Genomic DNA, 261,337 nt, shown 5'->3' on the forward strand with positions numbered 1-261,337 from the left:
CCCAGCCCGCCCCGCACCGCCCGGCCACGCGCGGGCACCCACGCACCCACCTACATGCACGCGCGCGCCCGCCCCGGGGGGAAGGAAGGAGCCGCGGCCGGACGCCCCGCAGCCCCCGCCGCCAGCACCGCCACCGCCACCAGCAGCAGCAGCAGCAGCAGCAGCAGCACTACCACCACCACTACCAGCAGCAGCAGCAGCCCCCGCCGGGACCACCGCCGCCCCCGCCCCGCTCTCTCCCGGCCGGCAGCGTGGATGTGGCGCCGTGCGAGCCGCCGGGGGACCCGCCGGGGGGCGGACCGCCGACTCTGAGGCCGGGGCTCGGCCGCTGCCCTTCTCCCTTTAACCCTCCCGGTGTGTGCGGATCCCTTCCCCCACGGCGATTTTTTTTCCTCTTTTTTTTTTTTTTTTTTTTCCCCCTCTTTTTTTTCCCTCATTTTTCCCCCTTTTCCCTTTTTTTCCCCTCTTTTCCCCATCCTTTTCTCCCCTTTTCCCACACTCCCCCTATTTTCCCCCAATTTTTTTTTTTTTCAAATTTCCCCTTTTCCTTTTTTCTTTCTTTCATTTTTTCCCCTTTTCTCCCCTCTCCCCCCCATTTTTTCCCTATTTTTTTTTCCTTTTTTATTTAATTCCCTGACCTCGCCGCCTCCTCGGATCTCTCTCCTTCTCCCCCCACCCCCCCGCCTCCGCGGGGCCGGGCGCCGCCACCCCGCGCTGCCCATGGATCGCAGCGGCGGCCCCGGCGGGGGCAGCGGCGACCGCGGGCAGCAGCAGCAGCAGCAAGAGGAGGGCAAGGGGCCGCCTCCCCCCGACGTACCCGGGCCCGAGGGGGGCCCCAAAATGGGCGCCGCTCCCTGCCGCCGGCCCCCGCTGCACTGCAACGGCATGAGGTACAAGCTGCTGCAGGAGGGGGACATCCAGGTGTGCGCCATCCGGCACCCCCGGACGTTTCTCAGCAAGATCCTCACCTCCAAGTTCCTGCGCCGCTGGGAGCCGCACCACTTGACCCTGGCGGACACCGGCGTCGCCTCGGCCACGGTGAGTTAGGGAAGGGAATAAGGCTTTGGGGTGAGAACGGGCGGGTTTGGGTCTGGGTTGCGCAGCTGGGACCGGCTGCGCCCAGGCTCTGCGCCCTGGCAGCGCACGGAGCGCGCCGCACGCTGGTTCCTGTAACCGGGCTGCCATCGGCCCTTCGGGGATTTACGGGTAAATGCCTCGGGTTTCTCAATGGTTTCATTCCGGCCTTGCTACGGGACATCGCACGGTTGTGCCTGTACCCTCCTCGTTTAGCTTGTCGTGCAGTGACATGTAGGGCACGCGTGGCACCGGAGCGTGGGCTGGCTTTTGTGGGGTTTTCTGTTAATGGGGTGGCTGAATGGGTCTCGGCCAGCACACAGAGCTGGGTTTCATCATGCCCAGTGGCTGTGTCCCCCGGCATCGTGTCATGGGGTGCTATGGCAGTGTCCCCCGACACCACACCATGCCATGTCCATGTCCCCCGACACCACGCAGTGCCATGGGGTGCCCATGCAGGCCATCAGCAGCAGCCCCTTCATCCTGCAGGTAGGCCAGCTGCCCATCCTCACGCAGCTCCTTCAGTGCCACAATGACATCCCCACGTCCCGCTTCCCCCCGGGCTGCCGAGGGTGTTTCCGAGGGAATATTTTCCCTTCCCTGCTGGAGCTGCTGTGCGAAGGCAGGAGGGAGCCCTGCAAAGGCACGAGCGCTGGTCGTTCTCACAGCGCTTCATTTTATCGAGGTGCCATCGGCGCGGAGGGGAAGTTGAATATTGGTGGGGATGAGGCGTTTTCCCGGCAGTATCCGTGGCTGATGATTTCTGAGCAGAGAAGGATACCGGCAGAGCGAGGCGTGATTGTGCTTCAGACATTAATCTCTGCAGTGTGGCAATACTTAGGCATGAAGTTGTATTCGTGCAGGAGACGCCAAACTCTGCTCTCTGGTGGAGCTGTCACCCGAGAAATCGCCCCTGAAAACATTTCCCAAGTCCCATAGGGTGGTGCTTTTAATTAACGCGATGTCATTCCTAATTATTTTAGGCACATAAGTAGCAAGTAGATACCAAAACACTGTGTGCACCAGTGCAGGCTCCATTTTGTTGAGCAGGGCTCTTCGTGCTTGGTCTTGCGCCTTATCAATTTTTTTTCCAGCGCTAACTCACCACACAGATAGCGTTGTTCACAGAAATACCCGTGCTTTGTTATGCTTTATTATGTGGCACGCAGTCTTTGGTTTCCAGGCAGTAATTAGGGGACAAGGGTACGATCCGTGTTCACTTGTTGCCTGAACGTATGTGCGGGTGTGCGTAGCAGGTATCTCCTGGCTCTGTGATCCCTAGATCTTCTTCTTTTTTCTGGAGGTGAAAAGGTGCGACTTACGCAAAATATGCGGTCCCCCCTAAGGAAGTGGGGGACAGGCAGAATGCCAAAACCTCTCGAAGCCAAAGGCAGGTATTTAAATGTAACTCATTTGGTTTTCAAGGGCTGTAGGAAAATATCCCTACCTTCCATTGACAGTGAGCACTGGGCGCACTCAGCAACTTTGATAACAAGGTCATTTTTACACGTAGGGCTTTCCACAGTCAGGGTGCTTTATGAGCAGCTGCTAATTAATCTTCACATCATCTCTTCGTAAATCCCCTGGCGTGACGAGTTTTACTGCATTCTATATAACATGAATAAAATTGAACAGGAAAATAACATCACTTTGTTTTGCATTTGAAAGCAAAAGTTGTAATGACAGCTAAATCCAGATCTGGGAAATCATCTCTGTGAGTACAGTGGATAGGTGATTTGGTGATTCTAGGCATTTTCTTTCCTTTTTAACGTCACTTGAAACGTGTCTTTGACATGAAGTCTTCTCCATGCAAGCTCCTACATGTCCATGCCTGGGCTGCGAGGTAGGAGCTAGCATTACTTTGTGTATGGATTATTCCTCTGCAGTGTTTTCCACTGGTAGACACGGTATGTGCCCACATAAAAATGTGAATAATGAGACCCTACCTACAGGTTATTTTTGCAAGATGTAACTACTTTCCATGTTCGATTAGGTAGGTACATGTTTTGTACCTGACAAAACAGCTTTCCGTAGAGGAAGCACCACCACGTAAGAACGCAATGGAACAAGTGCTCAGGCCATCATATTTTAGTAAACTTTAGGGAGGAAAAAAATCTTTACAAAATGCTTTTTTTTTCCATGATCACAAGTGACTTTCAATTAAAACAAGCCCAAGCTCATCAAAAAAGAATAGTAACAGTTGTGTTGCAGATTGGTGTAAGTGCTGAGCTTACAAATGGGAGCATGTTAACTTGTGGAGTCCCATACTGTAGGTGTTGGGTCTTTATCTCATTTACATGTTGTTTCCATCGTTTTCTTCATGTTTCTCATTTCTCAAGGAGCTGGATACTTAAAAATACTACAGTTTCACCACTATAGTTTTACCAGTAGACTCACCCTTAACCAGCACCAAAATAAAAGCCTAGTCAAGATGTATTTTTTAGTGCAAGTAAATACAGATATGTTTTTTTTTTTCTTTTTTTTTTTTTAATTTAAATGCCAAAGTCCCAGTAGGAAATTTTGATACTTACAAACTTTGTTTGCCAGAAAACAGCTTGCTTGGGGATGTATCTGACTTTCTTCCCCATGGGAAGAATAATGTTTATTTTACAAACACTTACCAAACCCAAATGTATTGCCCTTGCTATTTTTTTTTTTTTTTTACTAAGATCTGTCCTTGCACAGCTTGAAGGGCAGTGATAATAAAAACAAAGTAATAAAATCCAATTTCATATTTCTTTTATGATTTTTTTCCCTTTTTCTTTTGTTGTTGTTGTTGTGAAGAATAAGGTATGGCTATCTTCAGAAATTTTCAGTAGTTTAAAGCTGGCAGGCGAAACTGAACCGATATCTTCCTCTCTTGTCCATTTCATGTCTCTGCACTGCTTTTCTCTTCCATTCTTTCTCTTGCCCCAGCTGGGAGCTGATGTTTAGGATAAGGGGTTTTAAAGTACTGGCTTACTAGAAAGACTTATGATACGTACGTATCAGCAGCGGACAAGGAAGGAAAAAATAAGCAATTCATTTTTGCTGGCTAGGGATGACCTCTCTAATTCCCGTCCGGGAAGATAAGACGTAATTGAAACCATGAAGTTACTCATTAATATCCCTCAAGGAGGTGTAACTTTGACTTTTCAGGCCCATTCCACGTTTCTTGGTTTCCCCTTGACAGGTACGTTGAATGTAATGTGGCGTTGTGTTCACGCTAGTGACAATCCTGAAAAGATTTGAGTGCCTTTATACTTTTCTTCTGTGCAAAGATGATGCATGAGGACAGCAGCGTATTGACAAGGTAGCTAATGAGAAACGTACTTGACACAAGAACATAAGTGGGTTAGGGGACTGCAGTTATGTTTTCTTCTAGAGACACAATCAATATTAAATGAGGCAGGGCAGGCTGATGTGTTTCAAATAGGAGAAGTGGAGTAGAAAATTGTCTTCTAATTGTTTTTTAAAATTCAACAATTTTGCTACTTGCATGTGTTTCAGCATGCTATTACATGTCTTTCCTTCCTTCTTGTTGTAAAGATAGAGCAAAAATTCCTATCAAGCCAGACTCATTGTTTACTTTAGCGCAGGTTCCCATTAGTTGGAAAAACACACTTTTAAAAATTAAATTTCCCTTGAAAAACAATTAGCTCAAGTGGGAAGTATTATGCAGAACGCTGAAGTTTCAAAACAATCTTAGAAGGAGATTTTTTTTTTTTAAAGCTTTCCTGGAAAAGGAATATTGTTGTGTTATCCAGATTCAAAATAGAATTATAATGAATTAGCTAGAATAGTAACAAAAAAAGAGTAAACAGCCTGTTCAGTCAGTCAACCAAGTGCTGACTTCAAGCCTTGTGCTATTGATGGGACTTCAGGAATGTGAGTTGAAACTAGCTTGATGGGCCTACCATCATTATCCATGTAAATAAATGTGAATGCATAAAAAACAAAGCAATTTAAGATATTTTTTTTCAATCCATTGTAACAGCAGAATGCTAACGTACTGTTTTAAGATAATATTTCTCCTTGTTTTGTACTACACATGGTTGTTTTCATTTGACAGGAAGTGTTACAGGTTTGGGTGTACGTGCTTTTCCCTGTTCAGGTTTACCTTGTTGCTATCCATCAGGTATTTTCTTCAGGCATACCAGAAAAGGCATCAAATCCTGCCGTTTGCATACAACCCATGGTAATTTAAAATTTGCTGCAAATTGCTGCATGTTATCTGTGCTGCTGAAGTTGAGAACCTGTTTCCGTGGTAAAGCCAGGCATGTGTCTGCACTACCAAAACCCAGATTTTTCTGAGGACTTGGTGATTTAATGGAATAATACTCCACTGTAAGAAACTTGCTTTATTGCTGTCTTAGACTGTAGCTAGGCATAAGAAAACCTAAAATGGTATTTCTTTGAAGTTGTTTAATGCCTATCAAATATACTTTTGAGTATATAGTTCCTACAGTGGTTAAAAAGCATATTTCTAAGTCAGTAGTGTTAAGGTACGTGTTTATATGTCACGGAGCTTACATAAAATATGAAAACAGAAGCTATATTCATTGATAGAGCAAGAGCTCTTAAGGCTATTAGTGTTAACACCCAGCCAGTAAATTTTACATGTTTAGGAGCATAAACAAAGAGGACACTCAGAAATACTTCTGCCACACTTTTCTTTTTGGCTGGGGACTAACGATGTGGTGCTCGCCACTACACGGTGGTAATAGTGCCCTGGGGGAATCGCCTCTGGTACCCGATGGGGACCTCATCCCGCATCAGCAGGGACCGGAGGAGCTCAGCATCCCTCGCAGGGCTGGGTCTTGGTGGAGCTGTGAGATCATCTTTGTTTGTTTTGTAGTGGAGCATCATAGCTAGAGACAGAGAGAGTCTGCTGGGTCGTCGAAGCCCAGGGATTCTTCTAGGAAAGGATGTGTGGACCATGCTAAGGATGTGTAGCTTGCCAGAGGAGACTCCGATCCACATTGACGTTCCAGTTTGCAGGCTCAGGTTTGCATTGTTACCAGTTGGAAAACAGAGGCTGAAGCCTTGGTCCCACCCAGATCATTGGTAGAATTGTGTATGTCGAAGAACATTTTTGGAGGGGAAAAAAAAAAAACAACTGGGAGGCTTATCAGGGAGCTTATAGGGAGGAGTGATTTTTGGAGCTGTTTAATTTATTGCGGGTAATTTGTTTATACATGTGAAGTTCCTAAAGAACAGGCGAGTTTTAACATGATACAGTAAAATGGCTTCTCTCATTTCCTTGTGTCTTCTGCATTAGTAAGCACAACTGGATTAATAGGGTTTGTTCCACTCCCCACATAGGATTTATGAAAGAAGAGATCTACCTCAAGTAGTTCAAGCATTTTGGAGTCTTTAGAAGTAATCAGATTGTGGGTTGCATGGGTAGATTGTGGCTTGTTTATTAGTGTTTTGAGCACAGCTAGTTGATTCAGTTTTGTTCTGTGTCTGCAAGTGTTTGCAGATATGTAGTGCTTAACTCTGTAAACAATTGCATGGCAGAAGATGATCGATACCTTAGCATGTATAATCCCCACAGAGCATCGTGCACGGATCACGGATGTGCCCTCAGTAACATAACCTTTCCTCAGGATCACATTGAGAAACACTGTGTCAACTGGATGGGGGAGCACTTGAATTTTTTGCAGATTTGAGTTTTTTGCAGATTTGTTGTCTTCCTTATACAGGGTTGGAGAACTGATCTGTTTCAGTGCATAGTTCCACCAAACCGTTGAGGAAGAAGAGAGAGGGAAACATGGTAGGCTGGAATTGCTGCCAAAAACAATGTATTATTAAATCATTGCGTAAAATTTTCCTGTTTTGCACAATATTTAAGAATGCAGGGGCAATACCAGGAAAGGGAAAAGACAATTGAAAAGCATACATTATAACCGAGCACGTCAGTGGTGAGTGAAGTTTAGCTCTTGTGGTTGCAGAGAAAAACATGAAGTCAGAACCAGATGCTGAACTAAAGGGCCTTCACTTCCCAGGCTTGAAAATGAGGAGAATTTAAAAATACTCTCCAGGTTTGGGAGGAGGGGGTCCTGTGTCAGGGTCTATGGACTCTCAAAGTTACCAGTACTGGTGTTTCAGTGCTTGCAGTCATTTCTTGACTTCCCCTCTTGGGCTGTCCCATGACTGATGGGACAGGGCCAGCGGAGTGGGGAAAGCAGGAGCAGGTGAGGTGCCAGGTGGCAGGGTCTAGGGCATGAGCTCATGGCAAACACCATTTCCTTCCAATTCAATGTGAGATTTCAGTGTATTTGTACATAATTTTCAGTCTTTTTCCCTTTTTTGGAGTAACTTGGGGAAAAAAAGGCATCTGTTTTTCTGGATTTAAGCGTGCCTGTTACTAATTGAGCCTAAGAAGCCCGTCAAATCGCAGTGACTAAAACACGAACTGGAAGTACGCTCGGTCACGTCCATTCTTGGTCTCGCTCTGTTGACTTCAGCGGGGTAATCTGAGGAGGGGGATTACCACTCCTTGCTGGTACGGGATGTCACGCTTGGGGAGCTGGGGGCTCGCTGCAGCTCCCCGGGTGGCTCAGGCAGGGGGCCGCGGACTACTCAACCCCAGGCTCGCACAGCTCGCTGCAAAATGAGGCCCGGGTTTTTTTTCCTTGGCCGAAGGATCCCTGGATGTCAAGCAGCCTGCATTTGGGTGATTGGTGCTTTTACAGGACAGCCTTGCTGGAAATCCCCCCGTGAGACAGGGCTGCGGTTGTATTTCACCCGTTCGATGCCAACGTGCGGACAGTGGCGTCCTGGTGGGAAGTTATTCTGCCACGACTCTCTTCTACCGTGAAAACTGTGTCTGAGGACAAAGAAATTGCAGCTGAGGGCTGCTCTGCATAGTCTGATAGCCCTGGAGGACAGCAGCGTTTTAGGCTGGGATGGACCACCTGCTGCTTCTGGACCTTCGTGTCCTCCAGAGCTGGGGACAAGCACGCACTTTGCTGCAGCGGGTTAACATTTAATTAGCCAGCAGGGTCATGATGGATCAGCAGATGTAATTACTGGCAGAGTCAGGTTTGTTTCACCATTTAAGCAGCAGGCCCCCAGACAGAAAGTCCATCTCAGTTCCCTTCTTAGGCAGCGGTGGTGCCTGGTCCTGGCTCAAGCTTGCATGTGGGTGACTGCCCGGCTCCTTGCAGGCCTAGGAGGATGCTGCTGGCTTGATGCTCACTTCTCTGGACATTTTCACTTCGGAGGCAACACAAAGTGGGGATGTCAGTTGGATAAGCCTTGTATGGGCCCTTGAAGTGTGTTTTTTTTTTTTCCTCTTCTGTTGCCTGCTCGGAGTTATTGCTTAGTTCTGCGGAAAGGGCTTTTGCACTTCTCAGCATATGCTGCAGTGTCCCTCAAGTTCTTGTTCCTGTAACAGAGAGATTGCGTGGCTTTCTCATTGCATGAAAAATTTAACAGGGAAGAATTGCTTTCACTCTCATTGACGAGAAAAGTAATAACCAGGGCTTAAAAAGGACAAATAAAAAATGTATCCAATGCTTCTCATATGCCTGACTGCTGAGCTAGTTGCACGGTACTAGGAATGGGGATGTTGGATGCTTGAAGCTATCACTAACGGGCTTCTGCTTCTTGGATTTCCAGTGCTTAAGGAAGTGCTGAATAAAACAAAATCTTTTTCTCCTTTTGAAAAATTCTAAACTCAGGTTTTAAATCACACAGGAATGGCTTTAGGTTTTGAAAGATTTTGTTTACAAGTGTATCACATGTGGCGCAGTAAGCCTTGCCTGAAGAAAGCTGAGGTGAAGCAGAATTTGAGATTAATTTTTTTTAGAATACATGGTTGTATGTATTTTTCTTGGGCCTGAAGAGAAACTGTGTCTACAATGGATAATAAGAAATATTTTTTTCTCTTATAAATCAGTTTTACTTATTTTTGAAGAATGCATGTCTACAAACATGTATGCATATTTTCTGGATCAGATTTCTGGTGATATCAACCCAAATATAAGGCAAGTATTCCTGTAAACAAAAAAGTAATCATATTCCTTATTTGTTTATAGATAATTAACATCTAAATGAGCATGTAAATTAGGGAAATGCATATGCAGGTAGACGTTTTTGATGATTTTTAAAATAAAACTCTTTCTAAATTTCTCGAAGATGCCCATGGTGTGTTCCTAACAGTACACTTCAAATGACACAGGGTGGAATTTTCTCAGCCCTGAAGTTGTGATGCTGTTCTTTTAGATGGCAGTGCTCCTTTCCTCCTAATCTGTGTCTGTTTTGGCTTTTCGAATATTACTTTGGAGATTGGCAGGTGTCTCTTACCAGCCTGGTTCCTGTTGCAATGGGGTTCTCTTGTACCATGGAGATTTTATCTGCAATTGTAATACAGTTAGTGAGTATTGTCAGCAGGCTGTGTTTTTGCTTTACCCATGCAAGCAGCTAAAATAAAACTGGAATGACTTCGCTATCCATTTTCAGGCATGGACATTATTAATAGTAAAGTAGAAACTGCTTTGAAAAAAACCCAACACAACAAACCCCAAAACACTTCTGGAACTTGCCCAGTGGAATCTAAATTTTTAATGAAAATACTAAGGGTGTATATGTTTCCTTCCAAAAATATGAATGTCTGTTTGACCTTCTGTGAACAACAGCAACAAAAAAAAAAAAAAAGGAAGGATTATTTTTGGCCTTTAAGACAATCAGAAAATACGATTTGGGGATGTGGTGTAATTGTTTCATTCTGTGAGTCTTTGGATTTTGCCTTAGCTGTGGTTCAGCCGTCTCAGAGGGCTTTCTGGTCCAGGTCTTCATGCGTGGGGAAAGCAGAGACAGAGGAGCACGGATTGCACTGTCCGACATGCCTGCCCTCAAGGTTCACGCTCAACCTGCAGCTCCTCAACCTGCAGCTCCTCGCGAGGAGCGTGCCCGTGGTTCCCCGGGGTGTCTCCAGTCGGACAGCAGGCATCGGGCGCATCTCCTGGTTGTGTTGACTCAAGCACCTTGCTGTAGTGCTCATAAATTGGGCAGGGCTGGAGCTGAGTGACGTGTCTCTGGCCACCAGGACACACTGTCTCCTCTGACGTTGATAGCTGCTCATTTGCTTAATGGTTGTAAATGCCATTAAAAACCAGGGGAGGTGTGGGAGAGTGACAGCAGGATGTGGCCCGGTGTCTCTCCCCGTGCTACCTTGCAGCCTTCCTGCAAAGTGAGTGTCTGCTGGGAGCCCATCACAGCCGGTTCAGGTCTCCTTTCTGCTGTCTGCATGTTTGTGTGTTCTCCCAGTGGTCCCTGCTGGCAGTTCCAGTTTTGCTCTTGCTTTAGGGGCAATTAAGGTTGATTGCAGAAGTAAAGAGTAAGTCTGGAAACGTTGACTGAACTGAAGCTTTCAGTACGAGAATGGTCTTGTGAAGTTAACTGTAGAATCACGGTGATGTGATCTGTTTTGGAAAAAAGATCTGCAGTTCTCCCTCCCTTCCACGCCGTGCATTTGGTAGTCAAACGTTCTGAGGTTGAGCACTTAGATTTGGGAGCCACTGGAGAAGAACGTGATTGCAGGGGCATCACAAAACATCATGTTTCTCTCTGCTACAATGTAAACCATAAGAAGGTAGGAAACTGAAAGTAGAAAGTTACAGGGGCACTTACACAATGCACCAGGCCCCAATGGCATACACTGGTGCAGCGCTGCAGGTTTTTCTGCTGTAGCTATGGGGTTATTCTGGTTGGGGATCTGAGTGTAGTGTTGTTGCTGGCGGCTTGAAGAGACAGCTGGATGAGGAGAGGTTCCTCTGTGCTGCTTCTTCTGATGCTGGACTGGGCAGTACTGGAGAGCTGAGCACAAAGCTCTGGCGCCAGGGTGCCCGGCTGTGGTTACGGGTCTGTCACCTGCACAGCTCCTTCCTGCCTTGGTCAGAGAGGTGGGGGCACTCCAGCTGCGTAAGGCCCGGTGTTGCTTTCAGGAGCAGCAGCATTTCCTTCTGCAGCGTAGGAGGTTTCCATCTGCTCTGACGGACTTTACTGAGCGAGGTCCACCCATGTCCTTGCCCTGCTGCTCGGTAGCCAAGTGGCCACAGCTGGGACACGGGCTGCCTGGGGCTTCCGTGTGGAAGATGCATCAAGCTCAGTGAAACAATTGTGTGCCTTATCTGAGAGTAACACAGAACAGGGAGGGTCGTTTGTACATCTGGGGAGAGAGAAAAAAGCCATCGTGTTACAGACATCATTCTGTCATTGTTTAAACCAGGGGAAAAAGCATGGAACTGGTGTAAACTGCTACCTGTAGTAAGGAGGTTGTGGTGGCATGATTACAGGGTTGGAAAGGGAGCTCCAGCTTACTCCTTCAGTGCAGGAGGATTGATGTTTCTTCACATATCTCTTCCAGAAGAAATAGCAACTCCAGCTGTGTAGTAAGGGCTCAAAGTAGTGTTCCCAGCCCGGTCTGTTTCGAAACACGGTTTTCTTTCCTGGTGTATGGAATTGAGGAGCATTGGTGAAAGATGTTCCAGAAGCGCCAATTATTAGTCATTACTTTGTTTAGTTTTTCTTTCAACTCTCTGCGGTTCTTTTAGATCCATCATTTTTTAGTCACTGCTATTACAATTGCTTTTGAGGAAAATTTTCAAATCCGTAACTAAAGAGTAGCCTGACATCCAGGGGTGCAGAAGAGGCTCTTTCTGCTCTCCTCAGGAGCAAGTGGCTCGAGTGGAGTCCTGGCACCGAAAATCACATCTACTTTGTAACCAAGTAATGTGGATATTGAAGAAAACATAAAAGTTCTCCTGGCACAGAACTTTGTTACCGAAGGTGAAAGTACGGACACAGTCAGCATGTCTCGTCTGCCTGAAAACACATTTTCTAAGGTTAGATAATTCATCTTTTGTGATTGCTGTGAATGAATCAGGAAACAAAGCTGGAAAAGCTTGAAATGAAATGAAGTGAACAGGACCAGACATGCACTTTGGTATTAAATATTGACATACCCCTTCTGGGCAACCGCTCTGCCTTTGGATCCCGGTGTATGCGTGAAGACTGCAGTGCCTCCATGCTCACTGGCATTGAGAAATATTCCTCATGGCTTCTCTTCTAACTCTAGCTCCATGCTTCTTGCAGTGCTACGTCACTGCCTCCCTTGAAATTAATCTTGTCTGATTTATTGCAAGTTATTTCAAATGTCCCCGGTGACTCGGATTGACTAATGTACTTTAAATCTGGTGAAATCAAATCTGCCGTGGGAGTTGACCGTGTATGAAGCTGCTCCCTTGTGGAGATGGAAGACATGGGAAAGTACCGAGCCCTGCCTGGTGCTCGCTCGAGTCCAGGACACATCCTCTGTTGATCTGAACCCAAGGTGTTTCTTTTGGGTTTGTTAAACCTGGGGCAGGACTTACAGCCCTTACACATCACCCATATGTTGTGCAGGCTGTGTGCATTTACCGGTGCTACTGAGTGGCTTGAAAGGAGCAGGGGAAGCAAGGCTGGGTCACTGCAGGACGTTCGTTCATTGGAGCAGCTTCAGGTGGGGATGGGCTCTGTGCCCTGCAGCTGCAGGGGGAAGTCACCGTGTTGGTGCCGGCTGCCACTGGACCTTGTTGACTCATGGTGCCGGGGTGAAGTCCATGGTGTAGCTGCTTCCTACGCTGCAGGGATGGCCTCCCAGGGCAGGCAAGGCCCCTGCCACCCGTCTTCCTTTTTCAGTGCAGTTCAGAAAATAATGGGAGCATTTAAGTGTGGTGGAGCGCGCGTTTCCTAGTGCCTGCTCACTTATCACACCCGCTCGAGCCGAGATAAAGATGCAATGTTGTGTTACATTATCTAGCTTTAACGTCAAGCGTTTGGGAGGTTGTGTCTCTCTACTTGTCAGACTTTCTTAGCAGAAATGGGAAAAATAAAGTACCCTGTGCATCTCCCTGCCTGTACAGTCTGTACCTGTAGATCTTCTGAGAGCTGCTGTCTTGAGACCCTTGCGTCTGATCTGAGGCTCTTGCTGTGCTCAGATTGCACGTTACCAGATTTTTATTTTTATTTTTTGCATTTGTAAGAAAAGCCTGTACAAACAGTGTTCTGCTGTTTCCAAACACTGCAAAGTTTTCCCCTTTGCTTCCTGTTTTTGTAGCACGCTTGTGAAAAGACCTTGTCTTCCTCGCGCCGGAGTTAGCCTTAATGTAAATGCATTCAGCATTAGCTCCTGTGTGTTCCAGCACGTAGGGGCCCGAGCTTCTCTTCGGCAAATGTTATTACTCTTTATTTATGGTAAGGCTAGATTCAGAAAGACTTGTGCATGTAAAAGTGAAAGCACGGGCAGCGTTAAATTATGCAGTCATGAGCTTGTTATTTCCCCTCCCCCCGAGCACGCAAGCCAGCTAGTAACCCAGTGATCTATACGTGAGGCCTTAATTGGATATATGCCCAGAGTGCAGATTAATATGGAAAAGCTATAAAGGCCTGGGTTCACAAACTTTATTTGACCACGGGAGGACCGTCTGCGTGATCCCATGAGGGGTTCTCAGAGCAAAGGAGCCTTAGGGCAGGCCTGGGTGCAGGCCATGGGGCGCAGGCTCAGTGTGGAAGCGGGCAGGCCACTGGTCGAGCAGCCCTTTATCAGTGCCCTATTTCTCAGGAACGCTGTCAGTGGGGCAGAGGAGCCCCAGGGCCTCTCTGTCACTTACCTGCCACCTTCAGTCTCATTTTGTAAATTGATGAAGTTTTTTTTTTTTATGCCTTGGCCTCCTTTGGAGGTGTGGGGGGAGAATCTCCCCGTAGCGAAATGAAAGCAAGCAGATGTCTTGACTGCAGCTGGCCAGAGATGAATCATTTTGTATAAACTTGCCTGGAGAACATGATCTTTTTCCTCTATAAACCTATACTCCAGAGGGAAAGGAGAATCCCCATTAGTCAATGACACCCTCCTGGCCTAAAATTCCGGTGTTCCTGGTGTGCAGATCACGTGAAGCACGCACAGGCTGCAAGCTGTATTCACCAAAGGCTTTCTCAAGTTTAAATGGTGTTGTAACACAGGGGTTGTTCCTCTTCTGGCAAAAATACTTCTAGCTGTAAATTACAGTGACCCTAGGTGTGTGAGATCAGCCTCACTCACACCCCTGTGGCCCCCAGACCAGTTCATTAAGGGTGAAATCTGTCCTAAACTGGCTTAAAATGGCAAGAAAGAGACTGGCGGTGCAGGAGGGCCCCATGGCATAAGCAGCCGACCTTCCTGCCCTCTCATATGACTGAGAGCACTAAGATGCATATCGCATATCTCAAAACTCTTCCTCCCCTTTCCACTTCCCCTTGACTTTCTAGAAAAGGCTTGTGTGGAAATGGCAGCGGTGCCCTGGGGTCTTGCTGCCGAGTGGTGCTGTGCTTGGCCATGCGTCTGGGTCCCGGGATGAACTCCTGAAGTCCTCTTCTTCCTTGCTGGCCTGTTTCCTCCCTCAGCGTAGGATTCATGGCAGTGCTGGGCCAGGATGGCTTTGCTGCTGGTTGCAGACATAGCTCAGTGCTGGGGACATGCTGCTTGCAGGCCTCCTGCAGCTCAGGAGCCACAGGTTATCTTGGCACTGTTTGTTATTCTCTCGGCTGTACTCCCATGTGGAGGACGGCACTCTCTTTAGTTGCTCCCTGACGAAGGTGGGATGGAAATGTTATCTCCTCCAGCATGAGCCCTAATCATCGTGGAGAGCGGAGAGCTGAAGATAACAATGCTCAAACAGTTGCAGGAAGTAAAGTAACCTTACTTTATTCAAGTTTTGCGCAGGTAGCTCCGGCATTTGATTCTAAACCTTGCCTGACTAACGAAGGCTGAGAACAGTCCTTAGCTCTCTGCCTGCAGCAAGAGGATGGGAATGGAAGTGAGTCATGCTCAGGGCCACGGTGGTGGGAATGAGGCACTGCTGTGGTTGCAGATAATTCCCTGGAAGTCTCCATTGTGCATAATGCACTAATTGAAGAGATTCACGAGCTGCTTTATGTCACATCACCTCATTTCCTCGTCAGGGAGCTGGAAGTCTCATCTCTATAGGTAAAAGCAGGAGCTCCCTGCCTTTGTGTAAGTCTTAACCTTTGTAAAAAGAGCTTACATAGATGGCGTGGCGTGTTCTCCATGCCAAACCTGTTACAGTGCAGCCTCAACTTTTTCTTGCTGCCCTGTCAGCTGCAGGGGTGGAGGCAGCAGTGTAAAGATGTGTTTCTGAGTGTACAGAAGTGAGCAGTGGAGACGAGGAGGGGACTGTTTGCTGCTGGTTGCTTCAGTGACGAGCTGCAGAAGGATGGATGCTTCCTGTTTATAACTGATAACCATCTGCGATGATTGCATTGGTCTCAGAAGAAGTGGCATATCTCTGTATTCACGAGAGACTGCGTGGCATAGGATACCCCTGCAGAGAGCTGGAAATGCAACATGATACTGTGTGGTCTTCGCCTGTTCCGGAGCGGGTGGCAGCATATGTGTGGCTGGGAAACACGCTCCTGCAGATAGTAACGTGTTCCTAGCAGGCAGATCCAACGCGTTGTGTAGGCAGCAGAAAACAAACAGTGCAGCCCAGCGCTTGCAGATTCACGCTGGAGAAGGGGATGTGCTGCCCTTAGGGAAACATCCTTACCTTGGGTGGTATCTCAGACCTCAGATCAGAGGTACCCTAACTGTGGTGTTCCCTAAGTGCCCGTGTTTCTGACTGTGTTGCCCGTTCCAGGTAAAGCTAGCACATAATGAGTCCCATGGCATTTGCTGTAGTTTATCACGTGGCTTCCTAAGACGCTGCTTCAGCCTGAGTTTTTAATCCCTGTATTAGTTTTATGACATGGGAAACATTGCACAGGAACACACAGTTTAACACTGTAATAGCTGCTTGTCAAAAAAAACTTGCACTTTTTTTTTTTTTTTGGTTAGAAAATGAGTCAAAGATCGAGTTTCCCACATCTTGATTGAATTTCTGAATGTATCATTCTGAAGCTGATTGCATCTTTGGGCTGCTGATCTGATCCATGACCAAGAAGAGCTGGCTTAGGAGAGATGCCCTTTTCAGCAGCTCCGTGTTTTGAGAGCTCTGGGAGAAGCACTGGGACCTTAGGGCTGGACTCCAGCACCTGGTGGCTTGCTCGCACCCAATCCCACCTGGAGGTCACAGTGACTTCGTGTGCCTGACTCAACATCGCGTTTACCATGAACAGCCATAACTCTCTAGCTATGTTCTTTGTCTGTGGCAGGCTGGTTAAGTAATGAGAAGTACCTTTAAATCCACTAATAACTGAGTTTTCCCTCATCTGTGCCTTTGGGAACATTTCAGTGCTTTGCCTGGCGGTGTATCACTGCTCTGAGTCGTGTGCGGAGAAATGTCTGAAGCAAATTAAACAAAATGACTTGTGAGTAAAAGATCAAGTCAAAACACTGTCAAGATGAAAATCGTTGAGTTGATGGGTACAGTCTCTGTTTGACTGGGAAACCTTTAATGATGCCAAGAGAAAAAACTGACCATAGTAGACAAAGTTGCGCTTGAGGTTTCTGTGAGTTTAAAAAAACCTCTTTATTCCTGTGATTTATTAGTTCTGCGGTCATATGGCACGTGGTGAACACAACGAGGCTTAGCAGCTGACCCAACCAGTTACCAATTTCAGCAAAGCTTAGGTTAAAACTAAATCCAAAAAAAATGTAGGTAGAGAGAATGGGATTTGAAAAAAAAATAAAGATATTTTTCTGGCATGATTTGTGACTTGGCACATCTCGATCCTGGGAGTCCATTCCATTGTTTTTACTCATAGCATCTTTCTCTTTTGTTGGGAATCACTAGGAGTGATTTGGCATCTGTACCCTACTAGTAAAAACAATCTTAACTACTTATAATTAGGGAATTGTGTAAGCTGGCAGGCCCTGATTTGAGAGGATGCAATAACAAACATAAGTACAATGTGAATTCGGCATTGACTGGCAGGGTATGTCAGAGAAAGAGCTGCTTTATTTATCTGGTGCTGAATTGCTTCAGTGTGTGAACTTGCAAATAAGCAGTGCTTTTAGAAAGCGTACCGGTTGTCTGAGCTGAAGCCTGCATCTTGGCTGCACAGAGAGGCACAATTGTCTATATTTGTGTATATCATGGTACGAAACCATTCTGAAGGGAAGATGCTCTTATTTTTTCCCTGCTGATTTTTATCTGGTCTTACTAGATGGGAAGAGAAACAGCTGAGCGCAACTGGCATATGCTGAAGTAACCTCCATGTGCCCCGATAAAGCCAAATTGAGATCCAGCAAATGAAGGAGTGATGGTTTTTGAAAGAAGACGTTTGTTTTGGGGTTTGTCTTGTTCTTGGTGGCGAGAAAACAGAACTTCTGCTATTTCTTATCAAGAGTTAATCCAAAGCTTTTAAAAACAAACAAAAAGCCTCTTTCCCTATGGATAGAGGGCCGTTTCATGGAGAGCTGATGTTCTGGGCACTACATCGGAGATGACTATAGATGCTAGAGGAGGAGAAAGCAGCCTCAAGAACAATGGGGAGGCTTTAAAAAGCTGTTTAATTTGTGCCGAGCTGCTACTTTTTTTTTTTTTGGTTGTCATAGAAATGTGCCAGTCCGTGTCTCTCACAGATGAGCTCACTAAATGAATGGCTGTGCAGGATGAGTCTGGTTTCAATGAAGATGTTTATACTTGAAGAACACAGATGGACTTAAACCACAGCCCAGAATCTAAACACCCCTGAGCTCCTGGGGGAGGGGAACGATAGGAAATGAAATCTGGATTTTATAGCTGAGGCCTGCATCAGTCCTCCTCGATTTGGCTTTTCCACTTTTCACGTGATAACTCAGACAGGAATATTATCTGCAGCGAGGATGGCTTGCTTGCTGTTGGACTGGGGGGCTGGTTTTCTGTTTGGCCCAGCTCCGTTAGGTTAGGAGAACTTCCCTCCCTAGATTTGTTTGCAGGGCAGTCACAGCTGAGGTTAATTGCTTGCAGAGATGTTCCTCTAACAGGCAGTCCTTAGCAGGTAATTTCTGGTCATTTCTGTACTCTTGTTACTCTTTGTCTGTTGAAATAAAATATTTGAATGAGAGTCGACAATTTTATCTCCTGCACAGCACCTGAAATGTTGTGATACAGGTTTGGTAGAAGTCACACTTAAATGTTGCAGTTGCAAATTACTGCAGATGGGAGAAGAGGCATCACACCTACAAAATAAAAAATACTAAGGAATTTTTGAGCAACACAACTAAAGATCTTCAGTGAGGCGTGTCATCAAGCTTTGAACAAGTGGAGTACAGGCAGCAAGCCTTGGTGCAGGCACAAATGGCCTTTGCAGGATTTAGTCACCGGATTGCTTGCTCGTGAGCATAATTCAGTGCATTATTCTTACTTCCAAGAAGCTCCTGAATTCCTTTCTTTTAATCTACTTTGAATATTGCCTGAATGCCTCAGAGGAGGTGAGGTGTAAATGACAATAGCTAGAGTATCTCCAGGGTTTTCAGGTATTCAACCCATTTGTTTATCTGGCTGCCTCGCTTCCCTTGGTTTTCTATTCCTGGAGCTGGGCTGCCGGAAATGATGCATGTTGCTGAAGGCAGAACAGTCCTCGCTGTGCCAAGGCATGTACTTGGAAGAATGGGATACTCTGTCCTATTAATTGGTAAAAATAATCAAGGGTATGGAGCAAGTGAAATACTGGCTGCCTAAAAAAACACATATCCCCAACAAGTGGAAGGTAGCACCTTGTTTAAATGGAACCACCCTTAGCAGCTTTCACTGTGGGAGATGGAGGACTTTACACTCAACCCTGTTTGAATTTTTTTTTTTGAGCCTTGACTTTGGTCATAGCGTAAAATACGGCTGTGCACTCTTCTGATGTTCCGTGCTCACTTGTTATTCGCTCGGAAGCATCCTGATTGAGCTTGAATTGAAGGGCAGGTTGGGGCAGGGCTGCCTTTTAATGAAAGGTACTTACTTTAAGGTAAGATAAATTCTTTCTCACATACAATGAGCTTTGGGAAGCACAATTTCCATGCAGAATTCCTCTCCTGCTAGCCAGATGTGTGCTTCGCACAGGCGTGTGCATTGCCCACGTGGGGCCTGGCGAGCATCTTGGTGCTCTGCACCTCGGCGCTTCGCTGGCCTGCAGGTACACGTGGGAGCAGCAGTGTGGCAAACCAGAACAGCTGAGTGACCCGAGGCAGGTAAAATGACAAAACTCAGCCATTTCCACAGGGACAGCATCTCGGCAGTGGCAGTGGAGCCAGGAGCTCCAGCTCTGCCACTGGCGTGGGACCTCCCGTGGGACAGGCGGTGCCTTCTCCCTGCATGGGTTTGTTCCGGGGGTTAATTAGTTAGGCAACATCCACTGGAGGGGTTTGAGATGAGTTTATTTTTCTGATGGAGCTCTCTGTGGATAGTTTGTCCTGTGTTTCTTATCGTTTTGTGTTAAATACCAAGAATTTGCAACATCTTTTCCCAAATCCTTCTCCTTTGTTGATTTTTGTAAGGGCCTTCCCTAAATACAGCAGCTGCACTGTATGCAAGTAGCTCCAAAGTGATCTGCTGCTGAACACATGGAATTAAGCTGGAAACAATTAAATGACCATTTTAAAAGGTGTTTTTTCACTTCTATCCTAGAACTGAGGCCATGACATCTTAGACAGGAGGAAGCCTTTCAGGTAGTGCTACTATTTTCAGCATATGCTGGATAGGTTGCACCTCTGGGTAATGCTAAATGTACTATTAAACGGTAGGAGGCCACGTTTTGTAGGATATGTTTGCTGACCTCCTTGCTGGAGAAGTTTGCATTGGTGCAATATTATTGGAAATTCCCACTTTCACTGTAGGATTTTATCTGAGATCATTAAAACCTTGTTTTTACTTTTGTAATTGGCTTAGGTCATCCGTCTTGGGGGAGGGAGAATTTGGGGGTGTTGTTGATTTTATTTTTTAACTTTTAATTTGAAACACGGTTTTAACATTTGGATTGCTCGAAACAAAAACAAGAGAAGTCCCAACACGAACAGAATATTTTTAAAGGACTTTATGGCTCTAAGTTCCTAACACAGTCCAGATGTCTCCTATCTCTGCTCTTTCTGTAGCATTTTCTGGCGCAGTGTCGTTGCATTTTGAACGTGCTCCAATCTGTGTGCCAAGTCCTGAAATAAAGTAAATCAGTGAGTTGTTCTTGGACGTTTCTCCTTAATCCAAACCAACCCAAATCAAACTTTAGCTCTGACCTCAGGACTGCACATTCAAATATTTTCCTTTGCCTCCTCAGTTTCAAAGTAGCAAAAGCAGGAGATTACCACTTTGCAATATTTAAACAGACGGCTTGTGCGACATCCGTGCAGCTGAAGCAACTGCGTTACTTGGGACGCGGTGCCTCTTCAAGCAGCCGTGATGTTTGCCAGCACCGCGATCCTCTGCCGCGATTCCTATTGTTGGGCCAGGATGTGCGCTATGGCCACGCTGGGAAGGAGTTTCTTTGGAGGCGTGCATCGTGTCAACACTTAGATAGCAACCAGAGGAAATATTTTGTAGTGCTCTTCTGCAATTGTTTCTGCCCAAATGTCTTAGAAGTTATCAATAGGAAAAGAAACAGCAACCCCCAAATCATCAGAAGTAAGCTCTAGGATAAACTAATCCTCATGTGTCTTCCCTTGTGCAAGCACGTGTCTCCATTGCATTTAAGCACGCCACAGAAGTTGGCCTGTCCTGCAAATAAAGCGTGACTGAGCGGGCCACCTCGTGTTGTTTAAGGTTGTAGTGACAGCAGGGCAGCTTACATGGAAAAAAAGTATCGGGAGAGTGATGTTATCCTAACAGCAGTGCTGTTGCTGGGCACAAGGAGATGAAAAGTATCAGACCCATTTGTGGCAGAACATGGGCAGGTCTGAGACCTGCTGTTTTAATTCTTGGCTTTTGTCTTCTGCTCGGCCAGGTTCAGATAAGTTAAATTAAACCATGTCTGTCGTCCAGCCCTTTGCTAAACTCAACTTCCATTGAAACTGACGTGAAGCTTTCCTTTGAAAGCTTTGCACTGTGTCCTCAGATGTGTGTGATCTTCTTGGTCTCCTGTTGTGGCTGATCCTCCTTAGCACAGGCAGTGCTCACAGGCGGTTGCAGGAGTCTGGAGGCGATGCAGACACTGCTGGCTTGGGGTGGGGAAGGAGAGTTTCCAGCACACCCTGTGCTGGCCTCTTGTTTCCCACTCTGTTTTTTCCTGGAGAGGATGCTTTAGAAAATCTTACCTGGGCTGAGCAATCAGCCTCACAAGAGTTGACCACCAAAACGTGTTTAAATCATCACAAATACTTTAATCACTCTTACCACACCAAGCCCACCCTAAAACATTAGGGGGCAGAGCTGATGGTGTGGGTACAGAATTCACGTTCTTGGCCTTCCCTCTGCCGTTGTGTATGGCTATGTGACTGCTCAGGAAAAAAAGCTCTTTTCAACAAGGGAGTAGCAATGACTGTATCTGATAGAAATACAGTTGGGAATGTGTACTTGCCTGATTGTACTGCTCAGTATCTGGACCAGTGTGATTACTTCCTTTGTTTTTATTAATCACTTTTGTTCCCTCTGGTCTTCGAGCCAGTTTGTGTCTTTCTGGCTGGATTCTGCACGAACATGACACGGGTAAGTAACAGATTCTGCCTTGGGGCCAGAGAGCACACAATTTACCTTTCAGGAGTAGCCAGAACAGCCATGTGCACAGAGCTGATGCATGGTTTTCCTGGTGAACCCTCTAACCCGAGGTAAATGTTCACTGCCGCTTTCGCTGGCTCTGTGGCAGTAATTGTACATGCAATTAAGAACTTATTATGCAACAGTGAATACCAGGGACGACAGTAAATGAGATCTTTTGCAGAGAAATGCCCTAAAAAAGACCGATTTCAGCCCTAGCATGTCTCATCACTCAGCAGAGCTTTTGTATACACACAGCTTTATGTTTCCTGCGCGATGCCATGTTTGGTGCTCATCCCTTGGATGTGCAGGGCTGTTTTGCTTTCTCTCTGGAACATCAGGCCTGGACTGGCCGCTCACCCTGAGTTTCCCTTGTTTGTGCACTGTGCAACGAGTATTTCCCCCGAGTGTGGACCTCATCTGAACTCCATGTCAGAGCCTCTGTACTCTGTTTATTGGCTCCCCGCACAGGGCTGGACCTGGTTGTTTTGAAGAGTGACCTTTCTGGAAGGGCTGACCAGGCGAGCTCGCTGGCTCGGGACCAGGAATCTGGTTCCTGACTCAGTCCGGTCCTGTGCTGCTGTTAACTTCTTGTAGCACCCTCAACCTGAGCTCTGAGAGCTTCGTCACTTACCCTACGTAAGGGATGCGTGAGCCTGGGTCCCTGCCTTTGTTCTGCCAGGAAGAACGTGCAGGTGGGTTTTGTGCTCTGTCCTGGAGGCTGGGGAACTAGGGAGCAGTCTGCCAGAGCCAGAGCTGTGTGCCAGGGTCATGGGGAGTTTTCCTTCCTTGCTTGGAGCTTCTTGCTGGAGCCAGCTTAGCGGAGATGCAAGGAGAGAGGCTGCAGCGGGTGCACCCTTCATACGTGTGTTTGCAGACAGATAAAAACTGCTTGGGAGATCTTAGGGGCTTGGAAAAAGGGGCGGTTGGAGATAAAGCTCTGTCAGGGGACAATGATAAAAGAACTGAGACTGAAAATGAAAGAGCTGCTGGGTGATAAGAGGAAGCTCCTGTGTTTTGAGAGCTGGGCTTCAGCCAGATAAAAATCTTAAAAGCCCCGTGCAGATCAGCAGAATAATAGTCTTGCCTAGGTTTTGCTTAATTTTCCTTCTGCCACCCAGGCTGTAGGAAGCAGTTTTCATGCTTCCCTGGCAGCGAGATTTTTGAATGTGGGAAACCTGATAGTGTGTCTGCTTAACTACCAGACTTTGGCCTGGTGCCCTCGCTGGTTTCCTTATGGAGTAAGCGCAGTGATGGGAAGAATGCGCTTCTTACACATGCAGTCATCTCGGTGATAGTAAACTGTAACACTGATACCCTGCTTAGCCGGCCTCTGCCTGCAGAGCCACCACCACGCAGCGTGGGGGTCACGGACGGGATAACGAGGAGGCTGCTCTAGGCTTTGAATGCAAAAGAGAAACCAAAAGGGAAATGAAAACTTTTTTTTTTTTTTCTCTGATTTTTTTGAGAAGCTGGAGGTGTTTGTCCTAACCTGTCAACCCAAATGCATGCTAATCGAATTCACTCTGCTGAGAGTTTTGCCGTGACTGTAAGCAGTTTGCTTGCTTTGATTCAGCATAAACAAGTGAACGTCTTGCTGGTTGTAGAGGTACCAACAGAAAGCTTCACCATGCTCTAGCAGGAGTACTCCCAAGTCAGTCCATTTTAACGTGCCCAGTTCGTCTGCAGAACATAACGAGAATGTGCTTGGATGTTTAAAAAGCTGTGCTACCACCATATGAATTACTTGTAGTAGACAAAAAAACAAACAAACAAAAAAAAACAACAAACAATGCAGGCATTTTGGAGAGTTTCACTTATAGTTTTACTAAAGCAATATTGTTTTAATATCATTTTGCATGGTGTTCAGGTCAAATAGAAAGTAATTTAAGTAATACAAGTAAGAACAGCAACCCGCTAGGAAGCCCCAGTCTGTGTATGTGACTGATGGCATACCAAATTGCATTTGTAAAGCCTGCCAAACAAAAGCAACATGTTTCAAATTATAGAAATATAAACTGAAAATATGAAGGCGATGAGTTTATAGGGGAGACAAAAGACTCTTCTGAAATGATGAGAAAATGGTTTCATTTTATTGGAGTTTTAATGTTTATATTTTGTTTTTATTTTTATTTGGGATATGTGTTTAGAAAATCAGCTTGCTGTAGATGTGTTCTAATTTCAGACTGTGCTTTCCAGCAGTCCCAAGTGGGAAGGAAACAGCAGGTATCAAGCATTCTAAAAATGCATTTAAGATCCAGAGGAATCAACAGCTAGCGCACATAGGTCTTGGTAATGCAAAATACTGCATACTCTGAAATCCTATTGGAAACTGAGAGCTCTGCAATGTGCAGAATTGGAGCCAAGAAGCTCTCAAGCCAGGTAGATGTGCACTAGGAAGTGATTTGGCAAACACTCTTTTCATCATGACAGAGCTATTTGTGATGGTAAATGCTTACGGGATCCTTCTGCCTTCATCCTGAGCTACAGCCATGCACAATTGCAGTGTAGAAGTCTGATGCAAAGCCTAATTAAATTGGGGGAGGTTTGAATTGGCTATGCTGGCCTTTGGATTAAATCTTGAGACTTCAGTTCTAAAGAAGACTTTTACTTAGTGTCTGAGCAGTGTATACACTGAAGGGCATGATTTCTAACAGTTGTAATTATTGGAGAGTGCTTTGGTTTTCTGTTGGGAAGTATAATTTTCAAGGAGGAATATTGCTGAAATGTTTCCAAAAGTTTTGCATACGGTACATATCAAGTGACAAACTGCTTGCTGGTGTGGTGTCGAACAAAGGAACATTTATTAGTACTCATTAAGATTGTCAGATGTAGTTCTGCCACTTGTTAAGATAGCCACCGCGGGCTGCTACCCCAGTGGATCTGATAAATCACAGCATGGTTAACTTCTCTTAATGACCTGGAGAGCCTTCGCTAGTGTGGTACGTGAGGCTTGGCTCCACCTCTGGAGGTGGTGGAGGTGAGAAGCACTGTGTGGGTCTGATCCTGCCAGGGAACTGTCTCTGAAAGTGCTGGGCTCCTTCCTTACCTGTAGGAGTCTATTTTCCTTCAAAATTCCGTCCTCCAACAAAATGCCTCAAATAAGATGGTGCAAATCAGTGGTGTAGTGCTTCAAAAATATTCTATTTTTCTCAAAACAAAACAAAAACCATCCAACAACACATTCATTATGATCGGGCAGTGTTGCTGGTATATCTTTGATGGGGAAGTTAAACCACGTGTTTGTGTCCAAAACCAAATCCAAAATCAGTGGCAAAGCAGTATATGGAGGAAGAACTTCTGGAGTACAAATTAAACAACCTGAGTGAATACTGGGGGCAAAAAAAAAAAAAAAAAGTTAAACCCGTCTTTTTTAACGTAGCAAGCCAGTTGTCTTTAGTACAGACACCTTTGGCGATCAAGATTTTTCAGGTCAAGGTATGTTTTAGTTGTACAAAGATTTAAAAGAAAAAAAAAAAACGATGGGCTGTTCTTAAAAGGATATTCCCGTCTGGAAATGCTCAAGGAATTTTTCTGAATTGTTCCAAACCTTCCCCACCAGTACTGAAGTTTTTTTGAGAAATGATGTTTCTAATACTTGGTGACAGGTTTATATCTTCAAATCCTTGTACAAACACGAAGTAAAGTGTTTAACTACATGCTACTGCAAAATAAGGGTTAGTGTTTAACTGTAGTGTGTCATTCAGCCTTCTCTCTTTTTAGTTTCATTGACCAAAAAACTATAATAAAAACATATTTCTTAGTTGTGGGTGGCTTTTCTTCTACAGAGTTGAAGGTGTGCTGTGATCCTCTGTTTGTACCTTACGGACATTATTGTTTTCCCACTCAGTATGTAAGAATATGTAATAAAGGCCAGGAAAATAGGTCAGCGTCAGTCAGCATCCCTGTCTCTGATTCTGAAGACTGCTAGAACACCTCCCTTGTCAGTTGCTAAGTCATATAACTTTCTTGTTGCTGCTTGTTCATTGTTCCTTTATCCTTAGAGGTCAGAGATAAATTGCAGAAAGCAGGTTTTCAGCCTGCTCGACGAATATGTTAGTGCTAGTTGCCGTGTGGTACCAGACAAGCGTCGCTTACATTTCATTAGCGTTGTCGTTGACTATTTCCTAAAGAGTTGTACTGGTAAGTCTGCATTTATGTCCCTCAGGGAATGAATTGAACCACCCCTGGTTACAGCTAAGGGGAAATTAATAACATACCTTCCCCATGTTGAAGGGAGAGTAAGAAAAGCCAGTGTGGCGTGTACCTGAAATTACCCAGCTAGGAGGAACCACTACAAGGGATGCAAGCGGTTGGAGCAGTTCTTCGTCTAGTTGGAGAAGTTGCTCGAACTCGCAGGATAAACATCATGTCAGTTGTGACGTTTTCTCCGTTTCAGTGAGTCAGATTTTTGCTCTGTTTGTCTGGGTCTTTCAAACAGCAGCAGAGGAATGATAAACATTGAGACTGGGACCTTCTGAAAATGAAGCCATTTTTTCCTCGGGAAGAATTTTCCTGCACGTGGGAAACTTGCTGTGACCAGAGTTGCAGGCACCCAGTGGCACTGCATTATTTAAAGAATCGAGGGCATTCATTCTCTCTCCCTCTGAACAGGGTTTTGCTGTACTTGTGGTCATCCTGAGCAAATCCGTGTGTCTTTATTTGTGTTGTGTGTGTGTGTGTGTGTTTTTCTTTTTTATTCCATTAGGCCAGTAGCATTCAATAAACAATGTTAACTTTATGTAGCTGTTAAATACACTGACCTTTAGTATTGGTTTGCACAAGCCATACACAATGTGAGTAGCACTGAAATATCAAGACTGATTTAAGCAAGTCGTTGTGCTGCAATCAAAACAGGACATTTTTATTACCGAACATATACTGCATCAGCTAGGGCTTTAATATTTCCCAGAACTAGTTCTGTCTTTCTGTCTTTTGATGCTTCAGTGTGGTACCCTTTTCCTTTCTGTCTCAGTTTCCTCACCTGAAAAAGAGAAATAAAAATTCTGTGTCCTCGGGAATAACCAGGTTAATATTTGCTGAGTGCTTTGAAGCTGTATGGTCCCATGATACGCTGTACGGGGTCAACGTGACTATTGCTAAATCACACTCTAGTCAGAATTACAGTCATTAATAGCCCTGAGTCTGGGGAAAGAGTCACTGCAAATACTGTAACAGCTACTTTAACTGTTTCCTTTTAAGCAAACAAAACCTCTTGACGTTTCTGCTGAGCAAGTTATAATGGCTTAACTTATTAAAATGCTGCAGAGTGTTGCTCTTTACTGGCCACAGCAAGCTTTTTTTCTTTTCATGGAACCAACCGATTAGTGAAATCCCAGCAAAAATGATGGCAGTTCTTCAGCTCAGTGGATTTGGAGAAGGTCTTTCATGCTGTAGCTCAAGTTTTTGCCCTGAAAGCATGCAAGCTGCAGTAATTCAACAACAGGAGAAAAGAGGAACCTAAACTCAGTGACGCACATTCGGTAATTCCACTTCCCGTTCCTAGTGTCTTGGCTTTGGGTTTTCAGCACATTAATCAGCTTTGCGGAGGGGAATGTCCTGTTTTAACTGAATTTAACTCTGTAATTCCCGGTAGGTTGATGCTACTGGACCAGCAGTTCTCTGAGGGAGCAGGACGGTGAGGTGCTGCCAGGCGAGGGCTTCCCTGGGGGACACACTGAGAGCTGTGCTAGGGGCTCACAGTTGCACCGTGATAGATACGGTAAGGAGAGGTATTTTTGGCTTCGGGGCCTCCCTCAGATGTGTGCTGAGCCTCCTGGAGATGAGAAAGGTGAGAAAAATGGGAGACGGAGCAGCCTGGCAGCTGTAAGGTTCAAGTTCTTGGCTATAAAAATGGCTTCACATAAACGTTCAGTATCTTGGTTTCACCATCTGTAAAATGTAGGCAAGTTCTCCACATATAATCACTTAATAGCTAATGTTGGAAAAAGGAAAGCAAATCAAAACCAAAAAACAAACAAACAAGAAAACAACAACAACAATAAAGAGTAACCCACCCCCAAAACAAACATAGGAAAGTGAGGTTGGGGAGCTGTTAAGCTTTTTCTCAGGTACGAGCCAGTTCAAAGTTCTTCACTCAGGCTTCTCCTTTGTTTTTCGCAAAACAGAAAGCGTTTCCATAGGGTCATCAACACAGACGTTACAAACAAAAACACGGCACTGCAAGAGAGAACTGAAATTTTCAAACCCAGTCAAAAACACGGTGTAGAAGTGTGGGATTATGGTCTGAGCGGACAGCTTGAAAAAAAAAAAACAAGAGCGGTGACAGGCCGAGGGTGGGTTTGGCAAGCGCGTTTTGCAAGTGGGAGATGCGGGGCGGGGGGAAGTGGGTTCGTCCTGGCGGCCAGTTCTCGTTTCGTAGGCCTCAGCTGTCTGCTTTGTGAACTCTTGTGGGAGACGTGCAAGGTGAAAGGTTTATTGGTCAAGAGAGCCGGGAAGTGGATTCAAACCAAGAGCCTAACGCCGGTCTTAGTTGCAGCCTTCTCCTCGACACAGCTCTGGGTGCTCCCTGGGCCGAGCCACAGACAGCTCTGTTCTGCTTTGCCTTGCACCTCAGCTGGAGGCTTGGCGGTGCTCAGGACCTTCATTAGGAGGGCTTAATTAGGAGGACTTCTGCAAATTGACGCTGAGGCTACAGTGAGCTTGGAGACAGAGGGCTGCATTTTATCTCATTACTCATTCCGCTGGCTGATCAGAACCAGGCCCAAACACTCCCTCTTTTGCCCTGTTGTGGTGATTCTGAGACAACAGAAGAATAAAAACCTTTCACGTCTTTGGTTCCTGCTGGGTTTTTGCCACAGAGTGTCCGGGCTGGAGACTGGTAGAAGCTCCTGAGAAGCTCCTCTGTCCATGCTGGGAGCAGCAGGGCTGTCAGCCCGGGGCTGCCCTGCGTTCCCCTCTCCCGTGCACCTGCTTGGCTTGTGCAGCCACATAGTTGCCTTAAGGATGTGGCTGATCTGAGGAATTCTTATTATTTCGCTTCCTATAGGGTTAATTCCTAGCCAGACCTGTTCTTGGTTTAAACTGCAAAATTTAAGTCTCTCAAATTCCTCTGTGAGTGGGTGGGAGTTGAGGGTACCCGGCCCTTACGAGAAGCCCTCTGTGTTTTGCAGGAGGAGACCACAAAGCGCTGTGGTGATTTGCACAGTGTTCATTTTTAGATCAGTCTGAGATATTTTGGGTAGAAGATTATTTGGGGAAAAGTGGGGGAGTTCTTGCTTTTCTGGTACAGAAAAAAATTCAAATCATTTCTCATAACTTCAGGCTGTGAAGGTTTTGTTTTAGCAGCGTGCATGTGATGGGCGTACCCTGCAAGGAAAGAAATGGTGTTTATCTAAGATGCACGGCAGTGAATGACAGGACAAAGGTTAGGTGTGCATTGAGAAGGCTGGGCATCGATTTCCTAAAGGTGTTTTTTTGAAAGCTACAGCTATCTGGGAGCATGAGATCTCAGTCTACACAGTTAGGCATGTTTTGATGAAAAATCACTGAAAAAGATGCGTCAGTCTCACTCTTCTCTTGTGCAGAGATGACAGTACTGTCAGCTTCCTGATACTTCTCTGAAACAGCGCTGTGTTCAAATCTGGCTCAGTGATTTTGCATGGACTTCACCCCATGTTTAAGATAATTGCTGCAATACATTTCTTCCCGAGACTAAATTGATTTCTGAATGGCATAATTATTTCTTCACCGCTTATCAGGCCGGTCTCTCCAGGCAGTTTGTTTAAAGATCAGATCCTTTATGCTCATGGGGGCACTGCGGGAAGCTTTGTTGATGGACTGGTAAACAATTAAAAAATCCAAGATCAGAAAACACCAGGCTTCTTGAAGTAGAGCCTGGTAGGTATTTATTTTGACTGTCAGGTTTAATTAAGCTTTGAGTTCCTTCAATTTTTGAGAGTCATGTGTTGTTAAGTGGTAACTTCAGAGCATTTAACATACCTTTAGCAGTCCTGTCTGCAACACCTGGGTGAGCTAGTCACAGCAAAAAAACGCTGCTTAGTTCCTGCAGAAAGGCCCCTGCATCCCTCTGCTTTGTCCGTGCATGTTTCATTCCAGGCTTACTGAGCTGCCTTTGAGAAAAACAAAAGCAAGAGAGAAGCAAGACGTGGATCTGTTGACAGCTATGACAGATCAAATTCCAAGCCAGGCCATGGGATTCCTGCAAAGGGGCTACTTGAACAGGACTCTCCTTTGATTAATTGGAGATAGGGTGACACCTTGGACGTCAGAACTGTATTTGAGCTTGGAATCAGACACAGAGGGTCAATGAGATGAGATGCTTAAGGGCTGAAATGTGATCGCCGCGCTTCCCTCCCTCCCTCTCTCCTTTCTGGCTGTTGTACAGACCTGCAGGTCCTGTGCATGTGGCTTCAGTTTATGTTCAATGCTAGCGCTGCTAATCATGGGTTCAGAAGCCTGCAGCAGAGTTGATTGCTTTTCTCCATTACCCAATGTTTTCTAGCATTACTAGGCTAGAAATCAAACCTCCTTGCAGCCCTCTTGGTTCAGGCTTTGGAAACTTCTGCCTGTTGCCCAACTACCCAATGAAGACTGGCTTATTTTGCCCTAAGCAGGTCTGTCATCAAAAAATGTTTTTTTGTGCAATTAATGACTTCTGCTTATCTGCCCTGATAGAACTCTTCTACATGTTTCTTTTTTCAAGTTGTGATTGCCAGTATAATAAAAAAAAAAAAGAGGTAAGGAAAGTCTATGGAAATCAGGATTTACTGCCTTCAGTGCCTTGTTAGTGGATACTGCAGGGCAGTGCAAGGAAACAGCTTACAGCATAAATGTAAATCTCTGAGTGCATTCTTGATATCTCTGCGAGAAGAATATTTGGTCTTCTCTTCTTCCCATCATTCTTTCCTTGGGCTGTGGACTTCAGCCAAACTGTTGGTACAAGATGAAAGACTTGGGATAGAGTTCAGCTTGCTAGAACAGTTTAAAGCTAGCTGTCTAATTAAACTAGTCTGTGAAAATGCTGTTACTGTCAGCTGACTTTGGTGGCTGCTGAGAGTAATTCCTCCTCCACAGGTTTAATTGGTTAGTGTCCAAAGGGCGGCCATTTAGTAGGGCCTCAAATTAGGCCTTTATAGAGCATTGATACTCTCCGGGGACTCTGGTTACACTGAGACTACCTCTCTACCTACGTATTTAAAGAGTCAGTTCGAAACTGTGTGAACACTTGGAGAAATGAGGAAATTAGTAACTAACAGAACTTTTGAACTGTGTCCCACTTCGAGTCCAACCTACTTTGGTAGCGACCAGAAGCTTTCAGTACTCAGCAGCTTCCCAGCTGTTACTGACAGTGTTGTTTGGGAGTGCTTGTCCCATTTTTATATATGGGTTATAGAGATGCCACCAAAAGGGGTGTCTTTCAGTGATTGCTGCTACAGGCTGGTAACATGCACGGTGATTTTTCTCCTGGGCAGATCTGAGGAATGTTAACAGGGACACTGAGCGGTGACATTAGTGCTCTGCCAGGTGTTTCTCCCCATATCTATTGGTTGGACTCCTTTTTGAGAGTTGCTTTTCTGAGTTGAAATAAAAAATACCTAAGACATGCTATTTCTCTTAACTAAACACTTGAAGGCTAGCTGCTGGGGAGCAGAAAGTATTCCATGTTCCCAGGGCTACTTTGGAGCAGTGTCGTACAAGTCTTGGCCTTATTTTTTTAATGGAAGAATTATAAATCCAGTTCTACACTAAACTTCAGTCAAAAAGCTGAGAAGTGATTTAGTGTAGCGAACAGCACTGTTGGTGTCAGTGAATGATGGACTGCTCTCAATAAATTCGCCTGACCTTGCTTTTAAAGCACGCTTCTTAATTGAGGTGATCCTGGTGGATGACCTGCGTTGAAAACTGTCAAAGACAAAAACCCTCGTTTGGAAAAAACAGGCAAGCAGCATTTATGTTACAGCCAGAAGGGCTCCGTGGGGTAGCGTACTCTTTACAAAAGAATTAATTATGCAAAAACACATGCCAAGAACAACGTGGTTTGGGAATTTGATTCATTACCTGAGTATAATGACCAAAGTTTGAACCCAACGTGCAACCAAGAGGCCATTTAAAACAATTAAGTATTTCAAATGGGGAGACATAAACAGCAGCAGAAGCGTAACTCCTTTTGTAGTTTACCTGTGCCCAAGGCCATTTCACCTCCCTGCATGCCGTAAACGAAGTATCGTGGAAACTGTGCTGGGTTCACCCAGGTGCTGCCTGTCCTGAAAAGCCCATTGCATGACCCCAGACTAAGAGCCTTTGGTACACGAGGATTCAGACCGGAGGGGCGAAAGGATGAAGTCCTGCGCGTTGCATGGTGCCCTGTCCTGCTGCTGCTGTCCTGCTACGTGCGGCAGGTGACCGAGGACCTTAGCAGCAGGCTGTATTCCTCTGTATTGACAAGCAGAAGAGAAGAGATAATTAACTCCATGAGCTGTTTTGCTGTTGTTTTGTTTTGAAGGAGCATTACGGTTTTAACTGATAATGCTGTACAATATAAAGACCAATATTAAGTTGTCTGGTTCTGGGTTTTAGCTTTTAATTTTTTTTTAATCCCCCCATTGCTTTTGAGACTGGCCTTAGACTAAGCTTCGAGTGGCTGCTCTTTTTGTGGCTGGATCATTATATGTAAAAATGAGCAGTGCTGCAGAGTTACCATGGAAGCCATGCAGATGGGATTTCGAGCGCGCAAGTTGCAATGACAGGGAGACAGGACTTTTTAAAATAAAACCCTCTTTTTAGCTGCTTGTGAATGACACGGTTTTGTTTACACAGACGCTCTACATACACAATGCATTTAGATATGTTCTGTACATTGGACAACCTCCTTTTACAGACAGTTAAAAATCTAACTTGTTTGTTAAATGGTTTTGGGGCTGTTGGGAAGATCTCAAAACTGGAATTGTTTCATAATCCCTCGGCCTCCCACAAAATCATTCTGCTAAGACTTTGGCTTTCCGTAGTGTGTGTTTTTCAGATTTGGCAGCTCTGGCGTGCTTTTGTTGTTCAACTAATGCAACAACAGATTAATGCGAGGCAGACCTGCATGCTAGAAATAACTTATTTGGTCGTCTCTGAAGCCCTTGAGATTTTCATATGCTTCTGAGATAGGGCTACTTGATTTCAGTACAGAACTGTCAGTGGGAATGTTTCATAGGGTTGTGTTTGTGTTCCCTAAGCCATGATGTGTTGGTGAGCCCTGTCTTGGAGTAGGTCTCCTATGCACTGTTGGCTGTTGATGCACAAGGGTGGCTTCTGTCAGATGCTTTGAGGTCAAAGCAATCAGTGATCTCTTGGTCAGTGTACGCAATGGGTCACATGGAGCATTTTTTCTTAGCCCTGTGTGATGGATCAGTCTGATACAATGGCCTCGTGTAGTATTTCCCTTTTATTTTCATCTGCGTTCTCCTCCACAGTATGCTTTTTTGATGCCATCAAATACAGCTTTTCTTTCACGTTCACTTCCAGGCTCTAGTCTGAGTGCTTGCTATTGGCTTTTGTGCTATTTTTACGTCATGAAAAAGCCATCAAGATGGTAGCAGTGTTGGCCAAATATGCTTGCCCTTTTCTTTCCTTCATCTTGGAACAGCAATAGACCTCGGGTGGGCGTCTTCCCATTTTTAGGCGAGGTACTGTGGTAATTACACAATTTAGGTGTATCCTAGATGAAAATAGTGTATTACCTAATATAGAACAGTTCAGGAAACAATATGATGTTGACATTGCATTTTTCCAGTCGTGTTTTGAGGTTGGTTGTTTCCTCGTAGAAGAATATGTGTCCTTGGATAAGAATGTTTGTGCCAAATAAATAAGCAAGCGTTTCAACTTCTAGGATGATTCTCTGATGAGAACGGAAGATACTCCCAGTTATCCCTGTTTTTACTGGAAAAGCCAACACCGTCTTGTGCCACTGTAGGATACGGTTATAGTTAGTAAACCAACCTTTGAAATAAAAACAGAGCAACTTTTTTTGTGATGAGGAGTAAACACAAGACTGCTAAATCCTTCTCAGGGGTACCGTATCCCTGTGTGGTATTGATTTCTGAGCAGGTTTTTGTGACATCTCAGAATGTGATTCATAGGTATTGACCTGCACGGTAACTTGGTGGGCGGCTGAAAACCAAACAGCTTTGCCCTGCAGTCCTGGATTTGTCCATCCACCATCCAAATCCTGACTTCTTTCAGCTGGAGCTTCCTGGGCAGCGTGGTCTCCTCCTAACCAAACCTTTTGTCCGGGCAATGCTCAGGCGGAGGGAATCTGGTCCCGACAAGCTCCAGCCTTGCTGATTGTGTTTAACTCCTGCTCGTACTCCTCAGGCGCTGAAGGGTCTATAACAGACACACATGTACATTATTTCCTATTTGATTTAATTTTAGATGAAGCAGAAATTGGGTATGATTCCAATGAAGAACAGTGCCAGAGGGGTAAAGAAGGAATTGTTGAAATGCATGAGGAAAAATAACTTCGTATCAAACCCTCAGTACATGAGAAGAATTAATCACAGTTCCTCAAAAATAGGCAGCGCTCTGTTCACCTTTCTAATTAATCAATTTCAAGTTAATCAGTTATCAGTTCTGCTTGAGCATGAAACCTTTGAGTGTTTACTTTTGGTCATTTGCAGTAGATCTCCGGCGACATGAGTAATGTTCAGATGTCGGATGATAACAAGTTTCTCTTTTGCTGAGTGATAAATGAGAAATTTTTGCTTCGTAGCTGACCCCGTGAGCAGTCTTCAGAAATGCATTTATTTTCTCTTTCTACCTGAGTTTTTCCTTGTAAAACGCCATCAGCTCTTTGCACAAGAGGTTATGAGAGTATTAATCATCCGCTGCCTCTTTGGGCTTGTCGTCGGTGTGGTCGTCACGTCGGTGCTGCTGCCGTAGTGCTGGAGCAGAGCAAGGAGTGACTGCAGCGTGAAACATCGGGCGCCGGGCCGGGAACTGGCCGAGCAGAGAGGCTGGCTCAGCAGGAAGTGGTTGATGAGTTACCAGCCGTACGGGCTTCAGACGAAACTTGAGTTACGTCTTGAGCTCACGAGTATGACAGAGTCGATGCAGGTGGAACTGTAGCTTCATTTCTGTTTGCTTTACAGACCTTGGCGTGTTCCTGCCTTCAGAAACAGTCCGAGCCTAAATGTAATAATGAAGTCAGCTGTTCTCAAGCTAATTTCAGGGAGGAAAAGGCAATTAAAAAAAAAAAAAAAAAAGCAGCAGTTAATAATTTGTATTAAAAACAGCTTCTCTTGGTCAACATTGCCATATTCGCTTGAAACCTGCCACTCCAAACTACAAGCTCCATGCTGGGAATAGAAACATAAAAGCAAAATGATAAATTTTCATTTGCTGTTTAAATTCTTTCATTAAGTTTGGACTGCTCCTTTGCCTCCATGCTGCACAGTTACCAGGTTATGGCAGGGGAATTGTAATGCTGGCCTTGAGGATGGTTTTGCTGCTAAAGGTGGAATAAGTACCTTACAACTGGAGTGGGATAAAAGTCTATTTGTACCTGAAAACTTATTTTTTTTGGACCTTGATTTCTGTTGCCACTTTTCTTTATTTTTTTTTTCCCTTTAGTTGGGTAGGGCTTTCTTATGTTCCCCTTCAGCCAGTGAGTAATGGGGAGCAGTCCTAGCAGTTGGTAGTGGGAAAGATGTCCTCTAAAATAAGAGGCTATAGTTTGGGCAGGGTAATTTGCTGATTGAAAGAGCCTGGGTTTTGATCCTCTGTTCTGAGGACATTTCTACATAGGTAAGTGACTGCAGGGTGAGCGGCAGTGGGAAAGTACAGTTAATTAGCTCCTCCTGCATGATCTCATTTGTGCACTATTAAGACCTTTATAAAAGACAGGAAATTGGACAGAACAAAGCTTGAACCTGAATCTCCATGTTTTCACCTGAAAGCCCTGGCTTTAAAGCCGTATGGGGCTTGCTTCTGCTTTTTTGTCAGGGTCTGAGAGAGCAAAGCCTAGATCTCATGTTTATTTGCTTTTATTTTTATCTTCTTATATTTCTTGTGAATACAAAAAGGCTGCCATAGGATAGTTCAGAACTGAAAAGTGGCATTGTTTGTGCTAAAAATACTACTGCTTGTACCTCTGAATTAAAATTTCTTGGGTGAATCAGAATTCTCCTGCTGCATGAGAATGTGAAACCAAAAAAACACCCTTACACTGGGGCTGTGGTTGTACGGGAAGGAGAAAGGAGAATTTCAGGGAGGCACTGGCTCATAGCTCAAAATTCAGTTTCAGCTTGGGGATTCTTCTGCTAGTAAAACAGTCGCCAAACTTCGGATCCAGATGGAGTCCTGACAGTAATTACTTGTACGTATGGTACAGTCGTTGCTACTGCTCGCACAGCTATTCGTGAAGGGTTGGGTGTTTTTGTGTTAGATATCTATTACTGCTCCCTCTGCTTTCTAGGCACAGCATAACACTATTTTGTGGGAGTATTGATCTCTACTGGCATTGATACTGTCTGTCTGGCTTCTAGTGTGTCTCAGGATCCTGGGAAGTTGGTGTTTTATTTAAGACTGAATTACATGTTTGGGATTTTTTTTTTTTTTTTTTTTCTTAAGCTTTCTTCTTGCAACTACCCAAAAGATGTTAAAGCATCACGGGTGCAAGTGAATTAACTGATTTCACAGCAGGGATATCATTGTGGTTTTGTGTCTGCGCATCTCAGGTCTCACCTGATGCAGGATTTGTTCTCTCCAGGGATGCCTTTTCTGCACACAGGCACTTTTGGGCAGAGCTGGAAGCTAGGTGCCGCACACACCCCAGCTCTGACTCTTTGTGCACCTGTCCCCAGGTATTTGTGCTGTCTAAAAATTCAAACAAAATGCCAGATAACCGTGGTTTCACAGCAACTATCGATATTCTCATCAGAGGACTTAGCTCAGAGGCCAAAGAACAACATATCCTTGGATGCAAGACTTGGTCCAGCCGTGACCGAAGGACGTGAGCTGCATTGTTACTTTGTTGGGCCCGGCGTGTGGTGCAATAGGGTGGTGACATCACCGTGACGCCTTTCACCTGCTCGTATCTGCTGTTCAAGTTCACCTTTGAAACCCAGTTGCTAGTCTGAATGCTGTTGTGACAACCGGGCTGCAATCAGGCTTTGTTATTAAGCAGTGTTCAGCACAATGCCGGATGGCTTCTTCATGTTCAAAGTGGTTGTTCAACGGCTTCTCTCTTGCTTTTTTCAAAGTGTGGCACAACAAAGTTCATAAGCAGCTCAGCAGCTGCAGGGGACAGAGGAAGAGCCTACGTGACAAGTGCTTTGGGCGCCTTCCCAGCCTGCTGGTGCCAGCAGAGCCTGTCCCATGTTGAGATTTCCAACATTTTGCCTTGGGCCACCTGGGCCAACACTTGGGCCAAGAGCTGATACAGCTCAGGGACCGTGGCTATAAAGTGGGGAAGTAGCGCTGTAAGCCAAAGAAAGTGAATGAAAGGCGGCAGCCTGGGAAAAAAGTGTTCTAGAAACAGGCAAGATGGGAGATCTCGCCTTTCCTCCACCTGCCCTGCCCTCCCAGCAGAAAAGTGAAAGAAGGATTTTATACAAACTCCAGGCAAAATAATTACTTGAATTGCAATTAAAAAAAAAGCCCTGTCAGTAATTTAAATGTGTTTAATTAAATGCTGTGCTGCCTCGTGTGCTAAATTTGAGCCATTTTGAGCAGAAACCTAGAATACCAGTATCATACGTGGACCTATTAAGAGCCGGTTGTGTTGTAGCTATTCAGGTGATGCCAGAGCCTGGCAGTCTATCACTTGTGCTGCTGTGGAAATTGAGTGTGCCTTTAGATTTCAATGAACATCCCGATAGAGAAAGTTTTATGAGGGTTTGGCTGTCCAAACTGCTGCACTTCATGCTGTTACCCACGTTCTGCTTGCTGTTCTCTGCCTCCTCACTACCTTCTCTTGCAGCCTGTGGGCTATAAGGTCTTTTACCACCTTGAACCCGAAACCTTATAATCCAGCTAAGTTTACAGCTGGGGCCAAAATACACAGAACTCTAAATCCGTTGCCAGTTTATCTCGATCATCATAAACAGTAAAATGCATCTGCCCTCTGACAGCCCTTTATACGTTCGGCCAAAGTTTATGCATGGAAGTGCTGCCACTGAAGTCAGCAAGAATATCCATCTGGGGCCTTTTTAATAACTTGGGCCCTTGTTTCTTGGAGTAGATTTGTTTAGGTTTTCTCTAATGATCCTTTTTCTTTCTTTCTTTCTTTTTTTTTTTTTTTTCTTTCCCCTACATGACCACTGGAAAATTTTGTTCTTTAGTTTCTTTACATTGTAGGCTTGAGGTGCATATCAGATTTCTAGTGTTTGGTTATCTTTGTTGAGATACAGTTTTCTTCTGTCGCTACATTTATAATCTTTTGCTGATGGATATAAAAATTCAAAACTGATAAATGCAGCAGCAATTGATCTTGCAGTTGAGATTTAAAATAACAGATCATAAAATATTTTAATCTTTTTATTCCCTCTATCTCCCAGCTTATCTTTGGATAAGGAAAATGTCAATACCTGATTTATGCAAAGGAGAGGTTACTTTTTAAAAATCCAAACACTAGAACGAGTTTGTAAAGTTATATGCCAGCAGAAATTGAAACACTGGTTTGCTGCTGGTGTGGTATTTGCAACTAATTGAAATGTGGATACTAAGAAATGAGTAGCTCAGTTTGACTTCCTGGCACTTGAGAATTTATACCCTGGTTAGTAATTTTGAAGACTCGCTTGCAAACAATGGTTCAGTGGGCACACTCACAAAATTGTGTGGGTAGTGATGTCAGAAAAATTTACCAGCTGCATGTTACCCAGAAGCCTAAATCTTCTGCCTCAAATGTAGGGAGAATGGGAATGAGAACTTAAGTGATCTATGGGCTTTGTAAGATGCCAGTTAGGAAAAACGGAAGGAGATAGTAATTTGATTTTTTTTGCTAACACAAAGCTAATGGTGGAAAATGGAGTGATTGGTTGTATTTTTAATAGTTCTATAAATCTTGACCAGTACATTATATTCAATGAAAGCTACATTCAAAATGATTTGGCTTGCCATTACGTTCTCTAAATGTAAGTACACTAGCATTTAGCTAACCCAAATAAAATTGATAATATAGGAGTATAGGCTACTAAAAACATTAGTAAATGTATTGATTATCAATAAATAAAATTATATAAAATTACTGTGAGTAAATAAATTGGTTTACTAGTAAAAGTAAAGAACCAACAGGAAAAACAGAAGGAAAAAGGTAGAACTTACAAGTAAGTATATTTAAAGGTGAACCAGGAGCTATTATTGTCTACCCTTATTAACTGCTTTCCTTTTCCCCCTATTTGGAAGTGTTTTACCTCAGAGGTAATTTGTTTCATGCTCATCCAGCATTAATAGTATTCATTTTTAATTAATTTAACAGTAGCATTGTCCATCTGTCAGTGCAAACCTAATCTGTTAACCAGATAAAATCAACATGTCTGCGAGTTCATTGCGGGTCAGCAGGCAACAGTTGCGTGTATGCATTCAGGGTTCTCTACTTAATAATGCAAAGGCTTCTATACAAATACACAAGTGCAGTGACTTTTGAAACCAAGCATGTCTCAATATGCTAATATAGGATGGCAGATAAAGTGTCCTAGGTCATGGTTTGAGTGTCCCTAAAGCTGGTTAATCTTTGCCAAAAGCTGAAGTTAGTTTTGTACAGATGTCCTTTTTTTTTTCAGTAGCGCAGAGCCCGATGGAGATGCTGGTGAGGAACACTACAGATTGCTCAGTGTTTCTGAAATTTGGCCTCCAGATCAGCATCCTTATTTGGAAACCCCATCTCTTCCATCCTCCCTCCCCCCTTTTGGATCACAAAAGGCATTCTGAATGGAAACAATTGCTGGATGTGCTCTTCTTTTTGCACTTTTTAAACTTGGCTGTCTAGCTGTGAACAGAGAGGCATGTATGTGCATCTCAGCTATTCATGAAACTGTAATTCGTGCTGCTAAAGTTTGAGAGCTGCTCTCGGCTAAAATAGTTTGATGTAAGACAAGTGTTTTAAAACTGTTCCGATTGTTGGATGCTAAAACGAGCCTTTGAACAACAGTTATATTTAATGCTGTGTTTTTGGTTTGGACAGAGATAAGCATCGGCAGCGTGAGGAGAGCGGTTTCCTTTGCTACGCTTGAAACTGTGTGCGAGCAGTCCTCATGAAATACCAGCAAGTAATATGTGCAGGTACCTGGCTGCAGGGAGCCAGGGCAGGTCTGTCTTATAACATGGACAGGTACGGGCTGAGGTTCCTCCACAATTCTTGTTTTCACAAGTACCTGCTCCAACAGCCATGAAACGGGGCCTTGTACCTCGCCGTGCTGCTTGGGGTTTGAACTGTGTTGACTAACGCAGAGATACTTGGGCAGAGTTTGTACTTGTCTTTATCACTGGAGTAGCACAGGTCCTGTGTACTTGGCTTTTGTTGGGCTTAGAAAGGATAAAATTCAGAAACAGATTGTGGCTGCTTGAAATTCTTCCACAGCCAGGCCTGGCCATGGAGCAAAACAACCGCTTTTCCACGTGGTTTCCACAGCCTCCTGACAAAGATCATTTTGTACAGACTCAAGGCTCTGGTCGTGGCTTTGATTTGCTTTTCATCATTTACCTAAGCAAAGCTCACCAGGGCTGTGAGCAGCAGCAGGCTGCAGGCACGGAGTGGCATGGGGTGCCCCGATGCTGCTTCCTGCCCAGGCCTCTGCACACAGCTGGGCTTGGTGCCTTTGTATTTCTTCTCTATTTTTCAATTGATCTTCTTTAAAAGAGACTAAATGAAAGGAGGAGAGGGAGTTTTCAGAATTGGGGAATTATTCCATATTTTGGATAGTGTGAAAGCGCAGCTGAAATTATTCATCGACTGTATTGTGTCGGATTGGTCAGCTCGAGTAAGTGGTGAAATCCTTAGTTAACTTTCAACCAACTTTCAATGGAAGCTGTAAAATATGAAGTTGTTTGTAACAAAGGTTGCCCCATAGTGCTTGTTTTAATTTGTGTCTGTTCATGGCAGCTGAGCCATTTGTGGGAACCAGTGTCTGTAATGCTGCCATTGGGAGCTGGGAGCTGCTCAGCAGTTTTGCATAGCTGGGCTTGCTCCTATAGAAATCCAGTGCATATGTATTTGGCAATACATTCTCTGAATCTGCTCAGGGGAAAATACCCCTGGCCATTCTCAACGCAGTGCAAGGATGGATGATGCAGGTCACAGCCCTTCTGCTCTTTCTTGGCTAACCAGCTGAGCATGTCTTGTGAAGCCAAATGAAATGCTTGAAAATAACGTGCTTGGTAAAAGAATACTGGACTATAAATAGGAACAAATCTTCTCTAGTGTAAGTGTGTGCAAAGAAATGAGATTGGGATTAAAAGTAAAACGGAATAAGCTTTTAGAAGAGGATGTGTGTGAGTCTGGGGGGTTTCGTCCTTGCTAGAGGAGGGCAGTGTGGTAGGAGCAGGGTGTTTCTGAGCTGGTGCAGAGCTGTTCCAGCACGGCACTGGCAAAAGCTAACACATTGTCCCTGTGAGCGCTGGCTTGAGCTCTTTGGTCCTCCTGTCCGGTCATTCCCACCCCCACGCTGTCCTTTGCTTGGGTGGTCCAGCTGTTTACAGGCAGCCTGGCGAGCAAGATGAAGAAATTCATCAGAGCTGAGAAAAAAGAAGGGGGATTATTTTTGGCCTGGCTCTCTTCCCTAATCCCATTTACCTTCCAGGCTTGCAAAGGATTGAACTAGCCCGGCTGAGGGGGCAGTGGTAAAGCAGAAATGGGGTGGAGGAGGAGGGAAGGTGTTAGGTCACGACTCTGCCTGGGAGAAATAGCCCATCTTCACTGATTGTAGGTTAAATAAAGAACTTCAAGGTTGGCTTCTCAGCCAGGGCTTTATTTTATGTTGTGCTGGCTCATGTAATCTGGAGAAGCAGCTCTATCATGTTCGTTTTCCAAGCACCGAATTCTCTTTCAAAATAAAACCAATTTAATCAGCCCAGTGAATTCCAGCCCTAAGCCTTTCAGCAGGGACAGGGCTTTGATTACCCTCGCAGTCATCCTGTTCTGGCTGTGTTTGGACAAATTCAACCTTATGAACTTCAGTATAGGTGTATGTTCTTGCCACACTGTTCCTGTAAAGATTATAGATTAACTAGTGTGCTGTGATAACTACAGCTTTATTACTGGGGATTTGGGGAATGAAAACTTGAATTCTCCCAATTAAAAAAAAAAAAAAAAAGTCATCTAAGCAGGGATGACTGAAAACTGAAGTGGGGAATTTCTACTCGCTGCTCTCTCACTTCAGCCATTTGCCATTGAGACACATGGCAAGGAGGGCTGTGGAGCTGGCAAGCCACCTACCAGTCTGCTGCAGAAAGGCATGCCTCTTCAACTGCATGCTGAAATTCCAAGTACATTAAAATGTACATCTCCTCCCCAAACCCTGCTGCTGGGAAAGGCGTGGTGCAACCTGTGTGCGTGTGAGAAGTTTTTTTTTTTTTTTTATTCCTTCATCAGGTAATATACTAATTTTGGAGGCAACGCTGCAATTACAGAAGATTAACTTGTTGATGTTAGTTCAGCTTTATGGGTTGGAATTTTGCCAGGTCTTGAGTTATGAAAGTAAAATGTAAAGGTGGGTCAGTGACCTTGTATCCTTGTATCCTTTCTGCCTGCTAAGGCTGAGCTCATATCAGGCCAAGAACTGAGGACTGCAGAGGAGAAAATCAGATTCTGCCTGCATCTGTAGTTATGAATCACAGCACCAGTCATAGATTTATCCTAAAATACCCTATGTAATGCCTGCGAACTGACATATTGTACTAGCCTTTCGTACAAAAAGCTAAAATTTTAGTATTAAAATCTCAAATTTCCTTAACAAGTATATTGACAGACACTGCTAACCAGCTCTATTTCTTTTTAAAAGAGGAATGTGCTTCCAATTTCTACAGTGGCAGTAACCATTACAGAACCAGGAGACAGTACTTTATGAAGAGGTATTGCTTTCCACCATGCATCATTCGGTAACCAATTGCTCGTCATCATGAATTCCACTGAGAGTACTTAGACTGGGACCAGCAAAGTTTCATTAACACGGAAGTCTAACACAAACACGATGATGTTTGAGCTCATTGATTTGCCAACACAGATACTCTATTACCTTTCTAAGCCTAGGGTCATGAACTGCAAAGGGTTAGGGAGTTTTTACCATAAGTAGGTAGACGGCTGGCCAGTAAGCGCAAGTTGAGAAGGAAGATTTTCCTTCTGGTCACATTTCCCCAAATCGTTGTTCAGTGCTAGGCAGATAGGATCTGCAGATATTTTGAGCTGAGGCCCCAAACTAACCTATTTTCTTCATCAATCAGTATCAATTACTGCAAGTCGCATGGAATCGTAGAATGATTTAGACTGGAAGGGAACTTGAAGATCATCTAGCTCCAACCCCCCGCCTTAGGCAGGGATACCACCCTCTAGATCACTCTCTGAATGTAATATATTATTAAATAAGAAATAAGAATATAAGAAATACTTATCATTATATATAATCTAAATGTCCCCTCTTTTAGTTTAAAACTGTTCCCCCTTGTCCTATAACTATCTGCCTGTGTAAAAAGTTGTTCTCCATCTTTTTTATAAGCCCCCTTCAGTTACTGGAAGGCCACTGTAAGGTCTCCCCAGAGCCTTCTCTTCTCCAGGCTGAAGATTCACAGCTCTCAAAGCCTTTCTTCATAGGAGAGGTGATCCTGTCCCTTCTGATCAGGGCCACCAGACTGCTCAGGCATGATTTGTCCTTGGTGAAGCCATGCTGGCTGTCTCTGATCACCTCCTTGTTTTGCATGTGCCTTGCATGCAGCTTTCCCAGCAGACATCCATGTGGTTGAAGTCCCCCAGCAGGGATTTCAGCTTGCAGCTGAAGCAAGAAGGCCTCGTCAACAGGCTCCCCTTGATCAGGTGGCCTGTCATAGGCCCCAACCACAAGGTGTCCTTTGCTGGTCCACATAAAAAGGGAATTAAATTCTAAAAGGGAATATTGCCCCTTATCAGGAGGCAATATTGTAAGTTTGGTCCATGACGAAATGACTTCACTTATTTTCTACAAGTACTTTGCTAAGGTTTGCTTGGTGGCAATACACCCATGGTGGGAAGAGACCTCACACTGGAATGTTCAGAGAGAGACAGCTCAATTTATTTGGCTTTACTCATACAGTCTTTCACTGAGCTGAGAAATTGGCATCTGTATTTTTGCTTTCAGTGCCAGTATCTGCTGCCAGGAACAGCTGCCTCACTGGGTAGGGCTCTCTGATGAGTGGAAAACCAAAGATGCAGACTAGAACTGTTAATTGGTGCAGATAGACAAATCAGCTTCTGAAGGACCACCCATGGCCTAAGCACACTGGTAAAGATAGGCTCAGGCAGGGAATGTTTTACTGTGTCTTTGACCCTATCTAAGCAAGTGAACAAACTTTTCAGGCTTCTTTGATGCACTGCTGCGTATGGCTGATTCATCTCCTGGGAACTCTGAGGAACCTTTCCATTGAAATATAAGGAGAAAATTAGTTTTTCATATTTGAGTATCTGCTGGACTGTAGAAGTATTCACAGTCTTGGAATTACAGAATATCCCAAGTTGGAAGGGACCCACGAAGATCGAGTCCAACTCCATTGAGTCTTTTCAGCACTGTATGAAGTTTTCTAATTTTTTTTGTGAGAGAAGGAAAGAGAAACGATGTGAATGCTGCAATGTGGTATGGCATTCTGACATTCTCATAAAATGGATTTTGATAAAAGTCTGGGCTGATGAAGGTCACAAGCTGTGTAATTGATCTGCCAGCAAACTCATGTGCTGGGACTATTAAACTCCTCCATCAGTTACATTCAAAATACCACTCTGCATCACTTCCTATGAAGTTAATTCCTCCTGCTCTGCTTTCTTCATGTCACATGCCATCAGTGAGTTCATAGCAGGGGAGATGAATTTGGCCGCTGCAGCGTGTGGCTGCCCATGTATACGCAGGGCTCTTTGATTCTCATGGAGGTTGTTTATGGACAGTGAACCATGGCTTTTTCAGGGATGGTACTTCTCTTTTAGCATATGGACTGTGTTCTACTCCAGCCCAACACTAACGTGAACTCCCCTACTTCTCAGTAGAAGGAATGGGAAAGGTTGGATGTGCACCCAAGGTGAGAAGGCCTCTGGTTGTGCTATGTGCGCTAAGTACAGCTATTCACATTATCTGCCCGATACTTTGTTCCAGCAGCAGCTTCTGTTTCAAAAGAAACTCTCTTTAATGATGACTTTGCATGTGGGTTACCCATGGAAAGGAAAAAAAAAATAATCTTGGAGAATTTGGAGGGAGAGACAGCGTTCTGTGCCTTTGTGGTAGGAGCTACTCAATGACCAAACGTGTTGTCTGTTCTCTACAGAATGCCCTTGGACGTATTGCGGGGACCTATCTTGTTTTTCTTGATCATCGCTGTATTTCTCCTATAGTGTGCTATTAGGTCTGCCAGCTCCTTGACGTGTGGTCTTTGTTCAGACAGCTGTGTTTAATGGAGAGCATTTACCAAGTGTGACAGTGTGGTGTGAGTAAGTTGCTGGAGCTAGAAGGGGGAAAAAAGAGCGTTTGCCAGGACTGTCAGCCCTTTGGAGCAGTTTGCCATCTTGTACAGGCTGCGTGTTCAGAGCCCAACAACCTGCAAAGCAGCAAGTAAAGAGAGTGAGCAGAAATAATCCGTGATTGCTGGAAACATCATTTGCTTGAGTCTGTCAGTCTGTGACTGTAATTTTTGCCAGTTGTTAAAAGGTTTGTGTTTTAGGAGCATTTTAAGTGTTACAGGCATGTTTTCGAGCAAGTAGGGTGGTACAATATATCCTAAGGTAAAATACACTTATTACAGTGCACTTGTGATTCCAACAAATGTTTATACCGTTTCCTCTGACTTATCAGGGTCAGAACGTTGACTCTGGGCAAAGTGCATTAGAAATAACTTTTGGAAGAATTACTCAGTATTTTGCGCTCACACGGGGTGTGTGGCCTCCATTATCACATGCTACTGGTACGGGAGTTGGGTGGAGCCTATCATCATTTTACTGTTTGGTGTATAAATAGTAATTACAAGCTGAACTTGAACATCTAGTCATTTCTAATAATACTTGACTGAGAGTGATCTGTGCTTTTATGACTGTAAGGATGGAAATTATGCTGAAGATCCTCTCTTCCTTCAGAATCTTTGAGCATGTATGTGTATATAAGCACGAATACTTAGCCTGTAAAAGTAAGAGGGAAAATTGCTTGCTGAGATCTGATCTTACGTTCATGGTGTAAATATTCTTGTACTCTAGTTTCCTTCATTGTTTTGCTAACAGCTGCCGTCCTCTGTAAAGGGAGCGGTGGAGCATGAAGGGAGGTAGGAGGGGGAATCTCCCCGGCTACGTGCAAATGTACCCTGATTGTTTACTTTGGGTTGTGAGTGCAACTCTTGTAACTCCTCACATCTGCTTTGGGCATTTTCATCCAAGGATGTGACAAAACTTTAATGAATAGCTCCTTTCACAGTTTAGTTTTAATAGCCTGGCCTAATTGAGGGGAAACTGATATGTGGAAAGATAAGCTCTGGAAGTGGCGGGTTGGTTGGGTGCTTCCAGTTTTGGGTGACTGGGTTAAGATAACTCACGAGCCTTTTTCAGACAAGCCATGTATCTGCTGCTAAATTGATTGTGATGGGGACTGCAGGCATCTGGTTCCTACATGGCTACTCCTTTAGGCTGAAATGAGCACAGATGTCACCGAGAATTAATGGGAAATTCCAGAAATGTTTGATTGTAAGAAACTTGGTCATATCTTAAGTATTTGATAGATCAGAGAGTGGAACACAGCTCTGTGCACGAAATACAAATGAGTCTTTCAGCTTTCTGTTTGAGTTTTTCGTCTTTGTTTTAGAAGACTGAATGAACAAAGTAGCTGGCTGTTTACCCTGTTTTCTAGTTTCTTCTTCATATGCACACACACTCTACGCCCTTTTTTTTTTTTTTTTTTTTTTTTTTTTTTTTTTTTTTTTATACTTTGTCGTCTTTTTCTTCTTAACAGGGTAAAGATAGTTTCTCTTACTGAAGTTAATTCTACGAGTTGAGATGAGGTTTTGGTTAACTGCAGGCCTAGAAAGCTGATGTCCCGAGTTGTGTAATCTCTCTCTCCGTCACACTTGTTGCTCATTCGATTGTTCTTTGTCCATGCCATGCAGCTCCTACTGGGATTTTTAACATATGGAATTTGTACCCGTTTATCTTTCGCACAGAAAACTTAGTTAACATTTTGCTAGAGGTTGACAGCAAGGACAACAACAAAAATAATCTCCAATCAACAACTTTTACGACGAGTAGAGCAGGAAGCAACACCCATGCTGTGCATTTACCAACTAGCCCTCAGACCAGCGACACAGCCATTTCCCATCAAGCAGCAATCGATTTTTGTTAGAGGCAGCAGCTGCGTGCAAGCGGGAACCCTCATACGTGTCTGTGCCTCCCGGTGCGGGTCTCTCTTCCGTTGTTTACTTATGGGCAGCGCTGACCTTCAGATAATTTCTCCCCTCTTGACGTTGAACTCTTAGGACGGCAGCGGTTCATGATAGAAGCATCCCAAAAATGTTGAGCTAGACATAAATGTGTATCACTGGTGTTTCAGGCACAAACCTTTGCAGGAAGTGGGGTCATTTCTCAGGACGGATGGGTGGGATTTGGCACATGGTTTAGACCTGTAGACCCCGGCTCTGCTTGTTCTGCAGGTCTGTTTTCCTCCGTTAGGTGGGGAAGACCTGTTCTTCACAAGCTTTGCTTGGGGTTTCTATTTATTTATTTAATCTTCACTGTAGTGCTCCTACCTATGGGTACTTTGTCCTTTTAAAAACCGAGGCAAACATGCCATGTTAACTACAGTAGATAAAGCAACTGTGTAAATATACAGTGGCCACACTTTTGAGGCCCTTTATTGGAACAGCCGCGTTTATGAATGATGCCTGTGTTCCTCAGCAACCATCTCGGGATGTCTGCCTTCAGGCCTGCTCGCAGGCCAGCCTCTGCCTTGGCTTCCTAGCAATGAGTAGAGGATGACAGGTTTCTGCCCTCGTTTAGTCTTCCCTTATTTTTCTCTTTTTTTAAACCATTTTGGTTTTCTCTTTCCTCAGAGGCGTGTCTGGGACAGTCTGCTGGTGGCTGGTCTTTGTAGGCCTGAGTGGGATGGTGGGACTGTTCCCTGTCCTTGTGGGGTACATCATTGAATCCACCAGCTCAGATGTGCATGGAGATGATTGTGTTCAGTTCCTCACTGCACCTCTGGGCTTGGTGGGTGCTGGTCCTTCCCAGTTTTGCTTCTGAGACTGGTCTTTTTGGTACAGGTGTAAAGCTCTAGCAGAAGCTGGAGTCCTGGGTGTAGGCACTGCTGTGATGATTTCCTTCAGCACAAGAAGTCCTTTCTGATCTATCCTTTTCCTTGAATTAAAATCAATGTTTATGGCTTTGGGTAGCTTTCTGAGTAACTCGCCAGGGCGTGACAGCAGCGTTCCTGCAAACTTCCCCGATAAGGCCTACTGATGCCGTGCCTCCGCCTTGGCCAGCCAGCCACTGGCGTAAGCGGCAGGAGACCAATGTCGCCGTGCCTGCCCTGAGCCAGCAGGAGATGTTCAGAGAGCACTTTCTGGGCTGTGTGAGCAGAGGATCACCTTTATTGCCTGCTGACTGGGCTGGGCCACACAGGGAAGCTGCTGAGCTCCCCTGAGACGGTGGAGACGTGGTGACGTTGGAGCAGCTGGTCTCGCATGGTGCTTTCGGGTTGTTGCCTGCTGCCTTTTCATCTGCTCCGCAAGGAATGCATCAGCTCACCACAGTCACACACATGATAATGTGTTGGTTACCCATGTTTGCAAGAGCTGCAAATTTTTTGTTGTTGTTTCTTGTCTAAACACTAACAGATGTAACCAGTGGTCTCCATGAAAGATCAACATGAGTAAGGGAGCATTTGCGTTTAAAACCCATCTAAATTTATCAATGCAAATAAACATTTAAACAAGAGGCACTCCATAAACAGTATTGGGAGAGTGCTCTGCCTTCTGAAGAGACTGCTTTTCTATTTGCCCTATTTTGTTCTCTGACAGAAGCCAAATGCACAAAGAGGATTGCAGAGATGGTTTGTGCAGTCAGTGGATACGAATGCATCTCTAACAGGTTATTTTTCCTTTCCCCTGTGCCAGACCTTTGAGGAAAGCCTTGTTCTGTCAACTTCACTTTGGTTTAATGTTAGAGTTTAGTGGAGTTCAGATAGGGAAGAGAGAAGAGGGGACAGAAGTCTTACAGAGCTGTATAACTTCTTGTGGAACAGTAGTCAGTGGATGTGGTTCCGTTACCTGCATAGTGCAGGGCCATTTATATACGTTATAAAAGCCCATTTGTATAAAGCTCAGAGGCAGAAATCACAGCATCTTGGGCACCTCTGGGTGAAGCATCCTTTAAGCCTTTCTCATGGTTTGCTGTGTAAGAACAGAGGTGACAGTTCTGTGCCTTAGTTCCCCTGTCAAAAAGGCAGGGATTGTAGTGTAATTCATCAGTTGCTACCAGGAAAGTTCATGTAGATCAGAAGCCAGACCTTTTTCCGTTTGTTATGAATTTATATACTCTCTGTCCTTGCAGTGAAGGGAAATTAGGTTTGCTCTGATTGTTTAAAGTGGTTGCCAGGATTTGCACCTCGTTGCAAATCATAAAATAAATTCCCTTGTGGTTATGTTGCTCCTTTTTACTTAAATGGTCTTCTGCTGCCATTTAACCAATAAATTCCAGTAACAGCTGACATAGTTGAGATAGAGGAGGAAAAAACGCTTAGCATTGAGGGCTCCAACAGCGACTTTTGCGTAGCCTTAACATTTTGAGTGTATCATGTTGATGCAGTTGGAGATCAGCCAGACCAGCATTAACCCTGGTAGTAGTAGATTGGGCAGTTATCTGTGTCCACTTTCCCATATTTTCAGCATATAACTAGCCTTAAAATGTCCTTGCCTTAGCTTTTGCCTATAGAACAGACAAGAAAAAGAAGTTTGGGTGAATATTACTTTATTATTATTATTATTTTTTTTTTTCTGGTAAATTCAGCCAACTGAAATGAATAACTTCTGGGAGAATTCAATGAGATTTCCTTATTTCTTTTTTCCCCTGTTGTCTAGAAACATGCTTTGTACCATGCTGCCACTGCTAAAATGAGATTAAATAAAAAGAGGATGGTGACATCAGTCTTTGAGCCATTTGTTGTGTTTTGTCCTTCTGCAATTTGGGGAGCAGGGGATTAGGAGCAGCCAGAGGGGACCCCATCCACAGCGGCACAGGCAAAGTGACATCTGCTCTGAGGGCATCTGCATTTCTCGGTCACTTCCTGAGAAGAAGCTGCCAGTCTCCATCCGTCATACCTCCAGCGAGCAACCAGAGCCCTTTGCAAACATACCAGCACTCCCCCAGATCCGTCCTGTGCTAAGGTATGCGAGGAGGAGAGACCAAGTGCTGAGACGACTCAGATGTCAGCCGCGTATTGCTTCCCTCGCTCCTTTCCCCTCTTCCAGGAGCCGAGGTTGCCTGTGTTTATCTGCACTATACTTACACAGCGAAAGAGCCCTGGGCTTCAGTTTCCACTTCAAAGGCAGTGTTGGCTGCCGTGTTGGAGATGGAGCCCGATAATTTTGGTTACGAGTGGCTGGTACGTTCCTGAGGCTGAAATTAGGGCTGGGGAAGGAGCTGCATGGCCAGCCTCGCAGACTGATGTCATCTGTGCCCAGCGAGGGCAGAGGGGTGGAAAGCTGAGTTTCCCCACAGTGGCAGGACCACCTCGAAGAGGTCCCGTGCCGCTCGTTTCTGAGCTTCTCCACTGATGCTCTCTGAAAGGGTGCCAGATGCTGCCAAACGGGATGGTGTTTTTTTGCGCTGTGTCGACTGGTAATTGAAATCGGGGGTGGAGAAAACGTGGGATTCGGTTCCATGAGAAGAGAAAGACAGAAATGTGTGCGCTGCATTATCGCTGCATTCCGCTGCAAAGCCAGCAGGCTTGCTTACGTTTTTCAAGGGAAACCGTTGGGAGCAGCCTGCCTGGTACGTGCAGCCGTATTTTTAGATTTATGGTGAGGCAGCTCTGAAGGAAACCGGCAGCTTGGGACTCGGTTTTTAGGTGTTGTATGCAGCGGCTTGTGCAATAGTACAGCTACTTAGAGGATCTCTTGAAGTGTAACCGTGCTTGCTCATTCAGTGGTTAGAGTACAGGAAGTTTGTGTCGGTGTTGGTTGTTTTTTTTTTGTTGTTGTTGTTTTTTTTTTTTCTTTAAAGGGTTTTGGTAAAGTAATAGATAGGTCATAGGAAATGACGCAACTGCTAGCTAATCCCTAGATTTGTTCTCTGCTTTCTTCTAAACTGCAGCATTTACTTTAAATGTTGTGTGACTGTGAATCAAAGTGTAAGTGTACATCTTAGGTTTTGGAATTAAAACCACGCTGCCTGATTCTGAACAGAATCTTTGAGAAAAGCAAGCTAGATTTTTAATTACACTTTCCAGCCATGTAAATTGCAGAGATAATTGTACACATCATAATTGTCTGACCTAGTTCTGCTGTCATGCCTTTCATCTGTGGATCTCAAAGTGCCTCACAAAGAAAATTCCTTCGTATTTGAAGATGGGGAACCTGGGGCGTAAAGCAGCAAGCAACTCAAGCAACATCCAACCTGATGGGGACTGAGCCTTGAGGGGAAGTGAGGTCTCCTGATTTTCTGTAGGAATTTGCTTCCTCTGCTGCCTGTAACGTTTCCATCTCAAGCTGGCAGTAGGGTAGTTGAGGGAGCAAAGGCGGTCACGTTGCAGTTTCTGCAGCAGCGGCTTCTTTCTTACACCTTTTTTCAGAATGTGGCTGGCGAAATAGTGGCTTCTCTGACCTACAGCTATGTGACGTAGGTAGATAATCCCACATATGGTGAGGCAAGGCGTTGCTTGTCTAAGTGGAGAGTGGTTTTTAGCTGCAACACAGTTTTGCAGTGAGTAAGCTGATCTTTTTCTGAAATTGAAATCAAAAGGGGGTTTTGGGTGGGGATCAGTGCCGTTTGCACATTGCTCTGAAATGTGTCTGGTGTAGTTTGTTCATCCGCTCCCAGGAGCAAATCTTTGCTTATCTGCGGAACTGGATATCAACAGTGAGGTGTCCCACCGCAGCGTATCCCGTCCCTTGCTCGCTGGAGGCAGCAGGCAAGGTCAGAGGAGCTTTAACACTCCTGACCCAATTTTTTTTGGCCTTCGTTCTGCCTTTGCTAGTAACCGACAGCCCATGCCAACTGCAGTTGTGCTGGAGAGTAGCTATTACCAGTCTCTTTCCTACAAAGGCAAATATGTGGTGGCTTTGTATTTGCCATGTTCCAGGACTTTAGCACAAAGAAATGAAGTGGGATAGACAAGGAGAGTGAGACTGGGTGATACAGCTTTCCTTCTGCTCGCTGATGGCCAGCTGTCAGTTTGCAAAGCTGCGCTGGTGTGTTTGCAACAGGAGCTTCCAGGGTAAGAGCAGGAGCAGTGCCTCCATCCCAGGGGATGTGTTTCCCCCTTATTCCTCCAGCACACAGTGCTCTTGCTGCGTGCCGGGGCGGTTTTATTCAAGAAGCTCAGGTTAGCCGTGCCTGTTAGCTTGGGGAGCTTGCAGGCTGGCTGCTTTCTAAAAATGACAGATAGTGTAACCCCGCGCCGTACCGCGTAGGAGTGGTGCTGGCCTTACTTCTACCGAGTTAATAGAGCAGTTCTAGAAAACAAACTAAACTCAGCTGTTGCCTGCTACTTTGTGATAGAGCATCTGATGGGTGAAATGATTTTGTTTTCACCAATTCTTTGAGTTTCTGGCTGTGCTCTTTTTGCTATTTGATACAAAACAAGGGCAGAGCAGGTGTCTGTGTGACAGCAAATGGGTTTGGGCCGTCTGCTTTTATTTTTTATATTTGACGTATTTGGTTTCCTTTGGCCAAGATTAAAAGAAACTCTGTGAAGAGAGAAGGCAGATTTTGCGTCGGAGACATTTCCAGACGAGCTAAGCAAGAAAGCCAGTGGGTAGCCGGTGGTATAGGCTATGGCACGGCCTAACGGAAGGTGTACAAAACCTAGAAACCATCCAGAGCCTCAAAGGTCAAAGCAACCTGTTAAAATCAGCAGGACAGCTTGCTGGAAGCTGGGGCAAAGCTGCCAGAAAGGCAGAACGATGCTGGTCCTGTGCAGCAGCTGATCAGCTCCTCTGCATTGCCGTGCAGTTAGAGAGCTGCTGATTTTTCAGGTTTGGTGTTTTTAAAGGTCTGTCTCTCCCTGGCATCAGATAGGTGTTTGTGAGGTTGCAGTAGTGCCCAAATACATTCCTTGTGTTTGCTGGAGTAGCCCTGGCTGGGACATTGCATCCTCCCCACATTGCCTGCATGGGGAGGATGGATTGCAGCTGTATGAAGTACCGGGCTTCTTCTATGTAAAAATTTTGCAGTGGTGTCTCTGTGCGATCACGTATTCTTTATTTAAACTCATTTCTTTGCAGTTTGGGGGTCTCCAAAGCAAAATATATCTGGCATCAAAGCTGACTGTCCCAAAGTGAAATCCTGTTCTCTGCTCTCATGGCTTCTGGTGAGCACAGCACAGAAAGGTGAGGAGGAGCACAAGTGAGGGTTGGTGAATCAAAGGGGCAAAGACAAAATGCTACTTCTAAAGATGAGGGGTGTCAGTTTAAAAAATTTAGAGAAATTGATGTCAGAATTCAGAAAAAAAAATCTTTTATTTAACAAAAATAAAGCTACTGTTAAAGTGTTAGTTTTAAATGGGAAGCAAAGCATGAAACCACAGGCCATTTGTGTGTGTGCAGTGTTGCAAAAGACACAAAAGGCACTGCCAAGCACAGCAAACCCGAGCCTAAGAAGTGAGCGTTTAGAAAGACCGTCCAAAAAAGTACAGTGAAATCTGAAAAGCACGCGGCACTTCTTTTCCTATTCTTTTTAAGCATGTGGAGAGTGGATGTTAAACTTCTCTCTTGTGTGTTTAAGGTCGCTGTCTCAGGCTCTCGCCCCTGTGAACAGGCACGTTTTGGTTAGAGGCAGGATTATTTTCTGGCATGTAATTCAGAGAACCGAGATCCTGCCTGGGTGTTGCTGGAGTTCTCCCTGCTGATTTTAAGGAGTTGCTTGGCTGCACAAATTAAGTTCTGCAGTTACTTGTCTTCTGACATTGTGGACATGCAGCTTCAAAAGCTTGCCTGACTGCCGGATGAAGTAGTGGCGTCCTTTTATTCCTAATAGTGCCTAAAATGAAAGAGTGTTAAAGGCTCTAAGCTGGAAGGGGTAAGTTTTGGTCGTGTTGGAGTACAACTGGAATGAGAAATCTCATTTGCTCTTTGAGAATAATTTATAAAGAAGTTGAGTAGAGCTGGAAAGGCGACTCGGTTTTCTGCTTTGCAGTATTGAAATAATTAGCTCCTAATTGAACAGGGAGCCTGATTCTGCAGACACAGAAGTCGTTATTGAACGTAATACAAACGCACTTTTAACAGAAGAGGATTCAAGCAGTAAGCAGGGGGCTATTTTCTGGGCTGTTCCTCTACACCGTGCAGTGATTTTTCAGTTTCTGCAGATATGAGTGAGCAGCATTGTAGAGTGAGAGCACAAAAGACCTGCTGTTACGTTTGCCAGATCAGTGATTTCAGTTTTTTAGTGTTCTTGCCCTGTTCAGGAATTTAAGGCTTGTATTTGAACAGCGGCAGTAGAAAGTTGTCCTAGATTACCTTCTTCTGATAGAGGAGAGATTGTTGCAACTTTCTGATGAATTCCTGCCAGCATCTGAGAAGGTGTAATTTCTGATCAGTCCCACTGGATTTTTAAATTTACTCTTCCGTTTGCTGGCAATGTGTGTTGCTAGGAGAAAAAAAAAAAAAAAAAATCAGAGAGATTTTTTAATTTGCTTTTTTGGTTTGGTTGGTTGGGTGTTTTTGCTTTACCGTTTCTGTTGGGTGGTGCCGGACTCATCTCTTCCTATCGTTTGACATAAATATAGTGAGAGAAGAAACTTGTAAAAACTGACAGGTTCACTTGGCGAGGTTTTGTGCTTTGTGAACTGCAGAACCTCGGTGAAAGCAGCCGAGCGAGTGCATGTCCTCAGCTGTGATTACTATGAGCTTTGAGTCTCCAGTGCATTAGACAGCACTAATTAATATTTTAAAAAAATAAAAGGCTGTAACATTTCACAGTGAATTTTAGGAGTTTTATAAGGCATGGGGTTGGAGTTTTGTGTAAGGCTTTGCAGTGTGTCTGGGCACTAGGGAGAAGGTAGGACGCCTGTTTGTGCTGTGCGGGCTGACTTCTGCTGCTGCTGTTTGCTCGTTCTGCAAAACCCCGCTTAAATTTTGCTAGAAGCCCCTTGATCTGAAAGCTGAGAGCTCCTGCAATCTGCCAGATTTTTCTGTGAGGCTCAAAGCGTGGGCACAGCAGGATCTGCGCTTGGGTAGCACCGTCTGTCAGCAGGGTGTGCGCGAGCCTGGCCAGCTGAGCCAGTTCGGTCAGAAGGGCTTTTCCCACCGGAAAGTCATTTTTTTGGGCAGTCAGCTGGCTGGGCTTGGTTCCTGGGCAGCAGGGTGAGACACGAGGACTGGAACATTGCACAGAAACCGGGGCACCTGATTTCGGGTCTCGGCGTCTGATTGACTGTAGGCTGGATTTTCCTAGGCTTGATTGGATTGCTCATGGGAATTGTGGAAATGGGGACTCAGTTCAGCACACTGAACTCTCAGGTTTCAAGTACAGTTTAAATGACATCCCTTGAGCATTTTGGGGCCATTCAGGAGAAAAAGAGGATGCAGATTGTGTGCTTGTTTTGCATAATGCAGTTGCATGCAACTCTACTTTTTTATTTACATAACTCAGAGGGACGTCTTTTAGCCTCTTGAATCCCGTCTGTACTCTGAATTCACACGTTTGATGCTCTGCTTTGTAGAGAGCATTAGGCCTGGTAACAGCTCAAGGCAACAGTGTCAGCCTCAGATTAGTCACATACGGCACCACCAGAGACATCTCCTTCCCGGCCTGGTTCAGTCTGTGCCGTCTTAAAGATGTGTTGGTGACTGGGCTGCGGATTTCTGTCCCCAAATGATGTCAGTGCATATTAATCATAAATTGATTAAAATGGTTCAGGAGACGACTAAGATCTTGAGGAAGGAGGCACAACCTCGACTAATGGCTGGGAAACTGCTGATCTTCTGTGTCTGACTTGGGTAGCAGCTGGAGTCGTCCCTGGCTGGGAAAGGTCCGATAAGGCATCAGAGATTGCTGCAGAATTGTCATCTCCAAGGCCTCCTAATGAGGTGCTGCAGAGAGCAGTTGTGTGATGCAGAGTGTCAAGGAAAAATAAATTCCAGAAAGTTTAAGTCATTGTGGGGTTTATTTATTTTTTTTTTTACCTTAGACCCTCAGCAAACGTGAACTGGATCAGAATATTCCAACAGGTTTCAGCCTGCAGCTCTTAGTCCTTAGGAAGCTGCCATTCTCTTTTGCCCTAGTGTGATTTTTTTTTTCCTTCTAGAACAGAATGGGTGCGGCATTTAGTCAAAGACCACAATTTTTAACGCCTGAGAAGAAACGTTGTGATTGTCTAGTCTGAGGTCTTCAGACCTCATCCAGTGAGTTTTGCATTGACTCATAACTCGCAGCTCGCTAGCTCTTCATTCTGCTCCAGAAAGTGTGAGGGACCAGATGACAAGAGCAGGGGCCGAATCTCAGCTCCGTACTCGTATGACGAAGGCTGTTGCAACCACGGGCTGCTTGACTCAAAACGCGTGTGCAGGACCTGGCCTTCTAAAGGAGGTGCTCCCACAATTTTCCTGATGACTTGCTCGGGCTATTGAAGGGCAGAGTTAAGTCTGCCTTCGCTGACATGAGTGAAGCCTCGCATGGCCTCCAAAATAACCCACTTGGTGCTTCACGATGCAGACACTGTTGTTGAAAGCACCCGGGCTCCTATTCATCCTGAAGACAGTGCTCTGTGTGCAATGCTATTTAATATTGTGTGCATATCCAGCTGTATATTTAGAGGCCCGTAATACTTCTCATCTGACAACAATGCATTTAATCTAATGCTAGATTACTGCCAGGATTACCCGGGCAGGCTGCGTTTCAAGGAGTGCTGTTAGAATTCAGTGACATCTACAGTACAGCTGCTGCCACTGAGGCATTACTGCTGCATCGCTGGCTCCTGCAGAGGTCACAGCAGCAGGCTGGAACATTGTGTTTTCAGCTCCCCGTAATAACCTCCCGAATGAATGATATGCTGGAAAGGAACTGAAAATATTGATGAAAAGACTAATGCAAATAAAAGAACCGAGGGGTTGATGACTAGGTATGTCTTCCTCGTAACTGGGCATGTAGAGGCAGCGTGTTCAGAGAGATGAGATAAAAAAAAAAAAAAAAAGGGAGACAGGACAAGAATTTAGAGGTGTGGCGTGTCTGGCACTGGCTTGTGTGGCTGTGCTCCTAGTGCTCTGATATGCACGAGATACGCTTATAGGCAGTTGCGCCTTTGAAAATACGACGCTCTCTTTCTTCATGCCTAATCCTTGCATCACGGGAGTGACTCTGGATGTACAGTAAAGCCTTTGATCTGCGCTTTGAGAGACGTATTGGCAGCAGCTTTTAGGACTGGCTGCAGAGGTGTAGGGATACAGGTCACACTGAAACTTTATATCGGCACCCCAGAGGAGAGTCTGAACTTTTTGTTGTGCAATGAGCAGAACTGGAGGTTTGGGTTCTGGACTTAGCTCTGCACCAGAGAGGCACATTCCCTTGGTTGTTCTCTGAGTTTTTGATTTGGATTCGGAGATCCAAAATCTTGGAGTATTTGGAAATATTGTGCTGCAGAATTTATTTTCCAAATGTTGAATTTGATTTTGGTGTCTGCTTTATTCATTTCCAGGAAGAGGTGGTCTGTTTTTTTTTTTTTTTTCTTTTTTTTCTTTTTTTTTTTTTTTCAGGGAAACAAGGAAAGTGTTAGTTTTGGAATTCAAAGTTATTCATTTTAAGAACTTTTAAAAACAAAAAGAAAAAAGGTTTTTCTCAGTAGGATGAAGGCCAGAGAAAAAGGGAGAGGTTACTTTATTATGCAAGCTTTATGTTTTCTTTCCAGTAGTACTACTTCCTAAAATGCCTTGATAACCTCTAGTTGGAGCTTGCTGGTCACTTGGGCCTTTTTCAAAGGGTAACATTGGTGCTGTACCTTATTTTAAGATGCTTTATATTTAACCTGTTCCTTTATCTCTGAGGAAACAATTGATAAACAATCTCTATATTAAGCATTCTTCTGTAAATGTTACCCGGGAAGGTGTAGGTAGGAAAATGAAGTTAATGCAGTTTCAGTGGTCAGCCCTTCCTACTAATTCTGCTCTGGTGTTTTTTCTGATAAGCCAGATTTTTCTCCATAGTTGCAAACAAAATAGGTGCTGTGACATTGTGTTAGTGCTGCAGTACCAGGTAGCCAAAGCAATTAGAGGGAAGAAAGCCGATATCAACAGTAAGTTCACAAAGGGTTTTGTTCAGCCACATTTAGTTACAGTTGAGTTTTATCAAAGAAAATGTTAAGCAAGTGAAAACTGAGAAACAAACCCCTGCCGGTGGCTGGTTTTAGGGCCAGTCTGTTGTGTCCTCAGCCCTCTACTTGCAGAGGGAACAAAGTGTGCAGCCCAGAGCTGCTCTGAGCCGGGGAGGACCCAACGGGGGTTCCCGGCAGCAGGATTTTTCCTCCGTCACCGTTATGCCCGTGGCTGTGCAGCGGTGATGCCATCCAGCGACGCGGCGTATTTGTGGATTTTAATTACAGAGGGGAGGGCAGGAATGGTTATCCTTTTTTCCATCCCTGCCTTGGGTAAAGCTGATGCAAGCAGAAGTGGTCAGCAGCCTTGATGTGTGTTCAGGTACAGAGTTCAAACGCACCTCTAATTTGGAAGCTTTTGTGTTCCGCTGAAACCAAAATGCCAGAGAGAAGCAGCAAGTCATACTGTCATCAGGGGTTGGAGCCCAAATCGTAATGCTCAGCGGTGGCTGCAAGTCCGTGGTGGTTTGGATTCAGATTCACCAACACACGTTCAAGTACTTTGGTAGCGTTGGCTTTCTGCTGGAAAATCTGCAGCTCGTTTAACTTTGGGCAGATGGTTCACTGAGGGCCGTTCAGATTTCCTTGGTTGAAGTTTCTTGGACTAATAATAACAACTGGTTGGTTGCTGAGGTCAAAGCTCGGCAATGGCATGCTTCTCTTGCCCGATCCTCCCTGGGTGGAAAACTCAATCTCAAAAGCTGTGGTCGCAATATTTAAGGCTTTATAAAAATGAGCTATTTCCTTTAGAGACAGCAAATAAATTAATAAAGTAATTTTGACAGAGGGCAAGGATGTTACTGCAGAGCTGGGTACAGGAAGGCTGACTTGACAGTGTATTTGAACTTGAGAACCAAAAATTAATTGCCAAGGGTGGGAATGAAATATGCAGCCATTAGGCCAACACAACCTGGTGATTTAGCTTGTTTCAAAGGGTGGAATTATTTTAAAGCAAATTTTGATTTGAAATGGGAAGGGGGGGAATCAGCCTAGTCCAGTACCCAAGCTGTCCCTGGGCTCCTGAAGCAGGGGCAGGGAGGACACAGTCCTGTTTCGTTGCCCACATGTGAGTCCCTTATAAAGGGATGCAGAGGAAATACGTGAGTGCATCATGTTCAGGGCTGAACTGTTTAATTTGGGCAGAAAATGCTATTGGAGGACTTAAGGCAGTTTAGTCTTCCAAAAAAACAGCATAGGAGAGAACAGCGCATGATGAATTAGTTTCTAATAAACAAGGCTTCTCTGGAAATGTGTCTCTTTGGAGCCGTGCTCATCACGATCCCTTGGGAGACTGTTGCAGTTCCTTGGAATTCTCCTGCCTGCAAAGAGCTGCCCAGATGAGTGGCTTTGCTGTTTCACGGAGCGTGATGGTAGTGTTGCTCTTTGTTTTTCCCCTCAAAGTCTGTCTGCTGAGATGCTGATAACAGGTACTCGTGCTTCCCTTTAGGCTCTCTTCCTTAATTACCTTGAGAAACAACGAGCTAGGCTAATAAATGTTGTATTGAAACAAAACATTTGCCAGCTGGATATGCCAGTTTCATACCGCTGCATCCTTTGCGAGCACAACATCTTTATTATTTTAGCTAAATATTTAATTTATTTAGTTATTTTTAAAATAAAGAGAAAGTGTCACTAAATGCTTCAGTGTAACCTTTTGCATTGCGAAGGAGCTCAGGGAGGTGATTTAGGTTCTCTACATTGCATGTTTACCAGCCAACCAACGCTTTCCTCAAATATTTGCTCTGATATTTCCCTGCAGTCGCCCTCTCCCTCTCTGTTCCCTCACCATCTCCCTTCCACGGCGGTGCCGCACATGCTTCAGGCAGCTCTGTTTGAACAGCAGCACTCCCTTGCAGTGCAAACAGCCGGCCACTCGTTAAACAATGAGGAAGATGAAGGTGGAGGAGGCTGCGGGTGGGGCACAGCTTTGCAAGAGGCTTCCTGCAGAGGAGCAGCTCTTTGCTTTCCCTTCGTGCCCGGGCGTCATTCTGGGAGAGACCCAAAACCCAGAGGAAATCACCGCCGCAGACACGAGAGCTGGGTATTGCTTAAAATTACGTAGAGGTGTCCGAATTACTGTTAACAACGAGACATGAAGCAAAGCACTGGAAGTTTTGCTGTGTTTTCTTACCTCCTCCTGGAGCAAGGGAAGGAGAAGGCGATTTCAAGTGGCCATTGCTTGTCCTCAGGAGGTCCCCATTTTTTTCCCCCTAGCAGCAGAGGGTTTAGTGAGACTAGCCATGACAGAGTATTTGTCTCTCTCCATTGTGTGCTTTCTCATATCTAACACAGAGCAAGCAGCTGTGCTATTATTTTGCTGGGAACCCTAGGCCTGCCCATCCTTTTTCTGCATCAGGCATCCCCTGCTGGGAATTCAGAAGCGTAGCTGGGCTACTGCAATCTCCGTCTTACCCTTGTCTATCAGGTTGAGATTGGCTGTGGTGTCCTGGGGGCTACAGGGTTAAAGGTGTGTTAAAAAGAAAAGGAAAAAAATGTTACTGGAAAACCTTCAGCTCTGGTGTCTGGGTAAAAGGCATGGATGTGATAAGTGGCGTTGGTGAATGCTTGTTGAAGTGAAGAACAAGAACTTAATACATGGCACATTTATGCTATGTTTAGTTTTGCAAAGGTTTAATTTCTAGGTCTTGTAAATAAAGTTTAGTAAGAAATGAGCTAGGACGTGCACTAGGAAGGTGGTGAGGGCTTTCAGGATGGCAGAGCCCAGGAGTCAAATCCTACATTTCTGATGGGACGTGGGATCCTGGTAACTCAGCTTCTCCACCAGTTGAGCATTTCACACTGGGAACACCTTCCAGGTTGGACCTCGTACTTGCAGGCAATATAGACGAATGCCTTGCTTCCCTTGCAGCTGCCCGAGGCCTTTCGAGTTTTCAGCTAAAATTTTCCATGGGAGGTGCAGATCCTTGCACAGTGGACGTGACCCTAGTGATAACAGATGTAGTTTTCTTCTTCACCTTTTGTTGACCTACTAGAGATAATGAACAACAGGCCCTTGGAGATCTGCAAACCAAGAGCAAAAACCACTGTGTGTGCAAGCACAATATGTGACAAACGTGTGACTGCTGTTACCTAGACCAGTGGTTTCTCATCAGTGAGGCCAGTTCTGAAAAACACAACCGAGCAGAGATTTTCTGTTCGTAGTATGGGTCAGTGTGGCCACGTTTCCAGTTACTTAACAGACTGTTATTTTTTTCCCAGGGACCAGCTTTGTGTTTGAAATCAGCTGATGAACTTTCATTTCCAGCTCTCAGGGCTGTCCCTGGTTAAAATAGTCATCAAAAGCTGGCGTTTTTGCTTAGCGCCGATCATGGCTGGCTTGGCCTGAAATCCTTACACCCAGTGCTTTTCCTCTCTCTGGTTTGTCAGCATTTGAAACGTTTCATAGCGTGTGACAAGGCTGACTTACTGAAAGAGAATTGAGAACAGGGAGCAGCCTTGACTTGAGAGCGGTTTGTGGATGCAGTTTTGTTTTCTGTCACATCATAGTTGCTATGGTGACTTAGCAAAGATCTGCTTAGCAGTCACTAGATGCTTCATGTTCTGGGCAAAAATTAGGGATTTTCCCATATTTCTCTAACATTTGTTCTGCAGAAGAATGTGTGCATACAGTCTTCTGCAATAAGTCCATGCAACTCTGGAAAGGTACGTCCCTGCTGCGTGGTGGCTGGTCCTGTCCCCTCCTCCCTGAAGTAATTTCAAGGAAGGTAGAAAAAGAGCCCATCCATCTTGTCAAAATTGCTGAGTGCTTCCTCCTCGGGAGGGTGAAATAGCTGTGATTAATGCTGAGGGATAGCAAATGTGATCCTGTTAAAGAACAGCGCTTCTCACGGGTCGGTTGTGCAATTTTGGAGGAGGAGGAGGAGGAGGAGGAGGATGGCTTCAGAGCTGGTTCACATGGTCAGACTCAGGAAGTCTGAGCTCTTTTCCCACATCGCAGAGTTCTCATGTCACCTAGGGCATGATCAAGAACATGGTGCAGCTGCAACCTTAGCCGAGATTTTCTTCCAGATTGGTAAGCGGGGGATGATGATTCCTCTTTTCAATTTTCCTAAGTTCACCACGAGGCTAATATCTGGAGTTATTAGTGCTTTGCTTTCCTTTGATTGGGGATACTATGTAACTGCAAAGCATTTCAGAAATGCAGTCCAGGCAGCCTGTGCAATATAGGAAGACATTCCTAGGTGATGAGCAATCCCTTTTTGTCACTGTGCCCTCTCTGAGCTGCAAACTGCTCTGCCCCCCCTGAAGCCAGCGGGGCTTTGAAGGCTGCCGCACATGCCTGAAGAGGAGAGGTGGTCCACGTGGCCAGTGAGTCCTGCTCACGACTGTCAAACTCCTGCTGAGCCCAGGAGGGTGCACCAAACACAGCTTGGCTCGCTGGCCTGGGGCAGCCGTGCCAGGATCTGGCCATCCCGGTGACAAGCTGTGGTCAGCCTCCAGCCCCGCAGTGGGTCAGGTGCAGCTTACAGCAGGCTCTCATCCCTCTTTGCAAGACACCGAGAGCTTTTCAGACTCCAGCACTGAGAATAATAAGCATTCAGTATTGCTAGAAGTGCCAGTGGTGTTCCCTTTGCCATGCTGAGCTTGCCACAAAGACAAATGGTTGATTTTTTTTTATGGACTCTTTGATAGGGCCATCGTGATGATAGGCGTCTTCAGAAAGCCTTCAAGATACATGTCTTATTTTCCTCCCGGAAACTCAAATAGTTCTGTTGGTAAAATAAACTGAGCACTTAAAAGTGGTTCTTCAGCTGGCTTTGACAGTAAAAGAGAAGAATCTTCTCATTAAAAAAATTCTATATGCATTTCAGTTAACATAATTAATGCTTTTTTTCCCCGCTTGTTTGACTCACCTGTCATGGTACGTATCCCATAATATGACCTTATTTTCCCTTCTTAATGATGAACTTCTGTTCTGTACTTTAAACTTGCTTCAGATCTGAATTAATTTGAAGTTCTTCCCTTTGCCAGCTGCTCTGATTTCTGTGATTTTCTTGATCATGTATCTTAGCATGGGCAACACCATTTTTTTTCTTCTCAGCTCTAAAATGAACAGTTCTGTCCTGTCCGTTTTCTGTAGCTACATAGGATGGAAACTTCAGACCCACTGCAGATTGGAATTTATATTTTTTTCTGCACAGCCTGGGCTAATCTGTTTCTTCCTGGCAGCTCTTACATTTTTATCAGTTTTGTAAGGTTAATTAATGCAACAGCCTTCAGTCCCGGTTGTCTTAAATATTTAGAGGAAAGAAGCTGCAAAAATCTAGCTGCAAAGCTCAATTTGGTTGAATTTCTGTTGAATTTATGAGTTAGATTCCCAGCTGGTATCAATCCGTGAAGTTCCACTGAAGTCTTTGGGGTGATGGCTCAGTTGAGGATCTGGCCTCTCTCAGTTAAATGTTATCACTAACATTGAGCTGGTTTGCACTGGCCATATGACAATTGCTGCTGTATTATTGTTTAGAGAAACAGGGATAGGATGTGTTTTTACTGTGTTTTATTATCTCTGTGTAGCTATACAGAAAGACAGGTGTATGTGTGTACATTTACACACACACATACATGCATGGGTGTTTATACACAGAGTCACCCACACAAAAATAAACGTGGTAGGAAGATCCCTTCCTCTTTTTCCTGTAGTTAGTGTTGTGCTAGTGTACCCTTGGCTTCAGCTGACGGAGATGGGTAGAGGATTTGACCACTGCGCCCTGAGGATTTGGACCACCATGTTCACGTGGGTTTCCATTTATGAAAAAGCTCCAAAACCAACCAAAACCCTAACAGGCATCCCTACTGCACTTTTAGACAGGTAGGAAAAAAAGGACTGCAAGCAGAAAGAATAGAGATCGACCCCAAAGAGAGGCCCCTTCCACAGGGGTCCCTGGATTGGCCACCCTTGTCCCCATTGTGTTCCTGCTCCCAATGCATGGAACAAGTGAGGTCTCTTTTTATGGGGTAACGCACAAAACCTTCAACTTGTCAGTGAGGTTGGGAGGGGAATGGTGATGATGGAGGCAGGTCAGGGGTCTGGGAAGTACAGTAGGTGAGAACATTGTTCCAAGGAAGCTCCAAAATTCCTTTGTGCAGCTTTAGGACAGAGCTGGGTGTCTCACCACTGGTAGCCTTTCTGTCTGTTTTTCTATTACATTCATCTCCATGAGGTTATCATTGACTTTAAGTTCTTTCAAGTCATTCTGACAAGTGTACATGGCAGTAAATTCTTCCAAATCAAGAGTGAGACAAATCGTACTGTGCTGCGTATTATGGCATAGTACTACTAATTGCCTAACTTGATAAATGTCTTCTGATAGGTTATATAGTTAATGAACAAAGATGTTAATTGCTCTTATCTGAAATAGCTACATTTGCAGGGGTGTTCTCTGGAGCTGTGGATGTCTCCTAACAGAGATTTATTTCAAATCATCCATTGTTTTCAGCATTTTAGAGAGTCCATTATCCTTCAGTGTGCAGACTGAAGAGTCTCCACTCCCATCAAAGTTTTGAGAGCAATCAACTCTTCCTACATGTTGTTCAAGTCTTGTTTGGGTATGGCAAACTTATATGCAGTAGTGCACTCATCATCCTGGGACACAGCAGCATACTTCTTCTTAAAAGCAGCCAAGAGAGAAATAAGCACCTGAGAGTGGAAGAGCAAGGGGCTGGAACAGCCCCATTTCCTCCCACCAGCTGGAGTATTTAATTGGGAAAATCATTCTTTATTGTTGTTATGTCGGTGGGAGTTGTCAGTCCAAATATGTTTTAATGCAAATAACCATCTATATTTGTAGAACTCATCTTTTCTAGATGCTTTCTTTGGAAAATATGCAGCTGAAGGTTTAGTACATTATTATATGAGTAAGTGCCTACAAGCCTCATATTAACAATGGACGTCATGTTTATTCTTTCCCTTTTAGAATTTCCCATGGAAACAAGTGGGCAGATTTTTGCATTATTGAGTAGTCTGCTGCTGCTGACTTTTCCCAGAAATGCTAAGAGAAAACTAGCCTTATGCGTGAGCCGAAATGTTCTTCCAGTTTTGGGAGTGCTGGATTCCCCCAAGGTTTGATTTATAGTAGGTTTTGGTGTGTGGCTATTCTGGACCCAAGTTGTTTCAAAGCTGTATGATTAATAAATCTTTGCAGAATTGAAAAAAAAGGCAAAGTTCTCACTGAGTTTAAAACATACCTGATTTCCCAATGGAAAAGTTGCATATTTCACTAGCAGGCTAAAGGCTAATGTGAAGAGAAAATGTTTCCTTAACTTAGGGTTTTTGTTTGTTGTAATACATTTCTTTTTCATTTATGAGTCTCTTACAGTTTTCCAGAGCATTTTCAACAGCAAATAGTTAGCCAGAAGTTAAAGCTGTGACTGTAAATCTGTAAACTGACACACGTAGATTCTCAGGCCAAAGTTTCCGAAGTCAGGATTAATTTTGTAGAGTGAATGAGAAGAGTGCATTATCTTGCCTCATTTGATAGATTTCAGGCTTTGCCAAGAAATATAAATCTCCCTTCAAAAATGGCAGCTATAAAATTAAGAATTATTATTTTCTTGAATAAAGGCATTTTCAGCTGAACATGATATATTACTTCTCAAAGATGCTGTGGTTTTGGGCTGTGAAATGTCTCATGCCGATAATTAGACTGCAATACTCTGGTCCTCACTGCTCACTCCCTGCCCCATGATATGCTGCCCCCTACATTGTGTTAACATAGCAGTTTCTGTTTCATGTTAGAAATCGGCATGAACCAGACAAAAGGTATTTTGGCAAAAGCAGGATCAGTGCCCTGATCAGCCTGACACTACAGCCAAACAAGTATTTGTACGGGCAGAGGCAAAACGGGTGTGCGGAGGTGAGGATGTTGCATAAAACCAGGACTGATGCCAGATGCTTTGTGCTGACCCACCAAGGGTCGGTCTCACTTCTTTTTTAGATATTCTCAAATGTGTGAATACGCATTTCTGGTCTTGCATGTATGATTTGAATTCCCCATGGAGCAAGCTGTGGGTGAGGATGCAGCTTCTGGGGGGTTGTGCAAGCAAGACCTACTGGAAAAATGAGAGGCTTTGAGGCTTGCAGTGCTTATTTATCAACCACAATGATTCATGGTGATTGACATTCACATACCTGAATGTCAAAATCGCCTGTGTCTTAAGAGGAACCAGTGACTCAGGCTGTGGTTTTACCTCAGGCCATTTCCTGATAAACGGCTGAACCGTGCTTGGTCTTGTGAAAACACAATGAGGGAACACCACTGTCCTGCATCTGTGTGTGCCCAGGGATTAGGGAAAGGACACCGACATTGGGGGTGGCCTCCACGGAGCCGCTGCACTGGTCTCTGCACCGAGCATCTCAGGAGCCCCTTGCAGTGCTAGGAAGCCTCCCGTCCCATTTTGGCGTCTCTTCACGGCATTTCTGCACAGCCCTAATGTATGAGCATGATCCTCTGTGTTCAACAGTATCTACAAGCATCATTTCAGGAGCTCTGTGCAGTAACAAATCACTAGCTCTAGACTTTCTATTGCAAAGCAGAGGTGAAACTGTCTGCAGTGTGTTTGAACTCTGAAATCACCAGCTCTGAAAATACCTCACTTTCCAGAGCATGGTGTTTGAAAGGTAAACAGAAACAATGCATATGGCAGTGCTTATGGGGATTAAAGGAGGTTTGGGCTTTTGGGTTTTTGAATAGGATGGGCAACAATTGTAGTGAGGCTTTGTGTGAGGTGTGGCTGGGTAGAAAGTTTGGAGGTGGGATCATAAGAGTGCTGTGTAAACCACCCCAATGGTCTAATGCTTTCATCTGGAGGAGTTAGCCACCTCTGTAATTCACCTTATAGGTTAGGCAGTCTTCTCACCCTTTGCAGACTGCAGAGCTCAGTGTTATTCCCTTCTCCTTAAAGAAAAGTTTATGCAGGATTTATGTCTGGGATGAAGTCATTTGTAAGAGCTGCAGTTGAACGGGATCGGTCGTCTTCCCTGTTTGAATGGACACTTCAAGGTACAGAGGAGGCTTCTCTTGGGAACAGATCCTGTGAGAGTTCTTCACGTCCTCTTTGAAGTTAATGGAGGGTATTAAGGGCAGTCAGCACCTTCTTGAGAGAGACATTTAAATTGCTTTGATTCACTTAATTTTATATTTGCATTTACTAGTCCTGGATTTCTCCCCTCTCCAGTCTTTCAGAGCATGTTTTTGATAACTCTGCCTCCCGAGTATACTAGATTTTGTGCTGGCTGTTTTCATATTTTTCCCTGAGTGTTGTAATGCTGATTACTGAAGGATCCTGGGCCTTCGGCTTCCTGTGAGAACAAGATAATTACTCTCCAGTAGGCAACGCGTGACGTACAGTATCAGCATTAAGCCACTGGGATTCCAGTCACTAGTGTAGAACAATATTGTGGGTAAATGAATAAGCAGAAGTTTATCATACTTCCTGCATAACAAGGGTTTCGTTAAGGAGACACTGAAATTCGTTTTCAGCGAGGCCTCGTGGAAAATAAACCTTCCTGTAGTTCCTAGGCTTGCTGAATATTCTGGCTGAAAAGGTGACTGGCTCTTTGAAGCATGGAGGCCGCATGACAGGGCCCCGTTGCGTTTAGGCCGATGCTGCTGATGGCCTTATGGCCACGTACGAAGTGTGTAGCATAAAGGTAGGACTTCCAGATGCACCACCCACTTAACTTATGGAAGAAAGCTGTACCAAGAGAAAGCAGAGACCTTCCAAATGCCATTTGCTTATTTCACACTCGCCCCCAGGAATCCCGTGTTGTGATGTTCGGAGGTGGCCCTGTTTGCCCCGAAGTAGACGTGGTTCCTCCCTTGCTTTCTTTATTTCAAGACTGGCAGCTAAAAATAACTTATGTACTGGGCACAGTGGGAGTAAGTTTGAGAAGTTTCAGTTAGATGCAAACCAGTAATGGTAAGAAAATTATTCACAAGCGTAACGAGCCCCATTCTCTCTCAAGATGTGGCCAACGCGAGGGCTTATCCACATGGTGGGATTAATCAGCGCTTGTAGAGAAAAATAGTTACTCTGCCACAGCGAGACTGATCGGTTGGCTTACACGACAGCACAGCAAAATAAGTGACTTCTGTTAAATACTGCAGCTACTTCAACTACGTGAAGACTTGCATAATGTGCAGTGTATATATGCATTCTCAATAGGTACACACCTGGATCTGTGTATTTGCTCATGTTTAGGACATAATTTTATGTTTGCTCGTGTATATGCATTATTTCAGCTTATCTCCACTTCAGATATAATTGTACTTCTGTAATGCCTGCGAGTTACGGGGTTGCTAATGAGGAGTTTCGTGTTTAACTTGGTTTCCTTGCTACTATCAATTTACCTTGTACATGTAATTGCAATGCGCAGTTACTTATTTATGTTTTAATTGTAACTTTCACTTGAAACTGGCCATCAGCAGTCTCTGCAGGAGAGTGGTACTTGTGTATGGGCTGTGATGAGTAGGTCTGGTTGCTCTGCTTCTGCTTATGAGTTTAAGAGATGAGGGCAGCCAGAGAGAAGAAGGAGAATGTGGAATAAAACCACGTAAGTACAATATACTTCTTTCTGTCTGTAGGATTGAGATGCTTCTTTTCACATTGATTTCAAGTGTATGACCAGGCACCTTCGTAGCTCAGCTCAACTTGAAATTAGGTTCCATTGATTTTGGATCCAAAACAAATTCAGTTTGGCGTTTTGGTATTTCATGCACCTGAGTCTGGCCTGGGTTTGTTTTTATGTGGGTGTTCTTAATACACGAACAAGTTGGATGACAGTGGCTGGACTGATCTCTCTGCTGAATTGTCAGTGTGGGTATTTTGTTTTACAATTAGATTATTGCAGATATTTCCAGCATCAGGAGTAATTCTGATAGTGCTGTTCTTTGAAATTGTGAAACTTCTGGTGACTAAGTAAACATTTTTTTCCTCTCTCTTTTGTTTTTTTTTCTGCAGCCAACTGGGTACATGGAAAACTCCATTTCCTACAGTGCTATTGAAGATGTTCAACTGCTGTCCTGGGAGAACGCCCCTAAGTACTGTTTACAGCTCACAATCCCGGGGGGTACTGTCTTACTGCAGGTACAGTAAACACAGAACTACAAATCTCATTTTCAAACTATGAATCTCCTTGAATTTTTATTTGCCGTTCAGGAAATCTAGTCCTAATTAACTGGACTCAGAAAAGGCAGAGAACTTAGTGCTGTCAAGTTATCTACCTGCCTGCAAATTTGCTCAGAGTGATACCTCTAAAACTGTCCAGGTAGCTTGACAGTCAGAACAAGAACTGTAGGGCACAATGATTTAATCTTCTTGATGGTTTTATGCATCAAAATAGTGCTCTGTGGAAAGGTGCATTAATTTGGGCCTGGAACAAGTCTATTTATACATTTATTCCTGCATGAAACAAGTCAAAAAGATCATCCTCCAATTTGTATAGGAAAGCCATAGCTGGCACTGGAACTAACAGGTATCTTTTAAAAAAGATATCTGGCCTTCACTGAAAGGTTTCAACTGAGGGTGTGTATTTGTATGGGTATCTACATCTGGTAGTTCTCTAAGTGCTGTTTTCCAACAGAAGACACTGTGTTTACGCTATTCCAGATTTCGTTATCCACTTGCGAGGCTTTGTAGGACTTCGTAGGTCATTAGTGACAGAAGTGCACTCCACAGCCCCGACCTCTGAAGCTAGTTTGGAGTAGGAAAAGAAAAATAACTGAAAACCCAGCTGATTGCCCCTGGACAGATTATAAGCATTCATAACTTGAAAAGACTAAATTGACTCCAGCTTAGCTCATACAGTGGTTCTCAGCATTGCTACAAAGACAAACTGATAGCTGTTATCCTTTGGGAATTTGTTTTTTGTCAGTTGAATACAGTTACGGTTGTGTATATGTACTTTGTATAGCCAGGATTGTGAATAGGCTGTGTGAGCGATTCCTGCAGAAAATGTGAAGGAAAGATCAGTTTAAACTGTGGATAACTCATGAAAAGTTGCATAGGATATTTTTCATGGAAAGCTCTGGACAACTCCAAAAGATTGATCATAATGGATCTTGCATGTTTGGGTGTGCACACTTTCACTGTATTGGTTTTGCAGGAAATGTAGTTCAATGGGTTAAAAAATGGGACTGTAGTGAATGACACGTGATAGCATAGTCAATGAATGTGATGACCAAGTCTGCTGGATGGTTTGTCTGGGAGAACCATGGTACAGAGTCCAGCATTTCATTATTTCTCGTCGGTGAATGGGTGGCTGGAGGCTCCGTAGAGCCACAGAGCACATGGCACCATCAGTATGCAGGGAGGGCTTCAACAAAGCTCTTCTGAACTGGCTGGATCTGCAGTTAATGAGGAAATAATCCGAGTGGCATCATTTAGCAGCCTGGGGCTAGGTGCTGAGCTGACCTGTGTTCTGCATAGCACAGATGTCTGTAGGAGCATGAAACAAAGTTGACTCTGAGTTGGGAAAGCAATACGAGTAAGACTGGGTTGTGCTATTATTACTCCAGCTCTCCTTTGCCTTCATTTCAGACAGGCTGATGGGCCCATTTGTGTGCAGTGCTGTTTACCAGTGGCTCAGAGAGCACAGAACCTGACTTCAGCCCTTCACGTGGTTCCTGTGCTTGGGGTTTGGAACAGCTTTGGAATGTCATAAAAATATCATGAGGTTTTGATGATTTTCAACATAGCAAATACACCGTCACTCAGGAATGGGTAGAGGTGTACGTGGAAATATTCATGGCCACATCCTTTGTGGAGTATATTTCTGGAGCTCCTTTTCATTTACCTCCCTGATGTAATCTGGCGTTTTGCAGCCCTGCAAATGGAGGCTGCAGCCATTCTCCCACTGCAGCTCAAGTAAGTTTGGGATGACCTGAGCACATGTAACCTCATGGGCATGGGCTCTGCTGCTGCATAGGTAGCATTTGTGCATCTTTTCACATATCCTTGGAGCACAGACATGTGGCCTGTTGCACACAATGCATGTGTACATGTCTCTGCTTGGCGCCTAGCACATCTCTGTGGCTCAAAATGTCTTACTGATTTTAGGCGTTTCCAGGGAGTGTAGGGAGTCTGAATGTCAGACAGGCTGCTGCAAGTCCACCAGAGTCCTGGTTCTGTGGTTTGAAAAGCCTCTCCAGTGCGTGACACCGAGGAAGGCAGGCAGACAAACCACGGTTTCCCAACAGCTAGATTAGGGTCTTCATTACTGATGAAATCTTCCTTGCCTAATCCATTAATTGAATTAATTAGAGAGAAACTCATTTGTCAAGGTGGATGATTGTGATTTTTTCTTGAGATAATTTTGACTCTGCTTTTCCACAAATTCGCTTAGCGGTGCTAGCGATTGTGTTTCTGTCTGTTTCAACAGCTAGCATAGTTGCATCTGACTTTCAAAATTCGGTTTTTAAGTCTTTATGCCATAGCTTCTGGTGGCTGCCTTTACTGGCCTCCTTCATAGGAAAGAAGATAACGGGAACCCACAGCTCCCTGCTGAGTTTAAAGGGAATTTGGGTAGGGCATGCAGAACTGAATCTGGAGCAGCCTGCCACGTGTTTCTTTAAAACAAACAAACAGACAAAACCCACAAATAATTGCATTTGTAAGAAATTAGCATCTTATTGTGGATGTTTTGGTATTTTCTTCAAAAAGTTTGGTCTTTGTGTAACCTCCTAGGAACCGATAAATGGAATGAGCTGTTCTTCTGTTTACCGTTGACTGTCTGCACAGACTGGATCGCATTACAGTATAACTCTATGGGTATTTCAACATAATTGAAAATACAAACATTGAAAATGTCTTTAGTATGATTTAGTCCCTAGTAGTGTCTGGATTCATCAAATGTGGCCAGATCAGAGGAAGTATAAAAATAGATTCCCCATATATGGCTGAAAAGCGTACTCACAAATCCAAAACTTTACCGAAAGTTATGTTAAGTATACTTAAGAAATCAAGATGCAAGAAATGGATTTATGTAGTAACTGAGTTCAGCAGAAATTCTCTGTTATATGTGGCAAATAGTCTTAAGTATCCAAAAGATTTATTCACCGAGGTGCTGGGAAACGGAGATGCTGAGAAATTAGCCCTTGCATGCTTTAGTTATTTTCAGATTTCCAAGAGACTTCAATAAATTTATGAGAAATTGGGTCTTCAGATCTACTATAAAATCATTCTGCCCTGCTAGTCTAAGCAGCAGCACTCTCTGGTGTAATGTCAGACCCTGCTATCAGGAAGCGTGTGATAGTGGAACAAGTAAAACTAGTCCAAAACACGTTCCCAATAATGTTTCATCTGAAGTGCACTTGTGGTGAAATCTGTTTGTGGTTTTGTTCTCCTCCCCCATTCCTGAAGAGTCGATCTAAATGAGTTTTAAATACAAGAAAATGAACTCTTTTGACTACCCCCCCCCCCCCCCGATTTATATTTCTGATTATTTTCCATTTTATATGTTTTGTATGTGCTATTTTTCTGAATTCTTTAAAACCATGGGATACTATTGACACGGTTTGACATAAAATGAAGCATTGTAGTAGTTAATGAATTACAGGCTTTCCAGATTTTTCATTTTGCAGAGAAGTTTAAAATTTCATCTTCTATTTCACTGATTTGAAGCAGAAGAAAACTTTGGACAACGGGAATTTCCCTCAGAATGGAAATTCGCTCCCAATGGTCCCGTAAGAGGATATCTGTCAGCATGTCGTGTTAGGACATCCTCCGTGTGTTTGTCTGTGCCATGCGTGATAAATGCCATGAGAGAGTTCAAGTCCATGTTCGAGCTCTCATCCCCCCTTCTGCTGTCACCAGGGTCTATTTCTGGCTTGTTACTGCACAGCGATGAGTCAGAAGGAAGAGTGCCATTACCTTTCCTTACATCATCCTAATGTCCTCCTATAGCAGCACTGACCCATCCCAGCCTATTTTAACACATGAGAACTGACAAACAGTGCCGGAGGTGATGCAGCTCCTCTTAGGAAATCCGATCATGATAACAGGATGCATCTACCTGGGTTTCAGAGGAGGATTATTTGGTTCTCAGGCAGCAAAGGGCTTCATCTGGGCTGGGATCGTGTTGAGAAGCCATCTCTGTGTGCGATGCAGCGTGATGTTCTCCTGCCAGCTGATTCAGTCCCTGATCCCTTCCGACGTGAAGCACTCAGCTCTTGTGGATTTTTTCTTCTTCCTTTCCTGCAGTTAGGCTAGCAGGTGCAAGAGGGGATGTTGCTGGATCTGTTTCACTGGACACAAGCTCTGTAGGCCAGGGAAATATAAACTGAATTTAGCCTTTGAAGAAGTGCGAGCTCCTCAGTATCAGTAATAGACCAGCCTCTTCGTGCTGTTGTCTTCCTGCTTTGTGTTAGTGAAGCACGATGTGCGTTTAGGGTGCTGTGTGCATGTTGTTGAAGGGGATTCTACTACTCATGGTAAAATAGCTGGAATAACCTATTGAAGGTAATTGTGAAAAATCAGAGTGTAATTTTGCAAGCAGCAGATGTGGGAAGGGGTCCCCGTAATGGGTATCAGCTGGAGGAAAGCAAAACAAAATCCCATTCTGCTGACCAGAGAGCAAGCAAGGGAAAGAGAGAGAAACACAGAGTAAACCCTGGAAGAGTTAAAAGCAGAATTTGGATCTTTAAATCCACTTATTGCAACATCTTTTCAGATGGCAGAATCCCATGTGTGAAAGATGCTGGTGTAAGGAGAAATCTGGGAATTTTTTTCCACGTGGACAAGCCTGTTCTTGTGCTCTTCTGAGTGACGTACATGGCAGTAACGAGGGATGCTGAGCTGCTAGCTTACTGTTAGGGAAATTTGGTGGCATGGCGCGTGTGGTGTGATGGGAATGACAAGTTTTCTGTAGTTGCTGGTTGCTGTAGGCATGTTGGTATCAGTGGAGCTGTGAGTATTTATATTAGCTGCGATAATGGCATGCAACAAGTGTTGGATTTCCTATTTTTGCTAGAAAAAAACACACTAGGTTTTAGAAATTCACTGTTTTTAATGATAAGCTGTCTTTCTACTCTTGGCTAAGAAATGAAGTAGTTTGGGTGCAGAAAAAAATAATTCCCTTGCTGTGCATCTGTACATTACATTGCACTGACGTTGACCGAAGCTGTGTATATGCAGGCATTTAATCTCTTGTACAATTTTCCTCCTGTGAGCAGTCCTTTTGAAACTGTTGAAATGAATCCTGTGAGTAAAGTTGGTACTGTAGATGATCCTGGTTGGCTTTTCCCTTCTGAGTGCATATTTGCATGCCCAAATTGGAATATAACATCCCTCAGAACACAGTACCAGGGTCAAAGCATCTTTAAAAGCAAAAACAAAGCCAAACCCCGAACCACACAGAAGTACCACTTAGAGCAGGCATTCTTCAAGCAGGTTTTCTTCCTGCTCCTTGGAATAATAAAGAAATAAGCTGCAAGTAGTAGTAATCTTCCTGCATCTTCTGCAGATATTAGTGCCATGCATTCCTGTTTTCTAAAGTGCTTTTCTCCTGTCTGGTCTGAAAACAACAGGAGGCCCTGATTGTGCAAAAAGCCCCAAACCTTGTGCCATCCCTGCTAAAGCCCTTCTGTCTGGGAACAAAATCTGTAGCCTCGCTGGGGTGAACACACCGAACCCCCAGGGAACCCAAAGTGATGGTTTTGCAGATAGATTGGGGTGAAATACGTTGGACATCTCCTGGCTGCATCATTGACTGCTGGGGGCAGCAGCAGGCGGAGAACTGGCAGGGTTTTGGAGCTGTCGGAGGTAGTGGTGGAGAACCTGATGTGCTCTGCGGGCAAGGCTGAGAGTAAGAAAAACATCATTAAATGGGAAAAACCCATTGAAGGTCTTTTGTGTCTCATTCTCTCCTTTTTGTTGTACTGGCTAAGCCCTCAGCTGCAGTACGCAGAAGCAGGTGGTGTTGTGGAGGTGCTGGGCTCCAGGAGCACACATCAGACCAGACCATAAATGTGTGGGCAGCTCCTGTGGGTGAATTGCAGTTCCCTCCACAGCCTTACACTTCAGTGCTCGTTGCCCCAAACCCCAGAAATGTGCAGTGCCCTGAGTACATCGGTGTGACAGTGGGCAGCTGGGCACCCTAGCGAGCCTGGTGGTCATCTGTCACCCCAGCTGCAAAACTCCCCCTTCCTCCCATAAGAAAGAAATGTTTCTGAGGGCTGCCCTTCTCCGTGCAAGCCTGGACGAGAGGGAGGAACACGGGATGATGCTTGGCCTCTGCCAAGGGCCGGTGCTTCCTGCGGACGGCTGTGGTTTTGCAGCTCGCCAGGGTTAGCGGGCGGAAGGGTGCGCTGGCACGATTAGCCTCTGCTGCCGGCCAGGGGGAGAGCTGCTGGCAGGCAGCTCCCCTGAGATAACCGTGCCCTGGTTACGTGAATCCAGCCTATCTGTGCTGAACACTGTGTGGGGAGCTGCTGAAATGACCACGGGCTTTCTACGTTCTTCTTACCGTTGGCTCCTGATCGCTACTAGAAGCGTGGGGATTCCCTAAAGGTTTGTTTTTCCCAGTTTTGTGTTCACTTGGTCTTCTTTGTCTTTGTTTTCCTTGGAAGTGATCTTGAAAGAAAGCTCAAATTCAGTTTTAGAGCAATTCAAGCTCACAACCTAGATCCAGGTGCAAGCTTTCTTGATTCCTTCTCCCTTCCAGTAGCCAATGTGTAGCCTGTGCATAGACAATGCTTGGTCCTCTGCTTGGAGCAGCCTCACTTTGCTAACTTTATTCTTAAATGCTTTTTGTAGACCACTGCTTTCAAGTGAAACAAGTCTTTGCTGGTTTGTTTTTGCCTTTTATATCATTCTTTCTTTGTTTTCTCCTCCAGTATTTGCAGTCACCTGATGTCTCTACCTCTGCCTGACGCTGTTGTCCTCATTAATAGTTTCTGTCATCCAATTTATGTAAGGCTCCAGTTGGTTGCAAGATCTATCTACACGTAGTATTTTCTATATATTTGTAGTGTTCTTACAGCCTGTAGTTGCTGACATCACAAAAATAGGACAGTTACTAATGGTTCTCAGCAGTTCCCACGTAGTGCTGTAGTGCTTGCTCTTTTTTAGCTTCATGTGGATGTTGGCTCAAGCCACGTTATGATCGGACCAGAGATTAAGTCAGGTTGGTGTTTTGCCTGTTTGAGAGAAGTACTTCATATCCTTAGAATATTTCGGGTTTTATCAACTTAAATATCAGTGTCTTAGTAAGTAAGCATAGCTCCTGTAAGCTCAATCTGCTTATGATTTTTTTTTCTAAGAAAGTAATGGATGTGTAACTTGTTAATGGCGCTGTTGCATAATATATGGGCTCAAGCCTACAAATATTTTCAGCCCTTCTTTAAAGGCAAGTGGCTGGATGTTCAGGCTTGTGGGCTTAGGGCCTCACTTTGGTTACTGTGATTAAAAATATCTACATATATTCTTCTGACAAAGTTGTTAATGGACTTGAAGTTCCTGATAGAGTGCTCCAAATATCAGCTGCTGCAGTTTTTGAGTTTTACTGGCACTGACAATTGTTCCTATTGACAGTCTTGTCCTTCAGCAGCAGCCACTTCTGCTTCTGGTCTTTTCCCTGTGTGCTGGCAGAGGTTTTTCCCATGAGTAACAAGATCTGAAACTCCAGCTAGAGTCATCGTGAGCACTCACTTCTACAGGGATATTTATCCAAAAAACACTGTGAGAGTTTTTGTTCCTCTCCATGAAATGTTTTTGAGAGAGAGAGGAAGGGAGGGGAAGGGAGGGGAAGCAGGAAGAGAGAGAGATGGAGAAAGTGCCTAAGCATATTTACTTTCTGCCTTTTTAATTATGGCAAAAATGTTCTTCATGTCCTATTGTGTCAACTTCTTTTTGACCTTCTTATTATAATAAAATACAGTATAAACAATATTAAATGAAATTCAGTTCTTTAGCATACGTGGGTAAAAGGTCTGCCTTACATATTTTAACATACATGTGTATATAAAACACTGGGTAAATAGCAGAAAGAAAATTGTTAAATATTGGCAAACCAAATATCCCAAGGAACCCCTCTCTAAGTGTTTAATGTTTTCAAAATTTTCCATTGCATAAAAAAAGGAAGAAAATTATGTTTTTTGTTTCAGTTTGTAGCAAATTCATGTTCTGATAAGTCAGCATACTTTTTGAGATGGAAAGTTTGTTTTTGATAAGCGTTGTGGTCAGTCAAGACTTTGTGATAGATTTATTCAGCTTTATTGCCTAGAGATCTGCTACAGGAGCAATTGAATCTCATCTCTGTATAAAACCAAATATCATGTAATGCATATGCAAAAGAGCATTTACTCCATTTAGTTCAGAGAAATCAGTCCAAATTTGTTCCTCTGTGAGATCAGTATCTGACCTTGAGATTAAACGCAGTTTTGTTAAGCATGCAATATTTGTACTTCGAGTATTCTTGACGTTATCAGTGAACTTTGCCAGGAAGTGAAATTCATTCTGCAGTGCATATTTGTCTAAAAAGGTGTTGGAGAGTAAAAATTCTTGAAGGGATGCTTTAATTTGCAGGAAATGAGTGTTTTTTTTTTTCTCTAGTGAAGGAACCTCACCATTTTTTAACGTGGCTAGACGGGCTATCCTATAATTTTCACTGATTGTGTAAAACATTTTGCATCATGAGTAAAACTGGCAGGGACGAGATAGAGCTCGAAAAGCCAAAGGGCATCTCTACCCACTCAAATATTTCAAACTTATGTCACCTTGTTAAGGCATGCGTATTTACGTCACTGTGGATGCTTTTATATTTTTTGATACCGAGCCTTTTGACCTTTGGGAGCGCTGAACTATTCCTTCATTGGCTACGAACCTGGCTCCACACTGAGAATTTCTGGCAGCTCTGCTTAATACGGACAAAAAGGGGAGATCCCTGGGAGCAGTTATTGCAACATTTATGCAGTTGCTGCAGTCCGTGCATGTGTGTGCACGTCTGTGTTGTGCTTTTCCCTCTGTTTTAATATCGCTGACAGAGCCGCGGCGTTATTTGGATCGCCTTGTGGCCAGCTGAGGAACAGGACAAGAGGGGAGGCTGGCACATGGAAAAAAAAACACCCCTGAGTGAAATGTCAGCCCATCTTCTTGCCCTGCTCGCTGCGATTAATGGGAAAAGCAAATGCCCTACAGCCATCAGAGATCTGATTGAAATCAGTGAGGATTTTTCACAGTCTTTGGGCTGGACACCATTTCCTAGGAGGTTCATGTTTTGTAGGGTTTTGGTTCAGTGTTTTGCATCTGCAGCAAGGTCTCTGTGCCATTGCTTTCCATGAAAATAAAGTGGTTGTAATGTCAAACTGTAGCTCTGAGTGAGGAGTTGCCCTCACTCTGGTGAGGCTGGGGTTGAAGTTAGCCAAGGTCATAAAGTTCGAAGAATACAGTGAGCGCAGCCTTGGTGCTTTTATGGCACACATGGGTGACTTGCTTAGTTTTGGCTCAGTGATCTGAAACGCTGATAGAAACTAATGATTCTATTTGCAACTTTTTTTATTACAGGCTGCAAACAGTTACCTGAGGGATCAGTGGTTCCATTCTTTGCAGTGGAAGGTAAGTCCTGCACCTTCCAGTCTTCCTTCCATGTCTCTAAGACTGCTTTTTTACGTTCCCTGTTCCTCTATTGTGAGAGCCATGAATGGCATTTCACTTCCACAAACCCTAAATGAGAATGTCTCTGCAGCTCCAACATGTTCATATAGTGAATGAAGTAGACTGGACTCATTCACTTGTTACGTAGCCTATTGTTATTAACATCTGATGGTTTCAAAAAAGGAGATAGCACGTAAATTCACATGGAAGCAGTGTAGAGATGGGATGGTTTTGGTTCTGTACTGTGAAGTTAATACATTATGGAATGACTGCAGCCCATCTTGGGATACTTGGGTTGCTTTTTGATTTCTTTTTTTTTTATTATTATTTTTTTGCAAAACTATGGAGAAAGAGTGTCTTTCAGAGTCGCTTATTGTAAGTATCATCAGTCTGCATCCATGCTTTAAATGATTTGGATTTAAAGGCAGTTTCCATTTCAAAGATCTCAAGCCCTTTCTTGCATTCAGTGGGAACAATGGACCGCTTGCTCTGGGCAGGGGAAGCGGATCACAGTGACAACATTGTGTCTCCAAAGCAGAACATTCCTCATCACACACTGTAGCTGCTGACCTTTGGATGGAATCCGTATGGATCCAAGATGCAGTTTGGAAATAAGTTGGGGCCAGATGCTGAGTGTGGTTGTCCTCTGCCTGGCAGTGTGAAACAAAACGGCGGCTTTGCAGCTCCGGATTTCTCTGCGGCAGGGTTTCAGTAAAGCCAGCCAGGTTGGCTGCGTAGCTTATCAAGATTTCAGCCTGCTGACAGCAACCACATGTGAAAATATAAGGAAGTCCCTCCCACCAAACTGGTTTGGCTGTAGGTGTTTCTGATAGCACCGCTGTTGGAAAATAGTCGTGTGACAAAACTGCAGGGTTTGTGGGCTTTGTATAGCCACCAGCGGCTGGCAGCATGGTGTGCCGAGTGGGTCCAGGTTCTTATCAGTAGGAGCCAAGTGTCGACATCTCCTTTTCCAGACCACTGGCATATTCTCCAGCCTGTTCTCCCGGCTGCCCAAATCAGCGTGGGACAGTGGTGCTGATAGCAGAAGGCTGGGCCCTGGTGTGGCACTTTATTTTGGCCTCTTGACAGTCTCATTAACACAATGCCTAGCTGGCCTTGATTTCTTCACAACTCCTGAGGATAACAAAGAGGCATTGAAGCTTAAAGCATGCAGAGACACTATCTCTGTCTGGCTGTTAATTCCCTCCTGTGCTGGCAGGCGAGGACGATCAGAGAAAGGCAGAACCTAGTCCCCGGGCAGGATGTTTGAGGCACCGCCGTGCCGGTGGCATGTGCCCACTTCCCTCCTGCAGCGAGGCCAAGATCGGGGCTGGAAACACAGCTCTGAAAAATGTGAAGAGCGTATAAAGATGCAACCTGGTCCCACCCCATCAATTTAACGATGATGAAAAAGCCTGGACAGAATGACCTGGCTTGCTCACATGCCTTTCGGTCATGGAGAGGGAGCTTTGCTCTGTGGGAGTTGTTTTTAAAGGAGTATTTCTTAAACTTTCCAACGCTTCTGACCAAGCCTCTCATTTTGGGAAACTCTGAGTAATTTAGCTTGTTGCAAAGTAGATTTTATTTTTGCTTCCTTGCTTCCCTCCCCACCCCCATTAAGTTGACTTTTGAAAAACAAGTGAAACATTATCTTGATTCGAAAGACCTTCCCTTTACCAAGAATAGCAAGTAGCTTTTTCCCATAAGAACAGCGGCAGGGTTTAGTCACTGCCCAGGTACTTTACACTAACAAATTCCTCTTTGCTAACACGGAGGTAGTTTTGATGGGTTTTATTGCTTAGCAGAGAGGAAGAACACCTGGCAACTTTCTGCTCTTTGCTTTGGAGGATATTTGGCAGGTTTAAGTGAAACCATGCCAGATCTAAGAGGCAGGACAAGCAGTGCATCTCTAGAGACTGGAGGAGCACGGTGTACCCTGCTGAAGCTTTTACCACTTCCCTAGCACTGCAGCCTGTGACTTTAAGAGCCAGGTGCCGATGTTCATCTCGCTCCAAAATTTGCATGGTTTGATGATTAAGCAGTTAGTGAGGGAACCCACAAAACCCCACAAAGTCTATTCTTCTGGACTGGGTCATTTACACAAAGCACCAGCTGGCAGCGCGATCGCTGCAGCTGTATTATAATTGGGTGGTTGTGCTGATGAATGATATATTTGTCCAGTGGTCTTGCAAATAATAGGGCAAAACATTTCTGCAGGGATGCAGAGCACAGATGCAAAGTGGTGCAGATAGCTGAAGTAGTTACTCGGGGGAGAACAGCTACGCCACAGAGGTGAGCTTGCTGTTGTTTGTGTGCTGGGGTGGAAGCATCTGAGGGTCCAGCTGAACCCAGAGGTTCAGGCATACCCTCTTGGTCTTAAAACAGGAATACATGCAGTAGAGTTGTGGGAGCAGATCTGGGCTCTGTTTATACCTTTCTGCCTCCTTTTCCTGTGCTTCAAGCTGTTGGACTCGGTTGTGGCCTGCCTGTTGTCTCAGCTACCAGGAAAACAGCTGGCTCTAGTGAATTGTTGTACTGTTAAACATCTGGGGAAGCTCCTTAGGTTCGGGCACTTACCGGGGATCCTTTGGCCTTGTACGAAGGTGCTGAGGTCTGTGAGAGCTTTTATGTGGCGTAGTTTTAAGGATTAACACACTGTGGGAATTCCATTTGCCAGCCAGCACCCTGGAAATAATTTTTGTTCCAAGAGACAAACATTGAAATAAAAATCAAAAATAATTTCTTTCTGCAGCTCAGAGAATAATAAAAGAGATGCTGCAGATAAACAGAACTGAGAGAAAACCCAACATGTAATTATCCATGTTTTAGATCCAGTTCCAAGAGGTTTTATGTGTCATCCAGCTAACTAGCTGTCAAGATGCTTACACAGCTTTTTAGGTGTGACTTTCTCCTTGAATGCTGTGCTTATTGAAGGCAGTCTGGATGTCGGGGCAGTCTGTTCCTTATGTGCTCATTTTCTCTTGGGGTTTTCCATTTGAAACCCTCCCACTAAGGGCTATGCGTAATTTCTTGTTTAATCTGGCTATCAGCAACTCCTAAAAGATTATTGGCCACCTCAGCCTATTTTTAGAGATCCCGATTTCCTTTGGGTTATAGCTAAGCCAAACTGTCGTTGTCCAGAGAATAAACAGAACATGTAAACGACCGTCCAAATCCTCATACATAAACAAATCATTAATCCGTCGGGTAGGAAGCATTCCTTTCAACCAGGGAGGTTGGTTTGGAACCATGATACATAATCTTTGGTACTTGGAAGCTGATAAGTCATAGCAGCGTATCAATAAAGATAACAACACTTTCTGGGGATACACAAAAGATGATAACACGTGCAGTTCATTGCCCGTTGTGGATCTAGGCTAGATAGGGTGATAACCAGCCATTTGTGTAGGGGATGACTACAGCCAAGCTTGGCTTTGATGGGTGCTGGACCTTGTAATTTTGGGACACATACAAATACCCATCCATGTACCCCTGACAGTATCCGTCTGCTTCGTTGCCCATTTATATGTCAATGTTTTTTGGGTAAGGCCTGTTCCTGTGTGCTTGTATGACATGTGGCACACAGAAGTACCATCCCCTTTAGACAACATTGAGCCCTACTACAGTGTGGTCATGGAAAGACCTCTTGACTAGGTTAGTACCACCCTGCTAGGGAATTCAACCTCCTTGAGGTCTTCCCAGGAGGTGTTGAGGTCTTCTCCTGTGAAGGGCCCTACAAGTACAGATTTGCATTTGCCTGGGGGAAACACAAACCTTTTGCCTGTAACCTAAAGGTTACATGGGGCCTTTTTAGCATGCTTGATAGTAAACCCTGAACACTGCCTGCGTTAGGAGATGTGGATTGCTTGTGTTTTCTGGTTAGCTGAATGATGCAGCAATGAAACATGGCAGCTGAAGGCTTTGGGGGAATGTCCTGAATCGACCCAGTGCAGAGAGAATAGACCTAGGGCTGCAGTAAAGCGTGAAGTATGACTCAGGCTGGGAGCTTTGTGTGCCTATGACCTGGATCTTCTCGAAAGGCTTGCCTATATCTTGTCTTTCCTACTGATGCTATTAACCACTTCTCGGTTGTCCTCTCATGAGTAATGCTGCTTGATCAGGGATTTTACCCATCTGCTAGCAGGGACAGGGAAAACGTGTTAATTGTAGAGTAGATCAGCTTGGAAAGGACCACTGAACATCATCTGGTCCTCTCACCACCCACATCCCCTTCCTTCCCACTCATTGCAGGGCGTACTTTGGAGTTGAATGAGGTTGCTCAGAGCGTGGACAGCCCAGCTGAGAGGCCCTAGACTGACCACAGAGCTCACGTGTGGTCTCCCAAGTGCTGAGCGGAGGGGAACAGCCACCTCCCTCCACCGCCTGCTTGTGCCCTCGCTTGTACAGCCCCGTGTGCGTACGCATTCGCCACCAACAAACACATTACCCTTGTTTTAAATTCATTTTCTACACAGACTCCGTGTTTTGATTCCCATGAATTGGGAACTGGAACAATGCTGTCATTTGGGATTTGCAAACATTTTGCAGTGAATGCTAAAACAAGAATTGTTGGCCCTCGCTCAATAACTTTAATTTTGAATTAATATTTCTCTGGTTCCCTGAGGGATTGCTTGATCTGTGTCTTCGGGAAATAGATACTTCAATGTACAAGCGGCCCTGTTAATTGCAAAGAGATTGCTTGTCATATAAAGTCACACTTGACCTGAATAATTAGACCCTTTCTGGTTTTTACCATGTCCAGGTTATGAATTCCCTGTCCATTAACAGAGAGTATTTTTTTTACAGTAGGTGATTTGCCCAGCTATGTGTGAGTGTCTGTATCTAACAGGGAAAGTTCAGAGGTGGGTATTCTGTGCTTTAAAAGTACATAAGATTAAGAGAAACTGTTCTCAAAAGTGTGGCAAAGCCCTCCTTGTGTAAAAGCACCTTTACGGTTTTGTCACCATGGTAATGATTAAAAATAGTGCTGATACAGGAGTGGGGCTTATATAGAATCTAAATGATGGCATTAAAATTTAGAGACTTAAATGTCAGTAAATCATACCTTAAAACTATGAGATCGGGAAAAGGATCACATCAGTTATGGCTGAAAATGCCCACGTCTGTCGTTTGTGTTTAATCACCTGATTTATGATCTGAGAGAAGAAGCTTTGATACCCTGTGACAACTCAGGAACCCTGTGCTGTGCTTCATAGCGAAAATAATGCTCGTTGACACACTCAGCAGCTCTTTGGGGTAGTGTCTGCTGGACTTCAGACCCTGTCTTTGGCTTTTAGGGAGCACACACAACTGTAATTGTCTTGGCTATTTCTTTGCTTTCTTTAGCCGAAAACCTCAGGTATTTTAGCAGAACACAGAACTTCACATTTTCTGTTATTTGGAGGTGAAGCAACAAATAATTCATATACAATTAGGCTGATGACTGCTTTTTTTTTTCTTTTCTTTTCCCTTTTGTGTCTGTGTATGAGTCAATGATATATTGATGGGAACCTAAGCTGTGGAATTAAGGTTTGCCTTTCAAAGCCTCGGGGCTTTAAAAGCATTGTGGGCTTGACTACTCGTGCGCTTTAAAGGAGCGAGCTTCTGGCTCTGACAAACAAAAGGCAGGCCACAAGTGCTTGGCTGTTGCCTTTACACTTCCGTGGAAAGGCGAGGTGAGGTGTAGCTGTGATGTGATGCCTGCATGGGGCTCTCCGGTGCCATCCCCTCACCCTTTGGGGAGTGGTTGGTCTGTGGTCTGAACAACCCCACTGCCAGTCAGGAGCTACCCATGGGAATCTCATCATACACACAGCCCTTTAGTTAAACCACGTTGATTTTTTGCTGTTAACTCTTCTCCCCCACTACTTTTGCCTTAGGACATTTCCATGAGCACATGAAGTCTGTTGGCTCCCTCGTTTTCCCGTGCACATTTGATCAGCCTCAGGCCATGTGTTACCAGGCGTCACTTGAAAAACTCTTGGCCTTGCCTCTTGTTTCTGGGACCGCGGTCTGCTGGAGGTAACCCTGCTGTCAGCAGCAGAAGGGCACGGCTCTTGCTTGGGGAAGGGAAAACAGAGATGAAGAACAGACACGATGCTGACAGAATTGGAAGTAGACATTTCTTCTCGTTATAAATCATTAGCGGTGTTTTAAGCAGGTAGAGCAGTTTATTGTTTTGAGCATTTTGAACACGGCACGGCACTTCATCCAGCCAAAAGAGGCTCTTGGCACCGTGCTGAGATGCTAGCCTGGATCCGAGCTGCTGCTCTGCCCTCGCCCAGCCCTACGCACCCACTTGTGTACCCCCAGCTGCCTCCTGCACTGCCAAAAGAGGCTTTTTTAGGGAGGCAGGACTTCGGCCAATTAATCGGCCAGTGGTGAAATCTGAGTAGAAACTAGATATTTTCTTGCCTTAGCTAAGTCAGGACCAGCTCTAAATTTTCCCTGCTAGACTTGGATGCTATCCTATTCAAACTAATATTAGGCCTGAAGATAGAGGGGTGTCAAAAACAGCTGAATAAACAGGTCAGGTTGTTATTGTGTGCCTAGGTCTCAGCTCTGAGGAGGAGTAACTACAATTGCTGGAGTATGTTGCTACTCAGGAATGATGCACTACTGGCCAAGAGGAATCCTCATTTTTCGTCCTGACAAATTGCTCTTCAGCATTATTCCAGGGCTGACCATATGACTAATTTTTTGCAATTCGAGACTTCCGGGTCACGGTGACCACTGATTTCACCAAATTACAACTCCTCTGTAGCTGCCCTAATATAGGGCTGCACCAAAATGAATCTCTCGGTAAGGTTCATAGCTGCAGAGGCAAGGTAAAAATCTGGTGTTCCGGAGATCTCGTATGAGCACAGCGCTCGTAGTCTTTCCCAGGAGTGTAATTATCCTTCTTGCACGACGCATTGGGTGTGAAAGCCTAACTCGGGGAGTTGGCACGTACTAAGTGCCTTGTTAAGCTGCTGCGCTGGGACCCAGTTCTGCATTATTGATGTTATGAGGACTCTTGCCAATTACTTCATGGGTGTCTGGAGAAGACTTACAGGAGCCTGAAGGAGCAAAGGAGATGGAGGTGTTGTTTTAGATTTCTCTTTCCTGCCTTGTATGGCTTTTTTTCTTACTTGTTTATTTATTCCAGTATAATTACTGTGCGTCCAGAGCATCAGAGTATGCGTAATACGTTCTCTTAGAGGGTTATAAAATTGCTGCTAATATCCACAAAACCTCTGAACGTTGCGAGTGTCACAGCCTGTATCATCTGCTACAAGTCAAATGCCCAGTGTGTCTGTCACACTGCCGTATTTTTCCCTCACCCTAGAAATAGTGATTGTTTCAAAATTAGAAAAAAACAGCAGAAAACAATGCTAGTAAAAGTACTCCTTTCGTTCCCCTGTCTTCATTCAGAAACCTTTGCCTCACCGCTCTCTGCTGTAGGATTTGAGATGGGAATACTCCATCAGGCAAGATGCACCGAGGGCAGCGGGGTGGTTGTCAGTGCCTTGTGCGCGTCAGCCCGTCCCCGAAGCACGGCAGTGCTGGTGGCACCCCAGCAATGTGGGATGCTCTGCGAGGATGTCAGCGTGGGGTCAGAGAGCTGAACGCTGCGGGTCTTGGTTGGATTTGCACATCGTGCAGCGTTTGTATGAGTGGGAAAGAAGAGCAAATAGCAGGGATTTGGTGGTGTTTCAGTAGGCTAAAAAGCTGCAGTGGCTTTGGCGTTGTGTGCTGATTTGGTGCAGTGAGATGGGACGTAAAGATGTGGAACAGAGCAATGGCACTGTCTGAGGTGCGGATGCTGCTCTGAAATCTGGCATCTCCCTGTGAGAAACTGGGAAATTCAGAGCTCCAAAGCCCTGCGATCTGCAGGCAGAAACACCCTGCTTTCCCAAAGTCCCTTTTAAGATGCTTGCAAGACTCACATCAGTACCCAGTGCCTGTGCTCTCCCCAAGGCTCTGCAGCAGCTCTCTGACACAAACACGCTCCTTGAGCCCTGCACATCTCTCTTGCTGACGACATTGATGATGCAGGTGCACATGAGAGAGAAGTCAATCTCAAAGCCATTTATGGCTCTGAAGTGCTGGAAACTCAGCAAAATAATGCATTTGCCAAGGAGGAGAGAGTGAAGCAGGTGGGTAAACGTCCATTTAGAAGGTTTTGCTGACTGGCGAGCGGGGAGGAGGGCAGGAGAAGGCGAGGGTGCCCACTGCTAGCAGCAGAGTACTAAGGAAAAGGGATGACGTGGCTTTTTAATCTGGTTTGCATATCTGGTAAGAAATAATTGCTCTGTACGCCACTCGGTGCTACCTAAGCTGACTGGCATTTCCCAGAAAACAGAATTGGACTAGATTCTCTTTCAGAGGTTATCTTTTGTTAACAGCTCCTACCATTAGCCAGCTGCTTAATCCTAATTCGGGGTGGTTTCTCGGGTGGCAAGTCCTTCCCATCAGAGTCCCTCCGTGCCTAAAAGGACTGGTGGACATTCCGCAGCCTTGCAGATGAGGCAGTGTCCCCTTTTACTGCCGATGAAGAGCTCTCATGCCCGAGTGGGATCAGAAGGGTGCACTGTCGGCAGGATGGCTTTCTGCACAGCAGGTACGCTGCCTGGCCGTTCTCCACGGTGGCCTTGTGCACGGCTTTTTCTCTGGCAGACCTGGTCAAAGTGCAGTGACGATAAGATTGTGCATGTTCTTTTTTTTCCTTTTTTTTTTCTTTTCTTTTTTTTTTTTTCCCCTACTCACTATCTCATCTCTGCGGTGGCAAAGTCATTTATTCCTGCTGCAGCCTGAGAGCCAGTGGATGTCAGGACCGGGCTCCACAGCCACAGCCGTCATATGTGGGGTATAAAGCGCACAGATATGTAGGTACGGGAAACCCGGAGCACTTCGGCTTGGTGTCAGGTGCATCCTGTAACGCAGTCACTAACGCTAGGTCTGTACGAAGCCAGGACTGCACCTACGTAGCAGTTCATGTCACGGTGCTTTGTGGCTTCTGCTTTCTCTGATTCAATGCTGAACTCCACAGTCATACAGTTCCTGCTAGAGTTTAATGCTGTTTTTTCCCCGTGCACTGCAATGCAGTTAGTCCATTAAGGGTTTTGGAGAGTGTGGAATTGAACGGTGCACACATATTCCTGCTTTTCATCCAGCAATATTTATTTATTTATTTATATAATGGAACGTGATTTTGCTGACTCCAGCTCATGCATGTCAGGCTTGCGCCCCTTTGGAAACCGCGGGTTGTGCCAGCAGCGCCCAGAGGTGCCGATGCCCAGGCAGTGTCCACGCTAAGCAGTTGCTGCGCTGGCAAAAAGGGCCAAAAGTGCTGCAGCAGGCAGCGGCGAGGCCCTACAGGAGGAGGAGGAGAGAGTTGTGCCTGAGCATGTCTGAAACCTTCTCTGACGGTGACTCAGAGGCTGTCAGAGCTCTGTAAATGAAGCAGGATGTCTGGCTCCTGCCCTGATTCTGCAACTCCAGCAACCTCTCCGTGGAGGTTTTCTCACTCATTCTGCAGAATGGTTTAAAACAGCCCCGGAGGGGTTTGTAACCCCAGCAGCATGCACCTAGGGCAGAGCTTTCCAGTTTCTGTGGTCATCAGCTGCAACGAAGATTTTCCCCCTGCCCAACAACAGGAGAAAAAGGTGTTGTGCGACTTAAGCTTAAAACCAAAAGAAACACCATCCCAAACCCCACATGGTCAACGTATCACAGAATCACAGAATCACAGAACTGTAGGGGTTGGAAGGATCTTAAAACGTTTCTTCTTCTGGGGAGACGTTGCATGGGATTTGCAACCCAAGACCGCAGCTGTGTCTCTACCAGTGTTTTTCACGAGCAAGGTGTGGCTTGTGCTTCTGCTCGAAGTGTATCTGCAGTCATAGTGAAATTCCGCATAGCCAAAGCAACATTAAAAACAAACCCCAGCTTGGCTCTGATATGGAAAATACGGAACAGCAGTTGCTGTGTGCAGGATGAGAGCTGATGTTTTGCCAACCTGAAGTGTAAAGCTGATGCTGGAACCGGGGCCTGAAGAATGGGAGCGTTTGCCAAAAGGAAATGGAAGCAGGGATGGAGGGTTTCGGGGAATGCATCGGAGTCAGCCCTGCCAAAAAACGTCTCCCCTGTGGACAGGTCTGATTACGAGAGTAACCGCATTAGCCCATGCTCTGTGCAGCTGGGGCCGCAGTTGGCCTTTTGCGTTTTCTAGCTGGCAAACGGCATCTTGAATGCACAGCTAGGGGAGATCTGGGTTTGGATCCGCCAGCTGCGCTCCTGAATCTTGGTGACCAAAGGGCAGGGACTAGAGAAAAAAGCAAGAGACGGGCAAAAGCAAAGCCTGGTCTCTCTGCTTGGCAGCGGGTCCACCAGAGAACCCCTTCCTTCCCCACTTAGGGGGCTAGAAGGAAGCCACAATTTTTGAGTTGCCTTCAATTTTTGGAAGTAGATACACTGTGTTTGCATGCAGGTTTGTCTTCAGCAGAGTCTATAAATTTACAACCTGCTTGCCAGGTGTTTTTATTTTATTTTATTTTATTTTATTTTATTTTATTTTATTTTATTTTATTTTATTTTATTTTATTTTATTTTATTTTATTTTATTTTATTTTATTTTATTTTATTTTATTTTTTCTTCTCCCTTGCATAGAATATCCTCTCCTTCTCCTCCTTTCCACCCACCTTTGTTGAAGGGTGTCATTGCAGTGGTCTAGAACACACCATAGAGCACAAGCCCAGGAGTACGGCCAGCCAGGGGACAGATTTGGGCAAAGAAGGTGAATGTATATGTAATATAGCATTATATTATAGCATTTGGGAGCAAGTTCTCTAGTGCATTACTGTCTCAGGTGCCTGGTGTTGTGCAGGTGGGTGAGTGAGGGGCTGCCCTGCAAACCCCCAGGTCTCCCAGCCTCATTGCGCCTCTCTGGGCCCAAGCAGAAACTCAACCTGTGCTGCGTCCTTTTTAACTTTTGTTTATTTCAGCATTCTTTCAGTCCTCCAGTGGTGTTTTCCCAGTGGTATCTGAGCAAAGGACAAGCTTCGTGCTGGTGGGAAGTGCCTGTTCAGTGGTTCCAGCCTGTGTATTAGTAACAGCTCAGCCCACGTCACTGCTCCTGAACCCACTGAACTCCGGCGGCTTCGACACGGCGCCGGTTTGGGTGGCCGGGTTAACCGATACCTGGAGCGAGGTGCTAGACACCAATGCAAAATAAAGAGGTTAATGAATGTAGGCTTTAAAAAAGGCTTGCGGGGAGATGATGGGAAACACAGCGATGGGATCTCAGTGTTCGGCCTGCTTGCCCTGTGCACGTTGGTGGTGCTGTTAGTTAAATGTGCCCTCAGCTAGCAATTGAGCTGAGGCCTGAGAGTCAGGAGGCTCAGTCCTGCTCTGGTCCTGAGCTGCCATGTACCGCAAGGAAATCATCTCGGCTTTCTTGCTCTGCTTCTCCTTCCTGCCTGTAGTCATCAAGACCGTGAGCTGCTCGGGGCAGAGTCTGTCACTTGGTGTGGTCAGGGCCAAGATTCATGGGTGCTGATCTCAGTGCCATAAATATTGGTGATTTCTTTGGAATTTTTTAATATGGATTGACAGGAAATGAAGTGTTATGTAGACCTCCACTGAGGGAGGATCAGGGATTTGCCTAGCAAAACCTTCTGAAGGTCAGGAGGAGTTGGCTGCAGCATGAGCATGTCCCCACTTTGCCAGCATTTATATGCACCGGTCCTGGCCCCAGCCCTTTGCCTGGAATGGCACTTCTTGTAGACTTAGTCAAGTTGCCTTTTATCTTCGTACTGGTAAACACTGAAAGGCTTTCCATGGATCCACCTGGTGATGCCAGCCTATCCCTGGCTAACAGGGAAGCATCTGTTAGCAGCAAGTTATTCTCACCCATTTTTCAGAATACCTTGAGCACTGCCTGTGTTAGAACAGGGACCTAGCTGAGTCCTGGGGATGCCATCTTTGTTGTCACGAAGGCAATGATTTAATAGACAAGATGCCAGCAGGTGGTGCTCAAGAATACATGGTACAGCTCCTGACTTGTGTAGGACATGCCAGACGTGCACGGGACATTGCAAGCAACTTTCCTGTTTCTTGGTACATAGCATTTTAACAAAAAGTTTTGCAGTGGTGGAGAAAACAGTTCCAGTGGCTGCTCGGTGTTTTTTTTTTTCCCCCGCTGTCTACTTATGTCTAGCAAGAGCTACCTCCATTTTACTGAAGCTCCGTCAAAACCAAACTGTAGCACCAGCTTGGCTCAGGCATCCCCTCGCGGAGCTGGGGAGGACCGCTGGGTGGGAGGGCAACCTTGCCCTTCTGCTGGAGCTGCCCTCAGTGCTCGGCGAGGAATAAACAGCTGCTGGCACGTGCAGCCCTCCAAGTCATGCATGTTCCTGCAGTAGCTCAAGCTTGACCACAAAAGAAGCGATGTTGGGATGAAAAGGACCAAAGAGCAGAGAACCAGAATTTAACTGGCTGCTCTGGGTCCGGGCTGGCAATTTATTTTAGTGTAACGATGGCAGTTGTAGCTGAGGGGAAGGCTGGTTCTCAAGAATACAGAATGTTTGCTGGCCACTGGTGGCAAAGCAGAGTGAAATTTGGTCAGGGAGAAGGCCAACTTCATCTCACTGTTTTTGGATCAAGTACTCAGGCTGCTCAAAGACGTTCTTTGAGCAAGGTCTTGTTAAGGTCCAGAAAGGCGCAGTCGTGCCATGCCTTCCATTCTGGTGCATTAGAGACCACTTTTTTAGATGTCAGCTCTATCAGTATTTCCATTCTTGTCCAGAGAGGTGCTGAATGAGCAAGAGCTACCAGATGAAGCCATTATGGGGTAGGGTAATGTACAGAGATGTCATTTAAAAAAAGCTGAAAATTTCCTGTACTGTAGACCCGTCTGAACTTTCTGTTCACAGCAATGTTCACGAGCTTCTGAGCACTGATGGCAAAAGCCACTGCCTACAGATTCTTGTCACATGCTTGCTTAATAACACTGCAAAAGTAATTTTTCTCATTTTATCTTCAATTCCTCCTCCTCTGAAAGAGGACTGAGACTTAGATCTTTGGGTTTCTGCAAGACTTAATTAATTGGAGTGACTTGAGAACGAAGGGTGCCCTGTCGGTGTCGCTTATTCCCCTTGCTGCTTCTCAGTACTTACTAAACTCACCGGTTTTGTCTTAAGAGTCAGCACAGCAAGATTTTTGGGATGACGTTAGCTGCGTGGTTCTGGCTGGTCAGTAACTAGAAGGGTCAAACTCCACGCTGGCACGTGGTGTTGTCACTCGCAGGAATGGTCTCGGGAGCCACTGCTGTTAGCGAAATCTGCATGAGGCTGGATTCCCAGCCCAGCATTTTTCTTGTGCAGAACTGAAGGCATCTTTTACAGCCATGTTCGGGGGAACAAGGTCCTTGCACATGTCCACGTGCTGATCCTCCAGCATGGGTCATTACCGGGCAGCTTTGTTTTAGGCTCCCGAGGGATTGTTTCTGCTTGCTCCGGAGCCGGCGCAGGTAGAATGGAGCAGATGGCTCGGTGCTGGCCAAGTGCTTGCTGATACAAAGCAAATTGCTTCTGTATCCGACTGATAGGGTTCAGGCTTTAATTGAGGCTTTCAGCAAGGCGCTCAACGGTGAAAAACGTTCTGCCGAGAAAAACAGCACAGTAACCATGGGCAAAGGTTCAGGACAGCAGAGTTCAGCCCTCCCGGGGACGGCGTCCCGACTTATTTATTTATTTCCAGCTGCTTTCCCACCATCACTCGAAACTCGGGCAACTTCCCTGGAAGGCTGCAGCTTGGTACACCAGCACAGCACACCCCGTTGTGCTGAAAGGTGGAAGCAGGGACTGCTAAGTCTGCTTTTTTTTTTTTGGCAGCGACAGGCACAGTGCGTGCGAAGGTGGCTTCCCTGGGTGCTGCCTTTGAGCCGCTGACTGCTGCTCTGAGCTTTTGGAGGTCTCCCTGGCGCAGCACAGCTCCTTCTGGCTTCCCTCTTACGTGCGTCAGCATCAACGGAGCTTTAATTTTTCATGGTGATCTCTAAAAGGGAAAGGAGGCCTCCCTCGCTCCTCCCACCCCCAAGCAAGGGGGGATTTGGCGGCGGAGGGAAGAGATTTGTGCTCAGGTCCTGCTGTGGGGCCGGCAGCTTGCTTTCAGCAGCTGTCCTCTTGGCTGCAGGAGCTGCTGTCCCCAGCCACGCTGTCACACCCAGGAGCGGGGCAGCCCACAGCAGGCGATGCACAGTAACCACTGCCCCCCTGCCCCACTTATCTAGCTTTGAATTCTGCTTCGAGCTTGATTTCTTCCTAGTACAGGACCAAGGAGGACATTTCTGCATGGAAAACAGATCTGTGGAGCTGGCTTTGTGTAGTGGCCTCAGTCAGAGAGGAGCTGCTCCAGGTGACAAAGTGGGCTGCTTGGCTTTGCACCACGGACTTTGCTTCATGCTGGAGTGGGTCTAAGAAAAAGACCCTAAAAAGAGGCATGGCATGAACAAACAAAAATTAAACTCTCTATGATTCAAGCTCCTCTGTGATTCAAGGCTCCAAGAAATCTGTGATGGTAATGGAAGTAGTGCTGGTAGCTTAAAACCGCCTATGTGCTTGCCCTGCCCCAAGGAGCTTCAATGGACAAAGGTTTCTGCTCTGTTCTGAAATCAAAAACACACCTGGTAGTGTCTGCACCCTGTGCTGCTGTTCCTTTACCTTGTCAGTGGCTTAAAATGCAGTGAAAGTGTGAACTACTGCCAGTGTGCTTTTGTACTTTCTTGGATTTAATTTAAAAGATAATTGCATTGCTTTATCAGCCTTTACACGTCAGCCCAGTGCTACCCTCTTCTCCCCTCCCCAGCAGCACAGAAAAACCCAGAGCATCTAGAATATGTGTTTTTATGAACTGTTCACAATATTTCAGACAGGGTACGGAGGTGACTGTGTTTTTTGTTGAGCATGAGATCTGCTGGGGAAGCAGTGAGCCAGCCTGCCTGGTGGCAGCTGCCCTGCGCGAGTGAAAGGGGAAGTGCGTGGAGCAGCAAAGCTCCAAAACAGAATTAAACAAAGCGAAAAAACCCACACCAAAACAAAGCAGACCAACCCTTTGCAAAGTCCCCTGCCTTTATTGCACTGATGGCATTCAGCTCAGATGGCGCAGCTGAATCTGCAAGCTGTGTGAAATGGGCAGTTTCTGGGATTTCTCAAGAAAGGCAAATCCATATTTAGTGCCCAGCTGGTGTCGTTCAATAAACCCGAGATGTACCCAGACTTCCCGTTCATCGCGGGGTGAGTTGGGCAGGCAGAGATGAGTGAAGGGACCCAACGGCTAGCCAAAACCCTGCAGCTCCCTCCCGGCATGGTGCCTGGAGGACGGGGCTTTGGCAAGCTGCTCTCGGCGTTTTGTGTTGGTGCTGTAACTCCCCTCATCGCTTCCTTGGACTTCTAGAGTTTCAACAGGCCACCTCTGGGAATTCGGGGGGGGTGGCTTTCCTCTAGGGACTGCTATTTATACTGGCGAGCAGCCTGTGCCAGCCGTTTGGCGACGTGGCTGCCGAGGAGGTAAGAGGTGCCTTCTGCTCCCCAGCTGCTGCGGGCAGCGCCAGTGGGGGAAGCAGCAGGGGTGAGGGTGGTGGTGTTGGGCAGCAAGCAGTGCTCATCCGAGCACTGAAACACTACTACAAGGGAGATTTAGAGACTCGGCAGGCATGTTTCTGTCGCAGCTGGGGAGTCACGACACAACTTCTTAGCATCCTTCAAGAACAGGGGGGGAAAAGCCCAAACCGCCTGTGGAGCAGTTCGATTTTTTTTTTTTTTTACTCTTAATTGTAATTCATTCTGAATGTGAATTCACCAATCGGCATTGTGGAGTGAAACATCTGTGGAATGATGTTTTGATCCCTCCGACCCCTCTGACTAACTCTCTTTAAAAGGTCCTACAGCTTTGGAAACAGCGCGATAGTGAGTGTCTGTTATTAGCCTGAGGAGTTGGGTGTTTGCAGGACGAGGTGATGGAAAGAAAGGTGCTCTGGAGTTTAAAAACTTCTTTTTAAGATAAAAAGGAGCTATGTTTTTTCATTGCATTTGTAGTTACAGATACGAGGTTTTCTTTTCCATTTCAATGTGTTACGTACAGCTTTTTAGCAAACAGAAAAGACAAAACCCAGAGTACAAAGCAACCCACTTGCTGGTTGTGTGTAGGAGGCACGTGTCCAAGGCAGTTTTTCAAGGGGCTTACAGTGCTGTCAATGTGACCCTTCCGTTTTCCTTGCAGAAAAAGATTTACAAGTACAAGAAGGTGCTCAGTAACCCCAGCCGCTGGGAGGTGGTGTTGAAGGAGATCAGGACGCTGGTGGACATGGCGCTGACGTCTCCGCTTCAGGACGATTCCATTCACCAAGCCCCACTGGAGATCGTCTCTAAACTGCTCTCAGAGGTATGATCCCAGCCGTGCTCCTGCAAGACACTGTCACCTTTAGACAAGAGACAAATGGTTAAAAGTTTGTGGGTGGGTTTTATTTTAACTTGGGCTTTCAAAATTTTTTCTTTAAATCTGCTTGTGACTTCTGCTGACTTGAGTGGAATTTGTACTTTTTAGGGAAGAGAAGAATTTGACCCATGTTAGGTAGATGTCTGGAAACAAAACAAAAAAACATTTCTCTTGAGGCTATGGGGTTTTGTTCGGTTATTCGTGGTAAATTTGTTATGGGTCTGACTCAAGTCTTATTTCGAGTCAGTAGTAAAACTTCCCTTGACTTCTGTTCCACTGGCTTTGTTTGCAAGACTGATCATCCTTGTACAAGGCCAACAAATGTATCTACCAATAGATTCATAGTGCAGCTTTCTGTTATTACCAGCTCTGTCAAAGAAAAATACTTTCCTTCTTCAGAGATATCTATTCTTCTTTTTTACATCTATTTCAGATAGTTAACTTTTTTGTGGACAGGAAATTGAATGCTAAACAGGTTTTTGACGTCCAAATTATGAAGTGCAAAGATTTGGGATAAGCAATGAAGTTGCCAGCTGTCTGTCTTGCAGTAGGCTCTGTAACCTCAGGATGGATCGGGCTGATGAGAAAGCCAAAAGCATTTTACTAATGAAAACCAGTGACTTCCAGTAGGCTTTTACTGATTCCATTTTAGAAGAAGGAACTTAAGGAAAACTGCAGCAGTTGTTTTACTACCAAAAATGGTATACAGCAATGCAACCGTTCTTTTATTAATTTTCTTAGAAACATACAGCCTGGCTACAGAAAACAATTTTAAGAACTCTATCGCTAGCTTTAGTTTTCCAGTTAATTGAATCCTGCTCTGGCATCCTGGTGTTTGTGTGCTTAGCTTTCGTGGCTGGGGTGACTTGAATCTGACGGTATTGAGGAAGAAATTGAAGCTTCCACAACCCCTCATAGCAGATCGTGTAAGACCTTCTTTAAGAGAATGATTTTAATTTGATTAATTTTATTCTAAAAATAAATAAAGGCAGTCTTGAGCCTTTCTATGAGTGTCTGTGGTAGCTGAGAGTACAGTGTATGCTGCTGTGCCAGCTCAGAACTGTTTGCTCATCCATTTCTTCTGTTTGACTCTTGCAGAACAACAACTTAACCACTCAAGACCATGAGAGCATTATTGTGGTGAGTAACTTTCTGTCAGAATCTGGGAACAAATCCGTATGGTTCAGTAACACTCCTCTCAGTGCTTAAGCCTGTGCCCTACTGAAGTTGGGCAGATATGAAAGCACTTGTACCAATGCTGATGAATTTGGGCTGGATCAAACCAGTTTGGCCTATTGGTTTTTGCATGGTTTATTGTTTCTCTTCCCTTGCTTCCTAGAAGAATTATGATAGTTTCCTCACCAAGTTACATGAAACAGTACAGCATATGTAGGGTTAATCTGTTTCCAAAATGGCCTCCTTACTGGGCTACACAGTGCAATGTTATATATGTACTTTAAATAGTCAAAAAACATCATTTCCAGATGTGCCCTATAAAACCCTTAGGCTTAGTAGTTTCCTGAGGGGCTAATGCTGCCATATACAGAATGTCTCCATCTCTGATGGTATGTGAGCAAGGGATTGTTTTTGTAAGTGCGGATATGTGTATGTGTCACTGCAGTTTAACCCCCTGCTGACTTGGTTTGTAGAAATACTCTCTCAACTTTTTTTTATCTTCTGTAGGTTGCGTTTATTTAGACATAGAAGTGTGTCAAATAGCTACCTTCTTCCTTGTGCAAGAAAACACAAAATCTCAACAATTTATCAGAGAGGTGGAAATTGCTACCCCATCACTATAATTTAATTTCAGTCGCTGGCAATTTCCAGGAGCTTTTCCCAGCAGTCAGATCTAGAACTTCCCCATCACCTGATCGTATCATGTCCCTATGAATCCTTCTGCAACACAAGGCAGCGTGTAGCTGCCCGTAGGTGTGAACTGTGTGTAGCTGCTGTTTAAGATACCCTTTTAGCTGGAGGTAAGTTTCTGAAATGGCCTTTACTTTTCTTTGAGATCTGCTGTAGCTTTCATTTTTCTCTAGTGCCAAGGAAAGTTCAGGCTTCCAGTGAAAGCTGGTTGTTTTGGGGAAGGATTTTTTTAATAAAAGATGTCAGGTAGCCCTGCTGTGAGCAGGAAGGTTGGATCAGGTGGCCTCCAAAGGTCCCTTCAGCCTAAATAATTCAGTGATCCTGAGTGAAGGCTGCTTCGGGTCAGTCCTGCCCTTCTGCAGGTTGTGCCCCAGCCGTTAAGGAGTCAGAGGTTTCTGGGCATCAAAGCTCACTGCCATTGTACAGCCAACCTGTGCTATTAGGAGGTACTGCTGTTGCTGTGTGCTTGTGTTGTGTTGCAGAGGCACACAGTGATTTGCTGCACAGACCACACCACCTTCCCTATCTAGATGTCACTGGACCAGATCAATATTACAACTCGTCCCTTCCTGGTAGGGGATCAGTCGCCCGTCACTGGGCGATGCGAGGCAGCAGGTTCCACAGAAGGCAAACGCAGGCTGCTTCACGCTGCCACTTCTCCATCCTGACTGTACAGGCAGAGCCTTGACCCCCTTGACAGTGTCTGCTGTGGCTATTCCCTCCATTTAGCAGGGTCAGGGCTGAACAAAAAAGCCCATTTTTTGTAGGCTGGTAGCCTGGGTTTCATTGGTAAAATTCACATTAACATTAACCTGCTCGTGTGTGAAAGCAGCTGTTGTGAAACATGCTTATTTTGGGCAGACTGACTGGGACTGAAGGCCTTAAGGAGATGAGAGGGAGAGCAAAAATCAGAAGAGGCTGCCTTAGTAAAGCTCCAGATGCCATCCAGATAAAATATCTGGTGTTCAATTGCTTAATACAAAATGTCCTAGCTGCTGCTTAGAGCCTTACTTTTAAATGGGTACTGGGAATCCCTTTAGCTCGAGATTGGAAAAGCCCGAGGCACCATCACGTAGAGAGAATACATTGTTCTAGTACCATTTCCTAAATTACAAAGGAAGTAACAACAACATAAGTTCATTACACTGTCAGTGGCAGGTATGACCTCTAATGTATTTACTGAGCATAAACCACATCGGTTGGCGTAGTAGCAAAGAAGGAATTGTTGATCTCAACTTCCAAAAAGTTACATTCTTGATTTTGATAAATAGAGGCCTTCCAGGTAAAAACAGTGCTGTATTTCTTTTCATGAGTTATCAGCTGTATGTGAGCTTGAACTCTTATATAAAAGACATGTATTTGTTTGGTGGTTTTCTATTTATTTTTTTTTTTCCCTTTAGAGAGATGTTATTACCAAAGCAGTGAAGCAGATTTGTCCTTGCTATATTACATACCGAATAACTGTTCTACTGCTCCTGTTTTCATTGAAACCATTATAAAAATTTTACTCCTTTGCTGTGTTTTATGAATTTACACTGATATAGTTAAAAGCAAAACTTTTCAGAGGATTCACAGCAAGGGTATGCTTAAGCTTCTGTGTAAAACACACAGCCCACCTCTAATTTCTATCCTGATGCTTTTGTCCCTTTTTAAAAGTAGTGACCTTTCTTTTTGCAAGAAAAATGTTTCCCTGCAGAACTCTTACTCTAGTTGCAACCTTCTAATTATTTTTTTTTCTCTTTATTTTATTTCATTTTTTTAAAGGCAATTGCACCTTTGCTGGAAAACAACCATCCTCCTCCTGACCTCTGTGAATTCTTCTGCAAGGTATCAAAGCAGGTTTCTAAAATCTAATTGCTGTATATGACTGTAGTTCTTTGAGGGGATTGTTGCTTTTTTCTTTAACTCCTTGCCTCGTGCCCAAATTGATCTCCTCTTTTGGTCAACAGCTGGTGATAATGGAATAGTTGACAGCACCATTATGATAAATAGATACATACTCTTCACACACCAGACTGCACAGTATTGATAATCCATGAGAGTTAAGATCTTCAGACAACCCCACCCCAGCCTGGGTACATGAAATGCCCTACTGTATGTTCTATTTAGCTAATGCAAAAATCGTTGGAGTCACTGGGTTCAGATGTGTTGGTAATGTGATGCATAACTCAGCCGTAATGGTTTTATGTCATGGGGTAATGGTAGTGGAAAGATCGTAAGGACCCATCCTCTTTCCTGGAAAATCCAGGCTTCTGCTGCATTGTGCATCTTTTCTGTACAGTTTCAAGTGCTTTGGAGTGCAAAGCTTCTGGATTTGAAAGTACTACTTTTTCTCTAGGTCTCTTTGCATTTCAGTTTCAAGGCTGCTTTAATCTGCTTGCTGAAGACTGGATGTACATTTATAAAACAGCCTGGATGTTGCTTAAAATTCCCACCCGGAGTTACCTGTCAGCAGTTACTCCTGCAGAAATTGTCAGACTTCAAGAAAGAATTCTGACTTTGTTTCACTTTGATAAGCCAGCCTTAGGGCCATTCCTAGTCTCAGATTCCAATACCTCCAAGACTCCATGTTGCTCACCAGCCTCTCATCCTCCAAGCTATATGGGCACTTACATTTTTTTTTTCCTTTTGGTCTCCATCAGAGATAGCTACTTATTTACCTCTAAAGGTGTGGGATGGGCTGTGTATAGTAGCAGCATGCAAATTTGTTTTTATAGGTTATGAACTCTCCCTCCTCAGAGATTACAGAACTTGAGTGGGCAAGGCTAATGAGTAGACTATGGTGTCTTCACAATTGGCCCTGCCTTGAGCAAGGGTTGGGACAGACGAGCTCCTAAAGTCCTTTCCTGCTTGAATTACTCTGACTGATATATTGGGATATATCCCAAAAACTATTAAATTCCAGTGAGTTTCCTGAAGAATAAGCAGTAGGGAAAGCAATTTGCACAGTTCATGAGCTTCCATTATAATTTTTTATTAGACACCAGCAAATTTGTAGGACAGAACAGTGTTACAAGTATCCTATTCCCAGGAAAGATAAATTAGCCCTTGGATTTTATTACTCTAGGGGTAATCTGTGCACAGGGTGTGAAGCCAGGGGAGACCCATTCTGATAATTCCTGCAGCTCACAAAATGACCTGTTGCTCCTTACAGCACTGCCGAGAGCGCCCGCGGTCGATGGTTGTGATAGAAGTGTTCACGCCAGTGGTACAGAGGATTCTCAAACACAACATGGTGAGTGAAAGAAACTTTTTACATCACAAAGCTGTGGCAAAGAGTAGCAAATAAATAGAATAAAATATTTAAGGCAGTTGACTTAACTGTGATCTCAAGGATGAGTCTCATCCCTCTGTAGCAAGACAAGCAACTTCTTTTCACCAACTGGTATAATGTTAGAAACCATCCGCTGTCCTCCTGTATCCAGCATGAATCCAGTAGAAAACAGTTCTTATTTCTTATTTTTATAACGTTATTATTATTTAACTCCTCGAGTTTACAGAACTAGCTAGAAAGCCTAAGATGGCGAAAAGGTCGTATTCCTGGCTCCGTGCCTGTGCTCTCCAGACATGTAAACATTTTTGAATATTCTGTAGTGTTCAATGAAATATTCTGTAAATGTTATTCTTGGAGTTCAGGGTAATTTTTTTTTTAAAGAATCCAGAGCTCTTGAGGGGTCTCAAGTAAAATCTAAATGCATAGTGTAATGCTTGTATTTGGTTAGCTTCAGAGAATTGGGTATATTTACTGTACTTAACATTTGCAGATTGAAAATCAACATGTCTGTACCGCAGTGTGTAGTCAGAGAATTTACGGTGTCATATATTAATTAGAGTGGATTTGGGCACTTTACTGCTCTCCGGGGATTTTTGTACTGAATAGTCTTTTAGAGAATGTGTGTGTGTGCATGTAAATAAAGTAATCCTTCAGGGGGACAGTGCTGTTGGCAGTAAACTTCATAACCTTAGGAGGCCACGTGCAATTTAGTGTGCTTAGAGCAGGAAACCTAGCTGTCTGTTCCAACCTCTGCCACTAATTTCCTCTGGGGTCTTTGATAAGTTCATGGCCAGTCCTGTTCCACAGTTTCCCACTTACCAAACGGAGAAAGAGTGTTTCATTTATCTGTCATTTTGAAGTTTCAAATGATCGAGGATAGCTCATTGTGTTGCTGATAGCACCGAGTACGTGCAGGACTGGAGCTTATCACGTGCTGAGTTGTGCTGGGAGCACTCGGCAGCCTCTCCCTGCCTTTTGATCACAGCTGGTTGTGGGCTCAGCCCAAATGTTTGAGTACAAGCACTATTGCTTTATCCTTTAGGAGTAAACAATATTGATAGCGTGCCTTGTTTTGTACGTGTTACAGTGACAGGTCATTCTATTATTTTTGGAGGTATTTTATTTTAAAGCTGTCAGCAGTGACGTGCTCTTTATGATCTCTTGGGCTTTTGTTCTAATTTCAGTTAGGACACTAACACAGGTTGAAAAAAATGAATTGTAACTGCACGAGCTATTTTGCAAGGAGTTTCCATGAAGTTAAATGGCACCAGGGGATATACGAAGCATGTGCGGTCTCATGCTGTTGAACCAAGTGCATTTGCACCTGCTAGAAGGAGCTGTTGGATGTTCGGTGATGTGAATTGTAATGGAATCGCCGACAGTCTTTTTCCTGGGTCATATTGGCAAAGAGTGACTCTAGGCTTGAAGGGAACATGGTTCTGTCTAGGGCTGTATTCACATTTTTGGTGATTTTCCCTAGTTGTACAGCTGATGAGATGTTAATATAGGTTGTGCGATAGCAGTGCCTGAAATCAAAATAAGGAAGGAAGAATTCAGCACTTCGAGAGCGTGTCTTCCCTTTCACAGTGCCCTCGTTCGTTACCACTTGCAGCATTTCTTTAAGATTTTGGTTGCCATTAATTTCTTCAGGATGACTTCCTCTTCCTTGAGGGATGATAGGGAGGGATTGCTGTACTCACAGGCCTTGTTCACCACTTGGAAGTGTAGTTTTGTAGTGCTGTAACACCTGCATAATAAGAATCACAGAATCACAGAATTTCTAGGTTGGAAGAGACCTCAAGATCATCGAGTCCAACCTCTGAAAGGTTACACCTGTGTAAATTAGCAGGAATGTGCTGTGGAATAGCATTCACCAGACAGCAGATTGTATTCCTTCCGCATCTCAAAATAGCAGGTAAGGCGAGGAGATGCTGGATTTCAGAGAGCAGGTGCCTTCCTCTGGAAGCAAGCAACTGTGGAGCTTACCAGTCAAATTCATGTTGTACCTGGAGTACAACAGAGAAAGAACTGACCTGTGGTTTTATAACTGATCATTTAATCGTCACATGTCAAAAAAGATTTTCTCTAAAAGCAGAGTAGGTACAATGTCAAATATTGAAGTAAAAATTCAGGTTTGAGTCGCTCTTCTAAGAAACTGCAGTTATGAGTGGAAGCAAAAATGTACAATAATAAAAAATGCATTTCAAAGTAAAGGTACAAAATTAAACATATGAAAGAAAAATAACTGCAGGTAGGAACACTGAACATGCCTTTTGTTTTGAAATGGGTCTGGGGGGAAAGAGGAGATTGTAAATCATGCCATTATTAGTGAGTAGCACATTACTTCAGCATGCAGTGGTATTGTGCTCCTGAAGCTGTCAGCATAACAAGAGAGTGAATTCAGCTGTGTTTGAATTGATTTCTTTTGAAAACCCACAGTTTCAATGTACATTGCAGGCATGTTTCACCGTCTTCACTGAGTCTCTCCTTTTTGGACAGGATTTTGGGAAATGCCCTCGGTTGCGTCTGTTTACTCAGGAGTACATTCTGGCTTTGAATGAGCTGAATGCTGGAATGGAGGTGGTGAAGAAATTTATCCACAGGTTGGTTACATTCAGTTTTACAGTGTGTTTTCCAGTCCTGTGTGCACACTTCCTTACATTACTTCTCCCAGCCCTGCTCACGTCTGTAGTTAGCTGGTAGAGTAGCTGGTGCTTTTTGGTACTGGCAAACAGCAAATAAGTGAGAGGTGGCCGTGAGGAGATGTTGCTGAAGGGTTTTTTTAGCTTATTCTTAAATATGGCTGGGGATTTCTGTGTTTCATCCTGGAGGTGAATGGACACATCTGTGTGTACATGCCTTTTATGCACTGAGACTCAGAGCCTCTACAGAGAGATTCCCATCAACTTCAGACCCTGCAATGATCACATGTGAGCTTTCAGGGGTACTACGTCATGTAAAGTGAGGACACAGCTCAGCCTCCTTCTGAAGTAGGACTATTTGGAAGGGATTTACAGGGTTAAAATGCTCTGTTATGGCCTGTCTGAAGATTCCCTGAGGCTGTCTATCCAGTTCTGGCACCCTGTTCTGTCTGACTGTTTTTGCCCACAGAAATCTTCATTGCAGTGACGTTGTCTTGGCTTTTGTTTTTCAGCATGCATGGTCCGACTGGACAATGTCCCCATCCCAGAGTCCTGCCAAATCTCGTGGCTGTCTGCTTAGCAGCCATTTATTCATGTTATGAGGAATTTATCAACAGGTCAGTATGAATTCTTAGTTCACCACATGTTACTCCCAAACTTGTGGCGTCAAAGAGTTTTCATTCAGGCTGTAAACAAGATCGGCATGAGCATGGGTGTGGGTATGCAAGAGCATGTCTTCATTCTTGCTCCACCCATTGCTAGCGTTACATGTGGGTGTTCTGTACGGTCACATGCGTGTTTTTGTAGGTATGTGACTGAATTTGTTACGCTTTGCATGTTTGGAAATCTGAGGACAAGAAGATGCCGAATCCCCATTCACTTGGACTCACTGTGGCATGCTCCATGGCAGTGAGGCTGGCATGTCATCACTGCACAGCTTTAGCTCCTGTGCTTGAACAATGGCAGTGCAGGTGCCACAGGAGCTCAGCGCTTCCAGAACTGAAGTGCTGCAAGCTGCAGGAACTTTGGGGATGCAGCGCAGCAGCCAGCTGTGTGCAGACCTTGGCCACTATTGAGATGTTCCTCTGAGGCAGGCTGCAGCTGTAGCTGGCCTTTTAGAATAGCAGAAGATGAGAGTTTTGCTCTTTAGAACAGCAGAAGGTGAGAGTGCTCCACAGCAGCCTCTGGGAACTGAGCACTACCCAGAGCAGCCTCAGTTTTACTCTCTTTCTGGCACATGAAGTGGGTGTTACACCTAAATCAAAGGGAATGGTAAGATCCTGAAGAAGGGGGTTGTGTGGAGATCCCCGTGTATCTATAGCTTTGAACCTGAGCTGGTTTCATGATGCTGTCTCCATTATCATGGAAAATTGGATTCCCGACCTACCACAAAATAGATGCTGCAGTTCCTGACACACGAGCCAGTTTCCAGTAGACACCGAGGGTTCCCTTCTGTTATGTTTCCTGTTTGTTTATGGCTATCTGACTTTCCTCATGGTAGAGCACGGACGGGGGCTGCTTAGTGTCCAACAGAAATTCCAGACGCGAGGGCTGCAGACAAATGTCTGGGCATGTACTGTAGCCAGATACATACTTGGGCATGGATCCTGTTACAGCTTTGCACAACTTGGATGGGAAAGTTCACCTTTGTACTAAACTGGCGTGTCAATTAGACTAATGAAAAGCTGAAATGTTTGCAGAGTAGGGGCTGCAGAACAGTCCTGTCGGTGCCTTTTAATATTTTTAATTGATTTCAATAATCTGATTACCTGGGAGAAAGCAATCGGTGGTCTGGGGTGAAACGTGGTGGGAAATTGCAAAAGATGTTGGTTTCTCAGTGTTGCCCTCTCCCTCCTGCTTTCTGCTGTTATGTCTGGTTATCAAAATTGTTTGTTTATTTTTAAAATTCAGCCGAGACAATTCGCCAAGCCTGAAGGAAATTCGGAATGGCTGCCAGCAGCAGTGTGACCGAAAGCCTAATCTCCCCCTCCGCCTTCTTCACACGAGTCCCGACCTGGTCTCTCAAGAGGCCACCTTGACTGAATCGCGGCTCAAACCAGTCATCGTCACTTCGAACGAGATCCACGTGGAAGTGGAGCGCAACAACACGGCTAACCAGAAGATGACAGCCAACGTGGGCAATGACAGCGAGCCCAACCTGATCGACTGCTTGATGGTCAGTCCCACCTGCAGCACCATGAGCATCGAGCTCAGCGCCCAGGCAGACAGGATCCTCGGCTGCTATGTCGAAATACTCAAGATGCTGTGAGTAACTGTGTTAAACAGCTCTTTGAACAATGTCATCCTAATGATGGGGGGGGGCTTTTCCCACAGGCCTGGTGTCATCAAACATCTGTGACCAGCAAGCACACGGTTATAAATCCATCTCCAGCACTGGAGGCCAGCCTCTGAAAGAGACATCTGGCACTGCCAATACATACTATAAATAGCTTTAGGAAGATGAAAAGGGAAAGCTGATTTGTACAGTGAGCCTCGGGCATATTACAGAAGACAGGATATTGTTGCCAGTGGTTTCTCTTTTGTTCTTAGCCACCGGAAAAAAAATAAAAAATCTATTTGTCTCCCAAGAGCTCTTGGGATTGCCTGAGACAAAACTAGAAAAGACAGGTCCGTTGCTGGTGCAGTGGTAGGCAGCACTGCTCCCCTGGCTTCAGCAGGAGGTAGATGAGGCCAGTGCCTTTCACTTAAGTGTTCTCCCTGCAAATGTCTGTAGGAGTTTTAGGACTTGCTCAGATTTACTTCAGTTACAATGGATCCTCTGTTGACTGATTGCTTTCATACAGCAAACCTGGATTAATGAACCAGTGCTCAGATAACCTTTAGCATATGATGCCTCCACGGTTTCCTGGGAGGCAGATCCTCTGAATATCTCCAAGAGGAATGTAGAATAAGAAATTCTTTAGGGAAAGCTTCTTTGTCTCCTGGATAAATAAATGAAGTGAAGGGGTAACACAAAAGGTAGACTGCAGGATAGAAGCTTGTAATAGAACCGTGTGTTAATGAAGTGTACTAAACCAACCCGAAACAGTTTTGTGGCCTTTGACAGCTAGCTCTGTTACTGGGTTGCATATGTCTGTGGGCAAACTAATGACTATTAAACAATGTAATGCTTAATGAAGTGATAGTTGATATTTTTTAGATTACACGATAGTGGGTTAAATTTGGCCTCCTCTGTAAACTGTGAGCATTTGCCATGCTGAAGTCAAATGCCAGTTTGAGTATTCACTCTCTAGGAACTGCTTGAAGTGCCATGATGGAGGATTTTGTGAAAGTTTTTCCCCATGTTTTCAGTGTTTTCAGAGTATATAATGCCAATTTCAACATAATTCCTTTACTCACTCCTGTGCTGTCTTGCAAATACATTCATACACACCCAGAATTGGAGGCAGTGTAAGTGAATCCAAGATACTGTTCCTATTACATTCTTGAGTGGGAAGTTGCTGAAGGATGATTTTTTTCCCCTTGCCTAGCCTCCTCTCCCCTTAAAAAAATGTTTGCATTAGAATAGCACAGTATCTGGCTTTGCTTTATCTGATGGCTTCTAAGTCTTCATGCACCCAGGTGCTGCATTAAACATGTGGTGTATTTATTCCTGTCCCCTTGACTCTAGATGTTTTCCATAAACACTATGAACTCTCTCAGTCCTGATGCTGGCTTGGGTGCTGACTCATTAAGCATTGACGGTTTTGGTTTCATCATGCAGCTGACACACACTTATAAACAAATTCACAAACGGGCATGTTCTTCTTCACGGTCTCCCTAAACTTTATAAGTTTGATATGCCAGGTCTCCGTTTCCATATTAGTTCTTGCACAAAGAAATTATTTCTTAGTTCACTCCATACTTTAAAATAACTTTTTTTGATGTTTGCTTTCTTTTTTTAAATTTTTAATCAAGTTCTTCAACAGCAAAAGTGAATATAGGAATCTGTTATTGCTATTGCACAGGTTGTAGGGCAGAACAGCTTTGTGCCCTTTTTCAGATTGTACACTGGTAATTCTGAAGGGCAAAGCCCACAAGACTCATACAGTGCAGGAGCAGTGATACTACACAATTGGTGCAACATCCCTTGGATTGCCTTGCCAAAGTCCACACCCAGCTTTAGAAATCACAACCTATGAAAATATAGGACAGTTTCTAAGGCAGAGCCATAGCTGGTATATATTGTTGTAGCTCCACTGAATTGGGTTCACTTCTTTTCCTGTTTACTCCCTGATTTTTATTTTATTTTTTTGGCTCCCAAAAGCATTGCTGCAGAAATTAGTTCTGCTCCTGATCCTGCCACTGGCATACTGGGAGATCTTAAGACAAGTTGCTTCTTTTTGTGCCTCATTTGCCTTACTTGTAAATGTAGGTAAAGATGCTGAAAGATGTTTTAATAAACAACCAGTGTTGGGAAAGCACTGTAGAAGGGCTAGTATTACTGACAAAAATGCCAGATAATCCCGCTGTGATGCGCACTGTTAGCATGCTTAAGCTCTTCTTGAACAAAGTCTTTCTGATGCTCTAAATACTGTTACTGTACTTTGAAAAATGGAGAATGTGAATAAAGAGAATTGGAGTTCATGCCAATAGGAAGAAAACATTCATTATAAAAACAACAGCTATCCAGGAGCTGAGCTCTCAGCAGGCAGTCACTAAAATAATGTTCTTATTAATATCAGTGGTAAGCCAAACATAAATAAGTTGCTTAGCATTGAATTTAATTGTTCTTTTAGGTGTCTGACTCAATATCATCATCAAAACAAGAGTCACCAACAATGATATCTTTTTTACATAATTAACTTAGGGCAGCGGGGAGTAATTTATTTAGGCAGATTTTAATTATTGAAAGTCTAGCAAATATGAGTTCTTAACAGTTATCTTCAGCAGAGGACATTTTATTGTTCACCTAACTCCTACACAATACATACTTGTGAATAAAAAGCTTCTAATATCGATTAAAGCGTAGCAGCGATCATTTAATGATCACTGTAAGACTCCCTCCTTGCACAGAAGGCTAAATGTGCAGGTTAGAAAATTCGTCTGCGTGGTCATTTCCAAAGCACCAAGAATATCTCTGACCCTTTTTCTACTGTAGTTGAGCAACAAAACACAACTATTGCATACGAAAGGAAAACAGAAAGTCGTAGATTTTAAAATGTTGGCAGATGTCCACTTTAAGATGTCTGGGCAGATTTGAGAGGAGAGACAGAACAGCAGAACATGATATTTTTGTCCTGTGCTCAGGAGTGGATCAAACTTCTGTGTCAATATTCCCTAATGCATCCTGGACTCTGTGAGGGTTATTCATGCCAGCCAGTGCCTCCTGAATGCCACAAGGCTGAAATTGGTGCGTAGAAAATGCACTAAATTAATTGAAATCTTTCTGTTCATCAGATTGAATTAGAGGATCTGAGAGCTGCTCAGCACTGTCCAGCTCCTTACTTGCATGTTAATGTCGCCGTGCATTAGGGAATCGGTGGTGCTAAATTTGCTTCTTTCAAAACCCCAAGTCGGGGGACTTGGTCATCTTCGTATTATCTGGTGGAGTTGCCTAAAAGATGTTTGATCTTGTCAAGCCGCTTGGTCTGGAGAAATGAGCTATTTCTGAGCAGTCATTCGTTGCTTCTTTATTACGCTCTAAAAACAAAGAGGGTTTGGGGCTCGCGGTCTCTCGGCGATAAGACCAACAGCTTTCCAAACGCCAGCATCCACTGGAGCTTCCCCTGCCTTCCCTGCATTCCCCAATAGGTCAGGGGCATGCTCTGCATATCCCCAGTGGATTCTCTTGTGTCGTGTTTATCAGGGTTGCCCTGGGCTGCTAATATGTTTTGGATTGTTTGTGCCGCACATGACATATGGGCAGGTTTTCATTTTGGTGAAAGGTGATCCTTGGGTAGGAAAATGTATTATGTGGACGGGCCAACGGCAACCGTGGCCCAAAGGCAAATCCACTGCGGAGGGGGAATTATTTTTGCGATACTACGGCTGGCCAAGGTGGTGGCCACGACAAGCACGGCCACGTTGTCAGGCTCCCGGTTACCTGCAGCCAGAGCTGATCCCTCTGCCTCTCTCTGCCTGCTTCAGGTGCTCCCAGCTCATGCACGAGCTCCGAACGGAGCAAAAAAAAAAAAAAAATAATAAAAAGGCAGCCGTCTGAAATGAAAGAAGAGCGCAGATGAGATGAGCGCAGACAGAAAGAAAGTGTTTTTGAAAAGGGAAGAGGTGGGAGGAGGAGAAACACCGTAGGCTTTTAATAAGTAGTTTAGTTTTATTCTTGTGCTGTGTTTGTTTCATGTTTCCTAGCGCAGATTGAAGGGATTACAGGTTGCGTAGATCTTATGTTCAGGTCCCACTCATGTGACCGAGCTCTATATATTTCATAGGAGACAGCTTTCTTTCTCTCTTCTCCTCCCAGGAAAAGAGGCGATGATCTGTTTTTGCTGCCCTCTCGCAGACCTTGCTTCACAAATGGCTGCAGCACATAACCCCCAGCTTTCATCAGTCCAATTCTCTCTGCAGTGTTTTGCTTGGTGTTGGGCTATTACAAGGCAGCTTTTTTTTTCTTCCCATTGCAATTTCCTTTGAAGAGCAGCCATGAAAAATTGATTGGTTCACATTATTACTAATGATAACTCTCCAGATTGCTCAAGGAGGAATTTTGGTGGTGTAACACTTAACCTGAGATGTCGCGGGAACTAAGCCTCGAAGTGGGTTTCAGCTTTTAAGGCTCTGCTACGGAAGATTTGTGACTGCTTTATCTCATGTGATGCGAAACACCTTGAGCACCTTTCAGTTTTCTCACTCAGCCTTTCGACATTTGGGCCTGTCTGCTCTAAATACTGCTCTTGAAGTTATTTCCGCTGCATCGAGCAACAAAAACCTGTCATTTTTAGAGTAAAATCAGGTGCTGGTTTAGGAGGAATTTCCAAAGAATGTGCATAATAATAATAACAATAATAACAAAGATTGTGCTCATTAGGTTCCTCGGCTTATTGAGGACACAGAGGCAGGCACTGAGGTCCATGCATGAGCTCAGTGTTCAGCTGAACCTAGAGACCATTTGCACAAACTGTGAACTATGTTCTTGCACTTACCAAACAGAACACAATTTTTGATGGAGGCAAAAATTAGGCTCAATGGCTTTTAAAATGAATGGCATGGGCATGAAGTTTCTTTTTTGTGTTATTGTAGCTTGACACATGATATGTTTTGTGCTTCAAATGCTAAACAAAAGGAGAGGAAAATCAACAAGGTATATTCATCAGGGAGCATAGCCAAGACTCTCAAATGTTATTTGCTTTATGTTTTGAGGAGAACCAACACTGAGGTTTTTGCTTGGCCTGTACATCCTCCATTGCCAGCCTGCCTGCCTTTAAGCTCCAGCCTCGTACCTGACTGAGCTCTTTTGTGGTTGTTTAATCAGTGCAGGTGGGGGAAGAGACATCTCCCTGAACTCAACACGGTGTTGTGGTTCTTGGCCTGTTGGCAGGGGAGTTTCAGGAAGGAAACATCTGGGAAAGTACATGCTAGGATTGTCTGGTAACACACCTGTGAAAAGGGCAGGGCTGTTTGCTGAAGTACCTACCGAATGGCACGTAGCTGCATATGGCATGGGAAATCAAAGCGTCCACATTGAACTTGGGACTTCTGCACAGTAGTGTGGAAGAAGAGCTACTAACCCATCCCATGGATTTTGTACAGCGTTCATCTGTTTTTTAATATCCGAAGCTACTACCAGCTCCTAGTTCTTGTGGGTTGGTTACTTTGAGATATTATATTGAGTTATATTGGTTATTGAGATATTTTTGTAACCTGGAGTCATACCACTTTTTGGCAAGTGATAATTACTTCTCTGATGGATTGTTAAATGATAATTATTAATTAAAATTTTTTTAACTGCTTCTTAAGAATACTCTGCTCAGGCACACCCAGTTTCATTGTGTCCATGAGCATACCCTGGTGAGCTGTCCCACATGGTGTGTGTTAACCTCTCTCAGTTTATGGAAACCACTCTCTTACGTGGTTCAGAAAGTGGGTGAGACTTCTGGAAATGCATCCATTTAGAACCTTGTCTTTGCAAAAAATGCATCATTTTGGAACAGTTCCTGTGCATATGTTGCCTGTTTCTAATGCTATCAGTAGTGCTGTCCGTTTGGGAACATTACGCTTCGTTCCTTCCTAACGAAACATCAGACTTGTGTGCCAAGTTTGCAGTAAGCTGCAGCCAATAATCCAGCTTTTGAAACTAAAATCCAAAGGGTAACAGCAGTAAAAGGAGACTGTAGGATCCTACACATTGTCTTGTACAGACACTCCAAAGTTTTTCGCACCATCTTGCTGGGTTCTGTTCCCGGTTCTGGTGCTGACTTGCTGGATTCACTTCTCCTCTCTGTTCTTTGCTTCGCTCAACTTACATGTACGATGGTCGTGCCTGCTGTGCAGTGTGTTGTTACTGCGGTTAATTAGTACTAACTGATTGCTGGCTGGCTGAGCTTGTTTGAAGGAGCAGGGTGGCCTCTTGTGAGGTGTCTTTCCTACGTGAGGAGCTGGACTGGCTGTGCTGCAGGCACTGGAGCAGCCACGACGTGCAGGCAGATCAAGACAATGCACTGCCAGGGTGCTTTGCAGCGACCCGTGCAGGCTGCAAAGCTGCTAAAGGATGTTCTCTTTACCCTAGTTCATGTGAACATCCCCTTCTGGTGGCTCCTCCTAGGAGGGCAGCGCCGTATATTGACAGCAGAGAATAGAACAGGGCATCAGCTGGCAGCGAACACAACTGAGAGGAGCCACCTCTCGCAGGGTACGCTGAGCTCTCTGCAGTGGTATCCTCATCTGTCCTCTTCCACTCATAATTCAGGGATTTGTGAATGAATTGTGAATGTGCACGGCAATGTCTGGAAAAGTTAAGCAAGGTACAGCAAAAAAAAAGTGTCAGATGGATGCCGCGCAATTATTTTCTAAATCAGCCTGTGGAATTGTATTTGTTAGGTGTGGGTCAAAAATGGGGGCTTATCTTTCTTTCTACAACTAGACCGATGCCTTCTAGCAAAGGAAAATAAATTCCAATTAAATGCAGAATAGAGCTGTAAATAGCAATGGCCTGGTAATTGCTGTACCAACCTAGATGAAAGTATTACTTAGTGATTAAATGTCAACAGGTTTCATAAACAGCAAATGTCTTTAAGTTGACATAAAGAAGGCCTCTCATTGTAAATACCAGATTTATTGTGTCCCTGTGGAGAATGTGCTGAAAATGGAACAGGAAATGTCACCGTAGCTCTTTGGAGTATCTCAATAAAGCAAAAGAGTTGTTGATGCCTGCAGTAAAAAGCTTTTGACTCCTCGAACTAGCTGTTGACAAACCATATTCTGTGCATGCTATCCTGTTAATAAAATGTTCCTCTTTCAGGTCAGACTATGATGACTGGAGACCAGCCCTGGCCAGCTTGCTTCAACCTATCCCGTTTCCCAAGGAGTAAGTTTGCCCTGTCTTAGTATTTACTGATAATTCTTGTTAATGTTGTTTTATGGTGAAACAAGGTCAGGTAAAACCTGACTGTAATAGTGGCTTTGTGCCCCCAGTTATTGAGGTGGGATTCAGAGTTGACTTTTACAGATAGAGGCACCCAAAGTCTTCCTCACCTTCATCTTCCTTCCCCACTTCTCTAAGATGATCTAAAAGAGAAAAGTGGTTCACTAGAGACAGGCAGACAAGAAAGGAAGGGAAGCTGGTGAGGAGGAGAGTAAAGTGAGAGATTTAGTGGAGGAGGATGCTTCACTGGCGTCACAGAGACTCGTATCGTTTGTATTTTGCATTAAATGAAGAAGCTACCCTACGGATCAGCCAGGCTCCCTCGGAAACCTATTAATGAGCAGTAGTGTTTATAAAATGCAGACCTCCACGGACAAACATTACAACCTATAATTGTACAATTTGCTAGCTTATCACATCCCCTAATGACCTGGTGTCTTGAATCACAGAGGTCTAATCCTCTGTGCCAGGTTACCTGGGCTACAGCAAGAGCTTGGAAATAGGCAACAGAGACATCATTTACCTAAGTCAAACTCGAGTCCTGGGGGAGGTGTAAGCCGTACCATGATGCAAGTCACTTCACAGAATGACCATTAATTGCTTTGCTGATGTATGATATTAATTAGGTTTGAACATACTTTGATTGCATTGCAATTAAAGAATTCACCTGGCTGTTGGAGGTAACCAAAATTCTGTTCATAATTATATAGCTGCATTGTAAGTCTCTCACTTGGTTTCTTCTGACCCCGAAGCTCCCACTGATGTTAGCCTTGGATGCTTGTTTAAGGCAGAATGCAGGAAGAGCCACAAGATTCAATCCGAGTGCTATTTTTTCTTCATTTTTTCCCCCTAGGTTAATGAAGGAGACTTTACCTGATCTTTTCTGGAAAGATTATTCTTTTTGTCTTGTGTGCTGCAGTTGCTTAGCAAATCCTCTTATTATCTGGAAAGAAATGAAAAGTGGTTTTTTTTTTTTCTTCTTTATTTCTTTTTCCCCTTTCCTCCTCACAAATCCTCATGATATTTTGTTTTGAATTTCAGGGCGCTTGCACATGAGAAATTCACAAAGTAAGTTGGTGCTTGTTTGTTTCGTTAAGGGGAGTGATTACTTAAAATACTTGTACTAGTCAATAACAGCAGCGATGCATTATTCAATATGGTGTCTCTAAGGTTTTTTATCTGTGTGGGGCTGTGAGCATGTTCTGTTAACAATATAAAGATGTAGTTTTCTTTGTAATTTACTGCGACAGCAGGAGCCCAAGGACCAAAGGCACTAGATGCTGATAGAATTTACAAACCAGTTTGTCACTGCACATCTCTGAAAGCTTTTCTAGTCTGTTTTGAATAGACTGTGTCCTTGGTAATCACTTTTAGACCTCCTATTTCCTTCCTGTGGAAGCAGTTCAACTTGTTTCTCTTTAGTGTGCATCTTTTAAAGTGTAATCCAAGAGAACTGTGACACTTGTGTGAATACTGCAACCAGCAGCTGCTTTTTCTTGTCCTTTTACATTTCTTTTTTTTCTTTTCTTTTTTTGTTTTAGGGAGCTGAAATACGTGATTCAGAGATTTGCAGAAGACCCGAGACAAGAAGTGAGTTCAGTGCCCATTTTCACAGAGCATTAATTGGAGGGATTGCGAGTATGCTTGATCCTTCCTTAAGCAGTTTGTTTCAAAACACAGTGTAGTTTTGCTGCTCTTGAGTCTCAGAGGGGTTAGTAGCCACTCAGGATATACTGTTTTAGTATCAATGGTTCCTTCCCTTATGTGTTGTGACCTTGTCTGAGCTCAGTTGATGTCCTTATTCTTCAGTAAACTGCAACCAGCCAGATTTCCCCAGTTTCTTGATTCTCTCCTAGCTTTTTGTCTTCCATATGAAAAGAAGGGAAGCAAAATCCATGGATCCATGCAGCTTACAAAAAAGCAGGGTTTATTTAACTGTGTTTCAGTTACATTTTGTGCAAATGACCATAATTCTCATAAATTAGCAGGAGAAAGGGGGTAGGAGGTACGTTACTGGAACGAGTACATAGCTGTAGCATAGCCTCACGGTGGCTGACTGCTTCATAGCTGCACATGTAATGTGTTTAACATAATCAGCTCTGGCTGACTCAGAGGGGACCTCTCATCCACATTCATATTTTTGTGCCAGCATAAAGAGGAGAAAGCTCCCCCGAACTGTCGGTGAGGAGCCTGTGTTGTCATCATTGCCCGGAGCTCATGGTTTTCATTGTTTCAGCCTTTGTGAGCAGTAGTCACCCTTGCTGAATAAGAAAGGCTTTATTTTTCAGAATGGCACCAGGATTTCATCTGTCACTATCATTAAGTCCCCAAGTAAGGGGGCATGGACTTTACCTCCCCTCTGACCTCCTCAAAAATTAAATCAGAATGTCTGTGTCTATTCAGTGAGGAAAAAAAAAAAAGAGAAAAAAAAAGCTTAATGGTGACTCCTCTGTTAAGATGTAGGACTAGATATAGTTATCTCTACGGTGATGCCAGTTCTTCTGTGCATCTTCTACCTTATGTGTCCCTGTTGCATTTTCTGTGTTGGCTTCTTTCACCCAGACTCTGGTCAAGTCTTGTTACAGCAAGACTAATAAGAGTTTTTCGTGATTGGAATGAGCAAGCCATCAGCCTCTGCATTTCGTATTCAGATCATGTCGGAAGTATAGACACATGCTGAGAGGACAGGGGGAAAACAGCAGAAGCTCTGAAATTTGAGTTGTTTTTTTTTTCTTCTTCTTTTGCTGTTTTTTCTTTTCTTTTTTTTTTTTTTTTTCTCAAGTGAAAAGAACTGTTCTAGATTAGAGCCATTTTGTGTTTGATTTCTGTACAGGGAATGAAAAATGACATGCAGTTAGCACTGATATAATTTCCCTCCTCCTTTATAACACAAAAAACAGATTTTGTGAGTAAAGACTTGCTGATGTGTCAATTGGGGTATTAACCATGAAACTTCCAACATCCCCAGTTTTGCAGTTACCTCTGTTCGTCCAGTGTGGGAGACATTGGTGGTTATTGGCAGAAACTGTAACCTTCCCAATGTCTTCTCTTTTGGCAGGTCCACTCATGTTTGCTGAGTGTGCGGGCTGGCAAAGACGGCTGGTTCCAGCTCTACAGCCCTGGAGGAGTGGCATGTGATGATGACGGAGAGCTGTTTGCCAGTATGGTACGTGTCTGCAATAATGTGAGTTTAGTAACTTCTCTTCAGTAAGTAGGTAATGCATAGCTGGAGATAAGAAGCTTTACATGTTTTTGTTTTTGTTTTTTTCCCAAAAAAATACCTAATTCATGGTTCTGTAAGCCACAAGTATTCACTGGGAAACCTAAATCTTTATGGTGCCAAACCCATTGCTTGCAGTCAGAATTTGGTTAACTTTCCTTTTTTGAACTTTGGCTTTTAACTCGTAGAAGGACAAGAAAGAAAATAACAGATTTGAACCCCTGTTGCTGGCACTGTTTTCCTATACCACCTGGATCAAGTCACATAGGTCTCACTGTGTCTTAATTCTCCATGTATCAAATAAAATGGGAATGTCTACTTCCTTCTCTTGGCTAGGGGAAAAACATGTTGATGTTGGCTGTTGGCATACAGTGAAGTGGCTTTCATGGGGATGTATGCTTCAAGCGTCTCCTGTAGGCTGAACATTTTGGGACCTGTAGAACATGCATGTCTGTACTCTTAACTTAAATTGAGATTGATCCAATATCTGTGAAATAGAATGGACAAAGACTGTTCACAAAAGGGTTCGTGTGTCTTCACCGCTTCTGTGTCTTCTTGTATTTGGAAAGAAAATGTCTACAAAACAGGAGATGAGGTGTATGAAAAAGTGCAATGCTAACATACATGAATATGCAGTACTCTTGTGCCCTTTGCAGGGAAGTCCATAAATACTTAAAGAGCTGCTAATGGCTAACCATAATGTTTGAAAAACATCTTGTTCCAAGAGGGGTCTTACATTAATCTTAGCATCAGTATTTTCCATCTCTCAAGAAAACCTCCGAAAAAGCTTAATAATGATAACTGTATGAAATAAAATCTCATTTGGCTTGAAGCTCACCTTTTTAAAGGTCATCTGAGCAGGTGGATACTTAAGAAACAAAGATTTTGTATTCTAAAGGCCTTGCTGGCAGCAAAGCCACAAGGAAAAAGAATTGCATGGTAGCACATGATCTCTATAGAATTGACCCCGTCATAGAATGGGTATGATATTTTCAGCACTATTGAGCATAACCCATGCAATACTGTGGACCAGGGAACATATTTACAAGCGTATTGTAGGGTGATACTGGTTTAGAGTCTGCATGGTGGACCTCTTACTGCTTAGGTGACTAAAAACTACAAATTGTCACATAGTGCTCTGCCAGCAAGCTGGTGGATCAGCCTGGGCCATAAAATAAGATTTTCGGGTAGGAACCCAAAATTCTCTGCAGTTATATCTGGGGCATTTAAATGGGAAAGGATATTGCCAACCTTTTTTGTGAGAAGAGACTCGTATTTGATTTGTACAAGTGCATTCGTGCCATAGGTGTCACTGTGTGATACCATCCAGTGCTTTCTGGAGCTGGGAGAGTGTCTGCAGGACACTTGACAGCTAGAGGACTCAAGGGAGTTTTAGGAGAATTGCCCTGAAAGGAAAGATGTTGCCCCTTTCAGGGCAAAGTGAAAGGAAAGATGTGCTTTTTGGCCTTGTTCAAAAAGTCACTTCCAATCAGCAACAAAGCTACCAAGAGACTGCAGCCATAATAGTAACAAAGCCCTCATTTTCTTTAGGTTTGTTGCGAATACTTAAATTTGTTTGACTGCATAACGTTGTCTCTTCTAAATGCATGTTTTTCTTAGGCTCACGTCCCTAATTTTAGCTCTTTGTTTCTCAAATAGGTTCATATTTTAATGGGATCCTGCTATAAAACAAAGAAGTTCCTGCTTTCACTGGCTGAAAATAAATTAGGACCTTGCATGCTGCTGGCTCTGAGGGGTAACCAGACGATGGTAGAGGTAAGCCCTAAGCATACATAGTCATACGGGTTTACGAGCAGCGCTCAGATTTAGTTTCACACTGCCTTTCCCAGAATTAGATCTAGTGGAACCAGAGAAGCTGAGTTCAGGTCTGCGTCATATCAAACACCAGTAGCGGGTAGTTGTGTTCCCCTTGATTAAGTGGAATGAAATATTGTTGCTCTGCAGACGAGAGTGTGAATTACATGAGAGGTGGCTGCAAGAATTTTTGGACCAAGAGATTGTTTGCTGTAATTCAGTTGGAGAGACTGTGGTGGGAAATAAATGGCAATGAATGTACAGGCTGTACCGAGGGGTCAGGGTGCAAGGCAGTGAGACCTTTCCATGACTCAATGCTTAATGCTTGCCTTGCCACTTGCAAAATCAGCAGTGCTGTGAAAGTACATTTATAAAAAATATTTGCTTGTATTAAAATGCATTTTTTTAGTGCTTAGGATAGGTTATTTTTCTTGCATTAATAGCAAGTATTATTTTTCTGGGTTTCTTCAGAGAGGTTTCTTGATAAATGCCGTCTTACATTTTAAAGAGAAACAGAGGGTGATTAAATAGGTGGAAGGAGTTGCAATTTTTGCAATATAATGTTACTTGATTTTTTCATTATAAAATAAAATGAAAATGCAAAGTTTTTATTCCCTCCATAATTTCATTGATATGATATGTAGCTGAAAATGAAAGGCAGCATGGAGGGGGCTGGTTGTGTCCCACTGGAGTCGTCTCCCAGAGTCTGCCTTGCTCCTGGGGCGAGTCAGGTGTGTTCCCCATGAGCTGGAGGGTGTCCTGGCTGCAGCAGCCAGCTCCCAGCATCCTTCCCCTCATTCTTTCCCCATCTGCCTCATAGACCGGGTGCACCTCACTTGAGTTCTGCTTGCACAGAAAGCCCAGCACTTAGGGACAGAAAATCCAGCACTTGGCTGGCTGCACAGCTCTGCTGCTCATGCATAATACCCCGAGTCTGCCACTCTGCAGTCCCGCCGGTACCTGGGAAATACTGGATCAATTGTACCTGCTCTGATGAGGGCTGTGGCATGAAGCCATCTTCCAGGACTGATGCAAAGTAATTGCACCTCTCAGTCAGAAGGAATGAGCGCTAATGGAAGACAGGATAGATAGGGTGACTTTCAGAGATTGGAGTTCATTCTTTACCAATAAAAAATGTGTTTCTTGTGTTGAGAAGTCAGTAAATGTTGCTAAGATCCTCTAATCTAGCCTGTATAATGCATGCTCTAAAAACTTACCTGGTAATTTAAAGTAGCATGCCCATGGTAATTAGGATATTTGTGGAAAAAAAATTAATTTAAGCACTGCAGTGACCATTCTTCTTTCATTCTGTTGCTAGATTTTGTGTTTGATGCTGGAATACAACATCATCGATAATAATGACACGCAGCTCCAGATCATCTCTACCCTGGAAAGCACAGACGTGGGAAAGAGAATGTATGAACAGCTGTGTGACAGGCAGAGGGAGTTAAAAGAGCTGGTATGTCACCCTGCATGCAGTATTGCCATAGCACATTGTGGTCTGTACTCTCCAGAAATGGAGGTACAAAAGAAAGACAAGCAGGGTGTGAAATTCCTGGCTAACAACAGGATGGGAGCAGTATTTAAAGGATCTTGCTGTGAATGTATATGCTGCATGATATTCACTGATGTGTCTAATCCCATACTATGTTTCTGAGTGATATTCAATAACCTGCTTAGAATCTGCATGGAAGAATAAAGGTGAAATCTTGCTGCCTTAAAATCTTGTAAGTCAGCTTGTCAAATTCTGCCACCTTTTGACATATGAGTAGCAAATAGTTCTGGGGCTGGCCAGCATTTCTTAATGCTTAGACATACACATTTCACCGAAGTGTTCTTTAGGTCTGGATTGCAGAGCCCATGAGAAAATGAATTTTTCCTGATTTTAAAGACAGGGTCTACAGCTTGAAGATAAATCTGCTCTCATTAGCACTTTTTCACCTCTGCAGACATACCTACAGTCTTCCTCTTCTCCTTTCCACATTTGCATTTCTCTTCTACAATCCTCTTGCTCCCAGCCTGAAAAGAATATGCCTTTTTAAAGTCAAGCAAATGATTTTATCAGCTGCACGGTCACATCCCCCTTTGCTCTCGGAGCCCAGCATTTTAAGGCTGCTTCCTTTAAAGTGAAAGTAAGGGAATAAAGGCTGGCCGAGTCAGACAAAATGCTGACCCATGGCACGGAGACTGCTAGCTGTGGTTAGTGGCAGTCCCCTGGGTAGCAACAGGCCTGCATCTAGCACGCTCAGAAAATAAACCAGTCAATGCAGAAAAAGCAGGGAAGAGGTGGAAGGTCTTGCTGGGAGCTTTGAAATTGGAGCAGGGTTTGTTCTGGTGAAAAGCTCCCTGTACTTCAGTTGGTCTGAAATGTAGAATGGCAACCTCTTTGACTAAAATATCTTCTCTCTTACAGCAAAGAAAAGGTGGTCCCACAAGGTTAACACTGCCATCCAAGTCCACAGTAAGTTAATCTCATTAATAGAAAAACAAGCTTTGTCTTTCCATATTGAACACTTTAAGTCTTTAAACACTTGATAAATGTTTACCACGTAGCACAGTGGTTTTGATAGGTCAAGAGGGGAGCCCTTCCACTCTGTCAACATGACTGGAGTTTACACAAGCAAGGGCACATTTCTGCTCTTGGGTCTGCACGCCAGTTTCCAAACCCAGTGCAAGCAGCAGGCTGTCAGATCTATACTGGTGCACAGATTTGGAATGCACAGTTGAATCTAAACATAGATTCGGGGACCAGATTTTGCATTAAAAAAGCAGACTTCACAATTTGCAGTTCTAGATCTTACACACTGATGTCTGAAAGAAACTCATCACTGTTGCAGATAAGAGCAGTGAAAACCCAGAGTAACTTCACTGAAATGGGTAACAGGTCCGAGCACCGTTTGGATCTAGAATTTGCTGTGAAATCTGCATTAAGTTAAACGGCCCATCTTCACCATGAGCTTTGAAACTGAAGCCTTGGTGTCTCTTAAGGATACAAAAGGAAAGAAAATTCATGTTCTACTGTCTGGATGCGTTTTTCCCAGGGTGTGTGAAGCAATGCTGCCACAAGAGCTCAGCTGCTTGCCAACAAACAGAAACTTCTCTGTGTGGTTCTCTGTTACTGTAAACAAGTGGTAGAATTGTGCAACCCTTGCTGGTTAGCAGTATCAATGACACCACTGCAGATGATTGCAGCCTGAGGAGTTGATAATCTTGCTTATCAATCTGGTGTTTGCTTGCAGGATGCAGACCTGGCCCGCTTGCTAAGCTCGGGATCTTTTGGAAATTTGGAAAATCTCAGCCTGGCCTTTACCAATGTAACAAGTGCTTGTGCCGAGCACCTCATTAAACTGCCTTCACTCAAGCAGCTGAACCTGTGGTCAACTCAGGTAAGTGCTTTGCAGACTGAAACTCAGAGCAGGAACCCATGCTGACTAATTCTGAAATTTCATGTTACGTCAGCATGAGAAGAATGTGTGAAAAGGCTTGCATAGAATGAGCTTGTCGGCATGCTATTTTTACAGGGCCTTTCTATGGTCTCGTTCATCTTGGGAACTGATTTTCTTTTTTAATTTTTAATTTAAGAAGGATGGCATTTAGCTTGGGTTGGAAGTTCCAGTTAGGCATTGTTGATGCTGTGTACTTTACAGTACATGTGCCACTGTTCATCTGAGAAGAGCTTATGCTTTCACCCCTTTAGGACAAAGAAAAAGACACTGTGCAGCTTAACTGGTCAAGCAAAACATGCAGTCTATGCAGTGTATGTAGGTAGTGAATTGCTTTGAGTGCTCATCAACCAGAATTTCTTTAAAAACAGCATCAAAATAAACTAAATTAATGAATACGTATAAGGAAACTATAATGAGAATGCGGTTATTTTGTAAGCAAAACGAGGCCAACTAAACTGAATAAATCATTCAGCAGTTAATTGAAAGAGCTTTTAAAGTAAATTTTTTCTTCCACGTTTGCCTGCTGGTTTTGGTCTCTGAGGTTCTCCACTGAAGAGTTTTTTCTCTATTTTCTGTTAGCACCTATTCGTAGTGCTCACTAAAAATATGATAGTTCCCAGCACAACCACAAGAAGCAGTACTTTTTTCACTAAAATGTCATGTAAATATCTTGTCTTGTTTTTCTTCCAACTATTTTTGTATCCCAGAATTTTTCCTCTTTTTGTTTGGGGAATAAGAAGTAGATAGTCTGGAAACTAGCAAGCAGATTCTATCTCCTGTGGATTTGTCCTAGCAGTATAACTTCTGGATCTGAAAACTCTGATGCTTTTTGATCAAAATCAATTTATTTTCACTAGACAAAGAGACTGCTTTTTGTATTATTAAAAAAAAAAAAAAAGAAAAAAGTTTAGATTCCGTTTTATTTTGTGATATCCTGGTTTCCATTAATCCAGAATTTAGAAACAGCAGAAATGAAGTGGGTCAATAGAACAATTACCAATCAATAGTACATTGTTCTTGCGACCAAAATAGCTAATTAATACCACTTGCATTGTGTGCTTTTTGTGATGTGGTTGGGAGCTGGCTGAGACTGCCATAGCCATCTTGTATAGCCTGGGTGGGAGCCCTCATATGCAGTGCAGACATCAAAGGCGCTGTTCTCATTAACCAGTGGCCTGTGGATAAGCGCTGGGTAGTGAGTAAGGAGACCTGTACTCAAACCCACAAAATTATTTACAACCTGCAAGCCCTGTCCTAAACGTGTGCTGTTTGCACAGTGCTGTTGGTGCACTTTTGTGAAGGCAGCTTTGCTTGCCCCCACAGTTCGGGGATGCGGGGCTGCGGCTTCTGTCGGAACACCTCACGATGCTGCAAGTGCTCAACCTGTGCGAGACGCCCGTCACGGACGCCGGGCTGCTGGCGCTTAGCTGTAAGTGACCAACTCATGCTATGGAGGGTAATGGTGTGGGTTTGGAGGAATTCACATGGTTCACACAGCAGATTTTGTTCTTGGCTACCACAGTGACGTAGGACAGGCCATAGTCGTGCTGAGATTTAAACCATCCTCCTCCTTGCCTGCTCGAGTCTGGCTCGAGTTTGGCTGCCACCTGAGCCTGCCTTAATGCTTCAAGCATTCTTTTAATTTTTTTAAATTATGTTTTGTCCCAGACCGTACTCTCCCTCTTGCCTCTAACTGTACCGGTGTCGTTTGTCTCAATCTCACATCGTGACCCATCACCCTGGGACTTCCCAGCCTTTTTCACGCTCCCTGCTCTGTGCAGGAGCCTGCGCTTGTGGTGACGGAGAGGAAGATTGCAGAGCCACACAGCAGCTTTTTAGTGAGATAAGCAGCTGTGTGCAGCAGGTTCCATATTTTCTGACATGTCTTGCTCCTTCTTTTTGAGGAGGCTAAACTCTGGCCGTTCTCGTTTGGTTTCATATCAGAGCTAAGTAGGGCAAGGCAGTGCAGGGCCATGTAAGCAGCATTCAGGATTCCCCTCTGCACTGAGCGCTGCGTGATGTGCCACAATGAGCCTCTTCCTACGTCCAACAGTGTATTATAAACCTCGCCTGTTGGGTTTAAAGGGCTCCTTTAACAGGCTTGATCTTACACAGACATGCCAGACAGGCCAGTAGTTACAGCTCCTCTTAGGAAACTATTCTGCTAAGTGCTGGAGCCCAAAATGGAAATAGGTCAGGGGGAGAAGGGCTGCTGGTTCAGCATGCCCCCAGCATACAACAAGCAAAGCACTGAGAACAAGCATTGCTCAGAATAATGTGCAGGAAACTGATTATGAGAAGTTGCCTGAACTCCTTTGAAGTCAGTGGACTTAAGCATATGCTTAATGGCCCTTCCTAAATAGGGACTTTTTCCTGGATGAGGGCCCAAACAGCTGTTTATGCATTTGTAGCTCTATATTTTACACTATTCAGCTTTTTCCTGAGACTGCAGCACATAGTCATGTCTTGTTTATGCTTTAGCCTACTATAAGCCTGATATTTCAAGAAAACGCAGCATGATCCTAAATATGTGTGTATGTGTGTTTTCTCTTTTAGCCATGAAGAGCCTGTGTAGTTTAAATATGAACAGCACCAAACTTTCAGCAGATACCTACGAAGATCTCAAGGTATTTCTGAGTTACACCTGCTAAAGATGAGAAAACTAGCTGGCCCAAGAGGGTTTGCAGATTTAGCAAATGCACGGTGGTAGTGCCCAGTGCAGAGAGCACTGGCCCTGCAGTGTGAGTAACGTGACAGTCACCTGAAGAGGTGTGGATTATTTGGGGAGGATAATGGCTGATGCATCTTTCTGAGGTTGTTGGCTCTGATGGACTCAGGAAGTGTTTAGTCTATTGAGTGGATGAGCATGAGGTGGAATCAGAAATGAAGTCAGGTCCTTTTTTTGCTGGAGCTATCAGCAGTGAAGGTTTCATGAACAGGAGCGCAGTGGTTGCTACCCATGAGGATGCACAAATAGGGAGAGCATGCCTCCAAAGCCATGTCTTGTACCGTTAGCAGGACCAGAAGTAATGTGGATGAACAGCATTACAGAGCTTTGGTTCATGACGCCAAGGAAGAATTAAGGGCGTTGGGAAAGGTGCAAGTTTATCTTGACACCTCTTGGACTAGAACTGTGCTTTAAACAGAAACACCTGCACAAATGCCCAGTTCCCTTGAGCTTGATATGTAAGATGCCTGGTGTTACCATTTGTACTGTGAATTTACAGCCACTTCAGCAAAATGGTAAAGAATGAGAACGGAGCTGTGGGAGGGGAATGGCCCCAGGTGGTTTCAGACAAAGACTGACTGAGATGTGTTGGCTTGTGCAACTTCACATGGACTTTTTCTTCACTCTGGTGTTGTGTGAGTCACATCTCCCCCCAGAGTCTTACCTTGTAAACCTAAGTGCTCAAGATGAAACTCCACATTATGTTGTCGTGTGTTGAAACCTTAGATTGTGCCAGGTTTACTCAAAAAGGTCACAACCTTGGGTTGAGTTTCAAACTCGTGGCAAGTTCTGAAACTGCTCTGCTTTCAAAATTCACTGCAAATGTATATCTTCAGTTCTGGCTGTGGAGCCAAGGCTCCCCCAGGGACTCAGTTGCAATGCTGCTAGCAGAGATTTTTCAAGATCAAGTTTTCAAAACTTGTGTCACAATTGTATATGCAAAGAAGTCGTCCTTGGAATTAACAGCTGGCTTGCAGATGGGTTCACACAATGGAGCTTGTATCAGGCCCCAAGCATTCACAGACAATCAAGGTCAATGCTGCATTTGGCCCAGGGCTCTGAAATCGAGTGTATTGAAAGGATCCTCCAGTCCTACGCCTGCTTCCGAGCCCTTTTGCCACTAACTTGAGGCTGAAGCTCACATTTTCCAAACCGGTTCCCTCTGCTCCGGTGTTGCATGAACAGTCCTCAGCAGTAACACAAGACAGTGACTTGCCAGGGCAGAAAGCAGAACTGGCGATGAGCAAAGCTGTGTTGATTGCACAGGATTAAAAAAGCTGAGAAGGGCACGCGTCACATTTTCCCTTCTCACCTCTTTCATCGAGATGAATCGTAGTGGCCATTTTTTAGAGCAGTGTGCACGTTCAAAGGGAGGGGAGTAGTTTCTCACCCTGGGGCGCGTGGTTATAGGTCTGTTGAGAACAGCTCAGCCTTCAAAGAATTTGTTTTTGATACAAATCTCCCCTTCTTCTCCCCTCGGTCTGCAGCAGCATTCGGGGCACAAGGCAGTGATGCCATTTCCTCCTCACTCCTGCTCCCGCCCCACTAAACACGCTTGCACACACACAGACACCCACATATGTACCAGGCGGGCTGAACCAGACAATAAATAAACACCCACTACTGAAGTCATTATTGCCTAACTGAAAAATTATTTGCTGGCAGTGTCTGTAGGATTATGACTAGCTCTTATCAAAATATGCGTGCACATAAATCAAGGAGTGAGGTAATAACGACTCCTAGAAACTTTCAACTTCTCAGTTATGCCCTAGCCTAATTAAATATGTTCGGGTTTGGAGAATTAGCTGTATGATTATGGTCAGAGAGCATGAAAATGGGACCGACAAGTAGGAAGAGAGCAAAAATTTGATTGCCACCTGTTTCGTGTGGGCTAATTTGGAAACAATGAGTCCAAATGTGTTGGAGTTTGTGGAACTGAGACCACAAAGGCACCAGAAGTTGCTAGCACTCTCTAAACTTGTTTAATAAATGGAGGGAGAAATCAGGCAATGCCATAGCGTGGAGGCTGCTGCAATTTGAGTCCGTTGCCGTCACGACTGCAGCTTGACAAACACCTTTTGATAAGCATTTGTAGAAAAAATAAAGACTGGGATCTTATCATGGTTTTTGTCAGTTGTAACAGAGCCTATGTCCTGAAAGCATGTAATTAATTCTTTTTTCTCCCTCCCCACGCAGGCTAAACTGCCCAACCTGAAAGAAGTGGATGTTCGCTACACTGAAGCGTGGTGAACTCTCCCTGCCTCCAACTCTCTCTTTTGCTTCTGACAGGAAGGAAAAGATTTTTAAAACAAACAAACAAAAACAAACCGGAAAAAAATAACTTTTGGCTAATACCTGTAGAGCAGTGAGTGCTGGGACTTGGTGGTAGGAGTCATGGTATGAGGTGGAGGAATTGTGTGTGTCAGGGGACAGGGAAGGCCTGGACCTGGCCGAATTCTTGCAGCTTTGTGATTTCGGAATCAACATAATTTAAATTGAAAAGGAGAGAATTAAAAAAAAAAAAAAGATAAAAGAGGAAAAAAGAGGACTTTGTAGCAGCAAGAGGAATATAAAGAGGAAAAAAAACACCTTTGTGGATTTTCTTTGCCTTTGTGTTTTATGCCGTGTGGAGAAAAAAATATATTCATTTGTCATTATTTACCTGGGTTTCCTTGGCTGGCACAGTCCGAACTCCTCTTTGACCAGTTTTGCTCCAGAAAATCAAACTTACAAAAATCTCAAGAGAAGAAAACCAAAAGCGATCTGATTTTCACCCCCCCTCACCCTGTGTCCTCTCAGTTGTTATGCAAAGTAATTTTGTTGTACATAAGATTTACATAATGCACCTATTTAAGAAAATGGTTCACAAATAACAGGTCTGGGACCTGTCTTTTATTTATGAATTGTTAATTCTTTTACCCTTTTTTGCGTATAGTACTGTATAAACTAGTTTGCTGTCTTGTTGTTATTATTATTTTTTTTAAAGGAAATGTCCTCAAAGAATTGCCTTTTAGTAATGCAGACTGTATTATACTCCCTCTCTGTCACCACATTCATCGCTTGTCTTTTTGATTTCAAAATGCCTCAGATGTTATTAAATAGGAAGGAAAATATCTATCATAGGTATGGTTGTTGGGGGAGGGGTTGCAGGGATTAATAAAAATGAGATTTCCTTCCGAAGTCTGGAAAACTTTCTTTAAGTCTTTTAAACCACATCAGATTTAACCATGGGTGATAGGGAAAATTTGTCACTTATTTTGCCAAGGGGTAATAACAAAGCTGTCGATTTTACAAATTGCCTCTGTTGTTTTCTGTTTACGTCCGATATTTCAAAAAGTGAAAAAAAAGCTCTCCCTCCATTTTGTGCATAAGCTTTTTATTTTTTTGCCCTTTTTTTTTTTTTTTTTTTTTTTGCCTTTTCCTCTTCTCCGCCCTTCCCTCCCTCCCCCTACCTGTTCTGTGCACGCATTGTTCTGCATGTTCCTCTGGGGAGGCTGCAAACATAGCCTTGTCGCTGATCTGATAGCTCTGACCTGTCTGTAAATGTGACTGCTACGTTTTTTCAAATTTTCTTCCACAATTGCTTAGAAGATGATTTTTTAAAAATTGTGGTTTCTTTTATAACTATGCTGTTGACTTTTTTTTTTTTTCATAATGAGCCTTCATTGTACAGAGCTGCTTATTTAAAAAGAAAAAAACAAAAACAAGTTTTTCCTCTGTTTTAACACCTTTATTTTATTCTTCAGCACCTCAAGGTTTCACATACAGCCAATGTAATTTTTTATATATAAATATATATATATTTAATCTTATTCAATGGAAGCCAAGCTTTGTTTTTGTTTTTGTTTTTAAACTTTGTTGCTATGTAGACAACCCCTACCCAAATCATGTTCTTTTTTTCTTTTTTTTTTCCTTTTTTTAAATAAATGAAATGGAAATTGAGTCTTAACTCATGTAGTGTGCCAGGTTTTTTTTTCCCCTTCAAATCCCAAACTGTATGCAGATACAGTATGGGAAGAAAGAAGAAAAAAAAAATAAAAAGGAAGAAAAATTATGCCAACATTTTCCTTAGCACTGTTGCTTTTACCAATGGTTTACTACTACTGTTCTGTAGCTGTGTACAAAGAGATGTGAAATAATTTCAGGCAAAAATAAACTGTAAGTGACTATCTTTTAGCTGCGTGCTTTGTGCTTTCTTTGAAGGAAACTTTCACCAGCCTGGTGAGTCGGGGATGCTGTAGGAGGCAGAGCTGGAGCCGGAGGACAACAGCTTGCCCAAGGATGGTGTCGTCAGGAGCCACATGTGCTCATTGCTAACGTAGGCAGTAGTGGAGAGGTTGGGGCATTTCCAGGCTGCAGAGGGGTTTCTGTGTGTTGAGGCATTTCGCAGGGCAGTGTCCCAGTGGGGTGCTGCGCTTGTGATTTGCTCTCTGTCCGTGATAAAGCGCTCCGGTGTGTGTGCTGGGTGCCAGCACAAAATCCAATCAGGCCCCACTTAGAAGAGCTGCTGGAACTGGTTTCAAGAGCCACTTTCATTGCCTATGTTACCTGGTTCATATTCTCCTATATCTATCCATATTTCTGTCCTACTCCACAAAACAGACCTTAGGACATGGAGAAACACCGGCATTTTGGAGTGTGTTCCCAGCCAAGGTAAGAAATGCTTGAAGGATGGCCCTTAATAAAGACCATGAGCCGTGACTTCAGCTTTTCCCTCTGAAATAATGCAACACCATGGTGAGGCTGTCGGTCTGTTTGAGTGCTTTTCCCCTTGGGTACTTACTGCCACATGTGGATTGTCCTCCGCAGCAGGACAAGCAGTCCTGACACCTCAGGGACCTTAAAAAGCTTTTCTGGATCCTGAATAAACAGAAATACCCCGGTGATGCTGGAGGAAGAACTGAGACTTTGCCCAAAGGAGGAGAGCATTGGCTGTGGTGAGATGAACGCGTTTTGCAGCAGGCAATGGTTGGACATGGGTTCCTGCTGCCAGCCATAACCTGCTGCTCCCCAGGGCTCTCCCTTCTGGGGGATCAACTACAGCACTCTCCTAAATGGGGAGAGTAATTGGGATTTCTGTGAAAAGGCTCCTCAGGGGAATGATCCCTCTTAAAAAAATAAAAAAAAAAAAGAAAAAAAGAAAAAGGTTGGGTTGTGTTACATCTGTTTTTTCTGAGAAAAAGAATTGCAGCTAGCTAGCAGATGATCGATCTGCTGTTAAAGTGATGCATGTGGTCTGTCTCGCTTTGCAGTAGGCATCTCTGTGCCCAGCCAGGTGCCTTTGGCATCCAGCCAGCATCAATTACTGAGCGACGTCATTAGAAATTTCTAATGATTGCATTGGAAAAGGGGTTCTCGTATCGGTTACAAAATGGGAGGGTTAGATGCGGTGTAATAAGAGATGCTATATCTGAGCTTGCACTCAGAAAGGTTTTTCTGAGTTTTTTTCTAGCAGAGCATTTGGGTTTGTAGGGTGCCCTGGCAGTTCCTCCTGGATAATGATGCTTTTCTGCCTTCCTTTCTGCTGTAGCTTGTTGATAATATGAGCCATTAACAAGCTGCCCAATTTCATTTGGGAGGTTACGGCAGCTTGTCTTTCCAGGGACCGCGAATAGCAGGGGTTTGGCTTTCAACCCAAACTAGTGTGGTAGCTTTGAAGCAAGTCCAAAGAGCACAAAGCAGCAGCACTACCTTGTTCCAGGGGCAATTTTCTCACATTCTCATTAAAAACCTGCAGTTGTACTACCTTCCTGTTGCTTCCCCTGCTGCTCACAGCTACGTGTGGAGTTCTGGAAGACCAAATGCAGAGCTGAATCTCACAGAGCACCGGTTACTTCCAGTTTCCCAACTGGGTGTGTACTAGATCACTCCTCAGAGGTCTAAAATCCTGATAATTCATCACAGATTCGCTTGAGGAAAGCGCAGGCAGCCTGACAGCTGGTGACTTGAAGAGTTGCTGCATCTATTTTTACCAGGTAAGAGCTTGGTGTGTCACGTTTGTGCAGTCCTTTTACGAAAGGGCCATTCTAGGCCATCTCCATGCCCTGAGGGCCTGAGGCTCTCAGCCTCGTGCTAGCTGTGGGACCTCACGGGCAGATGTGGTAGATGGTGGCCCCAGGGTGGGTGTTGAGCATCTTGAGGTGCCCTCAGGGCTGATTCTTGTGGTCTGTGGGCATCCCGGTCTCCTGAGGGTGTCTGTGTGACCCCAGAGCAGGTCAGCCATGCCTCCAGGGTTTGAGCAGGCCTTCACCCTGCACTGGGGGCACTGGGCACAAAAAGTCTCTCTGTTATTCTTTGCCCCACATGTCTCCCAAAGTGTATCAAGCCTCCTCAAGTTGAGGTAGAAGTCCTCTTGGAAATACAGTGTGAAGGTGTTGGAGCGGGCAGGAAAACGCTTGTTGGCAGATCTGTGTGGGGCCCGAACTCTTTGCTAGGAATCCCTAAATGCAGTAACGGTATAATAAGGGTAAGGAATGGTAATGGTGAGATTAAAAGACCAAAGTGGAGGCCAGCGCGGCCTGTGGCCACTGTCTACTAAGCAACAGCCAGAGCTGAGCCTGTTTGTCTGTGGGATTGCTGCTCCCTGATGGCCGTGAGCATGAGTAAACCCGTGTGTTGTACACAAGGACTTCTAGTCTGGAAAAGAGCTCCTTGAAACTTTCTATACATCTCCAAGCAATAAGGCCATAGAGGTACTACTGTTCTCACGCTAAAGGCAAAGCTGACCTCTCCCAGCCTCTGTGAAGCCAGCCAGATGTACCCATTAGAAAGGATCAGTCAACTCTATGGCTCTCTTGAATTTTTAATGCTTTTTGCCAACTAAATATAGTACAAGCTTCAAAATACTTGTTTTAAGTGGATGTTAACATCCATTTTTTTTTTCCATTCTCTTTTCTATTGACTGGGGAATATCATAAGTAAATATTTGAGATGAGCTATTTTTATTAAAAACAGATCTTGGAATATCCTTTTTGCCAGTAATATTAAAAATGTGGGTGTTTTTCCTGCTAGCTTCATACCTGATTTTGTTTTTCAGGTGATCTCACTTTCATGCTTTTCACCTGCCAGGTGGAACAAATAGTGTAATATATTTGTACTTATAAAATAGGCCCTATCAGATTTTAAACATATATGTACACAAATCTCACCGTGACCCAGTGGTCATGAAAGAACTCTCGTCAATATAGCACTGCCAATGTAAATATATGTCCTTTTTCTACGAATCTTTGCAAAGATAAAACAAAGGTCTGTATACCAGAATATAGCTCATAGCTCCTTTTCACTTCACTACTAGCATTGACTTGGTCTGAACACCTAAATTGATGAGTTTGCTTCACAGATCTAGCAGTTGATATAGTAACCAGCTTCTTGTTAATTCTTGTTCCAGCTGGGCTATAATATCAAAGCATAAATCCTTTAATTGTAACACATTTGAAGTTGAATTGTTGACTGCAGATAAATGTTAAAATCTTAACAGTCTCTCCCACCCAAAATCTCCCATTCTTACATAAGCTTTTACTATAAAACCAATGTTTTTGCATTAAATTATGTGAAGTTCTTAGGGAAAGGGGGACAGCAAGGAAAAGTTTGGTTTGAATGAGGAGTTGATTTTCTCACTTTAATAGAAGTGTTGCTAGCATCTTTGGTATGCAGTATATCATATTTAAAACACAAAAACCTTGGCTTTGGGATAGTTTTATTTTCATGTTTTACCAATTATGATGACATTAAGGATAACTAATGTTACTGACTCATTTGCCAGGTGCTTTGAGACCTTGGAGCTAGGTTTTGTTACATATTGCTGCACTAAGAGTCAGCGTTGCACTGTTTTGTGAACCTTGGAGGCTGTATGAACACATTTATCAGGAATGCTTTGAATTTGGGTTTAAGCATCACAATGCTAGAAAGATGCAAGTTCCAGTTCATTGTTGTTTACTCACAAGAGAGAAGAAACATTGCAAAATGAGTCCACTTACTGGGATTTCATGTGGTTCTCTGATCTCCCACGCAGTGCTTTCTCCATCCCCACTGGATGGGACGGGCAGCGCTGGGGCTGGCCAAATATCCCAAGCCCACACACCCAGAGCTGTGCAAGGTGATGACAACTGGGCAGAGCACAGCAGAGCTGTGCCTGAATGGCAATGAGTGCCAGCACTATGGAAAATTGCTTTCTTATGGATTTTGAGATGTGTAGACCCTCTGATGTTTAAACCAGGAGGCTGAGTGTCTGCTGGGTAGTGGTAATGGAGCAGATCTGCCAGCTCTCTGGTGGCTTGGTGTGATGTCTGGTAAAAGCATCAGCACCTGCTGGCCTTGTCCCCATGTGGGGACCATCCCACCACTGTCCCTGCCCTGGTGGCAGGGTCTCCAGCACCCCCAGATGCTGCGTGGTAGGACCAGGGGTTGGTGGGGTTCCCGCGGCATCGCCCCCACGCGCTGGCTGCACCCTCAGCTCCTCCTGAATTAAATAAATAAAAAGCCCCAAAACGGGAAGAGGAAAGAAAAAAAGGAAAAAAAAAAAGTTGCACTTGAGGTTAGCGCTGCTCTCCGCCGCAAAGCCGATGACATCAATGTTGCCATGGTGACAAAATCTTCACTTAGGTATGGTGAGCGCCCTGAGCTTGCGGCTGCCAAGGAAACCCGCCCGAGCGCCAGGCAGCCCCGCGCGCCAGCACACAGCCTGCGGCCTTCCTCCTCCTCCTCCTCCTCCCTGTCCTCCTCTCAGCCAGGCACCCTGTGCACTGCCCTGTGCTTCCCAGCCTCCTGCCAGCACCCTGGAAGTTACTTGGGAAAATTTTCCATCCTTTGTCCCTGTTGTTGTCCCGGCAGCTCCGGGGCTTCCCGAGGATGAGGAGGGATGGCTGCCACCAGCAGAGGAGTGGGGACACAGCAGGTCCACCCCTGGCCATCACCAGGATTCACGTCCTGTCCAATTTGAGTGGCGATGGACTCCAGGGTCTTCATGGAGGCTCAGAGCTGCTGGCCTCTGCCTGCTCATGGGTGAAGCTGCTTCGTTTTGGGGGGCTGTTATTCTAACACCGGGCTCACACACTGTGGGAAGCCTGCCCCCACCCACCCCTTTTTTCCCCCTTTTTGTCAGTGCAAGTGAGAAACTTCCTAAAGCTTGGTTATCGCCTCGGAATCCACTGCTTGCAGCCGACAGCAGTCATTAGTCACCAGAGTGAACCCCGGGCTGAAGAGAAGTGGCTGAAGCAAGGAGAGGGGTTTGGCTCTGCACAAAGCCTCGCTACCAGCTCTGTGCTCAGCTGAAGCCCTGCTGTGGCCTGGGCAGTGCTCCCCCTGCTCCCGGGGGCTTTGCCAAACCCAGCCCAAAGCCCAGTTCAGCACCAAAGGCAGTTGTTCAAAGGGTGCTGACGGGGTCTGTCCCGCTGGGCCCTCACCCCCAGTGAGCAAGTGTAACCCAGAGCCCACCGAAGGCTGTAGAGGAGGTTCTTTTTTAGTGTCTTTTAAGGCAGGTCCGAGTGGATATTAAGCACTCTGGAATTTTTGTTTGTTTTTGTTTTTTAAGTGGATTTTAAACGCAGGCTTAAAAGCTTGGATGATTTGCCAGGGCAAATGATGCCCCCGCATCGCTTCCAGCCAGGCAGTAGGCAGCCCCGTGCGACCCCGATGGAAGAACTCTGCCTGGCAACACAGTGAGGTGCTCCTCTGGCTTTTGTTTTAGTAGATGGGGTTCTGGACCTCGGACAAGCTGTTATTATTTCAGAGAAGAAAAAAAAAAAAAGTTTTTTTTTCTCAAAGAGCAACATCTGCTGGCATGTGAGAAACTGCTGGCTTTCAGGCTTCGGGGTCTGCAATTAATCAGGCTCCGAGCCGCGCTGCTGCCGGCAGCGCAGCCGAGTTGGGCCGGGGGTTTGAAAGGGAAGGAAAGGAAAAGCTCGGCATGGCACGGCACGGCACGGCATGGCAAGCCCACCTGGCATGGCACGGGGAGGTGAACCTGACCGTGGGCTCACTGAATGAGTGACAAGGGTGAGCATCAGCTTAAAGCCAGTTTATTTTTTGGCAGAAGAAGGACACGATTTACGCAGAGGCAGATCCAGGATAAGCCAGCCCTCTGCTAGAAATCCAGAATGTGTTTTTAAAAGAAATATTCAACAGTTTTGCAGTGAAATGATTCGCTTTTATTATATAGCTGTGATAGGAACAAGGGGGATTAACAGACAGAAAATCTCTGGAGAAAATGAAGATTTTTTTTAGGCTTGACTTTTTTTTTTAGCCTAATTATTGATATCCTTTCAAAATAATTATGAATTTTACACAGGACCAGATCTCCACTGCACGGTTTCTGGTCACAAGAGATGAGTGTAGCCAAGGGGAAGTGACTCATGGCTGCCTGTGGTTGAAATTAATGAGATTTTTATCTGGAAATATTCCTGTTAGTGCCTTTTCTTTGTAGTCCGAGTCAGGACAATAGCATGGAAATCATCTTTGAGGAAAACGGTGACCTCACTGCGATCGCTGCAGTAACTGGAGGCTCAGCAGCGATAAGCACTGGAATAGCTGAGTTATGGATTTTGAGGCCAGAAAACCCCATTCTGAACAGCCAGGCTGGCATGCTACAGAAAGCAGCTTGGTTTTGCTCTCTGAATCCTGCAACAACCCCACGAGTGGTATTTAGTGAGGAGGGAGAAAGGAGAACACGAGGAGAAAGGAAATCGGCCGGGGGAGGTTGGAATGGGATGTTTTGCACATGGACTTATTTACTGCAGATGGGAAAGCGCTAACTGCAGGCCTGCCTGGCAAAGCAAACTGCTCCAAAAACAAAAGCCCTTCCTTGTCGTGCATCACCTTCTCTGCAAGGACGAGGTCTTGCAGGAGAGCCTGTTTTAAATAGAAGTGGAGGAGAAATCCTTCCCCTGCCTGTGCTGGGGGCTGCCACCTTCCCGGAGGGAAACAGCAGGGAACATGCAGCAAGAAACCACATCTTTCTGGGCTGCTTCAGCTCCCAGCCAGCTTATTGATCAGGAGGAAACGTCGGTGTTTCAGGAGCTTCCCAAAAAGGCACGGGGAGGCTGCGTGGCGCCTGTGCGTCACCGGGGCTGTTTTTATCCGTGGATTTTCCAGCGCGTTGAGCAGCGCCGGGTCGCCCAGGAGGGACCCTGGCAGAATCTCCCCGCTGCGTGACTCATCCTCGCGCATCGGGGGAGCGCGGGCTGGCTCCGGCACGCTGCACTTTTCAACTCTGATTCATGCCACCCCAGGAGAGTAAATAAGGCAACGCCACACACGGCTCGGCTGCGACGAGCCGCATTCCCACTGGAAAGGTGTCAGGGCAAATGACACCGCCAGCGAATAGTGTCACCTATAATGTTCCCAGCCATTTCCTAAATAGGGCAAAATGCCTCGCTGCTCCTCTGCCAGGAATCCCATCACAGCTTAGGATACCTGCAGTCCTGCACGTGCCAGGAGGGCTTTGCTGAACCAAAGATGCTGGCCTGATCTCATTGAGCTTAGGAGCCTGTTTGCTAAAGCCTGAGGATGTTTGTTAGCAGTCTGGGGTTGTCACTTCTCAGGCTCTATCTGCAGATCGCTTTGGAAGGGTGATTCAAAAAGTGAAGAGCCGCGTTTCTCTGGATGTCTCCCAAAAGCAGGGTAACCCAGGTCACTGCTGCAGAAGGCGTTACTTGATATTGATGTCTCTAGCACTGTAGAGACAAAAATCGGGAGCAGATTTTTTAACAGGATCTAAACTAATTACATCTCTAAAATGGGTTGTTTGGGGAAAAACTCTTCAGCTGTCATCACTGGTACCTGAACGCTGGTGAGTCATCAAATTACATCCTTGGGTCTGGAAATGGATAGCTGGATAACTAGATGCCTAGTTGCCTGCTCAGCCAGTGAAGCAATTCAGCTAAAAAACCTCACGTATGGGTCAGATGATCTCTTTGCTCCAATTTTACTCCAGCCCTGGCTGGCACCTTTGGCCAAGGAAGCCTGAAGAAGGTCCTGGGGTGTTCTTTGTGCCTCCGGGCAGCCTCTGCCCTGGGTTAGTGCCTGCAGTGCCTGTGGGCACGCAGCCCTGCAAACCCGGTGGCACAGCAGGAACAGCACTGCAGAACAAATGGAAAGGGGGAAGCCCTAAACGTCTCCTGGTAGCAGGGTGTGAATTTGTGCCCTTTGCTTAGGCTGAGCTGTCGTTAAGGAGACCGTGTAGATATCTGTCTATTTCTGGAGTAAATCAGCATCACAGGTGACTTCTGATTGCCGGTTGCTAATGAGAGAGAGCAACTTGTGTTCAGGTTAGCCAAACAGAGGGGCAAAAGTTAGTGAATAAGGACTAAATGAGCTGGGTGCTTAATTGTCAGTGAATGTCAGTTCCTCCAGCCCTTTCCTCCCTTGGGCTTCAATCCCAGCCTTGTTCTCCAACCTGCAAGAGAGAAATATCCAGGGCAGCATAATTAGCGCATGCTCTTCCACATCTTATATGCTGTAATGTTGTCTTTCTTTCAAAATAAAGCAAGAAAGATCCCCCCCCTCATGTGATTACATGTTCTGTTCTTCCCTTCAAGCTTGTCAACATGAAGCACAGAGATTGCCTAATCCATTTTTGTTATTTAATTACGTGACTGCGGCGCGCGGCTCTGGCTTCTGTCCATGCCCCGTCACAATTGGCACTGCATTCCTTCCCGGAGCCCTGGGACTCCAAAAACCTGTGGGGAAGGGAAGTGCATCCCCGCATCCCTGTCAGGTGCCACCAGGAATTTGTGATTGCTGGAGTTAAGGAAGTGATTTGAACCCCAGAGCTGGAGGTGTGGTGAGCAAAGGGACTCAGCAGAGCCCTTGGAGAGGAAGCAGGTGGAGGCAGGGATTTTTAGTGTCCATACAGCCCCTGTGTGTCTGCTGGCCAGGTGAAGGAGCTGGGATTTGCCCACTGGTGTCCTCCTTGTGCTCCCAGCCAGGGAGATTAGGGGCGGTGGGGCTGGGTGCCCTCGTGGGTGCTGGCACCTCCTCTCAGAGCCTTGCACGTGTTCACTGATGGCTGGCAAATGCCTGCTGCTGCTGGGCGATAGCTGCAGCCTGTGTTTAGGGGCAGAAATCGGCCACTTGGATCAAAATAGAAATCCTTCTGCTAAATGCTGTTCAGGGAATTGGCAGAGTGGGAAGGGCAAAGCAGCCAGCTGCATGGCTCAGTGGCGTGGATGAGTTAGCTGCCATGATGTTGTATCACAGGTGACCTTACCGTCTCAGCTTTAAGCCATGCTGTCTGCATTCCTGGTCTCTAAATCACTGAGTTATTTAGTTGTTCTGTTATTCTGCTCCCTCACAGAGCCCATGCCCTCTGCCATTGATGGCTTCCTCATGTGTGGCCATCAGCAATGTAACCGTGAGATGACAGCAAGGAAATGAGAACAAGGAGAACTCAGTCCCCACTGGATTAAGCCATGAGGCACAGAGAGCTTTTCCTCCTCTCCTTTCCAAGGAAGCGAGCTGCCATCGGGATGGTGAACACATGTAAAAATGAGGTGTGCACCAGGCTGGTGTGAGCACTGGGGATGGGCATTAGCAGAGGGATGGAGGAGTCACGGGGGCCTAGGAGGAGCCCCTTGGATCAATGGCATCGCACAAACACTTCGTCCTTCACAGTTTTGCTCAGCCACTAGGTGAACACAGTGGAGGCACAGAGTGCTGTGTTTTTCACTGATTCAGCCCCACTGCCTGTGTCTAAGTAGCTTTGCATTGGGATTTAGCGTGGGCCTTGTGGGGCTCCTGCTGTGGTGCTGACTTCTTCCAGCAGCAGGGCCACAACCCTCCCATGGGGGAGCTTTAAAAAGGAAGGGATTTCAGCTGGAATTTGGTGCTCATGTTTCTTAGGCTTTGGGCATCCCCTCCTAAATTTGTGGGGTGAAGAATGATGGAGATCCTCTTCTCCTCTGCTTTCATTTCATTTTGTTTGTTTTGTTTGGGCCCTGTCACAGCATTTCTTGGGCCTAGGCCCAGCCCAGCACTTAGCTGCAGTAGCACAGGAATTGATTTCAGCAGAAGTAGACAATTCCCTAAATTATTAATGTTAATAGTGGACAAACCACAGGGCACAGGCAAAAATACACAGAAGGAAGAGCTGAAGGCAATCAAGAGGATGGCAGCTGGGACCATCAGGGTGAAGAGAGCTGGGCCTGGCAAAAAGTGAGATGTCTGAGCTGACCAGGACTGAGATAGAGCACAAGCCAAGAAGGGTACATGCCTTGGGGATGCTCCTGAATGCTGTGGTTTTCCACAGGTACAGGTGCTGTTATGTATCGTGTTTTATAACAAGCTTTTCACATACAGAAATCCCCACACTGCCAAAGATGTGCTCAATGCATATCCCACAGGCCTGCTGGGGGGGTGGGATGCTTCTGTGTTGTCCCCAGTGCCCACAAGGCTGCCCAGGCCACATGAAGCTGCACAGCTCCTTGCAGCCTGCCTGGCATGTCCTAATTGTGGTTCTCAGAAGCCCTCAGTGTTTTCAGCTGATTTGCTTTGACATCAGCAGCCGGCAAGAAGTTCTCTGTGTCGGGGTGCGTGGGAGTGCTATGTGACACCTTAATCATGCTAAACAGGAACACACATTCAGATTTCCTCGGTGTTTCAAAGAAATGTGATTTCCTTTGTGCTGCAAAGAAAGAGTTGACTTGATTGCGACTCACTGTGGAGACGGGCTGTGTTGCATGTGAATTAGGGTGCCAGGATCTAATTCTGGGTGAAAGAGGGAGATAAAAGATCCTTGACTTACTAGCTGCAACCATTGGGGTCAATTTTCTTGCTGGTTACTGGGGGTCGTTTTGATGATAGCTGTTTTTCTGGGTTGGCCAATGTATGAGAAACCAGATATTGTGCAAAAAAAAAAGCACAAAAACAAACCTGTATAGAATCAAAGTCTAAGCAAATATCATACCAAATCCCAGCTTCTGAAACAGTTGTTAGTCATATAGTGCAGGCATTAGAAACTCATTAAAAGTCCAAAAGAGTGGTTAACTCATTAATTTATTTCTCTTCCACGTATGGGTGATGACCATTCAAAACCCAGGCAGCAGTGGCTCAGTACAGATTTAGCTGAGCATTTCCTGGCCCAGATGAGATGAAATAAAGGCAGAGAAGATTCGCGAGAGCCCTGCCAGCGCAGAGTGGTGCGTGACGTATGGCGGGGCTGTATAGCTCGTGTGATTTGTGACACGCAGCCAGGCTGTTGGAAAAGCTGAATTTGCCGGTGTGCTCATCCTGCTGACAGTCTCATTCGCTCAGCCTTGCTCACACAGCGGCACATGACTGCTTGGATCGTCAGCATGAAAATGCCTTTCATTTTTTTGCGATTTGTGAGATAAAGTTAAAAACTCTGCATTTGGTAAAGTACTGTGCGTGATAATAAGGAAATCTGTTTGATCTCATCAAATAATTTGAATGATTACACTCGATTCAGACAATGGCTGTGTTCCTGCTAGCTGTGCCCAAAACATCCTTCTGAAATGTGGTATCGTCCAGGAGTCACTGCCATGGGGCAGTACCGTGTTCCATGGGGTTCATCAGCCATGTGATAGTTGCTTCAGTCCCTGCCCAACCGTTTTAATTTTCAGCATGGAATTAACAATAGCCTAACCCTATTCATGCAGTGTGCAAGTAGGTCAGTGGAGCCAGCAGGAAGGAGTTCAGCCCTTTCCACCAGCCCTGTACCAGAGTGGCTGCTTCAAAATAGCACCAGCCACGTTCCCCTCCCTGGCACGATGTGACAGTGCCTTTTCCTTTCTAAGAGAACTGCTCTGGGACAAGGAATGTCCCCTTCCAAATGGGCTTTCTGTCACCTGCTGTTGCTGCCTTATTTAAGCTCTCCAAGTTGTGTGTTTGGCTGCTGGCCTGTGTGGCAGGAGGCAGACCTGCGATGGCACATTTCTGTGCAGTTGCTAAATGCAAAGTGCTTGCGCTCCATCAGATAAAATGCATCTCCTTGCATCTTTGTATGGATCAAAGAGCAGCGCTGGTGTCAGGCCAGGGCCCATCGCTGCCCTGCCAGGCAGAGCAAGGCATACATTTGTCAGCGCCTGGGGACTGGTGTCGTTTCAGAGTGGTGGTTAAGCATTCACATGAAATTACCTGTGTAAAAAAATATAGTGCAGGGAGTGTTAGGCAAGCTCTGCTTAGATCACTGCAGATGTGTTATTTTGGGAGAGTATTCATACTGTGCACTCCTTATTCAGACAAAACGGCAATTGACGTAATTTTTTCCATAATGTTGCTTTTATTTGAAATCATATCTATACATCTTGTACAAATCAAACTAATAATAAGCATTTCCATGACAGATTCTCCTTATGGATTAATTTTGGAATTTAGTTTATAGACATGATTTGACTTCAGTGGGATTTGTGTCCATAAAAGGACTGCCACAACAGGGGACAAATGCGAGAAAGTGGATTTTTGTCTATAATTCACCATATTTGTTTGTGGAACCCTTAACAATGTTCTAATCTTCCATCTGAAAACTGCCTTGTCACCTTTTGATTTATAGCTTTTTCCTTTGCCTTTACTCTGCACTACTTCGCTGGTATTTCTTACAAGGCAGGTATTGTCAAATCTCTTTCTTCAAACATATAATAACCACCTTTTGCAGAGAACAGGCGTATAAGTTACTCAGCTTATATGACAGAACAGAAAATAAAGAGTTGAGTATCTGGCAGAGATGCCAAAGAGTGATGTTATTATAACCTTACTGTGAAAGATATGCCAACAGAAAGTTATGTATCGGTGAGGTAACCAATGACAATATTTGCAGGAGAAGGCTTTATTACACCAAATATTAAAAAACATCATTGTATGGTGTATTTACAGACAAATCACACCTCTCTTATCAAGATGTTCAACAGCCATCCCTGCGCATAACAGACAGGATTTATAGCTTAAATAGACCACAGGCATGGAAGGACATCACAGGTTTATGCTTGTCAGTACTTCAGCCTTATTGTTGAGACCTGCTTGGGAATTTTCCCATGTTGCTTGTTTTTAAGTGGAAAATGTTGTTTCTGCAACACTGAAATCTTGCAATTTCTCAGTTTTCCTTTAAGAAAATTACACCAAGATTAGAGCAGCTCTTTCAAGGCGGAGTGGTCCAAAGGAAACCAAATCACAGTGCTTGTCTTTGACCAGTTTAAAGCATCAGCCCGTGCTTGCCTGTGCTGCCATCAGACACACGGGCTTTATGTTTGGGTGCTTTGTCCCACCAGTTTCTGCAGCAGGCTTGGCTTCCCAAGACACTTGCATTCATCTTCAGGGTGGAGCAACACCCACGCTGTCCCCAGCAGACACAGGGGATCTTTGGCAATGTATCTTGGGCTTGGAGGTAAAAGGAGGCCTTGTAGGAAGAGATGAAGGCTTCATTTTTAGGGGAAAAGAAGATTACAGAGTCAAGAGGCAGCTCAGAGAAGAGTACATGTAGCTGCCTCTTCATCTTGGGGTTATCCACTCAATCGAATACGGTCAAACAGAGCCCTCTGAAGCCTCGGGATGAAGTGGGCTTCCCAAGGACAAGGCGGCGAGCATCGCACGGGCCCTGACACAGCAAAGCAGGGCGTTATCTCCGCAGCTCTGCGCTGGGAGCCCGAGTGCACCCCGAGCAGCCCCGTTACCTAGTGATGTATGGGAGCGGGTGGCCCTTCCCGAGCACCACCTCCAGCACGCGGTCGGTAATGAGCGACATTATCATCAGCGCTTTCTGCTTGATTTGCCGGCGCTCGTCAGCAGGCAGCTGACCTTGGACGGAGGCTCAGCATCAGCCTGGCTGGAGTTGGGGTGCGCGGGGGGAGCTCAAAGCTCCGGGTGCTCAGCAGGAGCGGCTGGCAGCTGGTGCGCTGCTCCACCTCCTGGCAGCTGCTCAGCTCTGCAAGAAAGGAGTTTCAGCTGGGGTTTGGCCTAACGGGGTGCTGAGCAGCACCATTTCCTTCCTGAAAGCATCGCCGAGTGCCACCAAGTTACTGCCTTCCATCATTGCTCCGCATCACTGCCCTGTATTGCTGCTTTCCATCATTGCTCTGCGTCACTGCCCTGCATCGCTGCCCTACAGTGCAGGCAGGGTGAGCAGCGCTGCCCAAGAGAAAGCCTCCCCAGTGCCTGCTGCTGGTGTTTTCTGCTTCCACGTATTAACGAACATTTATTTATCCCATTTGGGCAGACTGGAAATCTGCAGTTCTGCAAAGAAAGGGAAACTTTCCGCTCAAACCCAGCTAGTTGCCGGGTGGAAACAGGGCGAGAGGACAAGCAGCGTGCTTCTATCTCAAGGCAGGTTCTCAGACATCACCATTTCCCTTTTCGGCTGCCCCTGTCGAGCAGGGAACCCGACCTCTGCCGGCCCCAGGAGCTCCGGGGCTCGGTGCTCAGCGCGATCTCTGCTGCCCCCGCCCGGGCAGCGCCGCGTTCAGGCACAAAGCCGGGCTTTTGGAAGGGATTGGGACGGGCACCCAGCAGGGCAAGCTGTGCTCGCCCGCAGCTGCTCCCTGTTCGGCACTTTTGGGGTTCACGACGATGTTTTGCTCTCCGCTGAGGCTCTCCATGCAAGGTTCTCAAAATGCCCATCGTTAGACCGCCTAAGAGCCCATTTCCTAGGAAAGCCTTGCTCATCCTGAAGATAAAACACAGCCTCGAGCCCTGCTTTGAATTCAGACCTTTAGGTAATAGTAAAGACTTCGTTTGCCTTAAGGCCTTCTTCCCGCTGTTACTACTAAATGCCATATTTCATTTAAGTACCAAATTATAGAGCTAACTCTTGGGAAAGCCTGAATCCAGCCCGCTTCTCGGCTATGAGAAACTCAGGTTTTCTGAACGTTTAAATATCTCAATATCCTGCATCCATTTCCAGCTGTAGCTGAGCAGCTCTGCGTTCATTGCTGAGCTGAATTTTAGCACCAGGTTGTCCTTATTTTTCACCTCCCCATTGCTAAATCCCAAGAGAATATTTACAGTGGGATGCACATCAGTGTGTGCGTTCCTGGAGCAATTGCAGAAAGCCTGTTGTAAAAGAGCTAGTAACGTAGCCTGCAGAAGACAAAAATGACTGTATCATGGGATATGGGCCATATTCAAAGATAGTTTATGTCTGCAAGAGCAGATTTGAGAAGATTAGCTGCTAAACTGTCTCTGGGAGAAAGTCAAGCTGACAGCCTAGAGCAGCTGAGCTAATAGCGAAGTTGATCTTTAATCCATCTTTGCTGTAAACTATCTTGAAAGATCATTAAGCATTAAGTAGCCTGCGTGGATGAATTAAATGATAAACAGTGGCCAAATCACTGAGAAGCAGAGCAAGGCAAGATTTTGAAGCCTAAAAAGCACTGTAATGGCACCGTTGTACAAAATATAAGGCAGAAGGAAGGCAGCACTTGCTTTGTGGTGCCAGGGAAGAGAAAAAAAAAAAAAAAAGGCTGGTGTTAATCTGGATCAGTTCCTGATCCGGGTCACTGTGCGAATGCCGTGTCAGCACAAGGGAAACGCTGCTCATGGTGAGGGAAAAGGGAAACTGCTTCTCTCTGTGTGTTTTTTCCAGGGGCAGCCAAGCTTCTCTGCACAAAGGGACACTTCTGTGTCCCTTGCGGTGCTCAGAGTAACCAGGTTTTCCAGAGCCCCTGAAACCGAGCAACCAGAAAGCTGTGCAGTGATGCAGACCAGCTCCAGAAGAGGTTTCTCCACCTGAAGATGTTGGCTTAATAAACATATAACTGCTGGAGCAACCCTTTCAGCAGCTAACAGCCTTGGTATGTGCACCTGGCTGGCTCTGCTCTGCACCTGGAGAGAGGCAGGTGGAGGGGTCCAACCCTTGGGGAGAGCAGAGAGAACTGGTGGAGGTGGGGTGAATGTGTCTGACCTCTCCGTGCAATTTCATCCATGTGGGTGGATGAAGGACTGTGCTGTGTAAAGAAAGCAAGCTGCTTTTGGTGGTTGCTGTAAGGTTTTGTAGGTGTCAGAGGGCTGGAGCAGTCCTTGTGCTGGTGGTTGTTGGGGTGTCTGGAGGTGGCTTTGCTGGTGCAGGTAGATTTAGCTGCTAAATTCTGTTCCCACTTTGAAAGAAACCAGTTGTAAAGATACAGTGGGTGTGCAGTATGAAGAAAGGTGCTTAGAAGCCAAGCCAGAGGCTTGCAAGCTTGTGCTGAGGTAGCAACATTTCTACTAGTGCAGAAAGTCTGCTAGTACAGGCTGCAGGCAGTGAGTGGCATCGTGGTACCGCGGAAGGAGCAGCACAGCAGAAATGAGATGACTGGACACAGCAGGAAGACAGATCAGCTGCTGAGGAGGGGTTGTTTTCAGCACGGGATCCTGCCTGTATGTCAGTGTCAGTCGTAAGCAGTGTGCGCTGCAGGGCATGGAAATAAAGCCACATGCTTGTGTTAGTCCAGTCTGTCTGTCCTGCAGCCCCCAGCGATGAGAAAAGCAGTCGTGTCTCCCCTCTCCCCCTCTGACCTGAACTTCACTGCTCCTAGAAATGCACAGCATCAGTAACAGCCTTGGAGATCGAAATGCCTAGGGTGTCAGTGCTCATCGAGCCAGCCTCGGTTTGTCATGAAAAGGACGGCAAAGGCAGCGCTACAAGAAAGGGTACGGATCCCAGCGTGTGTAACAAGCAGCACACGTGATATTGTCACCACCTTGGGGACAACTTCACGGGTCTGAGTAATGCAAAGGCAGGAGACAGCAAAGGTGACAGTGGCACAAGGGGAGGCACACCTGCACTGCCCACGCAGACAAACATGGGACTTTGGCCCACAGCATACAGGGGTGTCAGCGGGTAATATTAGCTGTGTGTTTTAGTTTTACTGGCTTGGTTGCAAAATACTTGTGCAGTACCCTGACATTTTCGAATGATTATAATTATTTTTTTTTGTCCTCCTCTGCTCAGAAAGCCAAACTTGTACAACTGTAATAAGACAATTACCAGCCCTGTAGAAAGGGGACTGTGCTCTCCCAGGGGCACAGCTAAAGGAGATGGTCCCAAGAGCCAGAACTGACAGCTATGGGGGGGCTGGAGCTGGAGCAAGTTTGCTGACTCAGGCTTACAGTACACAAACCATAACTTTTCTTCCTGAGGAAAGGCAATGGAAGGGACATATAGTTGTAATGTGAGATATATAAACAGGAATATTACTTTGGCAGCCTCCTTCTGTGTTATATTCTCAATGGCAGCACCTGCAAATCATCCCCCCTGTTATGTTTTATCATCTGTAAGTACATGAGAAGGCCAGTATTGTTTTAAAATTCAATTTATCACACTAATTTCAAACCCCAGTGCTGTAATATTGACTTTCTTTTTATTACATCATCCTTTGTTTTCAGAAAACCGGTAAAAACAACATTGAAATTGACATAAACAAGTGATGTTTTTAAATATATTTCTTCTCAGGCAAACGCGATTCCATCATATGGTGGCTGAGAAACAAGAAATTTAGGTAAGTATTGAAGGCATGTTGGCCTCAGAATTACAGATTAATTTTTCAGTGCTACACCCACTCAGATTTAGTTTTGAAATACAAGCAGCTGGCTCAGTGGCATCGAGGAGCAGCTGTGGGGTTGAGGAGGGGTGAACACAGCTGCAGCTGTGGTCCCAGGGGGAATTCTGCCCCAAAATGCAAACCTACACCTCTGCAGCCCCCTTTGCACACATGCAGAGGTTTGGGAGAAGGTGACATTGTAATGCAATGTTTTGAGTCCGTAGAAAAAGGCTCACAGTCTACGTGGGTACTACTGTTGTCTCGAGGTGCCTATGCAGCATTGTTCCTTGTAGGTGGGAAGCTGTCCCTGTCCCCTCTGCCATATGGCCCCCCATCATACTCACAGTCCAAAACTGGTTCAAACGAGGAAAGAAAATGAACTGCCAGCTGATTTCCATAGCATTCCCTGCTTTCTGCTGGGTGCTTTGCAAGAGTTTTGTTTAGATACACTGACTTCCGCCCCGAGCTGCAGGGACAAGCAAATGAGCCACTGCCGCTCTCATGTGAACATAAATGGCCCGACAGTGGTCACACAACGGCAGCACGTCAGACAGGGTTTGAATTCTGACCTGATGCTACAAAACCACAGCACTGCCTTAGTTATGTCCTGATCGTGCTCTTTGTTCTCAGGGGCCCATAACAAACCGTACCGAAATAAAGAGTGCCTGCCTCTGGGATTTTAGGGTACTTTTTTTTTTTTTTTTTTGAACAAATTGTTGCAAATCAGCTTCTAAAATGTGTCTGTAATTTCTTTAAAAAAGATTTCCTGTAAGATTATCTAGGATTGTCACCCTGGCTGGGATTTTTTTCCCACTGCAGTAGCCCAGAACTTCTGTACGAGGGGCATGACCAGTTTTTCCTTGTCTGTTCTCAGCTAAGACATATCCAGAAAGACTGCTGGCCTTCTCCGCTTGGAGGGAAGACTGATTAAAGAACATCTTCATTACACCCTAGTACAGCCAGCCTATCCCCATTGTTTGCAAAATGATCTTTATGCTCTTTATTTTTTTTTTTTTAATGTATCAAATGTATCATTGACAAATTGCTTACTCTTTTTTTTTTTTTTTGGTAAATCAGTGGTGAATGTCTTAATTTATTTGTAGGTATTCATAGACGTCTTGATCACTGGATCACTTGATCCTTTTGTCTTCATCACTGTAAGAATCAGTCACTAGCTAGGCTGGATTTTGCATAGTCAAATTTTAAAATACACATTGCTTTGCTTAACTACAAAGCCAATTTTTCAGCTTCCTCATCAGAAGCTAGATGTACCTAACCCATGCAGCATGCAGATCGAGTTCCAGGTATTTCAGCCAACCGTACTGCTCAGGGACTATTGCTGTGAGCTTCTGAGTGTTTTTGCTGCATTCATTTTTCCCGAACATCTACAGCAGTAAAGTTTATCAGCTAGTTTACTGTTAGTAGGTAATGATCACGAAAGGCCAGATTAAAAGCCATTTCTTAACTTAAGACATATGGCTGATTCTCTCTTTTCCATTACTTGCAGTATTCGTAATGTCGGTTTTGGACTTGTGTGTTTTCAGATACCTTTGCCCTCTCGTTATCTCCATGGGCCAACCCTGAATTGCTTCCCTTTTTGCTTCTTGTTTTTGTTTTGGCAGATCAATATGGTTTTGTTCTCCGGTGGTGCTTGCAGAGCAGCTGTACAAACACTTGTGCCAGCGGCAGGGAGCAGTTGGGGTAGAGCTGGCAGGAGGCAGAAGCAGGAGGGACTGCCTCTTTTCATTACAAGTGCTGGATGAAGATGTACGTGAAACTTCAGCTTTAAACCGATTACACCTCGGCTCTTTACCTGTGGGAACAGAGTTAATAATCTCCGATTACTTTCCTGTCCTGTTGCCTGCTATTACCTCTGCTGCATTACAACAGAGTGCTGGCTTTAGCTAAAACCCCTGTGCATTTCTATAATAACTGCAGCTGCAGTTGCAAAACCTTCGACTCCAAATTGCATTCTTCATTGTGAACCATGAAGTCCATTGATAGCTTAGCTAACTATACGTGAACGCTAATTTTGCATTTTTAGCTAAGAAAATATTTTCTTGCATACTTCTGTTCTCTGAGAACAACGTGAAATAAAAATATCTGTCTTCTAAATACCCAGCCCCAGACTTCCTGACTGACCCACTATGAACCACTGCTGCTCTGCACACATTATTTCCTCTCTTTGAAAGAAAAAGAAAAAAGAAAACAGAAAAAATTACCCACAGTCTGGCAACACCTTGCTTTTCCATTTGCCTCGTCTCTATTTTCAGGGGGTAGCAAGCTGCTCTTTACAAGCAGGCAAGTCAAAAAGCATCTATTTCTCCTGCTTGGGTCTTTTCTGACTCCCTTCTCTGGTCTCCTTCCCAGCACCAAAGCAACTGTCTGGTGTCCACTGCCGGAAGAGGCTGAAAACATTTTGTTTTTCCCTGTTAGTAAAGATTTTCTTCTGCTGTAACTTTCATTTGGCTATTTTCTTAGCAAAACATATCCTTTCTGCAGCAGCACTGCTAATGCAATGCCAAGAGCTACAAGTCTGGCTGTTGTTAGACTACAGAAACTGTCAGAAAGCAACTTTAGCTCTTGTCTTTGCTTTGTGACTGAGTCTTTCCTTCCACAGGAGTACCCAAGGTCTCCTCTTCCCTCTGATGGCTTTTGTCATCAAGGCAGCAGCTCTGCACTCTGCCTCCATCTGTGCTGCCAGACCCATGAAAGCTGGTGCCTGTCACCTGCGGGGATCAGGTTTTTGTTACTTTTTTTTTTTTTTTTTTTTTTTTAGGGGAGCCCTGTAAGGAGCTACATCTCCTGTTATATTTCTGCATGCTTTCCCCCCCCCCCCAGTTTTGTATATTTTAGTTTTAGTCAAATGGTGTCATACTTTGTTTTCATAAAATACCTCAAAAATATCTGTTTCAGCCTATATGAACATTGGTTTGATACAAATATTTGGATTCTGTTTTAATCTGTTTAAAAACTGTTATTTCTTTACAAATAGATTTATGTACATTTGTTGATTTATAAAGCTGTAAAGTATGACTACTCTTTGCATATAAATTACTAGAAAACTAGTATTATTCAGCTTCAACAATTTCATTATTTTCAGTAGAATAAAAAATGGTCAAAACTTTCAAGCATTGACTGATAATCTATTTCCATCCTATTTTAATCTATTTCACACTGGGGTAACAAGCTAGGTGTTGTCTTCTGTTCTAATCTTAAAATCCTATGTTCTACGTGTAAACCATTTTTTTCCAGACAGCATATCTCGAACCAGAAATGTGTGCTTTCAATTTTCATGTTTTTTTTTTTTTTTTTTTTTTTTTTTTCTTCTGAGGATTAAAGGTATTAAATGTTTTACTTAAAGCCCAGTTGTTGGAATTGCTAGGGTCCGTGAAACTCTCAACATTTCTTAAAAAAGTAAATTATGAACTCCCTTGGTTGCAGACAAATTTTAAAAATAGGAAGAGAGGGCATCCCAAAGGCTTAGAAACCAGAGAGCAAAGAATTCAAAATTTACCTGAGACAAAACAAAAACTGTGACAACTGTTGCATTTATCACAGGCGGGGGCATTATTAATGTGTTATTAATATGTGATGGTAGTGACCTGTCATGAAAGAGCTCAGCTCATAAAGACGGTGAAAGAGGAGAGAGTCTTGCTGGTGAAAAGTGACACACTTCATGTGTTCCACTTTCCTTCTTATAACTTCCTTTTTCTTTTTCTTTTTTTTTTTTTTTTTTCTTTTTTCTGCTAGCAACAGCCGTAACAAAATCTGCCCTTTAGAAGGAGAAGAGACTGTCATCACAGGTGACAGATTTTTTTCTAATTGTTATTATTTATTTAATTTTATATTAAACAAAAGGCTCAGGTTGGTGAGATTTTGTGTGCTTAAGGGGTCTTAACAGTAAGCTTTTACCCAGGTGGAATCAGAGCACAAAGAGGAAGAAACCTCCGTTTGACACTGCCTAGCTAATCTCAGCAGTATATCATTCATTATTCTGCGCAGGATTAAAGGTAAGCTCTGTATTGCGGCCTTTGAGACTCAGCAGGGCAGATATCCTTCACAGAAATGGGGTCAAATAATTCCTGACGTGTGGCAGAAAGGTTCTGGAGTGAAGACAGTTGGGTTTAAATTACCTGGCAGAGCCCTCCGTGTTCTAGTTTTTGCCTTCCCTCATGTAAAGTAAATGTTTTTTGTAGCTTAGCTCCAGAATAAAAGGACTGTCTTAATCATACAGGAAATGTAAAAGACATTTTCCTTGAAAGAGGGAGTTGTGTCTTAAAATTACTAGTCCAGTCTAAGGAAAGAAAGTGGAGGAATCAGTCTATGCGTGTGTGAAATTTCTAAGGCTAGAAAATAACTGACCTATTTTTAATTCATTCCAATTTGGAGATCAGGCTAAATAAGCATTTGCAAATTCACATTCTTAGATTCTTCATTTATTCTAGATTTGTCTCCTAATAAATGAGAGAAATTTTCCCTTGAAGGTTATTTTCTCATGTTTTTCCCTCTGTTGTAAAAGTGCAAATCTAATGGTTGTTCTTAAGAGACCTTACACAAAATATAAATTAGATTTTCAGTCAAATGTTGTTAACTGAGAAGGTTTTGGTAGCTGGTACTTACAAATGTATTGTGAAGTATCTGAATTCTGTTGCACAAATGAAATCTGGTGGGAGATGTGCAAAGTGTCTTACATAAAGTTTTTAAAATAAGTAAAATAGTATGACTCTACCTATATGTGAAAACTTGTATTTGAGAAATGGAGCGTGTCACATGATGGATGATATCTGTTTGAATTGCTGAAAAATGGATCTTTTGCAAACAGAAGTTCTTCTGAAGATGCAAAGTTAAATTTACTCAGCACGGGTACTCAGGAGACCATTATAACAGAACTTGGGCTCCAGCAAATTTGCACAGGCTGCAATATCACATCTTTGCCACCTGCCAGCCTGGGAGCGGAGTACACAGTAGACCCTAACACAGCTACTCCCATTTGTTCTGCAGGCTCGAGGGCAGCTTGAGAAACAAGAAAACTTAAGCAGCCTATCCTGAATCTCTAATTTATTCAGGCTTTTAATAGTTAATAGACACATCTACGTTTTCTCCTTTTTTTTACCCTGTTTTTAAAAAATTGTTAATAAATATGTTAATAAGACTGGGCCCCTATGCCAGGGTCTCACTCAGTACCAACTCCTACCTTGATCTGTTGACGCACAGGATCTCTAACGCTGTATGTTAAAAAGATGTTTATCATAAAAAGTAGAACAGAAGGTTTTGACCCTTTTATGTGACTCATTCAGTTATAACTACAGTGCATAAAGATAACAGCAGTTGCAGTAACGATTTGCATTCTATGCAAACATGCTGATCACAGAGATACACCAGATGGACTCTCTTCCAAGGCACAGGCGCCTGCAATGCATATCCCAGGAGTGTCTCTCATCCTACCCCTATTCAGAAAAAAACCTCTCAAGTACCTCATTAGTTTTTCAATCGTGTTTTCATTTCAGTGAAATTTTGATGTGTGTTTTACATGATTGCATGCTTATCTGTAAATAGGACCAGTGTGCTCGCTCTGTCCTCAGTTAATTCTAATGCCAGAGGGCTTTTCTAAACTTCTCTGGTGCAGCGTGTGACGGATTAAAGCTGATCTTTGCATGAGTGAGCACTGATGCAAGAAACTTCTCCTCCCTTCCTGTGTGCCTGGAGGGAAGGCCTTAGACTATAATAAATCCCTGCAATCAGCCATGTGTAGAGTAGAAAAAGACTAGGGCTACATCTGTCTAATGGTCCCAGAAGAACTTCCACCCACAGCAGCTAAGCCAATGTTAAGAAGTACTTAGCAGAATGAGAGGAAAATGGGAAGTGATCAGTGAGAGAGCACGTTGCAGCAGTGCTCGGTTTGTTCCTCCCATCGTCACAGCACGCTGTATGGTCCCACCACGGCACCTGTGACTTCAGTTCAGAGCAGTGGTGAAACGCTTCAGTCTAGCCTTGCTCATCGCCGTGCCTGGCCTGCCTGAAGTCGTGCATCTTTCCACCTCTCTGAGCTTGAAGGGATGACGAGTGAGAGCAGGAGGCTACAGCACATCATAACAGAGTGCTTTGCTCTCCTGAGCTCACCTGTGGTGCTGCTCTGCAGTGGGGAAAAATGAAAGGCTGGAAGATAACTAGAGGGAAGATCTGGACTTTTTCTTGCTGAGTGGCAATTCACCTAGTTGAAAAATATTGCCAAATGCTTTTTCTTGTTGTTGTTCACCTGCAGTCACATTCTTTTTCTGAAGGATTTTCATTTGATTGGCTTAAAAAGCATAGACGGAAAGTTTACCTGGTTCCCTGCTGAGTCTCCTGCAGCTTTGTTCTGCTGAGGCCTTGGTAAGGCAGAATTGCTCTCTCTCAGCGGTGCTGGTGAAGAGCTGCTGGCATTGTGCTGCTGTGGATGCAGTGACTGTAGTACTTCATGTTTCATCTGAAGGTGTAACTGCAGGCCCTATAAATACACTGGTGTTATGCACAGCTGGCAAAACCAGTCCAAGACACTGAGTGAACAGTTAGCTAGCTATTATGTGTACAGAAAAACCACATTTAATTCACATGTTCTCACATCTATTTTTAGTTTTTGATTGATCATCCCAAATCACATGACAAGAGTTTCTGCTAAACTGAAACTTTTTTTAAAAAAATGTTGTTCTGAGAAATGAAAAGTGGTTTTTTTTTTTTTTTCTTTTTTCTTTTTTTTTTCCTGGAATAGCTAGTTTTGCTATGAGGAATTAGCATTCCTAAGACGGGTCACTAGTATTAAACCTGGAAGACGTTCTGCCCTAGGCTTGCTGCTGCTGTGAGATCTCTGGTAAACCTCCTCACTCTCCGGGTGGGCCTTGATTCCTTTGAAAATGTGAAATGATGAAACGATGATTTCTATTCCTTTTTAAAATTGTTTTGACATGTATAAATGAAAATTGTTTCAGAAATGCCAAGGGGTATTATTCTACCAAGTTTTTAGGACAGTAATTTTTCATGTTTTTTTTTTTTAAACATGGTGTCTGCAAGTAACAAGGGACAAGGTGAGTTAAGTGAGAAGTGGTTGAATGTTTTAGGACTCAGGCAAACATCACAGCAGGCAACAGGACTGCCACTTACACGCACAGCATCCGTTCCTTCATGTAAGGTTTTCTGTTAGCTACTTTAGTTTATTTTAAATCAATATTTACTTTAAATATTGCGACTGTGACAATAATTTACCAAGATTAAAAGGAAAATATGATAAGAATGAAGCCAAGTAAACACTAGAACACTTTCACTTTTTTTTTTTTTTTTTTTTTTTTTTTTTTTAAATAAATGCACTTCGCAAGGAGTCCAAACCCCTCTATGTTGTGAGGATGTGCTGAGGCTGTTGTATTGTCAGATCGCATGAACATGTTTGAGGTTGGCTCATCTGGAAAGTTCATTGCTTGAGTTGTGCTCCTGCAGCTGGACAATATTCTGAGATCGGATTCAGCTACAAAGGTGCTTTGAGACACTAAAGGTGATGATTACAACTTGATCAAGGCTTCCTGCCATAGCTGAAGGTTCTAGAACAGGCCAGCTGGGCAATGCCTGCTAGGCCACTGCAAGCAACCTCCAGTCTAGAACTAGCCTTGGTTACTAGGCCCTGTACTTAAACAACTTCATTTTGTATGGCCAGGGAAGAACTTGGACAAAATAGATGACTTTATGAAGAGGAGCTATAAAAGAACAAGCCAGTCCTTAGTGATCACAGATTTCTCCCCTCACAAACTGGCACTTGCTTTCTGACAGGGAATTGGATTGACGTGTAATCCTGGTATGGTGGTGTGCAAGTTCTCTTGGCAACAGGTTTAGAGTCTGTTTCAGAGTCCTGCAGAGGAAAAGTTCATAAAAGAAAAGCTTGAAAAATAACTTTTCTCTATGAAAAAACCTCTGCTTATAGGTTTTGCAGCTCAAACCAGAAAATCTAGCTGAGGCTATGCACTCCTGCCAAGGAGTTGAAGTACTCTGATGGTGAGCAAATACTTAGACTAGATACTCTTATCAGTGACAGTCTCTAAAATATTTGTTCCTCATGCCCAATGGCTCTTTAGTATTTCTTACAAGTGGGGATTGATGGGATAAAGCTATTCAACTTTTATCCTCTACACAAAAGCTTTATTTTCTTTGTAGCTCCTGTGAGGAAATGGCACCAGTTTTGTGACCATTATTTATTCTATCCATGAGGCTGTCTTGCCAGGCCTGTGATCCTCTTTTGTGCCTTGTTTATTCTTCAGGGAAGTAATCAACACTTCATTACCAAATATGACAATAAGACAGGGTTGAAGCTACTAATGCTGTAATTAAGAAAGTGTCAATGTCAACCCTATAAATTCACTTTTTTGGGGGATTTATGACTGACATGAAAAAATGTACTCACAACTGAAAACTCTCTTTGGATCTTACAGTATGAATTTTGGTTATATTTAACAATGTGAAGAACCTTTTTAAATTATCAAAAGAAGGTTAAGCTGAAAAAAAAAAAAATATTCTAGTGGTTAACCTTTTAAACACACAGGCTTTTCTGGGGTCAGACTCTTCAACTCAAAGGACAAATTTCCCCACAACTCTTCCCAGCCCACATGTATAAACAATTTTTTTTTTTGTTACAAAAAACAAGGACTGACCATGCCACCTGATAATTATCTGTGACTGCAAGGTCCATACTCTTTACAGGGAATTCTGTTGTCCACTTGGGAGGTCCCACTTTCAAGGTTTGAAAGTTGGATGGCAGGAGCTGCTGATTCTGACAGTGACTGAATCTTCTGCTGTGATTGTGAGGGAATCTGAGTACTCTTACTTCTAGTGTACTGGATGTGCTGAGCAATAGCTGATGTTTCTGAGTCACTCTTATAGTGTTTTTGTTTGTTTGTTTGTTTGTTTGTTTTGTTTTGTTTATGAGGATTGGTTATCCCATCTATATGTCCAAGATTTTGTTACAATCAGCAATTTTTGGAATTCAGTGTTATGATCTCCACTGAAGCTGATTTTCTTCCACATACATATTTCCTTTGACTGTCTCACAACTCTCCAGCTTCAAGAAAGTTTTATCAGTGAAACCTAAGGTTGTGCCAGAAATGTTTTGAATTGGTAGGTTTTAGTCTTCCAGGGCACCACTGAGGCTCAACCACACCGAAGTATGTCTAGACCTAAGTCTGGTATGTTTTGCAGCCCTGCTTAACTTCTGCAGCAAAGACTCTGAATATCATAAAGATGGTCAACTCCGTGCCTTTGTGGCTTGTGGGTTGCTCAAGGGTGGTTCCTCTGCTGCAGCTATGCCATATGACTGGTGAGGAGACTTGGTACTAGTGAAGCAGTAGAAGGAGGGGCTGCTGAGGCTGATATTTGCTGAAACTTAGATTCACTGCCAACGTATCCAGATTAACACTGATTCTGACAGATGGGATTCAAAGAATTCTGTTATCTCCTGCCTGTAAAATGCCTGGGATCACCCGCACCCTGTAGCTCTCTGTGGTGTATGGTATGTGCCTTGTGGCTTGGGTCGTATGAATGTTCTGGTATTCAGCTTTTGCAGCTGGGGAAGTTGGCCACTTGATGCTAGCATTCTGTTGCCATTCATATAATTTCAAAGGCAGCTTCAATATAAAACACTCCAGGTTTTAATGATCAAGAGCTAAAAACAAACTTTGGGAGACATGTTGATATGATTGATACATATTCTGCTATTCTCATTCTTTTAGTGTCATGTCTCCTGTAAGATGTTCTGTGAACTTGTAACTACATCACATATTATAAAGAAACATTTCCCAGGTCTGGCACCTGGAAAAATCTGAAGAGTCTACAGCAAGATGGCTCATGAAACAGTGAACAATGACAGGATTATAATTGTCACATTTTTATTTTGCATTTAAAAGAATCCTTTCACAGATAATCAGGTTTTACTTTATTTTTATTTTTTTTTTTCCTTTTGTGGTGGTGGTGTTTCGAATGCATTCATCAGTTTCTGGTCCTGAGTCATACTCATTTGAAATCTTTTGATGCTTTTACCTATGGCAAGTATTTGTTAGCTTGTCTTTGGGAAGAGTTTCCCAAATTGCTCCTTACAGTTTTTGCTGGATACAAGGAACATTTTTTTTCTTTCTCTTTCTGAGCTAAGCATTTTTGTAGCATTGCTTTTGGTGTTGTAGAACTTCTTGTTGATACCCCATTCCAGATATTAGATTGCTTCAGTAGCTTTGGCATGCATAGGGTAGAATTATTAATAAGTTTTACTGAGTAAGATAGTGTTTGACTACTGTTCAACCATTTATGAAGCTGACAGAAATTCTTGAAAACATTTCTCTTGTCAGTAGATTAGATCTGATTCCAAGTCTGACTGCTAAGAGGCATGTCCTTTTCAATCCTTTTTTTTTTTTTTTTTGCCAGCTACCAGGGTTGGAAGGACAGCAGCTGAAGAGCTCTCTCTAATAGACTTAACCTGTTTGGAAAGCAGCACGTGGAATATGGATTTTGCCACAGCAACATGGCGTGGCCCTTGCCAAATTGTCCACAACTTCCTCTGTATGGGCAGAATGGGGAGATCCGTTCCTTGCAAACACTGTGCCATCTCTAGTTTTGCTTCCTAGGCATTTTTTTTTTGGTTTGTTTGAGGAGCAGTCGAGTGCGTCAACTTCATATCCCTGCTTCTGCGGCTTCCTGCTACCGCAGGCTCGAAAGATCATCGCGAGCAGGAATTGCACGGAGCTTTGAGCGCTTCATGAAAACTGTGATGGGTTAATGATCACCTAGGGCACACAAGCACCTGCTTCTCACAGGGGCTTCGGCAACAAGGCCTCGAACGGGGGCACGGCGAGGGGGACAGGGGCGGCTGAAGGGGACAAGGGCACGGCCCTGAGGGGAGGCGGCAGCAGGGAGCTGGTCCCCGGGGGAGGTGGAAGCACGGGGGGCGAGGAGGGACGGGACCGAGCCCCTTCTCCTTCTCCTCAGGCAGGCAGGGGACGCCCTGAGGGGCAGTACGCCAGTAGGTGGCCGGCGGCGCCCCGCCTCTTCCCGCTTCGGGCAGAAGCAGAAGTGGGAGCCCCGGCGGGGCGCGGCGACACCGGCACCGCCACCTCCCGGACAGCCACCGGCCCCTCCAGCAGGTGGGCTCGGGGTGGGCAGGGCGGCTGTGGTGGCTGTGGTGGCGGCGGGGGGCTGCTCCCCGCGGCAGGTGAGGGGGCGGGCGGCCGCGGGGAGGGGAGAGGAGGGCGGAGAGGAGGTGGGCGAGGGCAGGGAGGCGGCTTTGGGGCGAAGGGGACAGGGGGAGGTTGGCAGAGGGGACGCTGCCTGCCTGCACCTTGCGGCTGGACGCTGCCTGCTGCAGGCTGGCGAGGGAAGGAGGAAACCTTCTCAGCCGTGGTGGGTGTCTGATGGGGGTCCAGGGGTGAGGAGGGAAGCCCCCCTGCGAAGAGCCGTGCGTTGATTGCTGTTAATTAGTGGAGCCGTGGGTACCCGTGCTGGTGGTGCTGTGGTGAGGCGGTGTCCGAAATGCACCTGAAGGCAGAGCGAGGGGCCAAACATGCAACAGGTCTTGTAGAAATTGAGGTTTTGGTGCACAGAGCATGGGGGAAAACAGCAACTGACCAGGGTCTGCCTTCAGATTGCACTTCTTGGGCCACCTGGTGTAGGAAGGCACCTGCTGTGTCCTAAGGTCGAAGCTAAGAGTGGGGGTTCAACAGTGCTCAGATGAGATGTTCTTTGCCAACCTGTACCTTTGTGATTTGACTTTTCTCAGTTTTTCCTCTCTTTCCCTGCCCTATCAGATGTCTGCTAGGCAAGAACTGTAGATGATCTTCAGAAAGGGTTTGCTTTTGAAATTCAGGAGTACTGTAATGAAGGAAAACTAAATATGCAGCTTTGGGGGTGGACGGAAATGGTCGATTTCCATGTCTGTGTTCGCTTGTTTCCTTGCAATGAGCCTTTCTAACTTTAGTTCAAAGTATTCAGGTTCTTTGGTAAAAGACAATGTAGAAATTGCTCCTGTGTCACAACGCAAAAAGTAACAAATGGTCCCAATTTTGTGTGGCATACAGGATACCAATATTTTCACACCTGTGGTGCTTACAGTCAAAGTAATGCGTCTGTGTCTAAACTACAGTTTGTGGCATGTTTACATGATGACTGGATCACTCGTTGAATCATTTGAATGATGCTGGACCTCCCTGCTTTAGGCATCAATAGTTCTGTAGAAGAGCAGCAATGCTTTTATTTCACTCAAAGGTGTCCTGTAGCTCGTGCTCCTCTGGTGTAGAGGCATCCAGATACTGTGTTGATGGGGGTTATAATGGCATTCTGCTGAGTGAATGGACCGAAATATCGTAGATTCAAATATTTGTGCAGTGATGAGTGTAAGAAGGCTTGGGGGCACCCATGTGTGGGTCTAAGAAGACTCTCAATACTGAAAAGGCAATGAAGGGCTTCCTTGAGCTCTTCTGGGAGGTCTGGTGTGTTTCACCGCTAGGAAGCTTCCTGTGGTGTTCCTTCCAAGTTACTCCCAAACTGGAACAGGTAGCTGGAACAATAAAGGAATGGTCATGTAGGTTGACAAAATGCTGTGATATTTTTTCACCTGTTTACTGATGAAGTAGGTATCCTCAGCTGCAGTATTGTTTCAGAGTAAGTTTAGAACCTGGCTTAGAATGTAAGGTAGACTAAAAACAGCATTCACTCTCTTTTAAGAAGGAAGAGCTACTTTAAAAGGGGAAGTCCAGTATATTATATTCAGCGGAAACTGTTTAAGAAGCCACCTCTGAAAGGCAGTTCCTTTGCAGGAGGGGACTGAGCTCTCAAAAATGCTTCATCGCCTTTTATTAAGCAGCTATATTTAGAAATTCTTTTTGATGTTGCTGTAAGGTATGCTTCATTTTACAGCTACAACTTGTACTGCAACAGGCTCAGCATATGTATGTTTTGTTATATTCTCCTGAAAAAAAATATCCATTTACAAGTTGAGTTTTATTGTTGAGTTTTATTGTTGCTGTGCAGTATTACTGAAATGGTTAAATGTTGTTCCAATCACAACATACTTGTTTCACTACAATTCTTAATGAGGGAGCAAAATGAGAACACTAGGTTTCTTTTATTTGCTTTCTCCTTTTTGAAAGCCAGGCACCGTTCAAAGATTTGTAACTTTATTTTTCGCTCCTTGCTCTTCTGTTATTATAAGTCACTGTAATAACAGAAAAAACAAATGTAAGACGAGATGACTGTGGCTATCTTGTGAGATGCAAGGCCGTGATAATTTCTATGTTAATCTGACTGGTCCCAGGGGGTCAAAAAGGATCCGTTACATTCTGACTAAAATACGCCATTGCTTACAACCCTTAAAAGTTGTCCAAAGTTCTCAGTTGTAGGATTGACGTGTACATACATATATTTTTCAGTACCAGTAGGAAAACAAAGTACACTTTTCTTACACAGTAACAAGCTCATAGATATTAAACATGATATAACCTGTACAATGCTTTGCAAAACAGGGAGTAAGGCATGGTTCCTGCTCTAGAGGAACTTCAGGTTCAGTGTGGGCTATGCAGAAGAGGCCTCGCTGCAGGTAAGGAGGGACTGTTGTTTGCTTTTCTGTTAGCTTGAGAAAAAAAAAAGTGTTTACTGAAGTGGTAGAATTTTAAAAGGGATTGGAAAGATTGCACCGGGCAGCTTCAAAGTCTGACAGATGGGACTGAAAGCAGTTGGTGACACGATGTTGAAAGACAGCTTTGTGGTATTAATGAGAAAGAGCAGAAAAGAGAGTGAAGAGCATGTCAGGAGCCCGTGACATGGGGCGAGGGGGAGGAGGGCTGGAAGAAGTTACGAAGGGGAAGCGAGAAGTGGCATGGTCAAATTAGTTATCAACACGGAAACTGAAACTGCTTGTGATGGAGAGTAGTGGACTGAGGGGAGAGGAAGAGAGCCCAAGGGGATGCTGTGCCTGGTGGCTCAGCATGCCTGCTGCAGGGACATTCAGCTGTTCACTTAAACCTGTCCTGCTCAGGGATGGGGTAAAGGGGAAAGATTGGCAGCAAAATGGGCAAAATGGTATCTTGGGCGAAAATGATATCACTTCCTTCTTTGTGCGTGGATGGAAAAGCAGGTTCCAGGGCACTCTGTTTGTAAATAAGCTTGCTGAGAAGTAATCAAGCTTGTAATTAGCTGTTTGATGTGGGCGGGACCAGAGCATGGAAACTTGCTAATATTTATGAGAGTTGCTGCATGCATGTCTCTCTTTTGCCCGTTTTGTGCCAAGATGTGCTCTGGGTGTATGCATGCAAATACCGGTGAGGAAAAACAGACTCTGTTAGGAGAGGCATAGCCATGGAGTGTTAGAAGTGCGTAAGCTGATATACTTTAGACATTGCCAAGGTTTCTTCCAGTATTTGTATTTAACTCATATTTTCCCTTCACTTTCTTTACTGTTCTAAACAAGACAGTCACCTGGTTTAAATTCTCGTGTAGGTCATGTGCTGTAAGAGTTTACGCAAGCTGATGTTACTGCATCTGGTGTTACCTTGTCATTGGACAGCTAGGCCTTAATCATCAGCATTTTTTCACAGCTCTTCCTGGTGTAATATAAAGACGACAGCTAAATGGGCTACAGAGCCCTTGAGGCTCCTCAGATTTGGGAATTCTCATCAAGCAGCAAGTTGATGCTTCTGTGATAAGTTGGGGCAAGAAGAGTAACGAACTTGCTGCAGCTGGGATGCTGTAGGGATGGTATTTTGACTGTCTGGTGATAGTATTGTGAATATAAAAAAAAAATGGGGGAGAGGAGGATGATTTTGATTGTGCTTCAGACCTCTTTTTCCATATCAATAGCTTGATTGTTAATACTAAGGACAAAATTGATTTCCAGATATTTTTTACAGTTGCAGAAATTAAATTGCCCTCAGTTTCCAGAGTTAAAGATTTAACTTCAGCATAACATAGAATTCATTAAGTTTTTATCGGGCATAAGTCTATAAGTACCTGAAAACAATGAAGAAACTTTTATAGGAATGGTGATTTCTGAAAAGAGCTACTTCTGTCTCTGTCAGAAAAAAATATGCATGAGCAAAGACTTAATGATATTTAGTTCCCTATAAAATGGTAAGTAAAAGCTGATCTGATACTTGAAAGGATCTCAGTAGGCTTGAAGTGATTCTTTTTCTGATGCCTTATGAGACTCCTGAAGTCTTCAAATCAAGATAAATATAATCAGGGTTTGTACTTTGTTTAAGGGAGTCTATTCCACATTGCATCTACCAGTAACAGTTACTCTTTCCTGGGGAGAAACCAGTATTTGCTATTTGCGGACTTCAGAGATTCTTTTTTGCTTCCTAGTGCTATGAACTTTTTGTTGCTATTTTTTTTTTTGTTGTTGTTTAAAGTGCATTTAGACAGAATATGTGATGCATTAAACTTGCATTGCACATTTGATGTGCATGTATAATGTGTCAGTGATACACTTAAGTAAAGAAAACCTGCTCGATGTGGCAGAGGCGGATTCGATTTATAATTGTACTCGGTACCCTTTCTGGCTAACTGTTCACAAGCTGTTTGTTTAACTGTCCCAGGAAGTAATCCTTCCTTGGGCACTGGTTATACCTGCGAAAAAGCTGGAGTCTTGGGGAGTGAAATAAACAGGTGTCGTGAAAACAATCTGTGCAGTATAATTGCTTTTACACTATGTTTCTATCCCCTCTCCTAATATTAGTTAGGAGAGGGGATAGAAAACACATCAGAAAATGCTACAGAGATGGTGAATATTGCTCATTTAGAAGAGGTGTATAATAGGGTTCTGCTTTAGTTTGAACACGTTTTCATTTCAGCGTGTTCTTTAGTTTTGTTTATTCTTAAATACTCTGGAACGTAAAGGATTTATTTGTTAGAACCTAGGTGTTATTTATACTGGCATTTCTATGTTTTGTACTCTTCGTAGTTATTGTTCTTTTGTCCAATTACTCGGGTAGAATTCTGTTTGCTATTTCTTCCCGGTCTCCTTTTATTTTTTTTCCCCTTCATGTTTATGTCACACACTTCTATGTCATATTAGTGAGCTTTTAAAGGTGAAAGTCTGTATTTGTAATGCTGGGTGTATCTATGCTACTGAACATGTGCTTGCATAAGAGAATACATGGAATTATATCCTTGAATGTGATTTTATGTATTTGGGCTAAACGGAACGTAGCTTGCTTTATATTGTTTTGGAGTGCTGGGTACAGCTGTGTGAGTAGGCTGCAGGAGCAGTTAGTGTCACGGTACAGCTGGAAGAGGGACGTTGGTCTTGCAGAGGAATTGAGCAGTGGCAGCTCCACCTGGCTCTTGATGTTTAATAGAAAATAGATGTAAGTGTCACTGGTACCTCTCTTTGTGAAGACTGTTCCTCCTTTGCCAGGCCCCTTGCCATTTTATCCTTAATGTTCACCATGTATATGCCATGCATTTAAATGGGTGGTCTATTACCTAAAGCTATTATGTATCTCTAATTTATACAAACATAATTATAAGGAAATAAAAAAGCTGTTTTAAATACTGATTTTTTCCCCTTTTCTGCCTTTTTCAGCACACCGAAAACTGTAAAAGTTTGATATAAAAAAACAACAAACATGTCCAGAAAGAATATAGACTATGGGGTGCTGCCGGAGTATGAGAAAAGCCAGATCAAAAGGACCTTGGAGCTGGGAACTGTCATGACAGTATTCAGTCTTAAGAAGAGCAGTCCAGAAAGGAGGACTATACAAGTCATAATGGAAACCAGGCAGGTGGCATGGAGCAAGACAGCTGACAAGATTGAAGGTTTCTGTGAGTATTTTCAAAGCGTACCTGAACTTGGAGTTACTTAATAAATTAATGTAATTGTTGAATATTGATTTAATGAGCCTTTGTTAACATAATGAAGCTTTTGGCTGAAAATAGTCTGGTAACTTGCCAAGAATACGGTGAATTGGGGCAATGCAGGTGAAGAATCTTCTGCAGCTCCTTAGTTAGATACCTAACCCTTGCATGTGGTTAACGTTCTTTTTCCCTAAACCCTGCTCTCAAAGTTTTCATCCTTGAATGTGATGATGCTTGTGTTCTATGAATTGTGTTACTGAGTGAGAACTGTTTTCCATCATTAAGCACTGAGATGTCTTGTAGATCCAAACAATTTTTTGCCCTTCTCTCCCCAAAATCAAAACACCCAAATACAAGGAAACTGAAGTAAATGTCCCATATTCTTAAGGAAATTGTTGTTTCAGGTTAGAAATCATTACTTAGGATCATTATTGGAAAGTACGAATGACTTAGGAAGATGAAGCTGTGAGATATGAGATTGTTTGAAGGTCCTGAGTTGATAGTGTCTCTAGCTTATATCTGAACTGGTAAAATCCACTATTTATAACTAGGTGGGGAAATAGAAGGGGAATTTAAAGCTACGTAGCACTGCAAAAGCCATGGTACAAGAGTAAAGTGAAACTTGTTTTCAGTTCTTACTGAACGTGGCTGATGTCAACCAAGTTCAACCTGCAGTTTTGGGGGCTTGTACAGTTCCCATTTCTATAATGTAATTACAGGTGTTGCATATGAGCATTTGATAACTTTATTTTTGTGGGCATGATTTTATGTGCTGTTGCTAAATGGTGTTTGTCTTCTATGAAGGGATTGGACAATCTGTCTGAGTTGACACTTACTGGTTGCCCTCAGCTAATACGAGAAGTTTGGAGTTGAATTTAGGAATTGAAATTGTGATAAGAACTTGGAGTTTCGAGGTGAAGAAGTGAAGGCTGAGCCAGTACACTGTAGTGGGGGAATAATTACAGCACAGGGAATCTCAGAGGTGAGACTAGAACTTACTGAGCAGAGACTGAAATGTAGGTGAGAAATAAGTTGATCGATGCCTGAGAGAAGGAAGAGGGGTTAGGAACATGAGAGAGACTGAGGCTAAATTAAGTGTGTGGGGGGATAAGGGGCCATAGGTGTGGAGAATAAGCAGATATTTCTCCCTGCGGCCTCTTACTTTTCTGGAGGCTTGACAGTCATATGTGAATTTCAGTGGGAAGAAAAATCTGCATTGTGTGGTGAAAGAAATTGAGGAGAAAGAATGGAGTTCGTCTATTGATTTTCGATATATATTTTTTTTTGTTATAAATCCACTGTAAGCTAAAAACACATTGATCTGTAAGGCTGCAAAGACAAGCACTGAGAAGATGCATGATTTTTGAATTGTCTGTGCAACTTCACTTCAAGCTACTTAGGAGCATTAAATTTCTATTTGGTATTTCCACCAGTTCCCGTCTTGTTCTTTGCAAAGACTGCGCCTGCAACAGGAAATCTAGTGCAGTGGAATGAAAGACTGCTCGTCTGGAGAATGTTTTTATAATTGGTGGTGAAAATGTGGTCATACATAGTGTTCTGGGAAAAAGCAATCGGATCTGCACACCCTAATTAACAGGTTCTCTGGATCATCCTTTCGCTGTGCCCTGGTTAGTCATGTAAAATTAGGATAATTATTCCTTCCTACAATGATGAGGGTGAATGCGAGTATGATGTGCTCAGATCCCAAAATGAGGTGTGCCAAAAAAAGTCCGGTGTGGAGGGGAGTAATTCAGTTATGAGAGCATGGCTTGAATAAACCTTACAAGTAAAGCCTGGGGTGACGCACAGAACAATGAGATTAAAACAAAATAGAAAATAACCACTTGCTGGATTAATGAGGCCTCAGAGTCCTCTGGCAAAAAATAACATGGGATCATGTAGTTAAAGACTATAACACAGCCACTTGCACAAAGTGACTAAACTTAAAGCAGCCTGGTCTGTATTCCAGAGCATTCCAGGTTTTGGGGCCAGCTTTTTTCAGTGCATGACTTGCAGTCTTATCAAAGCATCCCGTGTGTGTGTAGGAATACATACTGATAATTAAATTTCTTGCTCTGTGTATAGATTTTGACCCTTTTGAAGAAAGGTGAATATTTTATTTGACCCTTATACGTGGGTGATCCAGCAGGATAATGACTTGCCTCCGGATACACTGGCACTTGTTACCAGGACAGGGAATTCAGCTATAGACCTGCAATTTATCCAAAGGCCATCTGCCTTTCTCCCTGAAAATTCAAGTATTTTAGCAGTATATTTAAATTCAGGAATATTTAAGTGGAAATACTGAATGGAAACTTCAGGTATGAGAATATGTCAAGACTCCAAAGCATGAATATGCAAAATATTGTTCTGTTGTCTTACAAAGCAAAGAACCCTCTCAAAAACAAGATGTATTTTCAGACATTGTTTCAGAATATGATGTGAACTGCTGTTGTGTTGTTCTGGTTCATGGTAAATTCTATCTGATCTGCTTGAAATGAAAGTCACTGCAGCTTTAACTTGCTGACAGTGTTTCTACTGAAGAGGAAGGAAATCTTTTTTTTTTTTTTTTTTTAATTTTATTATTACTCCTTTTGACTGACACTTGGGCTTCCCTTTTGCTTGAAAAGTAGAAAAAACATGGATTTGAACTTTTCATATGTAGTAATCAAATGGATGGGCTTCTTGAGTACCAATAACAGGAGAATAAGAATTTTTATTTCCCTGGAGCTGTGCTAAAAAGTTGCTACCAACTTTGTGATGGGAGAAAAATCATTTTCACTTGAGAGTATCTAAATGTATGTATGAATATCCCAAATATTCACTGGTGGGTTGTATTGACTTTGTGAAAAATAAGAACTAAGAAGGCTTACACATTTGAAAAATGTATATTTAGTGGCGAAGGATATGGTAGTATGATCTCAAGTATTATATTGTTGCTTAATATTCTGTGCTTTAATCATCCAGAAGATTTCTGTTCAATACACGTTTGTGATGTGATCTTAATGGTTGCTATTTCCATGTGCTACAGTCCAATAAGAATTAATATTGATCATGGGTGAGAGAGTGAAGATCGTTGTGTGTGCAATTTTAACTCATTTGGCACCTGCTCTTTAGAGGAGGCACAGAACTGAACGTTTGCACCTGCTGGGGGAATTGTGTTCATAAATCAGATAGCAAGGAGAGCTCTTAAGTTTTGGATGCAAAAAGAGCTGATAGAGAGGATGGAGACCTGTTTTTATGTTGTATCCTAATACCTTTCCTTTGGAAAATAAGAACTTTTTTTTCCCCTCTCTCTCTGTTAACTGCTCTGCCTAGTGTTGTGAGTTTGGGGTATCACAATGCTGAATTTCTTGCTGTTGAACTGTAAATATGTAAAGGGCTCTCAAATTCCTCTAAGCCAGAGCAGCTCATAGTGTAGGCCGGTCAATGCTCTACACTGCAGGGATGCAAAGCTCTTTTGATTGTGAGGAGACGAGTAAATATCTTAAAAAATTGATAGCATAAACTGCTGAAAGACACCTGCTGTGTTACGAGGATGGATATCAAGGAGACTTCTGCATTGATTTCAGTGAAGTAGTGTGGTCTCTGAAAGAAGTACTTTGTGTTATTTACGGTGGGAAAAATCTGAGACGTCCTGAAGTGAGGCAGAGATGCAGGTGTCATTTTTTTTTTTTTTTAAACTTTCATTCACTGTAATGAAAGCTTGTTTGGGAACACACAAATGTAGTCGTTAGACTTCCTTAAGAGAGCTGTTTTAAAACGGGGAGTTGTTTTTGGAGTTGTGACATTTTTTTTTACATAGATCCTTAAGCAGTGGCTTGTGCCTGCAGATACAGTGATGATAAATATTGCTCTTCTGTAAGGTTGGTACAAAAATGCTTTGCTGTTCTTTCAGACACAATTATCTTAAATTATTTTTATGCTTTGTGGGGTCTAGCTCGGAATAAGACAGCAGATATTAATTTTCCCAAGAGTTGCTTACTATATCTATAGCTGGTAAGCTTTCATACTGCTGTTGGTTTTTATACCTTACAGACATCTAATATACAGTGACGTGTTAAATGATTAGTGTATCCATCTGTACTGTGTTCTCTGGGGCCATGTTCCTGTGCTGCTAAAATTATGGTACTACTCAAAACCGGATGGTTCAGCAAGTCCAAGTCGCTGGAGACAGCTGAACAAATGGGCAGAGGTGGTTCTGCTCAGTGCCTGGTATGGATGAACCCTGAGGATATTACAAGGACATTTTTCAAGTTTGGTTAATGTTGTTTGGGAAAGGATTTAAGTTAAGCCTCACATTAATACTAAAACAACAACAAAAAAAACCCTTTGTTTTGGAATAAATGGATCTGTGCAAGGGAGATGTAGGGTTATCTATGCTGATAGAAATGTTTGTGCAATGCCACGGCTCTCTGTGTGGCAGTACGATGTACTTTAAATTGCATTACCCATGGAAGGGTTCCTTTCTTTTAAAAGCTGTCAGCCTTTATGGTCAGAACAGGGTGAAAGAGGTGCTAAAATTATGGCTGTTTCCTGCTCAGTGCAGATGTCTTTCTCCAGATGAGTAAGTTAAAATGGAGCTACCTTTCTTTAGAAAGCCCCTGGTTCCAGGCCTTTGGCCTCTAACAAGTGTGGATGTACAGAGGCAAGGACAGCTGGTTTAAATGCTCTCCCATCTCCATCGTGTGGCTCTGACCACGCAATGCCTGAGTACTGGAGATTTTACTTTGACCTTCCGAAAGACCTGAGTCACCATATACAGAAGGGATTTTCTAGCAAAAAGGAACTAGTGAGAAACTTCTGTATTTAACTCCCAGTGAAATAGTACAGGTTGTTTGTGTCCTTTAGCAAGGATACACAGTTTCAACAGTAGATCAAGGAGCCAAATTTTCAGCTAATGCATGTCCCAGAGTCCGCTGACTTTAACAAAGCAACTGAGGGCCTTGGTCACTTTGTTTTTGCTTGGGATTTACTTCAGTCTGGGAGTGCTGCTACATCCTTAATTTTGCAAACTAAGGGTCTTATTTTAGCTGGTGCTTTGTTCTAGCTTTACAAATTGGACAGTGCAAAACACACCGTGTGGGGATCTCATTGTTGTGCCTCAAGGGGGATAGGGAGCATTGAGTACCAGCTCCTCTGTTTGTGCCAGTCCTCCCTGCCCACCTGCAAGAGGGGAAGGAGCAACCAGATAGTGGCTGTGCACACTTCTTTCTCCGAGTTGTCCTGATGGGTTGAGTAACCTGTGCATGCACAGTCTTTCTTTCCTCTACAGCTTTGCTGCCAAGAGTTCCTCAAGCCAAGGGAGTTCTTGGGTGCTATCTCCATTTTCAGGAGGACAAGGAACTTCTCCAAGCCAATCAGACTTGCTGAAGACAGTAGATTTTGCTCTGTGAAAGAAAACTCGGATCCTCTTGTACAATCTGTTTCTTGGGTCTCAGGTGATTCTGCTTACAATGTGTAAAATATAACATGCTGTAGGACCAAACAGATTAAGTGACTTTGAGGTGTCTTTCTTTTCAGCCTGTAATGTCTGAATAGTCTAGTACTTGAGCACCTTTCAAGAAAAAAAGTAAATAAAATTTGTCTACATTTTCCATTTTATGAGAGTTCCAAGTTTCCTTCTAAATGAAAGGGAAAGATGAACGATGGAAGGAGAGGGGCTGCCTGTACCAGAGCATTTTCTAGGTATAGTGGAGGCCAGGAAAGTTCCCGGTGCTGCTGTTTTTTTTAATGTCATCTACTAAGATTGCAGAATACCTTGTATCTGCCTTCCCTGGGTTCGCCTGGGTCCAACACAACCCATTGTACAAAACCAAAATAGGTAGAGGGGAGCAGTGCAGCTTTTCACAGAGTTTTAATCACAGATGTTTAGCACGCAGGATTTCATTAGAGTATTAAAATTAATGCCAACAACATGTGCATCCTTACGTGGGTCTGCAGAGAGCTATGCAAATAATTGAGGGAAGCAGATCTGAGCTAGATCTGACTGTGTTCACCCATGCTTGGGCTTCTTTTAGTCATCTTGCTATTGTTCTATACAGAGAGACATTTTAGATGCCCTAATAGCTCTAAGATCATCCAAGGGAAACACTTGTAGGTACTGGCTACAAAATGTCGGGGCTGCTTCTTCTGCCTTCTGCTTACAAATGGCATTTCCCTCTATTCTGCCTTGTCCTCCATCATTTTAGGCTATAAAGATAACCCGGTGTTTGCTAGGTGGGCCATGGGGCTGCTCATGGTGCTCAGAATTTCATTCGTATTTCATTGTACGCACCCTACCTTTTATTGCAGTGGAGCCCCTGCCATTTTTTCAGTAGAAGTCTGGTCCTTTCATGAACAAGAAGTAGGTTTGGTAAGCACTGCAGAAGTACTGCCTTGTAGATACGCTGGCTTGATGAAAGGCTGGTGACTCGGATGCAGCGTTCATGGGGTCAAGGGGACTTTTCCTTCTATTTCCAGGAAAAATAAGCAAGCCTCCTAGAAATCAAGGGTTGACCACAGTCCCCAGCCACTCCCTCCACAGCCTGATTGAGAAGCTGCCCGTTTCTAGAGAAGAAATTTGGTAACCACAATTGTATAGCGGGGAAAGCATGTGGTGGGGAAATGTGTTCTCCTTCTAGTGCTGTCCTAGTCCAGGTGGGACCCAGCAGGACGTGGCTGTGGAGCATTTATTTACCCGTGGCTGTTACTGACCATTGGAAGTTCATGGGTTTGCAATTTAAGAAGTACTTGTCTTGGTAACTAGAACAGAACTAAACTAATGTTTGCTTTATCAACACACCAAAAAAGGAAGCTTAGGTTTCCTGGTATGGAAGGAATTGTTTAATTTGCGATGGATTTTCCTCTTGGAGACAATGTGTGCTGTATGCCTGGCTGTGAAGCCGTGACTTACACAAGTACGAGTGTAACTTACTGCAATGTGTTGCTCAGCATGTCACTTCCTATGGTTCTGCTGTGTATTTTTATTGCATATGAGCCCTTTACAACTGCATGGGGCTGTGCAGTGGCCCCTGGGTCACACCCTCTGCTATTTCTCCCCACTTCTACTGCATAGCCAGCCTGCGACGGCTCGATGTTGTACTCATGGTGGCTTCTGGGGATCACTTCTGCCTCCATGTCAGCGGCTCTGCTGTGCTGTTTCTTTGCTAGGATACCACACGGCCCACAAACAACTGTCCTGTTGGAGCTGAGACAGTGGTGGGGGAACTGCTGGACAGCAGGGAAAGGCGGAGGGGAAGGAGCTGCGAGCAGGAACTGCTGAAGTCTGTCCTCTGCTAAGAGACATGACTGGGGCACCTGCATCTGCTGACTTAGAGTACACTCCAGTGCTACCAAACAACATTTCCCAAATTTTCTTGTATCATGATATAGAAGTTTATATGCACATGAGTAGACTAAGCCCCACAGACGTTATGGTATCTAAGCTGGTAGAGCAAGCACTTGGCACGTTGTAGGTCTTCAGGAAGGTGAGCTGTAACAGATACCTCGTTCTTTGTCAGATGTCAAGTCTTCAAGGAGAATTAAGGGAAAGTCTGTGGTGACTGGAGTCTGATTAGTCATGGGAAAATATGCAAGTTTCTGCATACTCTTCCATCAATCTGGGTGTTAAGTGATGATTCACAGCCAGCAGAATTGTGCTCTGAGAAGTGTGTGGTGCCTTCGCTGACTGTGTAAATGTCTGCTTCTCTGTAATGCAAGCATACATATTTCTGTAGATAATTTCTCTTTTTTTGATTACTTTTTTTTCTTTTTAACGAAGTGGCAAAATTATGAAGCACAGGGCCTGAGCCTGTTAAAATTGAGGCTTTTAATGCTAATGGGTATGCTTCAGTATAACATGTAGTAACTGTTTCTTTTTTCTTCAGTCCAGAGGTATAAGATAGTCCTGCTGCACTAATATACCTTTTTTCATTTTTAATCAAAAGATATGACTGATAGTGCCTAACATTTTATTTTAGGATTAACTAGAGTGGCTAATTTCATGTTATCTCTCTTCTGCTTCTTTCCTGCAATTTTTTCCAGAGTTTGTGAACAAAATGACTGTGGCCCACTTCTTAAATACATTTGCCTTCTTAGATTCATTTAGTGTTACTAATAATGTGTCTGACGTATGAAAGTAGAAAGAATTATCAGAAACTGTTAAAAATCACTTGAGATTTACTTCCTGCTCAAGAGATTTGTACAGAATTAGTCATCTTAAAAATCTGTAAGTACAAGTGTAATTTTCATCTTCCAGGGATATATTAAGAAAGGGAGTGCAAGAAACAAAGAACTAACTTAGCAAGTGCACATTGTACATGTAACAGCACTCACAAGTTTTGATTCTGTTTTTTCTCGATCTGCAAGGTTGCACCGTGTGTTTTCAGACTGTTACGCTGCCAAGTAGAAACCACATTACTGCAAAACGTTGCACCTGGATAATGATCGAAACTCATTGGAGCGGCAGAGCATCTATAACCTAGTCATGTAGATACTAGGAGCCGATCAGTCCACGCACAGTTTGCAGGGAGAGGTAAAATGCAGGGACGTGTAACTAATGTAATGGCAATCTTAGATGTGTTGTCACAGGTGGTGATGTTGTAGCTAACAGGGTATTTATTTATTGAGATCTTTTTGTATTTTGTGAATGTTATCCTGCAGCATGTTATCCCCTAAATTAAATTTTTCTGATTTTACTTTTAAAATCCTAGCTAGAATGACCTGCTGAAGAGAGCACATTGTGGTTCTGGGCATCCTTTCAGCTGCCAGATGCATTAGGAATTTCATTCTTATTTTATTTTTTTTAAATTAAAACCCAAGCACCTAAGAGACTGTTTATGAAAGTGGCTTACATTCTTAAACTTAGCTGAGGGATTTTTTTCCCATGAAATTAAACATCTAAGTAATTTAAATATTTAAATTTGAATGTCAGTATGAACTTTCTCTCTTGTGGAAAACTTTATTTCTTTGTCTTTGGAAAAAATGATACAAACTTCTATAGCATTTGTACCTTTCTGGGACAAGTAATTAATATCTATGTATTCTGCTGAGAAATACCTGCTCCTTTTGACTTGAATGTCAGACTTGACCTTGCTAATGCTCAGATAGCTTGACCTTTCTAGTAGTGACTTTTTTTTTTTTTTTAAATAATTGCTATCATTTTTTTTTCCTGTCTGAATTTTCTGACTGTCTCAGGCAATTATAAATAAACAGAAGAAATAAACTTAACTCACATTGAACACTCCAGGTCCTTATTCTGTCTTTTTCTTTCTATTTTGTATTCTGTAAACTGTTAACGTGTCATTGCAAAAGTGAATCTACTTCTTACTCTTTGCAGAATATCTTTTCAAAGGGACACTACAATTCACCCTTTTCTGTTTTGAAACTAGTGTGTTTCAGTTCTTACCAGGGGATCTTTGTGTAAGTCTTCAGCTGAGTATTTAGAGCCTGTTTTTTGTGGTTAAATGAAAAAAAGAATGTGTGTAGCCTTTAGCTGTTTTCAAATCATGTCTTCACTTCAGCAGCTCGCTTTTGCAGTGTTTAACGCTAACTTACAGTGACCAGACTTCCTGACGTGGCTAGCCAGTGAAATGAGGATCCAATCTAGAGCACTTTGCAGACCTGAGCACCATGAAAGTGGTTGATGAAAGTGAGGGGAAGATGTGGATGCTCCAGTAGATTTTCCCCAAAGTCAAAGTTTTGTGTGGCAACTTTCTTGTTTTGTTTTGGGAAGTAGAATGTAAAGTTTTATGGGCACGTATATAAACTTTACCCTAACCTCATTTTCTGAAGGTGCTTTTTAATTTCTAATATGAAACCAATAGCCCTTTGAGGTTTAAGGCCCCTTCAATTTAGTGCCCTTCAAACTGGGAAGGGCCATAATATGTCACTGCTTTGCTGAGCAGTCTAGTGAGAAGTTGTCAATTCAAAAGATAGCTGTAATTGATAAGATGGCAATTTGTTGTTACTGTGCATGGCAGCTCTGTGTGGTCTGATTACTTAAAAGCCTGCTGGTTTAAGTGGTACACCAAGCTACAGCTTCTGCCAGTCACGCGGCTCAGTCCCAGAGGACCCCTTGGAAAGGCAGCCACGTGTGCTTTCTCAAGATGCACCGCACCATTTCTCACGTTGCATCCTTGTAACTCTGCAGATATTTTTGTGGCTTACCTGTAATGACTTCCTTGGGCCACTGAATGTCTGATTAAATTTCACCGTTTGTACGAGCTGGATCACTTTCCATACCACCTCTGTTCTCACCTGCTGCAGATTTTTGCCTTCATATGACTTTGCCTTTCTCTGAGACAAGCCTCACCTTTTTCCCTTTAGAGTTGCACTTGATCCGTGTTTCACTGCTGTTTTGAATAAAACAGGCTGTTAAGACACACCTTGTATAGTTAATCTTTAATTCTGCAGAGGTGAGACTAAAGCCATTGTCCTTACAAACCGCTGTGAAGTGCATTTGCAAAAGGAGACTGAAGGCTTTCTTCATTCACTGGGGGCTCATTTGCACATAGTCTGTGTTGCAGGAGGCAGTTTCTGCCTTTCTGAAATGAAACCCTCTTTGGAATATTTTGTAATGCAAATTGTTTTCTTTTTTTTTTTTTTTTTTTTTTTTTAGGAGGGATGTAGGTTTCAAAAACTGGTTTTGAAGTCTTTGTGCAGAATGTAACTATATACACGCATGAAAATGTGAAGACACTCATGTAGACAATGCCCACCTCTGTGTCTCGGTCCGCACCATTTGGATGATCAGTCCCTTATTTTCCTTTCTGAAACGTTGCCAGTAGCTTCTCTGTAAGACTTCTGGGGACTGCTACTGAAAATACCTAATGAAGTAAATAATGATCATGGCCTGATTTCCGACACTACAAGCATCCTTTGAATCTCTCTGTAAACTTTTTATTCTCCTGCTCCACTATGTACATAACTGATCTGACCGTTCTTTGTGGCTACAGACAATGAAAATCTCCTGCAGCCTTTGGACTTGCAATCAGGAGCCTTATCTTACAGGACTCTACTCCATACTGCTAGTCCCAGATGAACTTTAACACTGCTAGTCATGACTCTTCTGCCAAGGATACCTTGCTAGATTGTCAGCCTGTAAGGCTTATCCCATTTATACACAGTTCTCTTGACTTTACAGCATCAAATTATCTGACTTTGGTAAAGTCTATCTATGCAAGCATGCCTGACAACAGTCAATTTACATGGGCACTTCCAGCTAACATATTGCTGTTCTGCTGTTGGTGTTGGCTGGTTTTAAGCAGGGGCTTTTCCTTCATCCAGTTGTCTGCTTGGCTGCTCCCTGCAGACGATGGGTGGTGGGTGAGCGCTGGGGCAGAGGCGGAATGATCAGCAGCGTTGTTGTATGCAGCAATGTTGTGTTTTCTGCAGTTCTGTTCGTTCGCTACCTGCACTTGCCTTACGTCTTGTCTTCTGCTGAGCTTGCCCAGCACCAGCCATAGTGGAATCCAAGTTGTGTTTTGCCATCTGCCTCCTGAAGGGAAGGTAACGGGGATTCACAGTTAAAACGTTGGGACTGAATGTGATTTCTGCTGCCAAGTTATTTGAATGGAGATCAGTGGAGATGCTGAGGATCAAAGGTTTATTGTGAAGTTTATGGCAGTAAAGAGCTCTAGCAGGCACTCTAAATTGCTCGCTGCTTTCCAATCTGTGCAGTCTTTGGGAAGTAGCCGTGTAGTGGTGTAATGATCCATTGAATTAACTGATTTGCACACCACATCTCAAGAGCAGAAGTTCAGCGGCTGCAGGCTCTAAAGTGCCAGGAAGGTAGTGAAAACTGCACACCCAGATCAGAGCCTGAGACAGGATAGTAATGAAAGGTGCCTTGGGGTCTGGTCTAGTTAAAGTCTGCTCGAGGGAGTTGTCAGGATTAATAGATGACTGATGAGGCTGCCAAGAAGATTCTTTTAACTCATGGAAATAACCACATAAAAGAATGGATGAAATGTAAACTAGCATTGTAGGTTTTCCTGATTGTCACCAGTGTCATCATCTTCAGCACCTTAATGAATACATTGGGAGCATCCTCCTCATCTTGCTGGGTCAGCTAGAGAAGCTAGAGTCAGCTTCTCTACAGAGCATATTTGATTTTTGTTTCCTTGGGAAATGCAGTAATTTTGTACAGTTCTATGGAAACCACACTCACAAGACTGCTTTACTTGATTTTACACTTTTCAACCTGTGTATGTCCAGATCTGTGCTTTCTTCAGATGTATCAGGCCCCAGGAATATCTGTCCATGAAGTCAGGTGAGCAAATGGCTCTGTGATTTTTATGTGGAATAGAGTAGATAGGCTCCAGAACATCAAGGCGGTAAGAAGATGGAGTGGCCGAGGCACTGTGCTGGTCGTTCTGGCACAGGCATGAAGCTGCATTTTGATTTTATTATAAAAAGGTCACAGTAACTGTGTAACAGCTGAGTAACGGCTGAGTTGGTGCAGTTGATTTACTAATCTGAGCCCGAAACATGTTGCAGCTTTTCCTGGCTCTTCCTTTCCCAGTTCAGTTGGGATCAGCTCTTCCAGATGCCATGGGCACTGCATGGAGGGTGATTGTAGTGTACTTGGGGGGCCAGCAGAGCTTAGTGTAAGACTAAGACTCATGGTCCGGTCTGTAAAGCAGCATGAGTAAAACAGGAACATAAGAATAGCAGTTACCACTGTGAAATCTGGGTGTGCAAAAGTCCTTGAGTGTGGATGTGTGTATACACGTGTATTCCCATGTGGGAATGGGATGGTAGGGTTGAAAGGTTATAAGTCAAGGAAATGAAGTGTAGCGAGCGTACATGTAACTGAGGGAAGACATTAGGCAAGGCTGTGTGTTTGTTTCAGAGGTCAGTATGAGGTAAGAGCCACTCGAAGTGACAACAGCAGTGCAGGTTGTGAAATCTCTTATCGCTGCTTATAGTTTACGCTTTGAGGGGGTCTTTGTGGTGTGGTGTTTGATATACATGGATTTATGGGAGTGTGAAATGAAAGGTAGGCTTCACTTTCAAGTTACACCTGCGTTTCTCAGTATAAACTTGTTGGGTGAAGGGAAGGAAGAGATGGCTGGTGTTATAATTGCCTGTAACTAGCATGAGCCAGTGTGGTGTACAGTCCTGTGTCATTTATTGCAGCTTACCCACTTAGGTATTTTCTATTTCTGCAGCCTGATCCTTCTCTGCTGGTACTAACGTGGATTGCTGGGCTTACACCTTCTTTTTCAGATGCTGGCATTTTGGGATGGATATCCAGATACACTGCTAGGGATCTAAGTGACGCTCTGGGTTTGTCAGAGGATGTGAGCCACCATTAGGCTGTAGTTCATTTGTTGTTCTGTCATTAATTTATTTTAAAAGTTTACGCTTAAATTTAGAGGCCTTGTCCATCTAGATATGCAGATCTTAGGAGATGGTTTCATGGTTTGGGAGAGTGACTGAACCATGGAGGTTGAGATGTTAGATGCGCTCTATCTTGAAGATAATCACATTAGGAAAAACAAGTTCAAGAAAGATGTTTGTGTTCTAGGAAAAGTTCAAGTTGACCTTTGAAGCCCTGTTTTCCCAAGACAAATTGTTTAATGACAAGGAATAAGGAGCATCAGGTGGAAAGTTTGGTTTGGAATTCTTTGTAAAGAATAAAAACTTCCTAGATGAATTAATTTGATAAACATCCTTGCTAGTGTCTCCCTCCTTTCCACATTAGTTTCATAGAAACCCAATGGTACGCGGGCCCAAGATCTAACCAGCATTCAGCTCCTCACACCCTGTTAGCAGCTGAGTTGCTTGTTCATTGTGCATTATTAACTGTGACGAGGTGCTCATTTTACACTTAGTTTTAATCTTGTGGTGTTCTTAAATGCACGAACAGAAACCCTCAGTTATTTTCCTTGGATCTTGCTGGCTCTGATAAACACATTTCAAGAGCAGCCGTGAAATGTTTTTCTTCACTCTTCATTCTGTAAGTCAGGACTGTCCAGAAGTGGGAAGAGCTGTTTATTTGTCTGGTCCACAGGCAGAGCAAAACCACTTCCTCAGTTTTCTAATAAGTATCTTATCTTGAGACTGCACATATTTCTATTTCAGTGCTGTCTCACTGCTCTTATGCAGGCGGTATGAAAAGGGCTTGACAAAAAGGGAGCTGGCTTGAGATGTGTGCTCGTGTGTCACTGCCGTTTGGCTATGAGTGCCTGTGTTCTGTAGAAAGCAGCACATTGAAAGTGCCTCAAGAGATTATATTAAATGACAAGAGATCTGCTTGGAGTTGTCCAGGAGAAGGCTCAAAAAAAAAAATTAATTATTGGGCTGCATTTTCTCTTTACTTTCTGGAGGGTGCCAAATATACTTTCTTTAAATATTCCTTCATATGAGTGTCAGTGGCTGTACTGGGGTGCTAGTTGACTATCTAAGATCTAACTCATTCTTTTTAGGTGGGTAAGCTAGAAGTTGTATTGTTCTTTTGTCTCTGAATGGTTGGCATGGCAATTGGAAATTTCTTAGTGTAAATTCCATTTATGAAAACATATCTTCTGTAACCCAAAGGGACTACGCATACAAACTTTGCCCGTGGCTAGTCAGTGATAATCAAATGATAAAAATGATGAAATGACAAGTTACTTTTCTTCTTTTTTTGGTCCTTCTCTGCTGTTGTGTATTAGTCAGTAATACAATGAGTTGTTTAGTTGTGGATTGCAGGCTGGTGCAATTTTCATTTCTTGCCCTATAAAAATTTATAACTACATATGTACGGATTATATACATGTATGTGCTTTGAGTTTTTAATTTTGTTGTTTCAGGCTCTGCTGGAACTCAAGTGCAGTTGTACTGACTGACTTACTGTTTTTTCCTTTTAGTGGATCTGATGGAAATAAAAGAAATTCGCCCAGGAAAGAATTCAAAGGACTTTGAGCGTTGCAAAGCAAGGCACAGAGAAGAACACTGCTTTACTGTTTTTTATGGTACCCAGTTTGTCCTCAACACCTTAAGTTTAGCAGGTAAACCTTTTTCTTCTTCGTTTCCTCTTTAAACCTAGCAATTGAACAATCAAATACACTGATGAAATAGTAATGTAAAGAATACTGTGATTTTTTTGCCCTTGGCAGTTCAGGAGTGCACCAAATGTACAAAACCCGAGACCTTTTACTCAGCCAGCCCTTAATGTCTTTGAACTGCTCCATTTGTAACATTTTGCTGTCAAATAGTGTATTGTGTGAGACTTTTTCCTTACATTGTCCAAACAGAACAGTTGTATAACTTGTGGATGTAATACATGAGTCACTTGCTGCAGTCTGTCCTGCACTGTACAGGTCAACAGCTCTGTGTTTTAAGAAGATGAATGCTTGTTGCTCATTAGAAGGCAACAGCTATTTAAGCACTAATTAATATCATGTCTCTTAGTATGTGTTTATCAATATATCACTTCCTAGGCACTGTAACACTAGCATTACTTTTTATTTATTTATTTAATGTAGGAATTATGTACTCCTAGGGAGCTAGCAAATGTTTCATGTATATGTGGGAATTAATTGTCTATAGATCACAGAACTGGAAGCCTGGTTTTACAGTCCAATACACAGGTAATTAAAGACCGTTTGTCACTAATCCAGTGTAATAGATTTTTAACTTCAGATCAAGTTTTACCATTGCTGGATGAGGTCTGAAAATTTTGAATAAGTGCAGCTGTGCCAGGTATTTCAGATTGATTTCCTCCAACACCCCCCACCCTGCCTCCATGGCAGTTCTCAAAACCAGATTTCTGCCAGTACTTTGAAAACACTCAGTATGTTGAGGTATATTGTCATAATGCTGAACTGAGAACAGCACGACTGATATAACTTTCAATTAAGGGGGAAATCCTTTTCCTTGTTAAAGCACTCTGTTTTTTTTTTTTAAACAATATAAAATGGTCCCTACTTAGAAGGGAATGGTGGCTGTCATAAAGGCCAGAATTGTCTTGGGAGAAGAATTGGTTTGGCACTGGTAGTGGATGTTCTTTCTGAAATTGTAGCTAATTGAAAAACATTTCCATGGGGAGCTGAGGCTGGGTTCTAGTTTTATCCTTGGAGGATAAAGCATTGTTTGAAAATACATTTAAATAAAACGTAATCTTCATATTTTGAGAAACTGTTTTACTTTGAAGTTAGTTAAAGATTTTGCACAAATTAGAGCTCCTGTGTGAAAGTATTTTTTTAAGAGCTGTTATAATTGAAGAATGCCTTCATGAAATTTCAGAACCAGCTTGATAAAGATAATGGACTTTGTCCAACTGAATGCTGTAAAGACAGCATCTCATTCAAGGCCCTCAGAATGGTTTAATTGGCATTTCTCAGGGAAGGCTGTATCCAGAACACAGTCCATGATCATGCTTCTGTAGGGTTGAAATGTTACACATGTGATCATGTTAACTGATGTAGAGGACTCTTCTGTTTTGGGAAATGGAAAGGCAAACTAGCTATAAACGTAAACCAGCTTGTGAGGTTGGAAGGCATATGCACCTGAGTTACAGTGTTAAGCTGCGTAGACCTTTTTAAAATTTACCTTTTATTAGGTTGTGTTATCTTAGAGGTCTTTTCCAACTTAAATGATTCTATGATTCTCTATATAAGCTACATTAATTTCATACATTGCTTCCTTTCTGTTCCTCTTGCCTAAGCGTAGTCTGGGACAATCTGTGTTTAGAGGCGTGATTATGAAAAGAGGAGGTAGTTGTGTTCATCAGAAGCTAGCGCTTTACAACTTTCTTGTAGGTTGCTTGGAATATCACAAGCTAGGTTTATGCTATGACACACTGAATTCACTTTTCTGTGTGCTTCAAGTTGCTCGTGATCTAGGTCCCTGGGGAGAAAACGAAGTTTGATTATGTTACGGTAAGAACTCAGCAACAGTTTCATAATCTTTCTGGTGAGATGCTGAAATTTACCTAATCTGGGAAGCAGATGTTCTGTCAGAGTTTCCATGACTGGTCCTCTCACCCTCAAATTTACACTGTGCTACTAGTTCTAGAATTAACAACATGGACTTATGCAATGAGATCTATCAAGGAGAAAGGTTAACCAGCATCTCTGTGTACTAGCGTTTATCTAGAGACATCACAAGTTATGTCCTACTTTTATATGTTTCTCACAGCATATTATTTTTTTTCAGCTGATTCTAAAGATGATGCTGATAAATGGTTGTGTGGCTTGAATATCTTGTATCAAGAAGTCATGAGTGCTCCCACACCTGCTATCATGGAGAGGTACGTAGGAATATTTTCACTTTGTGAGACTTGACATCTCTTTGGAATGTAAAGTGGAAAATGCCAAAGAAATTATTGAAGTGCAACAAGTGCTACCTGCCAGTTACTACTAGCCAGTTTGTGTGTGATACAGAAAGCTCCTACGGAAACTCTCCATGTCTATTTGGCTATCTACATGTTCTGGAACTGCACTTCTCATACACTGCTGTGAACTTGCAGTTTGCCTTCTTCTATGTACCACAGAAAAACAACATCTCTGAATGCAATATCAAGGTCATCTGATCTGTGTTGAGTTCTTGGAAAATTCAAATGTCTTATGCAGTCACAAAAGGCTTGATCTGGTAGATGTCCATGTTTCAGCTTCTGTGTCCCCATGATTCCCATGTGCACATTTACAGTTTCGCCTGTTGACAGCATTGCACCATATGGTAATGTGATCAGCTCACCTGGGAGAGCCAGGATAAAAATGAACATTTTAAACAGTTACTTTTTAGCAGACAGCAATATGATGGTGAAAATGCACCCTTAATGCTTCTGAAGATGTTGTGCTCGAAACTGCTAATGTTCAGAATGCCAATTTTGTTGACAAGCTTTTAACACTGTCTCTGTACTTGATTGCTTTTCATCACTGCTGACTTTTGTGTTGGGGGTGAGTCACTGCTATTACCTGTTTTAAGGATACAAAGGATATATTCCCTGTCCTTGAAGTCTACCTGACTTTTGCAACTTTGATATTGACATTGATGTTGTCTTTACCTACTTGTAATTTCAGCTGGGGAGAAAGTATTCTTCACTTCCTTCTGCCTTTATATACATGTATTGTGTGGTATTGCAGAGAGCTGTTATACAAAGTGCTACTAGGTTTCAGGCTATGTTTGTGCAGTGGACAAAGTGATTTCTGTAGAGAAATGAAGATAAGCTTAATACTGGCGCGCTGTGATCATCCTTTAGATCAAAACTGCATGTATATATTTACTATTAATACTGCTAATAGTATTTTGCTCTGTACCTAAAACTGACATGCATTTTAATCAGGATTTTCTTAAAAATTCCCTAAGCCCTCCCTCCCTTCCCCCTCTTTTTTAATTTTTATGCATATAAGATCTTTCAGTCACCAGCCTCAGCTGACGTAGATCATTGACGTGGCGGAGTAACTCTAGATTAGCTGAAGTCTTGGCCCACTGTGTCAATTTACATTTTTACTGTTTCTGGTTGTTTATTCCTTTGTGCTGTGCACACCCTTCCCTTTCCTGTGTTGTTTATGTGGCCTTAAAATGCAATATTAAGCAGCAGAATAGTATGTATTTACAACTAGGGTTATAAAACTGATTGAATACTTAGATGCTATGCTGGAAATATGTTTGCTTTACTTAGTGACGTATGTTCTGATTTTTAAATACTTCTGTTGAATTTCGTCTCTGGATTTTGATATTTAATTGATCTTTTTTAATAATTCTCAAATTCTTTTCTCTCATTTTTTTCTCCTTTTCCTCAAGCTGGCTGAGAAAGCAGATCTATTCTGTTGATCAGACTAGAAGAAATAGGTAAGAGGCTCGCTTTTTATGTTCAGTTTGTTTTTAGTGAACTTTCATTGCAGACTGTAACACGGAATGAGGAGAAATAACTACTAATTTTCCTGAGATATAAAATATGAGACCTCTGAAAATGGTATTTGCTCTTGCTTTAACAACATGTGTTTTGCCTTTTGCTAAATGTAGCATGTTCATAACATTCACTTATATTCATTATGTAATATGAGGAAACAAGTGATGAGAAATAAATACTCTGCTGTTAGTGTAGATTTACTCTGCCAGTATAAAGAAAGGTGGTTGCCTTCTCCCAGTCTTAGTGCAGAGATTCAGGTTTGTTAGGCTGCTTGCTTTGCAGCGGCATTTGCCCTTCAATACTTTCTGGGGGCAAGTTGGACCCCAGCAGAGTGGTTTGTATAACCTGCTGTCAGCTTTCCTGTGCAGATTCGCCACAAGTTCTTCACTCATTGCTGAAGCATGTTTGCATTGGAGCAACCGTGGCCTAATGTAGACAGACCAGAACCAGCTTTTAAAAGCTTGTTTGGGCACTCGTAACAATGGAGCCGTGTAAGCAGATTTCAATGTGTGCTGCTAAAGGTCCGGGGTCAGTGTTCAGATGGTTAGCCTTACCTGGTTTCGATCCTGATGGGGTTTAACCATGACTAATATTTGTGGTATTTAGTTTGAAACTAGTCACGGCACCAACACCGGATATATCCAGAGACAGGGTTGTCCCAGCAATAACATGAATACTTTCCTGCAGGGGTCAGAGCTGCGATGAGAACAGAACAGAATATTTAGGGGAAGAAGAGATAAGAGATGCCTGAGTGTATTAGGGGACAGGAGGAAGACTATTGGTACAACAGGGTAATGTGTGAAAGAGTTACTTTAACAGTGGGAAACAAATATACTCTTGAGCATAGCTGTAGAAGGAAGCCTAGTTAGTTGTTCAGAGTAAGGGCAAAAATCTCTGGTTGCGGGTTGTGTGGGGTGTTTTTTTTTTTTTTTTTTTTTTTTTTTCCTTTTTTCTTTTTTGAGGGCTTGCTGCATTGAATACAATTTCGTGCAATTGGCTTGGCTATCTGGGTTTGTGTTTTTGCCCTATATTTGAATAGGCCAAAGCCAAAGAATTACCTCTGAGCTGATGCTTCTCGTGTCTAAAAAGGCAAACAAACAAAAAACAACAAAAAACCAACCACATATGGGTTGTAGGCTCTCATGTGCTGCGTTGCTTTGTATGTTTGGATTTCAGTAGCTTGTTTCAGCTTCATGTGTGAAGTAGATTTTGTAGCTTTTGCATAACAAAAGAGACTTTCTAAATGAATTCATCTGCACACCTCTGGTTAGAGTTGCCAGAAAACGTGCAAAACTGTGAAGAATGTTACCCTCCTTTTCCCCACATATATTACTTTATCATGATTTTGTTCTTTGTAGTGTTCTGTTTTTTTTTTTTTTTTTTTTTTTTTTCTAAGGTGTAATTCAGTGTGGAAAAGAACGTGTGTTTCCTCTCATTTAGGCCTTTTCCTGAAAGCAAAATGAAGCACAACGTTTCACTGTGCGAATAAGACTGTTACGGCAGGAAATAACACCCTTCTGCAGACAGCCTGCGCTGTTGTGTGGCTTGCTTCAGTGTGAGCAGTGTTTCCAAAGATGGCCAGAACGATGAAAAGCCAAATATCGTCCTTTACAACAAAGAGGTGTTGGCTTACACCTGCTGATGCGTTTTGTAAAACTAGCCATACTATGAAGGCGTCTGGGGGAGAGGACCATGAAGCAAAAGCAAATGTTAAAGGCACAGAAGCTGGAGCTGGTGATATGTCTGCTGAAGAGGTTCCCTGGGGTGTTTAAGGGTTGTTTCATTGGTACAAAGCAGTCTGCTTAGGATCTCGGGGTTTTGTGCTGTGGAGAATGCAGTGATTTGTTCTCTTGGTAGATGATCCAGGCTTTTAGAAAACTTCAGGAAAGGAATTTGAGGTGGACTTCGTTTTTGTTTAGGTTTTGTTTAGTGCTGCAGTTTCTAGGGAGGGTAATTGTAAAGGTTGGGCTTCCAGGCAAGTCCTGCTTCACAGGTTGAATTTTTGCCAGGGGTAATGAAGTCCCAGCTCTTTGTTTTGGCTTGTGTTTGTCTTGCCAGAGGAAATTGCTTGTTTTTGGTGTTTGGGGTATGAGCAGAGTGCTCCTTCTTCCTCCTAAAAGGAGTGCTTTTTTTTCCAGAGGTCTGGCGACAGGGTGGAAAGCCAGGAATTTCCTGAACTCTAATCTGGCTTTGGCGTGGATTTTGGCTAAGTTCCTTCTTGCTTTTTCTCTTTCCCTCTCTACACAATGGAGATGAGAATCTCTCACAGGGCAGGTGCTTGTATGGATGCTGTAGAACAGAAGTGTTACTTTTGTCGAGGTGCTAATTGCTTTTGTTGCTTTCGGGTGACTCTGTTCTGATCCTGTTTATTTGCACAGAGTTAATGGCTTATGAATTGCACTGGAGGTCAAGGCAGAGCACCTTAATGCAGTGCCAACAGTACCCAAGAAAACAAGGCTAATGTCTTGTGGGCATTGGCCATAGCACCCACAGATGTTGTGCCTATGTTCTCTTGTCTTTTCCCTGCTTTTCTTTGCAGCTGTGGGTTTTTATTCCCCTCACCTTCCAGTCTAGGACTTGTCCCTGTGCCCCTCACATGTCCCTCTTTAATGCCGTGTCTTTCTCATTGAGGCCTCACAGTAGTACCTACTCAGTGTTTGAGACTCAGTCCTAGCACGAGACCTAATTTCTGTTCTTTGCTATCTAAAGATAAGTAGAAGAGCAGGCCACTGAAAAGTTGCTGCAGGGGATGACCAAATTGTTCTACCAGCTTGGTGCCACTCAATGGGGGAAGTCTCACTCTGCCCTTTTCTTCCACCATCTTTACGTGCTTCTATTCAGGCACTCAAGACTCTTTCCTTATTCTGGGTATGACGCTAATTTGGACACAAGGTGAGCTAAACAAGCTCATGAAGCTGGTGGAAGAGTTGAAGACTAGTTCTCCTTTTTGCCTTATTTTTTTTGCTGGTCTAGAAAGTTGAATCAGGTTAGTAGAAGGTTTGAGTGTCCACGCTGTGGCCTATGGAAGCAATGGGACCATAACAACAGGAGCAAACAGAGAGGTTGCTTCTTGTAACAGCAGTGAGCTGTTGAATTGCCTCACCTATACCAACTGCACATTTAAAGCATTTAGGCAGCTGGCTCCTATAGAAATCAACCCTCATTTTGTTCATGCAAGAATTATCATAGCATGGCCCTACCTCCCATTTACTCTTGGAGGATAAGTACATGATGTATTGTGATCTGCTCTGAAGTTGTACTGAAGGAAGCCATAGCTACAGAAGTGAAGGCTGATGAGAGAAACGTCTGAGATTGAAAGAATGGGAAGATGTGAAGGAAATTGAGTTTTTCAGATGGAGCTATTTACAGTTTTGTTTCTAATATAGTCTTCCATCAACAAAAAAAATCTGACGTATACACTGGACATGATTCGAGTGGTGTGGCCGGTGTTGCAGCAATAAGTGTAGCTTTGTATCTACGTATTACGTTCTGTGATTCTGTGAAATACTTGATGTATTTATATACATCACTGTATTGTTTAAAAGCTTAATGCCCCAAATAGTTGACATGCCTGTTTCTCCCCACTAACTAGAAGATGTGTCTAGCTTGCTTACATGTAGGTGTTAAGTTTATAGGAGTTAGTAATTATGAGAGATGAGTCCTATCCAAAATGTTTCAGTAGTAACAGTTTTTTGTTGATTAAAAAAAAATCCATATCTATAGATATTTAGTGTTATCTATAGTAGCTGGCTTATTACAACAAAGTTGTGTGTTTTTTTTTTCTCTATCTTTTCTTTTTTTCCAGTATTAGTCTTAGAGAGCTGAAAACTGTCCTTCCCCAAGTAAATTTCAAAGTGAGCAGCATGAAGTTCTTGAAGGATAAATTTGCGGTAATTACCTGATAAATTCTATCTGTTTTGTGTTATCTGATAGGTGTTGATATTTCTGTTCAGGTTACTACATGTATTTTTGTTTGCTACCATGTACAGTTAAATAAATTATACTGATTTTCTAAGTTTGATTTTGCCAGTATGTAAGACTTTAAGAAAATACAGACATAAATGTTCCTACTTTTCATTGTAGGATTGCCTAAAGTTAGCACTGGGCTTGGAGCTCTGGTGCTGATACTGTCTGTACAAGTGCACAGGAAACTGTTGGATATTGAAGATAAAATTCATATATAAGAATTCTTTTGCAATATGATCAAAGTAATAATTTATTTCTTCCAATTTATGGTAATACTATTAGCTTCTGAAGGTCCTTTCCATTCCTACAGGAATTTTAAATATCCCCACCTTTTCCTGCTTTGTAATTCGCCACCCTTAAAGCATACATTTTTGCTTCTGTTGCTCCAGCAACAGAAATGCCAAAGATGTGGGCTTAGGAGTACTGTGTCACGAACCAAGAGCCTATTTACTTGTTTGTGTTCTTAAACAAAAAAAAAAAAGAAAAAGGAAATAATCCTCAAACATAGAACAAATGAAGTCAGAGTAGAACTGAACATGTGAGAGGGTGGCTGCTAGAAGTAACTTCTATGCTGTGCAAATGCATTTCAGGGAATTCTAAATTCACTATGTGCTACTTTCTATTGTAGGAAATAGGTGCTCACAAAGAAGAACTTAGTTTTGAACAATTTCATTTGTTCTACAAGAAAATCATGTTTGAACAACAGAGATCGGTAAGCTTTTTTTATAATTAGTCTTCATAATGTTAAACTGATCAGAATAAAGAGTGAATGCTGTTTTTTTATTAGCATTTTTGTCTTTCCTCATTCTTGTAACAGAAAGGCTATAGTACTGTGCTTGATGTCAAGTTAGCAGTCACCATCAACAATTGGCTGAAGAGGATGAAAAAGTCATTCACGTTGTTTCTTGTATATTGGTAGCAAAAATATGCACAGATATAATGGGGTTTCTAGGAAGAATTTTTCTTGTGAGTTTGTTTAGTATCTAGAATGTCTTTACATTTGGTTTGGTTGATCTGTTTGCTGGTAGAAGCAATATTTTTTCATACTTGTATTAATCTTGCATTACAAGGAACATTCTGTAAACTACTGGGGTATATCCTGAACATCAAGTAACAGCTATTGTTCTTGTGTCTCATGCTCAGAGATGACAAGCGCTGAGTCCAGAGCATGATGTGCTTCAGACAGTGCTCGTGAAAAATAAATGCAGTGGATTAACTGCCTGACTACTATTTCCTTGTATTAATTGCAAAGATTCATGAAGTTGGAACCTGCATGTGTTTAGTGACTCTGAAAATTAGGAACTGTTTGTAACTGTGTGAAAACAGATGCTTTGAAATTACTTGCGTACATATCTTTATTGATGACATGCATATTGTTAACTTAACTTGCAGTTGTTGAAATGGAAACTTCGATAGTGAAAGCCAATGTTGATTCTTTTGGCAGTAGTGCTTTCTTGTGCTGCTTAAAAGTGATGCTGAAATTGTTGTGAAGTAATTATTAATCTCCATGTACTGATAAGGTTTTATTTTTGATTATGAAAGTCTAGAAATTTATCTTAAGCAGAAGGTTGAAGAGTAAAACACAAAATAAAGAGGTTATCTGACTTCCTTAAACTCATGTTATCGCCACTTGTGGATCATTTCAAAGAAACTCCTCAATTTGCTCAACAACTGTTATGGGGCAGTTGATAAGTTTCCTGTGATCTGTAACTAGGCTGCTCCAAGCTGGGAGCAATTTAGAGTTTACATTCAAATGCATAAATATGATGGAAGATACATAATTCCAATGTTTGTGAGCTATCAAACAATAAAACCTCCACAGAAACTCAGTCTTATCAATGGCAAGCATTTTGCCTGAGAATTATGTGCCTTTACATTGGAAGGCTTGACATGCAATCGCCACCCTTGGCAGTTTTTTTTCCTACTGTGTTTAATTCAAAATGTATCTTGTCAACTTGCATGCAGCTTTTCTAGAGTGGAAGTGCATGTTTTTTCCTTGTCCAAACCAGTAGTCGTCATGAGATGGAAAATTGCATGTTCTTTTATTTCTTTTTTTTAATCTTGTCTGCCACCCCTTTTTTTCTTTTTAAAGATTCTCGATGAATTCAAAAAGGATTCCTCTGTGTTCATTCTTGGGTAAGGCTCTTGTATTATTTTTCCAAATAGTACACATATGGTAGCAGTGCTGCAGAACTTTCTAATTACATCACTGGCTCTTGTTCTTATGCTTTAGTAAGTGAAAAGAAATTATAGATCTTATTGCATTCAGAAAGCTGAAGTTATCATGGGAATAAGTTCTGGATGTTGTTTGAATGTTTTTTACCATCTGACTAGAAGAAAAATGGCATGGACTCAAACAACCAAATTGACATGTTTAGATTTTACCAAGTGCGGAACAGAACTAGTGAAGGACAATTTGATGGAAAAACTTGAAACTGGAGTGATGTGGTGCACAGGCTTTGCCTGGACTCGAGCGGAACACTGTAGAAACACAGTTTCTACAAATTTCACTTGGTGGACTTTGAAAATTTAGTAAAATGTGTACAGAGTGAAAAGGGAGGTCTCAGGTGCTGCTGCTACTATTTTGACCACAAATTAAACCAGTTTATCGTAGCTTTGAATATCACCACAGATGAAGGAAGTTGTTTTAAAAGTTTGTTCTAAGTATACCATGCATTTCCCTAGCCCTTGGTCACGCTGTGTAAATTAAACTGGTGAGACTGCTTTAAACCACAGATTTCTCAAGGATGTGCAAGGTTATAAATGCCTTATTGGTACCAGATGATGCAACATTTGTGTCCTACAAAACGGAAAGCAGCTGTGCTGCTTTTTTGTTGGTGTGGCTGCATTTTTGCATCTTTCTTCAAGAAGTTTTACTCAGGCAATCTACTGTGGTAGATAATACATGGAAGGGAATCATCTGTGGATGTGTGGCTTGGTGATAATTCAAAAGAACAGTCTCTCCATGTTCCTCAAATAAACTTAAGAGAACACCTGTGAAGTGAATGCTGTTCATTTGCTACAGATCAATGAACAGAGATTTGGTATTTTTCCCAATGAATCATTATCAAAATTATATCAGGACTCTAGGAGGTTTTATTTAAAGGCTCAAATTACAGTGATTAGGTAATACAATATTACAAGCCTCATCTCAATTCCACTGAAGTTATAAAAAGTTTCTTCCTGGCGGCAGCACATTTATACTGTAAATGCAAGATACAAAATCCTGACATTTTCTTCTATGACATCTGATGACACTTTCTCTGTTGTTTCTTTAGATTCACTTTTCCTTTCTCTCTTTATTTTTTTAAAGAAATACTGACCGCCCAGATGCTTCAGCAGTTCATCTCCATGACTTTCAGAGATTCCTGCTACATGAGCAGCAGGTGGGAATGTTACAGAAATTTTGAGCTCTTTTTGCTGTCTCATAATATTATGTGCTCCTTAAAAAAATATATATAGAAAAAGCTATGACACAGAATGTGATTGATGTCAGCTATGATACTAGGTTACTAGGTCTTGGAAAGATTTCTTCTTATTTGCCGCTGTTGAAGTTCACAAAAACTATTATTTTTCATCCATATAAAAGTCTCTGAAGGTGCACCAGAAGAAGAGAGGCAGGAAAAAGTAAATAATGTTTCAGCAGGTCTTCGTTTTGTCATGTAGATAAACAGACAAGGTTGGAAATAAACCCTGCATGATAGCCTGGCCTAGTTACAGCTGTCACCATAGATACAGCTAGGGGTAATACCTTGGCCATGGCCCCATTTTATCAGCTTGTATGTAAAAAGCTGAGCTGACTGCCTGCATTCGAGTCAAAGGTAATTTTCTTCTTGAATGGGCCAGTCTGATGTTCCATACCAGCAAGCAGATAAGGGTGGAAGCGGGTACTGGAACTGTCTTCATGGCCTTCTGTTATCTTATTTAGCACAGACACTGTGGAAGAAAAATCATAATTTGATATATAGGCCAATCTTTAAGGCTATACTTTCACAAAGGATATAATGGAGTGGGTCTAAGACTGCTGTTGGAATTTGTCCACATTGCAGTTCTTTGCCTCCTATGCCTTTTAGCTAGTGTTATATTTGTTAGGTGCTGATGAACTGCAGGTTTGCAAATATGAATGAAAAGTGAGATCTATGCTTCCTGTATAAGATTGCTAATTTCTTTTTCTCCTTATTTCACTGTGTTAAAAGTACATTCAGATTGCACTTAGATGTGTGAACAGAATATAGTTAAGGCATATATTTCAAGGACGCCAGCTTTTTCCTGTGTGTGTGCATGCATATATGTACATACATAGTGTGTGGATCTCGTGGGCCTTCAATCTATATAAAGGTACTCAGCTATTTTTTCCCTCTTCAACATCGTAGAGGAAACTCTTAAGATGTGAGTACAAAGAAATATACTGTCAGTAAGCTATCTGAAATGGAAGCTTTAATCACAGCTGTAGGGTTCTGTTCTTTGTCAGATTTTATATAGCATATCACCACATCTAAATTTGTTTTCTACTTTGTTATCTGAAGGAGTCTTGGGCACAAGATCTGAGTAAAGTCCGAGAACGAATGACCAAATTTATAGATGACACTATGAGAGAAACTGCTGAACCCTTCCTCTTTGTTGATGAGGTAAACTGATGATGCTTTGTAATGGTTTCTCATGGATTTTTTTCTTTTGCTGCTAGTTCCTAGTTTGTTTATTGGTTGACAGATCCTTTGGGATATTCCTGCTACATTGTTGGGTTTCTTATGTTCTTGTATGATTAAAACATTTAAATTCGGTCTCTCTCTTTGCATTTTAGTTCCTCACTTACCTTTTTGCAAAAGAAAACAGTATTTGGGATGAGAAATATGATTCAATAGATGTGCAGGACATGAATAATCCTTTGTCCCATTACTGGATTTCTTCCTCTCATAACACGTAAGTTATCAGAAGTCCCACTATCTATCTCTGTTCAAACAGACCTGGCACATGTTAGGAGAAAGTAAAACATTTTAAATTATAATATCCAGAAATATACTGTCTGGATATGTGAAGTCTTCCTGAAGTGTGATGTAAATGTGGCAAAAACAGCATGTGGATTTCCTTTCTCCCCTTCTCTTAATTTTACGTAGACTTTGAGACTTAATAAGCTCTGCTGCAAAAAACAAAAAACCAAAACAAACAAAAAAAACCCACACCCTCAAACTCCGAGTTATGTTAGAAAAATTAGTCTCAACTTCAAACTGTTCCAGCCTCTATGTTTTCAGAAATCAAAGTTACTGAAGGAGCTTCTCTTTTTTCCAAGCACCAGCAGTGTTTGCTAAGCCTATTTCAACATCAGTTGTACCTGAACGTAAGAATGCTGTAAGGATCCAACTTGTCCTGTGGGAAGATCCCATGCTGCTAGTGTGATCTAAGGGGCAGTGGGTTTGTTGTGTTGGGAAAGGACGTAGTGGTGGTATGCACTATTGATAGATATGTTGACAGTTTACAATGTCAAAAAGCAGAAAAGGTTTGTTACTGAGCAGGAAAAGAATATGGGGACTTTAAATTAGCATACCTGCTGATCAGGGCTTGGCTATTCATTGTCTTTGTCTGGAAGACAATCTGGAAGTGTTCTATGCTTAGTAACTTAGCTGCTTATTTCCATAGTTTGTGCCTAAGGCATCCAGCCCTTTTCGTTGATAATAAATGGTGTGCAAGCTCTTTAGCTAAAGTTAAATCCTATGTGGTGTTGAGTTGAACTTTCTTCAAATGAATGGGAATTTTTCTCATCTAGCATTGTAATAAAAAGAAAGAGCATGTAAAGAGAGTAAGGAGAGGTGAACAAATTAAATACTGCAGGGAATGAAATGAAGTGGATATGGATATAGCTGCTAGATAACTTGAAGTATAGGGTGTGGTATCACTCCAAATACTCATTCCTCCACTGTGATTATGTCTCAACGTGATCAGCTATGCATATGTGCAGAGCTTATGTTTTTTTCTACAGGAACCTGATTGATTGAAAATTAACCTTCTATAATTTTGTCTATTCAAAAATCTGATAGTATCTGGTTCTGCACAGCCCAGTTCTTCCATAGCAAGTTTGGAAAAAAACCCAACCAGTCAACATACAGCCTTCATAACAGGAGAAAACATTTTGCCCAGTGAGTGAGTGGGAAATAATTGAAACTGGTCGCCTGTCTTCTCTTACAATTTTCTTTTATCCCTTAGATATCTGACAGGAGACCAGCTTCGAAGTGAATCCTCCACAGAAGCTTACATCAGGTGCCTTAGAATGGGATGCCGATGTATTGAGTGTGAGTAATGAACTTGTGGAGTGGTTTATAACATACTCTTCATATAAGCAGGGTTTCCCCTGTTTACCAAGAAAGAAAAAAGAACCGAAATGAAGAACTAGTTTGTTTCTTTTTTTTTTTTTTTTTTTTTTTTTTTAAATTTTAGTTAGTCATATGAAAACCCTGATTCCCTAAATAGTTTTTGTTATGCCTCATTATTGCTCTGTTTGCTTGCTCTGGTCCTTGTTCCCTGGGAATTCCAAGAAGTTCTGTCTGACTCTCTCACTGTACACAAACAATTCAATCTTTGATCTGCTATATGAAAGCATAAGATTTAAATTTGAATTACTTGTGCAGTGTAGATAGGTGAAAAGCTTATTTGCCTTTGTCATAATACAGACAAGCCTAAGTCTCAGATTTTTGTAATTTGGTGCTATTTGTCATCCTGTTTAACTTGCATGTAAATCAGTTGATGTCTTTGTGTCATTGTTCTCTACTAAGTCTGTATGCTTCTTCAACCCAGTGTCTGTGTTCTTTATTAAAAGGTTTGACTTGAATTTCATGTTGTTGACCACTTTCTTATTAAGCTAGTTCCTGGTTTACATTTGTAACAATTAACAAGAGACTCCATTCAGTTTGGGTGTTTCAAAAGGTGTCTCAGAGTTTCAGGGTTAGAATCAGAAAAATAGATATGCAACCAACTTGTTAGAATGTATTTCTACATGGAAAATTAATGTAAACTTGTAAACAAGTTTTAGCTGCTTGAATTCTTTCCAGATTCCCACATAATAATGCTTTGGGAAAAAATTATACTGTAATTTACTTAAGTTCACTTCAGTAAGAACAATATAATTTCCTCCGTAAGATAGACAAATTCATCTAAGAATATTTTATTAGAAATGAATATATGAATCTATGTATGAAACGCTCTGAAGAACTGAATGTACATTGTATTCCTTTTATTAGAGTTAAGTAACTACTTGGTGTCTTGATTTTTCCACTGCTTGTCTTTCCTAGTGGACTGCTGGGATGGTCCTGATGGGAAACCCATTATTTACCATGGATGGACACGGACAACAAAGATCAAATTTGATGATGTAGTACAAGCAATCAAAGATCATGCCTTTGTTGCATCTGAGTAAGCTTTGATTTATATTTCTTAAGCCTGTTTTTGAATGCTTAGACCTTCCTGAACTTTTTTCCCTGTGATTTAAAGATAAAAGAAACAATGAAATTATGTCATCCTGGTTTTCATTATTGCACAACACGAGTTTTTAATTGATTTGTCTTTGAGAAAAGATGCTGCTACATAACAATTTACTGCTGGGGAAGTTAATACCTTAAAAGGGATTCCTGTCTCCTCACTTGTCTTCTTTTACTGAACTGAAGTGTGAAACGTCAAATCCTGAACAGTATGACTTTTTTTTTTTTTTTAATTAATTAATTAATTATTATTATTTTTTTTTAAAAAAAGATCAAAACAAACTACAAGTGACAAGCAATGTATCTATTGGGTTGATAGTCATGTTGTAGGGAGGTCTTAGGAGAGAATCCTGAACTGATAACATGAATTTTAATCTGCCTCTCTGCTTTGCCCTTCCAAACCTTGTGCTGAGATGTCCTTAACATAAAAAGTATTAGCCAACAATTGGGAGCGAGAACACTTAACACTGAAACTGTTCCCAAAACACTAAAGGAATCTTTGTCCTTGCAGATATTCAAAACTTGGCTGGACATATCTCTGAGCAACCTGATCTAACTTATGAATTGGACCTTCCCAAAGAAGGGATTTGGGCTAGATGGCCTCCACAGGTCCCTTCTGACTTTATCTGTTGTGCGTCTATTCCTTTTTTCTTTGTGCTTGCTTCAAATACTTTCTTTGATCTAGGGGTTGAGGGAATGTGGTGTTTTCCTTGCCTTGTCAGTTGAATCAAAAAGAAACTGAATGTCTTGATTTTCTTTTGTTTTCTTCAAAGATACCCAGTCATTCTGTCAATTGAAGAGCACTGTAGTGTGGAACAGCAGCGATACATGGCCAGAGTGTTCAAGGAGGTGTTCGGGGATCAGCTTTTAACTAAACCAGTTGAAGCCAGTGCAGATCAGCTACCATCACCAACCCAGCTGAAAGAAAAAATCATCATCAAGGTAGGCTTGTGTTGTGTGCTTGTAGATAAAGTATAAAAACAAGAGCTGAAGTTGTCAGCTGGCTTCACAACTTAACTGTTGGTTTCTGTTGAAGAGACAAGAAACCCCATGCTAGAAGTGTGTACTAGTTAAAATTCATAATATTGTATGGAGTTCCATAAAGATACCTATTAAAATACTTGCTGTTGGTTTTCTTTGCAATAAAAGTTGCTAATTCAAGTGCCAGATGGAATGTCAGCTCTTTTCTAAAGGTCTTCCAGCTCCTGAAATGTCAGTGCTGCAGATGCTCTTCATAGGCTTCTTACACAATTAGTGACTGGCTAAGAAATATTAAAAGTATGTTCTTGAATAGAAAGTAGGATTAACGATAACTGTTTTTTCAGAGGATGTCTGTCCTTCAAGTAAAACTCAAAGCACTTGCAGACTGCTGACTTAAGCTGTCAGGACTGCTTACTTGGTGAACTGCAAAAATTGATTGGCATTTACTCACTCGGTGTGATTTACATACACAATTTAGTAAACCACTTTGGAAAGACTGCGGTGCTTTTGTTAGAAGGCAGTCACTGTGAGGGTGTCTTACCTGCTGGGCAATACAGATGCTTTACTTGGCACTCTTGTGCATCAGGCAGAAAACTGAAAGAAGACTTGGATTGAAACTGCAGTAGAACTTATTGAAGGGCAAAATTAGGTGGATAATCTGGGGACTGTTCATGATAGTACAATAATTGCTTTTACCTATGCTTCTGTTTTCTGTCTCTTGCGGTAGTACTACCTCACATGGATTGAACTGCTGAACAGAAGAAACAATGATGAATAGATGCATCTAGATGTATATAAGCATACAGTTCTTTATGTAGGACTGGAAATGATAGCACGCCACTGCGAGGTGCAGAAGATCAGGAAGCAGAGAATTCAAATCTCTGCTTATTTTTTTTTCTTTCTTCCTTTCTCTAAACTGTCTATTGTTATGATGTAGAGCATAGAAGGGAAATTGTATAGGCATGTGAATAATAACATGACAGATCTGGTTTAAAAAGAACTACAAACTACTGTGATTTTGCAGAAGAGAACATCCATATCATCCCTTCTTGTCTAAAAGAGCAGTAAAGAATCTTTGTAAATAGATCCACGCCTGCCAGTAAGCTAGTTGTGGTATTTGGCTTTTGTCTGGAAAAAGTTGGCAAACCAAGTTGAGTCCTGCTTTAGGGGCCTGTGGGATTTTTCAGATAGGCCTGTCAGATTGAAATCTTCCTATAGGAGACACAGAATTGAATGTATTTGAAAACTACTAGCTATGAGAGGATTAATCCTATCATTAACTGCGGTTTAAGTGTTTGATGTTCTTTAGTCCCTTGAGCCACTGCTTTTTGTGAGCACTTCCAATTGCTGAGCCTTGCCCTTCAACATAGCCTGTGTTGTATTGTTTCAGCCTGTAGTTAATTGAAAACTGGTGTGTATGAAAGCACACTGATCACTTACAAATGTTTCTAATGTACTTTTAGAGAAGGAATGGTCTTACAATAATAAAATCATAGAAGTTGCAACAAAAACTATTCTTATCTATTTTGCTCTTTATGCTGTAGCTAGCCTGCTTCCTTTTTTTAGTCTTCATTTAGAATAGTCCAGCTATTGCAATTTCATCTATTCAACCTTTTCTACAAGGATTAGCTTTGTGGGCTATTTTCACTTGCTGTCTGCTCTTCCCTGGCATGCCTTGTCATAAGCTTTTCATTGCTGCATTAGGATGGTCTAAAATGTTGCATCATCATTTTTCATTGTAACTGAGGACATAGTACGATTTAATGCAAAATGCTTCTCAAGGACTCTGGCTTGTATTTCTCTGTCAGCCAAATTATGTGCTGCACAAAAACCCCATGAACTTCAGCAGCAATTAGTTGAGAGCTGTCTCACCTCCACTACAAGCACTGGTGTCATCTGTGCGGTAACCTACCTTCTGCTAGACAGATCTGGGCTTAATTGTGTAGCAGTACCCAGGTCTTTCCTGGGTTTGCCTCTTCTGTTGCTACACTTCAGTTGTAGTGTTCTCTCTAAACTAGGACTTAGAAAGCAAGGAGAAGAAGAAAGTAGAACTCACCCCTCTTCTCATACAAGATATCATGTTTGATCATTCTTCTTTTAGGAGAGTGAATTCGCCTTCATTTTAATTCCTCTTCTGTTCTTGATTTTTTTTTGGTATTTTTTTTTGGTTCCTTATGGTTCTCCTTATGTCCTGCTGTCTGCAGAATGTTTATCGTCTTGTCCTTATTTCTTGTTATGCAAGTGTCACTTCAAGCTTTCTGTCCTGTAAGGAATTGTGAGCTCTTATCAGACTAGCTGTTTCTTCATTGCTTGAATTATATCTGTACTATCTTTTTAAATCTTTATCAAGAGATAAAGAGAGAAACATTTTTGAGATAAATTCTACCAAGGTTACATAAAGCTTTGTGGAACAGCTGCTGTTATGGCAATAACAGAAGAAAGCTGGGCAATGAAGGGAAATAACTCCAGTAATACTGAATGCACTGAGACTGTACGATCAATTTTATATATAATCCTCTATGAGTGTATGAATGTGCTGTTTAATTTTTTTTTCTTTTTAGCACAAAAAACTAGGGCCGAAAGGAGACATTGATGTGAACCCAGAAGATAAGAAAGAAGAAAAAAAGCAACAAGGAGAACTTTACATGTGGGACACAATAGAACAGGTATTGTTTATGCGACATCTGCTAAAGTTTACTACTATGCTGTGTAATATGTACATGAATTTTCTCAATATTTGTGTAATATCCTCAGTTCGTGAAATGTGAGTGAGGAGAAGGCATTTTGTTTAGTGTTACACTTAGTTGGAAATTGTAATTAGTGAGTTTGACTCTGTTTTGTTAATGGTTTTAATCTCTCTCAACTTCTAGAAATGGACTCGGCACTACTGTGCTATTGCTGATGAAAAGCTTTCATTCAGTGATGATATAGAACAGAATGCTGATGAAGATTCATCAAAGGTGATGGCTACTTTTTATCACTTAAGTGTGTTCTTTTTAATCTCTCAGATTATTTCAGTGTTTACAGATGCATATTTTTATGCTGATGTTACAGAAATTGTAGAGGGTCTGTATCAGATAACACATGTACCTGCAAATAATTTTTTTAAAAAGGGGTCTTTGCTGAGGTACTCCATCTAACCCTATTTTAAATAAAATATCTTTTTTCCCTTTGGCTAATGGAGGACATACAAAGGTGAGTACAAGGAGAATTAAATATGATTTTGGTGGTTAAACGCTAATGCTGATGTGCCCACTGACAATTGAAGTTCTTATGTGCCTTTGGCTAAGTATTGCTGTTCTCTGACTAGGCAGTCTGATGAACTAAGGTTTGTTGTGTACTAATACAGTGTACCTTTTACACAGTGTACAGTAGTGCATGCTATTCATTTCACACATGCAAAGTGTTTGTCACAGGTGTGTATTGCTTGTCTGTCACGCTTGGTAAAAAAGAAGCATGAGACTCAGCTATGTTCAGCATGGTTTCTTGTTCTGACTTTTTCTGTTTTCCATGCATACTCTCATTTCTAACACGTATGTGCATAGTTCAGAGAGATCTCTGCACAAACAAAACCTTTTATCTATTCACCTACATAGCAATGTTATTAAAATCATTAACATGTAAGCAAATGTAACAGAGGTGATTCCAGGAAAAAGTGGAATAGAAACTTCATGATTTTGCAGTAGTGTGCTTTGCTTTGAAAATATAAAATAGCATTTGCACTTCTGTGTTCTTTCACTTTATCAACGTATTTCTCAGTATGTTGATTACATATTTAAATAAGGATTAAGTTGGTCACTGATCCAAAGAAGTGGCTTGAATGACTTGAATGAGTGACTTGAATTGTCAAGTGTGCCTATGAAGGCGATCAGATTGCTTGTGGAAGGAGAATTAGATCTGAGAAGAGCTGAAATCCTGAAACAGAAGCTTGTTATATCAATAGGAAGTACTTTGTATTACAATCATAAAGTTAGAAGTGGACAATAAAAATTCTTCTTTTCTGGTCTAGGAGGTAAAGCGTACTGAACTGCACTTAAAAGAGAAGTGGTTCCATGGGAAAATGAAAGAGGGGAGAACAACTGCTGAGAAGCTGCTCCAGGAATATTGTGCTGAAATGGGTGGCAAGGATGGGACGTTCCTAGTTAGGGAAAGTGAGGCTTTCCCTAACGATTGCACCTTGTCATTCTGGTATGGTGATCATCATAAAAACTGTACATGGGTTTTGTTTATCTTATGGCATTGCGTAAAAATATATGCATTTTGTAAATGTGCATGTGTAGCCGAGAGTAAATAGGAATAGGGTGTTCATATTTACTAGAATGGTATTCATGGGATTGAGACACTACCTTCTAAATAGAGCTTCTGTGCACTGAATAGTGCGTTTTTGCAAAGTAGACTTTATTTGAAGTGTTACAGTTGTCAAGAGGGGACTCCCTGTTATGTCTTTTTCCTTTTTCCACTCTGTCAGGATGTATGCTTTGTTATTTCCTCAGTGAGTGGGCCAAAATTTGATTTTTTAGTTTTAGGATAAATTACTGTTTTTCACACTGATCCACGCTTTCCACAACCATTTTCTCGTAAGTTTACCTTTATCAGCAGAGGTCGATCTTTTCAATGAAAGAGTCCCCTGGGGGTGAAATGGATTTTTCCATGATGTGTTGTGTGTTCTTTTTGTTGTTGTTGTCAGAACAAACTTTGAAGGGAGTAAGTGTTTGTCACCTTTTGAGCCATTGTGGGTTGAAAAATAATTTTTTGGGGACTGTAATTATCACTGGTCAGCATTTTTGTTGCTGTTGTTACTTCAGTTATTTTAAGAGATAGTAAAGATTTCTTGCTTACCACATAGTTAACCAGGAATGCTTGAGGAAACACTTAAAAGAATAAAACCTGTCAAATACCTTTCTTTTCCTTATCCCCCTCTTCACATCTTCAGGAGGTCAGGTAGAGTCCAGCACTGCCGTATCCGTTCTTCAAGTGATGGGGACACTGTGAAATACTACCTGACAGACAACCTCACTTTTGATAGCATCTATGATCTCATTCAACACTACAAAGAGGCCCACTTGAGATGTGCTGAATTTGAACTGCGTCTGACGGATGCTGTGCCTAATCCCAGTCCACACGAAAATAAAGAGTACGTACAGCAGAAGGCAAGCACCAGGGCTGTTATGATACAGAATATTTTTGTTTTTTTTGATGGTCTTGGATTTTTGCATAGAAAATTCCCCAGATTCAGGAGCACACCTGAGTGCTGCTTGTTTGTGGATATCAGAGGTATAAGCTTCCCTGAAGGATGCTGAGTAAGAGCGCTGATTTTGTGAGAACATGGTAAAACAGAGAGCAGTCACCTGGAAAGCAATTTACTAGAAACAGCTAGAACAATCAGTGAGAACTGTGATGCTGTGGAAGTGTGCAATTCCTTCATTCTCTGCTCAGAGTTTTACAGTACCCAGTGGGCTGGGTTAGATATTTAGTAGTTGAGTGTGACCTGTCAACTAAGTGGTCATGGTCTGTGCCATCTGAAAACTTCTATTACTGGGGCAGTGAGCCCAAACTGAGTTACTTTTCCCTGATCCCCACTTCCAACTGACCCCTGTCAGAGTTGGTTAGGCTTACTTGACCCCATGCTGTTTGGGAGTAGTATAACTTGGTGTTTATTTCCAGCTGCTATTTGCCTGACATAGATCCTGGGCAGAGCTTGCTCTTGTTTGTTGGCAGAGCACTCTAGTCATTGCCCTTTGTTCTGTTTTCTCTGCAATCAGAAAAAAAAGAAAATGTTTTTTGCTTGAGAAATAGAAATCTGTGACCTTAAGTTTCTTTTCTTCCCCTTGTGATCTGGGAGTCGCTGTGTGTCCACAGATAACTTATGAAGGCAGCATGAGAGAAGGGTACAATTTAAGGGTTTGGTTTTCCTGTATGTATGTATAAGGTGGAGATGTACTGGCATTGTACTGGTCACAGCTACACTGAAGGTACGTTAGGTCTGTCCTTACAGTGAAAGATATAATTAAGTTCTTAGTGAAAGAATTTAGATCGTAGAATGATAGAATGGTTTGGGCTGGAAGAGACCTTAAAGATTGTCTAGTTCCAGCCCTCCTGCCCACCTTTCGCTAGGTGGGCCGCATCCAGCAGGGTCTTGAACACCTCCAGGGATGGGGCATCCACAGCTGCTCTGGACAACCAGTGCCTCACCATCCTAATAATGAAGAATTTCCTCCTTGTATCTAATCTCAACCTCCCCTTTTTAGTTTAAAACCATTACCCTTGTCCTATCACTGCATTCCCCAATAAAGAATCTTTCCTCCTTTTGCCTGCAGCACCCCTTTAGGTACCAGAAGGCCTCTACAAGGTCTCCCCCAAGCCTTCTCTTCCGTTCTCTAAGCTGAACAACTCCAACTCTCAGCCTGTCTGAATATAAAATAAATATTAAATGACTTATTTTTTCTCATAGTTTTTGAGATTCTATCATTAGTAACGTTACCTAATTATAATGTTATATATATAGCATTATATATATAACATTCTATCATTAGTAATGTTAATTCTATCGCTAGTAAACACTGTTATTGTTACTGAATGACATTTGACAAGCTTTGTAATCCTTGTCCATTTTGATTTTTGACTGTTGTAGTTGGTACTATAGCAACTTGAGTCGGGGAGAGGCAGAAGACATGCTGATGCGAATCCCTCGAGATGGAGCCTTTCTGATTAGAAAGAGAGATGAGCCTGATTCGTTTGCCATGACTTTCAGGTAAGAAAAGATGGATATGAATACATTACCTCGTAGCCCAACAGTGTTCTGTTTTTTTCTCATTTAAAAATACTATGGGCTTTTTGGAGTCATAAAATTCATGCCATCAAATTCTGAGTAATTAGTACAGTTAATTTACATAGTAGGTCCATATGTAGTAAAAAGTCCTTAAGAAATCGTACAACCTAAGTGTGTGACTGGAATAAACCTTTATGCTATTATAAAGAGCATTTGGGCACCAACTGTCCCTTTCTTCGTATACAGAACTGCGTGTGACCTGTCTTCATTTCTTTGATGCTCCCTGCTGCAGGGTGCTATTTGAAGTTCCTTTTGGTGCTAGTTCAGCAGCAATTCGAGGCCTTTATCCTCTGGAAATGCTGCCCTGTCATATAACTGACCAAAGTTAATTTGTTATCTGTCAAAATGAAGCTATTTTCTATTTACTTGTAGGCTTTTATTGCCAGGGAAAATATTTTTGAAACTGTGGTTCCTGTAACAACATTAATAAAATGTATAGACTTATGGCATTCTCCATTGTGCCTTCAAATCAAATCACATTTGAAGCGAGTTTGTCTTGTTGCTTAGGGACAGGAGCAGATCAGCAGCAGTGGATTCCAGAGGGATTCTGTCTGATTCAAGACATTTAAGTTAGTATGAAAGTGACAGAATACCCATGTGTAGCGGGGAAAAAAATAGGGAAACTTAATCTAGGCAAAAACATGGATTTGTCCCAAGGCCCTGCACATTGTAGAAAAGTGAGAATGTCTTTTTGTGAATTCAAGCAGGCAAATGGAATTTGATTTGAATAAAAGATGCTTTGGAAGAGAGAGAAACAACTTCATATGATTAAGATGCACGAAGCTCTTCTGGTCTAGTTTGCAGTGCTGATGCTTTCACTATGCCAAGTACCAATATCTTCTACAGCAATTGTACTTGTTTCACAGAGCTGAGGGGAAGGTGAAGCACTTCCGAATTCGGCAAGAAGGTCCCCATTTTGTGCTTGGAACCTCGGCCTATTTTGAGAGTTTAGTGGAGCTTGTAACATACTACGAGAAGCACCCTCTGTACAGGAAAATGAAATTGCGTTACCCGGTGACTGAAGAGCTGCTGGAGCGCTACAGCACGGTGAGTGATGGACCTTTGAGTCCCAGATTTAGACTTGGTCGAGCTGGGTGTGGTTCTAGCTATGATAGATGTCCTTCAGGGGAGCTTACGCAGTCTGTGAAATTTAGGTGTAGCTCTGCTGAAACAAGTTTTTGACAATAGCACGGTTGTCCCTCTCTTCTGTTACTGGAGTGGGCAGAGATCTTAAATTGATCATGCAGATGCCAATAAAAGAATAAATATGACTGTATATTAAAACCACTTTTCTTGTCTTAGAGTTTCTATCTCACAGTGAAACCACTGTTGGAACTAAAGTACTTTAACACAGAAATTGTGAGCTTGGGTATTGTCTTCCACTGTTGTGCCCAGAATGGTACTCACAATCTCAAAACTATTTGATTAAGAGAAAACTTGGTGAGGCATTGCTGTTTCATTGTATTAACTGTTCATTAAACTGAGGTGCAGACAAGTTAAATAACAAACTCATGTTCAGCTGTGTTCAACTGTAGTAATGAGCTTATCATAGGTTTCTGGCTTTCCTCCTCTCCTATTTGCTTATGTATTGTCAGAAAGGTGGTTTCAGCAAAATTTTCTTGTTCTATTAACATTAGTTATCTAATTTTTGATTCCTATAATGTATCTTTTTTCTTTTTTTCCCATTTTTAGGAAAAAGATATAAATTCGCTTTATGATGTCAAGATGTATGTGGAACCCAGTGAAATCAACCCTACAGTGGTATGCTTAAGGAGAGATGGCCTTCACATTTTCTCTTAGACTTCTGAAAATGATGAGAATTGTTCATTGACTTCCTGTTAGTAGTAACAAAAAGGTTAATTGAAAATGTTAGGGTGCTTGATTTACGGAGGACTAGACAGCAGAACTTTTAAAGTGTGACTTTTTTTTAGTATCTCTTATAAATTTGTACCTACATACTTGCTGCGTGCAAATCCTGTATTGATTCACCCATATTGGGAATTTGGGTACTTCCTGCTATTGAGTTTGTGGAAGTGTTATGGTTTATCAGCTGTGCTTATCTGGGCATGCTCCCAAAATTAAATAACAAGTGACACAGCAAACAGCTACTTCTCTACTTATTGTTAGGGCGTTCAACTTGTAGATTCTCATAGAAGTTCACCTGCTAGTAAATTCTGTGACTGTAATTAAAAAAAATTATCTTTTTTTGGCTAATGAATTTACATTGCTGCTGCCATTTACGTTGGTACCATTTACCATCAATTCAAGTGGTAGGAAATTCAAGATAAAACAATTGCTTGGTCTGCTGAAACTAGATGTCTTCCTAAAGGAAGTATGACCAGAAGGATAGCTGATGTGGTTTGGAAGTGGAGGCTTTTAGACTGCATTGAAGTCTACATGCTTCTACATCAAAATCTACAGATGCATATGAATACATGTGATGAGGATAGTTGATTGATATTTCACTTTTAAATTTTATTTTTAATTTTATTTTTTTCTACAGTAATTATGTTGGTGTACTTTTTTTTTTTTTTTTTTTAATAATTTTTATTTTACAAGCTGGCATGGAAAGAATAGCAGTTAAGTAGCATTACTTGCTTCCACCAATAGATGTCACTCTGGAACTTTAGTATTGCAATTTCTAAGCTTTAAAAAAAATAAATAATATCTGATTCCATCCTCCTCACCCTTTATAAAAAAATAAATAAATAAAATTGCATTCTTGATCATTTTATGACCCGTCCCCCTATAGATGACCCCTTTGTTTTGCTTCTCTTAAAGCCTCAGAGAACAGTGAAAGCCTTGTATGACTACAGAGCCAAAAGAAGTGATGAATTGAGCTTCTGTCGAGGAGCTCTAATTCATAATGTCACAAAGGAAACTGGAGGCTGGTAAGGACAAAATTCCTCATAGGAAAACTTCTAGTGACTTACTAGATGGGAGAAAAATAAATTAAGCTTTGGGTAGTAGGTTTTTAAAAAACTGTTTGCTGCTTATTAACTATAGTCCTACAAATCTTAATTCTAGTATATTAAACAAAACCAAAAACCTCAAATTCAAGTCTCTTTTCTTGTCTTTTTCATTGTTCTGCTCTGTAGCACTAACCTCACTATGTAGAACCTTCATATCTCAGCGTATCCAGTATTTTTCCTTTGCTACATGAATACTTCCTGAACACTTGTCTATTCTGGGAAATCACACATCTTTTACCATTATCGTCATTGTTGTGCATCATTTTGTCTGCTTGGTACTTCTCAGGAATCAAATCCACTTTTTTTTAGTTATCTGTATGGTTTCCTTTCAGAAAAGATTTTCTTTCTTAGCTGGCTTGCAAATTGTTTAGAAAGCTTGGAAACCTAATATTTCCCTGTAGTTTCTGCAGTGCAATCAACCACATAATAGTGTTTTTAGTACTGGAGGGGGAAAAGCCTCTTAAGTCATTAATTGCAGTTTACAGTAACTGTAATCCCTCTGAAATGATCTGTTACTACAGTTAATGATCACTTTGTTAGAGATTTTAGCTACTTCATCACTTATATTTTGGTGACTGCCAGCTAGAGAAGCTAGTGGTATCAGTGACCAATTGCTTCATTAATGGCCTGTTGAAGCTCTTTAATTTCTTTTTCTCTATGTATTTTTTTTTTTATTTAATTTAGGTGGAAGGGGGATTATGGAGAAAAAGTCCAACACTATTTTCCATCTAATTATGTTGAAGACATGTCATCTGATAACTCTGCTGAGCTTGAAAGCCAGGTGAGGTTTGAAGCTTGTCTAAAGTTTAAGGTTTGTCTGCCGTGTTTCCCTATAATATGCTGCCCTCTGGAAGTGGAAATCTAGTTTATGCTAATCTAGTTTATACTAGGACTCTGCATGCTGTGTTTGAGGGAATGCAGAATAAAGAAATGAATGCATTCTTCACCGTTCTCTGTGCTGTTGAGTATTTTTGTCAGGACTTCCATCAAGGAAAACTACTTAGGGAGATAGCTGATTTGCTTGGGTTTTAAGAGGTTATAATGGTTTCATGCTAATGAAAATCATACCGGTATAGATTTTTCAGATAGCTTATCTAAACAGTAATGTGCCTGAAACTAGTTTGCCTGTGTGATTACTCCCTAGATATTTGCAAATAGAAAAAACATGTGCACAAACACATCATTCTCATATTCACAGTCAAGGATCATGTTTTGATGCATAACTAATGTTTATACTGATTGTCAAATGGGTCTAAGAAAATCTAGTCCAGAGTCTTGAACGAAGATCTATTTATGACAAGAAGACAAAGATGCTTGTTTTAACATTTTGGAGTATTAGAAATAAAATGTTACATTATTCTGTTGTTTATGTTAAGTACTTCTAATGATTTGCCAGGAGCCTTTGGAGGAAAATATGTTTATTAGATTTTTTTGTTCTGATGATAGTAGCGTTAAGCAGACCTGAAAAATAAGTGGTTGTGTCATGGCAGAAGTTGCAGTCCTCATTTTGACTCTCAGTACAGAAGTTCTCATCTGTTTCTCAGAACAAGAAATTCTTGATATGGAAGTAGGCTTTTAAATATTACAGTGGGCCTGCTTTTAGTGAAACTGAGAGTAGATTTAATGGTGTGTATTTAATATTTGTTAATATTCTTTAAATGCACTTGAAGACTGAGGGTCAGATTTAACTCATGTTTTTCACAGATCATCGAGGACAATCCGTTAGGCTCTCTATGTCGTGGTATCCTGGTACTCAATACATACAACGTTGGTATGTATTTTCTGATCCTTACACGTGGGCTTTCTGTATTGAGAAAGTTTTATTGTTTTTACTATAAAAGATTTGTTTTTGAAGAATATTTGTATTACTACAGGTAATACAATTAATATGATTAAACTTGTTAATACTAACTGTTCAGCCCTGTAAGACCTTTATTACAATGGCCAGAACTTGACTATTAGTTGTTGTAACAGATCAAGGGCAGCTTCTACTTCTAGATTTTAGTATAAAATTCTTGCTACTGTGTTGCTTAACAGTGAAAATGCCACAAGGGAAACACAAAAAGCCTTTTGTCTTCATTCTGGAACCTAAGAATCCAGAAGATCCGTGTGTTGAGTTTGCAACTGATAAAGTAGAAGAACTCTTTGAATGGTACCAAAGTATCCGTGAAATCACGTGGAAAACTGCAGAAGAGGTATTGATTAATAAATAACTATATGTATGCACGCACCTGGTATTGATAAAAAAAAAGTATACCTGGTATTTTATAATGTACTGTTATAAGTTTACAATACTGTTTATTTTTTAGCTACCATATATTGCTAAACCTTGCTAAGACCTGATCCTAGACTCTCTTGCAAGTTACTGTTTGCCTGTTCGTTTTACTGATGCTGTGAATCTTGTTCTCTGAACCCTTTTGGGAATAGTATCCAAGATAGCAGAGTGCCAGTCATCAGAAAACGTTTTGGTTTTGTGTTAACAGGAGTTTTTCAGCAGAGTACTGTCTTTGTTGCACCTTTGCATCTTTGCATTCACTGCAAAGCAGAGTTAGTAGAATTGAATAGGTAATTGTTTAGGCAAATACTTTATTTGTAACTAATAACCTAATTGGTGTACCTGTACTACTACTGCCACTGAAGGACATTCTTCAAGAATTGCTGTTCCTGCCCTGAAGTATTAATTTACTTTGCTCTTCTCTTTTTTGATATTTAAGTTTCTGACATGATCAAAGTGCCCTTCTGTTCACTATGCTTAGGTGTACTTTTTCCTTTCTTGCTTTTATTCACGTTTTATTACTAAGTGGGTGGCATGAACAATGCAAAATATGTTTCAGTATCATGTTGGCTTGTGTTGTTTATCCTTCCTCTGGAGTAGTAATATTCTGAAGGTCATCAAAATCCTATTTATGGCAAGCAAGTTGGTATCTCAAGAAGAGGAGACAGCAAATTCAGCAAGGGAAGAAGCAACAGGAACTGTTGGTGTATTGTTGGAGGAAGAGAGATGTAGTCATTATTGCAGGGCTTTCATTTAGAAAAAAAAATGAGAAAAAGAGAAACACGACCTAGAATAAATGTCTGTAAATTGAATGTTTTTTTATAGCACATCAATGGCTCTTCAGGAGCTTGCCAGCTTTCTTTCCCTCCGTACAGTAAAAGAAGTATTAAACAGCCTGTCTTCAAAGGTGGTTTAAAATTTGTTTCTGTCAGTCAGGAGGCTTTTCTCAGTTTGGCCTCTTGAAAGCTCACGTTATAGTCTGCAGCATGGGGAGGGGAAAAAGACAAGGAAAAGCCTTTTTTGCCAGTAGAATTAACAGTCTGAATTCTGGGGAAGGAAAAAGCATAGTGAGTCACCACAATGCTGCAGTATGATACAGACATGGTTTCACTTTATTTTTGGGCTGTGTACATTGTATATAAAAAGTAAAAATATCTGAGCTTCATATACCTTGTCATCTCTATTAACACCTGCCATGCTCCTAGGAATTGTTGTTCATTGCTAGCTCTCCTGTTTGGGTATCTCTAGAGGGTCATGTCTAAAGATGAGCTCACAGCATTTTGAAGTGCTTCTTTGTATTTGGAGCACCACATTCTGTTGTGCAATATCTGGGAAACTGATTTATCACTAAGTACCATGAAGTCTGTGTTTGCGTTTTTTTCCCCAGCCTATTTCAAGTGTTAATGCTATATTCCTCTTTGCTTTTCTTGGACTTCGATGTATAATCTCTAGTTCATTGAAACACTGTAGAAACCCATCAGCTTCTCTGTTTTTTCCTTCCTCTTCAGTTCATTTTGTTGAGGGAATTCTTTTGGAAGACCTCCTAATCGCTGCTGCTTCATAACCTCTTGTACCAAAGCTAATAGCTGTTCAGTATGGGGCTCTTCTAACATGTGCTATCCTGTAATTGCTTCTTATGTCTGAAAAGCCTCCAGCCAAAATGTCTCCATTCGGGGAATGTCTTGCTGATTTCAGTGGCTTCCAGCCTCTGGTTGCAAAGACCTTGGCTCAGCTTCCACATAGCAGGTGCTTACAAAGAGGGAAGTAGCTACTAGGTTTATTAGTGATGATGCCTATTCGATTGCACATGACTTACCATATACAACACTGTTGGTTTGATGTGTAAATACAAAATTCCAGGAATGATACTCATAGGGTTTAAGTTTAGCTGTTTGGGAATTAGTAACAAGACCTAAGACCTGCTCAAGGTAATAAATATTGAGAAACTTCACTACATTTAACATTTTTTTTACTTCATACATTTGCATTTACATGAGGTATAGAGTCATGAATATATCTAAAACAGAATAGAAACAAATTATTAGTTTCTTATAGTAAACCATGGTTGCCAAGCTCCTGAGTAGAACTGATTCAAGGAAACTCAGAAACATTTCCTTTAAGAAACAAACACACACTCATTAATCTGTTCTCTGATTGGGTACACAACATTTATGTAGGTGTTCTAAGTATCAAATAGGAATCTGGGTGAAGAGGAATGGATCAACTTTGTCCTTTTTGTTAGAGTATACCCTGGAGTTACTGTACCATAATATCCAGTGTTATCTGTAATCTAAAATGTTAAATTTTACAGGAGAACAGGAGGAAATACTGGGAAAAGAATCAATTGATTGCTATTGAATTATCTGATCTGGTAATCTACTGCAAGCCAACAAGCAAAACCAAGGACAATTTAGGTATTTTCTTTAATATTACACCTGAATTTTAACTTTTCTACTAATCTGTACAGATGTTAGTTGAAATTAGAGGACTGAAGATAAGATCTATCCTTTCTCTATGGGGAAAAAAAATATTCTGCATCACCCATGGAGAGTATTCAGTGGCAATTTGAATTGCACACTGGGGAACGTGATGATATTCGTACTGTAAAATGTCAGGTAAAAGCCTATGGTTTATCAGAATTGTTTTGAACGTACATCTCAACCTGCTAAGGCTTAAGTGTGGTACCAAATGTGGAACAAATTAGTCATATGAGACAGAGAAACAAGAGACCATAAATGAGGAGACAAGAACAATTGTGAAACTATTCAGGCTTTCATTTCCCATAGCATTGCATATTTGCTGTCAGTAAAATCACGGTAAGGACTAGAAAGCTTCTCAATGTTTGTGAATTTCCATTAGAAAGGAGGCTTTAAAAGAAGAGATCCTGCAACTGTCACAAATTTCTAGTTGACTAAAGACATCTCAATATAACTTTCATAGGGAAGTTCACTATTTATGTGTCAGTTGACTTTTTTGAAGACTAAAAAGTCTGACTGAACACTTGCAATTTGTTTGTAAGAACCCTCAAAATGGATTTGTTATGCATTTGCCATTTATATAAGCTATAAGAATGGTGTATTTGCCATTTATGTAAGCTATTGGGAATAGTTTCATAATATAAATGAAAACTGGGGTCTGTGTAAGTGTGGGTGTAGAATCTGACACTGAAATGTGTACTTCTTATTCCAGAGAAGCCAGGAAATGTGCCCTTCTTCCTTAAGCTTCTTTGCAAACATTTTTAATAAGCTGTCAGTATGATTAAGACATTATAATTACAGTCATTGTTTGAGGCATTGGGTAACCCTGGCTCACCCTTTCTTCTCTCCATTTAAACCTAGGAAAAGATGTCTCATTTAAATATGTCTTGCAGTGGTCAGAAGTGCATTATTAGCAATGATGAGATGAGAGCATGACTACAGACTATCTGCCCTGCTGCAAAACATGAGGCAGGCAGGCAATTTTAACTTTCAGACCTGGTGTTCAACCAATTTGCCGTGTCTGCATTAAAACAGTGGAAATTGCTGCATTAAAGGACAAAGCAAAACAAAGTGAACCAAAATGTTAGTAGAAATACAGCATAAATGTCGACTTCCTTCTTCCTTTACTAATGTAATGACTCTTCTTTTCCTCCCTCGCTTCTGTAGAAAATCCTGATTTCAAAGAAATCCGTTCTTTCGTGGAAACCAAGGCAGAAAATATTGTTAAGCAAAAGCCAGTTGAGTTGCTGAAATACAACCTGAAGGGACTGACGCGTGTCTATCCTAAAGGGCAGAGGGTTGACTCATCGAACTATGACCCATTTCGCCTCTGGCTTTGTGGCTCTCAGATGGTGGCTCTTAACTTCCAAACTCCAGGTAATATTCCCTTTGAAAAAGGGTTTGATCTGCCTTCCATTTTACCATTAATGAGCCTCTTTATGGACTTTCTGCCATTCTAATCACTGTTGCTATTCTATTGATTTGTAATTCACAGCAAGAAGGGAGATGCAGAAACTAAAGTTAGCTTGTGTATGCGAATCCCTTGCTAGAGCTGGTCCACCCAAATCAGTCTCCCTGTCGCTGAGCCAGACTAACCCACTTGTTACCTCTGAAAGGTTTATTCTACCTTTATCTCTTCATGATAAGTAAGCAGAGATAGTTACTCTGAAGTTCAGGTGGATGAACTGTTCATCCGCAAGGAAAGCTGTACGCAACTTCCAAATAAGGGCCAGCTAGCTTATGACACACTGATAAGAAACTAATTGTGAATGGAGATGAATTTATTTGGATTAAAATTGGTGAGAAATGACCAGTCAAATATAGTTACTGAAGGGAACTGAGTCTTCCAACTTACCTTTCCAGCTCTTTCTGAGATAGTGGCAACCAGGAGGAACTGCACAGAAGAGCCATTATTCTGGTAGTTCCTTAGCTTTATTCAAATGTTTTTTACTTCTGTTATGACTGTTTAACTCTCTCCCTAGATAAATACATGCAATTGAACCATGCCTTGTTTTCACTTAATGGACGCACTGGCTATGTTCTGCAGCCAGAAAGCATGCGAAATGAAGAATATGACCCAATGCCAAATGAATCGAGGAGGAAATTGCAGATGATTATGACAGTGAGGGTAAATCTCCTTTGTAAATTATGTTTTTTACAAGTCATAAATATCTATACAACTAAAAATAAAGCTATTATGTTTCATAGCAAGACCTGACAGATTGTCAAAATACTGTTTTTTATTGTCAATGTTGGAGAATAAAAGTAATTCCACTGGTTTCTGACAGGAAACGCTATCTTTATTATGCTAATGAAGCACGTGGTATAGGATTGAAAGCACAATCCTAGGATAATTTTATATAATTGTTAATAAAATAGACTAAAGTGAATTTCCCACCTAATGACTTCTTAATAGAAATGTCCTATTGGAGATTGGTTAGCAGCAGACTAACTAGGTCAGAAATTTCCAGTGTGGATGAAAGACGTTTATAATGAAATAAAGAAACTAAACACAAAAGATATTAAACTGATTTTTTTTCCCATTCATAATAGTATTTAGTACACTGACTCATAGAGAGATGGGGATTTATGACCTAAAAATTATAATATATTGTCTTCTAGTGCCAAATGTGAATTGAACTTGTTTCTGTTCTCAGTTGCTATTCAATAAGAGAGATGTCCTTTAAAAGTATGTTTTCTGAGAAGGAAGAAATACATTAACTGCTTTTCACCACAGTTTAGAGACAAGGTAAACAGGGGTCATCACTGTAAAGCAGGAGTTTCTTAAAGTAGATAAAGGCTGAGGAAAGATGAGTAAACTTGTGTTATGAACTTGATCTGTAGCTGCATGCTCTGTTCAATGAGTGTCAGCCATTGCATAAATCACTGAGTCACCCAAAGAACGGGAGGATATTATTATTGGTGGCACAGATAGTTTAATACATGTGAACATATTCAAGAGATTTATCATGTTCTTTTGGGTTTATTTTTTTTTTTCTCTAGTGAATTCCCGTTCAGTTCTGTAGGCTACCTTCCACACAAATAATGGTGTGAAGTTTCCTTTGGAGGTGGTTATAACATAGTTTCTTTTGCAGGTTTTGGGGGCTCGCCATCTTCCTAAGCCTGGTAGAAGCATTGCTTGTCCCTTTGTAGAGGTAGAAATTTGTGGGGCTGAATATGATAACAACAAATTCAAGACGACAGTTGTGAGTGAGTATCTGAGGTTTTCTGTGTTGTGGGGACATGGTTATGCTCTGAGTGCACTTCAATAAAATGAGTAGGTGATGGTCATGAATTTACAATGTCTGTAGTTGGTCAGCAACCTGTATGGGGAGGAATTAGGTAACTGTTGCTCTTGGCTGGTGAGTCATACATTACTGTTTTCCTGGTTGCCTCAGTGCTAGTTAATTTGGGAAACTCAAATGTATATCAGAGATTTTTCAAAAAACCTCAACCATTAGTTTGTAGAAAGTCATGATTGTTTTAATTTTTGCCTATGGACAAGTTTGCATAATCTGCATGTTTTTAAAAAATAAATAAATAAAAAATTGCTGTCTTGAAAGTGCCTCCTACAGTTACAATCGTTTGCCCAAACTCTGGTCCCAGTGGGGAGTTACTGCTCTGAGATCCAGACTGTGTTTATTTAAATTTGGGTTTGAAGACTGGCATCCCATCAGAGACAGCTTGGGTATATATGGCTGTAAAGTAGTATAACCTGAATAGCAGAAGTTTGATCAAAGCTTGCTCCTGGTGAGTTCTGGATAAGGTGTGTTTGTCTGTAGAGGAGTTTAAGTGCATTTAAGTGCACTGAAATGGGACAATATCTCACCAACAGCCAAGTAAAAATTGATTATTGGAATTTTAAATGTAAGAAGATAACACAGAACAATCTTTAATAAACTGACTGGCTGTCTTTTCACGATTTAATATATCTGGATGTAGCAGTGTTCCTCTGGTAGACAAAAGGCTTTGAATCTAATTATCCAGGCCACTGAAACTTACAGCTTAGACAGGAGTGGAAGATAAATACAGAATAAAGAGCAAAACATGTGTTGTGGCTCTTCAGTACTTTAGAGAAGAGGCTTATGATTTTAAATTTTTGTGGGGAGTGACCGAGACCTTAGACAGCAAAATTCCTGGCAGTATTGCACATGACAAGTTACTTGGTCTTCCAGAAATGAGTATGAGAATTGAGCAATTATACATCAGTCTTTCCAGTACTTCCCATGCTTTTACTGATATGGAGCATGAGGCTCATGAATACGAGCAATGAATTAGCTTTTTTTACACGTACACATCCAAGGAGATTTTGTATATTTAAAGACGAATAATAGCCTTTCTTTGTGGATTTCCATCCCTGCCAAGCTTCCTCCTATCTCCCCCCACAAATAAACAAATACAAACTGTCTGAAGCGAGGTTACAACATGAGACAGATGGTAAATAGGATTTTTGGGCCTTTGTATTCCCAGAAAATGTCCAGGGATATATACCCATGTATGAATGAAGTGAAGTTATTGCTTCATACAGCAAATGTTTCCTTTTCATTACAGATGACAATGGCCTTAATCCAGTTTGGGCGCCGTGTCCAGAGCAAGTGAAATTTGAAATTTATGATCCCAATCTAGCGTTTCTGCGCTTTGTTGTTTATGAGGAGGATATGTTCAGTGACCCTAATTTCTTAGCACATGCCACTTTTCCTATCAAAGGAATCAAAACAGGTAAGAATGGGAGGTGTAATATGGGGCTAAGTCAGAAAAATGTGGTTCAGCATTGTTGTATTGTGATTTTGCTGTCAGTAGCAACTATGACATGCCAAAGGAGAATTGCGCTTTTGATCTGCTCCTTTAGTTGTTTGTTATGATGTGGGGCGTGTAGTGTGCAAGTATTTAAAATAATCCTCCTCTCACTTTCTGATTTGTTTTGAGATAGTAAAACATAGAAAAATTTGCAACAGCAAAAAACACAACAAAGATGTTAAAATTACTACTGATAGTGTGCCGTGACTCTGAGGAAGTTAAACACAAGTTTCTTGTGTACCTGTAGACCCAGAGGTTTAATTCTAACTTCTTTATTCTGAAAGTGGGAGATTCCAATAAAGGTTCTTTCTTCCTCTCTAGTTTGTGTTGCGTTTCAGAAGAAAGTAACAAGATCACTACTTTTGGTATTACACCTATCTCCTTACTAATATCACTTATATGTCTTCAACTGTCTTCACCATGTGTTGTCTTCCTCCACAACCATGGACTCCATCTCAGCAACAGGGTTATGTGCTCTGAGTAAAATGTGGGAAGATTCTGTTTTGGTGTCAGTGGATGTGTTTTATTAATTGCCTTAGATGTGGACATATGCAGAAGTAGGTTTTCTGATTCTCTCTGCAACTGGCTTTAGTTTTCAAGAACATGTGAAATCTTGTGTTTTTCATTTTGGCCGTTATTGTCGTTTGCTTCTCTGTAATTCACATAGCAAAGCCTGCTCTCAGCAATGGAGCATTTGAGCAGAGAAGGATCTCTTAGTTGTTAGGACTGTTTGCACCATTTTGATGACTGCAGGTAACCATTTGCCTTGATTCTAGTTCTCCTTTGTGTATGTTTTTTGTTTTCCACAGGTTTTAGATCAGTTCCTCTCAAGAATGGTTACAGTGAAGACATAGAGCTAGCCTCGCTTCTGATTCATTGTGAAATGCAACAAGTTCTGGTGAGAACCATTCGTTTGTTTTGTGCACTTAGAGCTTGTGTTACCAGTTCTTTGTGGAAACCGGGAAGTGAGGATTTAGTTTTCTGCTGTGGTATAGTCTGATACTTCTTTAGGTACTGGGGAAGACCAAGGATGCAAATTGAGTTACTCTCCTCTGGGGAGGACACAGATTACTCACTTGTTAAAAGAAATAATGCAGAAACAAAGACTAATTGCTTCTATTTTTTTTTCCTTTACAAGCATGGTCATTGTCTTCCAATGTTAACTACCTGATGCTGTGCAAAGCTAGCTAAATTTAGGCCTTAGCTTCATGGAATTCTTTTTAAAGGTCCTGCATTAAAAAAAAAAAATCTCTTTAAGAAGAGAAGATAAATTTACTTCTCCCAGTATGTCATTAACATAAATAACCCAACAAATGGAAGACATATCCTGGTTCCTACTGAAGCTCTAATCTCCTTCCCTTAAGCCTCCGTAAAACAACTGATTGAAGTACTAGTATTTTCATGCACATAAGGAGAAAATGATGATGATGCATCCCTTGCTTATGAAGCCAGGCATTAAAGCGGCTGATCTGTGAAGAGCATTTGTTGGTGCTCCAGAGGTGGTGCTTTATATGCTAATTTAAAGCAGGTTTATTCTCAGACTGTCTCCATACCTCAACAGTATATTATGCTATTTGCTTTATATATTAATATACAGTAACTATAATAAACTAAATACATATGCAATTATAACTATATATTCATTTTTTATTTTATTATAATATTTTATTAAACACAATGGCATAGAAGACAAGTGATGAAATTTTATGGTACTTCTGGGAAGTGAGGATTTCACGGTGTTTTCCAGTACCCTTCTGATTCAGAAGAGGGGGGAAAGAAAGTGGAACTTATTTGTAGTCATTCACAACCATTTAGGCTTATGCTATGGTTCACACCAGCGTACGTTATGTTTCCTGATTAAACTATCAGATTCAGCTAACAGTAAGTCTTTATGTCTCTGGAGAGATTTGTGCCTGTAGTTACACATACTGAAATGGAAATGTCTGAATTCTCAGTCACATTCCTCAGAGACAAATGGCAGCCTCTTTTCCAAATGTCCTTTGTCAAGACTTTTGTAAATCCACCTTATGGACACGTGATGTAAAATGACTGTGTGTAATCACAGTTTTTGTAGCCATGGTAGCTTTCTTCTGGTGGTTAGCAAAGAGTTAGGAGAGAAGAAGGCTGGGAACTGAGACGAAGGGTGTGTATAAAGAAAAGAGATATATGTCCTTTGAAGATAACATTTGAAATGTTCATATTCCATGGATACAAGTCTGATACAGGAGGCCAGATAAGCTTTTTTTTTTTGTTTTTGTTTTGCCTCCTTTGAGTAAACTGGTAACAACTTGCTATTGCCAAAACTGTCGAGCATGGGCATGATGCGTAGATACATTGCTAATTCCTCCTCAGAAATTCAGATCATTCTTTGCCTGGGGCAGGAGTATCTCTTGAAGTGTTGCTCGTAGCAGCAGTATGTCTCCCAGTCTGTCAGCACCAAGTCCTTTGACAGTAGCACATTTCACACTCTTGAAGCCCCTTCTGCTTAAGCCAAATGAAGATGAAACACAGCTCTGTATTTTCACGCTTTTTGATATCTTTGGGTGATAATGCAGTTGCAGGAGAACTTTCAAAAATTTTTCCTTTAGTTTGGCAGTCTGCAGCAAACCAAGATTTGCCATGGTTAATCAACTTCTAGAGCTTCTGCCAGGTCATTCAAGAAGCATCAGGAAAGATCAAGCTTGTATCCATCTGTTCTGCTTTTTTTTTTTTTTTTTTTTTTTTTTAAATAATGACCCTCCATAAAATGGTATAATTTAATAACAGGCCTGTTTATATACAGAGCCTATTTATATACATCTGCATACTCTTGGAGATGAAATACAAAGATATAAAGGGGAATTACAGATGGCTGAGAAAATTCTTTAGGAATAAAGAAGCAAGAATATTGCAAAGTAAGCATTCACATGTGTGAATCATTTATGGGGCCTTACGTAGTTTTTGTCCAAGTTGACTGTCTTCCTGATCCTGCAGAAATTCTGTTACATTGCTGCTGTTGTCACATTTAGAAGCATGTCTTCTGTGTCTGAAATTTGATTTACTCGCTTCAGAAAGTATGTGTACCACTTTAGCACTTCCTAATTACAGTGGACATTAAACAGCATTTTAAAGTCTAGCTTTGCACAAATAGTAGTACATATGCATCTCGACAATTACACCTGCAAATTGGTAATTAGCAATCTGCTTATTCCTTCTGCAATTTGGGAATGCAAAGTTTCATTCCTATTCTTGCAGGGGAAGCTTTTTAAAACTTAATCAGTAGCATAGCACTGAGGCTGCTCCGTTTGCTTCAAGCCATACCAGGGAGCTGTAGGAGTATGCTTTGGGAGGAGAAAGAAAGGTTAGGAAAGGATCTGGTTGCTCTACCTGTTGAAACCCCATGGGTGTTTGCTAAACATGACAGCTTCCCTAGATCTGTACTGAGTGCTAAAAGAGGCATTCTTATTAATATGCCATCTCTGAAAATGCTTAGATTTGTTATGTTTATTGATTCCATGTCATTTCTTGTAGGATGTGCATCTTGTTTTGCTGCTGATGTAAAAATTAAGACTTTGTTCCTGCCAATACTATTCCCCACTAGTAACTCAATAAAGGAGACAGCTTGTGCATCCAAAGTTTTGAAATATTAAAGCAATTTGAAGTCATTAAGGGAATCATGATGATTGTTTTATGCTTGTGGATAATTTTGTGATGTTCTCCTGTGGGCCACATTCAACAAGAGAAATTCAGATGGCTGCAAATTATACTTGAAATACTTAGCCAGTTCTGTTGCAGGTTGTCATAGCTCCACAGAAACAAAGGATGTGTCCTTTCTTGATCGTCTGACACTTGATAATATTAGAGATCCTATTTACTAGTCAGTATTTCCACTTGCAGCCTAGATTTCAATAAGAAAGCGCCAGGAATATGTCACCTTACACAAATACGGTGGAGCAGTCAAAAATAAGATTTTTTAAAAAAAAAGTCTTTTAAAAATTTATAATCTGATGTCCCACAGTGATACATCGTTTGCTGTCCTTTCCTTAACATGCTGGCATACTTTGTGTGTGGAAAAATATTCCAACATATGTTTCAGATACAGACACTTCATGACTCCTGGAATGTCCCGGATGCCCCTACTAGACAGTGTGGTGCCTTAGATAATGGGCCTAAGGGTTTTTTTTTTCACTATGTTCTTAGTTACTTAGTTTGTTTCCATAAATGTTGCAGAATCATCAGAATCATCATGCAAAACTAATTTTAGAAAACCAATGGAATGTGTTTAGAAAAACAAAATAACCACCCAAACTCTGTTGGTTCTGTCTTACACTGTACATTGTTTTCCAATATTCTTTTGAAGGAAAGTGAAGAAGAGCTTTATTCCTCATGTCGGCAACTTCGGAAACGCCAGGAGGAGCTTAATAATCAGCTGTTCCTTTATGACACCCATGTGAATTTAAGGAATCCTAACAGAGATGCTATATTAAAAGAATTTAATGTGAATGAGCACAAACTACAGATATATCAAGAGACATGCAACCGCAGGTAGGTTGATAATCATTCTCCTTCCCAAGGCAGCTCTGTCCAAACATGATTTATGGTAAGGAAGTCTCAGATTTATTAAAATAAGCATCTAAAGAGTGACTGGAGTAGGATGAGGATATCTCAAGTGAGGCTGGGCTGCAAGCCACTAGAGGCCAGCAGACTCAATGAAATACCTGCTCAGTGAAATCCTGGTTTTAGGGATCACAGTGAAACATGTAATCCTGTGAGGTTATGTTCTTTTCTCTTGCTTTCTAGGAGAAAAGCCTGGAAATACGCACAGCCAAATAGCCTGTATTGTCAAATAAACAAGCCACCTTACTCCTACAATATTGGAATTATGTCCTTGGCAGTGCTATTAACATATTAAATGTGTGGGAAGAAAGCACACTTCCAGACAGACAAACTGCAAAAGATAAAAGCAGGAGTTAGTTGTTAAGAGCACAGAACTGTCAGTTAAGTGTCAATGCACTATCCAAAGCTTAAGAGAAGGGTCTGTCTCCTTTGCTGCTACCTTTGCATTGTGAGGGAGACAGAAGATTCTTGTACCAGTCAAGTAGATCTTTTTTCCTTTCTGAGCTGATGGGATGGGAGGAAGACTTTTCTTTAAATATTTTTACCTTTCTATGTGTGCTGAACAGCTGTGTGAATCACTGGCTTATTCACATTTATTGCAGGAAAAACAATACTTGTTGCCGATACGTTACTTGCCATTTGTGTCTAAGTAAAATGAATGTAGTAAACTGCTTTCTTCTGAGAAATTCCTAGTAAACTTGACTTTTCATTCTTTTTTCTTTTTTCTTTTTTTTTTCTTTTCCCTTAAGATTAAAGGAGAAGAAAGTCAGTAACAGCAAATTCTACTCTTAAAGCAATCATTCTTTGATGGATGCTTTATGGAGCAATTCAGGAGGAGATATTAATTTATCCTGGTCATCCTACTCCATGCAGATCTCATCAAGCTGAATGAATAGAAGAGGAGGAGGAGAAAAGATGGGTTTCCTTAATAATTTCTTGTTATAAGAAAAACTGTTTAAATTCCTAATAATTTATATTCTGTACAAAACATACCCTCTGTGCAGGCCAGACTTCTGTGTATTCAAGATTTTTAAAATTGGAGGGTGGGTAATTGCATAGACTTCACTTCTTATCAATACCTGAAGCACAAGTTTAAATCATCTATTTTATTTGTGTACACAGGCTGTAGATAAGACATTCGTAACAATTTACATGCATGGAACCTCACCACGTTAACAACCTGGCTCCTTAAGATTAACTGGTAGTGAGTTTTTTAATTTATTAAATGCTGTAAAAGCACTTTTGCACCAGCATTTTTTTTTTTAATGTATGTTACAGAAGATTGTACTTTCGATACTGTATAAAGTATTTCGGGCAGCTAATAGCTCATACTGTATTGTCTTGTTATAAGTTTTCTGTTCTCTTTTTGAGTACCAAATAATGTTAACTTTGTTGAAACCAAATATCTTCTGTGACTGTAGTTGTTTCTTCTTGAAAAGTTTAGGAAAGGAACAATGTGCAAACCTGTGTTTGCAGCCCCTCTGAATTTATATTCCTAACTTAAGGCACTGGAAGGAAGGTTTTAATATATGTGGTAGGAAATACCTGTTTGCAGAACGGAAAGGTATTTCAAATCTGAAAAGCATTTGCTTTGGTATACTTTCATTTTGCAAACCCTTTCAACTGCTAATGTGCTTAGAAATGATTTTTTTAATGAACTGTCCATTTTTAATCTTGCAATCCTAGTTAGATGGTAGCATCAAATGATAGTGTTCTGTAAATGTGTAGACCATTTTCCCAAAATGTATCTAATCCAAGAATGACAGTATACACAGTCATTCTTACAGCTTTAATCAATTGAAGAGCATCGAGCTACAGATGAGAAAACTCTTTAGATTAGCAAGTGTGTTTTGTTGCAAGAGCAGAGTGAAAGTCCTTGAATGGCATATTTAAAACCAGTTGTCCTAATTTGAGATAGTACTATGTTACTACTATTGAATTCCTAGTTTCCTTCTGTCTACATGGGTGGAGTTTTACTGTCTGCATGCATGAGTTTACCTTTCATGTGTGTGCACAGGAGTTATGTCTAAATGACTGCATGAATCATAAAATGTTGCATACATCATGGTGTATTTCTCATCACAGAAAACCTGCTTGGTTTTGGGATTCATTGCCTGATGAAGCTGCCTCAGCAGTTCTCAGTTGCTGTTGCTCCTCATGCTATGACTTCTGTTGTTTCAAGATGCACTTAATTGATGCCATAGCGCATTCACCAGCGATGGTTTGAGGAACTCCTCTGAGGTTTTAGTTACTCTGAATAGAGTCTTGTCTCACTTATCTTGAGATGAAAGTGCTGTAATAGTGTCCTACAGTGCGGTGGCTTCTGCAGATTTTTTTTTTTCCTGGAGAAATTAATACCAATCAGTGAACTGGAAAAGAGAAGAGGATAAAGTTAAAGGTAATTCTAGGCTTCTTCCTGCCTGAAATCCCTTCAGTCCCCAGCTCTGCTTGGTCTTTTCAAGGATTAGATGGATGCCAAAGGAAAAAAAAAAAAAAAAGGGGGGGGGGGGGCAGACGAAAAATAAATCATCAACTGTGGATTTTGAAGGTACAGCAGTAACTTAGACTGCTGTGTAAAGCTGTGCTTCTCTGCAGTATCCATGCGTGATGGGCTGACCAGTTGCTGTTGCTGGAAGGTGAGGACTTTTGGTGCGCACACATCTTGTAGCATGATCTGGGATGCATTTTGTTTTGTTACATGATCAGTCCCTGTGCTATATATTTCATTCAGCAGCCTGTGTGTGTCTCTTTTAATGTTTCAAGAATGTTGTCAGTATTGATCAGACAAGGGGGCCCAAAGCCCTGTTTGGAAGGTCCTGAAGCTCTTACTTCAGTTGGGACAGTATCTGTAGACAGCTGAATACCAGCTGGGCTTATACTGATTACAAAAAATAAGAGACTGTAAGATGCTCAGGCTGAGGGAGATCAAAGCCTAGAGCTCCAGGTTGTTGTGAATTTATTTTTTTTAGCTCATTTCCAGAGCAGACATAGCCAGATTGCCCACGTGGGTCATTTGTCTTGACTACTTTCATTTTGCATGTTCCTGACACAGAACAGTCATTGTGTGATGAACGTATGAGTTCCTTGTGCTGCTGTTGTCCAAATGCTTAAGAAATAGCACCTTTTACAGTCCTTCAGAAAGCTGTGTGTGTGTTATGTCACGTATGTAATGTCAAAAGTTACGAGGTGGTACTCAGTATTTATGAAAATCCATTTCATTTTACAGTAAGGCTTTTTTTTTTTTTCCCCTCTGAGTATAAATGCTAGGTTGTATTCAGAAAGAAAATACTGTGTTAGCTGTTTGGTTGATGTGTGAATTGGGCCATGCTGTGTACTAACTCTTCTCTTGCATTGTGTTTTAACTCTGAAGCCCCACCCTCAATTCTTTGTCAGGGCAGACTAGCAACTTTTTCACAGTTGCAGCTGTTTTAATATAAAACTAGGATTGAGTGTGTGTGCTAATTTTATAATCTAGAAGGGAAAACATTTATAAATTTTTGAAGTTAACAATATCTGTTGTATTGTTACATTCTTACAGAAACTATTTTAAATCCTTAAATTATTTTATTTTTAATAAATAATTTTCGATAGCGGTGATGTAAATGATGCCAGATGCTTCTTCATTTAAGCATTGTTTATTGAATTTCATGACTTAAAATCTCCAGCCATTTGAGTCGGTATGAGTGTGTTACTGAAAAGTGGTGTGTTAGAGTTATGGTGTGTTATGTTGGGGGTTGGAAGAACGGCATCTCTGTGTTTTTAAGATGAACTGACTTTGATTGCTTCCATAGAAGTCATCGTTGTTGCACTTCATCTGGATACAAACGAGCACTGCAGAAGGAAAAGGTTGAAGATCACATTTAACTTTCAACTCCTAACCGACCTTTTCCAGGAGTAGGCAGATTGTAGTGATTGTAGTGAGTATCAACTTTGATTGTAGTGAGTATCAGATTTGTATCAACTCAAACAATAAAGCATAACCAAGGCAAAGATGAAGCTTGTAGTAATTTGGAATGCATGTTCCCTTTCTGCTCACAAGGTCACCGTAATGGTATGGGTGTAAGTGTTGCTGGGGGCAGGCATGACGTCTTTAATATTTATTTATTTGTATCTTGGCAGTCTTGGGAAGAAAAATTTTATCAGTCTTTTATTAAAAAATGTATGCATGTTGAGTAGCAATCAATATGAGGTATTTGTAGCCTAAGTCATCTAGGAGGCTGTTAGACAAGCCAAATGGTCATCTTCACCTATTCATTTGTGAAAATTGGTGTTCTTAAACTGTTCACTTAAAACATCAGCAGCGTTCTTTTTACCTTCATTAAATAATGGTGAGGAGTAGCAAATTTTCAATTCTGCTTTTTCAGTTTTTAGGTGTTCTTCTGGTAATTAACCTTGAGGAAAACAAATCATTGATGACAACTTCGAAACAGACACAAGTGAATTACCTTAGTTTACTCAGCTGCTCATCCAAAAGTAGTAAAAAAAAAAAACCAAAAAAAAACCAACAACAAACCAAACCAAAACAAACACCAAAAAAAATACAAAAAACAAACAAACAAACAAAAAAAAAACAGGAAGGAGGGGAGAGATTTCTCATTGAAAAATACTTGAAATAGAGCGCTGTGACTGGCTTTGCATGTACATAACTCAAGCAATTTTAAACTCCTTTAAGCCAGACGTTTCCTCTTTTCATTTTGGAAAGTAAAAGAGGAAGAGTATCCTTCATCTCTTCTGTAGTCTGGATTCTCCTTTTTTTTTTTTTTTTTTTTTTTTTTTGTCTGGGATAACCATTGCCAAGCGCCTGCTTGTTTCTCTGAACTAGGCCTGATTTAGTATCCCGTGCTCAAGCATAAGTCATGGGCAGTTAGGACACAATAACGCCTCTTACTCCGTTATCAATGAGAAGTTCTGTCCTTGACTCCAGGAAAATGAAGACTTTAACGTGTTTTGCTCAGCTTCTGCGGGAGGATTTGCTGCTTCAGTTTTGGTATTTGTGTTTGCGCTCCCCTCCCCAAGCTATTGCAAATAGCAGAAGAAATTCCTCTGTGGCACAGGAGTTCTGTTCTACATCTTAAAAAGGTCTGCTTTTTACAAGAATCAGAACCATAATATTGGTATTTCATGCCATGCAACAGGCCTGTGCACTTTCTTGTACATTTTCTTTTGTCTATTGCTTCTGCTAGCATTAAAATCTCTTAATCTATTTCTGATAACATTATGTCAAAACCAGGGTACTTGAAGGAGACAAACCAGGTGGTCTTCACTTGAAAAACAGGGCCTGCTGGGAAGATAACAGCAGTCCAATGCTTTCATGAGATCACAACTACCTTTATTTTTCCATCTTTTAGTAAAGCGAGATTCTTCTTCCTGCAAACTATGACTATGTATATTAACAGCTTCTGGTAAGTGGCCCTTCTGCCATCAGCATGGTGGAACACTGAAACGCCATCGTCTTCAGTTGTCCCTCAAGTTAACTATTAAATTTTCTTTTATGGTATGCACAGTGGTGGAGGAATTAAGGAGGAAAAAGAAAACCAAACAGATTTCAAGTAAAACTAAGCATCTAATTATCAGTGATTACAAAAATTAACTGAGGAAACAAACTCAACATTCAAAGAATGCTGGCTTCAGTCAGCATTAACTGAAAATATCTCCATCTTCTAAACACAGGTGGCCGCGTACTTGTAGCTTGGTTTCCCTTTTTAGCCATTTTTATTTTTTTGAGTCTTTCAGCTCTTTGTTTCCCTATTTAAATCCAGAGCTGAAGTTACTGGAACTAGCATAAAATTAAGATAGTGTAGTTTCAGCTATTAAAATGGAAAGACTAGGGAAAAGTGTGAACTTCCTGAAGGACTGTGTACTTATCTAGAAATACTGAGAAACTGTAATGCTTATCAGTTAAGGGAACACAACTTTGTGATTTAACATTTCGATGTGAAGTTTCTCAGCATCTCTTCTATTGTTAAACTGAAAGAGATGAGGGAGTTAAGTACAGATCATTACTGTTTCTAGCAAAGTATTTTCTATTCTTAAAACTTCACAAAATCCTGACTTTCTCTGCAGAGCGTTTATCATCCTGCTTCAAAGGTGATGTTCTCTTCAAATGCTATCAGGTGCTAAAGAAATATTATTAAAGGCTAAAAAGACTTTATAAGCAATGGAACATGAGTGTGATCACTTACCTGATGTCCTTTAGATAATTGTTTTGTTTAACCATTCAGTAATGCTGGGAAAAACCATAGCTGTTTCTTATGAATGCACTTTAGATAACTCATTTTAAACAGGAATATTGTAGTTTGAAGTATCTACAGAGCTGTGTTGCTTCAAGCACTTTGCTGTCATTTTATTAACAATTCAACATTTTCCAGAAGTGTCATTAGATACCAGAGTTTATTTAGAGAAGTACATCAGAATTTATTTATTTTTTTTTTAAAGTGAAACAAACCCCAAAACATTCATTTATTGTCTACCACTTAAACAGTTAATCAAGCAACTAAGGCAAATTCTTGGTCAGGCATATATACATCCAAGCTGGAAAGCAGAATTTGGTTTTGGAATGTGATCAAAGAGTAAGTTTATTCTCCTCTGGATCATGTAGCAGAAACTTGTTAGGAATAAAGGGGCAGAGTATAATATTGTTGGGGAGGAAGGGTCAGTCTAAGTGTACCACTGTAACAGACAATAAAATGCTGTTTTCGCAGGAGGACTAAGCTTTGTCTTGTTAGTGATCTGATCAATTTCACTTTGAAGAGGAATTTTGTATAAAAATTACATCTTTTTTACTTAGCAGTTCCATTCCTTAGGGCTAGAAATGTTAAAAATATTTACCTGAATAGCACCAATGTGTTTTTTTTTAATACCTGTCAACACTAACGAGTACTCAACATAACTAAATTCCGTCCCCCATATTCCATAATATTCAGTGTTTCATCTTTCAGTGTGAAAATGTAACTGCAGATGGAAACCATGCAACCACCACGGCAATCAACAAGAGCAATCCTCCATTCCTAACAAGCTTCGTAATGGCATACTTTCTTGGCTTTGGTCCACAGCCCTGAGATTTAAACCACTCAACCACTTCATTCAGGCTGTATTTTTGAGGCTCATACCCCAGCTCTTTCCTGGCTTTCTCCATGCTAAAATAATGTGTGACACCAGTTTTGTAAACTTCTGTGCGGGTGAGGAGAGGCTGAAAATTATAAACATGACCTACAAGAAAATGAACTATTTCAGTAAGGAATGCAAAAAAATAGACAAGGGAGAGAGGAAGGCGGCAGGTTGGGAACTTATAACCCAGCCCTTCTACTAATGGTCGGAAAAATTCGAAGTTATTTACTGGCCTGCCATCTGAAATAAAATAGGCTTGGCCTGCAGCTATGTGCTTTTTGGTGGCTTTGAGGGCCTCAAAGGCAAGGATGTGAGCCTGAACAAGATTATCTACATGTACAAATTCTACTAAACTGAGAGGGTCTCCATATACAAATTTAAACAGTCCCCTTTCAATGTAACTAACTATTCTTGGAAGATGTCTTTGCTCTCCTGGCCCATAGATACCTGCTGGTCGGAGAGCACAAGTCCTTAATACACCTTTCCCATTTCCAAGCTCAGCACCATTTGCCTCCAGCACCTTCATTTCAGCTAAAGATTTGGTCCGGGAGTAGTGATCTGGATGAAGGTGAAGAGGTAGATAAGGCAGAGATTCATCCCCATTTTCTATAATCTGGCCTCCAAATATCACATTATATGTACTTGTATAAACCAGACTTGACACTCCTGTGCTCTTGCAGGCCTGGATGACATTTTCTGTTCCTTTCACGTTAACATCTTCTATAAGTTTTCGGTTCAGCTGCTCCCTGCCAGACATTCCATAGGAAGCGATATGGAATACGCAGATTACATCTTTAAGAGCCTCTTCCACTTCAGACAGACAGCAGACATCCCCTCGCATAAACTTTATTCCCTCTGGCACTGCTTGAAGTGGCTTCGTGACATCAAAGAGAATCACATCCACTCCCATTTGGTATATGGCACAACCTAAACTAAAACAGGACAGAAACCACATGTTATATACATAACACAGTAATGCATGAAACATTTCACCTGGAGGTAAGAGAAGCCTATTAACTATTCTAATATATTTTTTTAATTTATTCTGGCTCCCTCTTTACTTAGAGGAAAAGAAAACAAAAGAAAAAACACAAAGTGGGGAAACTACAATAAGGGAAAAAAACACAACACCACTAACTGGTGTTTTTAACTGCTTTTTGGAAGAACCCAGGCATTTCTCTCCTTCCGTTCCCTACATATTTTGAGGATAAAAATGTAAATTCCTGTTACAAAGTTGCCCAGACTGATTAAATATTGAGACTAACTGTCTTGTAATCATGTGGAAACAGAATAATGTATTTGCTTAAAACATTCAGAAGCAGTTTATGTTTGTTGAAAAACGAGACCCCAATAGGAACCATCAGTCGATGGGGTGAACCAGGTGAGAAAGCTCAAGCCCCAAATCCTGTAGGTTTCCTTTCACAGACGGATTCTGTTGCCTCACCAACAGCGCTCTATTACATTTATTCTTGTATGTAATAACTATTTAATGCACTAACCGGAAGCCAAAATAGCCACCTCCTCCAGTAATTAGGACCGTTTCCTTGGCAACATTTTCTGCCTCCATCCTCTTGCCTTTGGTGCTGTTGAAGGAAATCGACCTATAAAACACATAGTAAAAAAGCACGTTAAAACCAATCTGAGCTCTAACGTGTTTGGTTATTCCCAGCTATAGGTCGTGCTTTGATTCAGGCCCTTCCTTCCACCATCTGCCAGGCAAGGCGGAAACTGGCATTGCTCCCAAGCCAGCTTATAGCTGAAGCAGCGCTGCCTGTCGTGAAAACGCAGCGACTCCCCAGCTGGGAAGCTCCGGGGACGCCCTCAGCCTTCCCTCCCCGGCTTTCCGTGGCCGTGCCCTGCCCGTTTGGCCGCGGTGGTCGCTGCGGTTGAGGCCGCTCCGAGGCCCCGCCAGCCCCGTACCTCAGCCCCGGCCCCGGCCCTGCTCCGCGCCACCTCCCCGCGGGGCCGCCGGGCTCCACGGGAAATGGAGTTCCCGCGCCGGGCCACAAAATGGCGGCGAAGAGCGCAGGGAGACCCGAGGGGGAATGGGGCGGTGGGCGTTGGGTTTGTGTCATGGTGTGCGCCGTGCTGTGTCAGTCTGTGCCCCCTTAGATACTGCTTTCCTCCCTTCCTTCCCCAGCGATACTTGAGCAGAGCTTGGTGTTCGCTGTGAGGCACATTAAGATTCGGAATCTCCAGTTATCTTTGAAGCCTGAGGCTTGTCGCGCTGTCACGTTCCACTGTTTATACTTGGGAATAAAAATAGAACTAACTTTCTCTCTCCCTCATTTTTAATTGTTGTTTTCTTTTAGTCCTGATGCTCTGAGTGTGCACGAAGCCTTTAGGTGCCTCTGTGGTGCAAAAAAGAACTGTAATTACAACCTCACCAGGAGCCCATTAATAAATGCTGGTTTCTATCACATGCCTACCACTGGAAATCTTTAAAAAAAAAATCATATATATATATATATATTGCCTGTTTAACCCAGTATCTTTCTGTGTACTGCTTGAGAGCCAAAACAGCACCAGTTAGTCCAACTCCTCTCTGGCCGTGCTGCTACTGACAGTGGTGTGAAGATGATACCTCGGCCACCCTCGAACAGGTTGCGACCTTCAGGAGAGCTGTGTATTTTTGGTGTCCTGGGGCCATGAACCTGTTTGAGATGTGTCGTGCTTCTGGAGCTCATTTTCACTGAAGTGTGTTAAAAGTACCTGGTGACAGAGCCTCCCCAGGCTTGCTTCACATTTTGGAAAGTGTAATGTAAGACCTTACAGTTATTTTTGGAAGATGATTTCATTAGAGAACAAAACTTTGATACATAAATCTCTTCCTCCTCTAGAGCACACAGGTTCTCATTATTGTTATATTGTCATCAATCCGGAAGAACTTTATTTCTCATAGAGTTGAGTAAGAAATGGGACAGCTTGATGTCGTGCTAGTTATCCCAGATTCTCACAGTGCAATCTGTGCTGCACAAAGGCTAAATAATAACTAATACATGTAGTTGCTCTAACGTTCATCTATCACAAGCCTGTATTGTATAGCATGCTAACAGAAGAGTGTTAATCTCATGGATAGGCTGAAATGTTTTTGCTAGTAGGGAAGCAATGTGTAATGGTGACTGACTTCAACAGAATTGCTCCCGAGTTAAGCATCAGAAATCCAGTGCAAGCTGCCTACAAGAGAGAGCAGTAATAGGAAAACAACATAGAATTACACTTTCAAAGTCTGTTTTGTAGTATTTTCCCCTTTTCTTTCAAAGCAGTGTGAGTCACCTGGGGAATGTCAAAAAGAACTCAAAAAGTGAATTCACTGTCAAAACTACTTAAAATATATGAGTTTCCATTTTGCAAAACCTTGAGAGAAGTAGACAAAATATGCTGTGTTTTATTTTGATTGACGAATGGCAAGAATTAAAACTAAGCAGATTCTGAAAAGAATACTGTGAGCACTAAATATTTTTTTTTAGCAATTATTTTGAGCCAGTGAACCTCTGTGGCTCTTAAATAGCAATTTCAGGCATAGAGCAAATGTTGCATGTGAGCAGAGCAAATGACTTGCATGTCACACGCTTATCAGTTGTGGTCAGCCTGTGAACAACCTGACTATGCAGAAGTGCTGCATCTATGTAGATGTGTGGAATGTCTGGCTTGGAGGGCATCCTTCAGTCATATCTGATGGTATAATTCCCTGTCTGCTGTCTGTAGGTACAGAAGTGTGGGTCTTGAGGCAGCCTTGAATCATCCATTAAAATAGCTTGCAGTGTATTCATAAAGGCATAAGAATTCTAGCTCAAAAACAATAACAAAAATCATTTATATATCCTTATACTAAATATGAGAATCCTGGAGCTACCTGAACTGTGTCTCTGACCTTGCTCTCCATGTTGTGTGGGTAAATCCTTGCATTTGAATAGGTTAACTTCAGTATGACAGTTTGTCCCCTGGGCTTTGTGATATGTCTGTGCTGGACAGCTTGTAGGATTGAGACCTCTCTCTTCATCTGCATTCTGCTTTTTCTTGTTTTCTGCCTAGTTATGTACAGTGAAAGAATTGTGTCAGATTATGTTATAATTAGTGTAAATATTATGAATATAAGAAAGCTGTGGTTAAGATATTGTGAAATTTAAACGACTATCATGATAATGAACTCATTTAATTATTTATTTATTAATTTAGTTGGTCTTCAAAACATAGTAGGAAACAGTCATTCCTCACTTTACAGTGACAGATTTGACTTTAAACTTGACACAGATCAGATTTTGCACAATCTATTTGTTCATGCTATCTCAATAATTTCCTATAAGACTCTGTTTTTCCCTAACATTTTAATGGACTTTCTGAATCTATCTTAAATTGTATATTAACATCAAATAAATAGAATTCCACTTCTACTTTTTGTATGATGGAATGCTTATCCAGCCTTTTTAACTTCTTCCTTCCTTCCTTCCTTCCTTCCTTCCTTCCTTCCTTCCTTCCTTCCTTCCTTCCTTCCTTCCTTCCTTCCTTCCTTCCTTCCTTCCTTCCTTCCTTCCTTCCTTCCTTCCTTCCTTCCTTCCTTCCTTCCTTCCTTCCTTCCTTCCTTCCTTCCTTCCTTTTTTTTTTTTTTTTTCTCTAACCTGCAATGCTGGGCTCCACTACCATTTTCACTTTAAAGAACTAGACATTTAGAGCTGATGCCATGCTATAGCACGTCTTGCATATATCCCAGCATGCAGAGAATCAAACTATGTTGCAGTCGATTGAAGAGATTGTATTGATATGTGCAATTACAGGCTAGGACAAGATATGTCAGGATAGAACCATTTGCAGTGTAAATAGGGTGTTATCTGCCATAACCTTAGATGAAATGAAGCTGAAATGGACTGCAAAGAACTCCTTAAATCAGCAACTACACAGAACTAAATAAGCAGCTGTAGGGAGCCACATAAGGTGGAAAGCTTGAGTAATGAACTCATTTATTCTTCTTTTATTGTATGTTACTTCATCAGATTCTGTTTGCAACTTAAAATACTTAACCAGTAAAATTACTTTTGTCATCAAAATATAACATGCCAACAGTACCATCTCAGGAAGCAGTAGTATTTCATCTGTGATCTGTGGAAATAAACCGTAGTCTACTGTTTTTATATTACTCAATTGATTTCTTTTTGGTATTATTTAATTCTGCCTTTTTTTTTTTTTTTTTTTTTTTTTTTTCATTGAACCAGTAGGGTGGGGGAGAAGCACAAGACTCAAAACTAGATCTAAACAAGCTGCATCGGAGGTCTTACTAAGATGTGCAAAAACATTTGGTTAGAGCAGTACTAACAAGACTAAAACAACATCCATGTTGTGAGAAGAACAGGAGTAGAGAGAACAGGAATGTTCAAAATTAGGATTAAGCATTCTATTTAGATTAGAAATGAATATTTTTAAAGGAGAGCAGGGTTATGAATAAAAATGCTAGTCTGAGTTCTTGGCTCAGATAGGGGTTTTCTGAGTGAACTTCAGAAAATCGATTTGTGTCCTCTAATGAAGCACTTTTTCACTGTGCTTGTTTCATTTGTGTTTCTGAAGCTCAATTTGGAGGTGCTATGCAAATATTGATAAAGCAGGAGACCTGTTGTATAGGGCTTCAAGAGTTTTGGAAAGTATGCAAGATAGACATTCAGAAGGGGTTATCAGTGACTTCTTAGGATATCTGTTCCCCATCAATATTGCTTGTGGAAAGTGCCATACTTTTGGTGATGTGGAGATGACAAGCCAAGTATTATAGTTTCTTTTTCCTGTTCCAGTAATAGAAAAACTTAGACTATCTGTGGATTTCGACGCTAATGGCAGTCACCCTGAGAGAGGGTGCTGTTGTACCATAGCGTTGATGTATCACAAGTATCTGACATTGTTAATATCAGCATTATATTTGGAGTCATGGTAACGGTCATTACAGCTTAATTACCATCTTGGTGTTTCATGCAGTGTATGTGTGCTGAATCAGGAAACAATAGGAAGACGGAAATCAACTTTCCCTCCGGACAGCTGTTCACAGATCAGAATGACATAACCTAGGCGGTCATGCCATGACTATCTTGAATTTTATAGCAGGGTTTCACTGTGGTCATCTTTAGTGCATCAGTTTATATATATATGAAAAGTCATTATTATAAAAGATGATGAAAATGTCTTCGATTATTTTTGCAAGGATTCTTAAAGCATAGATGATTACCTTAGAATCTGATGAAATACCAGTGGTATTCATATAATTAAAATAGGTTACAAACATCAGTATTTAACAGTGCAAAAGCATGTTATCCAGTATCACTGAGGTGCCCCATAGGTAAAAGGCCAAAATTTTAGCCTATCCTGAACCTTTACTTCATGAATAATTTCTGTAATGCAAAGGAAGTACACAGGACTCTAAGGGCTGAAGTATTGAGCCCCTTTGTACCTGAAAAGATTATATGCTTTAGTGCATTAATAAACATCTGATGAAAAGGCTAGCAAAATATTATTGAAAAGACTTTCACAGATGTTTTTGCTTTCAGAGTAAGGGAGGACAGGTTTTGGGATGAAATTCTGAATGTGTTTGATTCAGTCACTTAAAGCAAGTCTTCTCCTAAGTTAAATGGGCAACTCCTTTGGAACAGCATTATACACTTACGTTTCAGTAATTGTCCGATTAGTTTTCAAGTGTGATTCAAGTGCATCCAGCTGCCCTGATTTACCACACTGATAATGATGAATGGCTTCCCTGTTGTAGTAAATTCTAATTTAATTCCGCTATCTGTAGGTTTGCAGAAGTTTTACGTACTTAGCTAGCAAAAACAAGATGTCAGTCTGCTATGAATCATTGACACTAATAATTGAACATCCAGCTGATGGTTGGAAATGTACTACTTTGATCATTTGGGGGATCTAAAGGATATTTCAGCTTCACAAGCAGCTAATCGTGTGCTATACTGTATGTAGAACAAACTGGAGGTAAAATATGTTCTTTACTCTGTGTCTTGTACTGGGTTAATTTCCTATCTGTGAATAACAAATCTGCAGGTATCAGTGCTGAGGATGAGAAGAGATGTGTCAGAAGGAACTCCAAAGCATGAGTTTGTTCTAGCATTTCAGTAGGATTCTCAGGGGAAGCTGTATTTACTGAGGAAATGTTGTAGTACTTGGTGCTTTCATTTTCATGATACTGTGTTCTAGGTCTAAGTAGTGGTCTTCCACTTCTCTGGCACTTGTAATAGTAGGACAGGCACTGGCATCAGAAATGATACTGCCCATTTTAGTTTTGTAATTACCTTGAAAACATTGCAAAAATAACATTATTTTGCAGAGGAATGATCAGGCAAGAAGTTGAACATCTAAGTAAAGTAAAGGAAAACAACTTCAAAAAAGGATGCAATCTCTTTTTTGCTTCAGCTGTATTTAAATTAGATAACCTCTGTAAGCATTACTTAATGGCAACTTGGTATTTACAATAACAGTTTTCTTATGCATCTGTGTGATTTATCTGTACCATGAAATTAATGATAGTAGAATTCAGAATTTGTAAACGTTTTATCATGACCTGATATATTACTTCATTCTGAGCCAGTCCAAATTAAGTGGTTCTGGCACAAAGCCGTGCCTTTGAAATGGATTTGTTCAGAACCCAAAATTCTGAAGGTTGTAGACTCTGTCAAAACAAGGTAAATCCCCTTACTCTACAGTGGGGCACGGTTACTAAGATTTCAAAGACAAGCTAGTTATAAAATGAATTTATCTTGTTCAAAAGTCTTATTCAGACATGTTTTATCCTAGAATGGTAACGTGAAAGATATGTTCAAAGTGGGAACTATTCAACTGGGAGTGTGCAAGAGCTGTAACACTGTTATTTTCTGCAAGGTATTTTTGCTCTTAGTTTTCATTCCACTTAACAGAAATTGTGGGTGCAGCATCTGGTTATAACTAATTTTGATTTTTTTTTCTACTTTTCAGGGAAAAGCAAGACCTGAATACACGTGGGATTGAAAGATATGAATTTTTGTTTGATTTTTGTAGCAAAGGAATTCTGACTGGGCTTTGTACTTAATGTATTTCTTCTTTATCTTTCAGAGAATATCCAGCTAGTTGAAACGGGATTTGTGCTGGTTGACAATGCTGGATTAATTCCAGGACATACATGAGCTTAATTTGTCATTCATTCTAGGAATGCATAAGAATAAAACATCAGATGCATTATGGACAAGTTGTATAAATTGAAATGTTCTTCTGAATGATGTAGAAGAATGACATGTTCTAGAAACTGGATGTTGCGTATAATGAAATTTTTGCCCATCTAATATGCAATCTTGAAGTTACAAAAAAATAGCAATAATAAAAAATGTTGTAAAGGAATTCTTTATACACTATATGAACAAAATGTTATAGAGGAAAATTGCTTAATCAATTTACATTTTCAGCTTTAACAACTCACAATTATTATTATCATAAGAATGTCTGTTTTAGCAGTCATCATTTTAACACTTTTAAAAGGAAGGCATTATCTAGTAAAATTCTTTTCCCAAGCTGTTACTGACATTGCCTTTAAAAATACTCTGGAAAATCTTGGGAAAGCAGTTTGAATGACCAGTGAGAATCCCTTGAGTGCCATATGGTTAATGGAAAAGCCAGAAGACTTCACTCTTTGTGTTTCTTGTGTAGTTTTGGTCCTGGCTCTTTTTCATAACCTCATAAATTAAAGTAATCTGTGCTAGGAACAGGCATCAACTAAATCAGGCAGTTAACCAGACATAAGTAGCACACACATTGTAACTTATCAGTCAGGATCATCTCACCTTCCAAGATGTTTTATCTGCTTATGGAGAAAATGCCTTCCATAACTGTAATTTAAAGAAAAACAACACAAAATGAGTCACAGTTTGTAAGTGTTAATGAGAATACATTATGCAGCCAAACTCTCCCTGTGTTGTGTTTGCAAAAGGATCACACTGCTTCTGCCGTTCTACATTTATTTTATTTTTTTGTCAGGGATGGCCTTCTCATTGTGTTCTAAAGTTTACTAACTTGGGAAAGAATTTCAAAGTTGGAATGGCCCTTTTGAAAGCAGGCTAGAAGCAATGCCCCCATTTAGATAGCAAATTTATTTCCCTTATTATCTCTGGTAAGATAAACATGACATAAAGCAGTCCAACCAGGACTGAATAAGGAGGCAGGCCTCCAATGCCTGTAGACTGTGCTTTAAGAAAGCATCTCTGCTGCCACTGAATCCAGTTTTTATATGTAATCTTTTTGTAAAATCACATCATTTGTGTGTTCCATACTTTGTACTTATTAAAACTAGAATTATTAGATTATTGGAGTTATTAGATTTCTTTAACAAGTTACCCACTGGTTGCTTCTGGCCATAATAGCTGAAGTTAACGTCATGGCCTGATATCTTGGGATGAAGGTGCTATGGAGTATGAACTTTTATTTTCCTCTTTTGTGGAGTGAAAAGAGTACAAAAATTATGGCTAAAGTATACCTATGTATGTAAATACTATAGAATATACTTCATTCATGGTGGCTATAGCCCACTTACCACATCATGCTGGAGGGCTGCAAAACAGCACTCTTAAGAAAGTTTGAAATAAAAAAAAAATATATATTTTTCCCTCTGTTGCATGTATTCTGTGGCTGCACTTGCAGCCTTTGAGCTGTGATTTTCACATTGCAGTTACACTTTCTGAAGCTGCTTGGTGATGGAGCTATCCAGTTTTAGTAGATGAGCTGTACTCTTGCAGGTGACATACTAAATGTAATGTAAGTCTTTAATACCATTCAGATCAGGCTTCATCTTCTTTCATTATAATTCATCATCTTTCATTATAAATACTGATTTTATAAAAGCTTTACATGTTCTCTGGCATTTTAGTAAAATGGAACTTTGTGCAGAGAGACTTTGTAACAACATGACACAAAAGTATATAATTGCATTCATAAGAATGGATGAAAATAATTGTTTCAAATTCTTTCCTTTTTATTACAAGTCTTTGTATTTTTCTCTTAACTTTCTGGCTAGCATTACTGTAAACGTGTACTCTGATTTTAATAGACAATACGTAGAGCAGAGCCCCATTGTTCAGATGTGTTATTGTACAGTCCTGGGCTATGGTTTAGCCTTGGCTTTCTTCATAAAAACTGTTTTTCTTCACTTGTATCTGTCCCTTTACACATGTGTGTCTTTATTGTCTACACTTCTCTCGGCTTCAGCAGAGAGATGCTAACACCCTCTTCTGATGAGTCTGCAATTCCAGTCTCCACTGCCCACTTCTTATTTTTTTCAGCTTCCTACTTTTGCTTATGTTTCTGTCATTTTCCAAAGAAACCCTGTGTAAGCATCTACAGTGTGATTCACTGCTGACCTTAAAATTCTGTTACGATGTCTATAAAACATTATTTGATGCTCTTTAGGTTACTTGTAATCAAGAGCCTGTCAAGTTGATCACTACTGACTCAATCTATACTTCAGTGTCTGTGCCCAACACCTGCACTTTCCTGTGAATTTAGTTGGTAACATTTGGGGTGAAGAAACTGTCCTTTTCACTTCCTACTTGCATCGCTTCTAGCACAAAGGGAGCAGCTCTGTGGTTAGGCTATCTGGCTGCCACGTAGCAGTTACTAAACGGAGAACTGGGAAATGTCACAGGAGAAATTAAAGGGAAGGCATTCTAGCAGCAGGGTGCAGGACTGAGTGCTATGATACTGAAGGTTTAATCTATGATTTTTTGACTAATTAGGGAATGACCTTTCTTTGCCTCTGTTCATTCATGTGTACAGTAGGAACAATAATTCTATCTTGCCTTGTAGAACATTTATGATAGTTAAGTGTTCAAATGTTCCTAAGGGAAAGAAGCACCATTTAAAGACAGATCATGCCAGCATACTTTTTTTCTTCAAAATAACTCTTTTCTGTCTATTTTCTGCTGTAGAGTCTGATATCTAGAGGTGTAAAGGTTATCTAATACTTGCCCACTTTTCTGAGTACAGGTGGGTGCCTTGTCTCTGTTTGCCAGTTTGAATACATCTATGGGGATGGATGAGCCAGTTATCACTAATTAGACACATGGAACCAAAATTATCTTCCTAATTACGCAAATAGATTCCATGTGCAGAAGTTGGCTCCTGAAGTTCTGCCAGTATCTGCTCATTTCTATCAGTACTGGTCTAGTTTTCCTGACTACTTTGAAAGCACATTTCTTTTCTCCTTTCCAAAGACATGTAGTGGTGTTCTCTGGAACAGTCTCTCCTTGTTTTGTACAACTAGTTTTCAAACTATGGTGTTTAATCAACAGTAATAGTAATCAACTCTTGCCACTAGATAAAAAGATAAGAACTTTTACACTTTCATATGATACTGGAATTCTAATTTAACATCACCAAAATAGATTTGATCCGAGTTTTTACTTTATTTAAAAATAAGATAAAAACCCAATTTAAGGGAAGCAAAAATTGCTCCTAGGCTGGCACTTTTAAATCCTGGTTTTAGTCCATAGATTTTATCATAAAGTTAAATTGAAAAACCAGAATATTTAACAAGTAACATAAAATCCTTAAGAATTGGAGGTACTTTCCGCTTTAAAATGCTATAACTCAGAAAAAGGGAAATTGAAAACACATATGAGCTCATTATTAATAGTAATCGAGATCTAAAAGCTGCCTTGGATATTTGTGCTCGCCCCCTTAAAGTTAATAGAAACCATCTCATATGTCTGAGAACTTCCTTAAAAACTTATCTGGAACAGTTATTGGGTGTGAACTATCTAATTATATTCCAGCTTGTTAGAATATAAATTCTCTAAATGGAAACACCTTTAGGTTCTTCATGTTCAAAATACCGTCCACGACTTTACAGATTTTTGCCCTTCAGTCAGTAGTGAAAATGTGGCTCAGCAGGGAGTAAAAGTGGTGGCCTTCTGGGGGTGATTTGCATCCTGTGCTTCAGTTCTGTTCCCAGGGACATTTGTTCAGCTGCAGAGGTGATGTCCTGAGCTGCAGCAAATTAAAAAAATATACTTTGTCATGGAGAACAGGTTCTCCTAACACTGCTGTCATCGTGATAGGTCAACAGTGTGGGCTATAGATAGCTGTTCATTTTAATAATTGTATCCAGAATCTGATATATATAAATCCAGGGACAAGATACAGAACCTGTATGCCATCTGACATTTTTGACAAGCTCTCCAGAATTAATCGGTCTAGGAGCTACTGTGCTCAGCTTAATTATGGAAAGGCTGCATCTGTGTTCAAAGCTGTTGAGTGAGAAAGAAGAAAGTAAAAATGTCCACTAGGTTTGATTGACTGCTTTCAGTCTGATGAATAAAGACAGATGGTTACTAGTTATTTTTCCTTAATGGATTTTGGAGCTCCATTTGGTGGATGAATTAAAGTTATAGGTCCCAAATCTGCCTTTGAAGCTACATGTGCATAGCCCTTAGTGATTCAGGCAAAGTGTGCATGTGCTCATCCATGAGAGAGGCTTGCCCCAGGGCTGTCGTGTACATTGTTAAAAAGCAGTTTTGAAATAAAAATTAAAAGCCAAGTGACAGTTTACAGTATTAATAAAACAAATTACAAAGTAAGCACAGCTCAGGAAGGAATCCCCTGCAAGAAATGGTTTGTTTAAAGTATGTGTGTGTACTTACTCCCGTGGAATCTGTGCCCAGACTCCACCTGGGGCTTGGCAATATTTTAATATTGAGTAAAAAACTTCTAAAAGTTCATAGAAATTGCACTTGAAAATTGTTTCACCTAGAAATTGAAGTAAATAGTTTTATGGTGTGTGTTCATTTTCACAAATCTATCGGCATGTAGATGTCTCAAACTGAGATGGAAAGGGGCTTTACAACAGGTCTAATTCTGCGGGTATGTTTATGTGTATGAACATTTATGTCAGTTACTTGAGCATGGTAGCTATGTTTGTATTTAAGAACGTACATAAGTGTCTGTGGGCTCAGGCTCTCAGGAAATGTTTAGACCTAGTGAGTACTTGGATGCTTGTTCAGGAAGCTATTTGATCATCTATCTAATTTTATATGTGTGAATAGTCACAGTGATTTTAATGGGATTAGAGATTACATCTAGATAATTTTTGAGTCAGGGGTTAAGGTTACTGCATGATATAAAATGTCTAAGATAGACAATATAATAAAGGGAAACAAAACAACAACAAATTACACTGAGTATACAGGCTTTCCATAGTCAGCCGCTTGCTGAAAGAAAAAAAAACAATTTAACTGAAATGGTACCTGCCATAGCACCATCAACCCCCTCACAGATCCTGAAAATGACCTTGTGATGTCACCTCGTTTGCCCCCCCTGCTCCATGGGAGGATCATCCATCCCTGAGTCACTCCTGACAGAAAGCTGGTTTTGTCAGCAGCACTCAAATGAGATTGCAGCAGTTTGCCAGCAGCACAGGCATTGCCGAAAAGCCGCGGGGATGCCCTTCGGATCAACTGCATTGAAGGAGAAATTGGTGACATTTAGTACGCAGCAAACACATCCAATCAAAGCAGTAATGTAAGTCATTGATTAAACACAGACTGAGGTCGTGATTCCTCAACAGGAAAAATACATGGCTTCACGTTTCAAAAGCGAGGGACTTGTCCTTCAAGTGGCAGAAAACAGAATGCATTTAGGGCAGGTGACATTCCGTCATGGCTGATCACTTAATGCTTTTTGAATCATCTTTCATTTTTCATCTCATTTCATTTCAGTTTGCATTTCAAAGACTAGCTGATAAGACTGTGAGGAAAATCTAAAAATGTGTTAATTTCTTTTTAGGAGGGGAGAGATGTTTTTAGGAGTTTGCAGATGGAAGGGAAGGTGCACCAGACGTGTGCATATTTAATAACCCACCTGACAATTGAGACTTGCTACCACTCCTTTCCTTTCATCCCCTTCACAGAATCCATGCTCAGAACTGAGTAACTTGAGGGTACAAACAAGAATGATTTATTCATAATGTTGTCACTATCTACTATGAATGGCAAGTTGTGTTGGTGACGTAGTAAATCCCCCTACTTTGTGGGGACTCTTTTCTGGGGTGGGGGGTGTGGTGTAGAAAGGAGTGCTGATAGACTTGGAGTTGAAGATCTTTTTTTGTCAAAATCTTGCTTTGGACAATGTTGGTCCATGCCTGGATTACTCTTAAAGGTATGATAAAACGCATGCAGCACAGATATGTTTATGCTAGCTGTAAGTTAAATTTGGTTAGATATCTCTAAGGGTGCTATAGGGCCCAGATGGCAATGGAAACTAATTGTCTACCATGAGTACCTGGAGGCCCTGATCAGCTGGGATTGCTGAAGTCTGCATCTCCATCACTAACATTACCTGTCTTAGCTACTCAGTTTGTCTACGCATGCTTTAATCAGACTTCTGATTAGTACGTATGCCTAATTTTCTGTGTGCCTTCCTTTTCACGTCGCTAATTATGAGTTTAACTATGACAAAAATTGCGTGACTTTTGCATGGATAATACCCAAATATTTGAAAGTGTTTTGTCATCTGCTATTGAAAATTATGGAAAAAAAGTTTGGGTGTATAACAGAAGTTTCTCCACACATGCTGCTGTTTGGAGACATTCAGAAGGAAACGTTGCAGAAAAAAGATGCAAGAAGTATTTTTTGCTGATGTGGATAAGGTCTGTTTGACCTATGGTTATGAAACCATCTAGAAGAAAGGCAAGGAAAATTGTTGTTGCATTTCAGAAAGCATCACCAAAGAAATGAGCAGACTGTGGGCTAGGAAATTGTGGAAATCCTTTGCATTCTGGGAACACAGATGCTTCCATTAAATTCAGAGAGGCAGTGCTGAAGGAAAGGAAAGGTAACAGTGTTGATATAATAAAAATCTTGCTGGAAAAACAAATTAATTTTCCATCCCAGACTATAGCTTACATCTTTATTGTACTGAGGTAAGACTGTGCTATGCTCAGTACAAGGCAGGGCTGGAATTGTACTCTCAGCGTACCAAAGGAGATTTTAAGGAAGAGTCTGTTTCTGTCAGAGAAGTGGGTTAAGATAAACTGCTACCTTTTTTTCTCTAACACCAGTGGTTCTATGAAAGCTGTTTTGTGTCAGTGGATGACAGAAGAAAGGCAGACAAATGTATTTTCTCATGAGGATAACATAAAGACGATTCCTGGCTAACTTCCTGAAGAGTACCTAATTGCCTTTTTATTTTTATTTTTTTTTGATTCCATCCTCTTTTTGGAAGATAGTGACAATTAGGTTGATAAAAAAATGACTTATTTTGGAAAGAGTGCAATCCACTTTCAACTGTTCCTGAAAGAAACAGAAGAAAACATCCCTTGCAAATACAGAGAGGATTGCTCATAATCTTAATTATTTCTCTAATTTAAGATGTTTTGTCTATTGCAGAAAATTTAAAAAAGGTGATTAGAGTTCATGTAAATAGCAAGTCAGCACTTACAGCCCAAGGGTTCATTTCATATGGCACGTTATTACAAGACCTAGTCCACAGGTATAGCTGCTGCAGGCATTGAATTCACATGAGAAATGAAGACTGCAATTATTTCTCTTGAGGGTCTTATAACTAAGGTGTGCATTGTATGAGTACCTGCCAAACGGATTTATAGGTCCCATTTGACCATGGGTACAAGTTCCTTGATTCCAAGGTTCTAATGCTTGAGAAAGTAACAGGAGATTTAGCTGAGGAACTTATTATAATTATTCTTAGTATTATTATCATTATTAGCTTTTATTAGAGTTGAATATTGAGAAATAGTGAGCTGCAACTCTTTCTTCACTGCCAAGTGATCTTCAGGAACTACTGTTTATCTCTGAATTCCCGGTCTTTACAATTACTCTATTTCTAAAGACAAAATCTCCAATAACTTAGAGGTAAATACATATTTTATACTTTTCCTCAATAGATACATACTTTGTTCTACAAGAATTATTTTCCCTAAGTGTCTATTAATGAAGTAGTTTGACAATAGAGAAGAGGTTAGATGTAATTTTCAGCTGCACATAACCCTTTTTTTTGCACTTATTCAGTACATGTCTGTGTTTTCAGAGACCTTAATTCACAAAGGTACTTGGCTACATTCCTAGCTTTAGGCAGATGAATAGTTTTGCTGTCTTTACTGGGACAATTCATGTGCTGCAAGTTGAGTGCATGAATAGATAAATTGCTGAAGGCAAAGGATTATCTCAACCTTTGTATAGGAGTTCAGTGGTATTTGTAAGTGCAAAGTCTGTTTGCCCAAATGAGTTTTGTGTTTGCAAGGTCAATAACTTCTGCATCTAGGACGTAAAGCCTGACAAGTGCTAGTGTAGCCATTAAGTCCACCAAAATCCAAATGTTCGAAGATATGTACTCAGAAACTGTAGTCAAAGTAAATAATTTCATATTTTTGCTATTTATATATGTATTTACTTCTGAGAAACACTTTCCTATCTTGGTTAATGATTCATTTGGTGAAACAAATTCCAGTCTATTTTCTGCTGAAATTATGTTTTCCAGGAAAAACCTTGCAGCCAAAAACCAGCCCACAGAACTTGAAACGCAGTTCCCTTACTTACAAAGGCACACGAAGCACGGTCTCTCAGGAGCAGCAGTCATTGAATTGCACAGCTGAAACACAAAAAGGCTGCATCAGCAAACAAAACAGAGCAAAATGGAAAACTGAAGGGCTCTGTGTGAACTTCCAGCCTGATCTGAAAGACAATTATGTGACTGGCAGAGAGAAAGGAAACAGAGACTGGGCAGAGATGCTTGCAGACAATGTAATTTATGTTGCAGCTGGGACAGAAAAATATCAACAGAAAACAAATATTGGATGAGGCACGTGGTACCTCTGGGTGAAGGGAAAGTGCTGAAAGGAGAAATGTTGATGAATGCATTACTGGAAAGTACAAAGGAAGCACATGAGAAACATCCAAAGAAATGACAATCGATGCAAAAAAAGGTTACAGGGACATGAAGACCTCATCGTCGAGCTGGAAGCTGCTGCTATGCTTGACAGCCATGCAGGCATAAACCAAAACCCAGCAGGAACACTTCTGAACCAGAAATGGAGCCATGCAAGGTAAAGACAGAAGAATGCTCATTACTAGGCTAGAACAGAAAAAATGCTCAGTGGTGCACTTCAAAGAAGTCACGGACAGGACCAACTTGACCACATTTCAGAGGAATATGTGAATCCAAACATAGGCTTGCAATGATGAAGATCTCACAAACTGGAGAGGTGTCTTTTTTCTGTCCTAGGGAAAGTCTTCTGAATACAACAGGGTGAAAGATGCCATAATTGTAGGGTTCAGTGAAAAACAAGCTGGATTTGGACTCAAGAAATTCTGTAGATACTGGCCATTCATGTTGCACCTTCTTTTGCCATTGTTTTAATTGACCTTCAAAGGTTATTGTAACTGCATGGCAGGACAGTTCATCCAGCAGGCTGGTCTGAATCATTCCTCTTCTGCTGTTTGTCATGACCATGGAAGCAGTGTTTAGACTTCAGTATAGAATATGTAGATTGCCAGGGTGTAAAGAGACAAGACACTGAATTATTGTCTGACGGTTTAGAAAAGCTGGGAAGGAAGACAAATATCCTGATGAAGGAAGAAGGTCAAGCTTAGCTCAAAATTAATTAGCCCAAATCCATCCTTCTTGTAACTCAGACCTTTTATTGAAGGAACATCCTGATAATTTGGAGGAGCCCCATGTTTGCCAGCAGAACTATCAAGAAAGAGGAGAGATAAGGATGAATATTCACAGCGTGAGTAGGCACAGCCCAGAGAAATAGAAAAGAATGTAAGCTCAATTGCAGGCTTGTGCTAATGTACAGCAGTGAGGACTGGAGACATACCGAAGTGGAGGAGAGGAGAGTGAATGCTTTCTTAAGATGGATGGTGGGCACGGGATGATAAAACTTATCTCATTGCAAAATTGTACTGAGAAATCCTCAAGCAGCAATCTGTCTCTGCTGGTGTTGGAGGACGTGCTGAGCGTACACGAGGTGGTTACTCCAAGTTAGCGTTTTTTAGCCATTTGTAGATCGTGCCCTCCTTTCCACTATCAGCCCATTTCACGGTGTGTATTCACATGTAATTTTATTCACATGCTGCAGGCTGAGCACATGGTAAGCCTCTCATTAAAAACTGCCCCCGAGCCTTCAGTGCTTATATTTAGTATTCAATGTATAAATTCAGCACGAATTCAGACACAGAGCAGCCTACACCAGCCCTTCTCATGGCTGCCCTGCACATTGGTGGACACAGATGGGTGTTGTGTCAGCACACAGCACCAGGTGCATGTACAGCCTACATGTGGCATCCTTGGCAGTCCACACATCCTTGCCCTCCAGCCAGGAGTATGTGTGTGTGGGTGCACATATGCATTTCACTGGGGGACTTTGCAAGGGTGCATGGGGCAGAGGAGAAGGCTCAAATGGGGACCAAAATGTGGGGATGAGGACTGGTGTCCCTGTGGGCTGATGGGACATATGGCGAGGGTGGGCTGGAGGTGGTCTCTCCTGCCCCTTTTCCCACTATCCACAGCCTCCAGCTCACTGTGTCCTCCTCTGTGAGAGCTGATGCTTTAAATGCCAACACGTCTGTGACCATCTCAATCACGCAGTAAAGACCAAACAGTGAGAGAAAGTAAAATTCTCCAAGGAAATCTTCACAAAGATGCTTTAGCAGAGGGCAGGGTGTAACTGACCTCAGGAGCATCACGCAAATAAAAGCAGAAGCAGTAAACGGCAAAAACAAGAGGAAATAGTTTGCACTTTTTGTGCTAGTGTTGCTGCAAGGGAAGGGATGAACGAATGTTCCCAACGTAACGAGTGACAAGCAGACCTCTGGGGTAATGTGCCTTTAAGAAAGTGACCTCACCTCTAATGTAAACGACATATAGAGGTATGTAAACATTTTTACTGGCTGTAAAAATTCAGAGTCAACAGATTTACCACCCCATAAAACCCAGAAAGAAGAGTGGAATGGAAATGCGCCTGTATCCCGTGCTAGGCGCGCACCCTGCACTTCAATCTCCCCGTGGCTGTCTAAACAGAAGTGGGTAGCAGTATATTTTCTGTCTGAAAAACAGCTACAGCACGTTAGCTTGCTGTGGTCTCAAACCAATTAGCAGGGATTTTTAAAGAGTTAAACATGCCTAAAATGCATCTCAAGCCTTTTAGCCAGCTGGATGTTAAAGCACTCATTCCTTCTTGTTTAAATAACCCTCAGAGTACACCAGGGAGGTGATAGATCTCTCAAATACAATTAATTGATCACTTTTGTTTTCAATTTGCTCTGGGTATTGAACCAGTAATTCCTGCCTAAACAGAGGTTAATGTCACCACTGGTGGTCAGCTGAGGAGTCCACCTCAGGTGTGTTAAATGTCATTGTTTAGCAAACTGCCCTCAATGACAGGCCAGCAGTCACCCATTCCCATTTTCCCTGCCACCTGAACACCTCTGAATGCCAGCAAGCCATAGGTACCCTCTGAGTAACGGGTAAATACCCAGGTGTGCACTAAAGCAGGGAAAGTCATTTTTGGCTTTCTGTTGAAAGAGGAGGGTGGCCCAGCACTGTCACTTGTGATGAAGCATGACACTGACCAGGCTGCCCTACAAAGCAAATAACCTCATCCCCTCATCCAGGTGCTCATTTTTGTCACTGCCCATCAAAACCAAGTCCTCTGAAACTACACCCAAAGTTTTTAGTGAGGGCATTCCAACAGTTCCTGAAAAGAAAGCAGTTTTTTTTTTTTTTTTTTTTAAACCTCTCTGGAAAAATGTATTTTAAGCATATGAAACATACAGTGGTTAAATCTTATCCTAAAGCCAGTGCTTCGTTCCTACATCATGTCCATTCCCGCTGCTGTCAATCATTACCCAGCCAGCACATTATTCAGAAGGTGGAGCTGTCAGGCAGAAGGAATAAAAGGTAAGGAAAACCAGAAGGCTCCTGCTCCTTGCAGATGCCAAGGGTAAGTGAGATTATGTCAAACCTTTAAACGGAGTCCCCTCTCTCGCCCCACCCCCTGGCCCTGCTCCTATATAACCAGGCTGCAGCGAGCAGCACCTGCTTTGCTCTGCAGAGGTGAGGTGGGCTGCTTGTGCTTGCTTCTTGCCCAGGCGATGGATGCTCTTGCTGCCAGCCCTTTAGGATGGCTCTGTATGGGTGTCACTGTACTTTTTGGGGCCACTGTGCTTCGCATGGCCAAGAGGAGCCTGGTGGAGAAAGGCAGCATGCTGCTCTGGAGCCTTCTGCCTGCCTTGCTGGGGCTGCTGTGTGGGAGTGTGCTGGGGGCTTACGGGGGGCTGCTGGTGTTCTGCGGTGTGTGCCTCGTCTCCTCCATGTACCTGGGTGGCACGACGCCACTGCCCGTGGGTGACAAAGCCGTGCTTGTCACAGGTAAGGTGCTGTGGGAAGCAAAGACTGGGCTTTTCTCAGAGGTGTGTTGGAAAACTTTGTGTTCTCGGGTCAGGAATCTATGAAACGTGTGCTCCCAGGGGTTTGCTTTTTTCTTTTCTTGATTTATTTGCTTTTCCAGAAATGTCTTTTTTTATTATTATTATTTTTTTCCCTTTCCCTGGTGAAGAAGTGCTCTGAAATTAAGTAGAAAAGCATCTTAATAGATGCCATTTTTTTTAAGTGTCTCATTTAATCTTTACAAGTAGCTTTTTGGATATGCTTGTGAAAATAACTGGTTGGGAAAAAAAGCACAAGAATACTTATGATGGTCTAATTTTTTAGGAGAGACATTAATTTCTGGAAGCCCTCAGCCTACTACACTCATACATTACTTTTGTTTACTTGAATTTACTGCAATAGGTACTGGCATACAGTTATCTTTTGATGTGAGCATTTACATAGTACACGCTGTGTATATCATGCCTATATTTCAAGACACCAGGTTGGTGCCATCTCTTTGAAATGAGGTATGAAATCATTTGGGAGTGAGTAATTTTTCTCACTGGAAATGAAAGTTCAGAGCTAATGAATTCACTCTCTGTATTAACATTCTGATCTACTCAAAATCCACTTTTGGTTTGCAGGGATGGCATTTTTGTAGTTTTATGGCTTTTCTCCTGTTTCTTCTGAAACTTTAAATGTTGCTGTGTTAATCAAACCTTTGAATTGGAGTGCCTACCTACTCGTTCTTGCACTAACTTGTTCTTTTCTTTGTTGTTTTATTTTCCATTTTCCCCTCTGAAAAGCTGAGTTAAGTTGCTTTGGATTATATAGCTAATTATTGCAGCATCTCATTTTGCTTCATGGAAATGATTTAAATCTCCCTAGCAGGCATTACTATGGGGATTAAACACAAAACTTAAGGGAGGAGAGGATGAGCAGCAAGCGCTCTCCTTGCTGTCAGCAGGGTTTTTCTGGGCAGGTGTCCGGGAAGGACACCATCACGCATGGGAAGGGAGAGTCTCTGTGCCTCTCCACCAGGCAGGCACTGGGCTCACACTTAAAAAAGGCAGGAGGATGCCCGAGTACAAGCCTGCTCTTCAGTGGTTCTTTGGGAGAAACCGAAAATCCAAATAAGCTCTTCTTTTGGAGCTTAATTATTCCAGAGAACTGGAGTTAGGGCAATACCGGGGAGTGAAGAGCACTGAGTTACATTGCAGCAAGTGAATGTTTTCTTTGTACCTGTGCTGCAACTGTCCTGAAGAAATGCAAGTTTGGACACCTCTGGCAGCTGACACATCTGAAGAGGCTCTTCTCAATTGCTCTTTGATTCCAGGCTGGTATGCAATCAATCAAACGTTCCATCAATGAAATGAAGGTTTTACTCAACACATTTCTCTGCTAAATTGCTCTGTCTGCAGCCCTCATCCTCTTACTGACAGCAAGGTGTGTGTGGCAGCGTGCACACAGGTGCAGGGCTCCTTTCCATCAATTTTGTTGTCATTTGTCTCCAATTTAGAGAAGTCCTGAGGCAGGCATTTCATGGGAAGTGGTGATTTCCCCACCTCTGTCCCCTGTTTCAGCCCTGCACAGTAGAGGAATGCTGCTGTGCTTGGAGCAGCTGCCACGTATCTATTGCTCATGAGATGGCTGCCTATGGCCAGGGCATGGAAACCTCTGCTCATCTGTCTGGGCTTTGTCATACATTGTTCTGATCCTCTTTGGATGGCCCTTGTACAGCTGCTGCTATGCATTATTTATTTATATAAAAAAATTATTTATTATTAATTCAATGGAGCACCACACCACAACTAGGGAAAACTGCCCGGTTGTCAAAAAGCTTTTTCGCATGAGTAACTGTGGGTGTGTGAGCCGTCTGAAAGTTGTTGATGAAACGTTTCTATTGATCTTCCTGCTGGGAGCGAGTGCTTTGTTGTCCTCAAACACGGTCCTGAGCATGCAGGTGCTTTCCGTGGTTTGATGGGCTCGACAGCCAGCATCTCTAAAAATGAAGCCATCATTAAGAGGCAAAGTAGCAGGGACTGAAAAATTCTTGCTTCATGTATTTTGTGTTTGTTGGAGCAAACTCCTTCAGTTACCTTAGTCTTTCCATTCCTGGTGTGTGATTTGGGGTCTCTGATGCTTAGTGTTGAGCTGCTAATGGATTCTCAGCAATGACTCGGTTGTAGTCGGTACTGATTTGTCTTTCTTCAATAAATCTTCGAATGGTTCGCAGATAGTCATTTTACATGTGGGGAGGAAGTCTAATTCTGTACAGGAGACTTAACTAAAGCTGAAAGAAGATTATGCAGTTTGAACTTTGAGTTGAAAGGTGGTTTCTCTGGACATCAATAACAGGTCTGGAACTCAAATCAGGTTTGATTTTGATAAAAGCTGGGGATGAACCCAGCAGCAGGCACAAATAAACATTGATTTATTCTTCTCAGGGCTGCTACATCTGTCCCTGGTTCTTAAGCCCTCTGCCACTTTCTCAGTTAAAGCTGTGTTGTATGGCTTTTTCTTATGGGGGATGTAGTTTCATGTCTTCTCTTACTGGGAAGGACAAAAGGGGAAGGATTTGATTCAGAAATCTGCTTCTCACTAGAAGGGAAAGAAAGACACCCCACCCCCATGCCCAGAAATCCATCATGTCTTTAGGATCTTTGCAGGCCTCCTCATGTTTTCTAGGGAATTCCAAGAATGTAGGATTGTTCATTTCTTCTCTTCCAGGCAAGGGCTGTAAGAAGTGAAGCGTGATGTATACTGTGGTCTGGTGCGTCTTCAACAAACTGCAGATTTCAAAAGTGCCCCAAAGCATTTTTTTTAAAGAAGGGATTAAACAGAGCATGAGTAATTTGTTTCAACATCTTGCACTTATTGATTGAGGCATTAAGTACATATTTTTCTCAAGTCACCTGGAATTTTTTCATCTGTCAGGGCTAAAGTCCCAGATAGAAGACAAAACCAAGAAGTGAAGATCTAGCATGGATTAAGATGAATTTGGCAATCAAATTCTATTGACTAAGGATTTTGGGTGCAGGAGCTGGCCTGCCAATGATGATTATAATATCCCTCTGCATGTGCTGGAGTCATAAATTAACCCTTTACCTTTCTGGTAATGTTACATAGGGAGTCTTGTGGCCTTTCCACAAATGGAGAAATGGTTAAAAAAAAAAAAAAAAAAGCTGACAAAAGTTCCAGCTCTTTGTACCACATTCAGGCTTCCACCTATGCTGCAGATGAGTTTGGAAGTTGAGCATTTATGCAAGAAATGGCTATTATAGGAGGTAGCTAAACCCTGGCATAATTCCACAGATAGTGCATGTCAGCACACGGACTTTTGCAGCAGAGGAGGATGCAGTGCAGTAGTGTGGGACATGCTGTTACATCTCCTCTTCATGATGTGAAAATTGCATCCATCCTTAACCTTTTCATTTCCCTCCTGATCTTGTCCCCTGCAAAACTGCTGCAGCAGTGTCCCTATAAATTCCCTTTCTGTCTTCAGAGTCCTATGTCACTTCACTGGGAGTCTTGGTAGGAAGATGGGTGAGGTGCTTCCTCCCTTGGTAAGAAGCTCCTCTGTAGATGGGCAGAATGGAGAATATAGTTACAAAACACATCAGGAAATCCTTACAAGTTTCTTAAGGTAGTGGCAGCAAAATACCATGTCAAAGGCGACATGAAAACCTGTGAATCAACAGACTGGTTTGTTAAATATTCATCATTCTTCCTTGGTGGAAGAAATTGAGTGATCATGATTGTGGTTGTTGCTGTGTACTTGCTTTAGTGGTGCTTCGTGTATCTGGCAGGTCATTGCTTTATAGGTAAATAAAAAAGTTTGCAAGATAATGGTTGGGAATAAGTCTGATGCTAGAAAGAATAAGATGCAAGTGAATTTCTGTCAATTCCAATGCCCTGTAATTGCTTTGTCCAGCTGAGATTTCACATTAAGGTGTTTTTCCTTTTTTCTTTTTTTTTTTTCCCCTAGATACTTTTATTATCAGTTTTCAGCCTGAATGTTTATATTTAAACCGGTCTGTGGTTTTATTTCTTCTGTATGCATGGAGTAAGTGTTAGGATCTCTCGATGGGAGCATGAGCTGATGCCCTCAGCTCTGAGCAGAGGAAGTCTGCCAGCTTTTGCCAAACAGGCAAAGGACCAGCTTCTCCAACGCTTCTCCAACCTATGAGTCAAAACCACTCTTCCTACTCTTATATGTTTGTGTCTTCCTTTCATCCTCTTTTTGGTTACATCTGTGTGCATTTCCAATCCTTCTGTTTTAATGGTGATGATGGTCTGGGGCAGACTGACTTTTCACGTGTCTTTTTGTTTCTTCTAGGAAGTGACACTGGGATTGGACATGCGCTGGCTAAGTACCTGGATAACTTAGGTTTCATCGTGTTTGCTGGGGTTTTGAATAAGGATGGCCCTGGAGCTGAGGACCTGAGGCAGACCTGTTCCCAGAGGCTCTCTCTCCTGCAGCTGGATATAACCAATCCCACCCAAGTCAAGGAAGCCTATCTACAAGTCTCAGAGAAGGTGCAAAATACAGGTACAGCTTTTATGTTGATATATGGGGGTACTAATGTACATATTTACAAGACATGTTGGCCCCATTCTGTCTTGTGTATGTCTGTGGGCAGTCAGGGAATTTGCTTTGATGGCTCCTGCTTTTGTAGACACAGGAAAAACAGTGATGACTGCTTGGGGAGGGGGTACTGTGTATCTATAGCTACAGATCATCTCTGCTTTCATCTGGAGGCACCATCCAGCTCATCACTTTAACCTTAATGAAGCTGGTATCCTGCTGTTATAACAGCTATGTGCTTTCTTCTCTTCCCAGGGCTCTGGGGAGTTGTGAACAATGCGGGCATCCTGGGCTTCCCTGCTGATGGCGAGCTGCTCCCCATGAGCGTGTACAGGCAGTGCATGGAGGTGAACTTCTTCGGGGCCGTGGAGGTGTCCAAGACCTTCCTACCATTACTTCGGAAATCCCAGGGGAGGCTGGTTAACATGTCCAGCATGGCAGGTAAGCTGAGCTAAAGCGCCAGATAAGTTTCTGGTGCAACAGGAAAAGCAATCAACTTTCTTGTGTAAATGCTGATGAAGGTGTGGTCAGTCTCGTCTGTAAATACGCCTGTGGAGTTAGGATCTAGATAATAAGTGCAGGTTTTGCGTTGGGAGGCTGTTTCCAGAAATCAGTCCTTAAAAAAGTTTAATATGGTCAAAAATACACTGCTCTGTAAAGAACATAAAATTCAGGTCTTGTATTCTAGGTGCAGTGAGGGATAGCTCTGATTTTTTCCAGGAAGATAGTTGGTTTAAAAACAAAAAACTACAAACAACTGTGTTGATTTGGGAACACATTCCAGCAGAAATTTACAAACACCTCAGTTTGCAAACCAAACCATACTGTGGAGATATCTGAACGCCATCTGATTTATGTAAAACCAGGTATTCTTCCATTGGAGTGTAAATGTGTTTTGTGTAAGTTCATGATGTTTGCCATTTGTAAGCAGAGACCATTTGTAACTGCTAATAACAAGTATTAGAAGTTTCCTTTGGGCAGCAAAGAATGTGTATTTATATTTCTTCAGTAAGATTACCAAAATACTTTTAAAAATACTTTATCCTAACATGTTTTTAGGATTATCACTTTGCTAAGAAGTGATTTTATTGATGAAAATATTAAGTGTGTTATGCTTTTCAGTTTTACCCTATAAATTTGATCCTGTATTTACTAAATATGTACGCCTTTGTGACATAGCCTTCTATTCTAGGAGGACAGCTGAGAGACTGATGTAGGAACAGAAGTAATGACAGTATCTGTTAGCCAACAGCTGAGGAGCAAAAATGCTCCTTTGAAAATGAGACCTACTAGAACCAGGATGTTGTGATGATGGAAGGTCTTTCTTTTTTTTGAAAGACATCATAAGGAATTACTGTATCATCTGCTTCCCAGATTTCCCTTTTTCCTGTCTGTTTGGATGTCTTTTCTGTGCAGGTGGTGTCCACTTGAATCCTGCTGTATTGCCAAGGTGGCTTGTACAGGTGTTACTTTGTGCTCATGGCTTATGTTGAGGATGTAGTATCAGCCTAGTTTTGACACTGCCATCTTCTGTTTTTAAGTCCCAAGAAGGTTTTTGTACCTGTGCACCTGTGTTTATGGTTCACTGCCAATACTTAAATAAATCAGGACTGACTTATGAGAGGGACTCATTCTAGTACTGATCTGTCCACCATACCTCACAAGCATGGACAGAGGACAGACCTCTGTTTTCTTTAAGCACCCAAGTGAAGCTTGCATTTTAGGTGTTTTGAGGCAGATATCTTAATTCTTGGTGTGGGTCCCCAAGCTGTCTTGCAGGGATAAACAGAGCTTCTCTGTGCTAAATAATTTGCTATTACAGGAGCTGATAATGACATTGCTTAAATTATAGATGTTCACATATATGTTCTGAATTGAGTAAATAGCTTCCTCTTAACATGTGGTCTGAGGGTCCTTTGGTAAAACATTAGCAGAAAAGTTGGAGGTCTTGTGCTGAGCCTATTCCTGCCTGTGTAGAGCTAATTTAACTGGACAGGAGGTTAGTCTGACCTCAGAGGGAAAGCATATGTGATTCAATTAGCTCAAACCAATTGAAACTAAAACTTTTTCAGATGCATACAGAAGAAAAAAATAACATATGTTTGGCCTGACATCTTCAAAGGAAAGATTCTGTGTGTATGAAGCTCCTGTGGTACATGGCTTGCTGCAGTACAAAACCCAACAAATGGCACCAGTGGCTTACCAGAAAATTCCCCTATATTGAAATGTTTTCTTTCAAGGTTCACACGCATTAAGATAAGTGTTATTTTGAAGTGGGAACTTCATAATTTGCAGCAATTTTTACCCTCGGATGCAATACACTTCACGTTTTCTGCCATAGAAAGTATCTTACAAGGTGTTACTGATCATAACTGCTCTAAGCAAGTGCTAATTTACAACTCACACTTTTTTTAACCTCTAGGAAGAAACGATTCCCTCACTGACTTGTCTCTAACCTCAGTGAGAGCCACATAATTCTGGTTGTGCTATAATCTTCTATCTAAATCACCAAAATAAAGGCTTGAAAAGAGCAGACATTGAGCTTTATCATGTTTATATTGCTCCTGCAGGAGGCATTCCGCTACCGAGGTATGCTGCGTATGGTGCATCAAAGGCAGCTCTGTCCATGTTTTCTGGAGTAATGAGGCAGGAACTTTCCAAATGGGGAATCAAAGTTGCTGCCATCCAGCCATCAGGCTTCAGAACAGGTTGGTGTTTGACATTTTGGATGGTTTATGCTTTGTCTCTTTTCCTGAATTCCAGGATCCTCAAGCAGAGGCTTGAATGATTCACAAACTCTTTTCCATTCCTCATGTTGACTATGGAAATTAAGATATACATTTTTTAATTGAATGTTGTTCCCTTCCAGGTCACTTACTTGCTCTTGACGTTACTATACATAATTTCTGAGATTTCCTCTCTTCTCCTTGCCCTGCTCCCCTCCTGCTGAGTACTCTTCCAAATCCTCCTCTTTCTCCCCCATTGCTCTGTTTTAGTTTGCCCACTTTTTTCTACTGTCAAAGACATATATTAACAAATACTGATTAGAAATACCCATAAAATGAGTGAGGACAGAATGGAAAGGGAGGGGAAAAAAGATACTGAGGCCTTTTTAAGTAGAGCTGGCAACAGAACCCCATGCTCCTTGTCTAGTCTGTGCTTCATTATTTTTCTTTTCTTGGTAAGAGCAGTTGTAACTAACCAGGAGCTTTGTATGTTCTTCATTCCTCCAGTTTAGAACTGAGCCTCGGCTTGGTGGTGGGAACAGCTTATTAGCTACTACTCATGGATTAATTTCACTTAACCTCAAACTCACTTGCTATCCCATGCCATTGCTGCTGCAGGTATACAAGGCACATCCGAGCTGTGGGCCAAGCTAGAAAAGGAGCTGGTGGAGCACCTTCCAGCAGACGTGAGGCAGGACTACGGTGAGGACTACCTGCTGGGGCTGAAGAGCTACCTCCCACAGATGCCTGCGTACTGCAACGCTGACCTCTCCCCGGTGCTGAGCTCCATCCTGCACGCCTTGCTGGCCAGGCGGCCTCATGGCTTGTACACCCCTGGCAGAGGGGCTTACATGTTCCTCTGCATCTTCTGCTACTTTCCTTTCTGGTTATATGACTTTTTCATTAGGAAGTTGATGAGCAATGAGTCTGTCCCAAGGGCACTGAGAACACTGGAGGCTGAAAACAAGAATCTCTAAGGTATCCATTAGCATTTGTCACGCTTAATGAGATAAATGGAGGGAAAAACTCTATTTTAACATACTGTTATTTATTGTACCGTTTTTGGTAAACTGTATTTGTGCTGCCCCGTGAGTAGAGGGAAATCTTTTTGTTAAGAATAGTGTTCAGGAAAAGTGGTAAATAATCAGAAATGGGAAATTATTCCCAGGCATGGCCTATTTGGAAGAGCTGCAATGTTTCCCTGATGTCCTGATATCCTGCCTTTGGTGTGAGATATGTCATGAGGTTGTATAGTTCCTGTCTGCTTCAAAAGGCACTACTGATGCATGGACAGGTGTCTAACCTGTGTGTTTTTCTGAATAGATCTTTGAATCCACAAGAATGCACACCCTTCTTAAACATTAGAAGAAGCTGCTTATTCCTATCACTTATAAATGTTTAATGTGAACACTTCTCAATGTAGCTTCAGCCCAGTACTTTTTTTTTCCTGGCTCTTTTCCTGTTGGACCTGAGAAATGATTGATCCTTTTTTTAACCCCAACTTTTGTGAAGTATAATTATGTCTGATGTATCCTCTTTGCTGTACCAATCAACATAAATTTGGTGGGGAAAAATGAACAAAGACTGATCTTCAACAAGCAGTCAACCATTTCCTTCCCACAGTATTATAAAAAATGATAGTAAGTATATTGGCTGCTAATCTGATATCATTGTCCTGGTCATTCTGTGTTTTGTCTTGTATATGCTTGTACTTTATTTGTAATCACTAGTAAACTCTGATCTCACTGCTGTTTTTTGTACAATTCTTTATTCAGTTTTGGGTTTATGGAGAATTCCACTTCGGAAATCCTGTCCTGTATATTCTGTTATTGTTTTTGCAGCTGAGGCTTTGTGGGTGTGTCAGTGTCTATTAGATTTTGACATTCTTTAAGGAAAACGAGGCTAGAAATGTTTTTCACCCAGAAAGTCTGAGACTATTTCAATTTCCATGCCCATTTATTTCTTTCTTACTTCACAAAACCTTTAATTTGTCAGCAAAATTGCATAATAAAAATAATTAAAGAAAAAATGTTTAGAAGCTGGATTGTTCTGACTTTTGTTCTGATTTTGACACTTAGCCCTTTTGGGGATGAGCACTACAGCCAGCGAGGCTGCTCCCCTCCCTGCTGGGGCCGATCCTGTTCCTGCAGGAGAGCAACAAGGAGGAAGGCAGCAGGACATCATCTCTGGGGAAGAGGGACAGCACAGCAGTCAGTGCCCCTTTCTAGAACGGAAAGCAATCCCAAATGGTTCAAAGACAGCTTGTTCTGAGCTGGAAGGAAAGATGGGTGTGGAGGTGGGGGGCATTGGGTGTGGAGAGCCCTCCAGGGCTGCTCACAGCACTCAGGGAGGCAGCCTCTGTGGTCTGGCTACCTTCAGGTGAGGGAACTACTGCCTCACAGGTTGTCTCCATCATGGCTGGAGGTGGTTGTTTTTCACTTCATCTGCAGCTTAGCTATAACTTAGGTGGGCTGGAATTTTGCCCTTAGGTGCCAACAAACATTATACAACCTGAATTCCTCTTAGCAGCCAGTTTGTTTTATGTGGCAATCTTCACAACAATCTTTAATCACTGCTGCATTATTTGGCAGTGGTTATAAAATGTAAAGTTTTCTCCCTTTCACTTCCTTAATAGGAACATTATCTTGTACATTGCAGACAAGTTAAACTAGGCATTTATGTGGAAGATCTGTTTATTTTTAAAAATTATTTTAACTCTTGTTTCCCAGGAAACTTACATTCTAAATAGCCATTTTACACCTCTTCATCTAACTACAAAGATATTTTAGCAAATCTCAAATAATTACGGTATCAAAGATTTTTCCTTTTTTCACTCGTATAGGGATCCTACTTTGTGTTTTAAAGACAATTCTGTTGTAACATGTTACTGAATTACCCATCATTTAATGGGTTATAGTATTAGAGGTGAGTTTCTTTTGCCTATGACTTACATTGTGAATAATCCATACTGAAGAAGTCTGATGGCTGGGAGAACAGGAGAGTAAATTATGGGAGTTTGTGGCCAACATGCTTCTCTCAGTATTACAGATGATGCTAACTCCTGTTTGCAAGGATCAGTGTCTGGGTGTTTCACCTTCACTTCCTAAAAAAGCTGATCTAACACAAAACAAATTTGAGGTGGGAGGAGAGTATGTTTAGTTCTAGCAGTAGAAGATGATATATTAAAAAAATTAATCACCATAACTTGGAACTACTTTTCAAAGACAAGTCTAATGAAAAGCATCTGAAAACTGAAGAATTTGGCTGTAGCACTTCAGAGGGGCTAATAAATAATACTCTAAAATGTCTCTTACTAATCAAGTGTGTATCTATTAAAGACATGTACATGCACAGTTTAAAAGGGGTTATGTGCTTCAGAAATCATGATTAAAGAGCAGATTTTATACTCATCCCTCAGCTCCAGCCTCTGGAATGCAGGTTGTGACCGAGAAGTGAATGCTGTCTGACACTTCTTAGCAAGCAAATCCCTGGCTCCCACTTTCTTAGTCTGTGTTTATTACTCTGGCTCACATCTGTTCTTGCTTAATGTGAGCAATTGATTTTAAGATGTGTATCTTTGGTGAACCAAAAGGTGGGTTATAAAGTCATTTGTTTTTATAACTTCTTTATTCTGGTTCCCTTTGCCTTCTTTATGGGCCTCCTGATGACAGCTGTACCTGATGTGTGCTTCTCGCTTTGCATTGCAAGCTGGGGAAGAACAGTGAAATACCAGGCATTTTTTTGTGATTATGTTCTGGGAGAAAGCCACGATGGACAAGTTTTGGTGGCCACCTGCTGAAGGACCATCTCCAAGTCTTCAGAAGCTCTGATGTGCAAGACTGTCCACATGGCTGGAGGTAAGGAAAGCAGCAGTGAAAGTATTGTGGAGTTATGGAGTTCAAATGGGGGTCCAAAAGGGCGTTGCGGTTGGAGAAAACGGGTGTTTTATTCCGCAGAACAGGAAACTGTGTCACTACGGGTCACACGAGGACAGGAGTGAATCCCGAATCTGCTTTTAAGCCCTGTAGAATAGGGGTGAGCAGACCTTCCTGCTGCTACACATTGGCATACTTTCTGCTGGGTACCTTGGTAACATTTATGCACAGCTTTGTTGTTCAGGCCAAAGCCGTCAATATAGTATAGCATCTATCTATAATAAAGCCAACTTTTCATTAGTAGAGGCCAAACACAGGCAAAGAGGGGACAAAGGCAACAGTCACTTTTTCTGATATTATGAGCATGATCAAAAGCTTAGTTGCTTTTAAACTGAATGATTTAAATTTGGACTACGTGATTGCTAGAATGACTTCATACCAGAAGACGTATGTGAATGTTAGAGAAAATTCCAGATTTTGACAGTTTGACTCCTTGTTATCCTGAGAGGAGAGAGGAAAACTTCCAAGTTCCTATGAGTGAGTGCCCTGCCATGTATGAGGATATTTTTGCTTACAGGTGTGTAAGAAAAATCATAATGACTTGTACGTATTCTTTGTGTCAAGAGTATGTTTACAGGGAACTCTGAGATCTATATATTATAAAAACATACCCACAAAAAATATTTTTGATGTAAATCAGCTAGTCTGGGCACAGAATTGCAGATACAACTAGAATAGGTCACTTTTCCTTCACTTGATTCGGAGTTCACAACTGGCTATCAGCACCCATCTGTGTAGGTGAGTCATTGGGAACACCAGTCATATATACAGCATGTTTGGGATAAAAATATGAGTTTGGCAGTATCTCCTAAAAAGACTGGATCTGGGATCCTTTCTGGGAAAAATACAGCCTATTTAGCCTTTTTTTATGGCTGGGTTTTAGAAGCCAGCTGGATTTGCTAAATGATGCAACAACTAAGCAGCATGGAGTCATCGTATTTCTAGGAATGCTCGGAAAGACTTCCTTTGAAATAAAACTCATGCAGGCTTCAAAGAAAAAGTGTTCAAACAAAAGATTTTGGCTCTTGCAAAGTGGCATGGAAATTAACAGGAAGAGTTCTTTTTCTTTTCTTTTTTTTTTCTTCTTCTCCTTTTCCATTGCTTAAAATACTAGGATAAATAAATGAAAAGTACTGCCGCTGCCAGGAAACACCCAGCACATTGAATCTTGAGATGCCTGAGGTGTAATCATTCCTGCAGAAACTTGTCAGCTAGCGTACTGCTCCCTGGTATGCAGACACCTTCGTAGGCAGTATTTCACTAGCCTTTGAATTTGACATCCAACCTGAGGATTAGGGCCATTTCTATTCATGTATACATGTATTGTGGCAACCTTGGGGGCAGTGGGCTTTTACTGTAGTAAGAAATGTAGTTGTTTTTAAAGCATGCCCATATCATAAATCAAACGTCACAAACATTCCATGACAGAAGACATATATTAAATATGTTTAATAGGATAATCGGTTTTTAAGCATGCTGATAGGTCTCTGTGACCTTAACTAATGAATCTGGATTTAACATCCTGTAATTACAGTAATACAGGCAGTCTCCATAGGTTTAATGCCTGGAGTATGTAGGTTAAACAATCCTAGTCTAAATACCTGTTTATCTTGTTGCCTTTACCTTTGGAAAGAGCACTGAATGAACTGGAAACTAATCCTGAGAGGAGCATTTTGATTTTGCCAGCTACCATGGGTGAGAAAAGTATATAGCTCTTCCTACAGAGCTTCTCAGAAGTTGCCTCTTAATTTGCCGGTTTTCTGTTTGAGTTTCATGTTCCACCTATGTTTCCTTGTTTCCTCACACCCCAACAGCCCAGCTGGGCTTGGGACTTTGTCCTCGTGGCTTAAAAGCACATTTCAAACTTCAAAAATAAGAGGTGAAAGATGTAGCAAAGATCAGGGGCTGTGAGAAGGAAAGATCTAAAGAAAACAAAATGTTAGTGATTAGTACAAATACAGAGTGAAAGCAGGAAGGAAGGAAGCACGGCTCAGGAAATGGGTTTGAGCAAGTTCAGCTCTGTTGATGTGTCATGCTCCGGGTCATGATAACCTACCCACCTTCTTCCACACCTTCTCCACCACCTTCTTCAACACTTGACTTTAAAAAGTGTTATTTAAGAAACCGTGAACAGTCATAAAATGGCTTACTTCAAAGCCTTTCTTGTGTTACTTGGTCTTGTAGCACACCATCCCACAGAACCCTGGTTTGGGGTGACCTGTTCTGTCGCTGGGGGGTGACAGCAAGGAGAGGGCAGCAGCTCAGCGATGCTCCAAGCTTGACGTGAAGCACCCAACACCTTTTTGGCTTTGGGTGCTAATGGGAGAACCTGGTCTTTTGTTTCTGCATGCCTGGGAGCAGGGAGGGGATGTTGGCTGTGGGACAACGCACATCAGTGCTCCCACACTAAGCCCACACAACTCTGGCCGCGCCTGCTTATTTGCTCTCTTTCTGTCTGCAGGAAAGAAATCACACTATTCTTGTCATAATGGAGAAAAAAAAAATGTATTGCCCTTTGGCCATAGTAATTTCCATTACAGCAATCTGGGAGAGTAGGAGGCATTGTCTCTCCCAGGTTTCCTGTGGGCATGCACAGTCAGCAATAAGTGCTGACACGGATCCACCAGCCTATGTGGAAATCTCTGGTGCCTGTATGATACAGAGAACAAAGCAAACAAGGTAAAGAAGAAGATGTGCATCTGACTGAGAGTGGCCCAGGGGTGATTTATTCTGTTTGTGTGTGGGAGAATTCTACCTTTTCAGAAGAGTGGTTAGAAATCTTTGTTATTGCTTCTGCCTATCTTAGAAAGCATCTTAATGCCTTAAATTTTGCAAACAAACTCAATTCATGCCTGAAGAATGAAATCCTTAAACAGCTAATTTAATTAAAAAGGTGAATAAGGGAAACCAGAGCAAATATGATATAGTTATTGTGTTTTAATGTATATACAACAATGTAATCATGTTGCATGCTGGGCATAGATGAATCAAGGGAATAAGAGGCTTAAAAACTTTGCATTTTTAAAAATGTTTTATCATGGAAAATTGTGTTGAAAGTTCATACTGGGTGTTGGCTCTTCATAGTCTATTCAGAATTATATATTCATGCAATAATACAGTGCTGTGTATATCCTTTCACTCCAAAAGTTGTCAGTATGATTGCAAATGTGTTGCCTTAGATATCTGAGTGGAAAACAGTTCTTAAGAGGAAAAAACAAGTCCCAAATCCAAAGAAAAACCACCGACACCTATTTACCAGCAGTGACTTGGAAACATCCCTTTGGGCAATGCCATTGCTCCTTCTGCATTTTTCAAGTATTCTCAAGGACAGGAAAAGGCTAATGATAATAATAAAAAAGGGTAGATGCAGAAAACAAGAAGATAAATGATTCTGCTCAGCCTACTGGTTTAACATATGGTGTGGAGAAGCAAATGGGACGTGGTGACAGACCCATGTGCTCCATAATGAATGGCTGTGTCCAAGGGACAGCAGCACAGCAGCCGAGCTCCAGTAGCGTCAGCTGAATCCAAGCATCAGGCAGCAAAGGGTGCCTAAGCATGACCAAGGGCAATGTGATGGATGTGCCATGTACCAGGTAGAGCCTAAAGCTCTACTCTAGCAAGCTCGATTTATGCACTGGATGCAAAGACAACTTCTGATCTGGGAGAGGTTGTGGCCTCACCAATGCAGAGGTGTTTTGTTTGTTTGTTTGTTTGTTTGTTTGTTTGCTTTGAAGTCCCTTGAAAGGATTACAAAATGAGGGAGATTTCGTCTGTGAGGAAGGGAGGAAATGTGGACATTCTCCTGTAAGTTACCTGATGCTTTTATTTGCAATATGCAGTGTCAGCATCCTGCTGTCTTTCTTTCAAGGTATCAATGACCAGAGATTATTGATGACTTTCCTTTTGCTCATGAGGAAAGGATCGTGGGGATGTTTCCTGGCTGGCTGAGCTGAGAGGCATCTCTTGCAGCCTTTAGTGTATCTGACTGCAATGCAAATACCCAGCACCTATAGATAATGGTTAGGGCAACAACTTAAGAGGAATTGGTTTAGGAGTGCCAAGTGCCTCTTAATCTTCCTTGTAAACATTTGCACAACATCCTGCTATACCCTGGAAGTTGGCATAAGGATTGCTTTCAGCTTTCTCTTCTTTCTCCATACTGCTCGGTTAGCTGAAGAGGACAGCCTGTTCTGGGTACATTTGGGTAAGGAGAGAAAATAGGGCTGACGAAATAGGCTTTGCCTGTGGTTGCTTGCACATTGAGGTCTGATGGGCTCCTATTCCTGGGGTCACAAATGCTGCTGGGCGAACTGGTTTTCCAGAGCCTCTGAATAGTCTTAATCTAGGAAGATTTGGAAAAGTCCAGATCTATTTGGCATGCAGTGGTGCAGCACCTAGTGGAAGTGGTGCTGCTATTAGCAAGGATGGACAGCCACTGCGGGACTGGTGGGGCTCTGGCACAGCTCGTGGCAGCTAGGAAGGGCAGAAGTGGGACCAGAGGGCATTTCTCTCCAGGAGAGGAGTTACTGGGAGTGAAGAGGAATGTTGGATCTCTCAAGAGGAACGGACAGTTAGATGTCTTCTTTTAGTATGTCACAGGCACGCATGCAGCTTGGCAGAAACACCTTCGGAGTCCCTGGACATGTGCACCAGGTCAGGAGCTGCGTCCAATGCACACCACAGTTACAAGAGCCCCTAGAGATAAAGAAAACGCCTCCAGAGAGAAATGAGAGCTTTTCAGGCTTGCTTTCTTTAACTTCTTGAAGCTCTGGTGTAACCTGAATTGTCTCTGGTTCTTAATGGAAGTTTCTGCATGTAATGAGTTCCTGGTAGGGTAATTCAGTTTTTAACACTGAAAAGTCTCTCCATGCCAAATACCCCTGGTATCTTTTGGGAAGCTGCAATACCTGTTAGTTTCTCTTGTGACCCCTCCATATCTTCAAGCTATTTGCTCTCTGCTTGAGTCAAGGACAACTTTGACAATCCAAGTCCCTTTAGGCAGCAGGGACGGTTGCTAATTTTTCCTGCTCGCAGCTTTCTACCCACTTCCAGCCTAAACCAGACAAACCTCTTCTTAGTTCCTTATCTGTTTT

The 261,337-nt window shown here is 42.4% G+C and overlaps 4 protein-coding genes across 8 annotated transcripts; 3 read left to right on the forward strand and 1 right to left on the reverse strand.

Annotated features, from left to right (window-relative positions):
- Nucleotides 1–712: 712 nt before the first annotated feature.
- Nucleotides 713–128,213, forward strand: CMIP (c-Maf inducing protein). 2 transcript variants are annotated; one of them, XM_082769942.1, is made up of 21 exons: nt 713–1,038; nt 69,365–69,490; nt 78,905–78,955; nt 95,256–95,417; nt 96,570–96,611; nt 99,102–99,164; nt 100,492–100,572; nt 103,111–103,214; nt 103,766–103,870; nt 105,165–105,518; nt 112,669–112,734; nt 113,833–113,859; nt 114,333–114,381; nt 115,850–115,957; nt 117,671–117,787; nt 119,145–119,285; nt 120,240–120,287; nt 121,066–121,212; nt 122,596–122,701; nt 123,829–123,899; nt 126,197–128,213. In XM_082769942.1, exons 1-21 carry the CDS (start codon nt 721–723, stop codon nt 126,248–126,250), a joined length of 2,340 nt encoding a protein of 779 aa, XP_082626068.1. In that variant the 5' UTR covers nt 713–720; the 3' UTR covers nt 126,251–128,213. The 2 variants fall into 2 exon arrangements, with proteins under 2 accessions (XP_082626068.1, XP_082626069.1); XM_082769943.1 differs by lacking the exon at nt 78,905–78,955.
- A 21,167-nt stretch (nt 128,214–149,380) lies between these two features.
- On the forward strand, nt 149,381–221,395 carry PLCG2 (phospholipase C gamma 2). 4 transcript variants are annotated; one of them, XR_014318367.1, is made up of 34 exons: nt 156,484–156,608; nt 162,041–162,279; nt 177,150–177,290; nt 179,440–179,533; nt 181,030–181,077; nt 184,944–185,028; nt 185,733–185,816; nt 187,197–187,240; nt 188,418–188,490; nt 189,631–189,732; nt 189,906–190,024; nt 191,303–191,388; nt 192,385–192,505; nt 193,344–193,512; nt 196,113–196,217; nt 196,422–196,511; nt 197,561–197,739; nt 198,485–198,685; nt 200,183–200,302; nt 201,247–201,427; nt 202,073–202,141; nt 203,162–203,271; nt 204,037–204,133; nt 205,057–205,123; nt 205,390–205,547; nt 207,939–208,041; nt 209,272–209,481; nt 210,087–210,232; nt 211,200–211,314; nt 212,656–212,823; nt 213,711–213,799; nt 217,241–217,425; nt 218,247–220,133; nt 221,289–221,385. XR_014318367.1 is itself a non-coding variant. In XM_082770305.1 (33 exons), exons 2-33 carry the CDS (start codon nt 162,084–162,086, stop codon nt 218,287–218,289), a joined length of 3,798 nt encoding a protein of 1,265 aa, XP_082626431.1. In that variant the 5' UTR covers nt 149,381–149,474; nt 162,041–162,083; the 3' UTR covers nt 218,290–221,395. The 4 variants fall into 4 exon arrangements, 3 of the variants coding, with proteins under 3 accessions (XP_082626431.1, XP_082626429.1, XP_082626430.1); XM_082770305.1 differs by lacking the exon at nt 156,484–156,608 and adding an exon at nt 149,381–149,474 and having other exon boundaries at nt 218,247–221,395; XM_082770303.1 differs by having other exon boundaries at nt 218,247–221,395.
- Nucleotides 221,396–223,868: 2,473 nt separating this feature from the next.
- SDR42E1 (short chain dehydrogenase/reductase family 42E, member 1) lies at nt 223,869–226,489 on the reverse strand. The gene is made up of 2 exons (XM_082770182.1): nt 226,104–226,489; nt 223,869–225,536 (listed from the first exon to the last, which is right to left on the reverse strand). Exons 1-2 carry the CDS (start codon nt 226,169–226,171, stop codon nt 224,432–224,434), a joined length of 1,173 nt encoding a protein of 390 aa, XP_082626308.1. The 5' UTR covers nt 226,172–226,489; the 3' UTR covers nt 223,869–224,431.
- An 18,226-nt stretch (nt 226,490–244,715) lies between these two features.
- HSD17B2 (hydroxysteroid 17-beta dehydrogenase 2) lies at nt 244,716–253,283 on the forward strand (the record flags this gene model as incomplete). The annotated part of the gene is made up of 5 exons (XM_082769660.1): nt 244,716–244,992; nt 249,332–249,544; nt 249,836–250,021; nt 252,151–252,288; nt 252,925–253,283. 5 exons carry the CDS (start codon nt 244,716–244,718, stop codon nt 253,281–253,283), a joined length of 1,173 nt encoding a protein of 390 aa, XP_082625786.1.
- Between the last annotated feature and the right edge of the window lie 8,054 nt (nt 253,284–261,337).

This window comes from Aythya marila (genome assembly GCF_965140915.1).
Source record: "Aythya marila genome assembly, chromosome: 12".
Taxonomy (NCBI): Eukaryota; Metazoa; Chordata; class Aves; order Anseriformes; family Anatidae; genus Aythya; species Aythya marila.

What these genes read in the sequence shown, in the direction of transcription:
- CMIP (XM_082769942.1), top strand. Translation starts at nt 721, where the DNA reads ATGGATCGCAGCGGCGGCCCCGGCGGGGGCAGCGGCGACCGCGGGCAG. An exon ending in GGGGTACTGTCTTACTGCAG is followed by an intron (nt 69,491 to 78,904) that starts GTACAGTAAACA and finishes TTTTTATTACAG; the next exon opens with GCTGCAAACAGTTACCTGAG. An exon ending in CCTATCCCGTTTCCCAAGGA is followed by an intron (nt 112,735 to 113,832) that starts GTAAGTTTGCCC and finishes TTTGAATTTCAG; the next exon opens with GGCGCTTGCACATGAGAAAT.
- PLCG2 (XM_082770305.1), top strand. Translation starts at nt 162,084, where the DNA reads ATGTCCAGAAAGAATATAGACTATGGGGTGCTGCCGGAGTATGAGAAA. An exon ending in AAGAAAAAATCATCATCAAG is followed by an intron (nt 193,513 to 196,112) that starts GTAGGCTTGTGT and finishes TTTTCTTTTTAG; the next exon opens with CACAAAAAACTAGGGCCGAA. An exon ending in CGTGGAAAACTGCAGAAGAG is followed by an intron (nt 205,548 to 207,938) that starts GTATTGATTAAT and finishes TAAATTTTACAG; the next exon opens with GAGAACAGGAGGAAATACTG.
- SDR42E1 (XM_082770182.1), bottom strand. Translation starts at nt 226,171, where the DNA reads ATGGAGGCAGAAAATGTTGCCAAGGAAACGGTCCTAATTACTGGAGGA. An exon ending in GGTGGCTATTTTGGCTTCCG is followed by an intron (nt 225,537 to 226,103) that starts GTTAGTGCATTA and finishes GTCCTGTTTTAG; the next exon opens with TTTAGGTTGTGCCATATACC.